This window comes from Vicugna pacos, chromosome 6 (assembly GCF_048564905.1).
Source record: "Vicugna pacos chromosome 6, VicPac4, whole genome shotgun sequence".
Taxonomy (NCBI): domain Eukaryota; kingdom Metazoa; phylum Chordata; class Mammalia; order Artiodactyla; family Camelidae; genus Vicugna; species Vicugna pacos.
Genome location: NC_132992.1, coordinates 20075652 through 20356730, shown reverse-complemented (window position 1 = coordinate 20356730; position 281079 = coordinate 20075652). Strand labels below are relative to the sequence as shown.

The window sequence follows — 281079 nt, the reverse complement described above, 5'->3', positions numbered from 1 at the left end:
TGAATTCTCTCAAGATACTTTTTAGTCCAGTAAATCTCTGACTCTTTCTCAGTCCCTTTTTCTTGCTTTACCTATCTATGGGGCACTTGCTTTTCTGTATTCAAATACATTTATGTATTTTATCCACTTTTGACTATGTCCTTTAAATCATTCCTGCCTGTAATTTAAATATCAGTATATTTCATCTTGTCCTCTCCAATATACTCATCCTCCAACTTGTTCCTTCTAAGTCTCAAGTTCTTAGGATTATTGATCTCAGCAGTACCCCTTGATAAACCATCCCTATTTCCTTTCCCTGGAAGTCCCATCTATCTGGGTTTTAGTCTCTCTATCTGACAGTTTTTTTGGGGGGAGGGGGTAGTATTTAGGACCTGCAGCATGGCCCTCTAAATTACAATTAGCACAGCACTTTTGGCAGGGTAAAAGCCCCCTATCCTATCTGTCATAATGAGAAGGAATGTACACACTACAGGTAATATTCATGTAGTGTTGGCATATATAATATACATACATTTATAGCTACTGATGGGTAAATAGTCACAATATGTTATGGCTACATTTAAGAAAATCCTTAAAAAAATTAATTCACTTCAAGCAGAGTGTAATGAGGACCTGTTTTGTGCCTGGAACCTTGTTAAATGATCTGAAGGATATAAAACAAGTATAAAAAGAAAAAATTGTTCCTCTCAAGAGGTTTAAAATAAATTCAAATCACCTAAAATCAATTAAATAAGAATTTCTAGCAAGTGGGGCCCAGGCATTTGCAGTTTCTAAAAACTCTCTAATGTGTGGCTAGGGCAGAGAACCACCGAACTAAAGGAGCATGATTTCTCTTTTTTTAATCTTAAAAAAATTAAACTTAGAGAAGAACTGCATATTTGTATGATAAACTCCCATATACTCTCTACCTAGATTACCAATTATTAAAATTTTGTCACATTTTCTTAGTCTCTCTCCCCACATCCACCCCATATGATTTTGTGTGTGTGTATAATTACTACTAATGTTATTTTTGCTGAACTGCTTGAGATTAAGTTGCAGGCATTATGATCCTTATTCCCAAATACATCAGCAAGCATCTTCTAAGAACCAAGGTATTCTTTTACATAATCACAGAACTAAATTATCAAATTCAGAATTTAACACCAACACAATAGTACTTACTAGCTAATAACATTTTATCTTGAATTATATATATAACTAGTTCATATTAAATAAGTAAATACTTGTAATGGTAGGGTTTTAGGCACTGTAGTACAGAATTTCAAGTAATATGATAAAGAGTTTGGGGGATAGAAGAAGAGGACCTAGTTAAGTCATACAGAATTCTAGATAAATGATATCTAAAGTCTGTCCTTGGGGACAGACAAGTGCTGTAGAGATCACAAAAAGAGGAGGTCAATCTTCACCAGAATAGGAAGAGAAAATTCTAAGGAAAAGATGTGATTAAGTTAGACGTAGTGAGAGATGAGTAGGAATGAATATAAATTTGGAAAATATACTTCTTAAAAATGATGTTTTGTGGTGATGGTTGCATAGCATATTAATATAATAGAAATGAGTGAACTCTAAACTTATAATGGGAAAATTTTATGAGATGTAAATTGTACCACAATAAAATTGTTTTTTAAAAAAGGAAAAGAAAAAAATGAATGTTTTATTCAGATCACCAGGGGAATTAGGACAGGCCACAAGTGTGTACATATTTTCCACTATCTGTAGGAGTCCACCTTAATACTTTCTCTGACATACTACCTCAGCTCTCCAGCATTTATTTTAACGTAGATGACACAAGTTTATTTCCTCACAGTTTTCCCAGATAATTGGTTATTCTATATCAAATGATTTGAACAATCTGTCTACTTAGAACTTAGATTATAATTAAAGGCAGGAATCCTTCTAATGAGTATGAATTATAAAACACCAGTATGGGACTTCCCTGCTAGAAATAGGCTCTGAATAGTATTCACTAAGAAGCGTGATCAGGGCTATCTTATATACTATTTTCTCTCAGACCACAGGAGATGAGGCAAATAGTGACAACAACAACAGAAATCCTTGTATGAAGTAGAGGATAAAGAGGCCCCAATTGTGTATTGGAATTCACTGAGGTGAGAACCTCAAAGGAGAAAGCCTTGTAAAACACATACAGAAGAGTGTATGTAATGCATATGTACGGTTTAGGCAATAACACACACAAAAATTCATTAATTGACTGTCTAGCTTTGGAAATAGAACAGAATCAATACACTTGAAGGCCTCCTACTACCTCTCTCAGCCCTGAGGTAATCACTCTTCTACATTTTGTATATTTGATTTTTTCCTTTTTGCAAATAATTCATGGATGTATCTTTCTAACAAATGTACTGTTCAGTTTTTTCCATTCTACATATATAAGTATTCCTGAAAAGTATGGCTTCATCATGACTATTCTTTGAACTTTAAATGAGTGGAATCATGTATGTCTTCCTTAGCTTTTTAAAAATTCAAACTTATGTTATATTCCAGTGTATGAAAATCCAATAATTTAAATATCCAAACTACTGTTAATAGGTAAGAAGTTGTTTCTAGTCACTATTTTTTTCAGTTGTTGCTGTTGCTGTTGCTATTAGCAACAGTGTTGTCATAAACATTATTGTACATGTGTACCTGTAAATGGGAGCAAGAGTTTCTCTAGGTTTATATCTAATAAGTGCTGGTTCATATGGTATGCACATCTTCGAGTAATGATGAATTGTTGATCAAAGCGATTGTGCCGATTTACACTGCCACCAGCAGTGGGAGTGCCAATTCAATCTTTATCAGTAAGGTGAGTGCATAATGGTATCTCTTAGTTTTAGTTTGCATTCCCCTAATTACCTCTGTGGTTGAGCATCTTTTTATAAGTATCTTGGCCATTTAAATTTCCTCTTCTGCAAAATGCCTATATAGGTGTTTGCCCATTTTGCGTCATATTGTGTCTCTTATTGATTCATAGGGTTATTTATATGTTCTAGATACCAATTCTTTGTTGGTTATTTGCACTGCAAAATATCTTCTCCTACTATTTCCAAAAAATCTTTCTCAGAGGCCAGAGATACTCTCCTGTGTTCTAGTCTATGTTTTAAAGTTTTGCCTTTCATATTCAAGCGCTTAATTGTTCAATCAACTAGAAAAACAAGTGTACATTTGCATGTACCTAACAACATAATTTCACTATACATAAATAAAAAATTAACAAGAAGGAATTGAAAAACCCACAAATAAAGTAGATTTTTACCATGCCTCTCTCAGTAATGGATAGAATAAGACAATATGATTAACAAACTTGACTCAATGAACATATGTAGAACAACGTACCCGACAAACAAGAATATCCAACAGCTGCAGGACATTCTTTACAAACACACATGGAACACTGATCACATACTTCAGTCAAAAAGAAAATTTCAACAAATTTTAAAGGATTATAATCACACAATCCATATTCTTTGATATTAATGCATTTAAACCAGAAACCAATAAAAACAAGACAACTAAATAATCACATGAATTTGGAAATTTAAAAAATATTTTAAATAATCCATAAATCAAGAAACTCAGTTGGAAATCTGAACATATTTTGAATTGAATGGTAACAGAAAAAGTGACATCTTTAACTGGCAAACAGTTTAAAGAAAATTTGCAGCCTTATATGCACATATTAGAAAAACAAAGGATGAAAATAAGCCATCTCTTTCAAGAAATGAAAAAAAGTACAGCAATTGAAAGCTAGAAAAGTAGGAAATTATAAGAGCAGAAATTAATGATATAGAAAAGAAATGTATGAGAGTATCAACAGTGTCAGAAGTGTCTGAAAGGCTAATAAAAATGACAAACCTTTGGTAAGACTAAGAAATAAGAAAGCACAAGTAATTAATGTCAGAAATGAAAAAGGAACCATTGCTACAGAACTACAAACATTCATAAATATTATAAAAGATTTTATGGTCAACTTTATATCAATATTTTTGAAATTTTAGATTAAATCGACTCAACACCAGAGAAATATAGCTTTTCTGTAAGGGGGTTTAGGGGTGAAACTGCAAAAAATATATATATATAATTTGACCACTGGTGATATATGACTATATTAAAGAATTACTATTTTTTAAGTGTGATAACGATGTTGTGTTATGTTTTTAAGAAGACTTCACCTTTTAGAGTCCAACTGACACATTTATAGATGAAATGATAAAACGGGTTTTGCTTCAAAATAATAACAAAGAACAATAACTTTAATACTCAGGGTTTAAAACTTACAAGCACAACAGACCTTCCTCCTCCGCCATAACAGGTAAATCTGAGAGGCTTCTCCACAATCCCAAGAGCCGCTCACCACAGACTAGTATCGACGGAACCTTCTTCCTTGTGCCTCAGGCTTTTCCCGCCCATTACTCTGAGAACCAATCATGGAGTGTGGCTTCGGACCTGGGGCCAATCAGCGATCTCGACTCTCGGCCCCCCTCCCCCACATCCTCCCTTGTGAGGCGGCGCCATGTTTCAAGGGCAGCGGGGTTGGTTCTGCCGCAGCGTCAGCCGCGACCTGAGGCAGTTCTGGGGTAGGAAGCTAAGTGGAAGGTGTGGGTGATGTGGTACACCTCCCACTGGTACCTTGGCTCCAGGGTACTTACTAGGCTCACTTTGTGCCTTTGCCTCCGCAGTGGCTGAAGGGGGGACGATCAGTGACCCGAGGGACGCCGACTTCTTGTTCAGCTGCGATGCGTCACACCCGGACACGCTGAGGTACCTGAAGCCCACCTGGCAGTGCCATTTGGGTCATGTTGAGCCAGGAGTTGAAGACAGAAGTTAAAATGCACCAATAAATACTAATAATAGGAAGAGACTGGAAACGCCACTTTTTCAGTCCTAGACGTGCTTGGGGCGGGATGGCGGCGGCGGCGGGGTTAGGGGGCGGATGTGGAATAGGTAACTTTTCTCTCTCCTTTCTGTCTCAGTGGCATGGTCTTCTACCTAGCCCTCGAGTCTCTTCCTGAGTTCCAGTTGTGTGTGTTTCCAACTGCCTCTCCCACATTCATGTGGCGCCTTGGAGGGCCCTCATATTCAATATGGTTAAATCAAATTTCCTGATTGCCCCTCATAAAACCTTGGTAGTTCCTTTTGAATAATAACTCCTACACCCATGAATCCATTAATTAATCCATGGCCAAACACCACGGATTGTACCCCTGTAAATGTTCTTTGTTCTTACTGCCACCACCTTAGTATACACTCTAAGTTACCTCATTTCCTATCACAGTAACTTTCTGAGAGGATGTTCTGCCTCCAGTCTACCTGTGATCCACCTTCGCATTGCTGTCCCATTGTGTTTACAAAACAGAAGTCTGATCACTTTCCTGGCTGCCCCTCCTCACTGCGCCAGTCTCCTGAATACCTACAGATAATTCTACCTGCTTCCACTCATTTATTTCTTTTGAAAGGTTGAATACATTCTTGTTCATTTCATAACCTAAAATATTTCCTTCCTTTCTCCTAGAATATATCAGAGTCTCGATTACATAGAAGATAATGCTACAGTTTTTCATGCCTACTATCTCTCTGCAGTAGCTAATGCTGAAATAAAAAACTCGGTGGCTTTAGGTCATTTCATTCTTCCTCCTGCATGCCTGCAAAAAGGTTAGTGAAGATCTTTCATCTAATCCCTAGATGGCCAAATTTAGCTGTATTACCCAACTTTACTGATCTTTGTTTTCAGTCAGAGATTTTTGTTTTGTATCAATTAATGTAAGTGGAAATGCATAGACTTCAGATCACATTTCCTTGGGTGTGTATACTAGCTTTGTTTATTGTTCATTCATGCATTCACGGAGCTGCTACTGTGTGCCATGTTTCAACCCAGGTACTAGAGATTAAGTGGTGAATAAGATAGACACAGATCTTGTCCTCACATTGTTCACCGTCCAACATTTACTAATTTTGTGACCTAGCAATTTCTCTCGAGTTCTTTTGAGGATAAAATGAGATAATATATTAAGTAGGCTGACCTGTGAGTATGCAATAAATGTGCTTTGCTAGTTTTGAATCTTATTATTTTTCTGGATTTTTTTCTGATATTTCAAGATTCAATGTGATAATAAACCCATGTGTTTATATTGTTCTTTATATTATTGAAAGCACTTTCATATTAATTATTTCAGCAACCTTGTGAAGTAAAGGGCAAGTAAATTGCTTCTGAGATTAGTTCTTTTAGTTTTCCCTTCTTGGAACACCCTTTCTTATCCTTTTCTGTCCAACTCCTGTCTTTTATGGGCTAACTTTAAATATTCCATTTTTGTAGGTCTTGCATTATTATCCAGTGTTTCTTTTTTTTTAAACATTTTTTATTGATTTATAATCATTTTACAATGTTGTGTCAAATTCCAGTGTAGAGCACAATTTTTCAGTTATACATGAACATATATATATTCATTGTCACATTTTTTTCTCTGTGAGCTACAATAAGATCTTGTATATATTTCCCTGTGCTATACAGTATAATCTTGTTTATCTATTCTACAATTTTGAAATCCCATCTATCCCTTCCCACCCTCCGCCCCCTTGGTAACCACAAGTTTGTATTCTATGTCTATGAGTCTGTTTCTGTTTTGTATTTATGCTTTGTTTGTTTGTTTAGATTCCACATATGAGCGATCTCATATGGTATTTTTCTTTCTCTTTCTGGCTTACTTCACTTAGAATGATATTCTCCAGGAGCATCCATGTTGCTGCAAATGGCATTATGTTGTCGGTTTTTATGGCTGAGTAGTATTTCATTGTATAAATATATCACATCTTCTTTATCCAGTCATATGTTGATGGACATTTAGGCTGTTTCCATGTCTTGGCTATTGTAAATAGTGCTGCTATGAACATTGGGGTGCAGGTGTCATCCTGAAGTAGGGTTCCTTCTGGATATAAGCCCAGGAGCGGGATTCCTGGGTCACATGGTAAGTCTATTCCTAGTCTTTTGAGGAATCTCCATACTGTTTCCCACAGTGGCTGCACCAAACTGCATTCCCACCAGCAGTGTAGGAGGGTTGCCTTTTCTCCACAGCCTCTCCAGCATTTGTCATTTTTGGACTTTTGAATGACGGCCATTCTGACTGGTGTGAGGTGATACCTCATTGTAGTTTTGATTTGCATTGTATAAATATACCACATCTTGTTTATCCAGTCATCCGTTGATGGTTTTTATGTGTTTCTTGGTGGGTATGTGTCCATCTCTAGTAAGACAGATTGAAGATAGTACAAATTCCCAGTGAGCAGAGTATTAAAAAAAAATTGGAAAATATTTCTATAGAAGAGCTTTAGAAACCCCAAAGATTGGGTTCCTTCCATAGTTGATGTCCTGCCGAGACCTAGTTATAACTTACAACAATAAATTGTTCTAAGTGATTATGCAAATAAATGACTGGATAGAATTGATTTACTCAAAAACTGAACTAATGAATACCCATCTTCAGGGAGCTTATATTGTGGAATGACTATCTGATCTGATTTTAAGTTATCACTTCTATTAACTCTTTGAGTTTAGCATCTTACATTAAAATGTATTTAAAATTTTAAATCTGTTTTAAATGAAAACATGCTCCTTTTAAAAAATAAAAGGTATAATTATCTATCTAGGCCAGAATTGTCTAGTAGAAGTGTGAGGGGCAACTGTAAGCCATATACTAATTTTAAATTTTCTAGTAGCTACATTAAAAATAATAAAAAGAAATAGATGAAAATAATTTTTAAAATATACTTTATTTAACCTGACATATATAAAATATTTTAATATAAAATCAGTATAAAAATTATTGAAATATTTTACATTCTCTTTTTGATACTAAATTTGAAATCTAGGGTTTATTTTAAACACAGCACATCTCAATTTGGCCCAGCCACATATTTCAGTATGGTACCCACATGTGCCTACTCTAGTGGGTACTGTATTGGACAGTTTAGGTCTAAAGGAATGTTGACTCTTTGTCCTTGAGTGGACTACTGTAAACTATTGAGATAATTGATTTAAGATGACCACATAGTCCTTTGTCATGCTGAGCATTGTAGAATTCCAGCACTACTATGCACACTAGACATGTTGGTCATCCAACCTTCTTTTAGCAAAGTAAGTTATTGAATTCTTAAGGATCTCTGCTCTACAAATTTGGGGATTTTATACCTTTCATTTTGACTGTAAAATTACCTTCTTTATTAATGCTGGGCCTAAAAACACTGACATCTGATGGAGATATATATATTATAGCAGAAAAAGTTTGCAACAATGGTTCTCATAATGCATTGGAATTATCTGGAGAGTTTGTTAGAAATGCAAGTTCCTGAGCTTCTCCTCAATGATCTAGTTCAGTAAGAATCTGCATTTTAAACAAGTATTTCAGGTAATTTTGATTCAAGTGAAATAATGCTGACCTAGAGATTTCAAGCCTCAAGCAATTAGAAAATTCTACAAAGTTACTTCAAAAAAATAGTACTGGATTTGTTTTTATTACAGAAATAAGAAGAAAAATTGGTAGTTTTATTTGGGAACAAGGCCAACATTTTCTGATGGAAAAGGTAAGTAAATTAAGGTACTCAATTAGAATCTACAGTTTTAAAAAATTTTGAAAGCAATGTAATCTTAAAAATGTGTACTTGTTACACGTTAGCACCAATGATTCAAAGGGATTTAAAGGACGTGCTTTTATTGAACATTATCTAGTTTGACCTTGTTTTTATCCTAGTACAAGTAAAATTGAGATATTTTTGAATAAGTACAATTATTCACATTAAAAATTTGAAAATTTCCTTCTCTCAGTAATATTAAGGGACTAATAGATACTCAGTATTTACTAGTTCTTTACTGCCAGTGTAGATTCTGATTAATTCCTGTGTTGTGCCATTTGTTAAACGTTATGAATAATACCCCTTAATAAATGTTTGCAATACTGAAAAATTTTTGGCTTTTGCCATCCTGCCTCAAATTTGCCTATTCTTTTGACTTACTTCAAAATCTTTATGCACAGCCAAAAGGGATAATTTTAGCATCAAAAAGAATGATGGCAATGAGATGAGAGTGTATGTACAGAACTTACTATAGATGGTTCACAATAAAAATAGCTTAAAAAACAAAAATCTATGTTTTTTTAAACCTAAACAAAAGGAATAAATTACTAGCTGTTGGGAAAAAAAGAATAATGCCAGTAATGGATTATAATACATTAAAATTTTGAAAGTCCTGATTCTGTAAGGGATATTCCAAAAGCATAAAGAAAGAAAAAAAGGAAGAACAGAGGAAGGAAGGGAGGAAGAAACATGGAAAAGAGAAAAGGATGGAGGGCAGGAAGGAAGATGTGATGGAAGGAGGAAAGGAAGGAAAGAAAAGATGGGATAAGGGAAAATTTCCTTTCAGAAGAAGAGCTAATAAATGTAGAAAAGATGAGATAAGGGAAAATTTCCTTTCAGAAGAAAAGCTAATAAATTTAGAAAGGATGATACAATAGAAAATTCTCATTTTGCCGCCCCCAATAAAATAATTGGTTTAGGCAAGGATCATTAATGGGGATGTTAAAACTATGATCTAAAACTATCACCCCACAGATTACTCATTAATTACAAAGGAGAGCAATATACCTTTACAATAAAACAATCTGGCAGACACTGTCTTAACTAACATCAAATTTGGCATCACCAATATTGGAATAACTTCTCATTATGTTCAGCTTGATGTGATATAATAAAAAGTACACAGTATTCTCTTATAGTGTTCTTGTTCAAAATGCTGAACTTAATTATGAGTAAATACTCAAACAATTCCAGATTATGGAACATGTCATGGAACAACTGTCTTAGACTCTTTAAAACAATGTCATAAAAAACTAAAAAAAGCAAGAAAACTATTCTAGATTGAGACATAACAACCAAATGTGATGTATGAACTTTGATTGGATGCTGGATTTTTTTAATTTAAAAGAATAAAAAAGAATTTTGAGAACAGTTGGAAAAATTCAAATATGAACTGTATATTAGGTGATATTGAATTAGTGTTAATTTTCTTAATTGTGATAGTGGTATTATAAACGTAAAAGAATGTTTTGGGGTTTTTTTTAGAAAATGCATGCTAAAGATTAAGGAGTGAAATGTCATTAATATCCACAGATATTTTCAAATGGTCTAACAAAAATAAAAAATGAGAGGCAGAGGGCATGAAGGGTGGCAAAAATGTTAACAACTTGTGAATCTAGGCAAAAGATACATAGTACTCATTGTATTATCCTTTAACTTTTTGATAAGCTTGAAATTTTTCAAAATAAAAAGTTAGAAAAATGTTTATAATATGTGTGAAGCCAAGCAATTAATTTATACATTTTATATTCCTTTAATTGTTTTTTTCTTCCTCAAGTGTCATCATCTGAAAATAATAGTTCTTTTAGTATCTTTTGCTATGTTGTATTAAGGATCAAATACCTAATCTTGACTTGTCACAGTGTTTCCAGGGACATGAGTGGTGATAGAATGGTTATTATTTGACAATAATTATTGAGTATACCAAAAGGCCCTTAAAGATAATTAATTTAATCATTCTATTTTAGAAATGAGAAAACTCAGGTAAGAAGGTAAAGATCTAACTTATTGCACACAGCCAGATATTAGCAAAATGGAACCAAATTTTCTCAGCTCCAACCCAATCCAATGTTTTTTCTACTAAAAAATTAGTAGAGCATACCTGTATTGACTATTAACTCTAGAAATTGTATGATTATATGATAAAGGATTTTGTTCTTTCAAATATTGATTGATATTGAATATTAATGAATTATAATAATGTAATCATAGAATATATGTATAGAAAGTACTTCATTCAATGACAATAATGTGTAAATCTGGAGAGTAGTTTGGGGAACATTATTATTATTTGGAATGACCTAAATTATTACGACCTAAACATAGAAATTTCCTAATGGCGTATTAAGTAAATATATTATGTGATAGGTACCAGTATCTGAGTCACTTTCACATAATCCTTTGGACAAGCTTAATATACACTTAGTTCTTTTGTAACTCCATAGCTAAATACTCCACTTTGATTTTGAAGAGGAAACATAATTTGTTCAGCTTTCTCCATATTTTTGATTTCTAACACGCAGGAAACCTAAGAATTTTCAAGTCAAGGATTTTAAGAAAGTTTAAATTAACACTATTTCGGGTTTCCTTATATTTTTTAAACTAAAAAGTAATATGACCACATTGGGCAAGTTTTCAAAAATTAAGAGAATACAATAAGGACCTACTATATGGCACAGGGAACTATATTTAGGATCTTATAGTCACCTATAATGGAAAAGAATATGAAAAATAATATATATATGTTTGTACATAACTGGATAACTTTGTTATACACTGACACTACTGCAACATTGTAAATCAACTGTAGTTCAATTAAGAAAAGAAAGAATAAAATCAGTCAATTTCACTATGTAATACAACCATAGCCGATATTTTTAAAATCCTGGTTTGTTTATTTATCTCTAAAATAGATAATATTTTTATTCTGTGTGTGTACAAAATTTTTAAGTTTTTCCCACCAAACTAAATGGAATGGACTTAAGTGTATAAATATTTTTGTGATTCTTGATGTATATTACCAATTAATTTTTTGCTTTTTCAAAACCAGCATTAATTGGATCATTGGTGTGCTTGTTTTTTAAAGTGTGATTTCTTTTTCTATCCACAGCATGATGGAGTAACACCAAATGAAATAAACGCCCTTAGGGAAAGCAGTGAACTAACAACAGATAACAAAAAAGAATTATCCAAAAGGTATTGAATTTATATACTTCATCAATATTCAATTCAGTATAGACATCTTTGAACACTGTGTGTTTATCTCATTTAATTTTCACAGTCATCTTGTGAGACTGATATCATTATCACCATTGCCATTTTACAGAAAAAGAGATCTAGGATTAGATAGATTAACTAATTTCCCCGAAGTCATACAAACTTAATAATTGAGTGGGGAAAAGCAGGATTTGAACTGAGTCAGTCTAATTCCATAGCCCATGCATTTAACTATTATGCTATGCTATCCTTGAAAAACTGAAACAAGAATTTTATGTATATTGTGATCACTGTTACATTATTTTTAGAATATGTATTTAATAATAAGGAAATAAACTAAATATTAGCAGTAATTTTATTAGGATTGGAAATTCTGGGTGATTTCCCCCTTTTCTTTCCCAGTTGTTTGTAATGTGGCTACTTTGGTTTAAGAAATTAAAATTAAATTTAAAAAAACAAACATGGACTTGGCATTATGTTAGAACCAATCTATAAGAGCTGCCTTTGTTGCAGGCTTATTCATTACCTGGTCCATTCCATATTTTCCAGTTCAGTGGTTTTCAAATGTTTATAGGGAACATTAGCTATTCGAAAGTCTGGTACTTAGCTGATGAAATAAAAATGATCTTTCTTCAATATAAAAATTAATGAGTTTAATTTATATAGTTTTTTCAATTTTAAGTTTTTCTCGCATAATTTTTTCTTACACACTTTGGTACATTCTGTCTGGTTTGTTATAATTTGATATAAGTTGTTATCTGATTTAACAAAGTTATATATTTAATTATTTTAAGTTTAGTAAACTATTGCTTCATGGTTCTGTGACTTGTAGATATTCTACCACCTAAGATTCAGTATCCATATTATAGGTCTTTGAGATTTCTATGTATAGCGCTCCTTTGAACTTATTATGCTTTTTGAGATAAGAAACTGATAAGGAAAGGAGGAAAAATGAAAATAGAAGAGGTGAGACCATGAAGATATTCTTAAGCAATTGGTAGAGGAGAGAATGGTTATCAAGTGACGGTATAACAAAAGAATGAAAAATAAAAATGAAAAAGTAACTCCCAGTGATTCACTTAACTAGGAAAGACATCAGATATATAAGTTTTTTTTTCAAGAAATGGTTGTCCTACAAAAAGCAGAAACCATAGGGGAAAGGTTGATAATATGACTACCAAAAATATTTTAAACTTGTACATGGCATTAAAAATACCATAAACAAAATCAAAAGAAAGTATATACTTGAAAAAGCATTTCAGATAGGCTAGTTTCCTTAATATACGAAGAGGGCTTACAACTCTAGGGAAAATATGCCCAATACTTTCCAATAACAACAAAATAGACAATAATAATAATAAAAATAGACAAAGGTAGGTGTCTACCTAGAGCCTTTTTCCTTACGGAACCACCAGAGGGTGCAGAGTGAACATAGATAAAATACACTTTGAACCTACTCATGAGGTTTATTTTGTTGGCATGCTACCTACCAGTGATATTGAGCACTAAGTGGTGAACTAGTTATTGAACACTTGCCAAATACAGGACACTTGTGAGCTAAGCAGTTCACAATATTTCATTTGATTCTCACAACCTTATAAGATAGGTAAATACTATTTGCCTTATTTTACAGTTGAGGAAATAGTTTTAGAGACCTAAATAATTCATCTAATATAAATAGTGAAGCTCATTTGAAACCAATTCTGGCTGATCTAGAGTCCAAACTTTTAATCAGTATGCCATTTACTTTCCCCATATGTTCCAAAATCTTCTGAAAATGGCATGAATCTTTGTTTATTTTTCTTGTTCTTAATTATTTTATCATAAGTATAATGCATGTAATTTGTCAAAACAGAAAATACAGAAAAGAATAAAGAAAATTTAAATTATAAGCAAACTCACCACTCAGAAATCCACCATCAACATTAATACATTTCTTGCTAGTATTATACAGATACACACATTAAGTAGAGTTGATTTTAGCATTGTACAGGTAGTTCTTTATTTTGAAAAACCTTATTTGATACTGTGATTCGTAATAGCTGTATATGATATTTCGTCTTATTGTCTGTTTAACCACCTTCCTTTAAAATTAAAAAAAATTATTTATAACTTGTTACTCTTGTGGCACCTTCATAAACATCTTTTTAAAAATAAATCTTTCTCTACTTTTTAGATAATTTTCTTAATGTAAATTCTCAGATATGGAATTTACAGTATTGAGATATGAATGTTTTTAAAGACCATGAGGCCTATTGTTAGTTGCTTCCCACAGAAGTACACAGTGTTGGTCTCACCACATCCTCATCAGTATATTGAGTATTAGTAAGAAGTCTTGTGCTAATTTAATAGATGAAAAATGGCATCTTGTTTTAATTTGCATTTTTCTTTGGTTAGTAATAGATTTGAATCTTTTTAACTTGTTTATTAGCATTTTACATTTCTTTTTCTGTGGTTTGTTTTTACCCTTTTTCCATTTTCTTTGGGGAGTCTTAACTGTTTTTCTTATCAACTTGTCTGATATCTTTATATAATAGCTATATTATCTTTTTTGTCACATTATATCCTCAGTTTGTTGTCTGGCTTATATTTCTTAGAGATATGTTTTAAATTTTTACATCGTTAATCACTTTTCCCTTATAATTTCTCCTATTGCTTTTATGTTCAGAAAATTCCTTTCCCGTTCAGAGATCAAATAGTTTTTTAATTCTGCAGATACTTATTTTGGTGTATAGTAATAGGTGAAGATTGAAATTTATTTTTGTCCTACAAATAGGAAATTTCCAGTGGCTTTTTAAAATAATAAATCTATCTACAACTGATGTGTAATTTCCCATTGTCATATGTTGTTTTTATGTGTCTGGAGATCTATTTTTAGACTATTTGTTTTATTCCCTTACTCTGTGGATCTATTTTTTTATCAGTACAATATTCTTTTAAGTTATATAATTTTATGTATTTTAATACCTGACAAGGCAAGTCCCAAACTAGTCATTTGCCTTTTAAAAATCTTTTCTTTACCACTTCATGCTTTTCACTTACTATTTTTTTATTTTCAAATTTTAATTATTTTTAATAGGTAATATATTCATATGATTTGAAATCCAAGATATACAAAAGGGGATACTATGAAATATATTGTCTCCTAGCTAGCCAGTTTCCCTCCCAGAGGCAACGAATATCATCAGTTTCCAGTATATGCATATACTAACAAATTCAAATAAATATTCTTTGATTTCTCCTTTTCTTCACAAATAGTAATATTCTATAAACATTGCTCAGCACCTTTCCTTTTTTCTCTTAAAATTTACCTTGGAGATCATTCCATATTAGTACTTAAACAGTTTTCACTTTTTTTGTATGGATTTACCATAATTTAACTATTTTACTGGACTTTTAGGTGATTTCTAATTGGATGTTAAAAACAGTGCTTCAGTGATTGATCATGTAATGTCATTTTGCATGTGTGTGAGTATCTGTAGGGTAACTCTGAGAAGGGGAATTGCTAGGTCAAAAGGTGTGTACATTTTATATCCTTGATAAGTCTGTTAAATTGCCCTCCATAGAGGTTAACCAATTTACAATTCTACTGGTTGTGTATGTAAGTGCCTTTTCTGGGCTAGGGTAACTAACCAACCATTGAGGTTTGCTTGGGTTTGTCCTGGTTTAAATGTTGAAAAGCCCCATGTCTTTGGAAACCCCTCAGTCTAGGGTAAATTGGGATGGTTAGTCACCCTTCTTTCTTCTATACTTTCTCCAACATAGTGTGTATCATATGTTTTGGTCTTCACTAATCTGATAGAAACAAATGTTATCTCACTCTAGTTTTCTGTCTGACTTTCTCTTATTATGAGTGAGGTTGAGTGTCTTTTCATGTTTAAGAACCACTTACATTTCCTCTTCTGAACTGTTTGTTCATATCCTTTGCATGTTTTTGTATTGACTGAGTTATTTTATTTGGCCGAGACCCCTTTGTTTTAGGAAAATAAATTCTTTGTGAAATAAATTACAATTCTTATCCTATTGGTTGTCTTTTGACTTTATAAATGTTAGGTTTTGTCATGCAGAAATTTTTTACTCTGTGTATTCATTCTTATTAATATTTTCTTTAATACCTTTTTGAGTTTTGTGTCATAATTAGGAAAATCTTCTCTAAGATTATTATTGTTATTTTGCTATTTTTCTTTTTGATGGTTTCTTCATATCATTTGTTAATAATGAAAATTGCTTCTTCCTTTTTGCTAGATAACTCTTCCATTTTACTAGATATCTTTTCCATTTCTTTCTTTCCCCTCCCCCATCTCTTTTTGCTTGGCCAGAAATTTGAGAGCCATGATAAATAATAATGATGATAATGGGTATCCTTGTTTAGTTCCTGACTTTTCTGGGAACACTGTTTTGCTTTATTTGTAGGATACCATCCTAATTAAGCCATAGTTTTAAAAGAGTTTTGATGAAATCTAACTAGTAAACTGAAAATAAAGCCTTTGTTATCACTGTATAACTTTAGGTTTTTTAGGAAAATAATGAATTTAAAGATGACCCCAGTTTCTTATTATTGAGGTTTTTATTTTCATGCAATTGTATTATCTATTGGCTATTTGTAGTCTAAATATAGTAAACATTGTTATTTGGCACAGTTAAAAGATAAGATATTTTAGTTGAAAACTGCTTAACTCTTTAAAAATTACAATATAATTAATTTTACTCTACAGTGATATTCAGAATAATTTAACTTTTTCTTTTAAACTCAGAAGTCACTTAGTGTACCTCATGATTTTTCCAGACACCATTTTTAATGTATTTTAAAGTATGTAAGTACTAGATAATAGCGTTTCAATTATTTGAACACTAAATAACAGTAAATTCTGTGATTATTTAAAATAGGGCCTTTTCTTTTTGCTTTTTTTAAGCATATTTAAGATTATATGTGTGTGTGTGTATGTGTATATATATATATATATATATGTATATATATATTTGATCTAATTATAAAGTGTTAGTAAATTACTATGCTTTCAAGAATATTTAGGGAAAAACCCAGGCCTCTGTTTACTCAGTAAATACTTGTTTATGATGCAGCCAAGAAAACCAAAAATATCTGTATGGGCCCTTATATTACTTAGAAGCACTAAAGAGGTTCATAGTTAACATTTCCACACAGTAAGACTGAAGTCTGATGAAAGAGCATTTAGATTACTGTGTATATTGTCTGGAATAATTTCTCATTTGTAAAACAAGTCCAAAAAAGCAAATATGAATATGACTTTCTATATGTTTTATTTTATAGGACAGAAAAGTGTTTTATACGGACTCCAGTTGCAGAAAAACAGATGTACTTCCCTCTTCAGAATTATCCAGTGAACAACATGGTAACAGGTACTTTAAAATAAAATTTAGAGTCAACCTAAGTAGGGAAGAAACAAGGGAATATTTTGTACAGTAAAGCTGTTGCACTAGCCTAGCAAGAAGAGCCCCCTTTTATTATACATGCCAATAGGAGACATCATTCGCACATTAAATAGATCAATCTGCAGATATGACCTGTATATGTATTTGGGTTTCCTAGTGCCCAAAGTAAAGAGAAGATAGCTAACTGAAGCTGACATTGCAAACAAGAGAACTAGCTGAAATGTGACCACATGGATTTGGATAGTGCTAAGTGAGATAAGGTGAGAAAGTTATATTTGGATAATTTGAGCTGGGTAGTATTCAGTAGGGTCATTATAACTTAAAAAATAGAGTTAAAAATTGTTTCTAAAACACTACAGTTTAAAAAGTATAGGTTTTTGACATTTTATTTAAAAAATCATTTGTATATTTATCATTTTCCTGTATTTAGCAGTGTCAAAACTATCTCTTGCAACTAGCCTACAAATTCCTAAATGTCTTCTCTCATGTTACTATTCTGTCTAATCAATTTGTCTAGCCATTTTTTTCTTCTAATCATTTGAGTAATATAAAATATGTGTTAGAAAAGCACTTTAAAAAGAACTTTTAATGTGTAGTTTTGGGCTGAGTCTTGGAGACATCAAAGAAAACTGCTACCTAACTACGATAGTAGAAAAGTCAGTTCTGGGATTCTTAGGAGCAATAGTGGACTGCAGAGGACAATGAACTAAGTAGTACAGTTGACCTTTGAACAACATGGGTTTGAACTGTGGGAGTCTGCTTACATGAGGATTTTTTTTTCAGTAATAAATACGATAGTGCTACATAATCTGTGGTTGGTTGAATTTGTGGATATAGAACCATAGGTAAGGAGAAACCTTGAATCCCCAGGACCAGCTATACATTATAAGCAGATTTTCAACTGTGGGGACAGTTGGCACTCTTAATCCCCACATTATTTGAGGATTATTAGTCAGAATCTTTAAAGTATAATTTTGACCTTTGGTAATCTGTTGTTGATTTTATTGATAGAACTAAAGTAAAATTTTCTGACGTTTTTATTTGCTCAGTTGAATAGTTATTTTCTTTCTTTATATTTGTACATTAAATTTTAAAATAGCGCTTTCTTGGAAGAAAGCTTTATTTTTTAAGACACAAGTCATTTGTCTTTAATCTTGATGTGACTTGACAGAACTTCTTTTTTTTCATGCTCAACTGCTTGTACAGGAAAAAAGAACTTGTTGGGAAAATCAACTTCTGTTAATTGAAAATGTAGAGAATGAGAGTTCTACATTTAGGCAATGGAATCAATTTTTGTGGCTATAACTTGGCTGTCTCTTCCTCAAATAGGTTAGGTTCAACTCAATGAATGTTAAATCTCTTAAAATAGAACTAATTAGACTTTAGAAAATACAAGTTGGAGCTATACCCTAGAACAGGGTTTCTCAGTCCTGGAACTATTGGCATTTTAGGCCAGATAATTTTTTGTTGGAGAGGGCAACCCTGACCAGTACCCACTAGATGCTAGTAGCATCCCTTCCAGAGCCTCTGCTTCCTCTTCCTCCCCATGACCCCCTAATTTGTGACAACCAAAAATATCTCCAGATATTGCCAATGTCCCATAAAATATCAAGAAATTTGTGTGTGTGGGTGTGGTTTTTGTTTGTTTATTTTTTGCTTTTGACTAGAATTAAATCCTCAGTCTGATAACAATGGTTATCGCCCATCTTAAGAAGTTGTGATTAACTGCTACATGTGTGGTTAATAAAAGGGGAAAAATTACTAGTAATTATAAATATCTTGCAGGCAAAAGTCTTCAAACCAAAAAGTTCTGATAATTTAAAGTTTGGAAAGTTGTAATAGATACTGTATTAATTATCTATTTCTGTGTAACAAATTACCCCAAAACTTAGGTTAAAACCATGAACACTTCTTATTTCATAGTTTCTGAGAGCCAGGAATCCAGGAGCATCTTAGTTGGATACTCCTGTCTCAAAATCTCTAATAAAGTTGCAGTAAAGTTGTCAGCCAGGCTGCAGTTATTTCAAGGGATAACTGGGACTGGAGAATGCATTTCAAAGCTCATGCATATGGTTGTTGACAGGCCTTGGGTTCTTGCTGGTTTTTGGCCAAAGACTTAGACTCCTCACCAAGTGGATTTCCCTGTAAGGGCTGTTCACAACATGGTGTTTGCTTTACTCAGAGTGAGTAATGCAAGTGGGAGAAAGAGTGTGCCCAAGACAGAAGCCACTGTCTTTTTTTATGTCCTATTCTCAGAAGTGACATACTATTACTTCTGTCAAGGGCTGTTGGTCATATAGACCAACCCAAGTACAAAGTGGGAGGAGACTGTACAAATTCATGAATACTAGCAGACAGGGATCATTCAGAGCCATCTGGAAGGCTGGCTACCACAGACTGGTATGGAGTTGTCCACCAAGAAGGCCTTTCCTAGGGATTCTCTTTTCTTTCTCCCAATTCATTTGGATTATATAGGAACAGTCATTTTCTAAAATATGAGCTAGCTCCTACCCCTAACAGTTGCTTTAGGAGTGAATACCTGATTTGAGCTGGCCAATCTCAGATCTTTCTCTGGATTTCTAGACATGGAATGCAGCAAGTCACGTCATTCTTATTCAAGTGATCATAGTTCTAAAATGTAAAACTTGAGAGCTATCAGCTGCCATGTTTTCTACCATGTAAGGAAAGCCAACTTGTCTCAAGAAAGGAATATAAAACTAACATGCAAAGAAAAAGCTGGAGACCAATGAGATGACCATGAGAGTTGGTTCTAGTTATTTCTGAGGTCCAGCAATATGTCTGCCTTTTTCACAGTTTGGTTGTGAGGTTGGTAGGGCAATGTCCTTCCAGTAAACTCCCCTTTTGTTTAAACTAGTTTAAATTGGGTGTCTGTCAACTTCAGCCTAAAGTCCTAAGTACTTCAAAACTGCTACAGTAATCCATTTCTGATACATAAATGTCCTTTTATAACTTACAGAAATATTTTTGTTAATATAGTACTTACTTAAAAATTTCTATCCTCACACGTATCTTTAGAAACTTTACACAGTGTTTGTGTGCAATTAATTAGACACTAATATTTTTATGCACTAGTTTATTTTATGCAGAAATCTAGCCATAGGCAAAGACCATGAACCATATGGGGTATAGTAATAGTGCTTTAAAAGATTTTCTGAAGTAAATGGCTATGATTAAAATATCTTTAAAGATACTGATCGATTTTATATGATTGGCTTCATTGTTAATTTGTTAATTGTGAATTTATTTCTGTTATTATAAATGATCAAACTATATGCATAGATATTCGTTGATGTTGGTGTTCTAAATTCAATCATCCTTGAGCTCTATCAGAATTTTTTCATATGATATTTACTTTTAAATTAGGTTTCAATTTTAGTATAAACCACAAGCACTTATATTACACTTAAAATATTATCACTCAGATAAGCAACAATAAGTTAGTGTTGCTTAAAGTCATTAAGTCCTTAAGCTCTCCCCATTCTAGGCTTTCTTTTTGACAGTCATATCTATTTCAGATTATTAATGATGTCAGAATTACATCATAATCTCTGTTGACTAGCAGTGACATGTATTTTCCCATTAATTTTTATATTAACAATATTGAACTTTACAAGCCATTAACATAGTATATCCCCCCTTTATTTCTTTTGTTTCTCATCTTAATATATTTTTATTGAAGTATGGTCAGTTTACAATGCTGTGTCAGTTTCTCATGTACAGTACAATGCTTCAGTCATATAGGAACATACATATATTCATTTTCATATTCTTTTTCACTGTAAGTTACTATGAGATATTGACTATAGTTCCCTTTGTTATACAATATAAACTTGTTCTTTATCTATTTTATACGTATTAGTTAGTATCTGCAAATACCGAACTCCCAATTTATCCCTCCCCCCCTCCACTGGTAGCCATAAGCTTATTTTTTATGTCTGTGAGTCTATTTCTGTTTTGTAAATAGATTTGTCTTTTTTTGGGGGGGGGGGTTCCATGTATAAGTGATATCATATGGTATTTTTCTTTTTCTGGCTTACTTCACTTGGAATCACATTCTCCATGGCCATCCATGTTGCTGCAAATGGCATTATTTTATTATTTAGTATTCCACTGCATAAATATACCACAACTTCTTTATTTAGTTATCTGTTGATGGACATTTAGGTTGTTTCCATGTCTTGGCTGTTGTAAATAGTGCTGCTATGAACATTGGGGTGCATGCATCTTTTTGAATTAAGGTTCCCTCTGGATATATGTCCAGGAGCGGGATTCCTGGGTCATATGGTAAGTCTATTTTAAGTCTTTTGAGGAATCTCCATACTGTTTTCCATAATGGCTGCACCAAACTATGTTCCCACCAACAGTGTAAGAGGGTTCCCTTTTCTCCACAGCCTCTCCAGCATTTACCATTTATGGACTTTTGAATGAGAGCCATTCTGACTGGTGTGAAGTGATACTCATTGTAGTTTTGATTTGCGCTTCTTTTATAATTAGCGACATTGAGCATTTTTTTCATGTGCCTATTGGCCAGTGGCCAGTTGTATGTCTTCACTGGAGAATTGCTTGTTTAGGTCCTCTGCCCATTTTTGGATTGGGTTGTTTGCTTTTTTCTTATAAAATTGTATGAGCTAATTTTTTATTAAAGACTTATCTCAGTGTTACAGCAGTGAAGGAAAGTGTTGCCTGCTCTACTAGTGAAGATGAAGAGGTTGTTTGTGAGGTTAGTAGCTAGTTGAATAGGTAGGTCTAAGTGATTACATTCTAAGCCAGATACACTTCCCAGTTATTTTGGTCCAGGTACTTTTATGTTCCATCTCCATCCTGTATATCACACTTTCTGTAGTCAAAGTGGCTAATCAAGTATCTGTGTTTTAAGAGGAGGTAGAAGGCTGGGGGAGTGGTGAAGCAGGGAGGAGGGTATTTCTGATAATTACCAAGTTTCATGGAGAATCTTCTCACTGGTATTTCTTCTTTACACTTCTTTTCTAAAAACATTCTTTAGAAATCTTAACTCTAATGCATCAAAGACACTGAGGGCAGATAATATGACAGAATTTCAAATATATATATTTTTTATTCTATAGGTTATATATCAATTGATGCCATGAAGAAATTTCTTGGGGAGCTACATGACTTCATTCCTGGAAGCTCAGGTTATTTAGCATACCATGTTCAAAATGAAATTAACATGTCTGCTATAAAAAACAAATTGAAGAGGAAATATTAAGTTAAATATTGTCCTTCTTTCTATCTAGGCATTTTTTTTTCTGTAAAATATTACAAAGATGTACATTGGGACAGGGGGATGAGAAAATGGGGAAGAATTCTTCTCTTTCTTCCTCAAAATGTATCTTTGGGAAATTCAAAATTATTTTGGCTCTGTATTTTGACAGGCTGGACTTTTCCCCAGCTTGTAATGTTATGTTCACAAATTCTGAGTGTACAGTTCTTATGGAGTAATTGTCATTGAAGCATACTTCATAAGAAGTTTCAGTCTCTTTCTCTCTTTGTCAGATGTTCTTTTGGCTTTAATATTCTATTAATTATATATATATATATTCCTAGGTTTAATGCTGTGAATGCTAAGTTTTATGATTCTGGTAATCATATTTTGATTAAAAAATTAGAATGTGATCATTGAGTTTTGAATTACTGTTTCTGACTTGAAAAATATGTAAGAAAGTAAAAGCAAAACATTTTAATAATTCAAATTTCTTATGTGGATAGTTTCTGATAATAAATGTATCAGAAGTGATTTAATGTGAACAAGTGTTATGTCATCTGAAATGAACCCACAAGGCGCCTTAGAATCAACAATGCTAGAAAGGATCTTAGGGAAGAGTGAGTCCAACCTGTTTGTTTTAAATGAGGAAATGAAGGCCTTGAGAACGTGTCTTGCCTACAGTGACTAATGAGGGGCTAGACCAGGACTGGAACACAACCCTCTTGATTATCCAGGTCAGTGCTTCCCTATTCTCCCGCATGGTATATGCTCTAGGTAACCTTTGTCAGATATAATAGCAGATCTACAAAGGGGGCCCAGGAACTTTGAAAATGAAAATGACTGGCTTTTTAAATAAGCTGAAATAGTACTGAGATTCAGTGATTTCAAGTAGGCAGCTTCTTATCTTTATTCATACAGTCATGCTGTATAGAATCTGGTGAGTTTGTTACATTTTTGAGGTTTATAAATGGCATATTATCTGTGACGCTATCATTTTGTTAAAACTGTACTTTCTCCTACGAAGTGCATACCAGTTGTAGAATTTTCTAAAGAAAATGTACCTTTTTTAGTGTTTGGATCATTTGGATGTATATGGGTCTTGGCCTTTCTCTTAGGACTCAAATTTCATAATACAAAAGTTTAACACTAATCTCAGCATTAGCTGAGAAAGTTCTGTTTTTCCCATATGGTAACTTTTGCTTATATAGCTTCATATTTGTGGTTAAACTCTTTTGAACTTGTAAATTTAAAAAAACACCTAAATATTAACTATCTTTTCCTGAAACATATTAAATATTATCTCTCCCGGATACTATTTCTTAGTCACATTCAGTTGATTATGTTTCTTAAATAAAAACCAAGCCTGTCTTTGTATCTTAAATTAATTATTAAAAGAATTAAGTAAATTTACACTAAGTTATGTATATTGGGATTTCTTGAAAGTGTTCAAGTATTTTTATAACATGTGTACTATGTATATATTAACATAGTAAATCAAAAACTACAACAAAAGTGATTCCCAAACAAAAGTGATTGTATAAAGGTCAGATGCAATATATTATCCTTGAAATAGAACCGGATGCAATAAAATCAGTAAATAATATAAGCCTTCCAGGAATGAGAAGCATCTGAACAGTTCAAATAAAATAGGCAAAGATGTTTTGTTAAGAATCTGTTGTCCTAATAGGAAGTGAAAAGCAGTATGATTTTTTTATTACACATTTAAAATGTTTCTTTTTATTTGCCTTTGTGTATCTGATAGATACAGCCTCTGGTTCCCATTTTATAAAAAATTATCCCCCACATTAAAACTTTCGGTTCTCTACTTTTTTGCAGATGTGTCTGCTCTGATGCTTTTCACTATTAGGCATAGTCATTCCTCATACTTTTTATTTATGTGTATTCTTAGTTCATCTTATTTATTTCATCCTTTGTGATCAGATTATTTTTCTTTCTAGCTTTTTGTAGGGTTTTATGTCATTAGATAAATTATGAGTTATTGACAGAGTCTGCTACTTATTTCTGAATGTCTATTTCCTTTTCTTCTATGATGACAGAACCTCTCATTTCTATCTGGGCATATACTACCTAGAATAAAGACTATATTCTCAGTCTCATTTGAAATTAAGTATAGCTATGTAACAATGTTTTGGTCAGTTGATACACAGTAGAAATGGCATCTGGGAACTTTTCTTAAAGACATCTGGCACATCCCCTTTGTTGCCCTTTCCTTCCACCTCCATTTTTTCTGCTTTTTTCATCCTGTTGCTTGGAACAGAGATGTGATGGCTACTGTTTGAACCATAAAAGTATACCCTATGATTGGCAAAGCAGTAAGCCTAAAAGGAGCCTGGGGTCCTGAGGACATTGTGGAGATCTGCCATTGCAGTCCTGATTTCCCTACCTCTAGACTTTTGTGTGACAGAGAAATACACTTCTTTGTGTAGGCACTGTATTTTTCTGTCTCTTACTGCCAAACTAACCATAAATGAGGCTTAAGGACAGACTACTGACCTTGTTTTATGGGAGAGAATCATGTCGGAGATAACTAGTTCTTTATATCTGTGAAGTGTTAATCTTGAAGTTATAAAGGTGACCTTAGTGACATCGTATGTCTATTTGATTTATAGCAGCTTTCGTAAAAATTAGTTCTTTCAAATGGAGTGTTTAGTTACTTTATTACTCAGCAGTGTGAAAATTGAAAATAACCTCAATGTTTAATAATAAATGAATAAAATGGCACCTTGAATCAAATGGCATCAATTTAATGGAATAGCCATTTTTTTCTTTTTAACAGCTTTATTAAGATATAATCACATACTATACAAGTCACACATTTTTTTGTTATTTTTTTTAAATTGAGTTATAGTCCATTTGCAATGTTGTGTCAATTTCCAGTTTAGAGCACAATTTTTCAGTCATACATGAACATACATATATTCAGTGTCGCATTCTTTTTCACTGTGAGCTGCCATAAGATCCTGTATATATTTCCCTGTGCTATACAGTATAATGTTGTTTATACAAGTCACACACTTAATGGGTACAATTTAATTGTTTTTAGCATAGTGACAGAGTTGTGCAACCATCACCACAATCTGACTTAGAATATTTTCATCATCTCAGAAAGAAACTCCTTACCCATTAGGAGTCAATGCCTATGCCCCTCTCCCACACCCATACCCCCAGCCATAGGCAACCACTAATCTACTTTATGTCTCTACAGATTTACCCATTCTGGACATTTTATATAAATGGAATCATAACACATGCTCTTTTGTGACAGGCTTCTTTCACTTAGCATAATGTAGAGTTCATCTGTATTATAACGTGTATCAGTACTTCATTCCTTTTTACTGCCAAGTAGTATTCTATTGTATGAACATACTATATTTTATTCATCTCTTCATCAATTGATGGACACTTGAGTTATTTCCATTTTGGGCTGTTAGGAATAATGCTGCTGTGAACATTTCATCTACAAGTTTTTGTGTGGATGTATGCTTTCATTTCTCTTGGGTATATATCTAAGAGTGGAATTGCTAGATCACATGGAAACTATGTTTAACATTTTGAGGAACTGCCAAACTGTTTTCCAAAGTAGCTGTATCGTTTTACATATCCATCAGCAATGTATGAAGGTTCCAGTTTCTCCACATCCTCACCAACACTTGTTATTATCTGTCTTTTTGAAAATAGTCATCCTTGTGGTTGTGAAGTGGTATCTCATGGTTTTGATTTACATTTCCCTTATGGCTAATGATGTTGAAAATTTTTTCACATGCTTGTTGGCGAGTTTTTAAGTATCTTCTTTGGAGAAATGTCTATTGTTGGGGGACATAGTTGGTCATTGTGAAGATGTGACCACCTGGTTGACCCATGAGTAGGCCCTGGGTAATCAGAGGCTTCTCACCCCATTCTCTATTTTTGGAATGTGCACTCTATCCACTGTTCCCACAGTGGGAACCATTTTCAGGGATGCAACCTTGAGAGAGTAATGTGTTGTTGAGTCTGTCTGGGCAGTATATGTGACTGAACTCAGTCAGATAAGGCCTCTTTATAAACTTGTAAGATTCCGGTGGGTAGGTGTGGAGATCTGCTCATGTTGTGGCCACCCAAGACAAGCCTCATATGTAAGTTCCTTTGCTTACTGAACCTGCCACCATCTAATCTGGAATGGTCTGCTTTTTCCTTTGGTCTCTCCTTACCTCCATGTACGGGGACCAGGTACAAATTTCACCCAGGAAGCTCCCAAGTTTGTGAACCAATAGCTATTCAAGTCCTTGGCCCATTTAAAATTTGGGTTGTCTTTTTATTATTGAGTTGTAAGAGATGTTTATATATTCTGGATGCAAATCCTTTATCATATATGCAGTGTATAATTATTTTCTTCCACTACATGGGGTTGTCTTTCACTTTGTTGATGGCAGTGTTTGCAGCCCAAAAGTTTTTAATTTTGGTGAAATTCAGTTTTTCTATTTTTATTTTGTTGGTTATACTTTTGGTTTTGTATCTAAGAAGTCTTTGCCTAAGCCAAGATCATGAAGATTTAGTCCTATATTTTCTTCTGAGACTTTTATAGTTCTAATTCTTACATTTAGATCTGTGATTCATTTCAAGTTAATTTTTTAATATGGTGTGAGGTAGGAGTACAAATTCATTCTTTTGCATGTGGATATTCAGTTGTTCTAGTACCGTGTTGAAAAGACTATTCTTTCTCCCATTTAATTGTCTTAGTAGGAATAACCATTTTATTTTTCTGATTATATGTGATGTGTTCTTATAAAAACTTAAATGGCATATTAATAAATAATATAAAAAGTAAAAGGCCCTTAGAATGCCACCTCCAAAGAGAATAACTGTTAGTACTATAAATGAGTGAAGTGAAGTAAGCCAGAAAGAGAAAGAAAAATACCATATGATATTACTCATGTGTGAAATCTTAAAAAAAAAAAAAGGAAAAGAAAGAAAGAAAGAAAAGAAAGAGAAAGAAAGAAAGGAAGAAGAGCGCACTAATGAACTCACTACAGAACAGAAACAAACTCTCAGACTTAGTAAACAATTTTATGGTAACCGGGGGAGAGGAAGTGCAAAGGGATATATTTGAGAGTTTGAGATTTGTAAAAGTTAACCACTATATATAAAAATAGATAAAAAATAAACTTCTTCTGTATAGCACATAGAAGCATACTCAATATCTTGTAATACCCTTTAATGAAAAAGAATATGAAAATGAATGTATGTATATATAAGCACAATGGACACATTATGCTGTACACCAGAAATTGACACATTGTAACTGACTAAACTTCAATTAAAAAAAAAAAAAGGAAAAAAAATACTCTAAATGACTGGCCTGGAATAGCTGATCTCTAAGGGACCTTCCAGAGCAATGAGTATATAAAATTTTACACAGTACAAATTATTCCCAGAAATACTATTTAGCATGAATGGTTCCCTGAAGTACTCAAATGAAAGGCCTGCTGGCCCAGTGGCATATCTGTCATCCTGTTACTACTGTATACCAGGAGAATCCACTTGAAACTATTAATACTTTTATTAAAATATGCAGATCTTTCCTGGAATACCTGTTTGTTTTCTATTTACTGTGCATTCTTCATTATGTCAAAGCTAACATGCTCAGAATGACACTTGCACTCACCCTCATCACTGGAGAGGACATCACATCTCAATAAAAAAGAGTGGCTAAGAGCACAGAGTAAGACTGTCTTGGTTTAAATTCCAGCTATGGCACGTATCTAGCGGTGTGATCTCGAACCAGTTACTTAACCTGTCTGTGGTAAATGGGAATCATAATGTCAAAATTATAGGGAAATTGTGAGGATTAAGGAGGTAATACATGTAAAGTGCTTAGGACAACACCTGGCATTTAGTAAGAACTCAGGTAAAGAGCTATATATAGTTTCATCACAGTTATTACTAGCATACTCTGGTTCCTGTTACAAAGTAGACGATGAATAATCATCAAATTAGTACTTTCTAAACTCAAATTAGGGTTACTGAGGAACCCTAATTAGGAATTACATAAATGTAGGCAGCTCTTTATTATCTCCTATAAGACACAAAGAGTTCAAGGCAGCTCCATTTTTTCCCCTCAAGGGTTGAAAGATATAAGAGTCCATGAATAACTGAAGGTTTAAAAAAAAATATCAAAGACAATTACATAGTTGAACAACAACTTTGAAAAAGCTTGATTGACAGAAACAGCATCAATGTAATACATCTCATTTTTTCCCTAGGGAAAAAATTTTCCCTTTTTAGGGGAAGATAGATGGTAGAAATGTTAATTATTTTACCCTAAATATATCAAAAATTACCTTTCAGGTAAATGGACTAATTACTTTGATTAAAAGATCAGTATTGGAAGTTTGGATTTTAAAAATAATTGTATGTTGTATGTGGGACCAGGGTTCAGTGTGGAGAGCCCTTTGTCCTGGGACGTGGGGCCAGCCAGAAAAGTGGCCACCTCTTTGCACATCATACAACTGCATGTTTGTGGGGAACCTGGTAGTAAACCATTCATAGACCTGCTTCTTGGTCAGGGTTTCCTACATAGCAAAGCAGCTCCCTCACTGCGATCTGTTGAAAGGCCAGCAGCCCTTGACACAAGGGTTTGTACATTAGATTTTAATTTTAAAAAGTTTAGATTTAATGGAGTTCAAATTTGAGTCCCAAATGGACTCAAAATGGACTCAAAAAGGACTCAAAATGGAGTCCTTTATAATAGTCCCATCTAAGCAGCCTTATTTTCTTTCTCGTCTTTGAACGGTTCCAAATTCCATTTTCTGCAACTGTCAACAAGTCTGTGCCTTTGAAATACTTTACATAGTAGCTAAACATTTATGGAATATATAAGTGACAAAATAAATTTTATTTGGGCCAAAAATATCCTTCTCTTTAATGAGAGAATAAAAAAATCAGGTTATATAAGCACATTTATAGAGCCCTTTGGGGATGGAACAGGGTACCTTCTTACCCCTACATTTTGATCAATGGCCTCATAAGAAATCTGGTGTACAGCCCAGAGTCAGATTACTGACCACACTTGTGAAGTCAGCCACAGAGTAGGTAGATAGGACAGCTCTCCAGAGTGGCTAAAAACTGGAGTCAGGTTTCCCAAATGTAAGTTCTGGTCAGTAATAAGTTCAGACCACTTATTACTTAATATTTGACAAGTTTTTTAACCTCTCTTTGCCTTTGCTTTATCTTTCATGAAATTAGGTGAGAATTGGATGAGTTTGTATATGTGCAGTATATATGCATATACTTGACACATAATATATGCTCAATAAATGTTATCCATTTTGTACACACTGGAAAAGTCTATGGATCCGGACTTAGATCACACATGTTACTTTGTAAATTCTTCCCTTCTTGTTTGTCATAAGGCAAGCCTAAAAAATTGAACTTAAATTAAGTGCCACTGTTTCTCCAATACAGAATTTATTCATTCATTCAAGAAATACTGAATGCATGCTGTATGTCATGCTTTGTGCTGAATGAAAAGCAGAAAAAAGAAAAAATAATTATATGCTATTTATAAAGACATTTAATATACAAAGATGTTGAAATGTTCAAAAATATATGTACTTTTATACACATATTATAGATATGTATATAAATATACAATATAAGAACCTTGAAATATTGAAAGTAAACAAGTAAAAAAATGATATACCATGAAAACACTAACCAAAAGGAAACTGGTGTAGCTTTATTAATATCAGACAAAGTAAACTTTAAGGCAAAACATTACTAGAAATAAGGAATACCTAGCTATGATAAAAGATTGTGTTCATCAGGGAGATATAAACTTTAAATTTGTTCTCACCTAACAACTTAGCCTCAAATAAAGCAAAAATTTACAAGAGAAATGAACAAATACAGGATCATATTGAGAAATTTTCAAAATACTTCTGTAAGTTATAGACAGCAAACCAAATTATTAAGAATATAGGTTTGAATATACAAACTAATGAACTTGGCTTAATTGACACATAAAACATTGCACCCTCAAGTTACAGTTGTTAATTCCTTTTAAATAGGCACGGGACATTTAAGCATATTGACCGTGTTCTCAATAACTATTGCTACATTACAAATTATCATTAAATATAGAGCTTAAAATAGCAATTTATCATTATCTTTTAAGGTTCTGTGAGTTGACTGGGCTCAGATAGGTGGTTTTCACGTGGGGTCTCCTATGTGACTGCAGTCAGTAACAGCTGGAACGAGTCATCGGAAGTCTTGACTAGATATCCAGGATGGCTCCTTTAGTCACATGTCTTGGCATTTTGGTGCTCCTTGGCCTCTCTTTCTCTTCTCAGTATATCTCATCCTCCAGAGTCTTTCCATATGACTTGAGTCTTTCACAGCATGATGGTCTCAGGATAGTGTGGTCTCACTCTTTACATGATGGCTATCTTCCAGGAAGTGGGAAGGCCAGCTGTTTTATCTTTGTTAGTTACAGGGCCTTCCTAGATGAAAGGGGATGAAAACATAGACTTACCACTTGATGGATCAGTGGCAAAGTCACATAGCAAAAGAATATATGGCATTGGGGTATTCTGTCCATCTTTGTTCTTTCTGCTACAGACCATATACTGGGTCATAAAGCAAGTCTCAACAAATTTCCAATAATAGAACTATTCAAAAGTAGGTCCTCTGATAGAAATTATTTCAAGCATCTCTTCCGACCACAGTGGTATGCAACTAGAAATCAACCACAGAAAGAGAAACAAGAAAAAAAGAGTGCACAGAGACTAAACAACAACTAAGAAACCAATGGGTCAATGATGAAATCAAAGAGGAAATTAAAAAATACCTTGAGACACAGTGGCCCTGCGGCAAGCACAAGCGCGTCCTCATTTTCGCGTCCTACATGACCATGGTGATAGAGTATGTGAAGCCCTCCGAACTTAAGAAGAACATGAACGAGACCTTCCAGGAGAAGTTCCCGCACATCAGGCTGACGCTGAGCAAAATCAGGAGTTTAAAACAAGAGGTGCGAAACCTGTTTGAGGAGTGCGGCCTGGAGCCCGTGATGGTGTCCATGGCCTACATGTACTGTGAGAAGCTGGTCGTACAGGGCAAGCTCAACAAGCAGACCCACAAGCTGTGTGCGGGCACCTGCATGCTGCTGGCCGCCAAGATCAGCAGTAACCTGTGCAGGAACGACGTGAAGCAGCTCATCAGCAAGTTAGAAGAGAGGTTTCAATTCAACAGACGGGACCTCATCGGGTTTGAGTTCACTGTGCTCGTGGCCTTGGAACTTGCTCTGTACCTTCCCAAGAGCCAGTGTTGCCTCATTACTGATGCCTCACGCAGCAGTTATAGCCTGGCCCACCTGCCCCTGCACCCTGGTGCCCCGGCACCCCGGCGCTGCGGCACGCATGTGGGCCCAGGGTGACTCCAGGCCCTGCGGTGAGGGTGCGCTGGCCTTCCTGGCTGGTGCTGCTCCTCCTTCCCACCCTTGCTTGCTAGGGGGATTCTGCTTTCATTCCAAAGCACACCACTCCACCACAGTATCTCTGAGAATCTTCCTGCATTCTCCCAGAACTAAATGTGGGGTATGTTACTGTTTCTTTTCTTCCTGTGCCTGAGACTGGTCTGGCACCAGGAATTTGATTTGCGATGCACGGTGGTGAATCCTGACTTTGAAGCATCTTTTTCCTTCTTGGCATCACCTGGCCTTCTGCAGACTGTTGTAGCCACTTCACTAGCATCTCAGTGGTGATCTGGGTGTCCAGATCTTCCTCAATACACTGAATTGCTGAGTTAACCTGTTGAAGCATCAATCTTGGCTAGTTCTGGTCGGTGTGGAAACTGCACTGTGGAACACACCCACCCCAGCCCTGCCCCATTAGCCTGACTACCTCCCAGCCCAGCCCCTGGGGCTTGTCCGCCCACCTCCCTGCATCCCACAGACAGAGCTCTGGCATCCACCTCGGCCAGCGAGAGCAGGCTGTGGTTTGTCTTGATCTCATCTTTTACTCTTGGACCTGTTCTTCTGAGGATTGTATCACTGTGAAATCCCAATGCCCCGAGAGTCACACCCCTCAACAACCTCGCCCACCCCGTGCAGGGGCCCACCCTTCATCTCTCAGCCGGAAAACCCCTCTTGCCTGTGACACTTTGGACCTTCAGGATGATGGGACTGCCAGCTCTTAATCTTCCTAAGTAATATTGTGGAGAAAACAGCTTATTTTTTGTCATTTAGGATGTAGTTCTGTGTTTTTTTTTTTTTAAGATAATAAAAACTGGTTAAATGAGGTCTGCTGAAGCTGTGACTTAAACCACACTTGACCCCTGAGCGGGGAGGAAACTGACCTCACAGCCCTGCCTCCCCAAAGGGCTGGTGCCTGTGCCTTCCCCCTGGGCAGGAAGGAGAAGCTCATTGGCCAGTGCAGCCTGCCCCAAGCAGACCCTGAGGGCAGGTCTGTGCCCACACGTCAGCTCCTCTGTACCATCTCCGCTCACAGCCCTGCCAGAAATACCGAAGACCAAGGACTGAAGTTTCTCCCTTCATGGGTCAGCTGCTCTAAGTAAGGACCATGTTGGCTGGGCCATTAATCTGCTTCCCCACTGCTGTCCTATCAACTTGTCACTGGAAGGGCCCCAGGTCAGCCTGCCCTACATGCCATATATGTGGACTGGTGCTTTTGCAGCAGGGAGATGCCAGCCCTCATCACTGCACTCAACCACCAGCAACTCGGCCTGGACCCCAGCAGAGGTGCAGGGGGCTGCCTGCAGACCTGCTCCCACCGTGTTGGCTGCTGCTCCTCCTTCCTCAGTCGCTCACTTCCCAGGGGACTGCAGGATGGAGCATGAAGCCCAAATCTGTATTCTACCCGTATTGAGGAGTGCCCCTTCCCTGCCTCCCCAATATGGCCCCCAAACCTCGATGTGCACCAAGGGGGGCTTGGAGGATGAGGCTGCTATGCCCCAGGCAACTATTCTGGAAAGTGACCTGTCCTGCCACCACAGCGTCTCAAGTCTTAGTGACACTCCTGTTACAAGCACTGCAAGGGACTGACTTCCAAAACTTATGTCCTGGTTTATACTTAACTTTGAGGGACACACTTTGGGAATTTCTATACAAATATTAGAATGGCTGATACAGTAATTTAAGTTTGAATATTTATGTAGTGAGATTTAGTCATTTACCAAACCCATCTGTAACCTTCCCTTTAGTGTGTCATTTTTAACAATGCAAGAGCTGCCACCATGTGGTATTCGAGCAAAGCCAATATTCAAGGCAAATTTCAGCCTAAACCGTCTCCCTCTAGAGCCAGCCCAGCTCTCCATGCATCCAAGGGCCTGGTGCCACCCCCTAAGCCCCCAGCAGGCACTGTGGATTTAAATGTTCTAAGCAGGCTATCAGATTCAATGTCAAGTTGTGTATCATGGATCTGTTTGCAAATAGTGATGCATTTGTCCTTTAAGTAAATTTGGTTTTTCAAAAAAAAAATCACCTTAAGACAAAGACAATGAAAACACAACCACACAAAATCTATGGGATGCATCAAAAATAGTCCTAAGAGAGAAGTTCATAGAAAACAAGAAAACAAGAAAAATCTCAAATAAACAACCTAAACCTACCAACTTAAAGAATTAGAAAAAGATAAACAAACAAGACCTAAAGTCAGCAGAAGGAAGGAAATAATAAAGATCAGAGAGGAAATAAATAAAATGGAGATTAAAAAATAGAAAAGAATCAATCAAGCCAACAGCTGGTTTTTTGAAAGAGAAAACAAAATTGATAAGCCTCTAGCCAGGCTCATCAAGAAGAAAAGAGAGAGGACCCAAATAAACTAAGAAATGAAAGAGGAGAAATAACAACCAATATCACAGATATACAAAAAACCCAGAAGAGAATACTGTGAACAATTATATGCCAACAAATTGGACAGCCTAGAAGAAATGGACAAATTTCTAGAAACATACAGTCCACGAAAACTGAGTCAAGAAGAAATAGATATACTAAAACTACTATATATAAGCAACAAGCTTCTGCATAGCACAGGGAACTATATTCAATATCTTATACTAACCTATAATGAAAAAGAATATGAAAATGAATATATGTATGTATATGTATGACTGAAACATTATGCTGTGCCCCAGAAATTGACACAATATTGTAAATTGACTGTACTACAATTAAAAAAAAAAGAAGAAATAGATAATTTGACCAGACCGATCACTAGAAGTGAAATAGAATCTGTAATTTAAGAAACTCAAACTGTAGTCCAGGATAGATGGTTTCTGCGGAATTCTACCAAACATACAAAGAAGAGCTTATACCAATCCTTCTCAAACTCTTCCAAAAGACTGAAGAGGAAGGAACACTCCCAAATTCATTCTATGAAGCCACCACCACCCTGATACCAAAATCAGACAAAGACACTACCAAAAAGGAAAATTATAGGCCAGTACCTTTGATGAATATACATGCAAAAACATTCAACAAAATATTAGCAAACTGAATCCAACAACACATAAAAAAGATTATACACCATGATCAAGTTAGATTCATCCCAGGGTCACAAGGATGATTCAACATACACAAATCAACCAATGTGATATACTACATCAACAAAAGAGAAGACAAAAATCACATGATCATCTCAATAGATGCAGAAAAAGCATTTGATAAAATTCAACATCCGTTCATGATAAAAACTTTTACCAAAGTGGGTATAGAAGGAATATAACTCAACATAATAAAAGCTATTTATAACAAATACACAGCCACTATAAGACTCAATGGTGAAAAGCTGAAAGCCTTCCTACTAAAATCTAGAACAACACAAAGCCACTCTCACCACTTCTGTTCAACATAGTGTTACAAGTCCTAACCACAGCGACAGACAAGAAAAAGAAATAAAACGGATCCAGATAGAAAGAGAAGAGGTAAAATTGTCACTATATGCAGATGACATGTTACTATATATACCCTAACAACTCCACACAAAAACTACTAGAACTGATAAATTAATTCAGCAAGGTAGAAGGATACAAGATTAACTGACAGAAATTTGTTGCATTTTTTCACGTGAACAATGAAATATCAGGAAAGTAAAAAAAAAAACTCTTAAAAATCACATCAAAAAAATACTTAGAAATAAACTTGACCAAGGAGGTGAAAGTCATACACTGAGAACTATAAAACATTGATAAAGGAAATTAAAGATGAGTTAAAGAAATGGAAAGATACCTCATGCTCTTGGATTGGAAGAATTAATTGTTAAAAATGGTCATACTACCCAAAGCAATCTACAAATTTAATGCAATCCCTACCAAATTACCCATGACATTTTTCACAGAACTAGAATAAGTAATCCTAAAATTTATATGGAATCACAGAAGACCCAGAATTGCCAAAGCAATACTGAGGGAAAAGAAAGCTGAAGGAGTAACCTCGCCATACTTCAGACAATACTACAAAGCTACAGTAGTTAAAGCAACATAGAATTGGCATAAAAACAGACATGGATTAATGAAACAGAATAGAGAGTCCAGAAATAAACTGACACATCTACAGTAAACTAATCTTCGACAAAGGAGACAAGGATATACAATGGAAAAAAGATAATCTCTTCAACAAATAATGTTGGGAAAGTTGAACAGCTGCATGTAAATCAATGAAGTTAAAACACTCCCTCACACTATACACAAAAATAAACTCAAAATGGCTTAAAGACTTAAACATAAGACAGGACACCATAAATCTCCTAGAAGAGAACATGGGCAAAACGTTCTCTGACATAACTCGTAGCAGCGTTTTCCCAGATCAGTCCCCAAAGGCAATAGAAATAAAAGCAAAAATAAACAAATGGGACCTAATTAAACTTATAAGCTTTTGCACAACAAAGAAAGCCATAAACAAAACGAAAGGACAACCTACAGAATGGGAGAAAATATTTGCAAATTATGTGACTGACAAGGGCTTAATTTCCAGAATATACAAACTGCTCATACAACTTGATAACAACAACAAAAACCCAGTCAAAAATGGGCAGAAGACCCAAACAGACATTTCTCCAAAGAAGACATACAGATGGCCAGTAGGCACGTGAAAGGATGCTCAATATGGCTAATTTTCGGAGAAATGCTGATCAAAACTACAATGAGCTATGTCCATCAACAAATGATTGAATAAAGAAGTTGTGGTGTGTATATATATGCAACAGAATGCTACTTAGCCATAAAAAAGAATGAAATAATGCCATTTGCAGCAACATGGATGGACCTAGAGAATATCATACTAAGTGAAGTCAGTCAGACAGAGAAAGACAAAAATATGGTATAACTTATATGTGGAATCTAAAAAATGAAACAAATGAACTTACAAAACAGAAAGTAATTCACAGACATAGAAAAAACTTGTGATTAAAAAAGGGGAAAAGGAGGGGATAAATTAGGAGTTTGAGATTAGATATAAATTACATATAAAATAGAGAAAAAACAAGGTTCTACTGTATAGCACAGGGGACTACATTGAATATCTTGTAGTAACCTATAATGAAAAGAATATATATATGTATAACTGAATCATTATGCTGTACACCAGAAACTAATACAACATTGTAAATCAACTGTACTTCAGTAGAACAACAACAACAACAAAAGAATATATCCTCTGACCACAGTTCAATTAAGCAAGAAAACACTAAGAAATAACTAGAAAACCTTCATATTTGAATTTTAAAAGATATACTTCTAAATAATCCATGCATCAAAAAATAAATCGCTGTGGAAATTACAAAATACTTTAAATGATAATAAAATATAAAAGTGGGATACAGCAAACAAACTGTGGGATGCATGCTTTGGGAAGTTGCATAGTCTTAAATACGTACTTTAGACAAAAACACAGACTAAAAATCAATGATCTAATAAGGATCCATCTCAAGAAACCAGAGGAAAAAATCACCAAAAAACTCCCAAGGAAAATAAAAGGGAGGAAATAATATAAGAGGAAATAACTTAAGAGGAGACATTAATAAAATAGGAAACAAACCTGTAATAGAAAGGAACAGCAAATCAAGAAAATGTTTCTTTGAAATGACTAATTAAATTGGTACAGTTCAGGCAAGACTGGTCAAGAAAAAGAGGAAGAAGTGTATATAACCGTTATCAGAAATAAAGAGGAATACATCTAAGGCCCTACAGACCTTAAAAAAATTATGAGAGAAATCTGACCAAATTTATGCCAATAAGTTAGAAGATTTAAATGAACTGTCTAAATTCCTAGGAAATATATTTTACTAAACCTGACACAAAAAAGAGAAAATTTGATTAGTCCTATAACTATAAAGTTTATAAGATAAAAAACTTCCTTACAACCCCATGAGTTACTAGTGTTGTGATCTTGGCAAGCTATGTACCTGTTCCCCCATCTGAGAAATGAATAATAATATAATGTCATAGGTAAAATACTGTGAGGATTAAATGAGATAATGCCTGTAAAAAGCACTTTGCACATTGGCCTAGTAGTTGCCACACGCTCAGTGTAGGCTAGCCATTTAGTCTCCTTTACAGCTCTGGATGTGTATAACTGAGTCCAAAAACGTGTTCTGTAGGCGCCCTGGTATGCATGTTCTGAAAGGTAAAAGGGCTTGGTCTCTCTTTTTCTGAAGTAAAAGTGCTCGGGGGCAATAGATGCCTCTGAAATTTTAAAACAAAATTGAAAACAAATCAGTCTTGTTCTTAAATCAGATTCTCTGGTTTCCTTCTGTACATCTGCCTCAATGCCAGTTTTGGAATTTTTCCTGCTGCTGTGGGTGCAACTTTTGTATGTATGCAAAACTGCCTACATACCTCCAGGCATGAATCCCAACTTTAGTGGCTTGGAAGAGACTATCACAACTTATAATTTACACTCCAACCCAGCCAATGGCTGTTTGCATCTTCTTTTGTGTCCCAGGTTGGTATCCTATTCCTGTTCTGACTTCTCCTGTGATCCCCTAGGCATGCAATACTTTCTAGCCAGAATATCGCCCGTGTCTTCTGTGTCACAGAAAGTTATTTTTGACTTATCTGATCTCTTCTCATACTTTGTCGTTCTGGGACTTTGCTCAAATCTGGTTGTGTAACATTCTTTAGGAGATTCCCCCTGCCTTGATCGGAGGGCTCTTCATTCCTCTAGTCCCTACCTCTGCTGCTATCAGTTTGTGACATAGACCTACCTCATCTCCTCCTGGAACTCCCAGCCTCGCTTCTGGGGAGCTCTTTGCAGCATTGCCCTCTTAAACAAGGGTGCCTGACAGCTGTGGAACCCTCACCCCTCTGATAGCATTTGTTTCTCTGTCACCCTGTTGTAATTTCTTCTATTCTGCTCTTTGGAGTCCATTTCATTTCCTTGTCCTAATTAGTTTCTTCAACACACCTCCTCTGTATTGTGTTTCTTTCTCATCTGTCCGGTTTTTTAAAGCTATTTCTTTCCCTCCCTCCATTGCAACTATTCAACTCCTGTCCTGCCTGCAAGCATCATCTCAAAGGATAAGTCTGAATGAAGCCTCTTTCACAGGTTCCTCTTTTTGCTTCTCTCTCCACAGGACTCTTAATCTACTTTATAGCATTTTGGGTACTCAACTTAAAATGATAATTATTTGTGTATAATTATTGTGTATAATCATTTGTGCCCTCTATTGGATACTTAAGGACTTGAGGGCAAGGATGTTTCTTACTCATCTTTGCAGCTCCCACAGCACTCAACGTGGTGCCTGGAACATGAGAGTTGTTCAGGAACTATTTGTTGAATTGTATTTATGAACATGAGACCCCAAAGGATAAAGGCAAGTGTTTTCCTCAGTTTCCAGGCTGAGACCAACAGTGCCCTGAGGGGCTTCCTTGTTTAATCAGGAATTGAGTTGTGTGAACCTGGAGGTGCCAGATGAAACAAAAGCTTCCTTAAAACATGTTCATCTGTCTCTTAAGAATTGTATCATTCATTTATTCAGCAAACATCTATTGATGACTAAGTGCTAAGCCTACTGTGAAGAGAGATGTCAGAGAGTAAGACAAATGCCATTAAAGTATTAGTAACCTAGTTTAGGAGTTTGAAACATAAACATCTGACTGTAAGGCAAAGTGAAATGCTATGATAAAGTATAGACCAAATTCTCTGAGAATACTAGTCCTTGATTTCAGGAGGGGAAAGAAGAGGGACACTGGGGTAGATGACAGTGGTTCAGAAGAAGAGAAACTTAGTTTTCCCAGTGGACTCCTATCATCAGCATGACAACAAGGCCCTTCAAATATTCCGGTGCACCCCTCAAATTCCTGCACCTGATGGGAGTGGGAGGTAAGGTGGAAAGGAGGAAGCTAGTCAGGTTACTGTAGGCCTGTGCTGTCTAGTACAGTAGCCATCAGCCAGATATAGCTATTATTGGGCACTTGGAATGGCTACTCTGAACTGAGATGTACATAAGTATAAAATAGGCACTGAATTGTTGAAAACTTAGTATAAAAATAATTTTATATTGACTACATGTTGAAAATAATATTTTGGATATGCTGGGTTAAATAAAATGTATTATAAAATTAATTTCATCTATTTTTACCTTTTTACTATGACTACTTGACAATTTAAAATAGACACAGAGTTAGCATTATACTTCTGTTGGACAGCAGTCTTTTTAAGTCTGTTCCCCAGGTTCAGGGAGCCTAGAAAATTTGGAAAACATTTGAAGGAAACAGATTTTGTTACTGAACCAGGACCCCAGCCCAGTGGTACTTACTAGTTCTGACCTGGATCTAACCCCTAGAGACTTCAGTCATCACTTGGGTCTGGGCTGGGGCAATGCCGTGTCAGAGATGGGAAACTTGGTTCTCTCCCTACAGCATTTTCCTGTGACCTTAGTCACAGGGACAAATGTGATAGGGAGTTTGTTTGTTTTCTGTGTTTCTTTCAAGCAGCTTCCTTGAAGCTTCTGAAAAACAAAGGGGGCTGGTCTGGTTGAGTCTTCCATAACAACTAGGCCTTTGATCATTAATCAGTTAGGTTAGTATACTGCTTGCCCAAGGTAAGGGCAGGGTTTGTATCAAATTGTGACTGATCTTTAAATATCTTTAAGACGATATGCATTACTAACAAAAACTCTGAGGTATGAGAATAACAAAGCCTTAGTGGAGGAGCTTCAGCTCCGTTAGCACAGTAAGCTGCCCATCACTGCCATCTAGATTCCCAACTACCCAACTGTACCCTACTGCATTTACCCTTTGGTTCTGACCAGTCACAACCCTCTGACTAATGCTCTCAGATTCTGCCCACCCACCAATAATACCCTTAATACTTTCTCACCTCCAAGCCTTGACTCCTGATATTCTCTTTGCCAGGAATATTCTCCTGTTTCCTTATGCATTACTGTTTCATGATCTGTTTTTTAAAATGAGATGAAACTACCACATGTACTCTTTTGTTTTAATCAAGCTCTTTTGCAAGAAATAAGGATTAATAGTACAGCTCAAGTAATGGGAATTTATTTTAAGATGACATATGACAATAAGGAAGATAGGCAACCATAAAAATGCGAGAACAGGAACTCTTCTGGATGCATGATGGCTCTAGGAATCTCGTTAACGGATCTTTACTGTACTGTTATGCCATTTATATGACTTAGTTACTAAAACTTTGCTTATTGGAGGAGTTCCCACTTCTCCTGACTTCCTCGGCATCCATTCTGTATCTCTTCTTGACCTCATTACTTTTGCATACTCAGAACATGTTTCCTCATAACTTAGTCCTACTCAAGAACTACAACTTGCTCCTGGCCCCACAACTTCCTCCCTCCTTACATCTTTTTAGCTTCAGTTTCTGCCCCTAATTGCCTGATTCTCTCCTTTATTTTCTATTTCAGATTCTCGAGATCAGCCTGTTGCTTTCTTACCTTTTAGGCAGAACTTTCTCCACTAAGCTGCATCGTTAGTATCTGATCAGCCTGTGGATCTGGCTGACTTTGGGGAATCGAGTGCCCACACATGGTCCAATCAACTGTGGACCAACATGGTGGCCCGAGTTCTCTCTCAGCTATGTCTATGAGCATGCCAGTCTCTATGATTGCTGTGTCCAGGACACTTTAACTCATATCATCTTATTTTAATCCTTGTAACAATCGTGACAATAGATATCATCCTATTTTCTATAGATGAAGAATGGAGGGAAAAGAGAGGTTACGCAAGGCAAAACCAGCATTCAATTCCAAATCTGCCCTCAGATATCACCATACAGAAGCCTCAATGAGGCATGTTAAGTGAATTCTATTGAAACAAAATTACAAGGCAGAGAGATGTCAAGGGTAGGACAGTGCTACTGCTGCCCTCTGTTCTTCCCACAACTGCATAAAGGACAGGTTTTTCTAGGAGAACTCACCCATAGTTGATGAATGTGTGTGTATGTGTGTGACTGTCCTGTGGGTTCAAACCAGGGATATTACTTAGAATAAAGCCTAGTGGATAAAGTCTAAAACAGATCCATCTCGTACCATAATCCACCTTAAGGTAAATGGTAAATACAGATATAGCATCTTAACCTAATATAAAAATCTAGATTTAGAAAACAAGTCAATGAAAATATAATTTTTTTTCCTGTTGAACCCTGGGTTATAGGATTGGTATGGGAATGGTTTGAGGAAAAGCCCTAGGCTTAAGTCTCTTCAGATTCCTCTCTATCCCAGAAAAAAGCAGTCAGGAAGATTCTGCACATGTGAGTACAGGGTATGTGTGGTGGGGCCAACTGAAGATGGTAAATTAGTTTCTAATTACTAACACACCTCTCCCTGATTAATGAGGAGATGGGAAAAGGTGAGAATTGGGTGAAATATTGAAAGGGAAGCTGTTAGAATAATGCCTGACTGTATTAGTTTACCATGGCTGCTCTAATAAATTACCGCAAACTTAGTAACTTAAAACAACACAAATTTGGGAGATGGCAGAGTAGGAGACTCCTGCCTCTATCCCTCTACAAAGATCAATAATTTGACAGCTGTGCAGGAATAAAAACAGCTGTGGAGTTCACTTAAGAAACTTCAGCAACACAGTTGAACAAAAAATTTGAAAATAACCACACAAAAAGGGAAGGAAGACATCTTCATTTGGCCTCCATCATCCTATCCCCCATGCTAGCATTGCTCAGCAGTAAGACAGAACTCCGCAGCTAGAGCTCACCAGGAAAAGAACAGGTTGAGCAACCAGCTTCCTCAGCCTCTGGGGGTACTACGTGAAGGACCTGCTTCAATTTCACCCCACTCAGACTGGCAAAGCTGAGATGTATAGAGATGGCTAGGGACAAGAAGGCAAAGCAGGGTCTACCAGTAGTTGTCAAGCAATTAGCACAACCACAGTTCCCAGTAGCCTGCTCTGCAGGTGACCCCAGCAGCTTTCAACACTGAAGGAACCCACAGCCTGCATAGCTGCTGTGGACCCTTAGCAGATTTCACTGGCTTTTTCCCACGGGTAGTTGCATTTGCTAATGCCAGCTGCCTGAGTCCTTTCCCTCGCTTACTGGAGCTCAGGAACCACACTGGCAGCCAGCCCAGGCCTCTGCAGCTGCGACAGTGCAAGATGCCAGACTCAACCTTTGTGGCTGAATCCCAGCACTGCGTGTGCTTGGGGACAGCCTCTCCAGCTATGTACTTGGTCGCCACTGGCCTGATGCCTGTCACCAGACTCCACTCCTATGTAAATGTCCATGGGGAGACAATGCAGCCAAGGGAGAACACACCAATGGCGTGGGCTCCTGCAGCTGCTTGCGGGCCTGGATCAGGCCCTGTCTTCTGCTGCTGGCCTGCACAACAACGCTCACCAGCAGTTAGCCCCTCCAGCTGTGTACCTGCCTGCCCTTTGCCCAGTTCCGGTCGGGCTCCATTGCCATGCACCCTTGGTGAGACCCAGCAGCCACGGTAGTACACATAGGTGCAGGTGCCAGTATGTACACAGTTGGCCTAGCCCTTGCTGCCTGTCCTGGTCCCCCCACTATGTGTTTGTAGCTATTCCCTGCCATTATAGGAACCAGCAGCTGGCCCCCACAGCTGGTGTGTGCACACCACCAGGCACCACTGCTGCTTACCTTGGTCCCTAGCTTCTGAATCTGGAGGCAGTGCTGAAGACCCCAACAGCCCTTGCAGTCTCTTCAGACTCCCAACAGCACTTGCCAAGGGCCATGCAGTTGTCGATGATGTGGACACCAACGGCCTGAGTCCGTAAGTCACAATGACCACCAGACCTGGTGCTACCAAAGAGAGTTTATCACCAGTAGACCTGTCTTATTAGTAGAAATGCTGAAAGGAGTTCTTCAAGCTGAGATAAAAGGATGCTATCTAGTAACAAGAAAACATATGAAAATAAACATCATACTGGTAAAGGCAGGCATATAGTTATATTCATAATACTCTAATACTGTAATATGGTGATGTATTTGACCACTTAATATAAAGATTGAAGGATGAAAGTATTAAAAATACCTGTGGGTACAATAGTTTGTTAATGGATACACAATATAAAAGATGTAAAGTGTGGCATTGAAAAACAAAACATAAAATGGGAATAAAAAGTTAGAGTTTTTGTATGTAATTGAAGTTAAGTTGTTATCAGCTTAAAATAGGCTGTAATAGCTATAAGATGTTTCAAGTAAGCCTCAGGGTAATGAAAAAACAAAAACCTTTAGAAGATACACACAAGATAAAGAGAAGGGAATCAAAGTATACCACTATGGAAAAACGTCAGTTCACAAAGGAAGATAGCAAGAAAGGAAGAAAGGAACTGCAAAACAGCCAGAAAACAATGAACAAGATGACAACCATAAGTCCTCTCTTATCAATAATTATTTTAAGTGAAAATGGGTTAAATACTACAATAAAAAGGCACAGAGTGGCTGAATGGATGAAAAAACAAGATCCACCTACATGTTGTCTATAAGAGACTCACATTAGCTTCAAGGACACACATAGGCTCAAAGTGAAGGGATGGAAAAAGATATTCCATGTAAGTGGAAATGAGGAGAGCAGGGGTAGCTATACTTTCATCAGAAGAAATAGAATTTGAACCAAAAACTATAATAAGTGGCAAAGAAGTCCAATATATAATGATAAAGAGGTCAGTTCATCAAGAGGATATAATTGCAAATATATACATGCCAATTATTAGAGCACCTGAATATATTAAGCAAATATGAACAGACCTGAAGGGAAGGATAGACAACAATACAATAATAGTAAAGGACTTCAGTACTGCATTTTCAACAAAGAATAGATTATCCAGACAGAAAATCAATAAGGAAACACTGAACTTGAGCCATATTTTAGACCAAGTGAACTTAACAGACATATATAGAACAATCCATCCAACAGCAACAGAATACACATTCATCTCCAGCACACACTGAACATTCTCCAGGACAGATCATATGTTAGGTCACAGAATGAGTCTCAGCAGATTAATAAAGACTGAAACTATACCAATTATCTTTTCCTACCACAGTGGTATGAAACTATAAATCAATAGCAAGAGTAAACTGAAAAATTCACAAATATGTGGAAATTAAATAACAGTCCTGAACAACCAATGGATCAAAGATTAAATCAAAAAGAAATGAAAAAATAAATGGAAACAAACAAAAATGGAAATACAACATGCCAAAACTTATGAGATGCATCAAAAGCAGTGCTAAGAGTAAAGTTTATAGCCATAAATGCCTACATTGAGAAAAAAGAAAGATCTCAAATAAACAATCTAACTTTATACCCCAAAGAACTAGAAAATGAAAAACAGACTAAGTCCAAAGTAAGCAAAAGGGAGGTGATAACAAAGATCAGAACAGAAATAAGTAACTAGAGAACAGAAAATCAATTTAAAAAATCAACAAAATGGAGGAGGATATAGATATAGCTCAGTGGTAGAGCACATGCTTCACATACACAAGGTCCTGGGTTTAATTCCCAGTACTGCCATTAAAATCAATCAATCAATCAACCAATTAATCTTAAAAAAAAAAGAAAAAATCAGCAAAAATAAGAGTTGTTTTTTCTAAAAGATAAACAAGACTGACAAAATTTTAGCTAGACTTGCCAAGAAAAAAGTGAGAGGACTCAAATAAATAAAATTATAAAAGAAAAATGAGACATTACCTTGTAAAGAGACATTACAACTGATATCACAGAAATACAAGGATCATGAGAATACTATGAATAGTTATACACCAAATTTTTAAAAAACATAAAAAAAGAAAAAAATTAAAACCCAATAAATTTGACAATGTAGAAGAAATGGATAAATTCCTAGAAACATACAGCCTAGTCTGAATCATGAAGACAGACAATCTGAACAAACCAATAATATGAGATTGAATCAGTAATCAAAAACCTTCCAACAAAGAAAAGCTTAGGACCAGATGGCTTCACAGGTCTGAATTCTTCCAGACATTTAATAAAGAATCAACACCATTTCTTCTTAAACTCTTCCAAAACCTTGAAGAAGAGGAAACACTCCCAAATTCATTTTATGAGGCCTACATTACCCTGATGCCCAAGCCAGATAAAGACATTACGGGATGTGAAAACTACAGACCAATACCCCTACAGACCAGATGAATATAGATGCACAAATTCTCAACAAAATACTAGCAAACCAAATTCAACAGCACATTAACAGGATCATTCACTGTAACCAACTGAGATTAATCCTTGGATGCAAGGATGGTTCAACATAATGCAAATCAAAATGAGTAAGTTTTGAGGGGCAGATCTGTTTCCTGGTGGCACGTGAGGCTCCAGGCCAAGAGCTTCCCCTGCTGCCACTGACATGGAGAGTGTGTACTCAGTCCTGTTCTTAGTGCTTGAATTCCCCAACTTGAAGCTGAAGAAGCTGCCCTGGGTGCACATGCCATCGGCCATGATGGTGTATGCTCTGATGGTGGCATCTTACTTCCTCATCTCTGGAAGAATATGATGTTATTGTCGAACCTCCAAGTGTTGGTTCTGTGACTGATGAACATGGACATCAGAGACCAGTAGCTTTCCTGGTCTTCAGAGTAAATGGACAATATACTATGGAAGGATACGCATCTAGCTTCCTGTTTACAATGGGAAGTTTAGGTTTCACAGTCCTGGACCTGTCCAGTGCACCAAACATTATAAAACTCAATAGATTTCTTCTTCTATTCATTAGATTCATCTGTGTCCTGCTGAGTTTTTTCATGGCTAGAGTACTCATGACAGTGAAACTCCTGGGCTATCTGATGGGTTAAAGTGCTTTTTGAAAAGAATTTGCTCCTGTTAATGAAGTTTTAAAGGCTGTACCAATCCTTTGATATGAAATATGGAAAAGGATGAAAAGTAGCAAAAAAGGAATATCTAATGAAAACATAGGAAGCATATTAAATCTTGGACTAGAATATCTCCTTGGTATCAAAGAGACAAGCTTATCAGTATTTCTTCCTGCTGGCTTATCCCGGTGTACCAATGATGTTAAGTGGCATTTTCTTCTTCTTCTTTTTTTTTTTTTTCATTTCCTAAAGAAAATGTACTTCATTTCTACAGCTACAATATTGAAAAAGTGATTATTTTTACAACCCCCTTTAAAAAAATGAGTACATTTTAGAGATTTTACTGTACAGCTTGGTGACTACATTTGTATACTTGGAAGTTGCTATGAGAGTAGAGTTCTGATATTCTCACCATAATAACAACACAATGGTAATTATATGAGCTAAAAGGTGTGTTAACAACCTTATTGTGTAAACATCTCACAATATATATATGTATCAAATCATCACATTGCACACCTTAAACTTATACAATGTTATATGTCAATTATATCTCAATAAAGCTGGGAAAACACCAGCACACATTTATTCTCTTAACTGTTATGAAGGACAGAAATCTGAAATCAGTTTCACTGGGCCAAAATCAAGATGTCCGTAATGCCATGCTCCCTCTCAAGGCTCGAGGGAAGAATCTATTTCCTCATCTTTTCCAGCATCTAGAGCTGCATCTTTGGTGGCACCTTCCTTCATCTTGAAAGCCAGGAGTGTAGCATCTTGCTTCAGTCCTCACGTTGATAGTAAAAGCTCCCTCTGCCACTCTCTTATAAGGATACCTGTAATTACATGTAAGATCCACCAAGTTAATCCAGGATAATTTCCCCATCTCAAGATCCTTAATTTAATTACACCTACAAAGTCCATTTGCCATGTAAAGTAACATTCACAGATTGCAAGAATTGCTACCTGGATATATTTGGGGCCAATATTCAGCCTGCCACATAAAGTAAATGCTTAAGAAACATTAGCTATTATTATCACTTTATATTTATTATTTCTTTTCATCTTCAGTACAGCCCTATGAGGTAGAGACTATGTTTATCCCTGTCTTACAGAGAAAAGATTTGAGAGTTTACGTAGTTACCCAAAATCAAATGGTAAGTGGAATTCCAATGCAAGAGACTAACTCCAGAGCCTCTAACTCTTGGCCTTTATCACAGGCTGGCTATGAGGAGCACATCTGTTACTCCTCTTGCAGTAACAGTGAAGCTCCATCCTACTTTTCTTTCTTTTTAAAAAAATTTATTTTATTTATTTTTAATTGGGTTATAGTCAGTTTACAATGTTCTGTCAATTTCTGGTGTACAGCACAATTTTTCAGTCATACATGAATATACATATATTCATTTTCATATTCTTTTTCACCATGAGCTACTATAAGATCTCATATATATTTCCCTGTGTTATACAGTATAACTTATTTATCTATTCTATATATACCTGTTATTTACAAATCTTGAACTCCCAATCTGTCCCTTCCCACCCCCCTCCCCCCTGGCAACCACAAGTTGTATTCTATGTCTGTGAGTCTGTTTCTGTTTTATATTTAAGTTCATTTGTCTTCTTCTTTTTCTTTTTCTTTTTTTTAGATTCCACATATGAGTGATGTCATATGGTATTTTTCTTTATCTTTCTGGCTTACTTCCCTTAGAATGACATTCTTCAGGGACATCCATGTTGCTGCAAAGGCATTATGTTTTCTTTTTTATGGCTGAGTAGTATCCCACTGTATAAATATACCATAACTTATTTATTCAGTCATCTGTCAATGGACATTTAGGTTATTTCCACGTCCATTCCTACTTTTCTATTTGAGTCATTTGAGTTGATGCATGTTTTCCTGGGGAAGGGAAGTCCTTCTCCATATATTAGCATCTTTTTCAAGACAGAGAGTCTGTCATGCACCTCCCCTTGTAGTTTAGTGCTATACTTGTACTGAAAACAAATCAATGTTGTTGATTTAACTGCTAAAGTTGGAGACCATAAAGATAATTAGTACCGCAAACAGTACTAATGAAACAGTACAAAATCTACATCCTTATTGTGCCAACCCTTAAAGGTTGACACAGTGAGAGGGATGAGTTGAAACTGAGTTTAGTTTCATTTTCTAAAATTCAGTTGGACTATTGATCTGGGACATGTAGTGATTAGAACAACTTTTCTTTAGGAAAACATCTTCTCATTTTGTTCCAGGAAGAATACATAGTGGTTTTTTTGTTTGTTCGTTTTTTGTCTTTAATTTTTGTTGACATATAGTTGATTTACAATGTTATGTTAATTTCAGGCATACAGCAAAGTGATTCAGTTATACATATACATATATATATATATATATATTCTTTTTCATATTCTTTTCCATTATAGGTTATTACAAGATATGGAACACAGTTCCCTGTGACATACAGTTGGTCCTTTTTGTGTATCTATTTTATATCTATTGTGTGATGTGTATATGTTAATCCCAAACTCCTAATTTATCCCTCCCCCAACCCCTTTCCCCTTTGGTATCCCTGGTTTGTTTTGTGTATCTGTGAATCTATTATTGGTTTGTAAATAAGTTCATTTGTATCTTTTTTTTTTAGATTCCACACATAAGTGATATCATATGATATTCGTTTTTCTCTGACTTGCTTCAGTTCATATGATAACCTCTAGGTTCATCCATGTTGCTGCAAATGGTATTATTTCATTATTTTTATGGGTGAGTAATTTTCCATTGTATGTATATATATATATATATATATATACCACATCTTCTTTATCTTTTCATCTGTTGATGAACATTTAGGTTGCTGCCATGTCTAGGCTATTGTAAATAGGGCTGCTATGGACATTCGGGTGCATGTATCTTTTCAAGTTAGAGCTTCCTCCAGATATATGCCCAGAGTGGGATTGTTGGATCATATGGTAATTATATTTTTAGTTTTTTAAGGAACCTCTGTACTGTTCTCCATGGTTCTCCATGCACCAATTTACATTCCCACCAACAGCGTAGGAGGGTTCCCTTTTCTCCACACCCTGTCCAGCATTTATCGTGGGTTTTTTAATGCTGGCCATTCTGACTGGTGTGAGGTGAAACCTCAATGAAGTTTTCATTTGCACTTCTCTAATAATTAGCAACGTTGAGCATCTTTTCATGTGCCTATTGGACATCTGTATGTTTTCTTTGGAGAAGTGTCTGTTTAGATCTTCTGCCCATTTTTTTGATTGAGTTGTTTGGGGTTTTTTGTATTAAGTGTATGAACTGTTTGCATATTTTGGAAATTAATCACTTATCTGTCTTTGTTTGTAAATACTTTCTTCCATTCCATAGGTTGTCTTTTCATTTTGTTTATGGTTTCCTTTGGTGTACAAAAGCTTTCAAGTTTGATTAGGTCCCATTTGCTTATTTTTGCTTTTATTTCCATTACTCTAGGAGATGGATCAAAAATAATATTGCTGCAATTCATGTCAAAGAGTGTTCTGCCTATGTTTTCCTCTAGGAATTTGATAGTATCCAGTCTTACATTTAGGTCTTTAATCCATTTTGAGTTAATTTTTGTATTTACTGTTGGAGAATGTTGTAATTTCATTCTTTTACATGTAGCTGTCCAGTTTTCTCTGCATCACTTAATGAAGAAACTGTGTTTTCTCCTCCTTTTTCCCTTTGTCATAGATTAATTGACCATAAGTGCATGGGTTTATTTCTGAGCTTTCTGCCCTGTTACATTGATCTATATGTCTGTTTTTGTGCTGGTACCATACTGTTTTGATTATTGTATTTTTGTAGAATAGTCTAACATAAAAAAGCATGATTCTTCCAGCCCCATTCTTTCCCAAGATTATCTCAGCTATTTGGGGTCTTTTGTGTTTCCATACAAAATTTAACATTTTTTGTTCCAGCTCTGTGAAAAATGCCACTGGTAGTTTGATAGGGATTGCATTGAATCTGTGTATTGCATTGAGTAGTATGGCCATTTTAACAATATTGAGTCTTCCAGTCCAAGAACACAGTATATCTTTCCATCTCTTTGTGTCGTCTTCAATTTCTTTCATGAGTGTCTTACAGTTTTTGGAGTACAGGCCTTTTTCCTCCTTAGGTAGATTTATTCTTAGGTATTTTATTCTTTTTGATGTGCTGGTAAATGAGATTGTTTCCTTAATTTCTTTTTCTGATATTTTATTATTGTTAGTGTATAGAAATGCAACAAATTTCTATATATTAATTTTGTATCCTGCCACTTTACTGAATTCATTGATGAGCTCCAGTAGTTTTCTGGCAACGACTTTAGAATTTCCTATATATGGTATCATGTCATCTGTAAACAGTGACAGTTTTACTTCTTCTCTTACAGTTTGGATCCCTTTTATTTCCTTTTCTTCTCTGATTGCTGTGGCTAGGACTTCCAAAACTATGTTGAATAAAAGTGCTAAGAGTGGGCATCCTTGTCTTGTTCCTAATCTTAGGGGAAATGCTTTCAGTTTTTCACCATTGAGTGTGATGTTAGCTGTGGATTTGTCGTATATGTCTTTTATTATGTTGAGTTATGTTACCTCTGTGCCCTTTTTCTGAAGGGTCTCTTTTTCATCATAAATTGATGTTGAATTTTATCAAAAGCTTTTACTGCATCTATTGAGATGATCATATGGTTTTTATTCTTCAATTTGTTAATGTGGTGTATCACCTTGATTGATTTGTGGATATTGAAAAATCCTTACACCCCTTGGTTAAATCCCACTTGATCATGGTGTATGATCCCTTTCATGTATTTTCAGATCCAGTTTACTAGTATTTTGTTGAGGATTTTCACAAGTATCTTCATAAGTGATATTGGCTTGTAATTTTCTTTTTTTGTGATATCTTTGTCTGTTTTGGTATCACAGTGATGGTGGCCTCATTGAATGAATTTGGAAGTCATCCTTCCTCTGCAGTTCTTGGAATAGATTCAGAAGGATAGGTGTTAACTCTACTCTAAATGTTTGGTAGAATTCACCTGTGAAGCCATCTGGTCCTGAACTTTTCTTTGTTGGGAGTTTTTAGAATTATTTATTCAAGTTCAGTAATGGTAACTCGTCTGTTCATATTTCTTTCTGGTTCTATTTCTTTCTGGTTCAGTCTTGGGGGATTACCTTTCTAAGAATTTGTCCATTTCTTCTAGGTGTCCATTTTATTTGTGTATAGTTGCTTGTAGTAGCTTCTTATGATCCTTTATAGTTCTGTGGTGTCGGTTATAACTTTGTTTTAATTTCTGATTTTATTGATTTGGGCCCTCTCCGTTTTTTTCTTGATGACTCTGGCTAAAGATCTATCTATTTTGTTTATCTTTTCAAAGAACCAACTTTTAGTTTCATTGATTTTTTTTTTAGTCTCTATTTCATTTATTTCTGCTCTGATCTTTATGATTTCTTTTTTCTGCTGAGTTTGAGTTTTGTTTATTCTTTTTTTTCTCTAGTTGCCGTAAGTGTAAGGTTAGGTTGTTTATTTGAGATTTTCTTGTTTTGTTCCTGAAGTAAGCTTGTATTGCTATAAACTTCCCTCTTAGAACTGATTTTGCTGTGTCCCATAGGTTTTGGATCATTGTGTTTTCATTCTGATTTGTCTCTAAGTATTTTTGATTTCTTCACTGATCCATTGGTTGTTTAGTAGCATCTTGTTTAGCCTCCATGTGTTTGTGTTTTTTTGCAATTTTTCTCTTGTAGTTGATTTCTAATCTTATAGTGTTGTGGTTGGAAAAGATGCTTGATGTGATTTCAGTTTTCTTAAATTTACCAAGGCTTGCTTTATGGCCCAGCATATGATCTATCCTGGAGAATGTTCCATGTGCGCTTAAAAAGAATGTATATTCTACTGCTTTTGGATGGAATGCTCTATAAATATCAATTAAGTCCAACAGATGTAATGCATCATTTAGGCCTGTGTTTCCTTATTGATTTTCTATCTGGATGATCTTTCTGTCCATTGATGTAAGTGGGGTGTTAAAGTCCCCCACTATTATTGTGTTACTGTCAGTTTCTCCCTTTATGTCTGTTAACAATTGCTATATATTGAGTTGCTCCTATGTTGGGCGCATATATACTTAGAATTATTGTATCTTCTTCCTGGATTGATCCTTTGATTATTACGTAGTGTCTTTCTTTGTCTCTTGTAACAGTCTCTATTTTTAAATCTATATTGTCTAATATACTTATTGCTACTTCAGCTTTCTTTTGATTTCCATTTGTGTGAAATAGTTTTTCCCATCCCTTCACTTTCAGTCTGTAGGTGTCTCTTGTAGGCAACAAATATATGGGTCTTCTATTTGTATCCATTCAGCCAGTCTGTATCTTTTGGTTGGAGCATTTACTCCATTTACATTTAAGGTAATTATTGATATGTATGTTCTTATTGCCATTTTGTTAATTGTCTTGGATTTGTTTTTTAGGGTTTTTTTTCCCTTTTCTTCTTTTGTTCTCTTCTCTCATGATTTGGTGACTATCTTTAGTGTTATGTTTGGATTCCTTTTTCCTTGTTGTATGTATAACTATTACAGAGTTTTTGGTTTGTGGTTACCATGAGGTTTTGGTATAGAAGTCTATATATGTACATACACACACACATACACACAAATAATGATTGCTTTAAGTTTCTGAGCTCTTAATTTCAAGTGCATTTTAAATACTGTGCATTTGTACTCTCCTCCCCTCATGATTACTGGTTTTGATATCATATCTTAGATTTGTTCTGTGTATCTCTTAACAGCTTATTGTGGATACAGATGATTTTACTGCTTTTGTCTTGTAACTGTCCTCCTAGTTTGTATGTGGATGTTTTCCTACTTTTACTGTATATTTGCCTTTATCAGTGAGCTTTTCCATTTCATAGTTTTCTTGTTTCTGGTTGTGGTCTTTTCTTTCCTGTCTTGAGAAGTTCATTTAGCATTTGCTGTAAAGCTGGTTTGGTGGTGCTGAATTCTTTTAGCTTTTGCTTGTCTGTAAAGCTTTTGATTTCTCCATCAAATTTGAATGAGAGCCTTGTGGTTAGAGTATTCTTGGTTATGGGTTTTTTTCCCTCTCATCACTTTAAATATATCATGCCATTTTCCCATAGTGTTTCGTTAATGCAGCATATTCTGATCTTTCTGGCATGATGGAACTGTGTTTAAACTCAATGTAGCATAGGGATGGGTAGGAGATGGACATCATTCAACATAAGGTCAAACCAGGAAATGAACTATGAAGAAAGAGGTATCCACAAGGTCAAAGTGATAAGTATTCTGAGTGATGATGGGGAAAAGCACTGTGTGAAGGAGAAGAAAAGTAGTGGCAGTATGTGATGTGGAAACTGAATTCCTGGGAGATAATGAAACATGATAAGAGAGAAAAAAAAGGTTTAGAGCTAGGCAAACAGAAGGAGAAAGAGTTTGATTAATACAAGATTTTGTCTAAAACATGAGAAAAAGAACCAGAAGTAGCCATATAAAAATTAATGGTCCTGTATTCCTTTAGAAGGAGTAAATGCTAGTAAGCCTGAAAAATTATAATCACAGCCTTGTCGTTGATGAATCATGTAGCAGCTACTCCAGAAACCTGAATCACCAAAGTCTCCTCTTCCCTTCTTATTGCCACATAACTTGACTAGATCGGGATAGGAGAAGAGCAAAAAAACTACAAATAGTAACCAAGTATTCTCACCAGTGGGGGTGGATATAGCTCAGGGGTGGGGTGTGTGCTTGGCATGCACAAGGTCCTGGGTTCAATCCCCAGTACCTTCACTGAAATAAATAAAATAAATAAACCTAATTACCACCCCCCCACCAAAAAAAAAAAGGGAAAAAAGTATTCTCACCAGCATTTCCAAGGCACTAGGAGAAGTGAGGTGGACAAAGTCCTGGTCTAGAGTTTAGAGTTCCACCCATATAGCCCTAAGGAGATTGATTGGCTCACCAGTGCCTCCCCTTTCTGTGGGCAAATCTGTGTGGAAGTCAAAATGTCATCAGAAAGTAGCCAGGGAGCATGAAACCAGGGAGTGGGGAAGGGGTGTCCTGGATGGTTCCAATGGCTGATGCCATCCTGCTTCATGGCCTGATGCCTGTATATCTGTCATCAGGATATCCCATCTGTAGGGACTGGCTCCTCATGCCCTCAAGTCAGGGAACTATCTCTCCAGGATGTTTTTGGAAACCAAGTACCCTTTCTGCCAGCACATTTTTCCCTTCCCACATTATTATGCAACTAGTGTAACCTAATCCAGTCCCATTTGGTTCATATTTTCCTGAGATGACAATATATCCATGCCAGTTTAATTTGACCAGAGTGTTTCTGAGACTCATCTACTACACATTCACAATAATCCCTTTGTGTCATTTCTACTGGTGTCTGATCTCATCCCTTTTATATAGGTCTTATTGATTTTATTTGAAGTTTGAGGATACTTTTGAGTGTCAACCCAATGTATTGCTCATATAAATACTGCTTTATTAAATCCACAAATGAACGTTATGGCATGGTATTATTCTCATTTTAAAGCTGAAAAAACTGACATTAAGACTTCTCCAAACTTCATTTTTCTCAGAACTAGAACAAATCATAATAAAATTTATATGGAACCACAAAAGACCTAGAATTGCCAAAGCATTACTGAAGAAAAAGAAAGAGGCTAGAGGAATAACTCTTCCAGACTTCAGACAATACTACAGAGCTACAATAATCAAGATAGCATGGTATTGGTACAAAAACAGACATATGGGCCAATGGAACAGAAAGAGAGCCCACAAATGAACCCACAAACTTTTGGTCAACTAATCTTTGACAAAGGAGGCAAGAATGTACAATGGAATAAAAATAGTCTCTTCAGCAAATGGTGTTGGGAAAACTGGACAGCAGCATGTAAATCAATGAAGCTAGAACACTCCCTTATACCATACACAAAAATAAACTCAAAATGGATCAAAGACTTAAACATAAGACAAGATACAATAAACCTCCTAGAAGAAAATATAGTCAAAACATTATTTGACATACATCTCAAAAATGCTCTCCTAGGGCAGTCTACCCAAGCAATAGAAATAAAAGCAAGAATAAACAAATGGGGCCTAATTAAACTTACAAGCTTCTGCACAGCAAAGGAAACCATAAGTAAAACAAAACAACAACCTATGAAATGGGAGAAAATTTTTGCAAATGATGAAACTGACAAAGGCTTGATCTCCAGAATATATAAGCAGCTCATATGATTTAATAAAAAAAAAACCCAGTCCAAAAATGGGCAGAAGACCTAAACAAGCAATTCTCCAAGGAAGAAATACAAATGATCAATAGGCGCGTGAAAAAATGCTCAATATCACTAATTATCAGAGAAATGCAAATCAAAACTACGATGAGGTATCACCTCACACCAGTCAGAATGGCCATCATTCAAAAGTCCACAAATGACAAATGCTGGAGAGGCTGTGGAGAAAAGGGAACCCTCCTACACTGCTGGTGGAAATGCAGTTTGGTGCAGCCACTGTGGAAAACAGTGTGGAGATTCCTCAAAAGACTAGGAATAGACTTATCATATGACCCAGTCATCCCACTCCTGGGCATATATCCAGAAGAAACCCTACTTCAAAAAGACACCTGCACTCCAATGTTCATAGCAGCACTATTTACAGTATCCAAGACATGGAAACAGCCTAAATGTCCATCAGCAGATGACTGGATAAAGATGTGATACGTTTATACAGTGGAATACTATTCAGCCATAAAAACTGACAACATAACGCCATTTCAGCAACATGGATGTTCCTGGAGAATGTCATTCTAAGTGAAGTAAGCCAGAAAGAGAAAGAAAAATACCATATGAGATCACTCATATGTGGAATCTAAAAAAACAAACAAACAAACAGAAAACATAGATACAAAACAGAAACAGACTCATAGACACAGAATACAAACTTGTGGTTGCCAAGGGGGCAGGGGGTGAGAAGGGACAGACTGAGATTTCAAAATGTAAAATAGATAAACAAGATTATACTGTATAGCACAGGGAATATATATAAGATCTTATGGTAGCTCACAGAGAAAAAAAATGTGACAATGAATATATATATGTTCATGTATAACTGAAAAATTGTGCTCTAAACTGGAATTTGACACAACATTGTAAAATGACTATAACTCAATAAAAAAATGTTAAAAAATAAATGATTATTATTTGTCACATTTAACACGTGTTTGTCCTAATCTTAACCTTTCCTGATATTAAAATTATCTCCTGGTATTAAAATAACTCTGATTTCTTCTTGTTTGCAATTGCAAATTATTTTGTTTTGGGTCTCTTGTTTATAGCATAGAATTGGATTTTGCCTTATGATTCAGTTCTTTTATTTTAATAAATTAGTTTGGTCCATTTATATTTATCAAATTGACATATATTTAGTCTTATTTCTGTCATTATTTGATATGATGCCTTCTATTCATAGATTCTTTTAAAACTTTTTGAAAATGTGGTATGTGTTTTTATTTTTTCTCAAAATTTGAGAGACTTATTTTTTTGTTTTGGTGGGTGTCTTTTTAACTTATACAACTAATATTCATTTCTTACTCATTATTTTATTAATTCTTTAATATGGACAAATAATGAAATTAGTATATTTTCTTTTCTTCTTCTGCCCTCCATAGTCCTCTTTTGTCATAGTTTTCTCATTTATCACTTGGTTGGCTTAAGTTCATCTTCTAGTAGTTACTTCAAGGAAGGCTCATGGAAACAATATTTCTTGAATTCTTCCATATGCAAAAATGTCTCACCGAGCTTTTTTATATGAACCACAGTTGGCTGGGTATAAAATGTGCAGGTGACACTTACTTTCCTTGACAGCTTCCTAGGCATTGCTCCTAGAAATGAATATTTCTATGAAAATGTCTAAGCTAAGCTTGAACTTTTCTCCCCTTAGAATTGACTTGATTATTTGCCTAGCTGCCAAAGTAATTCTTTATTTATCTTTGAAGTCAAGTAACTGCTTCTCGGTGTTGACCTTTTCATATTAACATTTCCTTGGCTATGGTGTGATCTCCATAGATTCAAATATTCTTTTATTTCTGGAAAATATTCTTGAATTATACATTGAAATTATTTTCTGTTCTATTATTTCAGTTTTCTTTATCAGGGAATCCATTATGCAACTATTGTTTCTCTTTTGCCTATTTTTCATTTCTATCATTTAATCTCTAATCCTTTTAAACTTCTCATTTCCATTTTATTTTGTTTACTTTCCTTAATCATGTCCTCTGTGTTCTTCACTGTGTTTTTGGCAGTGTCTTTACTCCTTTGTGATACTTCCAATTTTGCTTTCCTTTTTTTTTTTTTTTTATGATGGCCTCATTTTATTCCATTTTTCTTCCTGAGGTCTTCCAGCTCACATTTCATTTCTTTCTGATATTTCATGATTGCTACCTTGAGCTTTTTCATCTCTGCTTTATGCTATTTTCTTATAAAGGCAAGTGCATTATTGAATCTCCCTTTATATTTATCTTTAAAATTTTATTTCTAGAAAAATTGCAAGTGCAATACAAAGAACTTTATGTCCTAACCCATGGAGTATATATTGCCAGCATGATGTCCCATCAAAATCAGTATATTAACATTGATATATAGTATTACTATCAGCTAATCCTCAGACTCCATTCAGATTTTACCAATTGTCCCAATAATGTCCTTTATAGCAAAAGGATCCAATTGAGAATCATGTGTTGAATTTAAATATCTTTTTAGTTTTCCTCAGCCTGAAACATTTCCGCTGGCTTTCTTTGATCTCCATGACATTGACATGTTTAAAGATTACAGACCAGTTATTGTAAGATGTTGCTCGATTTGGACTTTTCTAATGCTTTCTCATTATTAGATTCAGTTTATGCATTTTGGGGCATAAATATCTCAGTAGTAATGCTGTTTTCTTCTCATTGCATCCTGTCAAGTGATACACAACTACAATTTGTCCCGTTGCTGATGATATTAACTTTGATTAAGGTGGTATATGCCAATCTTCTCCATTATAAATTTACTCTTTTCCCTGTATAATTAATAAATACTTTCTGGGGAAGTGCTTTGGGTTATGTAACTACTTATCTTTGTGAAACTTTCAAAGTGTTAGTCAATTTTTATCAGTATAGAGTTGTGGCTTCTTATTTTATTCAATGAGTAATGATCTGTTACTGTTATTATTTATTTTTATGCTCAATTTGTCTCTGATTTGGCCAGTAGAAATGTCTTCAAGCTGGCTTCTCTGACCTTTAATATACTCCATCATTCTTGGAATACTTCCTTACTTTCTGGCACAACAAGGTGTTACAGGTTCATCTTGTACTTTTTTTTTCTAGGTACTATATTAAGTCATTTCTAAGTAGTCCTAGTTCCTTTTAGTGGAGAATGGTATTTAGAAACCAAGATTTGGGTGTTAGATGTGCTTTTTGCTATTGGGTGTCACTGTTTCCAAGTTCTTTCAGTAGACAGAACTATGGAGTGTGTGTGTACACATACAGATATTTATATCTATATTTGTTTTTGTCTATCTATATTGAAAACCATGAGTTCACACTGATCTCTTCAGTTTTATCCAACACCACACAGAGTTCTGTTTTTCTCTCTTTCCATGTTTGTAAATTCCTTATCCAACAGTGAGAAAACCTCCCATAATCCTTGATATATTTACTTATTTTATCAATCACCCTATCTCCCAATCTCTTATCTCTGTGGCTTTCCCCTGACCTGAGCAAATGCTGTCCCCAGCTTACCCAGGCTCCCTTACCCGACACTGGCCCTGCCCCATGGCCATCCTCTTCATTATACTCAGTCTCCTTCATCTCACACTGAGCTGTGCTTCCCCTAGGTGGACTCCTCCTTACCTTTTGAGTGCTTTGACACTACATATTCCTACATTCCCCTGTGAGGATGCCCTTCTCATCCCACTTAGGATCCCACCCCCTCATTGACCCTCTCCACATTAGTGCCTTGAACATTAGATGTCCTCTTCAGTTTTATGACACATTCTTCTATCACAAGTTTCATTTACTCCTCAACAATATTTTTCTGGTAAATTTTCTTTGTCTGTATTTTTTCCCTTCTTCTTTCTTCCTGTATCATGTTTGTATAGTTCCTATTCTAATCCTTTATTGATAAATAACTTCTGAGTAAAGTAAACTAATCCTGACCAGCTATTTGTAGACATAACATGAAGAGGACAAGGCTGAATTCTAGGCTAACAGGAATTTCCCCTATAACCCAGATTGTCTGTAAGAACTCTTAGCTCCTATTTCTCCCAGCCACAAAGATAGGCAACTGTTGGGATGTTTATAACATGGCCTATCAGTTCTTCCCCACTGCCTCCTTGTCCACAGAATTCCTTATTCAACCCCATCTTGTCTAATTCTCAGAACCAAAATAGTTCTGGGAGTTTCTACCACCAAGATATGCTCCTTGTTCTTGCTACAAAATGGACTTTGTACCTCAGAGTGAACTCCTCACCTTGGAGAAGAGTGATATTCTAGCTTCGTCCCTAAGGTCTTCAGCCATAGGCATTCTCACCACATTTCTTCTCACACTTCTGCATTTCCAGCAATGTGAAACACCAGAAGACCTCTGGGTTGGATCCCCTTGTTCACTGTGGCCTTGCCCTACTGCTGACTTTTAATGACACTCTCTTCTCCATTAAGGACTCCATGTGTGTGGTTCCTTCAACCTGGAATACACACTCTCTCCTTAACCTCACTGATGTGACTATGCAAGTCTTTTAAGAACAGCTTATATATCACTTTCTTGAGGCAACCTTTCCTTGCTTTCAAGCTAGACTGAGTTCCCTTGATACATACTTTCATCGTATCCTTACCTTTTTCATCATAGCCTTTACCATTATTATGGATAAGTCATTACTTTTGTGATTATCTATTTAATGGCTTTGCCTCCCTGAAGTGGAGATTGTGTTTGTCTTGTTCATTGTCTCCCAAAAATCTTGTGCCTGGCATGTTGTAGATACTTATTAGATATTTGCTGAATGAATGGATGAATGATCTCAACCTAATATGGCTTCTACTCCCATCTTTGCATTAAACTTCTTTTCCATGATCACCAATGACTTCCTTGTTGCTAAATCCACAAGGTACTTTTTGGTTTCCACCTTGAGTTCTCATCAGTATTCAACAGTTGGCCACTTCCTTTTTAAGACATTGCCTTTTCCTATCATAGCTTCACTATTCTCAGTATCCTTTGATGACCCCTCTTTCTTTTCCTCGTCCCTCAATATTGGATGCTCAGAGCTTAGACCTGAGCTGTGTCTTTTTCATTCTATGCACTCCCCCTAGATTATCTTATTTTATCTGTTTGCTTTAAATACAGTCTACACACCAATGATTTCCAAATTAAGTGTAGACTTTTCAAGCTTAGACTCTCCCAAACCCTTATGTCAAATATGCCCTTATATCACTTGGTCATTTCACCTGTATTTCTCACAGGTGTCTCATACTTGGTCTATCCAAAATTATCTGCCTGATCTTTCACCTAAATCTGCTCCTCCTCCCTTAGCACTGCCCGTATCAGATAATATAATCTCATCCATCCATTAATCATGTCAGAAATCCGGAAGTCAGCCTTTCCAATAACTTCCCCTCAACTCCTATGAGCCAATCCCTTACTAAGTCCCATGGAACCTTCTTCAAAAGTAAATCTTGGTAGCACAGGGAAATATACACAAAATGTTATGATAAATCACAGAGAAAAAAATGTGACAATGAGTGGGTATATGTCCATGAATGACTGAAAAATTGTGCTGAACACTGGAATTTGACACAACACTGTAAAATGATTATGAATCAATAAAAAATGTAAAAAAAAAAAGTAAATCTTGGATCTATCCACTTCACTCTATCTCCACATTTACATAAGTCCAAGTTACCATTCTCAGCTGACATGTGCCAGTAACCTTTAACTGGTCCCCTTGCTTCTACTTTTCTGTGTCAGCAGCATTGCCACCACTGCCACCAAGCACCTGTCTCCCCTAGACAGTTCTAGACTAAAATTTCTACTTTCTTAGTTCCTTTTCCTAACCCTTCTTAATCCTTTCTTAAGATCTGCTAATGGCAGGTATATTACTAGTTCCTTAGGGAAGCTCATTAATCTCATCCATTGCATGTGGATTTTACCAGTTTAACTCATTGGTAACTTTTATTTCCAAGGTCTGCAGGAAGCCTCATGGTTTCTTTTTGTTTTTTGTTTGTTTGTTTTTGTTGTGTCTTTCTTTCTTTTGTTGTAAATAACCAAGTTTGAGTAATTGAATAGTTTTTTTTTGAGTAATTGAATAGTTGATGACCAAATGGAGAAATCTGAAAATCAGAATTTTATAACTGTTCTGACCTTTAGAACACTAAAGCCCTGCGGCATACTGATTTTTCTTGTTAGTACACTGTGTAAAATTCCAGACCTGAAGTAACCCAGTATCAGTGGTAGGATGTTCCCTGGGCTACAGTCTCCTTTTTTCTAGATGTAACTACAGAAGATACACATCTTGTGATTTAATTTTTCAATTCCAAACAAGTTTTCACAGCAGAATTTTATCGACAACTTGTTGAAGTTGTATTCAGTGGAGAGAGTGCCTAAAAGTGCTGTGCTGTTTGGGAAAGTTAGGCAGAGGCCCAGAGAAGCTGTGCTAAGCAGGTCATCAGCAAAGGCAAAGCCAGCATTTTATCCTTCATTCAGTAGAATGCCTAAAAAAGTTTGTTCCTCACCACTGTGGATGCTGGTCTCTGTGAGGAACTTATGTAGAAATGTCACAACAAGTTGTTTAAATACTGTAATGACAACTTGCTTTTTTATTTTTAAAATGTCACTTTCTTAAAATCGTCATCAACTCACCTTGTTAACTTTTCTATAAACAGCGCTAGTCTGGAATATACATATATATATATATATATATATATAAAATACCTTTTAAATGTGTCTCCTACCCTTTCAAATCTCTAGGCCTCCAGCCAACAACCTTCAAGACAGTTTCAAGTGCTATTGCTCAAGAGAAAATATATATACCACTCCAAGTGCAGCAATTGTGTCATCATTTTAGTGACTTTTGCTTTGGTTCTGGTGTTCTGTTTTCTAATTTAAAACTGAAGAAGTGTCTCCTTCAAGTAGTCCTCAGCTCTTAAGCCATTCCTGAGGCTTTCTCCATCTTCAGCTTTACTCATTGGAAAGACATGCTGAGAGACTGTGAGGAAACCCCACAAGGCAAGGAGGGGAAGCTGAGTTTTAAATTCTAGTCACCTCTCCGAGGCCTGCTCAGGAGCTGAGTGCAGGAACAGCCTGGGGCACCAGACAAGCAAGCCAAACCTTGTAGGAGGTGTCTTAAATCAAAGAACATGACAGACTCTGTAAGTCCCCTGCAAAATCCATCCCGTTGCCTCCCCTCTTCCCTTTTGGTCATTATTGGCATTCCAGAGTTTGACCCATGTTCATCATCAAAAAGTATTTTGGAGGCTCCTACACTGTACAAAACATTTTACCAGGTTCTGTTTAAGAAATGAGTCCTTGGCCTAAGTGGGCTTCCAGTGCATTTGGAGAAGGGATGGTTACTGGTGAAACTATATGTTGTGTCCCATGTGTGGAGCATGCAGAAAGTGCCACACTGAGATATCTTCAAGGGGTGGGGTGCTGGGGAAAGTCTCCTGGCGGATGTAAGAGGATCTGGTAGAGTGTCTGGGGAAGGAGGAGAGCTGTAGGGAATGAAATCCCTACACTGTCTTCAGAGACTTCAGAGGAGGAAGAGGCCTTTATAAATAGACTTTGGCCTTTCCAGAGGGCAGCTCTCTCCACTTAGAGTAAAACTTCACTGTTAGGTAAAGAGGCTTGAAGGAAGAATTTGGGCAGAAATCCTGCTCCTAATATAAGAAGCAGAGCTGGTTAAGAGAAAGAGTCTCACAGCTTCTTTACACTGATGCATCAGGTGCATGGGCTGATGCACCCATTCATTCATTCACTTCTGCTGGTACCAGGCATTTTGCTGGATTCTGGGGACAGAGGGCCAACATGGATGCTACATCAGTGTAGCACCTGTTCCCCATGTGTAGACTCTGCCCCACCTGCAGCCTCAACAATCCCAATGCTAATAGTACAGACTCTCAGACCTCAGCTCAGACTGGACTTAACTGTATCAAAATCTAGGGCTGGTCCTGAGAAAGTGCCCCACATTGCGCATTCCCATTCCTCTGCAGCTAAAGTTTGAGAACGCTGGCCTCAGGGCTATTGCCACTGCCTATTTTCAGAGCAGATATGTCTGCTTGGATGTGAGGCAGACTAAAACAGTGCCCTGCAGATGGACGCAGCAGCCTAACTTCGCCGCCCCTCCTTACCCTTCCTTACCCGCCTCCCCACCCCGTAGGCTTGCCCTAAGGAGAGAGGAGGGCGGCTCCGCCCCTCCACGGTAGCCCCGCCCCGGCTGTCAGGGACTAAGAAGTCCCGCCCCCGGCCGGCGCACGCTGCCTAGTCCAAGCCCGGCCTCCCGCCCCTCACCCCTAACCCTCCGTGGGGCCGCCAAGCAAACCACCTCGCGACCTGCGGACTGCAGCCTCCACCCGAGAGAGCGCGCGACATGGCGGCGGCCAAGGCCGAGAACCTCTCCGTGGTGGTGCACGGACCCGGAGACCTGCGCCTGGTAAAACTGGAATGGGAGTGGGAAGTCTAGCCCGATCCTGCCCTACTTACTTCCAAGCCCAGCAGCGGTCCCAAGCTCGCCAGTTCCAGCGTATTTTGGGCCCCACACTGTGCGCCCTGGCTGCCCAGATCCGAGCCGGTTACCATGTTGGGGGGAGGGGGGCCGGTTGATGGTTCGTGCTAAGATGCTAAGAGCAGAGTCCATGTCGCGTGCCTCCTGGAACCTAGCCCAGTGGCCGGCACGTGGCCAGAGCCCAGGGAGGCCGCAGAATGATTGAAGCCTTCTTTCTTTGCCAGCTGCAGATTCATAGTCCAGCGTCTTGTCATTGCACTTTGCAGAAGAGATACCGGGGAGACTCTCTGACTTAGGACATGCCTTGAACTTCTCTGGGCAGACATTGCAGGGCAGGAAGAGAGGTGAGGGGGTGATGGACAGAAGGACATTTAAAAGCTGTGGAACCCGTATTTAATCTCTCTTGCTTGGGGCTGATAAAACCTTCTTTGCAAGGTTATTATGGTTAGGAAAGTACCTGGTACTTACTAGGGACTCAGAAAATGCCAGTTCCTTCCTCCTTTCCTGTCAGCCCAGGCCTCCATCTCTAGGACTCTTGGTGTTCCCCATGCCTGTCTGTACCAGATATCTGGATCTTGATAGTGTCTATGTCTCTAAAGCTCTTTTCCTCCTTATCTCCCTTAGTCCATATCTGGTTCACTTTCTAGCCATTTTTCTTTCTGATCCTGCTTCCCTGTCCCTTTAAGAGCATTTTGTATGTGCCTCCTCCACCCCAGACCCTGCCTCTGCTCCCTGGCTCATGGGGCCAACATTCTGGGAGATGCAGAGTCAGCCCTGTGGTTGTGCCAGGGCTCCCTTGACAAAGTCTGTCTCAGATGGGCCTGGGCAGTGGGTATGTCAGATGAGTGCCAGCCATCTCTGCTCTTCTCTAACACTTCCTTCCCCCTCAGAGAGAACATGTACCAGGATCTAGATTGGAGAGATTCAGAAAATTATCCAGATTAGCAGTTTTTGACTATTTGAGAATCCGTGGTCTCTCTCCCCACAAAATGCAAACAGATTGAGTTTGGCAGCAATTTCAGAGAGTTTATGGACTTCCTTTCAGCCCCTTCATAGACCCTCTAGATGTGTGTGGACCCCAGACTAAGAACTCCTGCCTGGAGCCAACTCACCATTTCCTTAGCTGAGGAAAGTGCCATGTCCAAGGTGACAGGCTTCCTTAGTTAACAGCCCAGAAAAGAAGCCAGAGGTTTAGACTTCCATTCCAGTGCTTTCTGTTCCCCTTAGAGCCTCCACCCAAGGTCCTGAATTAAACTGACACTATTAATGTTTGTTGCCACAAAGACCAGATGGTATTATGAAGGAAAGGAAGTGGTACAGCTCTACACAACTTGCAGAGTGATTTCAAACTCACTCTTTCATTCCACAAAGATTTACTAGATGAAGGTGCCTGCCATGTGCCGAGCAGTGGGCTGGGGGCCCAGAGAGAAGGAGGACGCCCCCCCCCATCCCCAAGCTACTCTAGAGAGTCAGACAGATGAAGTAAACAATTAAGACTGTGAAGGCTTTGATAGAGGCCACAGAGAGTAAAGGCCTCACAGGGAGCCTTTGTCCAGGGAAGGGGCCCTAGAGGGGATGGATGCTACATGAGCTGGTTCTTGGAGGGTAACTAGGGATCATTCAGGCAAATGGAAGAGCAAGTGCAAAGATGAGTGAAGTACAAGATTGCAGGTCCTGTTTACTGGCTCTGTAAATAGTGTGATGTATTGAATGCACTGGTGGTAAAGCTGGAGAGGTGGACAGGGCCTGCCTCTCCATGTGTTCAGGGCCTTCCTTAAGGTCATGTACCTAATAATGACCAGAACTATAATTACAACCCTAGAATCTGTTTTGCCTTAATTCCTAAACTCATTACCCAAGGTAAATTCAGGAGGAACCCAGGTCTGTTTTAGAGTGGGAAATGGTGGAGTTCATTTACTAGACAAAGGAGAGTAGATCAAAATGATCAGGTTTGAATTTAAGATGTCTCTGGGACAGGACATTACAGTGTCTCTGAGAAATTACCTTGGTCTTAGGCATCTGGAGTGCGGGGATGCTGTCTGGGCTGGAGATGTAGATTCAGGAGCTATTTGCTGCTCTACTGAGCAGTACCACACCCCCTCCCCAGGGGGTATTTAGAAATGTATTTGGAGAGGGGGAGGTTAGTTGTCAAAATGACTGAGGGACAGACTACATTCAGTTTACGGCACCATCCTGCTCAATGGAGAATTGTCCTGCCCAGAGTAGTGCCCTAAGAGGAAATTGTGGATGGATAAGCTTGCGTTGCCTGAGTGGGACATGTGGAGTGAGAAGCAAAGAAGTGGAGGACATTATCCTAGAGAGAGCCCCAACACAGAAAGGGAAGGGGCAGAAAGCTGTCGGCCGAGGAGAGTGACCAGGAAAGCTGCTGCCTCAGAGACATCTGCAACCCAACGCAGACCCTCCTGGACCCTCGCCACTCCTTCCTGAGTGCTTTTGTCCCCCAGCACCTCCATAGGGAACCCCCTCAGTAAAGTATCTCTGCCCTTGCACCCCCTCCCTTAAAGCAAATAGGCAAAGTGGTTTGGGGTTGGGGTCAGTGGTGCCAGTAGTAAACCAGAGAGCAACAGGGAAGAACGGTCCTGGGGCAGCTTTGAAGAGGAGCAACCAGCTCTCCTCCCTTTGGGAGAACCAAAATAAAATCGATGTATCCTGGGTGCAGTAGGCTGTGGTCATTTGGGCCAACCAGAGACAGGATCCCCTGATAAAAATGGTTGGTGCCTCAGAAACTCACGTGAAAGGAGTTGTTTGGGAAAAGGGCCCATTTTTGAAATCTGAAGGGTTCTGAAACAGGAAGTGAGGGCTCAGCTCTTCCCAGTGTTGCTGTCCTGCTTCAGGTAAGGCCAGGGACTAGGCAGCATCCAGGGCAATGGTTCTGCGGGAAAATGTGACTTGGGCCACTTGAAACTTGCCCCCACTTTCCAGGAAGGAAACGTAACACCCAGCCTTCCTCCAGCCTACCTGTGTAAAGCCAGGATTCCCTTTTCTTTCTCTAAGCGGTGGCTATCAGGAAGGAAAAACGTTTTCCTCATCACAGCAACAGCAAGGGAGGAGCCTTAGCAGCTCCAGTGCTCTGGCCTGCACAGTGGTCTGGACTCTGGGACATTTATGCTGGGTGGTAAATCAGAGAGAGAGAGTGTATATACACATATACATACTGAGAACTGGTGGTTTCCTTGTAAGGAGAGAAAAAGAGGGAGAGACTTAAAGCTGTTCACTCCTATACCCTCCTACCCCCATTTTAAATAGATAACATGTGGACTTTAAAGGATCAAGGGGAAAGATGACCAAGCAAGAGACAAACAACTTATCAGCAAACAGTGTCAACTTGCTGAGGTCCTCTTCAAATGGAAACAGTAATGAGGTCACAAGCCAGGTTGGGGCCAGAGTGGGGTTTAGCCTCAGCTCTGCTGCTTCTGATTGTGTGACTTGCCAAATTACTTTCTGCTTCAATTTCCAGTCTGTATAATGGGGGTGGTAGTAGTACTCACCTCTGTGTTGTGTGAAGATTGGATCGTGTTGGGGAGGAAGAAATTTCCTCAATCCTTCTAGGTTCTTCTGGCTGGTCTAAGAATTAAATTAACATAAGACAGATTAACAGAACAAAATCAAACAAAATTTTAATAACATGTGTACATGGGAGACACCAGGAAAACTGAAAAACTTGCCAAAATGGCCAAAGGCCTCACCTTGAATGCCATCCTCAGCTAAAGAGAAAGAGGATTTTGAGGGTGGGGAATCAGCTATGGGAGGTTGCCAGATAAGCCACAGAAAAAAGGGTAGGTTGTTAAACAGATTTAAGTCCTTGCCTTCATGAATAAGTTTCTAGAGATTTGGTCATCCTCCTTTTCCTGGTACAGTGAGGGAGACACCCTTATAAATGGATTTCCCTTACAAGTGTAAGTGTTGCTTACAAAAAGGTTTTCAGAGATTTTCCCAAGTCTGCTATTTCTTTAAAAATAACCAGCTTAAAATAATTAATATGCCCTAGAGACATATCTTGGATCTGCTCCCCTACACCATTCTCTGAATTACTAGTTCATGGAGTTGGGATATAAAATTAGTTTTTCTCTGCAGAAGTTATTTGAGGGAATAGAGGTGAGGGTGGAAGGCTTTGGTCTTTTAATGCTCTAGGTTTCACTTGAATAGTAAGGGAAATGAAGGGAATGAACATGTTGAGTGCTTGCTACATTGCAGGCATATGCTGGGTGCTTTAATACTGTGCTTCACAAACTATCTGAGATTTTATTTTTATTCCCAATAAGGCATGGACCAAAATATTTGTATACTTCATTTGGACATTGCAGCAATGTCAAAATGCTGTAAACATTTCTAAATGCTTCGATCAATTTCTGTGCATATTGCATCACCGATCAGCAACAGTCCATTGACCATACTGAGAGCACGTTATCTCCCTTATTCCTGATAGCCAGCTCAACCAGATTTCAGGCGTTAAGTGTTGGACATGGAGAAGAACAGGCATAACACAGCCTCCACGTCCAGGAAGGTGGACACCACGGAGGGGATGTAGTCAGATTTTTGTTTTATGACTAGCTGTATGAGGAGAGAACATGTTAAAGGCAAAAATAACCACTTCAGAATGATGGGTTGATGTTGTTTAATTCTAAAAGGCAGAGAAAGCAGTGAGTCAGCATCGAGTTTAAACATTAATCAGAGTACTTTGAAGGTATTTCTTGAGTTTTTGCTCTGTGAGGAAATGTATTATACGTGATGTCAAAAGAATTGCTTTGAATCTGTAATAATATTTTAAAAGTAAGATAATTCTATATTTGTAATACAACACATTCAGAATGTCCCCTCCTTCCATATACACTTTACTGTGAAGATTTTTGGGTGAGGAGGAGGAAGGAATTGTAGAAAGAGGGGATGTGAACACACAGCAGCCTGAATGGTCCTGGGCGTCAGGTCCCTCTCCCTGGTTAGCTTTGCTACCAGCAGGCAGACCTATCTGCTTATAGGATTAAATTAAAAGATCCTGATAGGTTTTAAGGAGAAGATGGATTAAACCAGATTACTGTGAATGAGGAAATGCAGGCTACTTAACCCTTTAATACCTGAGTTAGACTTAGTAGAGGCAGCCAAGACTGAAAATAGAATCTAAAACTCCTTCCAAAAAAGGGAAAACCAAGTAGTAGTAAATAACCCAAAGAAATACTTCCTTTCTCTTTTATCTTAATTATGTTTCAACAATAAAACAGAACCCAAACCAGATAAACAATAGGAATTAAATCCAGCAAATACTGCCATCTCTGCCAACTGCCTTGGAAGGCCAGTGCCTTTGTCTACAAAAGGCCAAGAAGTACAAAGCTAACATTTTCCCCTAAAAGCAGGAGAAGCAGTAAACAATATCACAAATAGGCTTTTAACATTTTATGTACTAAGTCCTAGTACTATTAATAAACATGGTAAAAGTGACTTTGTTCTGGGGAAAAAACCTAGAATTACGGATGAGTGTAGGGGAAATTTCTTTTAAAAGTGCATGACAGAGAAATTAAGGAGGAGAAATACATACCCATATATACAGTATTGACGTCCACCTGATAAATCTTTTAGTGTGGCTGTTAAAGCTGGCAGTTTTCCCCAAACCACATTTACCCAAAGAATATTAATTACTGGGGAAAAATATGGTCAGGTTTTGTGAAGTGATATTCAGCTCAATATTTTTTTTTAAATGTTAATGTTCTGTTACATAGACCTGAACCCAGTGAGCACTTAATCAATCCAACCAAGCATCTAACCAAGCTCAGTTTCCATATTTTTGCTTAAAATAAAAAACCATCTAACAGGTTCATGTATAGTTATATTTATTAGTACACTCTGAATTAGGAAATTTTTTTAACTTTATTTATCACAGCTGAGAATTAAATAAGACTGTAACCATCCTATATGGATTCAATTCTAGGTGCTAGGGAAGCACAAAGGAGAGGAAGGTTGGTGAGGATAGGGAAGACTTTTGCTGGAGTTAACTGTTTCTCTCTATGTTCATGGTTCATGTTCATGAGTCTGTCCCTGACCCACATCTGAGCACCAGTCCCAGGAGTACTGCTGCCTATTTAACAGCCCCACCTGGATGCCGCAGATACTGCAGTCCCCACAGACCCAAACCTAAATCTCCTCAAATTCCCACAGGAATTAGGAAATCATTGCAGATGTCTCCCCCTAACTTCCCACCTCCTATGGATCTTGAAGAAAGAGAGGGATGGGCCAGTGGAGAAATGGCCCCAGGAGGTGAGCGAGTGAGTACAAGGTGGTTTGGGAATTGCAGGAAGCTTGCAGGGAGGCAGGCAGCCTGCAACATGAGGGGTTTAGGATTTTTTGCAGGGCCACTGGGCACTTTAAATGAGTTTGCATTTTAGAAGGGTTGTTATCAGCAGAAGGTGGCTGGTTGGAACCAGAGAGCCTGGGCTGGAGGCTGGAGACCAGCTCAGTGAACCTTGGGAGAGTGTCCAGTTCTTCTACTTTGACCCCAGTTTGCAGGACCAACGCAGCTAGAACAAAGTCTCTTAGTGAAATGGGAAACCTTTGGATTGTCCTCCCACCCTCAAAACACCCTTCAAGCCCTCACGGGATTGGGGAAAATTGAGGATGGAGGGAAGCAAAAGTAGGATTGCCTGCTCTGCTCTCCTTGAGGGTACAGGGCAGCCAGCCAGCAGGTTAACAGAAGACCTGGCAGGCAGAGCAGGTGGCAAAGGTGGGCTCCAAGGGCTTGGGAAAAGACTGGCCACTTTCTCCCAGCCCTGTCTGCTGTCCCTTACTCTAAGGCAGGTCGCACTGCTTTTACACCCTTTCCCTCAACTGACAGAATCAAGCCGAAAAACACTGCTGGAATCTTACTTCAGCTTTCTTCTAAATTCCAGTCTTTAAAGGAGCAGTTTTGTTCTCTTGATATTGACATGAAAACAAGGGAAATACAACTTCTCTCCCAAACAACTTTTTAAAACTTTATCCTTTTCAAAAGGAAAAGGACAAGATTGTCCTGAGCTGGTTCAACCATACTCTGAGCTAATTATACAGAAAGAACTTTGACTTTATTTATTTTGTAATGAGAGCTAACTTGTTTACTATGAGTCGGGCACTCTCTTTTATGATTATCTTCCTTACATAGAGGAGGAAATTGAAGGCACAAAGAGGTTATGTAACTGCCCTGAGGTCACACAGGTCCTGGCGAGGACCCTGGGTTTCAACACGGACAGGCGATTCCAAAGTCTGAGTTCTCCACCACTGCACCACTCAGATTGGCTGGAGGAGGGAAAGGCATCTTCTAATTTCTCTTCACGTTGAGTCCATTGGCTGTGATCCAGGCAAGACGTACTGAGGGTGTAAACTCAGATGTGCAGGTGGAGGTAGTGGAAAGGGGGGCAATAGAATATATTTAGGAAATATCTATTTAAACTAGTTTAAGAAAATATATTTAGGAAAAGTAAGATAACATTTTTAGAGGGAGGCACCTGAGATGATTCCATGTTCCCATGGAGAGGTCTTCCAAAGTATTACTGTGATTTATTTGGGGTGGTGGGGAGAAGACCTGAAGAAGACAGAAGGGAGACTGACTTGAAGTGAAAAATGCTGCAAAACTTACATAACTACAGTAAAGAACAATTACTCAACTTCTCTTTATCCCCTTATTACTATCACTCACAGAAAGATAAGAAATTCTGCACTGGAAACCTTGAATATGCCTGATTTCAAAACCTTTGAGAATGAAGAAAGGGGCCATGAGGATAAAAGCAAAAGATGGAGATCTCAGAGGACTAAGAAATTTTGATACATGAGAAATAGTATAAATGAAAGAATATGACTGCTGAAATCTGAGACAGAAAAGGAGATTAAGTAAACAGGATTGTAGCCAACATAATACCAAGGAGCCACAAATGAAAAGCAAAGGTTTTTTAAGTAACCATGCTGTAATCACTTTCTAAAACATTGTGAGCTCCTCAACCTGCGCTTAGAATAATATTTACTTAATATTTAAGGACTGATGTTAACATGGTCTTGTGCTTAGGTGGCATGTCTCCTGCAGAGAAGGGAGACAGGAGCCAAGCTGGGCTGTAAGGGTGATTAGAATCAGCAAGAAAGAGAATGGGAAAGGAAAGTTGGTTTTCAGGGAGCGTGGTATTTAAGTCCTTTGTGTGTTCTGATACAAAGGAAAAACCAGATTGTTGGCACAGCACCCCCTAGTGTCAAAGAGAGACACTGCGGCTTTGCCCAGGTGGTAAGGCCAAAGTTGATCAGCTCTGTTAAGACCAGTAAACATTTATAGTAGTAATGTCTAGTGACCCAGAGCCAACTTGTTGTCTCCAACTGTTGCTTTGAGTTTGAATCTTAACACCTTTCCACCCTAAATGGGCCGTTCAGACCTGGCCTGATTGGAGCCAAGGATATGAAAAGTATGCTGTGGAATTTTCTCTCAGTGCCTGGAAGTTGCCTACCAGTGCCTTTAGCAGGCAGGAGGTGGGGGAGAGTGCTGCTCCATGTTTGAAACAAAGGCCTTACTTAGTCTTTAGTTTCGATTTAACCTGCAATTTTAAATTCCACACAGTATAACAGAAACGAAACTTAACACAGTAGTCCTTGATATTGTGTAATGGCAGATGTGGGACCAGCAACTTTGAGAAGGGTTTTGGTGACAGCCAGCTATCCTGAGTTGCCCATTTCTAGATGGATTCGCTCCCTCCCTCCCTCCTTTCTTTCATTCCTCTCTTCCTCCCAAATGTAGCCAGTTTAAGTTATTAAGAGACAAAAAAGCTGCCCTGAGCCTCTTTTCTCCACATCATGCTGCTTTGGGTGCAGCTCCATCATTTATTACCTTAGTGTTACCATGGGCAGATTGCTAAATCTCCCCATTCCTGTCTCATCATGTGGAAAAATGGGATATTAGAAGGCACTACATAGGGTGACAATGAACCAAGTTTATGTAAGGACAGCATTTAGCACAGGACCTGACAAGAAGCTGATATTAGCTAATCGGCATTGCATTATCCCTTTGATCTTTGTTTCACTGAAGACAGGGAGTTCAAATTAGCCTTGAGCTGCTACACAGAAAGGGCTAGTAATCTCAGATGAGCGAGATGAGCAAGAGCCTCAGACTTTCTGTGGAAGTACAATTATGGGGAGTGGTTACTTAACAAGTACAAGCTCCTCAAGGCACTGTACCTTGGTGCCCAAGAGATTGAAGGCATGGTTTTTGCCATGGGGGTTCTTATCTTGTTAGCTAAATAATCCTAGTGGTGTTTATTGCTACCTGTACAAGCATCTAGGGGAAGCTTTCTGAGGAGGTTGCTTTGAGCAATGCTTCCTCCCATAGTACTCTGCGTGGGGCCCAGCTCCAACATTCTCGTAACCTGATTGCTCTGTACATCATCCCTGAAGGGAAAAAAGGCATTTCCACTTTAAGGTGCAGTGGGATTCAGCAAGGCAGGCTTGATTGTCAAGACACACCTGGGTTTAGCCCTTGTTTATCCAGTCTGTGGCCATATGACCTTGACCAAGTTATTTACCTTCCCAGCCTCAGGTTCTCACCTGCAAATGATGGGCCACGTGCCATGATGTGTGTAAATGTAAAGCCCCAGTAGACTGTCTGGCACACAGTAGGTGCAGTGAACACTTTATATACCTTCTCCCTCTTCTTGGCTGCCTTCACAGAATTAATAAAATGAACATTTGGATTTATCTGCTCTCTGTCCTTCCTCTTTGTCACCAGGAATTTCCTAGCCAGTTGGCATTGGGGAAAAAAACCCACCAATCATCATCATCATCATCATCATCATCATTGTCATTATAAATAGCTGTGAACACCAGATTGCTTTTTAACCCATGAGAGTGGCCAAAATGCAGGTCCTGTGTGCTCCCAAGGGACCTCTAAAGCTCCACATGGGAGGTTTTGGAAGACAGTACCAACTATTGGTCTGTGTGCAGATGTGAAAATGAAGCACGCACACTTTCTCCAACCTGTTTAGAGACGGAAAGTCTCATATGCAACTGCTAGAAACACTGTCATCGTTTCCTTGTACCAAACAAATCTGTTTCTAAGAATATGTTTTCCACATTCCATATCAGAGACCCTGAGAAATCCTTTCTGCCTGAGGGTGCATGTAGTATACTTTTTCTAGGTCCACAGTAAATTGCACTGGTGGGTGGGATGAGGTCTGTAGTTAGAGTCAGCAGTATTCATTGTAGCCCCTTGAGTCTCAGCCTGTGTTAATTCTAAGAAATATTTGAATGAAGCTTTAATTTAAAAAAAAATTCAGAATGTTGATAAGGTAAAGTTATTATGCATACTGAATAATTTTTCTATTTTGTTTCCTTTAGGAGAACTATCCTATCCCTGAACCAGGCCCAAATGGTAGGTACTTGGAACTTAGTATTTTATTGTACATTGCTCCCTTAGCCCTCTTTTCCTACTGTTTATTACTTTTACTTCCATTAAAAACTATGCTTTTGTTAGGTTTTTAACCTAGTCCATTGTCTACAGCATGACCAGATAGATCCAACCTGGCTGCTACATGAAATAAAAGAAACAGTGATGGAACCAGAGGAGTGATAATATCAGACTACTGACTTGTCCCAAAGAGTTTTTGACATAAAATGTCTTCAATTTATGGACCAAAAGCAGAATTGTTCCTCTTTTAACCTAATGGCTGGGTTAGGTTACTCTATCCTGTATAAGCTGCTATTTGGGTGGTTAAATCATGTCCTAACCCTAACTAACCTTTGAAAAGGAGTAAGTCTATAGATCTTAATCTTTTAGTTGCAAAGGGGGAACATCACTCCAGGATGACCAGACCTTCAATCTAGTAGGGGTGAGAGGGGCTGCATGGGGCCCTACCCTGCTGTCCTAATCAACCAGAAGCAGAGAGTGGGTGAGCACACAGGGGCGGGGTTCCTGCCACCTTTGTTCCACCCCTTATGGCCGAGTTGAACTGACATGCATGTTTCCTGGGGTGGTGTCTGTATCTGGGGAGGTCATGCTACCCTGTTCGCTGTGTCAGATCCCAGCTGACACTGTTCCAATCCTTCCATCTCTGGAATCCCACAGCAGGACCCTGAAGTGAGACTAGGGCAAGGGGCAGAGTGTCAATAGGTAATTTATCCACACCCAGCTTTCTGTCCTTGATGAGTTGGATGTATGCTTCCCCACCTTGCCCCACCTAACCGCAGAACTGTAGATTCTGTGTGAACATCAGGTTGAAAGTAGCTTTCCTGGAACCTCAAGAGCTTTGCTACTCAAAGGTCAGTTGGGTTACTAATTTATGGTGATAAGAATATAGACAATAGCTGTTTCTATCAGTGTTTAGCAAGTAATATATATTTAAGGATTAAGTGTTTTTACCAAGATATGTTCAGAGAAGTAAAAGAGGCACCTCACTATGTTCTGAAAACTTGGTATGGATTCCAGAGGTGGAAAAAACGTGAGGGGGTGCTGTTTTGGACCCAGAGGATCCTGTACTATTTCTTTCTCTGAAGCAGCATTCTGTTCTCACTTTCTTGTCTCTTGCTGCCGGTGAATTGGAAGGGGAAACGATGGTAAATTTCAACTAGAGTTCTAGCAAGTCAAATATAATCTCTTATTATAAATTGGTAACTTTGAGAGAGGAAACTCTGAGATAATTTTCCTAACTCAAATGACTTTGATTTCAAAATTCACCCTGCCATTTCTTACTCTGTTCACCAAAACAAAGGAAGTTCTACAGAGCCACTCCTGGTGGGTCACCCATGGTTTGTGGCAAGGGCAGAGTATGTAAGACAGCTGAGTACAGAGCAGAGCTTTGGGTCTCTTTGTCTTTCTAAGGTAGAGTTTTTTTCTCAGCAAGATATTGGTAACATGGTGAACTCAGTCAGACTAGACTAGTAATCCTTTAAGACTTATTTCAGCAAAGGGGCTCAGTAGCATCATTATTTTGAACTTGGAAAACTGACAACAACAATACCACCAAATCTCTCTATATTCAAACCTGTGAAGGAGAAATGCCGGTTAAAATCTTTTGATGGTTTAAATTAAATCTGTGCTTTTGAACAAAACAATGGGCATGAAGAACTCAGCCTGACAGCACACAAAGTATTGCCAGTCCCAGATTGTGCCAGCCTCTCTAATGAATAGATAAGAATCAGGCATAGCATGTTGTCTGGAAATAGTTATCTCCTAGAAGAGTTTTTTTCTTTTAGGTGGTTGATGCACTTCTTCCTACTAATAATGTCTTACTTATGCGTTATGTTAGTCAGATTTCTCCAGAGAAACAGAACTGAGAGAGAGGTTTATTATTTATGTTTAATTATATGTAAATTTATTATATATGTATATAGAGAGAAGGTGAGGTTATTTTAGGGAATTGATTCATGTGATTGTGGGTGCTGGTTAGTCTGAAATTTGTAGGGCTAACCAGCAGGCTGAAAATTCATGTAAGTCAGTCTTGAAGACAATTCCCTCTCCTTCAGGAAACCTAAGACTTCTCTTTTAAGGCCTTCAACTGACTGGATGAGGCTTATCCACTTGTGGAGAGGGTAATCTGCTTTACTCATTCTACTAGTTTAAATGTTTGTTTTATTGAGGTACAGTTGACATATGACACTGTATTAGCTTTAGGTTTACAACATAATGCTTTGACATTTGTATATATTGTGAGGTGATCACCACAATAAGTCTAGTTGTAAGGTGTATTTTCTTGTGATGAGAACTTTTAAGATCTATTCTCTTCACAGCTTTCAAATATACAACACAGTATTATTAACTATAGTCACCATGCTGTACATTCCGTCCCCAAGACTTATTTTATAACTGGAAGTTTGTACCCTTTAACCCCCTTCACCCATTATACTCCACTCACTCTCTACTCCCTGCCTCTGACAACCACCAATCCATTCTCTGTATCTATGAGCTTGCTAGGGTTTTGTTTTGTGTTTTGGTTTTAGATTACACATACAAGTGAGATCATATGGTATTTGTCTTTCTCTGTCTGACTTATTTCACTTAGCATAATGCCCTCAAGGTCCATCCATGTTGTTGCAAATGGCAGGATTTCCTTTTTACAGCTGAGTAATATTCTATGGCATGTATATGTGTGTGCGTGTGTGTGTGTATAATCACATTTCCTTTGTCCATTTATCCATCAATGGATTGTTAGATTGTTTCCATATCTTGACTACCGTAAATAATGCTGTAGTGAACATGGAGGTGCTTAAATGTTAATCACATTTAAAAAATACCTTCACAGCAACATTGTAGTATTTGACAAATCAACTGAGCACCATAGCCAAACCTAACCCTCATATGCAGTTATTTTTCCCTGTAGAAGTTTTCTTGCCTTGCAAGACTTAATCATGGTTACTGTTTAGCTTGTTTTCCTCTGTGATCTAAATTTTGTACTTGGTCTTTGAAACCAAGCCCTCTCCTTTACCCAGAAGAAAAATGCCAGGGTGTCTCAGAGGGTAGAGGGGTTGTTCCTTCCCTCACTTTTTTTCTTTTCCCTTTTTCTTTTATCAGAGGTGCTGCTGAAGATGCATTCTGTTGGAATCTGTGGCTCAGATGTCCACTACTGGCAGCATGGTCGAATTGGACATTTTGTTGTGAAAAAGCCAATGGTGCTGGGACATGAAGCTTCAGGAACAGTCGTAAAAGTGGGATCATTGGTCAAGCACCTACAACCAGGTCAGCAAAGCCCTTCAGCTAATAGATTTGTTTATCCATTCAACACACAGTAGTGTTTTATTCCTTTTGATTCAATGCTAAATGAGATTATCTTCTTAATCTCTTTCTGACAGTTCATTGTTAGTGTATAGAAATGTAGCTGATTTCTGTATATTAGTTTTGAATCCTGCAATTTTACAAAATTCATTGAGTTCTAGTAGTTTTTTGGTGGCTTCTTTAGAATTTTCTTTGTATCATGTCATTTGCAAACAGTAATAATTTTACTACTTCTTTCCAACTTGGGTTCCTTTTCTTTTTCTTGTTTAGTTGTGTGGCTAGGACTTCCAATACTATGTTGAATAAAAATGGCAAGAGTAGGCATTCTTATCGATCCCTGATTTAACAGGAAAAACTTTTAGTTTTTCACAGTTGAGTAATAAGATGTTAGCTGTGGGCTTGTCATATATGGCCTTTATAATGTTGAGCTATGTTCCATCTACACCCACTTTTTTCAGAGTTTTTATCAAATGGATGTTGAATTTTTTGAAAAGCCTTTTATGCTTCTTGAGATAATTATTTTTTCTTTAATTTGTTAATGTAGTGTATTACATTTTTTTCTGATATCCAACCATCCTTACAACCTTGGAATAAATCCCACTTGATCATTGTGTATGATCTTTTATTATTGAATTTGGTTTGCTGATATTTTGTTGAGGATTTTTGCATCTATGTTTGTTCGTTAGTAATATTAACCTGTAATTTTCTCTCTCTCTCTCTCTCTCTCTCTCTCTCTCGTGTGTGTGTGTGTGTGTGTGTGTGTGTGTGTGTGTGTGTGTGGTGTATTTGTCTGGTTTTGGTATCAGGGTGATGGTGGCCTTGTAGAATATGTTTGGAAGTATTCCTTAACCTGCAGTTTTTTAGAATAGTTTGAGGACAGGTGTTAACTCTTCCTTAAATGTTTGGTAAAATTAACCAGTGACACTGTTTCATTCTGGACTTTTGTTTGTTGTGAGTTTTTATTACAGATTTCCTTACCGGTCTGTTCATATTTTCTATTTCTTCCTGATTCAGTCTTGAGAGACTGTACTTTGCTAGGAACATATTTATTTATTCCAAGCTGTCCATTTTATTAGCATATAATTGTTTGTAGTAATGTCTTATGATCCTTTGTATTCCTGTAGTGTTGGTTGTAACTTCCCCTCTTTCATTTCTGATTTTATTTGGGTCCTCTCTGTTTTTTCTTGATGAGTCTGCTTAGAAGTTTATTAATTTGGTTACATTTTAAAAGAACCATTTCTTAGATTCATTGATCTTTTTTATTGTTTTTATAGTTTCTATTTCTTTTATGTTTTCTCTGATTTTTATTATTTCTTTCCTTCTAACTTTGAGTATTATTTGTTCTTTTTCTAGTTCCTTTAAGTGTAAGGTTAGGGTGTTTGAGATTTTCTTGTTTCCTGAGGGAGGCTTCTATTGCTATAACCTTTTCTTTTAAAACTACTTTTGCTGTGTCTCCTAGGTCTTGGTTTGTTGTGTTTTCATTTTCGTTTGTCTCGGATATTTTTTGATTTCCTGTTTGATTTCTTCAGTGACCTATTTGCTGTTTAGTAGCATACTATTAAGCCTCCATGTATTTGTTTTTGTAGTTTTTGTTTTTTCTTAGTTGATTTTTAATCTCATACCACATAGTCAAGAAAGATTTCAATCTTAAATTTATTGAGACTTGTTTTGTGGCCTAGTATGTGAGCTATCCAGGAAAATGTTCTGTATGCAGTTGAAAAGAATGTGTATTGTGGTACTTTTGGTTGGACTGATCTGTGTGTCTATTAAGTCCATTTGGTCTAATGTGTCTTTTAAGGCCAGGGTTTCCTTATTGATTTTCTGTCTGGATGATCTGTCCATTGATGTAAGTAGGGTGTTAGAGCCCCCTACTATGATTGTGTTATTGTCAATTTCTCTCATTATGTTTGTTAATATTTGCTTTGTATATTTAGGTGCTCCTCTGTTGGGTACATGTGTATGTGCACACATGCAAAAAAAACACAACCATAATTGTTATATCTTTTTGGATTGATACCTAATAATTATGTAATGTCCTTCTTTGTCTCCTATTATGGTCTTTGTTTTAAAGTCTATTTTTTGTGATATATGTATTGCTACTCCAGCTTTCTTTTTATTTCCATCTTTATGGAATACCTTTTTTCATTTACTTTCAGTCTGTGTGTATCCTTACCTTATATCTGAAGTGATTCACTTGTAGGTAGCATATATATGGGTCTTATTTATTTTTAATCCATTCAACCAAATTGTTTTTTGATTGGAACATTTAGTCCAATATCCAATAATTACTTTAATCACAATTAATTATTGATAGGTGTGTGTTTATTGCCATTCTGTTCATTGTTTTTTTGTTGTTGGTTCTTTTTTGTTGTTGTTCTTTTTTTTCCTCTCTTTTATGATTTGATGACTATCTTTAGTATTATGTTTAGATTCTCTTCTTTGTGTGTTTATCTGTTATAGATTTTTAGTTTGCAGTTACCATGAGGGGTGTGTGTGTGTTTGCATATAAAATCATTTTTTGTCACTGATCTCTTAAGTTTGAATGCATTTTAACAATCCTACATTTTTATTCCCCCAGCCCAATGCTTAATGTTTTTGACATCATATTTTACATATTTTTATGTAACCCTCAACTTCTCATTATGGATATAGATGATTTTACTACTTTCATATTTTAACTTATAAGTGATTGATCTACTATTTTTGCTGTGTATTTGCCTTTACCAATGAGATTTTTCCTTTCATAATTTTCATATTCCTAGTTGTGGTTGTTTTCCACTTACAGAAGTCCCTTTAACATTTCTTATAAAGCCAGTTTACTAGTGCTGAACTCTTTTTGCTTTTGCTTGTTTGCAAAAGTCTTGATCTCTTCTTCAAATCTAAATGATAGTCTTGCCAGATAGAGTATTCTTTTTTCTCGGTTGTAGGTTTTTTTCCTTTTATCACGTTGAATATATCATGCCACTCCCTTCTAGCCTGCAAAGTTTTTGCTGAAAACTCAGCTGACAGTCTTATGGGAGCTCCCTTGCATATCACTAGTTGCTTTTCCCTTCTGCTTTTTTTATGATTCTCTCTTTATCTTTAATTTTTGCTAACGTGTCTTGATGTGTATCTCTTTGGGTTGATCTTGTTTATGACTCCATGCTTTTTGTACCTATATGTCTGTTTCCTATGCCAGGTTAGGGAAGTTTTCAGCTATCATTTGTTCAAATAAGTTATCTGCCCCTTTCTCTCCCATGTCTCCTTCTGGGACATTTATAATGTGAATGCTAGTATACTTGATGTTGTCCCAGAGATCTCTTAAACTATCGTCATTTTAAAAAATTCTTTTTCTTCCACTTCTGGCTTCCAATTTACTGATCGGTTCCTCTGTATCATCTAAACTGTTGATTCCTTCTAGTGTATTTTTTATTTTAGTTATTGTATTCCAGCTCTATTTGGTAGTTCAGTTTCATTTCCCAATCTTGGAGAAATGGTCTTATGTAGGAGACTTCCTATGGGACCAGCAGCATACTCCCTCTGGTCACCAGAGCTATATGCTCCAGGGGTGCCACCTATATGGGCTGCATGGGGACTTCTGTTATGATGGGCTACTGTGACTTGGTCTCGTCCATGATCTAGTTGGCAGCCATGCCCTACTTTGTGCTGAGGCTGCCAGCCACTGGTGGATGAGGCTGAGTCCTGGCACAGCTGGCTGTGCAGCCCATGGGGTCCCAGGACTGGTTCTGTGATTGGTGGGCACGCTAGTCCCTTGCACTAATAGGCTAGAGGGACAACTGTAAAATGGCACTTGCTAGCACCAGTGTTCTCAAGGCAGAAGCTCCCCAGAAATGGCTACCACCGGTGTCTGTGTTCCCAGGAGTCCCTGTTACCTTTTGCCTCTCAGGGAGGCTGTCCAAAATTAGCAAGTGATTCTGACCCAGCCTCCTTTGAAATTACTGCCTCTGTGCTGTGTCTCTACCCCTTTAAGAGTGGACTCTGTTTGCAATAGCCCTCTGGCTCTCCTGTACACAAGTCCCATTGGCCTTCAAAGCCAGATGTTCTGTCGGGATTTGTCTTCCCAGCATAGGGAGCCCAATGTGGGCTTAGACCTTGCTCTGTGGGGAGAACTCTGCATTTGTGATTATCCTCCTGTTTGTGGGTCACCTACTCAGAGGTATGGGTCTCGACTATACTGTCTCTGCCCCTTCTATCTGTCTCTTTGTGATTTCTTCTTTAATCTTTGTGGAAAATCTTTCCTGCTAGTCTTCAGGTCATTCTCATTGATAACTGCTCTGTAAATAGTTGTAATTTTTGTGTGCCTGTGGGAGGAGATGAGCTCAGGGTTTCTACTCAACCATCTTGGCCACACCCTCCTACCTGTTTATCTTATTGTCTGAATTTCCTTTGCAAGGATACCAGCTCAGTTAATTATAATAATGATAAATAAATAAAAATAGTTATTAATACCGCTATATATTACTACTACTACAATCACCGTCACTACCAGTGCTTTTAATGTGCACTGACTACATCCCAGGACTCTACACTATCCTGTGGGTACTTTTAACACAAAAGACTTACGAAAATAGCTTAACTTGTCTCTGCTTGGTAAAGGTCAGACCTCTCACAGATTCTTGTCAGGCTCCTAACACACTCATCAGGCACAAGTGGGCCCAAACTCTGCTAGTACACCCTCTGGGACGGGGGGGAAGGGGGATTGACTGGAAGGGACATGAAGGAATGAAGTTTCTGAGGTAGTGTTAATATTCTGTGTCTTAATTCACCTGATTTTACATAGGTGAATGCCTTTATCAAAATTCATCTAATGGTCCAACTACCTTAAAAAGGAACCATGAACAAGTATTGAACTCTAGTTAGTGATAGGCAGGCTGGAGTATTTAAGACTGACATGTACCTCTGTCTGCAACCTACTTTAAAATGCACTAGAAGAGAAGATGGATTGATGAATGGAAGAGAGAAGGATAGATAGGATGGATGAATACGTGATAAAGTGAATGTAGCTAAATGTTAATTGAAGGAACTAGGTAGAGGAGGATATCTGGGTGTTCACTGTACAGCTCTTTCAGTTTTGCTGTATGTTTGAAATTTTTCATGCTAAGAAGATAGAAGAACCATTCTAAGCCTGGGTTTCCAAGGGGGCATAGTGAGACATAGAGTAGTAATATGATAGAGCTGGCTATTCACAAGCCTGAGTGTTACTCTTCCCTGTACCAGAGTCTAAGACCTCTGTGAGTCATTAGCCTTAGTGGTTCTGCTAACCAGGAATCACTCGATGCTTAGTTATTGTCTAAGCAGACTGATCATAAGACATGCCATCATTATGGCTGTTGTGTTTATAAAGGCCTTTCTCCATATTATCAAAACAAGTGAAGAAAAAGAGTCTGCAAACTCCACACACTAGCTACTTCTTTTGCTGCAGTTTGAGATGGGAACTAAACCTGGCTTGTCTAACAGATGAGACTGGTTCTGTTCCCAAGCTGGGAGGTAGCTGTGGAGCTAGAAGGGCAGGTTGGCTTGTTCTATCAGACTATGAAAGGGGGCAGGCAGGCCAAACCAGTTTGTGAAGTGGGCTGGTCATTTTCTTCCAGAATTTAAGCACGCGCTGCTTCCCATCTTTTCTTCTGGAAGCACTAATGGTCTGGGCTTGCCTGGGGCTCTCTGGGTCCCTGAGGGTAGGGTGACTCATTCTGCCAGATGCAGATGCAGGCATCTGCCCATGAGCATGCATCCCTTCACAGCATCTCTGCCCCTGCCCGTGTTTTTCTCTACAGGTGACCGTGTTGCCATTGAGCCTGGTGCTCCTCGAGAACCTGATGAATTCTGCAAGATTGGCCGATACAATCTGTCGCCAACCATCTTCTTCTGTGCCACGCCCCCTGATGACGGGAACCTCTGTCGGTTCTACAAGCACAATGCCAACTTTTGCTACAAGTTAGTGCCCATGGCCCGGCTGTGCCACCTTCCCCAGTGTTTGTTTGGTGTTCTTTCTTCTTGTTTCCTATGGTGGTTTCTTTATTCTTTTCAGCTCGTTATTCCAGACATGAGGCATCTCCTTGGCAAGCCTGTCTTTCTTGGAGGCATTGAGAGAGGGTAGCCGGACTAGGGCTAAGATTGACTTCCAGTGCTTGGTTTTAGTCTTTCAGACTAACTTTCCCTCACCTAGAGCAATAATAGAAAATTGTTGCTGAACTCTCTCACCCTTCTGTAGCCATCCTGGAGATAATTTATTGTGGTTGTCCTCCATTATTGTTTTCCACTGAAGCCACAGGAAGGAGAACTTGTAACAGTAAAAACCTTGACGACAACAACAAACAGTGACAGCAAAAACTGGGGTTTCCTGAGGCAGTATGGCGTGGAGCCAGGGCATGAGCTCTGGGGCCCTGGATCCACTCTCTCCTAGTGAATGACTCTGAGAAAATGACTTAACCTTCCTCTGCTTCAGTCTCTTTTAATCACCTGGAGATTAAATAAGGCAATACATGCAAAGTCACAATTATTCTTATGTGCCTAGTCTTGTGCTAATAAGTGCTTTGCATGCCTTATCTTATTTAACCTTTATAAGAATAATGGTGGGGTGGGCACCATTATTGCAGTTTTGTGCAAGAGTTAACAGAGGCAGGAGGAGGCTAATTGACTTGGACACAGAACAGAGCAAGGAGTTAAGCTGGGGTGGCTGTGATTCTCAAGCTCCTGCCCTGTGTTCACTACCCTACTCCAGCTCTCAAAGTGGTTTTAGGAAGTTGTGTCTGGCAGAAGCAGCATGCTATACCTTCTGCATGGGCCCTGGCCCATGGACCTCTGGGATACTGGTATGCCGCTTTCCTTCTGACATGACCAGGTGTGTTTTCCTCCCACCCTAGCCTGGCCCCAGCAGTGGCTCTTTTGGCCAGGATGAGGCTTGTCTGATGGAGGCCAGGTCCCAGGTACAAGGGCAGTCTGACAGATCTGAGTTTTCTAGTACCTACTGGAAGCTTTGAGAGGAGTCACAAGCCAGAGACTTCATGATGAATTTAAGTCAACATCTGAACCTGCTCTCAGAGAAAGCATGTTCCATGGATAGAGTCCACCTTTGAGCAAGCGGTTCCTGAACGAGCCCACCTTTTCTGGGCCTTTTCCAAGTCAAGATGTCAAACAAGTTTTTCACGGAAGGCAGAAGAGCATAGTGGTAAAGTTCGAGACTAACCACTGGCCTCTGCTATTTATCAACAATGTGACCTTGAGAAAATTACTTAAACTTTGTAACCTGTCTCCTGGCCTGTAAAATGGAGATGGTAATAGCATTGAGACGATGAAATACATAGAATTATTGACAGGATTCATTAGGAAGAGCATATCAAGTGCTCAGCAAGAGGCCTGGCACATAGTAGGAGCTCAGTAAACAGTGCCATGATATATCATAGCTGTGACCTTATGTCTGGGGGATGGTACAAGGTTAGGTCTGAAAGGGAGCTTTGCACTGAGGAGTAGAGGGTAGGGTGGTTTATAGATGGTGGAGGAGGGGTGTTCTCTTTGGCAATGGCAAACAGAGGGCTGTGGGGGGCCTCTAGGGGACATTCAATCTCCACCTCTCCTCTCCTCCCACAGTAATTTATGCCTGTGTCCCCAGCCCAGCCTGGGATCCATGCCCTTCTCTCTTGTTTCTCTTTGTGAGGATTTCTACACTACCACAGCCTCTTTATTTTCCTTCCCACCTATTTTCTTTCTATCTTCCTGCTTCCCCCTTGGCTTCTTGATCACCCTTTAACCCTTTTGCCTATTCCCTGACTCCCATTGTGAAAACCACCAAGTTGCTTTGTCATTTTCTGGTGTTTATGAAATCAGGAATGAATAGGGCCGGGAGGAAACTTAGAGTCCTCTCATCTCCTTTCACTCAACCCCCACTGAGCAAGGTTGAAGAAGGAGGACCCAGTAGCTCTCCCCAGGAAAGTGGCAAAAGGACTGGGCCCCAGGACTCTGCCCGGTGTGTCTGCCTCCATGCCAGGCTGCCCTCCCATGCGGCTGGCTATGGCTGCATGTATAATAAGGCAGCATCTGCCTCATCAGTGAAATAATCTCCCATGTAACAATCCTCTCTCATCACCATCCCCAATTCCATTTCTTCTTGGTGTTTTGGTTCCAAAGGGAAGTGAGAGTGAAGATGAGAGGAGCCACAGGCCACCCTCAGTTTAGTGCCAATACAAGCTTTGGGGGAGGCCCAAAAGTGAGGAGGCAGGAGTGTCAGAGTGTAGTTGGGGATCCTTGAGAGAGTTTGAGAGTCTTTATACCATTTCACTTTAAACTTTCTTCCCTTATACAGAATTGATGGGGTAGATTGTGTGGGTAGAAGGGGTGATGACAGCAGTCATGGCAGGAGAGCGGATTGGGGTGGGGGAAATGATGTGAGAGAAGAAAGAAGGGGTGGTGGGTAGCAGCCAGGCCATCTGCGGGCCTTGTTTATTCTGTGGGAGCTCATGAACAGAAGGACCAGGGGCATGAGCATGTGGTTTGGCTGCCACTTTATTTCTTCTTGGAACTTGAGGATTTTCATGTTCTTGTATGTGGAGGTTTTGGGGACACTGAATAAATACTGAACAGTGAGGAACTAGCAGGAATTAGACATTAACTACAGAACTGCTTGTACCAAGAGGCAGCTGATATGGGACAGGCAGAGGGTGTGGAATCAGGAGCTCTGGGTTCAAATTTTCTTTTCCCCTTGTAAGCCTTATAACCTTGGGCAAGTCTCTTAATGTCATCCTGCTTCAGTTTTGCTTCTGTGTAATAAAGGTTAAAAATAAAGCCTGCCTTTCCTGCCTAACAAGGTCATGGTAAGGATTAAATGAGATAATGGAGAAGAAAGCTGTCTAATCTGTAAAGCCTTGTGCAAATGTTTACTGTCATCATCAGTGGGATCGTTAAGAGGGTCAAGATGCCAGTGGACAGGGAAGTGAAAACCAAGAACCCAGTGGTGAAGGTGACACAGCATTTAATCTGCTGTGTGGAAGACAAGCCCTTTCCCCATCTTAACCAGTCCAGTGACAGCCAGGCAGCTGCTGCCATCAGATGTGGTTCTTCTGGGGTGTGTAATATGAGGGACAATGCACAGAGTGATGTCAGCTTCTAAATCACTGTTTTGCAAAGCTTCTAATAGTCAAGATTGTTTGCTAAAATGAAACCAGAAAGGCACTGAATTTAAGAAGCAGATGAGATACTGGAATATGGTTAAGTTGACCCCTTATGAAATGAATTTTTCACTTAACTAATGACAGCCATGCCATACCTTACCTTGGATAGCATATTAAAGAATATATAATGTATTCACTGAAGTGATTTCACTAAAGGAAACTATTTTCAGAGGTGGGCAGTGTGATATGGAATCAGATATATCTGGCTTCTAATTCAAAACCTTTGAGCCTCTCACTACTCACTGGTTTTCAACCTTTGGAGCAAGTCGTTTAATCCTCCAAGGCTTGGTTTCCTCATCTGTAAAGTGGGAATGATAGCATCTACCACAGAACTATTGTGAGGATTTACACATTTGAATATATGTAAATTGCTTAGCACATTGCCCAGCACATAAATAGCTATCATTATTGTTAACCCAGGGGGACTAATTGTGTGTTGAATGACTCCTCAGGCTTCCTGAAAATGTCACCTTTGAGGAAGGGGCCCTGATTGAGCCACTGTCTGTGGGCATCCATGCCTGCCGGCGAGCTGGAGTCAGCCTGGGGAACAGGATCTTTGTGTGTGGAGCTGGTAAGAGACAGATGACACTCCTGTTATATGAGTTCATTAAAGGGTAATGTGGGGACCCCTCTGCGCATCTCATTTCCCTCCTCCAAAGGCTGAAATTGGTCCTAGAATCTTTCTGGGTTGGGGAGGCTTACAGTGTCCCAGTCCCTCAGTACTTTGCTAAATAAGTATCTGCAGACATGATACATCCTAGGCAACATGACTCCTTTGTTCATTTAAAGAATGCAATTTGATACTGTTTTTCAACACCTGATAGGAAACTAAGGAAATACTTTTGGTAATAAAGGGAGGGGCAACTTTTGGAACTTTCAAGTCATCCTAGAGAAGTGGTCTCCTGGTCCTTTAGGAATGAGCTGTGCCCTGATCAGGGCCAGTGGAAGGAGTGGAGTCCAGCCCACTGTGAGCCAGCACTCAACCCACATTGGGGTTGCAACTAGCTGTTTTCTTCCTCCCTTGCTTCGAGTCGCCCGAACAAGTGTAACAACCTCAGACTGAATCATTCCAGACCTATAACTACTGGTGACCCAGTCAGCGTACTCCACGCCCTATGGGTGTGATCTGGTGTTACTCATACACTTTTTTATATGAGGTATAATTGGCATATAACATTATATAGTTTCAGTTATACAACATAATGATTTGATATTTGTATATATTGAAATCGTATATAATGATTACCACAGTTGAGTCTAATTAATATCTGTCACAACACATAGTTATAAATTTTTTTCCATATGGTGAGAACTTTTGAGGTCTGTTCTCTTGGCAGCTTTCAAATATACAATACAGTATTATTCACTAAGTCACCATGCTGTACATTAGATCCCCAGGACTGTTTCACTGGAAGTTTGAACCTTTTGATCCCCTTCATCCATTTCATCCACCCCCAGGCCTCACCTCTGGTAATCAGTCTGTTCTCTGTACCTATGAGCCCGGGGTTTTTGTAGCTGAATAATATGGCATTGTATTTTCTTTGTCTCTTCACCCATTGGTGAACACTTAGGTTGTTTCCATGTGTTGGCTTTTATACATAATGCTACAATGAAAGTGAGGGTGTATATATTGTTTTGAGTTAGTGTTTTTATTTTATTTACACAGAAATGGAATTGCTGGACTGCATGGTAGTTGTGTTTGTAATAGAGGAATCTCCATAGTGTTTTCCATAGTGGCTGCACCAGTTTACATTCCTACCAACGGTGCCCCAGGGCCCCCTTTTCTCCATGTTTCTCACCAACATTTGTTATTTGTTGTCTTTTTGATGATAGTCATTCTGACAAGTGTGAGCTGATGTCCCATTGTGGTTTTTGATTTGTATTTCCCTGAAAATTAGTGATATTGAGCATCTTTTCATGTTTGTGTTGGCCATGTATGTCTTCTTTGGAAAAATGTCTGTTTAGAATCTCTGCCCATTTTTCAGTTGGATTGTCTTTTTGCTATTGAGTTCTGTGAGTTCTTTATATATATTAATCTCATGTGAAATATATGATTTACAATATTACCTCCCATTCAGCAGGTTGCCTGTATCATTTTGTTGATGATTTCTTTTGCTATGCAGGCTATGCAGAAGCTTTTTAGTTTGGTGTAGTCCTACTTTTTCATTGCCTTTGCTTTTAGTGACAAATCCAAAAAATCATTGTCAAGACTGATGTCAGGGATCTTACTGCCTGTGTTTTCTTCTAGGAGTTTCATTGTTTCAGGTCTTATGTTCAAGTCTTTAATCCATTTTGAGTTAATCCTCATATACTTTGTGACTGATTTTCTTTGGCAGGGCCAAATAAATGACCACAGGGCTTCCTAAAAGGGGTGATGGGTGTAGACAGACTTGCCTCAGTGAGCCAGCAGACTGTAGGATTCAGGTGACGGATTTTTTTTTAATCTGCATAACTAATACATTTTTACTGTGGAGAAAGTGGTTATATGTACAACATGTGGGCACATGCACACACATGTACACACACACACAAATTCACCAATAGCCCCATCACCCATCAGCCTGAGAGAACTACTGTTAACGTTTTGGTGTAGAATCTTTCAATTTTATTTTTGTTTTATTCATGAGATCATGCTGAATATGTTTCATTTTACTTTTTTTTTTAAAAATTAATATGTTGTGGACATTTTTCCATGTCAATAGATAAGCATTCTGACATAATTTTTAATAACTGTGTAGTATCCCACCATAGTTTTATCTAACTAATCACCCCATTGTTGTTCACTTCAGGTATTTCCCAGTGTTTTGCTTTCTGGGTGACTCACTAAATTATTTTCACAGGGAGTGTCCAAAAAGCAAATCTTCAAAGATATTCTACATAGCCTCATTCGTGGTCTGGTTTTTGTGTTAAAACCATTGTGTCATCTAGCATGCTGATGCTGTCAGGAAGCAGGTGGTCTTTGGGCTGATTCTTAGACACATGAACATGAACATCCTGGGGCTGCCTGAACAGCTGGGTCAACCTAGGACACCCTCCACGGTGGTCCTCAAAAGGGCACCTTAAAGGATATGGCTCTCCTTTGGGAGGTATGACGGGTGCTAAGAAGGTATAGAGGTCAAAGACAGAATAGGAAAAATGTATCCAGACCTTTTGGGACTTCTTATCCTCTGAGCAAAAGTGTATTCTTGAGCCCTCTCTGGTTCTTTGACATTATCTCCAAGCAGCACCCAAGAATAAGTGGAAATTTTCTAGCTCTGAAGTATGAGAGAATCAAACAGAACATAGCACTAGGAGCAGATTCCACATAGAGGACAATTCCTCATGCATTCATTTGCTCATGCATTCAACTAACAGTTGTTAAAGTCTCACTATGTGTCAGGCATTGGGATAGATGCTAGAGGTACACAAAAGGTAAGGTTTCTGTCTGTGTCCTAGACAAGGGGGAGAGCTGGTGTTTAATATTTCACAGATGTCTCCCATTTTCTGGTTTATTTAGGGCCAATAGGATTGGTCAGTTTGCTCGTGGCCAAAGCAATGGGTGCAGCTCAAGTCGTGGTGACTGGTAAGTTTTTTTCTTTTCATATCTCCTTGAAGGGGAAGCAGCTGAGCCTACAGTTTGGGACAAGGACAGGCCTATTCCTTTCCTACTGGGTTTCTTCTAAAGATGCTCCTGTTCTTTTCTCCTGGGTTCCAGGATTGAAAAGCCCACGCAGGGGATGCCCAAGTCAGGATTCAGGAGGAGACCCTTTTTTGAAGCTGCTGGGAGAGGGTGGCTGCTGTGAAGAGGACTTGGCTCTTTAGTGTGGACCTCAGATGCCCAAACTACCCACCTGGTCCTAAGAGGAGGCTGAGAGTGATTGTGAGGTGTGTGGTGTGGGTGAGAGATATGAATGTGCATGTGTGAGGAGAGGTTACCTGTGACACGTGTGGGTATGTGTGTGAAGTGGTATAGTATGTATAGAAGGGTATGTGTGTATGAGGAGGGGGCATCTGTGAGATAATGTGTGTGTGTGCATGTAAGGTATTTGTGAAAGTGTGCGTGTGTGTGAGAAGAGGTTATCTGTGTGTGGGTGAGCACGTAGGGTTGTGTGGTGTGCAGGGTGTTGTGGATATATGAGGGGAGTGGGGATGTATCAGTGTGTGTCTTGTATGAGGAAAAGATATAAGAAAGAGAGTGTGTATGTGTGTAGCTGTGTAGAGCTGTGTGGTGTGTGGGGATGTAGGAGGGCATGGATGTGTGGGAGTATGTGAAGGTGCAGTGTGTGTGTGTTGGGCTCAGTGACACCACCACTACACCAGAGCTTCATTGCCATCAGAACCTGTGCCTCCATTTTTTTCTCCCTAATCCACCATCCAGTTTCTCAGTTTGAAAGAAACTTTTGTTTTAACTTTAGATCTGTCAGAGTCTCGGTTGTTGAAAGCCAAGGAAGTTGGGGCTGATTTCGTCCTCCAGATCTCCAAGGAGAGCCCTCAGGAAATTGCCAGTAAAGTGGAAGGCCTACTGGGGTGCAAGCCAGATGCCACCATCGAGTGCACAGGGGTGGAGGCCTCCATCCAGGCTGGCATCTATGTGAGTGGGATGACGGTAGCAGAAGCTGAGGGGCAGCTTCGGGGAATCAGCACAGGGCAGTGAGCCAAACAGAAGTAAGGAGTACTAGGTTTAAGCTTCTCCACTGATTTGCTTTGCTCTGTGTCCTCCCCCACCCCCAAGCAAAAGTAGAGAATCCCTTGATATCTCTGTTTCCTTACCTGTCTTGTGGAGATAAGTGACACTTGTGAGACATCCTCATTGGGGCCTTCTGAGGTTCAAAGTAGGTAACAGATACACATGGACCTTGAAAAGTGTTAAGTGACCCACACCTTTAGGTTGGGGTTGCTGTCATTATTGCATCTGTGATCATAGAACTAGTGCTTTTGGTAAAAATTGTCAACAGGAGAAACAGGGAACATGCCTTAGCTGACTGTGGGAAATCCCCACCTTGTTTTATGGAGGAAAACTGAAGTCTTTGAGTCATTGATACAAAGTGACAGCCATTAATTCAGTTAGTCACAAAGGTGAGGTGGAGGGGGTCACAGTTGATTCCTACTGCCCTTTCCCAGAACTAGCAGCAGATGAGCTGCCAATATCTGATCTTCCCGTCAGCAACCTGCCAGTAATTTATGGGATGTTGGAGGGGAGTGGCAGGGAGGAATAGCATTGACAAAGTATAAGGAAAAGAAGGAAAAAAGAATAACTTCTAGGTTCCAAGCTCTACCATGGGCCCAGTCCTCTGCTGGGTGCTTCATAAACATGATACCTAATCTGCATAATAGCCCCTAAAACGAGTTCTTACTTTCCACATTTTATGATGAGAGAGGCCCAGTGACTTGCCTTAAGCACACTGCTCCACTCCTGGGCTCTCCCTCCTCCATCCAGCTACCCAGAGAGGAAAGGATAGAGGGGATAAGGAGCCAGTGCTAGGGTGGGAAGGGCTGGGCTAGGGAGAGCCTTAGCAGCTGCCATCGCTGGGCACTCCTGCCCTGTCTCCCGCACAGCTTTCCCACAGAAGCATGTGCTTCTTCCTTCCTTCTGAGTCACACTGAGTCATGCACAAGAGCGCTTTCCACTCTGCAAGATATTCTGGGAAAAGCTGAGCTGTGTGGCACGGCCCTCAGGCCTGGCTCTGGCAGACCTACCTTGCCCTCCTCCTACCAAGATGCTTGTGGCACCAGGCGCCAAGGAAGTGGCAGGAGGAGGAGGGTGGAGCAGGTGCCACCCTTGCCCCATCTAGTTCCAGCTAGAGGCAGCCAGCTCTGTGCTCCACTGTCAGAGGCAGTTGTCACCCATGTGGGAAGGGGCAAAGAGAAACCAAAACCCACAGGCGATGGGTCTGTGTGTGATCTGTCGACCCACGTCAACCCATGGCAGGTCTTGGGTTCCTGCTGTGTGCCTGGCTTTGTGCCGGACACCTTGAAGGCTTAACCAGTAAAATGTGTCTGCTGTCTTCAAGTTGTTGGCAAATCAGTGACCCCCGCTCAATAGAAAGGCAGTAAGGCTTCACAATGCGAGGCCTTTCTTCCTCTTGTGCCCTATTCAGAGGGCATCTGAGAAGAGTTGATATTTCTACCTGTTGATGGCGGGGGCCCAGTTGCCAGGCTACCTGAGGTGGGTGTGGAGGTAAATGTGACTCAGGGCCTCACCAGGCCTGAAGCCAGTGCTTGTCCTGAATGGGGAGTGGAGCAGTCATACATGACAGGTGCTGTAGAATGCTACCGGTCACTCTGCCAATGGGCAGGTTAGGCCGAAGCACCTTTGAACATACCTCAGAGTCACTTTTTTGCCATGTCGTGTCTAGATAATGTTCATGAGGAGACGCAGCAAATGGTTAAGGTAGAACTGATGTCATCTCCTTGATGTGGAAGTCACACCCACAAAACAATGGTCCGAGCATTCCTTTGCCTGTGGTCAGTAAGCTACTGGCCTCTTGGCAGCTTAGGATAGCCAGTTTGGTGGTGTTCCTCTTCCTCCGTACCAAGTGGAGAGGAAATGCTGAGTGGGCAGCAGTTTTCCTGGAAAATTTCAGTGGATTCTGTGGCTCACTCACAATTCTAACTCCTCCTCCCACTTTTCCAGTGGAGACAGCAACATTTTTCAGTTGTGAGATACCCTCCCCCTTACTGACAATGTTGTATGTCACAGGTGGTTTGCACGTGATTGCGCTTCAATAAAAACAGAAAACATGCCACGTTGAGCCCAACCACTATGTTACTCCCAACAGCCCTGCTGGAGGGGCACCATTCGTTCTCATACACGAGGAATGTGGCTGAGAGAGCACCATCTGGAGTCCCATAACTCAAAAGTGTAAATGCTGAGTCACCCCTATGCTGCAGGCCTCTCTCCAAGGGTGTATTCTTCCCCTTGGAGACAGAGGCTATGATGTGCGCTATGTTAAGCTCCATTGTTTAGCCCAGTGGTCCCAATAAGTGCTTGCTGCTGTTGACTATAGTGAAAACTCAGTGTGAGTGAATTGTCAATTTTTCTCACAACATCGAGCACAGTGATCCCCCAAACTCTCTGGAGCGAGCCTAGTACTCATGTAGAGTTATGTGGAGATTGTCAGGAGAAATTTTGCTCTCTGGCCCATTCCAAGGAGGAAACTGATAAATCCATTATGACTTACACCATTAGGATGAATGTCTCTGGAGCAAAAATACCTTTTAATACTAGCCAGCATGTGTAAGACAGTTTTGAAACCACAGAATTCCAGTAGCTCTCCCCATTGGTGTAGTGCTTGATAGTTTTCTCACCAAGAGGGTGCTTCCTTAGAGGTTTGAGAAAACTCCTGTCTTGTGGGGTGGGAACTCTGGAGGAGGAACATGTGCTGAGATGAAGTGGTAGCATGTGGTACTGAATTAGTAAAGCTTTAAAGGATGTTCAGAGGCTGCTGAGGGGTCAGCACTGATTGTAGGGGAGAATCTTACTGCTGTCTGGAGAACCTTGGCTGTTTCCTGGGATGTTGCGGACAGCAGAAGATGCTCCCATTGTGCCTCCTTTGGCAGAGTGTATTATTTCAAGATCTTGAAAGAAGATGGTATTTGTTCTGCTGCTCTGTTGACTTTGGTTGACATGTTGAAGAGTTTAGCAATATAGAAAGAATCATATTCTCTCAAATTTTTGGATACTTACCTGATGCAATCAGAAGATGTTTGTATGGTGATAGTGTTCTGTAAGTGGGGACTGCGTTTTCTCATCTTCTGGGTTTTCTTATTCTTACCTCTTCTTCAGTCCACTCGTTCTGGAGGGACCCTGGTGCTTGTGGGTCTGGGCTCTGAGATGACCAGTGTGCCCCTAGTGCACGCAGCCACCAGAGAGGTGGATATCAAGGGCGTGTTTCGATACTGCAACACGTAAGTATGTTGTGGGTGAGCCAGGGTGGCGAGCAGGCCCCGCTTGGCCTCTGGGACCAAGAGTCTCTGCCTATTTATTCATGAGGGGCACTCCCTGACCACACTGACAGCCATACAATATGATAAGGGTCCAAAGAGAGAGCACTCTATCCTGGTTAAAGAAGTGGTGTGGGGGCAGAGCTGGCAGGAGGCAGGGCGGAGAGAAGGAGTGAGGGGGATTTTTGAAGCATGCTCTTCTTGGGTGTCTGCCATTCATCACCCAGGCCCTCTCTTTTCCATTTCCTTAAGTGGCCAGATCTCCATTTTCCCTCTTTAAAGGGAAGGAGAGAAATGAGGACAGCCATAAGAACTCAAGTCCTTTGGTTCCCACTCCAGACAGAGCCCCACCTGGGAAATGAGAAGGCCTCAATAACCCCCACCATGTGTTCTGTGGCTCCATCCTCTCCCTTGCTGGGGAACTCTGTCCAAGACTACTTTCCCCACCATTAGCCCTTGTGCCCATCTTTAGAGTCGGTAACCATTCCTTCAGCAGAGTGCTGGTTTTCCAATAAATTCTGCTAAGCCGAGCTGCTTAAGGGAGTGTTTGGATCATCCTGGGATGCCTCCCTGAGCCTTAACTGCCTTTTCACAGTGGCCATCATACACTTATACCTTCATGCCAAAGGAATTCTAGGCTTCATGGCAGACATTGCAGAGAAGGGTGGGGATGGGCCTTTGGGAACAGGCTCTGTTCTCCTGAATAATAAGTCATAATCATAAGATCATTTGTACCATTGTTGGCCTGTAGAATTGAACTTGGGGAACCACACAGCTACAAATAAATGAAGCCAAGCTGATCTTGTACTGGGTAGTTTTGGGGCCCTGACTCTTTCCTCCTGAAGGTTGAATGTAATACTTGTGATCTTTTCCAGGTGGCCAATAGCAATTTCAATGCTTGCATCCAAGTCGGTGAATGTAAAGCCCTTGGTCACCCATCGATTTCCTCTGGAGAAAGCTTTGGAGGCTTTCGAAACATCCAAAAAGGGATTGGGGTTGAAAGTCATGCTCAAGTGTGACCCCAACGACCAGAATCCATGATGTGAATTGGGCTCTGCCCTTGTCCCCACTCTCAGCGTCTTGGGGCTGAATGGTTGGCTGGGCAGTCATGGGTTTTGACGCAGAAGTTTCTTTTGAGTAGTAAGAATAATTAAAATAATTCATTATAAACAGAGAGCCTTACACAGAGGAGTTGGTGTGCCTTAAAAATACAAGTAGGGAGAGTTTGGGGGAACATGTAGCCAGAATGACCTGTTCCTGCTGATCAAAGTTCAACGAGTAGAGCAGAGCTTGGCAGGCAGGTGCCAGGAACTTCTTCTTCCTGGAGTACCTGAGTTGAATAAGGAAAGAAACTTGCCCACTGGGTTCCTGGTTCCACTGTGACTGTGGCCAGGTGGGGGATGAGGGCTGAGTTATGAAGAGACGACTTAAAACTTTATCAAGATTTAACTGACCTAGAAGCTGATTTTCACAAAAGTCTGCAGGTCAGTGTCAGTGATGAGGGGTTGTCAGTAGTTTGACTTTAAAGCACGGTGTTTCTAGACATAAGTGCTCTTTGGTTTGATGATTAAAGGGACTCACCTTCCTAAGTCTAGGATGATTTTAAAACCAATCAAACAAATAAAACCAATATCTCATATGAGGTCAAACCCACTTGCATTCCTCAAGTGTGTAAATAGTCAAGGATCTTCTCAGCACTGCTTGAAGAATTGTCTCTTCTTCAACTTTTGAGAATTCTGTGTAACTTACCTCACAAGGTAAAAAAATCACCTTCTCATCACTCCTCCAACCCTTCTGCTCATTCAGAGGTAGCCAGTGCAGGCTTCTTTGCCACTAGGTAACCAGGAAGCACCTACCTAAGGACAGCCACAGGGGTCCTCATGGGAGACCTTAAATTGCACCTCTGACTAGCGTAGGAGGGTTTGGTCAGTGCACCTGTCTTTCTCTCCCCACAGGATCAGCATCTCTTTCCAGGCTCAAGCTGACTGATGATTACTAGACAATTCATTTAATTCTGGCCATTATAAAGAGAAAACCTTTCCCCTTCTCAGAGCCACTTAAGGTTCTCTGTACTTTTTGTCTGTTTGAATGATAGCTCCAACCTTGTCTATTTTAATCATGGTGTTTTCCTGGGTAAAATTTGGATCCAAATCACATCATGCCATTTATGACTTTGAGATTGAGTCAAGAATGAGGATATGGTAGCTGTGACATAATTTGGGCTGCAGCCTTTAATCCCTCACTTCAGCTGAGGGTAGAGGGTGAGTTTGAATAGGTTCTGATTTTCGTGTGACTAGGGAATGTCATGACCAGTGCCTGGGATTCCTCAAATTGGTTTGGGTAATAAATTCGGCTTATATTTCTTGACTGCTGCCACCATTTGTGGCTCTATTTAGGGAGGAATCAACTTAGATTACCCATTTCACAAAGGGAAGTATCTGAGATTTTTGAGAGTAATGCATTTTCTGCATCAAATACAATTTCCATTGACTGGAAATTTTACATTAATGATCTCTAGTTCTCACAGCAAGCCAAGTACATGATTATTTTACAACTAAGGAAGTAGAGAAATCAACTAATTTCCTCAAGATCAAACATTGCTTTCCTTTTTTCATGTTGTCTCTGGAAGAGGGTGGGATCTTGAGATTTCTGTCTATGCACAACATATGCACACACTCAGGAGCCTCACTGCCCACTGTGCTTCCTTCTTTGAGTCCTGTTTAGCTAGGGCCAGACTTGCCAGCTGCCTTCTCTTGAAGCTCTCTCTTTCCAGCTCAGTGATGCCCGAAGTTCCTTGAGTGTAGAATGAGAAAGCCTTCTTCTCTTTCCAGATGGAAGTCTTCCAATAGAAATGCCCCTAAAAGAGGTGGGCCTCACTGTTAAATCCACAAGTAGTAGCTCTTCCTCTAGTTGTGGTTTGGTGGCAAGAAGAAGCCACTGAAACTGAAAAGGAATTAGGAGCTGCAGTGGGAATTCCTGGAAAAGTAGGACTACCAAGGACAAAGACATGAGTCACTTATTTTATAGTAGTGATTGGACTGGATCTTGGCACTTCCATTTCCTGGTCTATTAAATGGGCTTCACGATGTCTCTATGGGGGCAAATACCAAGAGTGAAACAGGCTGATTGAAAACAGTAGTTCAGGGAACACTTTCCATTTCCAAATCCCCCCAGAGCTCTCAACCTACTGTGACATTTCACAGCTTCCTAAGCAGGGAAAGAGAGAGTGTTTGGTGGGAGAGGAAACGGCGTGGGTGAGCTGCTGGTGAGTCCTACAGGTGATAGGAGGGCCTGAATCAGTTTTACTGAGCTGGAGCCTGAACTCCCTCGCCTCTGCATCCTTATTGAAATGTTCTCTTCACTGTTTGGAAGGGACTGCACGTAGCCCAGGAATTAAGTTCTCCTGCCACCTCCACTAAGTGTTCAATAAATATTGATTCAGTGAATCAGTCCTGGAACAAAGAATATGAATTCTCCGCAAGCTCCCCAAACTCAGGTAACCCTACTGGCCTCTGTGTGCTCTGTCCCTCGTGTATGGCACCAGTCAACACTGAGGACCTCACCCAGCTGGCGCTCCTAGCATGAGTGGAGGACTGGGAAGAAGTACCCTGGTAGGTGGAATGGAGAGGCTGCCCCATGGGCCCCAAAGGAGGAAGGGGACACAGATCCAGCAACTCCCTCTTGCCCTCCACATTTGGCTACAGTAGATGCTGACGTGAAGTCATTTCTGGATTCCCAATCCCTGGTTCTTAGACCATCCTAGTCTTTGTAGCACAGTCCTGCCTCTTCCTTCCTGGTTCTCTGGTGGGTGTAACACTGGGTCCTAGTGTTAATAAGCCTGGGGGGAGGATTCCGAAATAGTGCTTGCCAGCACTGGTGTCTTTATGGTAGAACAAGCTCCCCCAAATGGCTGCCACCAGCATCTCTGTTCCTAGGAGCCTTCTGCCTCTCTGGGAGACTCTCCAAGATTAGCAGATGGGTCTGACCCAGGCTTCTTTCAAATTACTGCTTTTGCGCTGGGTCTTGGAGTGTGTGAGATTTTGTGTGTGCCCTTGAGAGTGTAGTCTCTATTTCCTACAGTCCTCTGGCTTTCCTAAAAGTAAACCCCACTTGCCTTCAAAGTCAAGTGTTCTGAGGCTTGTCTTCTCCATGCAGCACCCCTAGGCTGGGGAGTCTAATGTGGGGCTCAGACTCCTTGATCCTTGAGGAAAGTATCTGCAATTGTAATGATCCTCCCATTTGTGGGTCACCCATTGTGGGGTATGAGATTTGACTGTACCGCATCTCTACCCCTCCTACCTGTCTTGGTATGGTTCCTTCTCTATATCTTTCGTTATGGAGGATGTTTTCTGCTAATCTTCAGGTCTTTCTCAGTAGTGGTTGCTCTGTAATAGTTGTAATTTTGGTGTTCCTGTGGGAGGTGAACTCAGGGTCTTCCTGCTCTACCACCTTGGCCTCTCTTACCACTATGTCACACATCATCATTTTAAATCACCATATCCCATTGTATGAATGTACTACTATTTATAGAGAAAATCACAGTAGTTTGGGTATTTGGGTAGTCCATAGGGTTGGGGGCTTACAATAAAGTTGCAATGACTGTCCTCGTGCATACATGTTTGTACTTCTGACTTACCATTTCCTGATGTTATGTTTTAGACTGACAGGGTTAAAGAGTGTACACATTTTAAAAGCGACCTGGTTAGACAAAAAACCAAAATATTGATATTTATACTCTCTAAGAAAATCTGAGATTAGTTTTGCACCCATCTATGTGCCATGTGGGAGGACACTGGGGAATGGGAGTGCTTTCAGAGGCTGCTGAGAACGGAGCCATGAAGCCACTGGGAAACTGGAAGCCTGGGCCTCACCTTCTTTAAATTTGAACAGGTCACAACTTCTTCAGGCCTCAGTCTTTTTATTAGTAAACTCTTTAGTTCCTCTCAAATCCGGGCCTACTGCCAGGACACGACCACAAACAGCCCCTGTAAAGGGCTGGCATAGGCTGGCATTGCTTTCACGGAGAACTGTGACTGGATTCTATTGAGCAGCAGACCCCATCAATGAATTTGTACTGAAGGACTCACCACTCTGTCAAACCTCAATGTCAGGGTGCTCTGAGAACCATTCACTTTAATAGGTCACTAGGAGGAAGTGAAGTTGATGTGTGTAGAATGTTCTGTTTTGGCTCTAACCTCTCTTAAGTATGCAGATCACTGTAGCATAGATTGAATTGAGGTAGTTATTAAGATGCAAATCTTAGATTCTCAGACCACAAGAGATTGACACTTTGTGGGACTCAAGGAACTTTGTCTTCTGAGCGAGTGATTCAAATGCAATTGTCACATTGCTGTTTTAATGTCTTGTCACATATATATAGATTTAATGCTGTCCTTATATAGCTTAACAGTATAGATTTTCAAGTGCACTTGCATATTTGTGCTGTGTGCTTTCAAAAACCCTGAAGTGGATCATCTCCGTTGTCACCATTATGCGGGATGAGGTGGGACCACCAGCATTGACAGTCTGAGATTGATGATTCCAAGGAACTTCTGGAAAAACTGTTATCAGTAAGCAGAATGAGGAAAACATATGACCTTAGAGAGAATGAATGAGGAAAAAGTTCAGAGGCAAAGGAACTAGTAATCCAGGGCAGGGTAAAGAAAGTGACTCAGCTGTGGCCTTTGGAAACTGGGGCTGCTAGTTCTGCAGAATAACATCTGGGCTTTCAGCACAGCACAGGAGCAAACAGGCTCTAGCCAGAGCTCTCCTGGGCACTCCAGAGTTGGCTTCCCCTGTTACCACATAAAAAATTCCTGCATCTTGCTGGACACCAATGGAACACCATTGCTCTGTTCACTAGTCCCCTGAAGCCATACTGCCTTCTCCCAGAATAGGGTTGCAGAAGGAGTGACACTTCCAGGGGGAAGATAGATATTGCTGAGGTGGTTGGCTGAGGAAGAGTTCCTATCATCCTATATGTGCCTTATCATTAGCCTGACTAGAGGAAAAGCTCTCCTGCATTTGGAATAGGTGGTAAAGGAAGAGGCCAATGTGGTGTTTGGATGTATTGGGCTCCCTATACTAAGATGTAGGTACGTGTTAGGCTACTCCATTCCTTATGACCTTGAGCAACTCACTTCAATTCCTCAAGTCTCAGGTTCCTCATTCTTTAAGTGGGAAAGATAATACCTACCTCAGGGTTGTCATAGGGGCAGAATAAATAGATTTTGTAGTCCTTAGCGTGGTGAATGGCACCACAATTGTGCCTAGTAAGTGCTTGTGCCCCTGCCCCTCCTTCCCCAAAACTTATTTCTTCATTTGGTAAATGAGCACGGTGGATGATCCCCAAAACTTTTCCAGCTCTGAGACTGGAGTCTGCAAAGGTGCTTCAAGGTATGTGAAAAGTTCCCAGGGTGACAGAAAAGGCCTCAGCCTGGCCATGACCCGGCATCCCCCTCTCTTCTATATGAGTATCAGGGCAAGGGAGATGGTGCTAGAAGTAGACATGAGGGCCAGGCAGGGAGGAGAAACAGGAACCAGGTAACTGCGCTCAGGAGCTGCCTGCCTGCCTGCCCTGCTCTGCCCCTGTGACCACCCAGAGGAGCCCCTGCACCCATGTTGCTGAAATATCGGCCCCTGTCCCTGACGAACCAAACTGAAACTCAGAGACAGGGTCTTGGAGCTTAGAAGAAAAGAGACAGCTTTATTACTTTGCCGGGTAGAGGGGACTTACAGCAGGCTAGTGCCTTCAAAACTGTGAACCCACCTCGGGGACGTGGTAGGGTGATTATATAGCCATAGCTCAAACAATAAACAATCAAAAGAATCAGTTTCTAAGTCATAAGACTTAGAGTGGCATCATGATGCTTCCAGGCGACCAATTCTATAGAGGCACTTTTTCTATCTCTGTCTCACCTCTTAAGCACCCAAGGCATAGTCTTGGCATTTAGACTACTTTCTAAGATTATAGTTCTGTGACCTTCTCCCAGGAGAACAACTCAGAAACCAAGTATGATTATTGCTTTCAATTACTGGAATAAAGCAGAAACAGTAAAATAGCTTTAGTTTTAACAATGGGCCTGGAACTGTGAGTAGCAACTGGTCAATCAGATTAGTTGACTGTTTTTTAAGGGGAAGCATTCAAGTGAGCAATCTGTTAGCCTAAGTGCGGCCATTTTATTAATTCTCCTTCACGCAGGAGCCCTGAGTGTCCCTGTCGGACAGGGCCTCCCAGAGGCCATGGCTATGTCTCACACTTATGTTATGGAGGTACCCCTCACTGGCTGGTGCAGTGCCTGGAACGCATAGAGGGAGCTCTGGAAATGTGTGTAGCCTGATAAGCAGCCAGATCGCAGCCAGATCTCACCTTCAGCTCTGAACCATTGCCTTTCTGCCAATCAGCCTGAGCTAACTCCAGAGCAGCTGGGAGTCCTCAGCATGATTTACTGTGTAGAACGGAAAGCCAGGCCTCAAAAGGAGGGGCATGTCTGGACACCACCACAAGAGGAAGGCTCACCCTCCCCCAGAGACCCATCCTGGAATCCAAAAAAATGGGGCAGCTGAGCTGGATCTCACTGAGGGGCAAGAAGTGGGACCAGCTGCCCTCTCCAGACCTCTGGTTTTAAGGGGACTTGTGGAGGACTCTGTGGTATGGTGAGAACAACTCTGGACCAGAGGCAGAATCCTGGGCTCTGAGCCCAGCCTCACTAATTTTAGATGAGCCATTTAATTTACATGTGCCCTTGGGCATCTGTGAGAGGGTCAATAAAAACCTCTCTGACTATCGTTCTGTATACTGAGCTGCTGTGAAAAAGAATGCAGGAACAACAACAACCGCTAACCCCTGAGTGCTTATGATGGGCCAGACACTATTCTGAGAATGCTAGATATTTTAACTCATTTCGCCTTCACAATATAATCCTATGGGATTAGTATAGTATTCCCCCATTATAAAGCTGAGAAAATTTAGGTGCAGATATTAAATAATTTGCCCTTCCCGCCTCCCTCACATACATACATATGTTTGCATATGTGTGGGGGACAATGTCTAGAAGGATAGACACCACTGTTAACAGTAGTTAACTCTGGAAGAGAGGATTTGTGGGTTTTGCGCTGTTTGAGGAGAGGGGAATAGCAGGAATTCAGTTTTTTACTGTATAAATTCCTCTATTGATTGAAAAGAAAAATTTTACCATGATCATATATGACTTGTGTAATTTAAGAAAATGAATAAGGATATCATAGCTCACTGTAGCTCTCAGACTCCTGTTCAGAGGGGCAGAAGTGGTGGGACGGGCTCCAAGGCAGAGGACAGGCTCTATTCCCAGAAATTCCTCCTCTGTAGCCAGTTCCTAGGAGTCACCCACTCTCAATTACACCCTATCTCCAACCCCTGGCAGACCCCAGGGCAGCCTGGGCAGGGTGACCTGTTACCCCATGGGCCCACGGGTCCCTTGTGAGGACTCAGGACTATGGGGAGGAACCACTGGTTCTGGAAAGGGAGCTGTTTGCCTGCTTTAGCCCTGGGGCTGCAGCCTTGCACTATCTCTTGGTCTTTTAAAGTAATTGTCTTTATCTGATGACCAGCAGAGCAACCCCCCACGCTGGGCAGTCTTTGGCAGGCCTCCCTTTGCTTCCTGCATGCCTGCATCTTTTGGTCTTAGCCGTGTTTTGTGGACTCCATGACACTGAGCTCTGTTTTTGAATCAAGTCAAGGGCCTTTCTGTTTTCAGAAGAATTCAGCTAGTACTCATTCATGCCTCTGATTATGGTGTCTGTGCTTTCATCATCCCTTGGACGTGCCTGGTTACTTACTTCTTTTGCTTCTTTTCCCATGTGGGTTCTGTACCACACTTTGTGTTTCCTGGGTCCTCTTAAATTAGGTCAAAGAGAACATTACCTGATCTTTCGAATTTTTAAAACTGGTTTTTACCTTAAAAAGCTTTAATGGAATATTATTTTTCCTACTATTAATTTCTATGAAACAAGTTGTATTTTAATCTTGCTTTAGAGAAATGTGGATTTAGGTGTTTCCTCCTCAGCCTTACTCAGCCTTTGGTATTATACAGCTGCCTAAAAACCCCTGTCAAACCTTCCTATTTACTCCCCTAGTAGTTCTTACAATATTGTATCTAACATACCATTTAATTAGACCTCATGCTGTTAGACATGACCTCAGTTAATCTTTCAGGTCATATTCCATTTGGTTGTGTAGTTTACTGAATTATTCTCTTCCTGTTGAACACCCAGATGATGATGGCTACCTCAAAGGGTTGCTAAGAGAATTAAATGAGAGCGTATTAGGGAAATCCTGGGCCTGATTCAGGAGGGAATCCCATTAGTTTGCCAACCCCCTTCTTCAGCCACTGCAGATAATGGCTTTCCAGTCTCCAGAAAACCCAGCTCTAACTGCCTCCCCTCCCCATCTAGGGGCCACTGCAGCCCATCCCCCAAAGCCAGTGCCTTCCAAAGGTGTCAACCTCTCCTGAACCCAGACCAGGTGAGACTCTTGTCTCCCATAAAATGATGTGCTAAAGTGATAATCCTTCACAACCCTTCACTGACACTGAGAAGGTAGCCATATCAGACAAGAGGCACCAGGGTGGAAAGAGAAGAGATTCTGAGATTTCGTGGGACCTGGATTTAAATCCTGATTTTGCCTGTTACTTCCTGGATATTTGTGGGCAATTTGTTCATTGAGCCTCAGGTGTCTTCTCTGTAAAATGAAAGCAGCACTACCTTCTCCAAAGAGTTATTCCGAAGATTAAAGGGGGTAATTTATGTAAATATGTTATAGGATCTAAAACATGTACAAACCTTTAAAAGTTAGTTTCCTTCCCCTAGCCAACTGAACCTTAGATGGGAGGCCAACGAAGCTATTTTCCTAATATAAGGCTTCCATTCATTTGGGAAGAAGAATACAGAGTGAAATTTTAGGTCTGGAAGGGGTCTTAGCCTAATCCTTTTATTTTCTTGGTGAGGAAATTGAGGCCCAGAGAACCCAGGTGATTTCCCTGAGGCCACGCAGTGATTTTAGTAGTAGGGCTAGAAAAAAACCCAGGTCCTGATCCAGCATCCAGTGCATTTCAGGCAGAAGCTCCTACAATTTTATTGCCAGCCTCTCCTCTCAGAAAAGGGAGCCTTCATGTTACAGTTTATCTGAGGTCTTCCCCCGGGGAGGAAAATTATTCCTGTGAAGTCAGCTGGAGCGATTCCTGAGCCCTTTACAACTTCCTGGAGACTGGGAGGGGTGATGGTCAGCTCTCCTTGCACATTCCAGGCAAGGTCAGGATGGAGTGACTTCCAGCTGATCTGGGGGCCTGGTGTTCCTAGAGAGCAGGGCAGGCCTCCACCTGCCCCTTTCTGGAGAGATAAGGGAATGAAGCGGTCAGTACAGGATCTGGAACAGAACAAGTCACTTAGTGTCACTCAAGCCCCAAACACTCCAGACTCCTCAGAATATGGAGCTTTGCCTTCTGGAGCCTCAACTTCTCTTCATAACAATAATCACAATGACGGCAGCAACAATAATATGACCAAGTGCCAGGCACAAATTCTCTCTATACACTATCTTCGCCTGACCACTTGCAGCCTGCTTTTGAGAGGCAAGATAAAGTGGTAGTTAAGGGCATGGTCTCTGGTTAAAACCTGGGCTCAAACCTAAACCCTTCACCATCTGGGCAATATCGGGCAAGTTTTTCTTCTTTGTACTTCAGCTTCCTTATCACTAAAATGGGAGAATGGTAGCATCTACCTCATAGGTTGTTCTAAAGACTATGTGAGTTAATCCATCTAAAGCACTCACAATAGCACTGGGCACACAGCAAGCTCTGCGTGCATCAGTTGTTAAAATCTTACAGTCACCTTCTCAGGGCCTTCCCTTGATCATCTTACCAAAAGTGTCCCCTTTAGTGACTCACTGTCAGATTCTTGTTTTATTATTTTCAGAGCTCTTTATCATGATCTGGAATTGTATCTTCCTATTCTTTTTTCACTTGTTTCTTATCTGTTCGCTCCCACTAACATCTAAGTTCCATGGGAGCTGGGCCTGGGCCTTGGACCTAATAGACACTTAGTACATATTTGTTGAATTGAATTGAATTTTATCCTTGGATCTTCCCAAACTTTATGAAGCAGATACTCACATTAACCCCCTTTTATGAAGGGGAAAAATGAGGCACCGAGAGTTTCTTTTGTTTGCTCAGTGTTATCCAGCTGGTGACCAAATTGACTCAAGTGAAACCCAATTTAACTCAAGAGCCCTCACTCTTTTTTTTTTCTTAATGGATATACTGGGGATTGAACCAGGATCTCATTCACGCTAAACACACAGTCTGCCCCTGAGTTATACCCCTTCTCAAGAGCCCTCACTCTTAACTACTATGCTGAATTGGCTCCTCTTACTTAAAAGTTCTTGGCACGTATTGTCAACTTTTCCCCTCTCAATTGGTGCACACGCTGGGTCTGGAAAGTTAGAAAAAAAGGCAAAGAGCTAGACTTCATTTCTTTCCTACAGAGCTCAGCCTCAGTACCTCTGCATCTTCGTCCACTCCCTTCCCACTGACTCTGAAGCCCTTCCATCCAATGTCATCTTCATCTTCTCCATCTCCATCGAATCCCTGGTTCCTTCTCCATCACTGCTCCATCCTCATCCCCTTTGCTATGCCTGTGAGGCAAGGCTTGGGTTGGCTTTGTCCTGGAGCCTGAGACCTATATCTGTGCCCTGAGGTAGAGAAGTTTTTCTTTCTTTTACACTATCAATATAAAAGTTTCTGTGAGTTTTGTCTGAGTCATCCTTCCTTAGTCCTCTTTCTCTGAGACATTTTCGTGGCCTCCCTTGTTTACATGTTTTTGAGATTCTGACCTTCCCCTACACCAAATCGTGCAGTTCGTGACCTCATTTTCTCAATACTGAGGCATATCACTTGCCAGCTGCCTGATCCTGCCTCTCAGTTCACTTCCCAAGAAAACTTGGTCTCAAAGTCCAAGGAAGGTTGGAGCCTGTTAAGGTTCTGATGAAGGGTCTGGCTGAAGAAACATTTATCTTCCCTGTAAGTCCTGGACTTTTTCCCTAGCAACGGTTGCTTTCTGGAATCTGGGCCAGGTTAGACAGCAGCTGGGTCATATGCATACATGCCTAGGGCTATCATCTAGAAGCTGGCTGAGGTGTGGAGTCTGGACTGCAGCCAGGCAGGCTGAGTGCCACCTGAGGCTACTGAAGATCATGATGGCACATCTCTCTGTCCCACTGGACATGCACTTGGCATTGTCTAGGATCTGGACAAGAGTGATCATGGAGTCTTCAGGAAACCCATACTCAGGCCCAACCATGGTGAATGGATAAGTTTGAGTAGAGAATATTATGGGCGACAATGACAGCCATGTTAACAGCATTCTTTAGTCCAGCAAGTATAGGTGACTTAGGATGACACAGGTAAACAGTCTGAGTGGTCTTTAGAAAGGAATGAGGAAGGCATTGATAGGCCAAATTTGGGCTAAATCTGAGCTAAGGCTGAGACTTAAGGGAACAGAGTTTGGGATTAATGGCTGGTTATATACCCAGTGAGGGGCAGGAGGGCTGGAGGCCCATAACTATGTAGATTAGTAATTATCACACATTGCAATTGTATAATATATTCTCATACATTTTCCTATGTGTATTTTTCTGGGCCAGTATCACTATCTTCCTAATATCTGCATAGACATTTTAATACATGAGGAAACAGGGTCAGAGAAGTGAAGGGATTTTCTTCTGTAGCCACTTATAGGTAAAGTTGGCACTAGGATCCAGTTCTCTTGGCTCCTCATCTGGTGTCCTTCCAGTTCTGTCAGAGAGAATCCTTCAATACGGAGGGTTGGAAGCTATAGGCAGAAGAGGTAGGCTAAGACCAACAAAGAGAGGAGCCTGGGGCAGGAATGCGGAGCTGGCCTGAAACTCTCCCTGCCACAGGTCCTGTTGGCCAGAGGACTGTACGACCCAGCAATTTCACTCCTAGATACATAACAAGGAGGAATGAGTGCATTATGTTCACCAAAAGATAACTCCAAGAATGTTCATAGCAGCTTTATTCATAATTATCAAAAACTAGAAACAATCTCAATGTCTAGCAGCAGGATAACTGATAAACAAACTGTGGTCTATCTCTACAGAATATGACTCAGTAATAAAAAAGGAACAAACTACTGATACACACAACAGCAGGGATGAATCACAGAGACACTGTGCTGAGTGAAAGAAGCCAGTTTCAAAGGAGTACATTCAGTAGGACCAGATGAATCCAGAGTGATAGAAATCACATCAGTGGTTGCTTCTAAGAGCTGGGGGAGGTTGACTGGAAGGGAAGTTTCTGGAGTGATGGAAATGTTCTCTATCTTCACTTGGGCAGTAGTAACACATGTGGTATATGGTAACTTTAAGATTTGTATGTTTTATTGTATACAAACTATACCCAAATTTTTTTTTAAAGCCCAGCTTTTGAGGAAAGAACCAGTTGAAGAAGGAAAAGGAAGGGTCTTAAAGAGTATGGAGGTGATATCTCAGGTTGGCTCCTGTGGAAGGTGACCAGGAGTCCTGATTTGCTGGGGACTGGGGGTTTCCTAGGATGAGACTTTCAATGCTAAGACTGGGAAAGTCTTGGGCCAACTGGGACAGCTGGTCATCCAACTCCTGTGGAGGTGGGGAACTGAGGGGGGAATCTGGATGACTGGCAAAGTGGCTGGTTCCAGAGCTGAGCAGCTGCTCTGGCAGGCTCAGAGAGGGGCCAAGAGGTCAGGATGATGTTGCTGGCCCACACCAGGAACATCAGGACATCCTGGTTTCTCCTCAGGGTTCCTGATGCTCTAAGAGCAGGAAGGGGCTGGGGGTAGGGCTGGAGGAACGTTCTCAGAGACTAAGTAGAGGTAGTGAAATTATCCAAGTTCTAAGCATCAGGGCTTTTAAGCTGGGCTCTGAGGAACTTCTCACTCTGAGCCCTCTGTTCACATCAGGTGTCCCCATCCCATCCTCCCTCAAATGCCTAGCAAGAAAATACCAAAGCAGTACATTAATTTGTGGAAGGAAAATAGACATGGGGACCTATTGGAGGCAAATGCTGTTGTATCTCTTCACCTCCACAGTTGTCACAGGCAGGGACTTTCCCCTCCCCACTTTATCTGCCACAGCCCACTGTGGCTTGAGCTAGAAGGATCTTCTCTACCTTCTCAGAGCGTGGGACAGATGGGGCAATAAGGGAGAGGCCTTTCTAGCTCTCCAGCTGAGGCCTGAGATGAATTCTGACAGAAACTGCTGGTAGGGGTAGTCGAGGAAGAGATCAGGAACCAGGAAGGGTGGGCTCAGAAGTTCTCGTAGTGGTGCACGAAGTGGGCCTGATCCCGCCTGTTGATGAGTTGACAAGCCTTCTCCACATTCTTGGTCATCCCTGGAGGGCCACAGCTGAACACTCCAATCTTCCGCACCTGCCAAGGGTTGAGGGGTGGGTAGTGGTTGCAGAGGAGAGGCCTACGGGCTTGAGACGCTCACTCCATGGGAGGAAGCTGCTTCTCAAGCCTGACTGGAATGACTAGGGCATCGACCCCAGACCCTCAGGGGGAGGCTTGAGTTGGGGAGGTAGGGGGCAGGGTTTGAAGCTGTCCTCCAGCGTTTAACCCCATCCTGGTGTCCTCTGCTCAGGACACAGCTGCAGGCTTCTTTAGGGCAGGATGTCCTGGCAGGGGAAGGATGGGTTGGGGTGGGACTGACCTGTGGGTGGACCTCCTGCAGGGAGTTGAAGAAGGGCTCAAAGGGGGGGCGGCCAAAGTGGGTGACGGAGTGCAGGCCCGTGAACAGACTCCGGTTCAGCACCTTCTGGAAGTGCCGCTCACAGATGTACTAGAGGAAGAAGTAGAGGAGGAAACTCACAGACAGGCAGAGCCAGAGTCAGCTCCTAGTCCAGGTGGTGGTCCACCCCCCTAGCCTGGCCATCCTGCCTTTCCCTGCCAACCCACATACCCACTGAGCTGCCCGGCCTGGCCAGCCCTGACGTACCAGCATGGTGGTCCTGAGGTCGAACTTCTCAGCCAGCTGGGTGATGTAGATGTGCACGGACACCAGGTCCTGGTGGTCATTCTCCTCCACCTCCCGGATGATGTCAGCCAGCCACTCAAACTGCCGCTGGGTCCGGGTCACCCAGATGAAGTAGATCTGGGGACACACGGCTGGAGCTTGGACTTAGCTCTTCTCAAGGTTCCTCCACCCCAGATGCCTTCACTTGAGAGGCTGGGAAGCCCTAGACCATCCAAACCTCTGGCAGGACCCACCAGCTTGAGCCAAGGCTTCTAGCCAACAGATCCCAGCAGAGGCCCTTCTGGCTACACCTCCTACCCTCCCTCAAATGTTTAGCATCTGAACAACTGGATATGAATTGTCCCAGAAGACCCAGTGTCCAGGGGCCAGGAGCTTTTTCTCATGCTAGTCTGCTGTGATGTGGGAACACAACTGGGCCATCTGTACCCATTCCTCTAAAGAATGAAAGAGAGACACTCACCTTTTTACAGAGCATTTGGCTGCCCAAGGATGACTTGAAGACCAAGTCCTTGAGGATGGAGGCAAAGGGGGTGACCCCAATGCCCCCTCCCACTAGCACTGACACCTCAAACTTGTGCCACTCTTGGTGGCCCTCTCCAAATGGTCCATCAAGGTACAGCTGTAGGGAGGGAAGTGGGTTTGAGTTCAGTTCAGCTACCACCACAGTTCTGAAGCCAGAAATGGGAGGCAGGGAAATGCAGGTGGGTTTATGGAGTGATGGAGAAGGGGGCTTACAGCATCACCTGGAACAATCCCTCTCTGGATAGAGGGAAGAAAGGAACACAGTGGGGAGTCTGTGCTGCAGGACCAAGGCCTGCTAAGGGGATGTGGGAGCATGTGGCACATCTGGCCTGGGTCTCAGCACCTTTGGATATTTGGCACAGCTGTCACCCGTCTGGGGCGAGTAGATCTCCCTGAGGCGAGTGGTCCAGGGCCCTGCTGCCCGGATGTGCAGGCTGAGCGTGTCCTCGTGGGGCGCAGAAGTCAGTGTGAAAGGGTGGTACTCGTTGGTCCCCAAAGCCAGGCAGGCGATCCGCACCCACTGTCCTGACTTGTACTCGAAGCCTTGGGGCCGCTGGAACTGCAGGTGTGTCACTCCTGAGGGTCATGGGCAGAGAGAGGCAGGGATCAGAGGGCTTGTTCCTGGTAGGTACCCTGTCCTCTCCTCCTCCCTGAGGCACAGGGAGTAGTCACATGATCTGAATGAGCAGGGCTTTTGAAACTGAGAGTTGGAGGATCCCCTTTCTCCTTGCTGGGTAACTCAAGAGTTGGGCTTCTCTGCTCCCCTGTTCCAGCCTTCGCGGGAAGTCCCAGGCCTGCCACCACTGTCCTGGGTAGCAGCCTACTGGGACACGGAACCTTGGGCTCTCCAGGTACCACACCTTCACCATTTGAGGGTTACCTTTGTGATAGGCCATATCTGTACACCTCCTGCACTGTCACTTATCTAATGTTTTTCTTTAAATTGACTTACTTTTTCAATTCAGTTTACCTTGACAAGAAACTTTAGATCACTAAGGTGGGTGGAAAACCAGTATCATGTGCTCTAAATTAAAGGCATCACATTTTATCAAATTTTAGCTGAAAACTCTTTGTTGCTTGACCACGACTGAGTCTCAGGTCTGTTTGTGTGGAAAAAGGAGATTTGCAAGTGCTGGAGGGTGCAAAAGGCTGCTAACACCATGCTGAGACTTTGCTTCTTAAGTAATTCTCACTGAAGTAAAGTTGAAGTGAGGGTAATTTTCTTACTATGTGAGTCCTAAAGGTTAGATGGCCCCATGACAGCTAAATCATCTTCTGCCAACCTCAGTAGTGATGCAAATCCCTACTCTGGCCAGCACTGACTCTCAACAACAGACTCTTGCAGCCTAGGCCATTTGTCTGTCTCTGAATGGGGTTATTCTGAGTGAAAGAATGGAAGACGGATGTATGGTTCCCAGCCCTACACCCAGGCCACACACGTGGGGGTCTTTTTTGTCCCTAAACTTTCAGCCGCCTCTTCTCATGGTTACTTCTTACTGTCTGCAAGTCCTCCTGTCCTGTCCTCCTGGGGGGAAAGTACAGCCCCTTTGGGGATGGCAGTTCCATCAGGAAAGTTGCAGGGGTCTGAGAGAAGCTACTAGAAGCAGCAATGGTGGTAAAAGACCTAGGGAGCTATCTCCCCACCTCCCATGAGTTGACCTCCAGGGCTCCCCACCCAAGGTCAGGCTGAGCCTCATACCTGAAGGCAGCAGCTCCGCCTTCATCACGCTGATCTCCACCTTCTTCCGGCTCAGGCTCACCAACTTGTCTCCCGCATAGATTAGTGCTGGGACCAAAAAGTAGATGTGGAAACGGGGCAGCTGGATCAGAGCGAAGCTGCCGTGGATGATGAGCTGGAAACATGGCCAGTTAGTGTAGTTCAGGCCCAGCCAAACCCCCTTCCTGGGCTCTGGGCCTGGACTGGGTAGCTGGGGCTGCCGTAGCCTCCATACACTCTGGTCTCAGTCTGAGATCTTGGGTCCAATTCAGCCTGATCCCTGCCCCCATCATGAGTGCTCATCTCTGCCCCATGGTCTGGCCCTGCCCAGAGAAGTCCTCACCAGCACGTAGAGCAGGATGTAGAGGTGGTGGGTCAACCAGAAGCCTCGGAAACTGCGGCGCCGGAAGTTGTGGGAGGCGAAGACATACATGATGGCCAGGACCAATAGCAGAAGCACTCCTGTCATACCTGGGTGCATCAGGGACAAGGTCAGAGAGTAGTCTCAGGACCTCAACCTGGGCTGAGAATACAACAGAGCATTTCCCTCATTCTGCCCTCCTTCCCTGACCTCCCTCATTCCTCCCAGGCTCCCAGAACAGCTTGCCCAAAGAAGCTGGAGCTGGGCCTTGCTCTGGAGGCTGGGGAGGGAATCTGTGACCACTACAGACAAGTGTGCAGTCATGGGAAGATGAGGACAAAAGCAGAAGTCCTCAGACAGAACCCTCAGACTCCACATACAGCCCACTCCCTACCTGGGACTGTCTGGAAGAACCACCAGGAGAACTTCTGGGGAAGCTTGGACCTGTGGGGTGAAAGCACACAGAGCCTCAGGCTGGGGCAGGAGGGGCTTCACTACTGTCACAATGTGACTCTGTTCCTGCTGGCCCTGAGTGCAGAAGTTGCTGGGTTTCTACTCAGATGGCCAGGGAACCTTCCAAAGAACATGGCACCCACCCTCCTGCAGTTCCACCCTCTGATCTCTCAACAATTATTCCTCCTGTGTTATCCAGAACTCTCCTACTGTGGCTGACCTTTGCTTCCTTGAGTGCTTGGTTCATATGCTGTAAGCTCCATGAGGACAGGAAGCTTGTCCCATGCTCTATACCATGTTCAAACAATGCCAGGCATAGAATAAATTCTCAATAAATATTTGTTGAATGACTGCACATATCTTGGCATCCCTACTGTCTGGCTCCTGGATGGGCACATAAGACGTGCTTCATGAATGTTTGCCCAGTGAGTGGATGATAGGCAAGCTGCATGTCAGGTACACATGGGAAAGAGTCTCCAACTTCACCTCCAAACTCCTTCCCTGGCCAATCACCTCTAACTTCCTTTCTGAGGGGAGAGAATTCACCTCTCAGCTTCCCCAAGGCACTGGCTTCTCACCCTCACTCAGTGAGAGAGTGGAGGGTCTAGGGCCATCTACCTCTTTTCTATTGTACCCTTAGGCCTCCTGCCCCAGTGTTCCAAGGGGAACCCTCCCCAGAACTGACCCATCATTCACGAAGACACTGGGGAAGATGCAGGCCAGCAGGCTGAGGGGGCTGACAGAGAAGATGTAGACATTCACCACGTGGCCAGCACTGTGCAAAACTAAATGGGACAGACCCTATTAGAGATGCCTCCCAGGGCTGACTCTATCTCCGGCTCCAGTCTCCCCACTGCCTCCCCCACAGCTAGACCCAGGGGGGAGGACAGCAGTGGTGGGCCTGCCCAGGAGCCACGCACTGGCCAGGACAACGGCAGCCATGGCAATCCAGCGATGGAAGTCCACGGCCGCGTCGAAGGGCACGTAGCGGTTGAGGAAGGTCTCTCGCAGGAAAGTGATGAGGTTGCGGCACATGGTGAGCAGGATGTAGGAGAACATGAAGGAGACACTGGCTGCCGTGCCCCGCGACAGTATGATGCCCACAAAGGTGGTCTCTGCGATGCCCGAGGGTGGCGAGACAAAGGCGTAGTCTGTGGGGAGAGGAGGTAGATCAGCACGGCCCAGAAGCCTGGGCCTGAGTCAGAGCGCCTGGGCTCCCCCATCCAGACGCGGAGGTGTGGGAAGAGCAACCGGAAGGCTCTCACATCGCCCTTCCCACTGCCCTCAACCTGGAACTCACAGTAAGCACGCTCTGCAAACAGTCCGGCACAGATGGCTGAGAAGACTGCGATGCACACTATGTGTCGCCGGTAGTTCTCCACGAAGCGCTTGTACTGCTGCAGCTTCTGGGCCACGAAGCCCCGCTGCGTCTTCTCCTGCAGCGCCTCTGTGTACAGCCGGGGAACGGACACCACTGCCCTGCAGCAAAGGAACGCAGTCGGCCTGAGGTCGGGGTGCCCCGGCCCCTCTTAAATGCCACCCTGTGAAGGAGACCTGGTGAGCTGGCAGAGGTCAGGATGGGCCACAACAGGTGAAAGAAAAAGCGTTTTGAGGGTTGACTCTCACTTTGCTAAACCTTTACCTCTCATCTTTATTTGCCCTATCCACTCACACTTCTGTCTCCCCACTACTTCACCTCCTCTCCCTCCTGTCTGTTCTGTCCTTCCCTCTTCTTCCCTGCACAGGTCTCACTGCTCTGCCCTAAGCAGGCAGGAGCCAGGAGACCCCTCATTGCCATCATGGTGTTGTATCTGGGTGCTAGGTGCCTTGCCTGAAGATTAGGGTGCAGAGTTTGGAAGAGGTTTAAGAGTCATTCAGCTCTATAGTCTGCCACTCAGGTCAGGGGCACATGGAATGAGACTCAGGACGGTCCCTTGTGTGCGGAGGTGTGGGCAGGCCAGAGACCCTGAGACTTCTCCCCATGTCTCCTTGGGCCAGAGGTCAGAGAAACACTTACTTTTTGCCAAATCTCTTCTTCAGCCCAGGGCCTCCCAGCTCTGGAGCTTCTGAGGCAGGGAGCTGTACTCCCTGGGGGCAGGAGCTGAGGAAAGGAAAATGGGGCTCTTTCTCCTCCTGTCTTTGCAGCCAGGTGAATTGCCAGGTCAGAGCTTGGGTGGGGGGTGGGTGGGGGGAGATCCTGGGACCCATTTCTGCCCTCAGAACTGGCCCATAAAAAAACTGGTCAAAGAGAAGCCAGATGGGAGGCAAGGCAGAAGGAATGAATATGATCTGGTCATCTGTTCTGTAGAACGATTCTGTCCTGGAGGAGCAGGGAGAGAGCCAGGCTGCTGAGTAGCAAGGGGTATGTGTGTGAGGCAGCTGGAATTCAGGCTGGGAACGACCATGTGCCAAGAGTTGCTTTCAGAAGGCAAATGTCTGGCTCAGGGGCTGATTCTGACAGCCCGACTTCCTTCATTTCTCTGCAGGGGACTCAGCCAAGGCGCCTCCTAGTGCCCGATTCCTGCTCACCGTTCCCCGGGAGTCCGAGTGATGAATGAGACTCGACAGCTGATGTTTGGTTTAAAGATGTCTCCAACACCTGGGGAGACGAACAGGAAGCTGAACAGGCGTCCCCGGGAGCGCGGTGAGGGGAGGAGACCGTCCCTGGAGGCTGCCACAGCACTTGCCAGGGACTTGGTCATGTCCTCATCTCCTCCTGCAGCCTTCCTGCCCTCACTGCCCCTACCAAGCACCCACTGTACACAGGACAGCCACTGCTAGACGACGTGGTGACTTTATGCAATTAGAAAAGGGGACGCCCTCCAGCCAGATGCAACTCTGCAGATCCTCTGTGTAAAGAAAATAGAGCCTCTTCCTCTGGCCAGACACACCCCAAACCAATGCGCATCGCTGATGGGCAGCATATAGGCTGGATTCAGCCTACCCTTGACCCCTCAGGGGCATCTTTGTGCATAGACTGTGCAACTGTCTGTGACGCTCTTGATTACACATGCCTGACTCTGTACTGGGCACCAAAAACTAAGAGAGAAATAAGACCTGGGTGCTATGCACCAGGAACTCTCATTTTGAAGGCACGCCTTTCCCTGACTCCTTCCAAACACACACACCTCCACCTCCGCCTTTGACACAGAGCTGTGTGCGGCGGAGCTCGCTGTCATGGTCCCGCAGCATGAAGTGGAAGTCCTCCCACGTCAGCTCCTGCTTGTCCTGGAAGCCCGACTCCCGGAACATGGACTCCACCACCTCGGCCAGCTGGGCCTTGGACAGGCAGTTGTTGGAGATCTCGATGAAGGACCTGGGGGAGGACCAGAGAGAAGGCAGCCTGTCACCCAGCCAGGTCAGGTTCAGGCAGGTGTAGGGTGGGGCAGACCCCAGATTATCTAATGTGCTTACCAGTGCCCTGGGAAATGGTACTGAGAAGGTGTTCATTCAGCCTGCAGCTGACACTAAGCTGGGTGGGGTGACCACGGCTCAAAAGGCAGAACAAAATTGAAAGTGATTTTGCCCAATTAAAGAAAGCAGCCCTCAAAGAGAGGGCATCTACAACTGGGATGAATGTCCACTTAGTGCAGGGACGTGTCCGGGTGTGCCACGGCCCTCTAGCGAGGCAGGCTGTCTGCCCACTCTCTTGTGGTGATATCTCCCACACCAGCTCTGGGTTCCCCTTTCACAGTCCGGTGGGGGCACAGACAGCTGAGGGTGAGGGGAGGAGATGTAGCTGCAAGGGTTACTGTTTCCTTGTGCCAACACCCCAGGGCACAGGCAGGAGTGCCTCCACACCCAATGTTGACAGCACCCATGGTGGCAGTTACAGTGGCCACACTCTTAGACTGTGCTTTAGGACAAAAGCAAACAAATGTGCAACTTCGTGTGAGGCCAGCAGGAAAAGACCTTTGCACGCATGGCGCAGCAAGCACTGCCGTCACATTAAAAAAAAAACACATCATCCCACTTGCTCAGGATGAGACTGAGCAACAGCCTCACTGAGTACAGGACAAGGAGATGGGAGCTCAGCCCCTGGGGGCAGGGACCCTCTCCTAGATTCCCTACAGACCCGCCTGCAGCAGCACACCCAGCAAGGGTCGACTGCAATCCGCTTCACCCTTGCCCTTTTAGAATCTCACTTCCGGTTGTGGTATCTGGACTGTAAAAGGATGTGGCAGTTAAGGGGAATCCTGAAAGCAATGAGAAGACTTAAGGAGGTAGAAAAGTTCAAAGGATCTGGGCTGTCTTATGCATTTTATTTATTCGTTTGCTCATTTGTTTCATCTGATCCTGTTAACTATGTCTTGAATGCCTGCTATGTGATAATCACAGTGTGGATTCAGTAGGGAACAAAGAGAGATTGGAACCCTGTCTTTACAGAGCTGCAGGCCTCTGTGTTACTGGGGCACTGGCTTCAGGAATAAGAAGTCTATGAGCTCAAAACTGGTCTTTATCAGCACACCACAACCAGAAATGGCTTAAGAAGCAGGAAGAGAGAAGGGTTGAAATACAGAAGAACTTTCATGTTTCTCCTCCTGCCTGTCATGGTGATTAATGTTGGCAGAGTGACCAAAGGCATCCATCCTCCAGGCATCACTCGTCTCACTGTGTAAAGCACAGCATTAGGTGTGCTGTAGAAGAAGAGTTAGCAAAGGCATCCCAAAGCGGTTAGTGGGCTTTGTTATTGGTCATCACCAAGTTAGCTGTTTTTTGTAACTAGGGAGAAGCTTCTGGCTGGTGTTGACAGTGCAGACATAGACCCTCCTGGAGGCAGGCACCTGGCCAGATAAACTTTCTTTTTTTTTTTTTTGTGGCCAGATAAACTTTTGAAGCTAGATGCTCTGCGTGCCTAGGATGCAATATCTAAGCCAGCTCTCAGTGCAGATGGCCACATAACCTCTTCACCTCCCCTCCTCTGACCTGACCTGTTTTCCTATTTAAAGTATCACGAAGTCTTAGGGAGGGGCCCATGCCATACCACACCCCACATCGCACTCCATACCGCATCATGGTGAAGAACTCATCCTTGGAAAGGAAGCCATTCCCATCAAGGTCGTACATGGTGAACATCAGGTGGGACTTGTCCTCTGGGGAGCCTGGGAAGAGAGAGGAGGATGCTGGTCACTCCTCTGCTGAAAGATGCCTGGCTCCTGGGATGGTCCGCCACCCCCTACCTTTCATGAAGACCACCAGGACATCCAGGAACTCCCGGAAGGACAGGTAGCCATTGCCATCCTTGTCGGCCAGAGAGAACATGGACTCCACAAACATGTCCTGGGGCTTGAGGCCCAGGGACTCGGCAAACTCGGCCCGGCTCAGCTCACAAGTCAGGGCCTCCCACACCTTCTGCGATGAGTCCAGGGGCAGGGCCCCTGCGTCTGCCTGGTCAATGTCCAGCACCTGCACTCAGGCAGCAGCAAAGAGAGGGAGAGAAGGAAGTGAGGCCTGGGTTGGAAGAAGTTCAGTGACCCCTCACATCTCCCCAAAGTCCAAATCAGAAAGAATGAGGCCTGGCAGCTGCTCCTGATCCTTCTGACTTGGGTCTCTGCTCTCCTGCAGAGGGGGTGACTCAAATCTATAGCAGCTGGCCCATTTTCTCCCTGGACCCAAGAACCAGGAGCTTTATACAACAGGAATGGTGCCCCGTCTGTTGCAGGGGATGGGGTAGGAGTGGAGAGGGGCATAGTTCGGGAATGCAAAATGAGAAAGCCTATACTGGGGACAGAAGATGCAGTAGACACAAGTGGACAGGCAGGAAGGGGCTACAGATGCATTGTCTTATCAATTCAGACAGGGCTGCCATGGGCCTGATTTTAAAAGTCATACACATATAACTACCATTTGTTAAATGCCTACAATGTACCAAGCACTTGGGCCAAACACTATACATAGAACAGTGTTTTTCAAACTTCAGAGTGAATCAGAATCCCCTGGGTTGGGGGGCTTGTGGGCCCCAACCCCAGAGTTCCTGATTTACTAGGTCTGGAGGAAGAGCCTGAGGACTTGAATTTCTAACAAACTCCCAGGTGAGGCTGCTGCTGCTGGTCCAGGGGCCACACTTTGAGGACCACTGATGTAGACTCTCTCTGCATCCTCACAACCCAAGGGATGGATACTACTTTAGTCACTGTTTTATACATGAGGAAACTGAAATACAGAGGAGAGATGATGTGATCTGTAAGGTGATGCACTAGGAAGTGGCAAAGCCTGGATTCAACCAGGGCTGTCTGTCTCCAGCCCACAGAGCAGAATTTAATTCACCCCACTCGGAGGGTCCTGTCCAGCCCAGGTTCCCTCCAACCCCTGAGCTGGGTCACATCTCCAAAGGGCACAGTCATGGCACCTGGGCAAATAGGTGTCTGAAGAAGACCTCCAAGATGCAGGCCCGCTGCTGCTTGGTCACGGCCTTTTTGAACAGCTCATTCTCACCCATCTCAGCCACGTTGAGGCCCAAAGTCCAGTTCACACAGAAGTCCTGCAGATGCTGCACGAAGGTGCCTCGCTCCTCCTCCGAGTTAAAAAGCAGCACCTGGAGGGAGGAAGGCCACGCCAAGGCTTGAGCTTCTAGTTCAGCCTCCCCTCAAAGGGCCTTGCGTTGGGGGAAGGAGAGGAAAGCCGCCCCCCAATCCAACCACACTCCGGCCAGGTGAGTGTCCTGAGGGGTCAGAGGGAGAGTTGCCTGGGGTCTGGGGACCTCTGAGAGAAATGCCTCTCCTTAGGTGAGCTCTGTTGTTGAGGAGGGGGTGACCTGAGAGGACTCGTGGTGAGAGGGGAGGTGTGTGAGGGCAGCCCAGGTCTGGGAGGCCGTCTGGGCCGTACCAGGTCATACTCCTTCGGGATCTTGAGCAGCAGGGTGCGGCTTCCATGGTTGCTGGACAGGATGAGGTTGACCTGCTGTAGGGGCTGCAGCTGGATGGTGCGGAGCACAGAGAGACGCCTGTCCAGGACCTGCAGGCACCTGTCTGGGAGGAGCTGGATGGTGATGGGATAGCTCCTCTCCCTGGGGCCCGGCCACTCCATTGCTGGGGAAGGGACAATGGAACAGAGTGGTTCAGCAGAGGTCCCCAGGCTCCTGCCCTCAGGCAAGTTCCACTCTACAGGTCTGAGCAGGTACCCCAACGCCTGGCTTTCCCCCCACATCTGTAACCTGGTTCTTTCTCCCAGCGCCACCCCCCACCAATCTGTCCCCTTCCACCTTCCCTCCCTGCCCACTTCTCAGCCCCATCTCACCTGACAATCCATCTTTGGCTGCTTCTTTCTTCACACTCTCTTTGCCTTTCCTTTGTAGCTTCTTGCGCTCTTGGCCCCGGAAATAGGCCACCACCCCAGAGATAAGCAGGCTCACTGAAGGGGTGAGAAGCAGCCAGTGGGGAGGGGAGCCTCTCACCTACAGCTTCACTGAGGCTTTGGCTGCTGCTTCTCCCTTCCCAGGGCCCTCTGAGCCTGGCTTCAAATGGACAGGGGAGCTAATTCTACGGACTAGCAGATAATGAGGGACAGGGACAGTCTGTGGTCAGGAGGGGAGCCAGGAGAAGAGAGATGGGCAAGGCTGTGAAGAGCTTACCTAGCGGAAGACAGCAGAGAGCCACGATGGTGATGCCAAAACCAGGACCACTGCCCTCGAAGTAATGGATCATGGTCAGGGGCATACAGGAGGGCAAGTCTGTGGTTGTGAGCTGCTGGGGCTGAGGGCAGGGTGCGCCTATGGGAGAGGCACAGAAGACCTCAAAGCCTGAGAATCCCACTCCCTGGCCAGGCATCCCCCCCGCCGCTCCGTCCTGTAGAGGACCAGGCACCCCTCTCCTTCCCCGGCCCACCTCCCTGGAACTTGTTCCCTTCAAAAAGTCCTCTTCCACATTCCATCTCTCAACACCCACCCCAGCTTGATCATAAGTGCAGCCTGCAAACCAGTCCAGCCTCTTTTGGGGGAGGTGACCTAATGCAGGCCTCCTTGCCCAACACAGAAGTGCTTGGCTCCCTGCACAGCACCAAATGATCCCCCATCCAACCTCTGTCCCTTCTGTGGCTGCCACTGCTTGTATTCCCCCCAAATCACCCACCTTCATGCCAGATAAAGACATTGGGCTGCAGGACACTGGAGCTCACATTGGTGACAGCCACCAGCACGTCCCGAAGAGTGGTGTTTCTGATTTTTCCAATTTCATCCATGGAGAAAAGCCTAAGTTGGAGAAAGCCAGGAACTGTTGGGATGGGAAGGGGATACAGGTCTCCAGCAACTTCAGGCCAGAGACCCAGATGAGAAAAGACACCCAGAGAGTGGGGGAGGGGTGGTGGGCCAGCTGGGAATCAAGGGCCCCTGGGGGCTGTTTACAGGCAGAGATTCTGGGGCCCAGGCCAAGGGAGAGTCTGAGGTCAGAACCCAGGCAGGCCTCACCCATTTCTGGTGTTCTCAAACCAGTAGCGGTCGCCATCCCGCAGTCGCACAAACTGATCAAGGACGATGGCCTTGAAGAGAGGTCCAGGGTCCCCATGGCTCTCCAGGAGCCCCCCAGGGAGTAGCTCCAGCCGGGACAGGTCCTGGTTGTACAGGGCAGCTGTGGCCTTCAGCACCTGGGGCACCACAGGAGGTGAAGAGTGTGTAAGTATGTGTGTGTTTGTGCTGGGAAGGCAGCCACTGCTGCCCCGTCCCTCAAACATAGGATCCCATCAGCTGCCTGGCTTGCTGATCAGGTCTGAGGGAGTCTCCTCTTCCTAGGCAGCCCCCCTCAGGTGGTGACAAATCTGGTGGCAGGACCATAACCTGTGACCATCACTACCCACATTGCCTGTCCCCAGTGATTAACAGCTTCAGGGGCACCCAGCTTGTGGAGAGAGATCCTGAAGAAACAGGACAGTGGCACCCAACCCAGGGGCCACTCTGCAGGAATGGTACAATGTAGCACTGAGGATACTGTGGAATCTGATGGCTGAATTTAAATCCTGCCTTCAAGACTGACTTACCAGCTACATCATTGCTGAAATGGAGATAATGACACCCTATAATACTCTTGACGTAGATTAAATGAGTTACATATGTAAAGGACTTGGGAAGTATCACCACAAGAAAGCTTTAGCTTTTATAATCATCATCACTATTCCTGACCTGAGGGTCCACATTGGAGTTGAGGTCACTCCAATTCTGTGGCGTCTTCAACCCCAAGGCTTCTAGGGCTTGGGTATAGCTGGGAAGCCCCATATCTCGGCCACGTTGGATGCTGCTGGCCACGTAGTCAGTGCGGGAGAACTTGCCAGGGCCAGGCCAGTAATCTAAGGAGAGAGGACAAGGCTACAGGCTCAGTCACCCTAACCCTTCTTTGCCCAGCAGCCTTGAATTGGGCTGTTGGCTCTGCCCATACCGAGTACTCCTCAGCATGTGACCTGCCTTGGGATGGGGTCAGTGTCACCATGTGTGACCGGCGGCAGTTTTTCTGGAAAGACTCTTCCCCTAAGACTCAGGACTGTTCTGGTCACCAAGCAGTAAATTCCTTGTCTCACCTCCTCAAGAAGGGGCTGGGTAAAAGAGACCTAAGCACCAGAGAATTGTGGTGCCACCCCTCCCCCAACATACTTAGACATGGGTAATTTAGAATAAAGCTTGTTTTCTTCTAATGGCTGTTTGCTGTGTGTTAGTATCTGTGTTCCTGCATTGTAGGTACTCTACATCTGCCTGTTGATTAACCCAGAATGGTCCCCGGGCTCCTGGACCTCTGAGCCCTTATTCCCTCTGCCTCCAGAGCTCACCCCTCAGATCTTCAACCACTATATGGTCCTCCAGCTCCGAAATCTGGGAGGCCATTCCCAGCAGCAGCTGAGTCACTGCCTGGGCATCGTTCAGATTGGGGTTCTGGAAATAAGCAACATATTCAAGGTAGGTTCTCAGGCCCCTCCCCCAAATCCAATGCCTCTCACCCAGGACCACTGTAGTACCTCAGGACAAAGGGCCCCTGGCCAGTCCTAGACTCTCCTGAGTTTTTGTCCCCAGATAATTTTCTGATCACTCTACCCTTCATCTCCCACCACCTGGAGCAGCAACAATCCAAAACTGGAATTGTTGCTTTTCCTACCCTGTGTGACAAGACTGAATTTGACCACCTTCCCTGCCCCTGAGCCCAGGCTGACCTCTCGAATCCAGTAGCTATTGCAGACTCTGAGAGCTTGGGAGCTGCCAAAACCCTTGTTCTGGACCATCTGGAAATGACAGCTGGCGTTTCTGAAGAGGGGAATCAAGGATGCAGTAAGAGAATTCAAGGAAGAAGCTGAGATGCGATTGAGTTGAGTGAGGGACTTAGAGATTTGGCCAGTACAGAGGAGTGGCCCCTGAATGTCCCTGAACATGGCAGGGATTTGCCAATGTGTGAGGACTGAAGGTAGAGGTTGCTCTTTGTCCACACAGGGGAGGAAGGAGAGGAGGGAGGAGAGTGACCCAGCTGCTGGACAAATCCTGCTGTAATCAACTGAAGTTCAGACATTAAGAGGAACTGGAGGGATTTCCCTGTTAAGACCGAACCTCCTACCCCAGGGTTCTGTTTCAGGGCACCAAATTCTGCTTCTCTCCCCCCATGAAACTGTGGGAGTGTATAAAAGCCCCCAGGCTCCCAAGGCTGCTGATTCTTCACCTCTGCCTGTGCGCTGCAGCCAGACCCTCCCTCACCTCATGTAGACACCAGGGGGCACCATGGTGGAAAAGAACTGCTCAGAGGCTGCCAGGAACTCCGGGGAGATGCTGGGGTCCAGGAAAGGGCGGTATCCTGGGAGGAGAGGAGAAGACAGGATTACTAAAATTTAGCGCTTAAGCCCGGCCCCCACAACACCTCCAGAAAAGCTCCTGCAAGCTCTCCATTCTCCCTCCCCATCCCCTCACCTGTGTATGCTGGGGGTGTTTGCTGCAGGAAGCTGGGCAGCCACTCATACATGGCGATGTTCTGAAAGTCAAGACAGGGGAAAGGGGAGGCCAGCGCTGGAGCTGCTGGCCTGGAGGGACCTGAGCCCAAGAAAGGCTTAGGTGGGAGATGAGGACCAGGCAGGAGCAGACCTGGGAGAGGCAACTCAAACAGGAGCGGTGCGGAGGTTCCTGTTCCCAACAAGGAACCAGGGGATGGAGAGAGCAGGCAGCTAAATAATAATCACTAGAAAAATCTCTCGCACAAGTAGCGCTTTTCCTCCTCCTCATTTTCAGGGGCTTTCTTAGACGGTAGCTGCCTGGGGAGGGCTCTTTCTGAGTGGGGGTTGTCCAGGGATGGAGGGCTCTGCCGAGGGAGCGGAGTCTGTCGGGGACAGGGACGTGGTGGTGGGGTGCGGGTGGGGGAGGGCCGAGCAACTGACCTGGTAGGTGGCGATGACCCTCTTGCGCGCGTGCTGGAACAGCTCCTCGTCCCCCCACAGCGGGTGCTGGCGGGCCAGCTCCTGCGCCCACAGGTTGTGGTAGCGGAACCAGAGCAGGCCCAGCGCCTGCAGGAAGGGCTCGCGGTTCCCTCGCTCCGCCCCGAAGGCTGCACGCGCCGCGGGGACGCAGAGGAGGAGAGGAGCGCACGTGTGACCCAGGGGCGCGCAACCTCGCCCATCCCCGGCCCGCGGCCCCCCACCCCCGGCCCCCGGGGCCTCACCGTACAGCCCCCGGGGCCCGCGCTGTCCCGTGGCGGGGTCGGGCGGCGTCCACATGAGCAGCGGGTCCTGCGCGTCCCGGGGGAAGGCGGGGTCGGGCCCCGACGCCAGCCGCCCCCCGGAGAAGCTCCGCAGCTCGTCGCTCCAGGAGTGCGAGGAGCCATAGATGGCGCTGCCGTCCAGCCAGCCCGTCACCTCGTTGGTCTGCGGGGACAGCGGGAGGCCGAGCCGGGGGTCGGGACGCCGAGGCGGCTCAGGGAGGGCGAGGGCCGGCCGGGTGTCCGCGGGCGGGGACGGGGGTGGGAGCCTCTCCCCAGCTGCCTCGGGCCCAGCCCCCCCGCCCCGCTCACCAGGTCCCGGGGGTTGCTGGGGCTCTGTCCGGTCTCGGGGTCCCAGCGGCTCCTCTGGAAGGGCAGCACGACGTCCCCGCGCTGGTCTGGGTCGAACACGGGGTCTCCGGGCGGGATGTGGATGTTGAGGAACTCGGCTGGGCAGCCAGGCTTTTCCACGCTCACCAGGTCCGAGAGCACGTGGTAGCCTGCGGGCGTGGGGTGCAAACTGGTGAGAATCGCTACACCCCACGGCAGGGGCTGACGCCAATTCCTTAAGAGCCTAAAGGCAGATATTCCAGTGCAAGCTCCGCCACCAGCTCTAAAGCTCTTTCTTAACCTGCAAGGCGGTGTTATAATACCCTCCTTACCTACCTCATAACGTCGTTGGGAGGATCAGAATTATGCAATTAATGTAAAGGCTCCCCCAATTCAGTCCCCATCTCCTAACAGATCCTGCCTCTCCCTTCCTCTTCGCGAAGAGGTTATAATCATATCTGGAGGAAAGCAGTGACTGGGGACTCAGGCCCCTCAGAGCTATAATGGGAGTTTGTGGGACTCCTGGGTTTGGAGTAAAGGGTAGGAGAAAGATTAGGAGAGCAAATATCCCTGAATCAACGCCCTCAAATTCCTCCAAGATGAAGAAAGGCTTGAAGTGCTGCTTGGTGGAGGCAGGAATTGGCTTGGAGTCTTGGATCGGTCTCATGTGGTCTTGCAGAGAGACCTCAGGGGCCCCCTCTCTCCAGGCGCTGAGCTAAACGCCAGGTCAGCACCAGTGTTCTCCCACTTTGCCCTCACCAAAGAAGACCCCCAGCACTGTGCGATTGCGGCGGGATGGCTGCCCGGCTGTGCCTCGCATGGCGGCGTCGCTGAGTCGGCGCGGGTTGGGCAGCAGCGGCTCCCCCAGAGCCTGATACACGCCGTCTGCGTAATTGGCTGGTACAAGGCGCTGCAGTCGGGAGCCTGCGCGAAGTAGGGAGCCACGCTCTGTTAGAGTCCGCCGTCTCCTCAGCAAGCCCACAAACCTCGCCCTTCAAACTCCCCACTCCCACTGACGAGACTCCTCCCCAGGTTCTCCTGGCCCCAGGAGTGCATAGAAGTTCGCTGCGCAGGCTGGTGGCGCGCTCTCCCGGCTTATTCCTGGTCTCCCGCGCCCCTGCCCTCCACTAGCCATGCCCTACCCCGGCCCGCGCACCCCAGACCACAGGACGCACCGGCAGCGCCACGCTCGTGGTGCCTCAGGTTGTTGAACCAGCCGTCATAGCGCTGAACTTCCCAGGTCAGTGAGAGTGCGTCCTGGCCGCCTGTGGGTCAGAGTGGTCCCCTCAACGCAAGTCTACCTGCGACCAGTCGGGGACCCGAGGGCTTCGGCCCGTGCTTGTCCAGCCCGCTGAGCGTCCCCAGCCCTATCCAAAGTAGCGATACCCGCGCGGCATCTAGGCTTCCCTGGGAAGTTTCCCATCTGGCTGAGCCGCGCAGCAATCCGACTGGATCTTCCAAGCTCAGGGAGCCGCTTGCCTGCACCTCTCCCTTCCCCAACTCCCAGGGGGAGCTGGGTGACATCCCGAAGCAAGGGGAGCCCGGGACTTACCCGCTGGATCCAGGAGTGCAGTCAGCAGAGCTCCCAGAAGCACCGGTGCCTCTGGCCTTGAGCGGAGCATGATGACCCTGGGGCGGTGGGGGGGGGATTAGAGGTGGTAGGTGAGGGACAGGGAGTTGGCGTCCCCCCATGCCTACAGTTGGCACTTCTGGAGCTTTTAGAAGCATCACCAAGTCCACTCTTTAGGGCACTTAGCAGCCCTGCAGGCACTAACGCTGGTCGTCACTCTCCACCCCTGCGAAGAACTAAACCCCGACCACACACAGGAACCCAGGAAGCAAAAGTCCTCTGGGACTTGTCAGTCCCGGTCAGGACTTTAACATCCCAGATCCTGCACAAAGCCTCGAACCCCAACCCTTCAGAAACTGCTTCTCCTAGAGGAGACAGGAAAAGGAAAGTAGCTAGTGAGCTGGGAGCCCAGGACCTGCAGTCCCTCATACCCTACAGTGAATGCCTGTGCATGAATACCGGGGATGAGAAGATCAGACCCCAAGCTCCAGTCCAATCTCTGGTTTAGTGCCCCATCGGGGTCAGAAGTATTTCCTCTTGGGACCTTTGCTTCTCTGCTCTGCTCCCTGCCTCTCCTTTAGCTCGGCAGGTTCTCAGCCTCCCCAGCTGCACTCTTACCCTTTTCTCTGGCTCCTCTGAGTCCAGCTGTGCAGATGTCCACTCAGGCCAAGCCAAAGCTGGTTGTGAGCATCTGGACCTGGCCTCACCTCTTGCTGTGAAGGCGGGGCTCCTCTTATTTACATAGAGGCCTCTGCCCCTCATTTGCATGATCCTTCCTGCTCCAACCGGGCTGCCAAACCCCTACATCCGCTCCCCAGGCTGCCCACGTTGCTATAAAAGGGGGCCAGGTCCCTTGCGACTTCCAAACGCAGAGGGATCTGCAGAGCTGCGAAAGTAACTGGCCACAGCTGGCGAGAAATAATTTCACCTTCCCACCCACCCGACTCCATCCCAGCCAACTCAGAGCGCCTGAGGGCTGCCAGTGGCTGTGCTGCCTGAGGGGCAGGCTAAGGGGCTCAGACTTGACTTGCTCATTAAGTCCAGTCCTTGCACTCAGAGGACGGGGTAAAGAGAAGTGGGGTCCTAGCTCGGAAGCCAGGGACGCACTCTCCCCGCTGGAGCAGACCCACCCAGCACATCCGGGTTGCAGCATGACTCTGTGGAACGGTGTGCTGCCTTTCTACCCTCAGCCCCGGCATGCTGCTGGCTTCAACGTCCCGCTACTCATCGTCATTCTGGTGTTCTTGGCCTTGGCTGTCAGCTTCCTACTCATCTTGCCTGGGATTCGTGGCCACTCGGTAAGGGGTGCTAGAAGTTCGGGTCTGGGGTTGAGGGCGTCATGGGCAGCTTGTCTCTGGAGGACCCAGGACATATAAGACTGTAGCGTGATCCTTTATGAATAGTCAAACGAAGCTCTGAACCAGAGGAGCATAGGTGGAGCACATCCAGAAGTCTGGTCCAGTAAGCACCCCCTTCCCAAGGATAGAGAGAGATCCTGTACAAGACATCCTAGGTACTGACCCCAGCTAGATCATTCAGGAGGCTGCTGCAGAGAGTGGGTGTCCAGTCCAGTAATCCTGGGGCCAATTCTAGTCTTCACATGCTTCAGGGGTCTCCTGCCTCTCCTCAGAGTGCACCCCCACTCCATCCCAACTTCCCGATGATGACCTTGGGGCCAAGAGGACAGAAACCAGCAACTAACTCTGCTGCGTTTCACCCGTGTGCTAGGTTAAGCTATATGTGTATGGGTGCCCCCATCCCAAGATCTCAGAGATTTCTGCACAGGATTCAAAGTTGTAGCAAACAGGGTACTTTTCACTAGACTTCCCCTCTCCTAGAACCTAAGTTGTTGGTTTTTCAAGCCTAAGAGGAACTAACCTTGCCAAGTCTTGTGTTGTTTTTCTGGGAAATTGGCACACCTAGGAATATCTGAGAGGCTGTGTTCCCACCTTCTCGACTTGGTGACCAAACCCTGAGGACCTCTCTCCTGGGGGAGGTGACCCCTGCCTGCCTAGCACTTCTGGACTCACTGAGCCTCACCATAGTAGTGACCTGAACAAGAGGCAGGACCAGGACTAGGAGCCAGAGAGTTGGTGTGGGGAGGAGGTGTCGGTGGTGAGAGAACACTAGGCAGAGACAGCACAGTGGCAGGATGGACTGGGAAATGAGGCTGGGGAGGCAGAAGTACAAGAATCAGAAATGCCAGTGTCTCAGAGACTTGCATGACTTGCCTTCAGCCTTTAAAGGTCAGGAAAGTAACTGGGAAAAGGGAGTGGGGGCAAGAGGGGGAAGTTGCTGGGGCACTAAAGGTCCTGGTAGTGTGGGGGCGAGGGAAGTCTTGGGGACTCTGGTTGGGCGATACCCAGGCCTGACCTGGTGCCTGTTCTTGCAGCGCTGGTTCTGGTTGGTGAGAGTGCTTCTCAGCCTGTTCATAGGTGCAGAAATTGTGGGTGAGTACGTGATGCAGCAGATGGGAAAAGGACCTGGCATGAGGAAGGAGGTGGCTAGAGGACACCTGGGAAAGTGGAGAACTGGGGCTGGGTTCCTGCTCCCTCTTCCCATTCTCCTTCCAGTGGGCTCTTTCTAGTGTCCACTCTTCCACCCTTACCATGTATACCACATTGGACTCCCAGACTGCCCCTCCACCTCTCTGCACAGTGTTCCACCTTCCATCACCACTCTCCCAGTTCCGTCTCTCCAATCTTCTTCCTAATCCTTCCCCTCCCCCTCTGTGTGCCTCTCTCCACAGCCGTGCACTTCAGCGCAGAATGGTCAGTGGGCAGAGTTAGCACCAATACATCCTACAAAGCCTTCAGTGTGGCACGCGTCCGAGCCCACGTCGGTCTGCACGTGGGCCTAGAGGGTATTAATATTACACTCACAGGTGAGGGGGCTCCGGCGAAGTGAACTTCTGGGGTTGGCAGACACCACAGTTGAGGGGAGTGTGGCAGGGGCAGCTGGTGGACCTCCCAGATCCCACAAGTTCAAACAGCTTTTGGTCCTCGTAGATTTGTGTTTTTCCCAACCGCTGCCAAACCCATTTCTCTCAGATCCTCACTTTTCCATTCTAATCCTGTCAGTTGCCCGTCCCGGCTGTGCGCAGCCCGGTGACTCCGCCACCCTCCGCAGGAAACCCAGTGCAGCAGCTGAACGAGACCATCGACTACAACGAGCAGTTCATCTGGCGTGTGGGCGAAAATTATGCTGAGGCGTACGCGGAGGCCCTGGAGAAGGGGCTGCCCGATCCCGTCCTCTACTTGGCGGAGAAGTTCACCCCGAGCAGCCCCTGCGGGGTTTACCGCCAGTACCGTCTCGCGGGACACTACGCCTCGGCGACGCTGTGGTGAGCGCAGAGAGAAGGCACTTCGCGTGCGTGCGTGTGCGTGTGTGCGTGCGTGTGCGACGGGGGTGGGGGCGCGAGAACCGGAGCTTGTGAGCTGCAGTTACAACCGGATGCGTTTGAGGTGAGAATAACCGCCTCGCGGGGAGATGGTCGCGAGGTCCGCACGGACGGCGGTCATCCGGAGAGACCCAGCAAGCGCTGGGAGCCGGCTGCTCCCCTCGGGGGTTCCCTGCGCCTCCGCCTTCCCAGCCCCGGGCTTTCGTTCTGGGGTAGGGACGTAGAGGAAGCGAGGCTGTGGGAACCGGGGCGGGCTGGGAGAATCCGGCTCAGCGCCGCTGGCCCCCTCCCCGCAGGGTGGCGTTCTGCTTCTGGCTCCTTTCCAACGCGCTGCTCTCCATGCCGGTCCCACTCTACGGAGGTCTGGCTCTCCTGACCACCGGCGCCTTCGCGCTCTTCTCCGTCTTCTCCTTCGCCTCCATCTCCAGCGTGCCGCTCTGCCAGCTCCGCCTCGGCTCCTCCGAGCTCACCACTCACTACGGTGCCGCCTTTTGGATCACGCTGGCGACCGGTGAGGACCAAGGGGACGGGACCCGGGTGGCTAGGGATGGGGACGGGATTTATACTGGTGTGCGCTTTCCAGGTTACGTAATAAATTCACGTATATTATCTAATTTGCCCTTCTCGATAGTTCTTAGAGGTAGGCACTGTTTGCCCGTTTTACAGATGAGGGGAAGAGTTTTCAGAAAGTTTCGGTATCTTGACCCAGTGAGCAGGCGAACCCGTATACCATGTATTCCGTATTAGAGGTCTTTCTGTGGTGTGTGTGCTGGGGAGGACATACAAACGCCTCCAATAGATGGGGATGGGGAGGCCGGGGTCTGGGGCCCTGACCGCCCCTCTTTACCCCTGACCGCGCCACCGCAGGCATCCTGTGCCTCCTCCTCGGAGTGGCGGTGGTGAGTCTCCAGTACGCTCGGCCCAGCGCTCTTCGCATCTTCTTGGATGGAAGCGTCAAGGACTGCGATAGTCAGGCGAAAAGAAGCTCGCCTCTCGTCCTCAACAACCCACTGCATAAGCAGTTCGGGGCCTTGGACTTAACCATGAGTACTAACCTGTGAAAGGGACTCAATGTCGGATTCCTACTCTGCCTCCATCCCCTGTCCCCTGCAGGCCGGGCAGCAGTGCGCGCCAGGCCTGGGCCCGGAAAGCTCCGGGAGGAGCACTGCACTAGGGGCGCGGAGCGAGAGGCCAGTGGCCTCAGATGTGTCGCTTGCACCCGGGAAAGAGTCTCCCAGGGTGAGCTGTAAATAAATTCTTACGCCTTTTGTTTTTTGAAAACTTTCCCCCATTATTGTCCATAGCTTTTCAAGGCTGTTGGGGGATAGGCACTTTGGAGAGACCTCCCTGGGCTGGAGACAGCCTAGTACACTTTTTCTATGTTTTGTCATGGACACCGGTTTCTCCTTTTCTAAGGAGTCCAGAGTAACCCGCCAAGGGCTCTGGGAGAGGGTGCCCTCTAGTGAGCCCAGAGAGGAATCAATCTTTCTGAGCTGCCCCAGGTAGATGGTAGGTAGGGGACACCCACTCCCTATGGCCCAGTGGGATCCCCTCTGCTGGCTCAGCTGAGTGGGCTAGGAAGAAATGGAGTTTTGGAGCTTATTCACTAACTTCAGTTTATTCACTAAAGGGGTGGTGTCTGATGACTAAGGTCGATGTCAGCAAGGCATAAAAATGTAAATCCTCGGATTTTTTTTCAGGTCGTTGGCAAGTCCTACAATCTTATTTGGCAAATTTGAGAACTGTAGCTCCAAGAGGATGTGGCACAGTCAGTTAATATTAGACCTGGGACAAGAAGTTTGGTTTCTTCTCCCTTGCAGTGCTTTCAATGTACTGAGAGATCACGCAAGCTGGGGAAGTAAAGGAAGAACAAAAGGGACCCAGGAAAAAGGAGCACAAGAGATGTAGGGGGATGAGAGGGACCGTAGGAGCATCACATTGTAACCCCCCACACACATATGTCATTATGTGGGCAAAGCTGGGTTTCAGTAAATGGCACCTCAAAGAGGCAAAGCATCAAAGGAGGGCAGGGTTGCTGTGCAGAAACAGGGGCAGCCTCTGCTGTGTCTTATCATGGCAAGAGGGCTTATGGGCAGCTCCAATGTCTGTTCAACACCTTAGGGATTTTTGTTATGTTTTGTTTTTGACATTAATAGGTAGAGCCTCTTTTTCTATTCTACCCACAGATTGGGCTGGGAGCCTGATACAGCCCATCCTGCCGGCAGTTCTAGTGGATTGGGGTGGGGGCGCTTCAGTGAAGTCTGGAGCCAGATGAAGTCCAAGTGGCCACCAGGGAGAAGAACCTTATAGGGCACAGTTGGGCTCTCTGGGGTGCTCCTCACATTGTGCCTTGGAGGAAGCCTCTGACAGAGGAATGTTCTGGGGCTCTGGACTCTCAGCTGTGGACCGATAGCGAGGGCTCAGGAATCCCCCTTCCTCAGGATTCCCCTCCGGTACAGCATGCTCTCCGACACTCTGGCTGAATAAAACCTTCAGCCTGTGGGGCTGCATTCTGTGGGCCACCACCATGGCCAGGCCCAGCAGCACACAAAGCAGTCCTGGAAATGAGGCAACAAGCATCCTGCGTTAGTGATAGTAACACCCTCCCAAGTACATCTTCTCCTGAGAGCTTCAGAGCAACTCTAAGGGAGGCCTGGTGTCCCTCCTTCAGGGCACCTTGCGCTCAGAGAAGTGACTGACTTAGGGTCATGTGGTTGATGTGGCTCTGTTCTGAGTTTTTGGACTCTAAATCCAGTGTTCTTTCAGTTACATCACAGGAGAGAGAGAGGGAGAGAGAGAACTCTGAAAACAGAGAAACCTTGGGGGAAGGGCAGGACACCAAGGAAGAGGCCTAAGAAAGGGCATGAAGGGACAGACACAGTGGGACAGGAGAGGAGCATAAAAATGCAGGGCAATTTAAGGCTAGATGAGGCAGGTGAGAAGAATTCTAGGAATAGGGGACACAGAGGAGTGTTTGAGGGAAGAGGAAGGGGACATGAGATGGAGGATCTGGGAAAGAGCTGGGTGGAGAGAGAGGAGATAAGGGATATGACTCAGGGGAGTAGGCCTATATGAGGAGGGAGGGGCTGTGGGACGGAGGAGGGGAAACCCAGAGATAAGGGATATAAGAGGGAGGGGGCTTTAAAGCAGGGAAAGGTATCCTGGCCCCCAGAGGCAGACCCTCAACCCCATCCACATGATGGGCCCTGGCCCTGACCCTGACCCTCCGATACCTGTCTTCAGGGCTGGGCCTCACCTGTGGTCAGTGTGATCCAGAAGGCAGGCCCACGGTGAGTGTGCAGCATAGCGGAGCCCAGGCGCAGGGGACAGGGTTGGGTGAGTGACGTGGCCATGGAGAAGAAGAACAGTCCCAACAGCTGGAAGATGCCTGTGGCCAGCAGCATGTGGCTGCCATAGACCAGCACGGGCATGGACAGCATCACGTTGGCCAGCAGCCAGCAGAGGAATGCCACCCTGCCACCAGAGGAAGAGCCAGGACCTGGTAAAGGCTATCACAGGCACCTCTACCTTGTTTGGGGTGAACCTTTACTTGAGGGGCCCAGGTGGAGGATCAGGGACCCAAGGACACCCCAAAGAGGTGAGGTAGGGATTCCTGCCTGTGGGCTCCCCAACCACCATGGTGACTGGTGCCAGACTATTACACCAGGGATTTCCATTTGAGAGGAGGAGGGATGGCTAGAAACCCCATTCCTTGGTCTAGGCCAGCAGAGCCTCTGTCCCACCCTCACCACAGTGTGGCCGAGGTGTAGTGTCCTGCCAGGCGGTACTGGCCATGCAGGCCACATGGGCTGTTTGGACTGAACTTCTCAGCCAGGTAGAGCACGGGGTCTGGCAGCCCCTTCTCCAGTGCCTCTGCATACTCCTCAGCGTAGTTCTCCCCCAGGTGCCAGGTGAACTCCTCATTGTAATTGATGGTCTCGTTCAGCTGCTGCACTGGGGTCCCTGGGGAATGGGGCAGCTGTGCTCAGCAGGGACCCAAGGGCCAGGGTGGATATCTGCCTGAGTAGAGGCTTACCGTGCTGGGAAGAGGTACAGGTGCTGGTCTCAAAGAGACTTCCCCTTCCTACCATCACCCCATCCTGTAACTCTTTAGACCGCACCAAACGTAGATCCCAAAGACACAGAGCAGAGCTTCTTCTCCCTCACATTGAGCTTCCCCTCACCTGTGAGCGTGATGTTGATTCCTCCCAGCCCAATCTGCAGCCCCACATCAGCGCTGATCCATTCCGAACTGAAGGCCTTGTATGACATGTTGGTGCTGACCTGGCCCACAGACCACTCAGAACTGAAATTCGCAGCTAGGGTTGGGGAATTGAACATACAGGAACTTAGGGAGGTCTGGGCTTGGCTGGGTTAGAGTCAGAGCTACAAGCGGACTATGTCTGTTTTGCTTATAATCGTACATCCATTAACTAGCCCACGGCCTGGCTCATAGCCAGTTTACCAGCAATATAGATGGGATGGATAAATAAATAAATGGGTCAGAATCCAAGATTTTTCCTGGTCATACTCCTCTTACCCCTTCCCTCCCTTCCTCCCCCCATTTAGGGATAGGTACTCAAGCAGCTGGGGGGAGAAAGCATTAGCATAATAAACCATGCTGGGCAAGCACAGATAGCTCCAACACAGGGACTTTCTCTTTCTCCTATTGCCTAATCCCCACAGCAAAACAAGCAGCCCTCCACCATTCTCTCCCTCTAGCCTCCAGAGATCCTTTCCCCCTACACATTCATTTTTGATCTGCTTTCCTCTGAATAAAAGTGTTAGGAAGGTTCGAGAGATGCATCCAGCATGGTTTTCTGGGTCTGCACCTCCCAGGGCAAAGGTATCAGTGAGGGAATAAGGCCTCGATGAGGGAGGTGTATGCGTAGGGTCTGGACGCCCACCCTGAGGCAGCAGCTGCCACGGGGAAATGAGAGAGGAGAGATCAGCTGCTGGGGGAAGCAAACTGGATGGAGGCAGCTGCAACTCACACTCACCAAGGATCACAGTTCCGATGAATAAGCTGGTCACCACCCGCAGCATCCAGAACAGCCTCTGCGTCACAGGGTGGGTGGGTTTAGGATTGGGCTTCCAAGTCTACCCTTTCTCTTTCCAGACTCAGGGAGAGTACCCTGAAACTGAGGTCTCTAAAACTGAGATCAAAGTGCCTGGCCCATAGGAGATATGCAATAATTATCTGCTGAATCCATGAGTGGGGAGCTCTCTGCTGAGGCTGGAGGAGGGGATCAGGGCATGGGTGACACTTTCTCAGGACTAGAATCTCTTAACTGAGTCTGATCAGAATCAGAAGGTCTGGCCCCCTCACATAGATCCTAAGGTCTCTCTGGGGCTGGGGACTCCAGGGCTGGGGTCTCTAGGGCTGGTTCTGTTTCTCACCATCTTTCCCCGAATGCCTGGCAGGATGATGATGAAGATGATTAGTGAAGTCAGAAAGATGGCGATGATTACAGCCAAGGTGGTGTCCATTGGGAAGGTCGGCTTGGGGCCAGCATAGAAGGGGAATGTGTGTCCAAAAGCGGCCATTTTGATGGGGTTGTGGAGAGGAGGCGGATGCTGTATAACCGTAGGTGTTTATCGACTGCCCTCGTGTGTCAGGCACTGTCCTTGGTGCTGGAGATATAGCAGACAATAAACCAGACCCCTCTTCTCTGGAGCTCTCCAGACTCCACTGTTACGACCATTCCACTGCCCCTCAGCCAACCATCTCCCCATGTTTTAGCTATGAGAGACTGAGGGTCTTGGCAATCAGTCTCTGTCACCCCATGCTCCCTTCCTAGCCCTCAGTTCCCCTAAATCAGTGCCATCATTACCCTCGAGGCTTCTTGACTTCCTTTGGGACTGTCTTAAGAAATATAACTCTCTTTTATCTCCTCAGGCCTCTGGCACAATCAGACAGATCACAGAACATAAAAAGAGCTATATTTACTATCAAGGGAAGGCCTAAGGGTGAAAGATGGCACAGATTACAAAAAGATTGGCTTTTCTCCTTAGTCCCTAAAGGAACAAAGGCCATACAGCTCTGCTAAGTACGTCAGCATCTGGCTGATTCCCAGGCCTAGCATTGCCCACACTGGTCAGACCAGCTTTCTCGAGCCCCCTGGCTCCTGCTCTTGCAAATCCAGAGCAATCAAGCTGAACTGAGCTCACTTCAATAAGCACTGAAGGAGCCCCTGCCCTCCACCAGGCACTGTGCCGGAGCCAGATGTCCTTCTACCCATACATCATCAACAGCGGCCTGCCTCCTTCTTTTAAGTTCCTAGGCCTCATTTCAGCTCAAACCCTGCCTTAGCTCTTTTCTGTCTATCCCCCGATCTCAGAGCTAGTTTGGCTCCAGTTTGTCCCTTTGCAGACAGGATGTTGGGAAAAATGGCACCTGAATTTATTGTGTTTTATTAAATCCAGACAGAATGGATTGGAAAACATGCTATTATTTTATGTACTACAAAGAAAGAAAGAAAAAAACCCACCGCCAATTAAACCACAACAGCCATTGCTGGTAAGACACATCTCAATTTCATAGATATCAAAATGTGAAAAAAAATGCACCTTATAATCAATGAACTCAGCTCTTCATTTTCCTGTGTATGATCTGTACTGGGGCCTTGGTACCCAAGAGGCTCCATAATCTAGTCTGACCAGGTAGTGTCTCATTAAGTGATACAGTGAAAAAATAAGCTTGGGAGTTAAGCAGCTCTGGATTTGAATTCTGCCTTTGCCTCTGCCTCTTGCAAGTTACAAGATCTCAGTAGAGACTTAGTTTAACTTTAAAAATAGGGATGATGATAACGTCTACCTATGTCATAGGGTCATTGTGAGTATGAAGTGAGATTGTGCCTGTAAAGTGTTAAGAATACCTGAAACACAGTGATGTTAATAAATGGAAGCTACCAGATTGGGAAGGAGGGGGCATTTCATTACTCCATTTATCTCTTTTGCCAATCCTTCTTGGAGGGAACCCCAGGTTGGAATAAGTTCTGGGTCTAGTTCCAGTTCTTCACTGATTGTATAACTGGACAGGCAAATGACAACCTCCCTGTTTCCTGGCTTCCTTCTCTGCAGTTGAGTATGATGATCTCCAGGTCCCATTCCAGTTCTACATTCTGTGAATATGGTTGCTACACGGGAGCTCCCAGGCTCCCCCTCTCCTCCTAGGCTGGCCACCTCCTGGTGCTATTTTTGGGGATAGCATGGTATCAGGCTGAGGCAAAGGGACAGACAGTTTAAACTTTCAGTTCTGTCTTTTGGGTAAGTCAGATAATATCTGAGTCTCATTTTTAACATGAAGTTTTGCTTTTTTCTTTACTTTTCAACTCTCCCATCCTAGAGAAATGGGTTATCTCTTTTCCTCTTGGGCTCTGACCTCACTCCTGACTTCACCATCACCTTTCTCATCAGTTATCCCCCTTTCTTTTGGTGACTTTCCAGCTTCTCTTTCTCTGCTGACTCCTTCTCTCAAGGCTGTGCTTAGATTTCTCCTGTCTTAAGAACACACACCAAAAAGGGACTCTTACCCTTGACCTTTTGGGTCCCCTACAGCTACTACCTTATCCCACTCTAACCCTTTCACAGCCAGGCTGTTTGGAAGAATAGTCTACGTATTTCCACTGCCTTATCTCCTCAACCGAATGAATCTGGCTCCTCCTCATCCTCAACTTCTCCATTAGGTTACCAAGTGCTAAATCTGAAGGGAAACTTTTGCTTTTCATCATTCTTGATCTCTCTGTGGTATTTCCTCTTTCTTTAGACTTCCTCCCTGGACTTCCACGACATCATGTTTTCCTGGGCCTCCTGCCTTTGGCCATCCCTTCTATGGGCCCTTGGCTAGTTCTTCCACCCCTCTTAAATGTATATGCTCCCCTGGATTCTGTCTTGGTTCTCTTTTTCTAGCACTCTTTGTGATTCCCTATGCAGGCTCATCCATTCCCATGGCCGATGCTTAAATCTATGTCTCCACACAGACCTACCTGGGCTCCAAACACAAAAGGGCCAGTTATTCTGTGACATTTTCACTTGGCTGTTCCCGGATGCCTCAAATTAGACACGTCGCAAACTGAATTCACTGTCTCCACTCTGCTTTTTATTCTGCTTTCTTTGTCTCTTCGATGGCATCACCACCAATTCAATCAAACAACCCAGAGACCTGGACCATCTAACCTCCTAAATATTTCTCGAAACCATCCATGCATTTCCTTCCTTACCTCACCCTATCTTGCTTGGTGCCAGAACAATTTTTTTAACAAGCAAATATAATCATTTCACTTCCTTGCTCTGGGTTAAATCTGATCTTCTCACTATCACACGCAAAGTCCTTTGTGATCTAGTCTCACCTACACTTCCATCTCCATCTTTTGCCCAGTCTAATCTCTAGCGCTACTTAACTACTGGCCTCTCCCAGAATCTGACATGCCCTTTCAAGCCTTCATGCCTTTGTATATGCTATTTCCTCTGCCTGGAATGGTCTTACTCCCTTGGCAAAATCCTCTTTACCCTTCAAGTCTCAGCTCGTGTTTCCTCCTCTGATGTCACTGCGCCAGTATGGATGTTTCTACCTCTAATGTTCTGATTGCATTTTGAACATACCTCCATAATCACAGTAGTCACAGTAGTGTACTCTAATTGTTGGAACATTGAGAACCCATTAGCTCTAACTTCCTTAAGGGTGAGAGCTTTGTCTTCCCATCTTTGTATCCCCTACATGCAGCATATACTTACTAATCAGTCTGTGGATGAAATAGATGAATATATGAGTAAGTCCCTCTCCCTGCAGGTGGCATCTACTGTTTTGCACACAAGAGGGAGCTATGTTCCCTCATTGCCCTATACGATGCTTATTCAATGTTAACTGAGTATCACCAACAAAGGGCTAAGGACTGGGCAGGAAGGGATTTTTAGTGTTGTCAATTTTTAGTGCTTTCACAGAATTTTCAGAAAGCCTCTTCCAATAGTTGGAGACTCCAAAACATGAATGGTCATGTTTAATTGAATCTGAAACATACATTTCAACTCTAGCTGAAAATGAGTTAGAATTTGTGGATTAAATTATTTTGTAAAATATGTGATAGTGATGCTTATTTTAAAGCAGATGTTTATTGGTCTAAGAATTTTCTTTATTTGTGACACCTAGACTGAAGCTATTATAATGTTGATGGAAAGCTATGTTTTAAGGAAAGGCTATAAAATGTAGAATATCTTGGTTATTAAAATAGGAAGATAAAGCAAGTTTGAATACATAGTATTCAAGTAAGAGTACATGTTATATGCTGGAATCTCAAAAACAAATAAAAATAAAAGCAAATAATAATGGTGTAATGTATTTTGGTCAGAGTCATATATTAGCATTATTCCTGCATTTATTTGAAAGGAAGGTTATAAAACATTTTATAAGAATGGCTCATCCCTATTAACATGGTACTTCAAAGAAACACTAACAAAAGGCTTTCTGTACCATAGGTCCAGAAGAACACTGTTAACTTATTCCCAGTTCTCCAAAATATTTATTAAAGATGACTAAAGCAAAGACACTTGGTGAATAAAATTTGCCTTGTTTAATTCCTTCTTGTTCAATTTAACGAATTAGGTCTTCTGTAATATACATTGCCCAATTTATTTTTTATGACCCTGATCCTAATTTGGTTTTAATTATTAAGCTAACAGGCCTCCTGCATGAAGAGGTAGGACTGAAATGAAAAGTCCCCACACCTAGCAATCTTGCTTTTCCTATAACGTTTGTGATTTCCCTTGGGAACACCCCTCCCTGGCTTGCCAAGGAAGGTTTGACAGTAAAATTCTTTCTAATGTGAGAGAAATCTCCTGTTAATCTTCCCTAGCTGATAACCATGATTGTTATGTGTACACAATGTACATTGATATAAATAAGCACAAGATACAGTCAGACATACACCTATGGGTTCATAGAAATACAGACACAAGAAGGAAGGAGTTCCCAGTAACACAGACATCTAGACAAAAAGGCCCTCCATCAGAGGCCCCTGTGAGAAAATTGAGGCACTTTCTCACTGAGTGGGCCAAATCCCCACACTTTGGGGTCCTCCTTTCTTACTTGACCTGCAGAGACCTTTCTTACCTTCTCTTTCTGAACTCCCTTAAAATTGTAAAGCATTTCTCTTGATCAGTTGTTTCAGACACAGTAACCCATTCCTTACCTACCACAGGATGAAGTGAGGTTTCCCTGTGTGTGTGTATATGAGGGATGAGCAAGAAATAAAGTTACAGTCTTTAAGGAAATATAGCCTAGTATAAGCTCCAGACTTGCACATTCATAGTTCTTATGTGCTTTCTTAATGCTCCATTGCCTCTCTGGCAGCGTCACAAGAATTTCTTCTTGAAGTCTTCCCCTGACTGCCTCCCTCTTCTGGAATCCATAAAGACTACTAACTCTTTACAAAGGGGGAGTGGGTGACTTGCCTGGAGTTGCCAAAGCTCTGATTGGTGATTCACAGGTACTAGAATGTGATGGTTTACTTCTCTGGTTGGGGTGGACCCCATTCAGTTTATATGGTTCTGGATGGCTGAGGGGACCCTGTCCATTCTCTTTTCTTCAAGAAGGTATGTGGGCATGTGTACATGTGTCTTTGCATTAAAGAAGGAGTTAAGTGGAGAAACAGAACAAGATCTGAAAAGTGGGTCGGCACAGGAATACCTAGTAAGGGCTGAGGTGGGTAGGGAGCCCAGGGGTGTCAAATCATGCCAGCCAAACTATCTAGGTTTCAGTTAAGCCGAGATAAGGATTCGATGTCTGTAAATCTTGAGGCCTTATTAAGTTGTGATTTTGTCTGTTTGTTGTTGCCTCTTCTTAGTTTCTCACCAGACTTTCTCTTTGAACTCCCACTTGATCTGAATTTGGTGTGGGTGGACGTAGGAAGTGCGCCCCTAAGGGCAGGGGCTGGGGCGGCACTTCAAGGACCACTCCAAAACCCCTGGACCACACCTACCCCAGCAACCGCATCCCTGCCCCTCAAACCCAGATCACTGTTTCCTACCTTCGCCTCTTCTATCAAATGTGTGCCTGGCATTCCACGCCAGTCGCTTCTCCTGGTGGAACCTCACACGCAACACTCCCAGGGGTAGGATAGAGAAGGAACCAGATCTGGACTTTCAGTAGTCAAAAGCGCACGCCCTTTCTCATGGCGGGGCTCCCTTCCAACCCCCACTCTTCTAGGCTATGACCGGACAAACCGGGTCCTGGATGCTTTCCCGCCCCCCCCACTCCCAAGTCGCTCTCAACCTTCCCAGACCGCACCCGAGGCTCTGTGGCGCTGCGCCTGCCCCCAGCTCCCCTCCCCTAGCCTGGGACAGAGAAGGGACGGGTACAAGAGAACTGGCCCCTCCGCAGCCATCCCTCTGACCCCTCCTTCTCCTTGCCCAGAACCCCAGGCAGTTTCAGCACAAACCTAGCGATGCAGTCAATCCGGGGTCCGGCGGGGCGCGGGCGGGTCTCGAAGGCGTTAAGACCCCCGAGATCTCACGAGGAACTCAGAGCAGGGGTTACCACAGACTCTTACGGGTCTTAGGACGCATGCCTTGCTCCGACGCTTGGCCTGGTCTGCGGGCGTTGACCATCCTCTTGGTCTTAGAGCCCAGTTCCGCCCGCGTGGAGGGGATGTGGGGAGAGCCTCCCCCGCCCCCTCGCCCCGTCTCCCCCGCTTCCGCCCTCTCCCCAGTCCCAGCCGACCTGTAGAAGCAGACTTGCCCTTTTCGCTGTCCACGCGGCCTCATTAGTCGAGCCTCGCCACCGACGGCACATCTACCCCACCTGCGCCCTGGGAGCCCGTGCCGTCTCACCTTGCGCGCCCGGGTCCCCTCGGAGCACCTCAGCGGTTCCCCGGCGCGCGGGCTCCTATCCCGCCCCACCCCGCCTCGCCCCGCCTTACAGCTGGGGCGCGCCGTCCCCTCTTCACCCCCCAGCCCCGCCCGCCCCGGCGCAGAGCCTGAGAGGGACCCGGACCCGAGCGGGCGTCGCGGGCCCAGCGGAGAGCCAGGCGGGAGCCAATCGCAGTCGGCGCTGGAGGGACGCCGCGGCCTCAGGTCAGACCCAGGAGGGCTCTTCTGCCGGCGGGCCCGGCGCGCTCCGGGGGAGGTGACGGCGGTGGCGTGTGGCCCAGCTCCGCCACGTTTTTGAGGGAAGGGGAATTCTAGCTCTGGCCCCCCTGCGCCTCCGTTCGTAGCCCGAGGCTAAAATGAGCTGTGTAAGGGCCTATCCTCCACCCCGCCAAGGTTTTGGAAGACTGGATTCTTCGGGAGCTGGGAATGTTGGGTGACCTACTTTGCTTGGGCCTAGGGGCTCTCTCTGGAGCTCCTCCTGCCGCATCATGCCAGGGAGAGAACTTCAGGACTTTACAGTCCAGGCTTTCCCCTTCAGCCCTCCCTTGGGACCACCCTAGGACTTTAAGCTGGAAAAGCAGCCCTGTGGGGCAAGAACCAGGCAGCCTGTGTTCTCTACCTGGTCCTACCGCTACCTAGGGTTTCAATGTCCTGTCATGAGGTTGTGCTTTCTTTCAAGGTTTTGGGGAAGTTCCCAACCAGTGTTGCTGTGTAAACGGTTGTCGTTACCTACCCAAAAGGAGTGGCTGTTAAGCATGTCCACATTCCCCTTTCGGTTGTCCCCACAGCCTGGCCTGAAAGCTCACCACATGCTTTTATTAGTTTCGTGGTACTGGGACTGGGGCCAAGAATCCTGAAGACACGGTGGTAGGGGAGAAAGGGCAAGACATCCTAGACCAGGGAAGGACCACTATGGCCACTTCAGCATGTCCAGCCTTAGGGCTTCAACCATCCAAAGCCCTGCACTTCACACACTATCAAAAGCTTGCCTCTGGACAGTCTCTGAGGTGGAGTGGCTGGAATGCTGAGCTTTTGAATTGTGACTGGGCCTAGGTTTTATTCATTTGTTTAATGGGAGATGGCAAGTGGGAAGGAGATCATCCTCTGGGTTTCCTCTCTGTGACAACAACCTGTCCAGGAGCCCTGAGGGTTTGGCTAGAGATGAGGCTTTCCCTGAGCTCCCACCTTCCTCTACCAGATAGTTCCCAGCTCCGCCCACCTTCAATCTCCACATTGCCTTTAGGAGGTCTTGGCTGGCCATAGGCATTCCTTGTGCCACTCAGGAGTCCCAGTCTGATTCCCCTGCTGCCTCTGTTTCCCTCTGTGAGGTGATTTGTTGGGCTGGGAGAGAGAGCAGGAAGCCAACACCAAGCACATGAACATCTGGGGCTGCATCCCTTCTGAGTCTGCTCAGGGGAGCCAAGCTTCAGACCACCCTCTCTGTATCACATTTACATAACACCTGTCAATTTTCTTGCTTTGAATTCAACCTCATTCTCACATTTGATTCTGGCAACTAGGCTAGGAGGTAGACAGGCAAGTTCACTCCCATAGTTCAGGCAGATTTACTCCCATAGCTGGAAGAGGAACCCAAGGTCCAGTCCAGATAAATGACCTGCCTAAGATCATACTAGTGGGCTGGCAGCAGTGCATCATCCTGGCCTTAGAACCCAGTGTTCTAGCCCCCAAGCAAGGCTCTGTCCAAGGAACACACACTTCAGGAAACTGGGCCAAAGCAAGGTTTTCAGTTAATCTTAGACGTAAAGTCCAGGAAGGCAGGGATTTCTGCCTGCTTTGTTTATCAATGCCCAGTATGTAGTGGGTGCTTATCAACTGTTTGTTAAATGAATAAAAGATTCTTGAGAGAGATTAAGTCTCCTGCTATTTGCTACACACTGAGGCCTGGGCCTAGCCACGTGTCTTGATTCATAGGGGCCTCCAGAGGCCCTGGCCTGATTCTCCCGAACTGCTGGAGCTCATTCTCTCTGTCCTTTGTCTTTTTCTAGGGTCTTCATTTTAGAGTGTTCTAACACCTGAGCCCTATTAACATTTTCATCATGGGCTTCTGCTTGGCTCTGGCATGGACACTCCTGGTTGGGCCATGGATTCCCCTGGGTGAGTATAGATTGGAGGAGAAGCATGGCTGGGAGCAGAGGAGCCCAGCATCCTCTGGGGTCCCCCCGGACAGAAGCTGTGTCATATTCACCTCTGCCTCCCTGGTCCCTAGCTGACACAGCACCCTGCACATGGTACGTGCTCATTTCAAGCATGTTGACTAGATGATTGGATAATGGAATGAAAAATTTCCCCAAATACACAGGATTAGGCGGCCTCCAAGTGCTGGGTCAGCTCTTCCTGTTTTATTCCTTATGGTCTGGGGCCCTTTCTCTCTTCTCTCTCTTCTCTTTCTTCATAAAGTAAGGACCCCTGACCCTGTAGAGAAAAAGACTGTTTAGACACACAAGACAATAGAGGATCTTGGGATCAGACTGGACCCAAAGCTGAAGGGAAGTCACCAATGTTTTAAAACGATTTGGTAAAAGCAAAAACCAATAAGATACACAGGAGTTTCATCTTGTTACTTCAGCTTTGGATGGTCTCTTACTAGAATCTGAGGCCATTCTCTGTACTCTAGGTCTCTGAGTAGGAAAAGTGGGCTTACAGTACCACAGATTAGGTTAAAAAGAACCAGGCCCTGATTCATCAAGTGGGGGATGCAAGAGGAGGAAGCAGAGAAAATCTGCGAAATGATCAGTCCCAGCTGGAGGTGACAGGATGGCTGGACGGCCCCTGCAGCTTCTCCCTTGCCAAAGCTGCTCACATTCCCATTCCTCCCAGCCCTCTCCTTGACTTGGCCTTGGATTTTTTTTTTCTCCCCAGCTCCTGCCTCTTATTCCCAAGAGGTATTCTCCCCCATACCCTCCCCAAGAGGTGGCCTCCCTGTTCTGCCAGCAGTTCATCTTATCCTAGAGATCACTTGGATATGGCTCCCTAGTTCCTGCCCCAAGTCCTGGGTCCTTAGTTGAGTACTTTGCTGAAACATCAGGGCCTGAGTTGTTTTCTCTCTCAGACCCCCTAGTGAGTATGTGTGCGCTCATGTGCATGCTCCGCGGGTGTGGGAGCTATGGGGCAGGAAGGTAGCTCTGAGATCCTGTCCTCTGTCTGAACGGAGAAACAGTCAAGGAATGGGTCTCTGGCTGATGAGAGTCTTTTTATTTTTGCTCTGTTCTCTGGGGTGAGCAGAGATGGAGCCTTCACTCTGTAGCCTCCTATTTTGGGGAAAGGAATCTGGCTGGTCACCTTCTCCACTGACCAGAAAGAAGCCTGTGCCATCTCTGATTCTGGACCCTTCCTTCTGTCCCCACTGCCTGGGTTCTTCCCTCAACAGCTAAGTGCTTCCTCCCAGACCTAGTTTTTGGCAAGTATAACAGGGTTGAGAAGAGGAATTACATGGGAAAGATGTCACCTCAGAAGATGAGGGGGCAAGGTGATCCACATGACCAGTCAGTCCCTGAGCCCACCCAAAAAACTGGGAAAAAACCAGAATAGCAACAAGCCCAAAGCCACAGCCCCATGGCCCACACCCTTGCTCTGGATTCTGCTCAATGGGACAGGGCCAAGCCCTTCTTCATACTGCCGCTGCCCAGGGATGAGTCACAGAATGACATGTCCTTCCCTGGGTGGAAGAATGACAAGCCCTTTCACTGTATGATGTTTTACGGCTGGGAATAGTTTTGGTCCTGCTGTGTCCCCCAGGGAGCTAAGGTGTGAGGACAGCAGAAGGCTTATGCACCCCTTTCCCCATCACCAGTGTTCTCCTCCAGGCTCCTTTTCCTCTCTGAGGCCACTTATCAGCACACCCTGTACCTGACCACACTACTTCAGTCCTCCCCACCAAATTTTCCCCACTAAACAGCTTAAAGATTGGGCTTGACTTTGAACATCACTTTGCCCTTGGGGATCTCCCTCTGCACGCTACCTCCCACACTGTGCTGGATGTCCACTTCCTGCTGCTCCAAGTGTCAGGCCCACAGGACCCATATTCTGGAAGCCTGCCTGTCCTGCCATGCACTGACTTGCTCAGCTGCCCCTTCCCTCTGTTCTCACACAGGAGCTCAGAACCCCATTTCATGGGAGGTGCAGCGGTTTGATGGATGGTACAACAACCTCATGGAGCACAGATGGGGCAGCAAAGGTAGGTGAGAGCCAAGTAGAGACAGAGCCTCAGGGTCAGGGTGGTACCCACCACTAAGAGGCAAGGTCTGGCATGTACCAGCAAAGGCCCATCCATTCCTAAGGTTTTAGGATCTGTGGTATGGAAGGGAGCCTGGGAGAGAGGCCCAGGAGCCCTCCTGAGGATTCATCCTTGTCCCCACCCCTCCTACCCTAGGCTCTCGGCTGCAGCGCCTGGTCCCAGCCAGCTATGCAGATGGTGTGTACCAGCCCTTGGGAGAGCCCCACCTGCCCAACCCACGAGACCTTAGCAACACGGCCATGAGGGGCCCTGCAGGACGGGCCTCCCTGAGAAACCGCACAGTGCTGGGGGTTTTCTTTGGTGAGGGCCTCAACCCCTGGGAAAGGGATGCCAGTGGGGTCATCTGGACACTTCTATGTCTGAGGGAAGTGTCAGGGAATGAGAGAGATAAGTGATGGAGGGTCTGAGACAGGAGGGTGAGAGATGGAAGGCAGTGGGGTGGGAGCAGGGGAAAAAGACGTCTGGTTGGGAGAGGCATAAATCTGTCCCATGTTGAGCTGATGATGAGAGTGGGGACAGAGGCAGGAACATGGAAATAATCTGGTAGGGACTCTTGGTTGGACCCTGTTCTCACCCTGCCCCTGTGGCTCCTATGACAGGTTCAGGGCAGGGTTCTGATTTTGGCAAGAGTATTGAGGGTGGGTGGGCAAAATGGGGGTGTATGTCAGCCCAACCCCAGTGACTGTAGGTGTTTGGCTCCCAGCAGAAATGCCTGGTTTCTGCAGGCCATCCACCTTGCCCACACCTGCTTCCCAGTGTCTAAAGTCCCACTGAGGCTGGCAGGCCCATGCTCCCAGCAGCATGTTGGAGCCAGTGCTGCCAGCCCTATGGCCTAGGCACACTCACTGGGCACCTCCCAGTTACCAAGGAGAAGGCCAGACTGACAATGAAAACAGTTTGTACCAAGGATTGGAAAGGGGTGGGGAGGTCAAGGCTTAGACTTGCCCATAATGGCAGTTGAGTCTTCTGCAGCTTTAACGGAGCCGGTGTGGGAAGCGCTAAATACCTGGCTCATGGCCCTCAGCTGGCCCTACCATGCCCTGCCCCTCGTGAGCAGGCTACCACGTGCTCTCGGACCTGGTGAGCGTGGAAAAGCCTGGCTGCCCAGCCGAGTTCCTCAACATCCACATCCCGCCCGGAGACCCCGTGTTCGACCCAGACCAGCGCGGGGACGTCGTGCTGCCCTTCCAGAGGAGCCGCTGGGACCCCGAGACCGGACAGAGCCCCAGCAACCCCCGGGACCTGGTGAGCGGGGCGGGGGGGCTGGGCCCGAGGCAGCTGGGGAGAGGCTCCCACCCCCGTCCCCGCCCGCGGACACCCGGCCGGCCCTCGCCCTCCCTGAGCCGCCTCGGCGTCCCGACCCCCGGCTCGGCCTCCCGCTGTCCCCGCAGACCAACGAGGTGACGGGCTGGCTGGACGGCAGCGCCATCTATGGCTCCTCGCACTCCTGGAGCGACGAGCTGCGGAGCTTCTCCGGGGGGCGGCTGGCGTCGGGGCCCGACCCCGCCTTCCCCCGGGACGCGCAGGACCCGCTGCTCATGTGGACGCCGCCCGACCCCGCCACGGGACAGCGCGGGCCCCGGGGGCTGTACGGTGAGGCCCCGGGGGCCGGGGGTGGGGGGCCGCGGGCCGGGGATGGGCGAGGTTGCGCGCCCCTGGGTCACACGTGCGCTCCTCTCCTCCTCTGCGTCCCCGCGGCGCGTGCAGCCTTCGGGGCGGAGCGAGGGAACCGCGAGCCCTTCCTGCAGGCGCTGGGCCTGCTCTGGTTCCGCTACCACAACCTGTGGGCGCAGGAGCTGGCCCGCCAGCACCCGCTGTGGGGGGACGAGGAGCTGTTCCAGCACGCGCGCAAGAGGGTCATCGCCACCTACCAGGTCAGTTGCTCGGCCCTCCCCCACCCCACCACCACGTCCCTGTCCCCGACAGACTCCGCTCCCTCGGCAGAGCCCTCCATCCCTGGACAACCCCCACTCAGAAAGAGCCCTCCCCAGGCAGCTACCGTCTAAGAAAGCCCCTGAAAATGAGGAGGAGGAAAAGCGCTACTTGTGCGAGAGATTTTTCTAGTGATTATTATTTAGCTGCCTGCTCTCTCCATCCCCTGGTTCCTTGTTGGGAACAGGAACCTCCGCACCGCTCCTGTTTGAGTTGCCTCTCCCAGGTCTGCTCCTGCCTGGTCCTCATCTCCCACCTAAGCCTTTCTTGGGCTCAGGTCCCTCCAGGCCAGCAGCTCCAGCGCTGGCCTCCCCTTTCCCCTGTCTTGACTTTCAGAACATCGCCATGTATGAGTGGCTGCCCAGCTTCCTGCAGCAAACACCCCCAGCATACACAGGTGAGGGGATGGGGAGGGAGAATGGAGAGCTTGCAGGAGCTTTTCTGGAGGTGTTGTGGGGGCCGGGCTTAAGCGCTAAATTTTAGTAATCCTGTCTTCTCCTCTCCTCCCAGGATACCGCCCTTTCCTGGACCCCAGCATCTCCCCGGAGTTCCTGGCAGCCTCTGAGCAGTTCTTTTCCACCATGGTGCCCCCTGGTGTCTACATGAGGTGAGGGAGGGGGCTCAGATTTTGTGTGTTTGGAGGGGTGGAGGTGTGAATTGAGAAAAATCTGCCCTCAGGGAGCCCTCAAATCAGGCTCTTCAGTTTCCCCCAGAAAACAGTGAATATGGAGGAGAAGGACAACAATTGTTTAAAAAGATGCATCATTGTTGGTTTTAAGCCCTTTTATGTCTGTTTCCCTGCAGCTAGTGTAAATATTAATCCCCCAATTAAAGACAAGCTAATTGAGGCTCAGAGGGTGAGTCACAGAGCCCACAGGTCTAAACCTCAGGTGTTGACGCTACACTGGGGGCTTTATATCTATAAGCACAGGACATGGGGCTTCTAAGTCTTTGGAGAGAATTACGATAAAAATGTGTGAGAGTTGAAAAATATTGGCTCCAAAATAGTGAAAAAGAGACTTTTAAAATATATATATTAAATTGAAAGTATATAAAACAAAGCATATCAGCCTTTTTTTTCAATTACATTATAATTTAAAACAATTCATAGGTTAGATTTTTTTGTTCTGCAACAATTTCTGGACATGGCTGATGAGGGCCAAGAAATCATAGTAATTGAGTTATTCATAGACAACTTTAAAAGAACAATGAATAATTCTTTATATACATACATATATGGAGAGAGAGTGAGAGAGGGAGGATGAACTGTTGCAAAATATGGGATACATTTTTAGATGTCTGGTCTGATGTGGGGAGAGGGACCTTCCAAAAATGAGATTGTTTAAGACCTACCCCGATCACACACCACCTCAAGGAAGCAGTAGCCTGGGCGCTTGGCTATAGCCTCGGAGACCAGATTTGATGCCTGCCTTTAGGACTTCATAGCTTCAGTCACCAACCCCCTGCTCCTTGCATTTCAGAAATGCCAGCTGCCACTTCCAGGGGGTCATCAATAGGAACTCAAGTGTCTCCAGAGCTCTCCGGGTCTGCAACAGCTACTGGAGCCGAGAGGTCAGGGCTTGGGGCGCATATGTGAAGAGGGGTGTGGGTGGGTATGTGCGTCTGAAGCTGTGTGGTGAAGGTGGGCAGTAGGGCTGAGGCAGCCAGCTGGGATGGGCTAGGGTGGAGGAGGCAGCCTGGGGCACCCCAGCCGGCTCCCCTACCAACGTTTGGGATGACCAGGTAGTCCTCCACCCCCACCTCAGGGCTGTGTGAAGCACAGTGGGGCCTGTGCAGGTGTGGCTCTACATCCATCACTTCCTCCTAGGTTCTTCTTCTCCCTTGACAACTCTTGGTCCCCTGTAGGCATCAGAGAACCCCAGCCATCCCAACCCTCAAGGAAACTTCCCAGTTAGACATAGCCAGGGCAGCATGTGGATGTGTGCAGGGGGCGAGAGGAGGGAGGATTTCTGAGAGATTACTTGGGATAATCTGTCCATCCAAACTAGGACAGTGTGCGTGAAGAACATTAACTACTAATTTAAAACTAAATTAGATTCTTTGTGTAGAGTGTTCGTAAGAGGGGAAGGCAGGTGGGAGGAAAAGAGAAAAGGGGAACGCATAAAATCTGTCATGGAGCTGAGCTGAAAGAAACTTCAGTGTCCTGCTAATCTCTTTTTATTATTTTATTTATTTTATTTTATTAGTCCTTAATGTCCTTTTTATTAAGGGCAGGACACTGAGTTCAGAGCCATCCTGTGACTTGTGCATGGTCACAAGTCACAACTGGTTACTAACAGAGCAAGAACCAAGATCTAGATCTAGTGCCTTTGTCAACCACACCCTCAAGTTTCCTGACATAGAAGAGATAAAGTTTTAGGTGCCCTGTGCATGTGGAGACCTGTCTCCTAGCAGTATGGGCTTTGGATGGGGACATAACTTCCCCAATGTGGGGAATCAACCTCTGGAGGAGGAATGCACCCCCTCCAAGTTTGGGAGCAAACAGCAGGACTGGGTGGGCCAGGACACAGACTGTGGGCCTCATTAGCCATGTCTCTGTCTTCTTCCCACCCCTCAAAGCACCCAAACCTACGAAGAGCTGAAGATGTGGATGCTCTGCTGCTGGGCATGGCCTCCCAGATCGCTGAGCAAGAGGACCATGTGGTGGTTGAGGATGTGCGAGGTGAGGCTGAGGCTGAACCTGCAGACTGTGCACCCCGGCCCCCGGGAGGAGGTTCAGCTGAAGCTCCAGAGCCAGGCAGGGACAGATGCCCAGGGCTGAGAGCCTGCACTCTCACTGCTGAGAGAGCTTCTGACTTGCTGACTATAGCTCCCTCTGTATGGCTCAGGTCCCCCTGGGGCTGGGTGGAGTCTGGGGCATGGGCTAGAGGAACCACTCACAGACTCTTCAGTATCTCATCCCCAGATTTCTGGCCTGGGCCACTGAAGTTTTCCCGCACAGACCACCTGGCCAGTTGCCTGCAACGGGGCCGGGATCTGGGCCTGCCGTCTTACACACAGGCCAGGGCAGCACTGGGCCTGGCTCCAGTTACCAGATGGCAGGATGTCAACCCTGCACTCTCCCGGAGTGACAGCACTGTAAGGAGGGTTCGGGACCCAGGGAGCAGGATGGGAGGGCCCAGGATGGGTCAAGACACAGAAGATGGGTAGCAAGACACAGACACCAGAGACAAGCACCTAGTGAGGGGGCAAGGCTCACCGAGGTTGCTTCTCCCAGTATCACACACCAGGATGGAGGTTACTAGACCAGCAGGATTCAGCTTTAGACGCTGTGACTGTGCAGATGCAGCAGAATGTTTATTGAGCATCTCTTGCATGCCAGGTACTTAATAGGGTTCATCTCATTTGCTCTTCCCAACAACTCCTTGAATGGGTACAGAAGATCCTTGACTCAGGAACAAATCACTGTGCTCTCATGTACTGATACTCAAGCTGCTTTTGGGGAGTCAGCTGTCATACCCTGAGGTTTTACACCCTGAGCTATCACCTGGGCAAGTGGCATCGCCTGCCAGTCCACAGACCAGTTTTGGCTGCCTTGCCATCTCGGCACAGCAGTGTTTCTTTCTACAATTGGCTGCCTGTTTTATTGCTTTTGCCCTTACTGTTTATAAAATTGTTGGAAAGTGGAGAATTGAAGGACCAATAAAGAAGTGATATGCACATGGGGATTTTAACCTTTATAAAATCAATAGGTAGCTAGCACCAGCAGCTGCAAACCTTTAACTTCAGCTGGGCCTCACTAGGATCAAGCTGGCCATGAGCTTTTTATTTACACTGTGGAGAAAACCAAAGATCAAGTAGAAAATACTGCTCGTATATTATTGAACACTGTCTCTAAAAGGCAATGTATATCCAGGGATTTGATATTTTAAAACTTTTTTTATCTCTAAAGAATAGAAACCTTTTATAACGCATCATTCTACCATTTAACTTTTGTGCTGATTTTGGCACTTCAACTTTTATACCTTTTCAAGAGCAAGTAACAGGGGACTGACTTTATAAGATAGGCGGCTGAATCTGTGAGAGGCTTCTCATAAATGAGTTAACTTATATAAAGCAGTCAAAGCAGTACCCAGGGCACAGTAAGTGAGTTATTGTCACTGTCGCTTATTATGACTATCTCTGGGGCTGATCCCTGGAAGCTACCTCCAGGTCTTTCACTTACTTCTGTCCCTTCTTGGCCCCAGGTGCTGGAGGCCACAGCTGCCCTGTACAGCCAGGACCTGTCCCGGCTGGAGCTACTCCCTGGGGGGCTCCTGGAGAGCCATGGGGACCCTGGACCTCTCTTCAAGGCCATCGTCCTTGATCAGTTTGTGCGACTGCGGGATGGCGACCGCTACTGGTTTGAGAACACCAGAAATGGGTGAGGCCTGCCTGGGTTCTGACCTCAGACTCTCCCTTGGCCTGGGCCCCAGAATCTCTGCCTGTAAACAGCCCCCAGGGGCCCTTGATTCCCAGCTGGCCCACCACCCCTCCCCAACCCCTCTGGGTCTTTTTCCTCATCTGGGTTCCTGGCTGCACCTCTCTCCCACCTCAACAGCTCCCCACCTCTCCCACCCCCAGGCTGTTCTCTGAAAAAGAGATTGCAGAGATTAGGAACACTTCCCTACGGGATGTTCTCGTGGCTGTCACCAATGTGAACCATGGTGCCCTGCAGCCCAGCGTCTTTTTCTGGCATGCCGGTGAGTGGCCAGGGGACACTTGGTGGGGCTTGGGGTTGGGTGCCTCATCTCTCCTCAGCTGTGGGCTTGGTTCAGTGTGGCTGAATAGTAGAGTCTAAGGAGGTAGTGAGCTATAGTTCTGCCTTTGGGAACTTTGATTCTGGGCACCGGGGTGACCAAATACAGCTGTGTAGGTTCCCTTCTACACAACTCTAGTGTGCCCAAGTGAGGGAAGGACTGAGATGCAGAGAGACCTGGTGAGGAGGCTAACTTTTGGCCCGGATGGTTGTAACATTAGGAGGGCCAAGTATAGTGATAATATCTAAGAATATCCTAATCGCACAGCAGTGATAGGGAAAGGGCTGTGTGTGTGTGTGTGTGTACACATGTGTATATGTGACAGAGAGACAGGATGACTTTCATTTTTCACCCTACTTGTTGCCCAAGAAGGCAAATGCCACATTCTTGGTACAATGGCAGGGCTAATCAGCCCTCTCCCCTCTCCCTTTCTGCCACCCTCACCTCCTTGGTGATCCTGTATGAGAGCTTGTGGTCCCGCATCCTTCCAGGGCTGTAGCTTCTCTCTCCACAGGAGACCCCTGCCCGCAGCCAAGACAGCTCAGCACTGAGGGCCTGCCAGCCTGTGCTCCCCCCGTCATGCGGGACTATTTTGAAGGCAGTGGATTTGGCTTTGGGATCACCATCGCGACTCTTTGCTGCTTCCCCCTGGGTAAAAGTGATGGGCAGGGCGGGGCTGGGTGAGCGGGATAAGCCTGGGGGTGGGATTGGAGTGTTTTCATCTAGGGTGGTCAGACAACTGTGCAGAGTACTGTTCCCCTGGGCAGATGAAGAAACATCGGTGCAGGAGGGAAATGAGAAGTGTCCGACCTGCAGATGAGTTAGCTCCGGGGAGAGTTGCCTCCTTTTTCTTCTGGGGTCCACCCCCAACCCAGGGTCCAGATAGGTGAGGAGCCATGGGCGGTCCACAATTCACAGCAATCTGTGGGAGCCTGGGCAACTCTCAGAGGCAAATCCCTGCTTGAGACCAGGGCTGGAATGTAGTTGCTTGGGACCTAGCCTTTGGTGTGGCTGTGTGTGGGCTGACCAGCAGCCTCGTGGAGTGGGTCCAGTCTCTGGCTGGGAAGGGACCTAAGTGGTGGAAGCAGGCTTTTTAGATGCCACTCAGAGCTCCCCCTGAGATGCAAACAGCTCCCCTTGGGGAGCTTCATAGTTTGATACAATTGAATGGGTAACCTAGGAGGTGGGGAAAGCAGATAGTCTTGCCAAGGAAAGGAGCCTGGGAAAGAAGCCACTGATCTCCCCAGACACCCGCTTCCTCTGAGCATCCTTCTGCCTCTGCCCTCTCAGTGAGCCTGCTCAGTGCCTGGATTGTTGCCCAGCTTAGGAGGAGAAATTTCAAGAGGCTCCAGGGCCGGAACCGCCAGAGCGTCATGTCTCAGAAGCTCATGGGGGGCATGAAAGGTAGGCCTGGGGCTGGCCAGGGTAGAGGTGGGAGGATATGACTCTGGGCTACAGCCCCCACCTCCCTTAGCAGCCTAAGGAAAAGGCCTCCCTTTTCTGGGCCTCCAGGCAGGCCAGGGCTGACAGGAAGAACCACAGGGGCATGAAGTAGAAGCTGGACCTGGAGTCCTCCATCTGCCTTAGCTCCTCCCAAATAAAGGAAATGTGATAGACTGGTGGGGAGGAGTCACAAGACCCTGCCTACGTGTCACAGGGTTACTGTGATGCACAAATTCCTGAGAATTGCTGCTTTGTGGCGTCTCACACTAGAATCTCAGGCAACAGAGAAGTAATTAACGAAGGTCTAGAGTCACAGTCACTGAGGATTGGAATCTTGGTTCTACCACCATGGGCTATTGGACCTTCAGCCAGTTTCTTAATCTCTCTAAATCTATTTTTTTTCTTCTCTGTAAAATGGTAATAATAATAGCACTTACTTCACAGATTTATGAAGATGAAATAAAGTAGCTCATGCAAAGCACTTGGTACCATGTTGGGAACATAGTAAACATGTAGGAAATGGTAGTTGATATGCTTATCATGGGCTAGAGGCACAGCAGGACTGTCAGGGAGGGGATGACCCTCAGGACCGAAGAAGGGGCAAGGAGCTTGGAGGCCTTGCTCTAACTGCAGCCCTGAGCTGGCCCTCCTCCTCCCCATGGGCCCTAGCTGACCCAGCCCCATCTCTCTCCAGCGTTGGAATGGCAGGGCCACAAAGAGCCCTGCCGGCCTGTGCTGGTGCACCTGCAGCCTGGTCAGATCCACGTGATGGATGGCAGGCTCTCTGTGCTCCGCACCGTCCAGCTGCATCCCCCGCAGCAGGTCAGCCTCATCCTGTCCAGCAACCGCAGACGCCGTGCCCTGCTGCTCAAGATCCCAAAGGAATATGACCTGGTACAGCCCAGCTGGCCCCTGGCTCCTTGTCCACAGCCACAGCCAGGGAGGCGGCCAGGCAGGGTTCCTGGCCTCTAGTCCCTGGCTGCAGTACCTGATAGATAAACTGGGAGATGTTTGTCCTGCTCTGAGCCTGCTGGATGCCATGATCCCCACAGCCCCTTCTTACTCTTGGGGACACAGTCCACCCCTCCCTTTGTAAGGATGCCCTGGCAGGTCCCAGCTGGGAGTCCTTGGAAGAAACTGGCCCCTCTTTCCTGTTCCCTGATTGCAGGATCTTGTGAACCATTAGGGACTTTGGAGGGGGGCTCAGCAGGAGGCTGATCTTCAACTCTGACTCTAGCTCACGGTCCCCTCCATCCTCTGCCCTTCCTGCCTTCCCACCCTTCTCTAGTATGGAACAGAGAGGGAAGAATGGCTTCATACATGTGCCTTTGAATGCCACTTCTGTACCTATAAGCAAGGCCCTTAACCCCACTGAGCCCAGGAAATAACAGTATCCCTTTTACATGGGTACTCTTTCCAGTCCCCCCTTTCCCAAAACAAAATTCATGGAAAGCTCTTGGCCTTCAGAGGCCTTGAAGCGTGGTTGCTCTCCCTCGTGCTCCCTCCGTAGGTGCTGCTATTTAACCTGGAGGAAGAGCGGCAGGTGATGGTGGAAAACCTCCAGGGAGCTCTGAAGGAGAGTGGGCTGAGCTTCCAGGAGTGGGAGCTGCGGGAGCAGGAGCTGATGAGGGCAGCTGTGACACGGGAACAGCGGAGCCACCTCCTGGAGACCTTTTTCAGGCACCTTTTCTCCCAGGTGTGTTTGTGGGATCAGATCAGTCCTTGCATGTCTGCCTGTGGTGGTGCCCTTACCTACGTGAGGCCGTGGGGTGACTCAGGGAAAGGTAGAAGCCCTGAGTTCTCAGCTGATAACCAACTCTACTGTGATTTTGGCTAAGTAACCTGACCTTTCTGTAAGGAAATGCTCCTGCCCCCTTCCCAAGCCTACTCTCATCTGTGAGACTTCCTCCAAGGAGGCAATGCTGGGAAGGGGTTTATCTACATGGGTCATTTATTTCTCTCCTCGGGGCTGCCCAGCCTTTCTGCCCTCACTCAGCTCATCCTGCCCAAATGGCTGCAGAAACCTAGGGTGAGACGGGCAGCCAGGGGGCAGTAAGAGCACTCAGTCAGCCGCCCCCTGGTGGGGTGTGCAGCTGCTGGAGGGCTCCGTGTGGCATTAATGCCCACCTTTCAGACTTCTGAGACTATTGGCAGAATGTGGGGGAACAAGGTAGGAAGAGAAATGTAAGGACATGAGTCCTTATCTGGCACGAAAATGAAGGCAGCCTGGGAGCAGAACAGTGGAAAGGAGAAGCTTGGGAGATGTAAGATAAATATGGCGTGGCCCCACCGAAGGAGTTTATTAGCCCACTGGGAAGACAGGACAAGCACTGAAAGGAAGATAACTGGAGAAGAATGTCAGCCACAAAAGAGATCCAGGATACGAGTGGTCTAGGAGTCCAGAAAAGGTAGCGAGGCTTCAGGCTGGTGTAAGGTCATGGTGGAGGTGAGATTTGGCAAGTGCTCAGAAAAAGTTGGAAAAATTTGGGCTCAGAAAAAAAGCAGAAAGGACTGAACAGAGGTGCCCAGTATTGAAGGGAAAAAAGTTAATGTTTGAGCAAGAGCAGGGTTGGCTGACTGGGGAGAGAATTTATGAGGGACACCACCATTTAATGGTCATTCATCACGTGCAGGCACGTGGCTCACTCCTCCAACAACCTAAGTATGCACTAGAACCGAGGGACCCCCAGCCAGGGTGACTCATTGCCAGGGCCCGGGCAGGAGCCAGGCACCTCCTCTCAGTTCAGGATCCACCAGGGCTCTGGAAACTCCCTGTGCTGGGAGCTAAGGGCATGTTACTGTGTCCTGAGGGGAGCTGCCAACACTTTCTATCTGCACAGTGCTTTTAGCTTTCAAAACATTTCCCATACAACCTCTGGTAGAGTCTCACAATAACCCTGTGAGATAAATAGGGCAGGTGAGGAACTGAATATCAGACAACTGAAGAGACCCACCTGAGGTCATGCAGCAAGCTGGTGGCAAAGCTGGGACATAAACCTGGGTGTCTCTTGCCCCCAGCCCCAGACCCTTTCCACTAAAGCACCTTGTTTGAAGCAACATGCTTTATCTCATGAAGCCACAGCCAGGCTTGGACTAAGGGCCCCCAGCTGACAGGCAGGAAAGACGGGTGCAGGGGCCTGGGGCTTGCTTACTTCCCGCACCATCTGTTCTGCTGCTGGGGCAGCTCCTGGGCAGGCTGGAGCTGGTCTGTGATGAGAATCTCCCTTTCCCAAGCCCAGCTTTTTCTAAACCCAGCTGAGGCTTTTTCTTAGTTAAAACTCCTTTGGAGGTCAGAGAAGCCTGCTCAAGCTAGCATTGAGAAAGTGTCAACTGACTCTGAGGATATAGTGGTGTCTCAGGAAGTCCAAAAGGAGGACACTGACCTGGCCTGGAAGGGACAGGAAAGGGAAAGCTGTCAGCAAACTAGGCCACTCCGGTCTCAGGCTGCCTGCGTGTTGTCTGTGTCCCCGCTTCCCTCCATCTCTGTGTCCCTGAGCACTTGGAGGAACAGGGTGCTTCACAACTTCTGTTTTCTTGTGCTCAGGTCACAGTAGTCCTGGGATTTCTCAGTCCCAATTCCAGATCTTCTGCTTGGGTCAAATGTACATCCCTGGTTCAGTCAGCTAATATAGAGGCCCAGGGCTCTGTAGAACAAATTGCCCAAGGACCACCCACAGGGCTGATGGGGCAGTGCTTAGGGGAGTGGGTGCTGGGCAGACACCTTAAAAGATAGCGCCTACAAGCCTCTACCGGCCTTCAAGTCAAAGAAGCCTTGTCTGTTTTACTCCCTCCCTCTCCTGCTGCCCGAGTGCAGGTGCTGGACATTGACCAGGCGGACGCAGGGGCCCTGCCCCTGGACTCATCGCAGAAGGTGCGGGAGGCCCTGACTTGTGAGCTGAGCCGGGCCGAGTTTGCCGAGTCCCTGGGCCTCAAGCCCCAGGACATGTTTGTGGAGTCCATGTTCTCTCTGGCCGACAAGGATGGTAATGGCTACCTGTCCTTCCGGGAGTTCCTGGACATCTTGGTAGTCTTCATGAAAGGTAGGGAAGGAGAAAGTGTCCAAATAGGAAAAGATGGAAGGGGCTGGAGACTGAGGCTGGAGTGTAGCTTACCTGTTGGAGATGGGGAAGCACTGAGGGCAGGTCTCAGTCATAGCAGACATTAGGTAGTGGTCAGGAAGCAGAGAGACCCTTTGCTGTGTCCAGAAGTGAGTCACACTAGTGTGAGGCCCCTTCCGGCCAGCTTGAGGTTTAGGCAGGTGGGCTGGTGCTCTCACAGGGCCCTCCTTCTCCCAGGCTCTCCCGAGGAGAAGTCTCGCCTTATGTTCCGCATGTATGACTTTGATGGGAACGGTCTCATTTCCAAGGATGAGTTCATCAGGATGCTGAGGTTGGTCATATGGGACAGCCAAGAGAGTGGGCTGGAGCAGGGACTGCCAGGAAGAGAGGTGGGATAGGAAGGGGGGAGCAGGAGGGTAAGAGAGCAGGGGCCTCCTCCTCTCACCCACGTAGCCAGAGACTGCTGTAACTAGGAGGGGGTGGGACATGACCCGTGAGGGGGGCCTTCCCTGTGGGCTCTGAGGACCTGATGGGATGGCCATGGGCCCTGGCGTGTTGGCCCCAGGGCCCTTGTCAGGGCCTGATGGCTCCCCTCCCACTGGCCCCAGGTCCTTCATCGAGATCTCCAACAACTGCCTGTCCAAGGCCCAGCTGGCCGAGGTGGTGGAGTCCATGTTCCGGGAATCGGGCTTCCAGGACAAGCAGGAGCTGACGTGGGAGGACTTCCACTTCATGCTGCGGGACCACGACAGCGAGCTCCGCTTCACCCAGCTCTGCGTTAAAGGTGGGGTGGCCTGCTGGGCAGGGCTGACTTACCCTTGAGGCCCAGTAGGCACATGCCTGGGGCCCACAAACTTTGAGGAGCCCACGGAAATGTTTAAATTTCTTTTAAAGTCAGAAGAAAAGAAGGAATGTAATAATAATATGTAATTTTTATTATAGGATTATAGTCTTTTTTATACCAACATAATTGTAAAATATATATATATATATATTTTTTTTTTTAATGCAGGAAGGCAATAGTGCCTACAGCCCAGAAAAGTCATACAGCAGCCCTGCTTAGTGGTGTGGGCGGAGTCAAGATGGGGTTGGGGGTGGCGGCTAGAATTCTGCTTTCCTGTCGAAGGCCCCTGTGCCCGGTGCCCAGGTCAGGGGGAAGAGTGTCTTCTCATTACAGCCCTACCTGGGCCATACACACCTCAACCAGGGTGTCTAGTGTTGGTGGGGTGCTCTGGTTTTGTTTGCCGCTTTACCCCTCAAAGGAGTGCTCATTAAAGGTTTGCTGAGTGTATGGAGACCCACTTCTGTTGTTCCTGCCCCACCTGTGTCTGACTCAGATGGGTCGGGGCTAGAGTCAAGGTGAGGAGGGGGCAGGTGGCAGGCAGAGGGACTGCCTGTGGCTTTCCCTGGGCTGATACGATGTCTTCACACCCTGGGATTCTCACTGGGGCATGCTGAGACCAAACTCAGTCCCTCCCAGGATCATGAGAATTGGGGGTACTGAGCAACCCAGATGGGGGTGAGGGGCAAGTTGTACAAGACACAGCCAGGCCTCTGGTCAGGGCTTCCCCTGCCCAGGGTGGGAAGAGAGGTGGTAGAGCACAGACCCCGCACTCCTGATTCTGCAGTTTTCACCTTTCGCTGGCAGCCAGAGCAGCAGGCACCCAGGCCTGAGGGCAGAGCATTTGACAGGTGCCTGGAAGTGAGCCCAACCAGAGTCCTGGGGACATCCAGCCCCTGGAGTGGAGGGGAGGACCAGGCCTGGGGGTTAGCGATTCAGTAGAAGGTTAGCATTGAGTAGTTTTATTTTGCTTTTAATTCTTGTTATGTTTTGTTGTTTCCTCCTTATTTCACTTTGAAACATTTTGAACCTGCAGAAAAGGTGCAAGAACAGTACAAGGAGCTTCCCTTTACCCTTCACCTAGATTTGCCATACCATTTTGCCACATTTGCTGTTTGCTGAACCATTTGAGAGGAGAATCATCTATACTTTGTTTTAAACACTCTGATTTCATTAAATTCAGCTTAATCATTTTTGGCCTCTGGGCTATAGACCAGGGTAATCTTCCGGACTGGTTTAGCATTTAGAAGTGACCTGAAGATTCCCAGGCCTCCTGTGAGAACCTGGATTTACAGCTCAGTCCTGCCCTGCCCCTTGGCGCTGGGGCAGCTCCCGGGAGGGTTCCTCCCACCCCTGACATTTTATTAGGAGCATTTTCAAACACAGGAAAGTGGGAAGAATTTTACAGTGATCTCTCATATATGTACTACCTAGATTATACATTTAACTCCTAGGAGGCTTTAAGCTGGAGGGTATTTAGCAGGGTTCTGTGGTTGAGTGGTTTTAGCAGGCAGGTTGCATATGGTTCCTGAACCCTACCCCAGAAGCCTGATACCAGTCCCAGGAGTGCAGCTGAAGGTGGACACACATTCAGAGGAGCCTGCCTGGCCAACTTTGTTTCAGGCATTCTCTCTGCCTACCCATGGTTGGATCTAGCTCCCACTGAGGGCACTGGCTAAGGCTGGCACCCAGAGGCAGGGTACTGGCCAAGGACCCTCTACAGTGTCTGGACATGGGCTGGGTGCTGTGCATTTGAGCCATCCTCCCAGGCTCTGGGCCCTGAGCTGCTCCCTAGTCCAACTCTATGTTGCAGGGGTGGAGGTGCCTGAAGTCATCAAAGACCTCTGCCGGCGAGCCTCCTACATCAGCCAGGAGAAGATCTGGTGAGCTCTTATCTGGAAATATTGGGAGGAGGACTGAGGTCATGGAGGTGCCTTTCTTCTCCCCAGAATGACTAGAATCAGGGTTGTCACCAGCCCAAGTACTGCCTCCGTGTAAATTAGAAAAAAGCATTCCTTACTCTGGGCAGACAGAGCCCTGCAGGATGGAGAACAGAGAGCCTGCTGGATTTCTGCACTCACCTGCGGCCTGGATCATGTGCCCTTTTGAACGGCAGAACTGTATTGACATCTTGGCCAGGACCCCCAGGACCTGACACATTCTCTTGCTAAGTCTCTGTGGGAATCTTGTTGTTCTCTGGCTGAGAGCTCTGACCTTTCCTCACCAGAGAGGCTCTGGCAGACCAGGGGCAGCAGCCAGGACCAAGTGGCTCAGGTGCCCAAGGTCCTATCCTAACTCCTACATGCCTGTCCTAGCCCCTCTCCCAGGATGAGAGCTCGCTGTCCCCCCAGCAACGTCGATGTGGAGGTAGAGCTGACACCATGGAGACTGCAGTGCCCCACAGACACAGACCCTCCCCAGGAGATTCGACGGAGGTTTGGCAAGAAGTACGCCTACTCCTCCCCTCAAGTCCAGGCAGTTCATCCATCCCTTCAGCACGCATACATTGATTGCTTGGTGCCAAGCACTGTGTTGGTACTGGGGGTGCAGGCAGGATGAATAGTCCCTGCTCAAGAACATCACAGTCTGATGAGCTAATCTGGTATGGTAAGAGTTACAGTGTCCCACTGATGAATATTACAGTGGTAAGAGCAAGGAGCTTCAGAGCTCAAAGAAATGCTCACCTCTGCCTGGGAGGTCAGGGAGGGCTTCCTGGGGAGGTGTCCTTTGAGCTCCAGTAAAGGGTGAGAATGGAGCTGGTGGAAGGTGAGAGCTACAGATTGGCAAGGGAGAGGTCTGTCTGAGTGAGATTGGGAACTGAGATGGATGGCGTGCATCCACTGGAATGAACTGACCAACTGACCACTTGCCAGGCCGTTCCCGCGCTGACAGCTGGCTTGAGGAGTGTGGTTTTGACGAGCCTTTGCGGTCTGCTACCCTCCTTGGCTTGAGTAGCTCAATGCTCCTTGCTCCCCTTGGACGAGCAGGCCCGCATTAGCATTTGGTCCTTAGCCAAAACTTCCTGTCTCCCAGGGTGACATCGTTCCAGCCCCTGCTGTTCACTGAGGCTCACCGAGAGAAGTTTCAGCGCAGCCGTCGCCACCAGACAGTGCAGCAGTTCAAGCGCTTCGTGGAGAACTACCGGCGCCATATAGGCTGCCTGGCGGTGTTCTACACCATTGCGGGGGGCCTCTTCCTGGAGAGGGCCTACTGTGAGCGCCGGACAGCCCAGGGGCGGGGCTGCAGTGACTGACAGCCTGGGGGAGGGGCCTCCTGGGGACCCGGGGAGGGCGGGGCGGGGCCCGCTTGAGTGGAGACTGGAAGGCTTGTTGTGGTCCGTGGCGGCCCAGGGCCGGCGTGGACCTCACCCGCCTGGTCCCTCCGTAGACTACGCCTTTGCGGCTCACCACACGGGCATCACGGACACCACCCGCGTGGGCATCATACTGTCGCGGGGCACGGCGGCCAGCATCTCCTTCATGTTCTCCTACATCCTGCTCACCATGTGCCGCAATCTCATCACCTTTCTGCGAGAGACCTTCCTCAACCGCTACGTGCCCTTTGACGCAGCCGTGGACTTCCATCGCCTCATTGCCTCCACTGCCATCGTCCTCACAGGCAGGGCCTGGCCTTCCCTGGGATTATCTCCACATCCTCCCACTCCCTGCTGGCTTCCCCTCCCCTGAGAGCCCGCTCCCCTACTTGCACCTGTCTTGAGTGTGAGTCTTAGATGCGATGTGAAGTAAGCCCAGGAGCCCCTTACTGCCCCACCAGTGCCTCTTCCCACGCTTTCAAGATCACCTCACCAGCCTCCTGCTGACAATTACTAACACCCCAGAATGAGTGCACACAATGTGTGAGCTCTCCAAGTTTTTATGTTTTAAAACATAATTCTGTGAGAGAAACCAAAGGAATGAACTTACATAGGTCTGATATAATTTCAGACCCATGTGGCTGTTTTCATGGATGGTGTCTGTATGGGGTGGGGGGGGGCAGGAGATTGATTAGAGAGCAGAATCTCTAGGGTCCCTAGCGTCCTGCTTCAGGCCCCCAACTCTGGCTGGCTGGAGTCCTCCAGCTTGTGCTGAATGGGTTGAGCCCCCACAGCGGGCTGGCCCCAGGCTCACCTCAACCCTATCTGGTCTTCCTTAGTCTTACACAGTGCAGGCCATGTGGTGAATGTGTACCTCTTCTCCATCAGCCCGCTCAGCGTCCTCTCCTGCCTCTTCCCCGGCCTCTTCCATGACAACGGGTGAGTGTGTGTGTGTGGTAGAACTGAGGGTGGGAGGGTGGGAGGGGCGGGAATTCTTTGCAGATGGAAAGAAGCAAATTCTCTTGGCTCAGAGGAGTGTGTCTGTCACCTTGAAGACAATAACTAACCCAAGCCCCCAATCCGAAGTCTCCAGAAAGGAAAACTGGTGTCTGGGTTGGGGTGCCTCCTGTGGAAGGTCCTTTCTGGAAGTCCCAGCCATAATCCTCACAGGATCTGTCCTTGCTTTCCCTTTCCCGCAGGTCCGAGTTCCCCCAGAAGTATTACTGGTGGTTCTTCCAGACCGTGCCAGGTGAGAGCCCTCTCTGCTCTGTGAATTTCCGGGCCTGGCTCTGAGTTCCAGGCTCTGGGTTCTGTCTGCCACGAGCAGCCCAGTTGCACTCAGTCTTCACAGTGAGGCAGGTTCTGCCCTCGCCTGAGTGCTCTTCTAGGCAGTAGGAGACTGCATTCCAGGCCTTCTCAGGGCTTAGCTGGGTTCCTGCCCCATTTCTGAACTAGTTCCTTCCTCTGAGGAATGAGAGTGTACTCCTCCCCTCCAACACACACCTACCATGACAGTGACTTTGAGGAATGCTGTGCCCTAGCTGCATGGGGGAGGGACCAGGCTCTTTGTGAAGCTTCACAGGCACCCTCTTCTCCCTCCCCCTCTATCTCGTAGTCTGTCTTGACAAGAGCTGTTTAGGGGCATATTCCTAACTCCCCATAATCACTCATTTTAGAGCTATTAGCTGTAAATCTATTCAAATGCTTCTTGAAGCTATTTATATTTTCAGTCTGTTCCCTCCTTGGGGTAACACATTTTCTACATTCACTCCTTTCTGTGAACACAGCATTTTTTTTTAAATCCTAAAACGATCTGCTTTGAACTTTAGAGAGTGCTTGCTAATTCCTGCACACTGGGGTTTAGTGGATCAGCCTGTGTTTATGTCTTCCTCTCTTTTCAAGGACTTTATAGGCTTTGGCTAGATCCCTTGCTACCTGCTACTTTTCTGTGCGCAGCCCTCTAATCTTCCTCACTGCTGCCTCTCCCCTCCTTGATCACTTGAGGGGCCGTTCTCTGGAATGTCTCCCAGTATTGCCCTCCTGTGCACGCCGAGCCTGGGATGCCCTGTGAGAGGAAGGGCCTCCCACCAGCTCTGGGCTGGACCTAGGGGGGCTCTGGTGATGAGTGGGGACAGCGTGGCCCCACTCACTCACACACTCACTGATGGTGCCAGTACTTATGCTATGTGCTGTGGCTGCAGGGTGGAGTGCTGCTGGGACACTGACCAAGCCTTGGCTCCCTAAGGGCAGGACCTGCGGGGTCCAGAGTTCCTCCCAGAGGGCACCGAGTGGCTGCCCCATGCATTCATTCATACAGCACACACTTCCACACTTCCATGAGGCCCATGGTGTGCTAGACCCTGCACTAGGCACTAGGATGCAATGGTGAACCAGCCTAGCCAGGTCCCTGTTCTTGTGGACCTGAGATTGGAGAAAGTGACAGACAAAACAATTAATGACACAGGTGCTTGAAAAATAAGTCATGACAGGTCTATGAAAGACAAGTAGGGTCTGTTGAAATGAGAGGTACCTATGATCGGCGGTGTCGGGAAGCGGACAAGGGAAGAATGCCAGGCTTTCCCCACCCCCTGCCTAGAGCTGCAGAGTGGAGAGGGGACCCTAGCACCTCAGAACAGCCCCCTCTGTGAGGGCCTGCTCCTCAGCCCTTTATCCCACGTTCATTTTGCAGGTCTCACGGGGGTCATGCTGCTCCTAGTTCTTGCCATCATGTACATCTTTGCCTCCCACCACTTCCGCCGTTGCAGTTTCCGGGGCTTCTGGCTGACCCACCACCTCTACATCCTGCTCTACGTGCTGGTGAGGCCTTTGGCTGGGAACCAGGCCAGCGGAGTCTGGGCAGATGTTCCCAGGGAGGCAGTGATGGCTGAGACATCAGGTTGCCCTCTCATGAGTTATTTCAAGTATCCTCTTCACTTCTCCATCTCTCTCTTAAAAAATGGCGTTGTGGGGCTCCTCAGTAGACTCCCCCAATATGCAGCACTTGGAAGACTGACTCCCTGGCGTGAGCTTGCAGTAGCAGCCTTACCAGGCTGATCTACATTCTTTGCAGTCACCCCCACATTACTTCTGCCCAGCCAGTCTTTCCCCACTTTGGGTGGCTGGTTTGGGCTCTTGGGTGAACAGTCTACACTGATGGGAGCATCAACTTTTTTAAGAGAAACTTATCTTATGTGGGTTCTGCTACTTTTGTTCTAATCCTGTTTTCTGGGGTATTAGTACCCTACCCAGCTAGCGAAGTGCCACTTGTAAAGTTAATGAACTTGCTCAAAATGTCTTCACTTGGACTGTTGATAAAATGGATTTTTGAGATTCCACCTTTCCCTTTTCCATCTCCTTAATCTGGGCTCCTGCCTCCCTTCCTTCAGATTCTTTCCCTTCTTGTCTCCTTTTCCCCTCACCTTCCCCTGGATTTGTCATCAGCTGCTTCAGCAGGCTAGTTCCAGAGATGACTCTGATCTCTGCCCCTGTGTTGTGGCTCTGCTTGGGCCTACCTCTCTCACAGACACAGGCATTGCTGCAAAGGGCACCCTGAGGGCCTTGCTGAGAAGTTAAACCAAGTCCGAAAGCTCTGACATCCCCACTGATAACAGTCTGGCTGCCAGCATTCAAGAAGTGCAGAGCCCAGATGGCTGCCCTCTCTGTCACCTGGCTCCAGGCAGAACTGCACACAGGGGTCTCCTTCATCCTGAGACAAAGGGAGAGAGGTCATCATTGTCTGGCTCAGCCTGGTACCATTGTTGGCCCTGCCTCCTCCCAGGTCTGTCTTCACTGGTAGGTAGGAGGGTGTGTTTCCATCTTGCCTGAGGCTCAGCACGTCATGGTCCTGAAGATGACTACCCAGCCTAGGCTTAGGATGTTTCCTAGAGCTGATGATGTTGGTTTCCAAAGAAGTCTCTCTCTTCTTTGAAAGCTGTGACTAATTTCTCCCTCCCTCCCTACCTTCCTGATAATGGGTAGAGCCCTAGCATCTAGGTTACTGTTTTTGTCAGGGGTGGAGATGATGGTCTTGTTCCTGGTGATAAGGCAGCTTTTTGGAACTAGACAGGAGACCCAGAAGAGTGGCCAGCCTGGTTCCCTGAGACCCCTTTCTGATTTATTCCTGGGGTTCTGGGGATCACCTGGGGATTCACCAGGAAACTTAGTAGCTGTGAAAGATGCAGGCCCCTCTGAGGGGCAGTCCTAGCTCTGGCAACTTGGGAACATCTCACCTAGGGGGAGATCCGAGTCAAAGCACCCGCCGCCTTTCCACTTATCCCAGATGTGGCCACTTGACCTCAGGCAGAAAGAGAAGTTACAAATAAAGGACCCCAGTGGGGAGTAGCCTCTGGGGAAGGATGTCCAGGCTCCTGATCCAGGCTGCAGAGGATGGGGCTAGCACAGCAGGAGCTGAGCTGGCAGGCTGTTCCCCAGGCTCCTTGGTCAACCGTGAGTCTGCAGCAGCTTTGTGGTGTGAAGGCAGAGCCAACACCAAACGGGGTGTATAAACAGGAGTATGATGTCATCCTGACATTGTTCTCAGCCTGGCTGGATGCACAGAAAGCCTTGGTGGTGGGTGTGGGCTCCCTAATGAAAGAGGAACTTGGGAAAAAACCGAGCCAATTCAGGAAAGAGCCTAAAGAGGTTTGAGTTAGCTGTGTGGGGAAAGGCTCAAGAATTGGGGAACACTCAGCGGGGGTACAGGGGAGCTGAGTGAGAAACTGGAGTTCAGTTTAACAGCTGTCTATGGAGGGTCTGATACATACTTGCTCTGTGCTAGGCCCAGCAGAGGAAGGGGAGGCTCTAAGCTCTGCCCTCAGGGGCTGAGGATTTGCTGCAGAGATAAGTGCCCTGCACGTGAAATGATCAAAATGAACAGATAATAATACAGGATTAATTGCTGAGCTGAGTGTTCCAGTCAGTTACAAGAGCTCATTGAAGGGAGTTTCATTCGGGCCAAACTGGTTAGGGAAGACTTTGGGCAGAAGATAGGACTTGGGCCAGGCCTTAAGGAGAGATAAGCTGAGGTTTGACAGGGCAGAGTGGAAACTGAAGGGCATTCCAGGTGGAAGGAAGGGCATGAGCACTGGTGCAGAGGCGGGAATGATGATAGACTATTCAGGCACGGAGGAGACAGGCCTGGCTGTGGGTGGCCAAAAGGGCATTAGGCGGTGGCAGGACGTGGCAGATCTGTGAGGGCTGTCGCTGAAGCTGAGGGGCTGTGGCTCAGCTAAGAGGCCACGCGACGTGGGAGAGCATAGACAGAGAAGAGCAGAAGGTGAGGAAAGCAGGCTTGGGCAACACACAGGATCAGGGGTGGGAGAAGGAACAGAGCCAGTGCCGCAGATAGAAAGTGAACAGCCTGAGACGGGGAGGGAGAACCGGTAAACATTGTTGCACAAGTGACAAGGAGGGGTGGTCATTAGAGCCACAGGCTGCCAAGGGTGGGACTGGATGTGGTCTGAAGGAGACCTCGGGGTTGGGCCACTCGCTCGTGAGCCCTCCGTGGGCAGGTCCTGAGAAGAGGTGGAGGCGGGAGCCATACTGACCAGACGCAGGAGCAAGCAAGCCGAAGAATGAGGGCAAGCAGTGTCTGACCACGTTAGCCAGCTTGTTGGGGAAGGGACCAGAGCTGGGCGATACCTGTCAGTTGTCATGGAAAAGGAGGACTGGTTAAGTGTCCTTTATCTCCAAAGGGAGAGGAGAAATTGGGGAAGCTCCTTCCATTGACTCAGTAGTTACTGAGTGCCTACCATGTGCCAGGCAGAAACTGCTCAGAGCTGAGAGTATCATGGCAAACCAAATGGACGCAGTCCCTACTCCTGCAGTCCGGTGGGGAGAACGACAGGAAACATGTCCACCAATGAAGCAGCACAGTTACCATGGATGACGACAGTGCTCTGAAGGGACTGAGGAGGTAGCATTTCTGCTGAGGCCTGAAAAATGAAATGGGCGTAACCATGGGAAGAACCAGGGGAAAGGCATTCCCAGCAGAGGCAGCAGCAGCTGCCAAATCTTGAAGCAGAAAGGACTTGCTGTGTTTGAAGAACAGAGAGGGGGAAATGCTGGCAGGTGGAGGCCAGAGCAGCATGAGGCCTCGTGGCCTAACAGAAAGTCCTCTAAGGTTTTTTGAACTGTGGATGACATGATAAAACGATCTTTTAAAACTCACTGGCTGTCTTGAAGAGAATGGATCAGTCACGCAACCCAGTGAAAGACCCATCAGGAGGCTACTGAATGAGTGCAGGTGGCTTGGTCTAGGATGGTGACAGGAAGATGCAGATAGTCTTCCTAACATGGATGCTTTGGGGGATGGGTTGGGACCAGTTAAATTTTGGAACCTGGAAGGAGCATGGCACCTGCTGAGGTGGGGATTGGTTGGGCCAACTTGGGAAGAATGCAGGGGTCTAAGGCCTAGGCTGGCCTCGGACCCTGCTGTGGGTGTGGCTTGGGTCTCAGCTGTACTCTTTGCTGTTTCCAGCTCATCATGCATGGCAGCTTCGCACTGATCCAGCTGCCCCGTTTCCACATCTTCTTCCTGGTCCCAGCACTAATCTATGCGGGAGACAAGCTGGTGAGCCTGAGCCGGAAGAAGGTGGAGATCAGCGTGGTGAAGGCAGAGCTGCTGCCTTCAGGTACCAGGCCTCGAGGCTGTCAGGGGGGCAGAGTGCTGGTACTGAGGAAGCTGACAGGGCAGGGGCAGAGCCTTGCCATCTCCTGGCCTGGCCCAGCAGAGGTGGCTGGGGCCTTGAGGTGTCAGGGACGTGGGAGCTGGTTAAAAATAGCTTTTGGCCAGGCGACAAGGGCATCTCTCACAACAGGAGAGGGTGGGAGCCCAGGCAGGACTGCCCTTCGCCTCCTGACCACCAGCCCTGGTGCTGCCCAGCCCCTCCTCAGGGTAGACAAGGCCTCAGAGGAGTAATGACTTCTGATGGGGGGAGGCCTCCCCTGTCATACTTCAAAAGCAGAGCTAAGGTTGCAGGTGGGGGAACTCTCTAGAGGCCACATTGTTGCTGGGTTCAGGATAGCAGCCTCCCGCCCACCTGCCCTCGTCAGGAGTCACCCACCTGCAGTTCCAGCGGCCCCAAGGCTTCGAGTACAAATCAGGACAGTGGGTGCGGATCGCCTGCCTGGCTCTGGGAACCACAGAGTACCACCCCTTCACACTGACTTCTGCGCCCCACGAGGACACGCTCAGCCTGCACATCCGGGCAGCAGGGCCCTGGACCACCCACCTCAGGGAGATCTACTCGCCCCAGACGGGTGACAGCTGTGCCAAATATCCAAAGGTGCTGAGACCCAGGCCAGATGTGCCACATGCTCCCACATCCCCTTAGCAGGCCTTGGTCCTGCAGCACCAGACTCCCCACTGTGTTCCTTTCTTCCCTCTATCCAGAGAGGGATTGTTCCAGGTGATGCTGTAAGCCCCCTTCTCCATCACTCCATAAACCCACCTGCATTTCCCTGCCTCCCATTTCTGGCTTCAGAACTGTGGTGGTAGCTGAACTGAACTCAAACCCACTTCCCTCCCTACAGCTGTACCTTGATGGACCATTTGGAGAGGGCCACCAAGAGTGGCACAAGTTTGAGGTGTCAGTGCTAGTGGGAGGGGGCATTGGGGTCACCCCCTTTGCCTCCATCCTCAAGGACCTGGTCTTCAAGTCATCAGTCAGCTGCCAAGTGTTCTGTAAGAAGGTGAGTGCCCTCCTCCCACCAGCCCACAGCTCCCTGCTCCCTGCTCCCTATCACTGTATCCGTCTGTGCCTGTCTCCTGCCTCTGTTCTAGGTCTCCCTGAACTGGGCAAGGCCAAGTTGGCCTGATACCCAAAGGAGTCAGGCTATTCCTGGACCCTAAAGGACAGAGTTGGTTCGCTGAGGCCTCCAGGCTCCTTCACTCAGTTATGGGGTGCCCCACGTAGGATCTGCTTCTGAGAGTCCCTCCAGGCAGGGTTGGAGAGGGGTGAAGAAACCTATTTTCTCTTGCAGAGGAAGCCAGCGCTTGAAGTATTGTCGGGCTGGGAGAGGGAAGGGCATGCTTGGGGTGGGGCACAGGTGAAACTGGCTCTGCTCTCAGGAGGAAGAGGAGGAGAGGTGGCGAGGTAGGGATGGTGGGCTGGGTTGGCTCCCAGGAACTCAGCCCAGGCCCTTAGGCCCCTCCACACCAGGCCCCTTCACCTCAGCCTGGCCGTGGTGGCAGGCCCCTGCTTGTCTTTCTGGGCCTGGCAGGTGAGTCAGGGGCACTGGAATGCAGCGGGCAGAAGCCCAGCCCGTATGCTGTCAGCATTCAGAGGGTGACAGACAGCTCCCCTTCTCCGTCCGAGCTGGCTCTGCTTCTTAACCCACACAGCCCCATTTCACCCCCTCAGAAGCTGGCAGTGAGTCATCCAGGGCAGCTTTCATTCCCCTGGTCTCTCATTGAGCCCATGCCCACCCATTCCAGGCAGCCAGCTGCATCTTCTCCAGTCTTCGCTGGAGACTGTTCTGTGACCCATCCTTAGAGGGACCCTCTCCCTCTGGGAAGCCCATAGGTTGGGAGCCTAGCAGCCTGAGCAGGGCCCATTGGAGGGAGTGGCAGGTCAGGCTCAGCAAGAGGAAGCTGCTTCCCTCCCCACGAGAAGTTCAGCTCACTTGACAACAGTCCTTTCTCACTGCCTGATGCTACTGCTCACTTCTACCTCTCCATGCCCTGGGGCAACTCCATCTCCTGCCTCACTCAGAGCGTGGCCCTGCCGACTCCATACAGTCCACCTCCCCAGGCCCTCTAGGGAGAGGCACCAGCTGTTGGAGAACAGAAGAATTCTATTGATATGGTGATTCCTGGGATGTAGGGAGCTTGAGATGAGCTGGGTTCTAAGCTCCAGCCTCTGTGTCCCCAGGTCTACTTCATCTGGGTGACCCGGACCCAGCGGCAGTTTGAGTGGGTAGCTGACATCATCCGGGAGGTGGAGGAGAATGACCACCAGGACCTGGTGTCTGTGCACATCTACATCACCCAGCTGGCTGAGAAGTTCGACCTCAGGACCACCATGCTGGTACGTCAGGGCTGGCCAGGCCGGGCAGCTCAGTGGGTATGTGGGTTGGCAGGGTAGATGGCCAGGGCAGGTGGATGGATAGCCAGGCCCAGTTGCCATCCTCAGCCTCCAGCTCCCTTCCCACACCAGTCTCTGTCTCCTGGGCTGTAGGCTAGCTTGAGCTAGGCACTGACCGTGATTGTCCTTGGCTTGACCTGCCCCTGTGTCCCCAGTACATCTGTGAGCGGCACTTCCAGAAGGTGCTGAACCGGAGTCTGTTCACGGGCCTGCGCTCCATCACCCACTTTGGCCGCCCCCCCTTCGAGCCTTTCTTCAACTCCCTGCAGAAGGTCCACCCACAGGTCAGTCTCCACCCCACGTTCACGTTCTCTTCACCTTTATCATCTGAGGTCTGAGCAAAGTTCCCAAACCTGCTCCATCAGGGAAGGAGAACCCATTGCCTGGGAGACTGGTGGGGTAAAGGGATGGAAAAGGAGAGGTGGGGGTCACCCTGAGGGGCTAAGGGAGGCAGCAGGCAACAGGGACTTGCCACCTCTGAAGCCATGCTGTCTTGTCCAGAAGGAAGGGCTCAGTGACTAAGCTAGTCCTCACCAAAAATTCAGAGCTACCCTCACCTTTAATACTGAGCCAGCCCTCAACCTGGACGCCGAGCTACATCTTCACCGCAAATATGGGGCTGGCCACACTCTCATCAAAACTGGGTTGCCCTCAGTGAGACACTAAGCTGTCCCTCAAGTTGAACATTGATTAGACTGTCCCCTATTAGAAACACTGATCTTGTACTTGAAGCTGGCAAATGCCTTGGAGAGGGGAGAGGCTGGACCCACAGAGAGCAAGTCTACCAAAACTGAGCTAGATTTTTAAACACTGAGCCAGCCCTCAGTATACATGGTATGAAGCAAACCTTCATCAGGAACATGGCATGAGTCCTCACCAAGGACTCTCGCTGGTCTTTATATGATCATGGAGCTAGCCCTCCCTTTGAACACCGAGTTATCCATACCTCTGAACACTGAGCCAGCCTTTACCTCTTCCTCCTTCAACAGGTCCGGAAGATTGGGGTGTTTAGCTGCGGCCCCCCTGGCATGACCAAGAATGTGGAAAAGGCCTGTCAGCTCATCAACAGGCAGGATGGAACTCATTTCTCCCATCATTACGAGAACTTCTAGGCCTCCTGCCCAGGGGCTCCGCCCACCACCCAGCTGAGAGGTTTGGGCCCACACTTCACCTCTGTACTTCCTGTTTCTGGCTCCTTCAACCATCTTCCCATTCCCACCTCCCAACTTAGGTTCAGGTGACCATGGACAGTAACTCCATGTGGGTTCAGGGGCTCCCAGGCCCAGAATGTCTTAGTCTGGAGAAATGGGAGGGGGCTAGAGGTTGGGAGGCAGGAGAGCTATTATTGCTTTGGGGCAGAGTGACACCTCTTTTTCCAAAATAGGAAAAAAACTCAAAAGGCTGGAGCTGACAAATTTGTGTGTGTGTGTGTGTGTGTGTGTGTGTAGGGGACTGAGCCTGAGAATGAAGAGAGGGCACAGAAGCTGGCATCTTAAAACCCCTTCTCCCAAATCTCCCCCTCCTCTGGGCTCCCCATGTCAAAAAGGTTGTCAAATGCCTTAGAAGGGGTAGGGGGCTGTACCTACAGAGATCAATTTGTAGGAACCCCCTCAGCACCCCATTCTAACAGCACAAATGATCTTTTCTCCCAACTTTTTAAACATGTACTATAGTCATAACGTGGCCCAACCTGTCTCAGTTCTCAGTTCTTCTCTCCTCTTCCTGCTCTGTCTCTTTACAGATAAACTACTTTTCTGCCCTTAGAGTTTATTTTGCTCCAGGATAGAGTAGGTACTGGCAGAGGAAGCCACTCATGCAGCCAGCTCACTAAAACTGGTCCAGACAGTCTCTCTGAGCTTGCCAGTATCCACTGAATAAAGGAACCATCGCCCCACCCCAAGCCAAATACTCCAGCTAGAGAGCCCTTTCCCTGATCAGGGGCACCTTTCCTAACAGAGAGGCTCTCAGGGCAGCAAGTGTGCAGCTTCTGAGGCCTGATCAGGAGGGGCAGAGAGGTGTGGGGGATTCTGGAGAAGGTCGGCTGAGCACAAAGTGGGGGAATAGTGGGACATAGCAGGAGCCTACAGGGAGCCTGAGTACACCTGGCCTGCTCCAAGACCTCAGTTACTCCCCTGCTCTGAGCAGTGGGAGGGTTGAGTACCTGTGCCTACATGAATCTTCCAGGTAGCGATATGACAGTGAAGAGACAGTTGAGCGCATCAGTTAGCTTCTTTGGACCTCTGTTTTCTCATCTGCAAAATAACTGAATGCCCTCCATGTCTACTTAGATAGGGCAACCTCTGTGAAGGAATTTCTGAAGCAGGACCTAATTTCAAGTGATCCTTTCCATTGTCCTTAGAGAATTCTTACATTTGTCAGATTACATATCATCGATTTCGATAAACCAGCCACTAGATTAGGAAATCAAAAATCCCCTGCTTCACACCACACTGAGGGGTACAAGTTCAGGTTCTGGAGGGGGCTCTGAGACTAGCCTCCCAGGGCAGCCGTTTCCCGCAGGTGTTAGTTCTGCCAGGTCGTCGGCGGGAGTTTCTGTTTAGCTTGCCCGTCGGAGCAGGAGGACGGGCCTGAGGTGGTTTGACAGCAGCTCTGCCTGGCGGCCCAGTGTTATTTCCAGGGACTGGGCCCCAGGCCTTCCCGGGTTCCAGCAGTGGGCGCGGGCCGGGGCGATCCGGTGGTGTGGCCTTGAGGCTAGAGGCACGGCCAGCGGGGGGCGCGCGCGGACAACCCTGCCAGGCTCAGCCAAGGACCCGGCGCCACAGCTGCCAGGGAGATTCGGGTTGACCAGTTGGCCGCAGGCGTCGGGGGCCGTACCCATCCTTCCGAGGAAGTGCGTCCAAGGGCATGAGGCCGGTCTCTGCTTCCTCTGGAAAGGGAACACAGTCGGTCGCGCCAGCTTTCCCGCCTCCGCCGGCGCACGGCTTCCGCGTGGCAGTGCCTCCCCGCTCCCTCCCGTCTGGCGCGCTGCCCCTTTGTCTCTCCGCGGCTCCCCTCCTCCCAGACAAATGGCTGTTGGCAGGAAACTGGACGCGCTCTCAGGGAGTTGGCGCTCGTCGGGGCGGCGGGGAGAGGGCGTCGCGCGGCCGGCCGGCTCTGGGTGCCCCCAGCCGGGGTGGGAGCGGCGGCGGCGGCGGAGGGGGATGTTTTGACATCTCGTCAAAGGAAGGAACTTGATGCTTCGAAAGTGCTTTTCACAGCCGGCCTGTGTCTGCTCCAGAACTGATTTATAAATACAATCAGTGCTCGCTCTGCTGTTTCCCTCCCCCGTCGGCCCGGGGGGCGGCGCTGGAGGCACGGACGCGGCTGTGCCTGGCAGGAATGGGTTTATTTATTGCCTCTGGCCCGTAGCCGGGGCGGCGCGGGGCCTGCACAAGTTCCCTCCGGCCCTTCCCATCCTTCCCCGCCCCCATGCCATCTCCTTCCCAGGGGTCTGCTTTCCCGAAGCCCCGCACCAGACTCTGGAAGGAGCCCACCGGGGTTTGGGGTGGGGGCGGGCGGAGGTGGTCGGGCGACCCCGCCGGCCGCGTACAGCTCCACCCCGCATCCACCTCTCCACACCACGGGGAAGAAGGTGGTGGAGTAGGGGGTCGCCACCTCTGCCCTAGGGGCGGAAAGGGGCTGGAACTATCGATCTTAAACTCCTCAGGACATCATTCTGAAGCCCCCTTCCTCCAGGAGCTATCCTTTCTTCCCAAGGATCCCTCTATCCTCAGCTCCAGACTGCCTCTCTTACTCCGAGGCCCCAGTGGACCTTCCCCTTTAGAATAAATTAAGGAATCTCCAGCTTCCATCCCAGGGAGAAGGGAAGAAACGCTCGAGAGATCCTGCGGACCCGGGAAGGGCCACAGCCCTCAGCCAGGGGACGGGCACAGGGCTGGATCCAGATCTGTCACAGTGCCTGGGCCTCACATCTACAGAGTCCGGATGGCCACGGGGTAGAGCAGAGACATGTGCTCGGCCCCCTTAATGGGCAGCTTGCGGCTGGCGTAGTGGTGCACGATTTCAGGGACGCTGCTGAAGGGTGGGCTGTTCTGGCCCAGCACGTACTTGTGTTCCTTGGTCCGGGACAGCTTCATATGCATGAAGCCCTGACTGCTCCTGGGAAGAGGAGGGGAGACCTGGTGAGTGGGGCCCTCTCCAGTACCCCCTCTTCCCTCCCCTCCCCTGGCAGCAAACATGGTTGTTCCAAGCCAGCTGAGGGCGGGAGGTGACTAGGGAAGGTTGAGGTCAGTCCAGAATGCAGGGAGGGGATGGAGAGGATTTGGGGAGTAGGCAGCAGCAGGCATTGGCTTTGTGGTGAGGGCACTGGGTGTGCCGAGAATGTGTGTGTAGTGAGTGTACCGGGTGTGTGCAGGTGGAAACGAGCGATCAGCACCACCCCCCACCCAGTCACCCCTGCCCCCCAGCCTATGTGGCCAGAGCCAGTTTAGCCTCCCCCTCCTTGAGCTGTGCGGAAGGACATCTGTGGTGGTGGTGCTCCTAGTGACTCACAGACACCCCTGGCAGAACAGTGGGTGCAAAGATGTAACAATCAAGGGAATCTTGGTTGAGGTTCTTTCTTGCAAAGACTAGACGAGGAGGGTGAGCTGCTCTGGGCATTCCCCTCAAGTCTGAGAATACTCAGCTTCCTTATCCTGGGGACATCCCTTCACCCTCTTGCTAACTGGGCCTTGGGCCATTCCCCCAGCTCATCTGTCCAGCTCTGCTGCCTGGGATGACATCATCGGTGAGGCTGCAGCTCCATTCCCTTCCTCAGAGAGGACTCGCTCCACTGCCTCTCCCATCTCCCCACCACAATCCAGGAAATCAGCATTACTGCCTAGCCCACAAGACAAGGACCCTGCTGCTCAGAGCTCTGGCCAGGTCCCAGCAAGAACGTCTGTCCAAACTACCACAGGCCTGGTTGGAAACAGGCAAGGGGGAAATAAGGCTTGGAGGAGCCCTGAAGCCTGAGTGTTTCTGCTGGTCAGAGCTGATGTGGGGACCAGGGCAGGCTCAGAAGCTGGTGTAGGAGGTGGGACTGGTGAGGGGGCTGCCTCATCGTGTGGCCCCCACCCTTGAGAGGTGAGGCTGGCAAACCTTCTCCCTTGCTTCCCCTGTCTGGGTACAAAGAGGGCTCTGACTGGACCCATTTCCCTAGGCCCAAAGATGAGAAAGCAGGGAGAGTGGGGAGACTAAAGAGGAAAGGGAAGGGAAGGAAAAAAGGGCCCTTAATCCCATTCTTCCCTCCCCCCTCAAATACAGATGCAAGCAGGCCAGAGGCCCCAGGGCTGGGTGTGTGTGTCAGGGTGTGGGGGTATCCTTCATCTGCAGGTCTGAGATAATGGCTGAAGCTACAGAGACCAAGCAGGCCTTGGGGAAAAGAGCAAAAGGCCTGAGGAGAATGTACAGCCCCTGGGGCAGTGGAGAGGGGAGGCAGTGAGTGGTCACTCCCCCCCAACCCCGCCCTATGCCAAAACCCAGGCTGGAGGCTACAGGCAACAGCATGGGCCCTGCGCTCTTAGTTTGGGGACAGTCCCCTCTCCATGGTCTACTTGGGGGAATTATCTCTCCTGAAAACTGTAATTTTATCTTCTCCCTGAGGGACAGACCTGGTCAAGAAGGGCAACAAGTGGCCAGAAAACTGAGTTGGAAGCTGAGAGTTCAGCCTCCATCTGGATGACTGACCTCCTGGGACAAAGTCCCAACGGTCTGTTAGGACACAGCAGAACCTTTGCCTGACGCTCAGGGAGCCAGGGTGGGACTAGCTGAGCCGCAGGGCCAGGGCTGGCATGGCTTTTGGAAGAAGCTGTTTAATTACCAGTGAAAGCCCTTCCATTACGGAGAGAAGAGAAACCATAATTGTATTTCAGAGAAGCCATTTATATGCAAATGTGGCTCTGGCAGACATATGCTGGCAGAGCCAGGTCTAACCCGGCTGGAGTGGCGTCCAAGCCTGTCTCCCCCTTTCACTCCCCAGCCTAAGGCAAAGCACAGGCTCTCCTCTGCTCTGCTCTGCTCTGCTCTGCTCAGGGCGCCAGACCCCTAATGTCTCCCCTGGCTTTGGACCATTCCAGACTTAATAAGGGGTGGAACTGTGCAATGGAATGGTGTGGTTCTGGGAGTCAGACTGAACTAGGTTCAGATCCTGCTTTGGGCACTTTATTAGCTGGTGGCTTTGAGCAAGTCACATACCTCTTTGAATCTATTTGCCTTCTATAAAAAAGAGATCAATTTTGTAGGGCAGTAGTTGACTTGAAGATGGTGCTGCTTGGCACATAGTAGATACTCTCTGAATCTTAACTATAATTTTTAAAGCAATATACGTTCCTGAAGTTATGTAAATCAAATTTTTGATAAATGATTTTTCCCTAAATGCTCCTTTGACTGTAGAATTAGCAGACTCCCTGAGCATAAGAGCTGGAAGAAACCTAAGAGGTGTATTCATTGACATATTTTGCAAAGGGAGAAACTGAGGCCCAGAGAGGTTAAGTGATTTGCCCAGGGTCACGTAACTAGTCTTATTAAACTCAAGAATGAAATGCAGGTTATCTGACTATAGTCTGGTGTTTTTCCACTGTCTTTTAGGGGAGTTAAATAACTATCCTCAAATGTATCTGTGTAATACTCCCTAGTTCCCATATATTGGGTATGTTTGAAGTGGGGTTATACCTGTACTCTTGACGCCCCCTAGGAAACGTGGTAGGAAGTGGTACAGATGCCCCAGTAGCGGTGGGGGATGTGAATGGACACAGCACTCTGACAAGCTGCCACGTGGGGTGCAGGTTCTACCAGACAGAACTCCTGGGTGCCAAGGAGAGGACTGGCCATCCTGACAGGAGACCCTGGGAGGCTGATGCTAGTCTGTATATCTATGCCCAGAGTGGAAGGCTGAGGAGGAGGACCTGCCTCTTCCAGGACCCTTTAAAGCTCAGTTGTCCGCCACTAGCACCCAGATCTCCTGCCCACTTCTTCAGTGAACAAGAACAGCTCTTTGTCCACTGCTCCAACCCCCTCCCAGGACCCAGCCTCCATCTTACCCTGTTAAGCCCCACACGCAAAGTTCTATCTCCTTGTCTGTGCTTCTAGAACATCTTGGATTTCTATTAATAATGATAGTGATAATTTATTAAGCACTTAGCACCAGGCTAAGTGCTTATTTCATTTAACCTCCCCCTATAAAGCAGACATTATTATTCCTCCATTTTATAAGAAAGGAAACCGAGGCCCAGAGAGGTTAAGGGGGCCCCAGGCCACAAAGCTAGAAAGTGACCGAACCCTTCTGGGCTGGACTCTACAGCTCGACTGTTTCCCTCAATGGACTCCGAGCTCCTTGGGAGCAGAGGCTGAGCCTCAGCCCTCTCCAGATGCCCAGGGCCTGGCCCAGAGTCAGCATACATTCACAGGGGATGAGTTCTCCCCAGCTTGGCTGGAAATGGAGATACTGGAGCCTCCTCCTGTCCTGCCGGTTGTCCTCCCACCGATTCCCCTCGGCAACACCTTGAAGGCTCATCCTGCCTGGAGCCACCAGCGGGCTGGCCCACTCACTTGAGGGACAGGGAGAAGTCGTTCTTGCTGGTCTCACTATTGCGCACCAGGTAGCTGGCCTCCTTGCACAGCCGGAGCAGGTTCTCGGCATCTGTTCGACTGATGGCCCCGTGGTACCAGCTGAGGACAAGAGAGAGGAAGAGGACATCTCTGCCTGGTCCCTCACTGTCCAGCCCACCCATTCTGGGTGTCCCCTGCAGACAAGCCAGTGTCAGGGGGTGGGGGGACGGGAGGGGAGAGGCCCCAGCTGGACACAGACACTCACACCTGGTTTTCCAAAGGCAGTGCTGGGTCTGTCCACTCCCCCAGGGGACTGCTGGGCTCCACGCTTAGGGGCTTGACTGACTTAGGGTTCCCTGCAGAGAGTCGGGGAGGGAGCCGCCCCTTCTCCTCCCGGCCAGGTGACAGGCAGCTCTTCTCAGATCCTTCAAACTGGGCTGTGGGGAACATATCAGTCACAGGCTCTGAGGACCCTAGAGGTAGAGCCCTATAGAATAGCCAGTGCCCCAACCCCATTTCCCAAAAGGGGGCAAAGGAATGTTCTGGAAGGGTGGAGCATGCTCCTGGGCCTGACCAGCTCTAGGAACAGTATCTTGGGTCCATCTCCTGGTGGGGGAGGTGTGGGGCAGGGCTTATCCCTCCTGTGCCACACAGGGCCTCCCAGTCCCCACACTGTGGCAGGGGAGGGGAGAGAAGCAACACAAGAAACCACTTAAGCTTCTCTCCCTCTGGAGCAGCTGACTGCCTTCCCTTATTCCGTCCCCTTCAGGGTGGCTTCAGCGCTGATAATATTGTTTCTTTCTCCTCCTCAGAGTTCATTACCGTTCTCCAAATCACCCTGCCAAGCCATTCTGTAGAAATGACTTATCGATCTGAGAACAATTATCCGATTCCCCTTGGTGCCATCCTGACAGGCTAATCCTGCCCAAAGCCGCCAGCCAGCCCACCCCTCCCCCGCCCCCAAGGTCGCTGCCACAGGCTCCCCTCCTCAAGCCACAGAAGCCCAGCGGAGGCAGCTCTGCCCTCCCAGACAGGGTAGGCCTGACCGCTGAGTCCACCCAGGGAGGGCTGAAGCCAGTGGGCCACACGGGCACCAGCACACATGCACAGGTGACAGAGACTCTCCTTCATCCTGTATTTACAAGATACCCACTCACACTCAGGCACAAATGTACAAACAGGTGCTCACCCCTGTTTGCACAGATGCAATGCACACCCTTGGCTGCCCATTCTGGGTAAAACTGAATGTAGATGAAGTGTTCAGTGCCTTTTTTCTCCCCACTTAGCCCTTTTCTCTCCCTGTAGCACTTTCAAGCCTTCACTGTCTTTCAATCACCAGATGCAAAGATCAGATCTTTCCTTTACTCTAAGGAATGAGACACTTCCTTTGCTGGCATCACCCCCGCCTCAGGAGTTATAGGCATTGCTGAAGGATCTGGTCAGGCAAAGCTCTGCCCAAAGAAGTGAATTTAAAATAGTAGATTTTTATGGTATGGTGGGAAAGATATTTGGAAGGGGCTTCCCTTTGAAGATACCTTCCCCACACCTTTAGAGGAGGGAGGAATGTGTACCTTGCCCCTTCCATCTTCTTCCAGTATGAGAGGGATTCCTCCTGGGTTCTCTGAACTCTGCCCCACTTCTCAACTCCTCCAACCCAATCCCACAAGGCCTGAGGGGTGAGAGGACATGTCACCCTGGCCAGAAGCACCCACAGGACCCACCGCTGCTGTCCTCCAGGCTGGGCTCAGGGAGGGGTGAGGCTGGACCGGAGATGTCCCTGTCCCCGTCAGGCAGGGAGGGGCTGCTGTCCAGCTGTCCCACCGGTGGAGGCCAAGGTAAGTCTTTGATGACCTTAATGTCAACTGGAGCCAGTAGCAGCAGGGAGAAGAGAGACAGACAGGGACAGAGACAGAGAGGCAGAGGTTGAGATGCCAAAACCCAGAGCCAGGACACAGGACAGCCTAGAAAGTAAGAGGGTCAGAGCAGAGGCAGGAGGTGCTTCTGAGGAAGAACAGGACTTTCAGACGGCTGGGTGGAGCCACATTGACCACATCAGGGTGGGAGGCTCAGGGTGGCAAACAGCAGGACCAGAGTCTTGCTCTGCCAGCCCTACCGGTACCCTTTGTTTGAACTCACACAAGCCTCCAGTATCCAAAGGGACCAGGCAGGGAGGAAAAGTGGGACAAGGAGCTGCCCACATCTCCCAGCACCACATCCAGGCACCCCTACAGTCTCCTGGCACCTCCCACCTTGCCCCCCTTCTCCCTTTCCGCCTGCAGCATGGGAACTCACAGGCAGCGAGACTGAGATAACCTGTCAGGAAAATTCAGACACTGGGGCAGATGTTTTATTGAAATTTACCCCTCACACCCTCAATCCTAAGCCTTGACAATTAGAAGAGTGATGCCACTGGCGACTGCAGGACTGCTAACGAGGTTTCCTAATGACGAGCATAGATTTTCCCATTAAGCAATCCAAACAGTATTGATTCTCCAAGGAGACTTCTGGAGATAAATGACCCATCCTCAGTGGTGTATGCTTTACAGGAAACAAATTAGAAACCTGTGGTTTCCCAGTCTGACTGCCCGGGTGGGGAAGACAGAGGAGGACATGGGAGTGGAATGAGGTCTAATGGAATTTAGGGTCTTTCATGGTCTCACGGAATCAAGGATTCAGGCTCTTGTCCTATCCACTGAGACCCTCTCCATGTTGGACTCCGGGCCTGGGATGAACGCAGGAGTGCTTGGTACAAGAGAAACCTGACCATTCAGCAAAGGGGATTTCTCAGAAATTCCCCCTTCCCACTGGGTCCTGCTCCTGAGAAATCCCCTTGGGGCTAGTCACCCCTGGTCTGGCACAGCGACCACTGGGAGACAGCCTTCTAATTCAGGGCTAGTCTCTCTAAAGATTATACATACAGCTTTTTTCATTGTATGGAGTGTTAAACGCCTTCTTCTGTTAAGTGTAAGTTTTTAATATATGCCATATGTTTTATCATTTTGTTTGGAATTTCTTTATTTTTAAATATACACCACCTCCCGAAAGATGGTAGTGGCCCAAGTCTCTTGGCTTCTGAGAGGTAGTGATGCAGTGAGTCATTCCCTGACCCTGCACACAGCGCTGTGTCCACACTACCCAACTTGCTGCTCTCCGTGGTGCAGACTCAACTGCACTTCCCTTAAGCCCAGCTCCTGGGCCTCCCCTGGCCCCTGTGGTCCACTCCTCCCATTCCCCTGAGTCTAGAAAGCTGCTCAGAGGCCCCAGCAGACCTGCCCTCTCCACCAAGGACTCACCTGCAAAGGCTTTGGAAATCCGCTCCTTCTTCCACTCCCAGGGCTGGTCATACTCCTCAGGGGGCCTCTCGTCATCCTCGGGCAGGCGGGACTCTCGGGGCCAGGAGGCCCCCTCACCCTCCGGGCTGGCCCCATCCTCCTCTGGCTCATAGGGCGTGTCATACAAAGGCAACGGCTGAGCTGTCGTCTCCTTGGAGCCCCGGATCTCTGCCAGGGCAAGGCAGTGGGGAAGGGTGAGCAGTTCCAGCCGCCTGGCTCAGCTCCCCAGCAGTGCTCCCCAGCCATAAGCCTTCAGAGAAGATGCTCTGGCTCTGTGGGGAGCCCACAGACGTGAGGGACACATCCAGGGTCCCTTGCCCTCAAAACACCTTTAGAGTTCCAAAAGCATGGCACCCAGCAGAGGCAGGGGCAGAGAGGCACCAGAGTGAAAGAAGATAAAAGATCCTGCAATGGCCAGCAGGGGCTGGGGTGCTGAGGCTTACACATTTAGGAAACTGAGGCAGGGTCCATCTCCTCCTTGTTGCCCAGATCCATTTATTTCCTTGTATCCCAAGTTATGTCATTTCACAATCAGGAAATCCTTTGTTGCTCAGATACTGCTGACCACCCCCTCCTTGAAACTCTCCCCTTTGACAAGTTGTTATCACGGACTGTCCTCCTCTGATCACCCCCAGTTTCTTTCCCTGGATCTCCTCTCTCTCGGTCTCTGTTCCCCAGGGCCACGTCTTATTCATTTCTCCCTGCCCTCACTCCCCAGTCTCACGGCACCCTCTGCATCTATACATTTCCAACTGCCATAAAGATATTTCACTTCGATGTTTCAAACTCACCACTTTCCTGCAAAATTCTTCTAGTCTGTTCTGTGATCCTTTTTTGGGGGTCACTGACCCCAGTGAAAATTTGGTAAAAGCTATGGTGCTACTCTCCAGAAAAATGTGCAGATTTTCACATAAAATTCCAGGGCACTCAGGGACCTCCTAGGGGTCCATACCCCTGTGATCTAAATGTGGTAGCCACCCTCTCACTTCCTCCATTTCTGTCTACTACACTGCTCTCCCTGGTCCTGGCCCTCCTTCATTCTCTGAATCCCATGTGTTCATCACCAATATCTAGGGACATTCACCCTCATCTCTCCATGTCTGGATTACTGCTAGGGTGACCCTCCATTCTACAGACTCACGTTTCTTGGGTTCCAAGGAATAACACTCCCTGCTGCTCTCTGCCCTCTCCCCCACCTCTCCCAGGGAGGGAGAGCAGCTTATCTGACCGGCCAGTTCCTTCCTGTATCTGCCTACTTGCAGAGAGAACATTCTGGTTCTTCTCCTGCCCCTGTGCAGGGGCCTAGAGCTGTCCTGCATTGCCCAAGCCTGAGTGGGCAAGTTTAATTCTATGGAGAAGTTTTAAGAGGTCCATTGTGGTCTCATAGCTAAGTAATGTTCTCCAATCAACTTTATCAGTAATAAAGCTGACATTACTATCTCCATCTGTCTGTTTCCTTACTCCTATTTCTCTATTACTTCCAAGCCCAGAGGGGAAGAAAGGGGTGTTAATTATTGGTCCCTTAAAGCCTCAACAATTTCCACAATAGTCTACTAACTCATCTTTCTGATGCCCAGTTCTTCTAGTCTGTTCTGTACACCAAAGCCTCAGTAATCCTCTTAAAATGCTATATTCATCCTGTTCCTTTCTTGTTCAAGGATCCATAATGGCTTCCTTCCCCCTTTTGGAGCAAGTCCAAATGCCTCATTCCAGCCTTCGAGGCCCTTCACTGCCCCTCTTGGCCTCTCTCATCTTAGCTCTCCTGTATGCCCAGCACTATGACTATCTGCCCCTGAACAAACCTCCTTTCATCCTGCCTTGGGGCCTTGGCTTAGACTGACTCACCCCTGCCTCCTCTCTGGTCACCCTCTTTTGGTCCCTTTCTCTGGATCCTTCTTGACCTCTGTTCCCCAGGGCCAGGTCTCATTCATTTCTCCCTGTCCTCACTTCTTGAACTACTTGCCCAATATCATGTACACTGCATCTGCGTTTCTAGTCACGTGTTTCCAGTTGCCATAAAGATGTTTCACTTTGATATCCCATCATTTCAAACCCATCATCTTCCCTAAAGCTAGTGATTCTTTTCTTGGGATCACTGACCCCCAGCCCACACCACAGCTTGCCCTGCCTGACTATCCCCAGTGCTTCTATTGTCTGACTTTTCATTGTATGACCTTCTCTACCATCTCAGGTCTCAGGCACTGCAAATCCCAGCTCCTTCTCCAAAATGACTGTCTTGAAGGCAATGGCCCCCCTCCCTAGGGATCCAGCAAAGGCTTTCTCCATATTTTCTAGGGACCAAGGAATCAGTCCTTAGACCTGTGTGACCTTGAGCCTGATCTGCAGATACTCAGGCCTCAGGAAGCAATGCCCCTACCACGACTCCATCACTTACCAGCCATCATCTTTTGGGCCTCATAGGGCTCCATGTAGCCATCATTTTCGGGGACCTTCTCTGGGGCTCCTGAAGCTCCTGTTGGGCCTTCACCAGTTTCCTGAACATCAAATGGATCCGCATAGTCTTCTAGGATTGCCAGCTGCGGGAAGAGAGTGAGATAAGCAGGCTTCAGACATCTGAGAGACATCTCCACTCCTCTCCAAATGCTCTGTTCATGGCGGCAAGAATCCTGGGCATGCTGCCCAGGAGCATGGATGGGCACAAGCTCTGGCTCTTCCTTTGCAAGGGTCCCCCACTAGGCTGCCAATGGAATAGTACATCTTTCTTTTTTGTTAATTTCTGTTACTTTTGTGCCTCTGAACCATCCTCTAGGCTAAATGGACAGGATGAGGCTCTGGGCCTTAAGGCCTGCCTCAGTAAGGGTCTAGGCAGGACCAGAGCCTACACCAGGTGACTTAACAGGGAATTAATTCAGAGTACTGGTTATAAAGGTGTTGGAACAGTTCAGAGAGCAAGCAGGAACAGCAAGTAACTGGGGGATTAGCTTGGTCCATGCCTACCATTGTGTTCCCAGATGCTGAACAAATATTTGCCGACCATCAAGGAAGGAAAGACTGAGTACTGACTTGATACTACAGTTCGCTGGTTTATCCTCAAAACATCCATCACAATGCCATGTGGGTATTATTACCCCTGTTTTAAGGAAATGGAGGCTCAGGGCAGGTAGAGAACAACATGCCCAAGTCTGCTCCACATAAGTGGAGGAACCAGGATGGGACCTGTGCCCTTTGTGCAAAATCGTGCTGCTAACTTGTCACTATTGGGCATCTTGGCTGTCCTGGGAGAGAGACAACCTTAGGACAGCCCTGAGAAAGCTAGGGTTTGGGCTCTGTGGGCTGAAATCCCCTGGGCTCTCAGAGGACAGGAACAGGAAGGGCCTGGCCTTGGCCCTCCCCATCCCACACCACCTCTTTCTCCCACGCAAGTGGCTCATGGCCACCCTTCCGTCTCCCCACTCCCAGCCAAGGCAGTGTGAACCGCAAGCTGCACACCCTGCAGAGGAGTGCAAGGTACTCAGGGTGGGGTGCAGCTGAGGACAATAGAGTCTTTTTGGAAGCTGGGCACTGGTTTGGGGGGGACCTGCGGAGGCAGAGATGGAGCCCAGCCTGCCCAACGCTGCCAGCACCTTGGGCTGGGGGGAGACTGCACACCGGTTGCCAGGCGTTGACAAGAGGTAGCTCTGGGGCCTGTAGCGTGGGGGAGGGGCTGCTCCCGCCTCTCCCCTATCCCTGTCTAGGCTTTGGTTCTGGGCCAGATCAGAGCCAGCTGGGCAGGGAGGCTGTGGAGGTAAACGCCCTGCCCTGGGTTACAGGACCTGGGACCTCTAGCAAGGTGGAAATGGAGAAAGAAAACCTCCTACCTCAGGGACCCCTTCTGCACCCCCATAGGTCCCTCTAGGAGTCTCTGAAGCATGTCCCAACAGCTCCTACCATCTCATCCTTCAGTTCTTCAGTTCCCACTTGTTTCACCTTGTTCCATGCAAGACCCTCAGCTCCTTTACCTCCCTCGAATCTCTGCCTGCTTCTGAGAAGACCACACCTCAGATCATCCCATCACCACTACCAGCTCACCCACTAGCCTGGGGCTCTTCGTCATTTTTGTCTCCATCTCCAATAAGCACCTGGTTTACAAAAGGCACTAGAAAATGTTTCTACTGGATCACTGCCTAGCTCCCCCAGAGCCCTCCACTCCTAGACCTCCTTCCTCCAGAAAGTAGAGAAAAGAAATCCACTCCCCACCACTTGCCGAGCTGCTTCATTCCAGAACAGTGGGCACCCACAATTCCACTCACCTGACCAAGGGGCACTGGAGCCAGCTCACTGGGTACCCATCCCAGCTGACAGCCAGCCTCACACTCACAGTGGCAGCTACTCAACAATAACTGAATCACCAAACCTGCTGGCCTAAACTTCACAATGGCTCTCCACGGCCCACAGAAAAAGTCAAAGTCAAAGGGATTTAAACATTCCAATTTCCTCCTTGGTCTCTCGCTACCCACCCTGGGTCACTTTGTTACCTGAAAGCTCTATAATCACTTTCTTACCTCAAAGGCTTTCCCTCTGCCTGGATCAGACTATTTTTCTTCAAAAAGCCTTTTATTCTATCCCCCAGGCCTGGTTAGGGCTTTTGTACTGGGCTATCATCACAATGTGTAGTGACCACTTGTTCTATTATCTGTCTTCCTGCAGACTGTGAACTTCCTGAGGGCAAGAACCATCTTTACTGCTAAATTCCCAATGCCTAAAAGTGCCCAGTAAATATTTATTAACTCAGTTCACATGAAACAGGAAGGAAGAATGGACAAAGGAAACACTTTTCCTTATTCATTCAGAAGGAGGAAGCATGAATCTGGGTGGGGTGGGTGGACACATAAGGGATTTGAGTCCCCGGAAGCTGCTTAGTGAGCAGCAGCACCTGGCCCAAATCTCTCCCCAGCCAGCTCCACAGAGGCCCCAGCTCCTTCCCTTACCAAGCCCGGTCAGAGCTGCAGGCAGCACCTTTCCCACTGGAGTCCTGGGCCAGTGCCAGGAGCTGCGACCCCTCCCAGGCCAGCGTGGGCATCTCAGCGCCAGCCCACAGGGCCCGTGGGCACCCAGGTGGCAGCTCTGTGGGCAGCTCAATGGTTCCTCTGTTCCATTCCTGGCTCCACACCCTGCTCCAGGAAGCCCTGGCCCCCGCCCTGGGCTGGGGCGCTCAGAGGAGCCACCCACTGGGCCAGATCAGGAGCAGCAGCAGACGCCTGCTGGGAAGGCTGGCAGGATAGACACCTGCCTTGGACATAGAGGACCCTGTCAAGAGACCAGGCCTGCTGTCCCAGTGACTTCTAGGTCACAAGAGGTGGCAAAACTGTTCAGTGCAGGGAAGCTGTCCCTGTAGGCTTCTGACACCTTCACTCCACCATGATTTACTTGGTTTAGGGGCCCTCTACCCAGCTCTGATGTGCTCACTGCCGTAAACTGCATCCATCACAGGGCCTGGCACACAGTAGGTGCTCAATGCACATTTACCGGCTGCTCGAAAAGCCTCCTTCTCCCCAGACTCCATCTTCTGAAGTGACACAGACTCTCAGATCCCCATTCATCCTAACTCTAAATGACCAGTAGGGGCTGTAGGAGCAGCCTGTCAGGAGAATTGACATTTGATGGGGATCAAAGCCTCTGGCTCAAGGGCAGAAGAAAGGAACAGGCAGGGAAGGCACCTAAAGCCAGGGCTGATATTTAAGCAAACCCTCTGGTACTCAGAACGCTGGTGGAACACTGAAATATTTCCAAACTAGCAGGTGGGTAGCTGCTGCCTAGAGAGCCCCCCTGGCTCCCACACCTCCTGCCAACCAGATCTTCTCCCCTCCTGCCACCCAGCAGAGTGCCTCCAGGACCCTGCTCCTGTGCCAGTTCAATTGGGCAGTGCCCCTCCCAAAGCAGCTGTCATGCTTTGACTTTCTTTCCTGCACAAGCCTCTCCTGAGGTAGCCGGCAGGCCTACCATCTGGTTGGACCTTCCACTCTGCAGCTGGGCCCTGAGTTCCTGACCCCACCCAAGGGGTTTTCAAGGCCAGGGGAGCAAGGGGGACACATGTCACAGGATTTTGGCTCTGCAAGGTCCCCAGAGTCTACTACTGCCCCTTTTCTCCATTTCTTTAGTTTACATTTGACGTCTGGAAGCCTCTGGTTTTTTAATCTGTAGAATGGGGATGGCATTGGTATCCACCTCCCAGGATTGGGAAGAGGACAATAAATGTAAAAAGTCCTTGGCCCAGAGGCTGGCATGGAGTCAGTGCTCGATAAACGTTCACCTTAGTGATAATCTCTTCTACTCGGGCATTAAACTCCAGAGTTTAGGTGCTGGTCCAGGGTGCACAGCTTGCAGCAGCAGAGACAATAAAGACAGGGACTCAGGTCTCCTGACAGTGCCTTGCCACAGATTTTCCAGAAAAACTGGGAAATGTAATACCTTCTCTCCTCTACTTGTAGATTTAAAACATACTTTAGCATGTTAAGGCTCTGAGAAATCCTGCAGCCAAAAGAATACATCTAATTTTGTTTAATTTAGCATTTCTTCAAAGTATTTAACCACAAAATCCCTCTTCCTTGGATAGTCTGCTAGTTTGGGAGATGGTGTATTATTTACCTTCCCCAAGAATGAACTTTTTGCATCTCCTGTTCCCACTTATTGGAATGCCTTTCCCAATTTTATCTGCCAGGGAAACTGCTTCACATGAAACAAATTTGTTATTATTATCCTTTTCTAATTATAAAGCAATGCTATGCTTGTAAAACATTCAAACATCACAGATATGCAATTGATGCTGCCAACCCTTTTAAGACCCTTATAAGGTACATTCGTGGCCACTTTGTGATTGGGAGGCAAGTGCTGGTCTTCAGCATTCAGGAAATGGTGAGCTCAGCACAGAATGCTCGCCTCATTCCTTCTTTAAGAGTCTCCTTCCCCTTGTTCATTAGCAAGTGCTCAGTGGACACTTCCTCTCCGTGGGATTCCTCTTAGCAGGTGCAAAGGTCCTATGCACGATGCTGGCAGCTAGTCTGGAGCCAGGCTGCCCAGCTGGGAACCTCAGTCCTCCTACTTACTAGCTGTGAAACCATGCAAGCGTGACTCAACATTCCTGTGCTTCAGTGTCCGTATATGTAATGCTGGAATAATAAGACTTTTCCTCATAGGGTTGTTGTAAGAATCAACTGGTCTAACACATATGAGCTGCTTCAAATGGTACTAGACACAAGGTAGAGGCTGAGTAAATGTCCACGATTATATTATTAAATACAAAAAGAACAAATTCTTGAATCTTTCAGGAGCTCACAGTGACAGACACAAAGCTCCAAAAGAGTGAAACACCTTAAGGCGCTGAGAAGCCGCGTGGCTAGACCCTTAGACCCACTGCAGGCAGGATGTGGGCCCCGCCTCTGCTCTCACATAGTATCACGTGCGTTCTGTGGGGAGGGCAACTGGAGGAGGCTGCAGGTACCCCGCCAAGCCCTGGGCCCCAGCCAGCTGCTCCCATCCACAGTCACAGGGTCCCAGCTGTTCCTGGCTCCAAACGGATGGAGCACCAGGGCTGTGGTGTCACTGAGTCACTGGCCAAGCCAACAAGCCACAGATGTCTTCCAGAGGGAGCAAGTGCCGCGGTGTGAGGAAGCGGCAGGGGACAGGCCTGCCTCGCTCCTCCCCAGTAGCCGCAGACCTCGGCCCTCCTCGAAGGACCAACGGCGGCGGCATAAACAGCAGCACAGACAGCCAGCCCGGGCCACAAAGGGTTCAGAGGTCTAACAAGTCCACAGAGGTCCCTTGACCTGGATCCCCCTCTTTTCCTCCATCTCCATCAGAGGACATGAAGACATGTGTGAGATAAACAGATCAGACCTCCAGACTCTGTGGAAGCCTTAACAAACAAAATTAAAGCAAATAAGCAAACAACTCACAAAAGGCAAGAACCAGGTCTCTAGGTGGTGAGTCCCTTTCACTTAATGTGTCACTTAATGGTGCACAAACACTCAATGAACACTGGCTAAGGGAGGCCCCCCATCTGCCCGCCTAACCTCAAGGCAGACATGTCTGGTTCAACTTTGGATGCCCTGAATGTATCCTTTACTTTCCTCTTCCTACCTGTCTGCTCACTTGTTTCCAAATTTGGGCCTGAAGGATCTAAGTCTGTATGAATACCATCTATGAGATACAGAATCTATTCTTTAAAGTTCTTAATATTTTGGGCCCTATGAACACCAATGAGAATCTGAGAGCTGTGAGCCTTTTCCCAGAAAAATACTCAGGCACCCAAATATCTGCACACAATTTCTGGAAGTTCATGAACCCCAGAAGCCCCTCCATGAGCTAAGAACAAGAGCTCTACTTTCAATTCATACAAGGCGCCTGACTGTCTTATTGTTCACGGCACTTCTCTCTGTCTCTGTCTCTGTCTCTCTCTCTCTCACACACACACACACACCCGTATCTTGGCATGATGGAGGCAAAGGACACACTGCAGATGGTCACAGGCAGCTCAGAGCTTCATCTAATCAGGGCCCCTTTCCCATCCCATCCCCCTTTTCTAATTAGACCAGGTTTTCCCTGTTGAAGGTCTGAGAAAAGGGAGTGAAGCAAGGGAAGGCGCAGCAATCCAGCCCCTCTGCCAGAGCATGGCCTGGTGGCCGGACAGGGTCCAGCACCACGAAGGAGTCTTCCTGAGGCCAGATGGTGAGGCTCTGCCTGCCCCGTGCCGGGCATGGCTCCTACTGCTCCCACACCTGCCCTGCCAGGCCTGCCCAGATGGCCACCCTGGTACCCCTGCCAACTGCATCCATGGGTCTTGCTGTGGATAGGGAGAAGGCTAATGGCCCTGAGCCCCCTGCCTGGGCCCCTCAGGGTCCTGTCTGAAGGCCTATTTCTCCTGCCCCTACATTCACTGGGCTCATGTCCCCTCAATTGCCCTGGCTCGTCACAGATGCATTTCTACCCATTTCATCTAACCTCACAATCCAACCCCTCTCAGAGAGTTCTGACCCACCCAGCAAGAGCCACTTGGCTGCAGGAAGAGAACTGGGCCAGCTCAAGGCACACCCTGATCCCTAGCCTCATCTTGCTTTAGGAAGTGACCCAAAAGCAGCAAGCCAAGAGGATCTCCAGGGCTAAGAGAGAGGGAACCTAGACTAGGGAAACAGCAACCACACAGAAGGACAACTCTATAAGCTCTGCAGGTATGTGCCAACACTTGGATTTAGGGTAAGGGGCTCAGGCATCTAGTCAGGGCTCTTCCTCAGAAGATTTCCCCAAACTCTGCTCCTGAGGAGGTGGAGCTCCTCTCTCTGAATGGTGCGAGGCCCCAGGTCAGCATTCCTAATTCTGGGGCCAGCTCAGATGGCATCCTGGGTCCTTCTCACACACCCACTAAACCACAGATCGTGTGGCTCCTAGGAAGTCCTGCTGGATTTCATTCCTGTCCTTGCAGCTGACAAAGGAGTCAGATACCTCTTAGCCTCCAAGGTCTGAGCAGCCCACAGATCACAGAGCTGATCCAGGGTGAGGCACGGATGCCCTCGGTAAGAAGAGGCTGTCAGTTTCCACATGGTTGTGTGGGCACAGCCCCTTCCTTGGGGGTCTCTGTGGGGAAATGTACAAGGGGAACTGTAATTGGAAGAGTCCCTGACACTCAGGTCATCTTGGCGATGGATGTTCACCATTCAGGACATATTTATGCACCACCCCTCTTTACAAGTGTCAGGCACTTAAGAGACATGACATGAGGAGGACACAGTCCCTGTCCTGGAGGAGCCCATGGCTTGGTGGGCAGCCAGTTATGCCATTCCAAAACAATGCAGAGAGGAAAAAAGCCAGGGACAGCTCAGGCCCACATACCAACAGGCAGTGGTCAGGGAGGAGGAGACTAACGGGTTAATAGTAAGAACAAGGCCTAATGCTCCCTCTGCCTCACTACCAACCCCACCATCATATCACCCAACAGCAGGGAACAATTAGAAAGGAGAGGAACCTAAGGACAAGTGAAGAAAGCACAGCCTCCTTCCGCAGGCTAAGGATCCTGGCCCAGGATGGGCAGCCATGCCCCACGGCAGGAACTAGAGGGAAAATAATTCACATTCCTGAGGCTTCTGCTCTGACCCTGATGCATCTCTCTTACCCAGGAAATCGGGTAGAACAGCAGCGCTCTCTGGGCTGAAAGCCTCAACCCTGGAGCCAATGGACTCAGATAACAACTTTGCTCTCCAATCAAATACAACTGTGTTCTCTGCTGAGGAGAGGGGAGTAACCCCCAGAGCCGAGCTCCCAGGGGTAAGTTAACAGCCAGGGCAGCCCACAAAGTTATCATCTTAGAATTTAGGGCTAGAAGGACCTGGGGATGGCCTTTAGCTGTCAGGGAGGAATAAGGCCACATTGGGGTTGGATAAGGAGTGGCTTCTCTATCACGGGCCTGTGAGACACAGTGAACGTTCTCGGAAACAGTGAACGCCCAGCCCTCTTCTCTACCCCAAGCCTGAAGATCCACAAAAAGCTCTAGCAACCCTCAGAATGGACCTGGGGAGGAAGAGGCCAAAAGGAGAGGAGAGGTGGGCTCAGCTGCTTAGCCCCTTCTGGGCAACAGGTTCTGAGCACTGACTGTCCTCATATCTGGGGGAACAAGGGAAGGAATGCAGGAGTGGGCCTGCCTGGACCTAAGTGGTCAGCATCCTTGGTGAAGAGCTGCATACTGCCTGTTCCTGCCTCCTGAGAACAACAGTCCACCCGGCTCAAGTCCCACGGGGTAAGGCAAAGGCCAGCTCTTGTTGTGTCCATAGGATGAAACCCAGCCTTACCTCCTTCCTGGGACTTCAGCACCAGCAAGGATGCTTGGGCTCTCTTAACTGGAGGAATGGAGCTTTGTGCTGGTTCTGTCCCGGTGGGGAGGGGGTCAGAGATCAAAGGGCAGTGAGCTTCTGCTTCCAGAGGGCAGAAAGGCCATAAAATGGGGAGAAGTGGGGTTCAAATCCCGTTAGAAAAAGGCTCCTTAATTAGGGCTCCAGGAGCTGCTATGAGAGGAGAGCCTGGGATGGGGAGGGTCACTAGTACTGGGGCGGTAACAGGGGATAGAGGCAGAGTTTGGGGCACATGTCTCAGATTAGAAGGTCGAGAATCGGAACAAAGGTGGAAGAAGGCTCTGAGCCCAGAGGTCAGGGACTAAGATCGTGTCCGCCAGGAACCGTGACACCGAGGGGCCCGGCCAGGGCCAGGCCACCTTTGTCCCTCTTCTTGAAAGCCCCAGACCGCCGACCACCTCTCCTAGCCACCCCCGCCCGGCGTGGCACTCACCCTGTCGCTGCTAGCGGGGGCTCCAGATATCCGCTCCTCCGCAGGGGGCGCTGGGGGACCAGGGGTCTCGACCCGAATAAGGCGGTGGGGAGGCGAGCCATGGCGCGGGGGCGGCGTGGGGCCGGGGACAGCTGGGGTGGCTAGTGCAGCGGAACCGGACGGCCCTCCGGAGTAGGGGTCTTCGAAGTCGCGCTCCCTCTGCAGTCGGTAGGCGGCCACGATGTCCGGGGGGGGCGCGGGGGGCGCGGCCGGAGAGGGTGCGGGGGCGCGGTAGTCCGGCTCCGGGGGCGCCGGCTTGCCCCCCCCTCCGCCGCCGCCCCCCCCGCGGAAGCCCAGGTGCTCCCGGAGCCACCTGGCCACTCCGCCGCTGCCGCCCCCTCCTGGGCCGGCTCCTGCTCCCCCAGCACCCCTGCGCGATCCCCCCGGGCCGCCTCCAGCGCTCCCCTGCGCCCTCGGCCCCGGGCCGGAGCCGGCCGGAGGAGCTCCGCTCAGTAACATGGGGCCAACCAGACTGAGCTAGGGGAGCGCTGTGGCCGGGCGGGGGGCGGGGAGGGGGCGGAGCTCCGCCGGGCGGCGGGAGAGGGCGGGGCTCGTCAGTAACAAGGGAGGGGCGGGGTTCCGCTACCTAACGGGGTCGACCTCCCCCGGCCCCACCGAGAAGACGGGGCGCAGGCTTCCAGCCAGTATGGACAGACAAAAAGTGAAGTGGCGACACCAGGGCAGGGTATGCAATTCCCGGACTGAGGATGAATGCTCCACGTGTCGCCACGCGTGCCTCTGTGGGGGCGCACCTGTCCACGTTTGTTCCCCCTCCCGGGCTCCGACCTCGCGCGCGACGCCGAGAGAGGAGCCCTTAGGCTCCTGGGTTCCTGGTCCTTTGAAGCCCTCCACTCCTCCTTTTCCCTCCCCTAAGGCCTCCCACCTGGGAAATTATATCCTAAAAGGAAAAATTGGGATGGGGGCGCGGGAGGGGCTGTTCTGTAAGATGTTTCTGTAAATACCCCCTCCCGCGTGCTACAGTGGGAGCCCCACCTACCTGCTCCCATCCAACTGCTCTCATCGCATATACTCGATCCCACCACAGGCAGACACATCTCACATCACAATCAGCTCCCTAGAGGCACCCACTTCTCCCGTGTGGTTTCCACACACGCCCTCCTCACATACAAACAGCCCTTACACAAACGCCTCCCACCCACGGGCGTACCCGCTCCAAGCAGGTCCACCTGGCCCTTGATAGCAGAGCACACACACAGAGAAATCCCTTCAAGTCATTTCCTTGGTTTCATTGTCAATCAGATTAGTGACAAAATAGAAACAGACAAGTCAATAAATCAAGTCTAGAAACAGTTCCAGCGTTGTCTATCACAAACCCCTTATCCTCTAGAGGCTCAGATGCTCAAGCAATAGCTATTTTTGTCTTAGAAATAAAGCCAATATCTCCTTAGAAATGTTGTAGCCCTGAAGCTGACACCAACATTTGCTTTTGACTCTGGTAGAAAAGTAGTGGCTTCAAGCTCAGCAACATCCCCCCTGGGCACTGCCTCAGTGTCTCCCTCACTCTTAGGCTCAAATCTGCCTTGTGAGGTAGCAAAGAGCCATGAGAGGCCCCGAAGGGAAGGGGGCTCACAGCTGGAGTACAGTAGGATGTGATGGCAAAACAGAGAATCCCTTAGGATTCCCAGGGCCTCAGGTCTCAAAATATTTGTGGTTTCTGGTTTGTGTATATTCTAGTTGGTGTTACAGGACAGTGCTTTCCACACTTTAATGTGAACACGAATCTCTGGAACTTGTAAAACTGCAGTTTCTGTTTCTGTAGCTCTAGCTGGGATAGAGTCCCAAACTGTAGTTGGAACAGGCTCCCAGATGATACAGATGCAGCTGGTTCCCCCCACCACACTTTGAGTAGCAAGACTGTAGGAGATACTGAAATATCTGATATTGTGCCTGGCTTCATGAAGTCTAATAGAGAAAATAACATGTGTATATTGTAAAAACATGCAGTCTTAAGCATTGACTAACAAAGCAAAGCTGGACATGGAGATAAGAAATACTAGGAGAGTGGTCCAGTTCATCCATATTGGAGGGTCTACTCAATCACCAGATGACTGACTCAGGAGTCTAACAGTTGTGTGCCCTAGCCAAATCTCTGTGGATCAGTGGTGAGGGACTCGATGCCACTGATCCTCACTTGTCTTGTATCTGCAAAGGGCATGATGATTGTCCTGTGAGGATTAAGGGAAATGATGGATATGAACAGTATTTGAAAACTGTGAAATGCTTACAATGGTAGATGTCAAAGGAAGCCACAGATGTTTAGGAAATACAGAGTTAAGCTGACAGCTTAGAGGAATGGAATCAATCAAGTCTGCACAGAAAACGACAGGTTTCATGGAGGGGGTAGACCTGAGCTGGGTAGGATTTGGACAGATGACGCAAAGGAGTGAAAGGTTATTCCTTGCCCAGAGATCAGCATGGGTTGAGTGAAGGCATTGAAGTGGGAACTAGCATACCATGAAAAAGGAGCAGATTCATAGTGAGGAAGAATAGGAAAATAAAGTCAGATGAGGAGGAGGGAGGATATTATAAGGGTGGAGTTTAAATGATAATTAAAAAGCTGTAATACCATGTATGCACCATGAACTTACTCGCTTTAAACTTTCTGTTAATGCACTTTCCTCCCCTACCAGAGTGTGGGCTCCTGGAAATTGGCATTATTGAGGCACCTCATGGTGCCAGGAAACTTGCTAGAAACCAAGGGTACCAAAGTGTGGCCATCACAGCAAGGCTCCTCTGAGACTTGGGTGGAGTTTGCCAGATCCAAGGTCTTGCAGTTAAGCATGTTAAACATTGCAGCATAGACAGAATTCTGAAGGGGAACCAGGTGTTCCCATCAGTTAGTGTAGAGTCTGTCATGTGGTGGGAACTGAATAAATGTTGAAATGAATAAAGATCTTTTCTCTTGTTCTTATTTTTATATAGCTATAATTGTGATATATATAATTTTATGCCCTTAGTTTTTCCACTTAACATTACATAATTTCACTATTTTTATTATGTAAGCTTTATTTTCTTCCAACTATTTTTTTTTCAGAAAATTTCAAACCTATGAAAAAAATCAAAGTACAGTGGAAATCTGTATATCCTTCACCTGGATTCACTACTTTTTAACATTTTACCACATTTGCTCTATTCCAACTCCCAGTCTTTTTTTTTTTTTAACCATTTGATGCAAGTTACAGATATCATGACACTTCAGCTCTACTTCAGCAGCCATTTCCTAAAAATAGGGAATTCTTCTGTAGGGCCATAAGACCATTAGCATAATAGTTTTGTCTATGATCCAGTCCATATTAAGTCTCCCCACAAAGTCATATGTGTGTATGTGTATGTATGTATATATACATGTACATATATATATATATATATATATTTTTTTTTATCCTGGTTCAGGATTTATCAAGTTTCCCCCATTGCATTTTTAGGTTTCTTTAATATCTTTAAATCTCAAATAGTTCCACGTTTTTTTCTTGCTGGTTTGTTTTTCATGACATTGAAATCAGTCATTTCTTCAAGGGAACCTTATCCCTTTTAGTTGGAAATAGTATTTAAAAATTGACTTTATACTTTATAAATGGTTATTTACTATATCATCAAGTGAGCATACCTTAGTTTAGTTCAACATTTTATTTGTTGAGCTTTTAGGCTATTTCCATTCTCCTCCCTTGTAAACAACTCTGTAACAAACATCTTGATGAGGTTAGCTTTTCTAAGTTTAGGATTAATTTCCTTTGGCAAGATTCCCAAAAGTGAAGTTATCGGGAGAAGGAGTGTACTTTTTTTTCTGATTCTGGATACCCATTGTCTGGTTGTGCTCATGGAAGGTTTTAAAAGTCAACAATGACTTCCAAGTGTTAAGCCCAGTGATTTTGTCTCATTCCTTTTTATCTTTTGCAACACCTAAGTCTGCTGATTTCCTCTGTGCTTGAGAACTTCTTCTCCCAAACTTTCCTTAAAATGACAATATTCTCTTTTCTCTCAAGCCACATCCTTCTCTCCCTCCCTTAACCTTCTAAATTTGTGCACGTCCCAACACCTAGTCCTCAGAGCTCACTTTTCTTACTGGGTACTGAGTAGGGTGTCCTCACTTCTGTTTGCTTGCCTTTGATTGCCCAGTCCTGTGCTAGCTCTCATCTCTTCTGGTTTTGTCTTCTTCTAAGTCTAGTCCTTGCCTTTTGTCTCCAGCCTTGTCTTGGTCCATCTTTGTCCACAACCTTGAGGGGACAAATATATCCCAGTACACTCACATATGCACTCTGTTCTTTGAGATTCTACATGTAGATGGAGCTTCATTTGGACCAAGTTTTCTATTTATCTGATATGAAAGTAGCATGGTTCTGTGTTGCAAGAATAAAACCTAAGATGTAACCATAAAGCAAACTGGGCCACGTCACTCACTTATGGACTCTGTAAGAAACCTCTGTTCGAAAATTTATGGAAAGGTTATATGCATGCAAACATAGTATGATTCAATTCTACATTCAATGAACTTGAATTTTCTACCTCTAGTGGTTTGTGATTTATGTTGGATCCTGACAATAAAATAAGAAAGAGATGGAAGTGGAGGGTCTCCAAATGGACTATCAAGTCTAGTCCCAACTCCAAAATTAGGATGCTTCCCTGCCCTTCCAACATGAAATCAAAATAAGGCTGATTCCTAACAAAGCTCAGACTCCCATCTAAAAGTTTTTTTCTTGGCCCAGTAAGGAATTCCTTTCCCTTATCAATCCAAACAGTGCCCCACCCTTCCCAGCCTGGAGCCAGGACCAGGGGAGAAAAAGGAGAGGCTCAGGCAGGTGGAGATTCCTTCAGGGTATGTGTACTCTTCCCTGTAAAGCGAGATTGCCTATCAATGCAAATCTAACACTTCAAGTTCAGTCTGACTTCTCGGGGAGAGCAGGAAGGGAAGAGGACATCTGTATTACACAAGAAGCAAGGAGGAGTATGTTTGTATACATATATACACATTTGTTGATACAAGGACTGTCACAGAAAGATATATTGGAAACAGGCAATAATTGGTAGATAGGGTGAAGAATGAGAGGGAGACTTTTCACTGGATTTTTGCATGTATATTCTCTATTTTAAAATGAACAAAGCCATTTTTTTCTGACAATATATGAAAAGGGAAAAAATCACAAGGTCACAGGGGCGCTATTTTGCTGGCGTAGGAGAATGATTTAGACACTGATTTTCGGTTTATTTCAGAAGGAAAGGGGTTACAACTGTTTGATCTGGAGTCGTATTGTGGGATTTAAATGAAAATCACTGAACGTGGCGATAGTAGGGGTGGCTCAGTTTTCAAAGCTGAAAGATGTGGCAGTTCATTCCAAGAAGATGAATTACAATTTATACAAAATGTTATGGGCTGGGAAAAAAGAAACTTGAAAAGACATGCCCCTTGCCGTGCCATTGTTCCCACAATGCCGTGACTCGGATTCGAACCGAGGTTGCTGCGGCCACAACGCAGAGTACTAACCACTATACGATCACGGCGAGCTACCGGGGACCCGTAGGGATGGCCTTCTGATTGTCTTCTTCAACAGTTATAGGCCTCCCCATTCTGCACGTCACCAAAAGGTCCACCTATGGGGCGGGGTTCCCGCCTAAGGCCGAGTCTGAGAACGCGCAGGCGCATTGCTTTCCTGCCAATTGCTATGATTCTCCAATTTTGGCCCATGAGCCGCGGGAGGTGATGATGCAGTGGGAAAGGGTGGGTACCATGGTGAGGTGGGAGTTTAGGGAGGACCCCTTGGGCATCCAGGGACGGGAATGGCCGGAGATCAGAGTGTTCACAAGATATGTAACTCTCATACTTTGGAGGACGCCCATCTCTCCTGCGCCGGAGAGACCCTTCCAGCGACCCCAGACCTGCAGGGGGCGCTCCTCAAGGCTTTGCCTCCGGGCTGATTTCCCCAGGAGTGACCCAGTGCCGCCTCTGCGGAGAGTGTGGATGCCTCCAGAACTGGACTCAATGAACATATCTATCTTACCCTGCCGTTCCCCTACCCTCCAACACCAACTTCCTTCCTCTTACTCTCCCAAGGACCCTGACTCCTTCCTCTGCAATGCTCCCGCCAGACCCGGTGCCCACCTCCGTTGTGCCCCTGGGCGCAGCTGGGACAAGGTCCGGTTTTTCTTCTTGTCCACACGTGCCCCCGTACCCAGGGCACCTAGAACCAGGCTGAGTTCACAGTAGGCAGTGGCTTTTTGCTAGACTTGAGAACGTGCCACTCGTTCTAACAAGTATCCAGAGAGACCACCCGTCTCTCCAGTGTCTTCTGTTCTAATTACTCGCCCCACTCCACCTACCCACTTGCAGAGCCGCCAGAGGGATCTTGGTAAACACGAACAGAATCCTCTCACTCCTCCACCTCTCACTCCTCCACCTCTCACTGCCACCCCCTAGGCTGTAGAAAATTTGTCTACCTTTTCCAGATCATCTTGTGGCCCTTCCTCAGTGTCGTTTCCCCTTCCCAAATTACTTGTTTTCATTCATTCAACAGGTCCCTAAGAAGCGCCTACTGTCAGGTCCCGGCCTTTGGGCGTCATGGGGATGGGGAAGAGAGAAGACTTACAAAGAGGAATGATGCCAGTTTCTTTTCGAGACCTCCTTTAACCTTAGCACACGAGATTATCCCGGCTGCTTGACAAATTCCCTTTCTGCTTTTAAGGAGTGCTTCAAAGGTCGCCTCCTATGCGAAGACTTCGCCTCCTTTTATTGGGAGTCGGTTTCCAGTGCTGCCATAGAAATTTGTACGTATGTCAGTTGCAACACTTAGCCCTCTGAGTGTTCTGTGCTTTGTCCCCAAGAATGGTAATGCGCGTAGCCCAGTGTAACCGAAAGTCTATTTTTCCGAAGTCCAATTTAGTCAGAACTGGCGTAAACATAGTTTTCAACTGTTGTAAGAGAATTGAGATCCTTTTTAAGAATGTTATTACAATCTGATACGGTAAAAAAAAAAATGGAGGAGAGCGATAAAAGCTTAGATCCCATGCCGTGTCATTGTTCCCACAATGCCGTGACTCGGATTCGAACCGAGGTTGCTGCGGCCACAACGCAGAGTACTAACCACTATACGATCACGGCGAGCTACTGTGGACCTATGCCTCTCTCTCCTTGTCTGAACTCTTCTCTGTTTAAGGGCACGCCCCCTTGCCATGTCATTGCTCATTCCCGCCCATCTCTAACATCACAGGTCCCTGAGTGTACGCAAGCGCAGTTTGTCTTTGCTGCTTCGGTATCAGTCCGCAGTCTCCCGCGGGCCGGATCCCATCGCCTCACTACCGCGGGCCAGGCTATGTTCCAGATTCCCCTAACCCTGCGTCTCAAAGGAAGTTGTGCGAGTGGGTCCGAACTCATTTTCCTTGTTGTAGGACTTAAGAGACAGCCCCATCCCCAGCCAGAGCCCCTTTAGATTGTGTGGGCGGCAGGGCGCTGTGGGTGTGAGGGGGTCCCAGCGCCGCCATTCGGAGGACCTCGGGGCCTCGCGGCCGCACAGGCTGCGTAAGAATCCCAGACCAAGGCCGGGCCTCCCAGGAGCCCTTTAGTTTGCAGAGCACTTTCGTGTCCTCTCTTTTACGGTCCGTGCGGAAGATCAGCGAGACTTTGGCCGGGAGTCCAGAGCGCCCCTCGTCTGCTTTGGTCTCGGCGCGAGGGCCCGAGGGGATTGGTCGACCATGAGCAGCTTCGGAAGGCTAGAGCACCGGCCATCCAGACGAGGAGGACACTCGGTGACGCGCTCCTCGTGGCGCTCCAGTAGCTCGCCGTGATCGTATAGTGGTTAGTACTCTGCGTTGTGGCCGCAGCAACCTCGGTTCGAATCCGAGTCACGGCATTGTGGGAACAATGGCACGGCAGGGGCGCCTTTTTAGATCTGGGAGGCCGAGTTCCTCTCTGGTTGTGCCCCATCTTGTAGTTTGAAGTTAGGTCAGGGCCGAAATTATAACGCAGCCAAAAGTGAACTCCGCGACTAAGCTTTCCATTTCTAATTATTCATCGGCCAGTGAATTCAGTCAACCATCATCTTCCTTGCAATATAATCTTTTGGGGGCGGGGGGTTATTCCGTGTGGTACTCTCTCTTTTCTCATTTGGCTCCTGTTAGTAGTGAAACCATACATTGGGTTCTCTAAAAAAAGTCTCATATCGGCTGCAACTTCAATACTTTGGAATGCAGGGATTGTAGGAACACTGTGCAAACATGTATTAAGGCTTAGAAGAATGCAGTGCGGACAATACACTGAGACAAGAAAAATCTGGCGGCTCTGGAGGCGCTGGTTCTCGTAGCCACTGTGAGGGTGCTGAAAAGGAGTTTGTGGCCTCCATCTCCATAGCCTCTTAGTGAGAGCTTTCTCCTTGAGGATTTTTTCCCCTAATCGACTTAAGGTTTAAAGCAAATTTTATTTGTTATTTTGTTTTATGAACACTTAAAAAACCCAAACTCGACAAACCTAGGTCTGTCATTTGGCATTAGGCAAAATGGAAGTAAGTTTTGGATTTGGCTCCTGGGTGGCTGGCAGTGGCTATATCACTGTCAAGGAGGGAATGAGATGAGACTAAGTGACCATTGAGCCTCTGGAGCTTCTCCCAGGGGGCCTGGGGAGGGCAAAGGAAGTCAGGAAGCATTTCTGGAGAGATGGACGTCGCAGTGGGGTTGTGGCCCTTTTACTGACAATCTATCAACAGAGACTTACAGAACAGCTTGTAAAAGCAGGACACTGTGGAGAGCGGCAATTTTCCAGGATCTCCCCACTCCCAGCTCCCTAAACTTGCCGAGTTTATAGCCACACAACAGGACAGCTCAGACCAGCAGAGAGTATAATGAGGGAAGGTGAATCTCAGAACTTGCCCGATTTTGGTTAACTGTTTTAAGTGTTACATATATAGAAAATCAACATCACCAGCAAAAAAAGAACCAGCCCCCCCCCAATATGACAACTTCTGTTCCTCTGACCACTTACCAAATGACCACACTGAAGATTTTTAAATCTGCAGGATGGAGTAAAGTATTGGGGTGGGAAGCAAGAAAAGGCTCCGACTTTTTCCCTGATGGCCTTGCCCACACCCCCATACTCCTCTCCTACAGGTGCGTAAGTGGACAATGAGCTGCTCCCAGAATCTGGAGAGAAATTCTGAGATAGTCACTTTCTAAGAGTATTATGAGTCAAAACACTCAATCAAGAAAACAACAACCATAAACGGGCACCATTGGAGATAACTCACTCTAGCCATTCACATCCATCCAAGGTAACTGAAGTGTACTCTGAGGGTAGGAATGTGCTAAAGAAGCCGAACAGAAGTTCCCAGTTGCAGGAAGAGTCAGAGAAAAGGAAGGTACTCCTAACTTCTGGCTGCTGACTTTCTTGGCAGATATACAATTACCCTGCAAAGGAAAGTTTACTGTATTCAGAAGCCTGGTAACCTTGGGAGAAGGTAGTCTTGTGTCCCAGAACCAACTCTGAAAATTCTCGTACTAGGCCATGAAAGACTTTAAAGGGAGAAAGGGTAAGTTAATGGCAGTTAATCATTTGGGGAGAGGATCAGAGGCTTTGTTATCTTATACAATGTGCAGACTTTCTTCTGATTGGTTGTTGGTGAGGTAACAGGGCGGTGTTCCAGGAATCTTGTGCTCTGCCTGAAGTTACCATCCTCCACCTGAATGGGAGCCTTAGTTCCTGGGGAAGAATTCAAAGATACAATTTATGTATAGTCCTTGAGGAGAAGCCAGGACCTTGCTTTTTGTACTTGCCTTTTTTTTTTTTTAATTGCTTCTTGACTGTTCCTTGTTTTGCATTCCCTCCCTTTCCGGATTTACAACTGTTTTGAATTTGCCCTTTGGTACTCAGGGAAGGTCTTGAAGGCTGAATGAAGACTAGTTCCTACAGACGAGAAGTGGGTCATTGAAAGGATTTAAACCCAGGAGGGCCCCACAAGGTCCTGCTCAGTTTCGAGAGCATTGCTCTGTTGACTAAAATAAATGTGCAGCCTAAAAGTTAAGAGTTAGGTTTTATTTGGCGGGAGGACTCAAGCCGGGATGACAGCCTCTCAGATCACTCTGAGGGACTGCTCCGAAGAGGTAGGGAAGGAGCTAGACTATACAGGAGCTTTACAACAAAGACCAGGTAGTTGGAACATTAAAAGATTACTTATTATCTAAAGAAAAGCAGGCAACTCAAGTTAAAGAATTTAGTGCTTTTCTATGTATGGGAGGAAGCAAACATTTGGGCTGATTGAATTCATTCCTTTGACAAGCATCTAACTATCTAGGGCCAGTATCTTGTCCTTTATTATTCTGAGTCCCCTCAGAGTGCACCATTGTGAGTGGCTGCAGAGGCTGGGCTGCAGGCTTGTCTTCACTGTGGGGGGTGGCGGCAGCAGTGGCTGATGACTTGATGGTTTCAGCATTCTTTGTTTATTGATATGGTTTGCAGTATTTTTCGTTCACACTCTCAAGTTTCTGATTAGTTGGCGTTTGTTCTTGTTACTGTTGGCATTTTGATTAGACTCTTAAGAGTCTGGTTGGTGTGATTCATTTCTCTTGAGTCTCCTTATCTCTGGTTACACTGACAAAATGGGGTTTCTGGACTGGCAAAGCTGAGAGCTAAAGACCCTTGCCTAGGATGACCTCACCAAGACAGCTGCTCCGGGACACCCTCCCTGAGCTGTCGGGCAGCACCCTCCTCGCCTTGACTTCTTGCTTTAAACCACATTTTGTGGTTTCTGATTCTGGGAATGTGGTCCTTTCTCCCACCCCTTTCCAGCTGGAGGTCAGAGCTCTTCTCTAGGTCTCAGCACCAGGAAGGAGGCAGGCAAACCTTGAAGGGGACAAATGCAATTTATGTTTCAGAGTATTTGCTTAAACAATCAACCCCATGGTTTCCTGGTCATACTTGCTGCATCTGGGAGCTGCTACTGCTGCAGCTGCAGGTCACCACAGGGGTGCAGTACAGACTGGACCAGCATTCTTTGGTATCACCTGGAAGCTAGTTTATTTTTGTTTTGTTTTGTATTTATTTTATTTTATCATTGTTACCTGGAAGCTAATTTAAATTCAGAGTCTTGGTCCCAGAACTACTGTATCAGAATCTTCATTTTAACAAAGTCCTCTTCAGATTATTCATCTACACCTTGAAGTTTGAGAAGTGCTGCTCTGATCTGGAGAACTACCTGGCTCTAATGGGGCCTTCATTGTTTTCCCTGTGAGTACTTCAGCTCATTAGAAGGGACCTTTTTGAGTCTACCGGGCCTCATCCATGGGGGTGACATTGAGATTTTAAGGATGAGAAGATGGAGTTTGTTGAGGCAGTAACCGAGGGCCCATGTTGGGGACCATCTAGGGAGGAGGCAGCAGCCCTAGACTTCCACTAGGAGGCACTGTACCCCAGGAAGTGGATGTGGAATGCTGAGGCTGGGTAAGACTTAGTCTAGAAGAAGACACCACTTTGGATGTAACACTGAGTCCATTCCTCACGAATTCTCTGGATGTGCAGGACCCAAGTTCCAGTTGTTCATGTATTCAGTAAACTGGCATCTCTCTGCTCTTAAAGTGCTATACATGAAGGGGAGCTGCAAAGCTATATCTGATACTTCTACCCAAAGTAGTTTATTTTCCAGCTGGAAAGAAATGCTAGCCCACAGGCAACAGTCAAAAAACAACACAAGAAAGGCTGTGGAAGAAAAAGTCATTTCTTGGTACAGTAGAAGGAAACTCTCCAAGCAAGAGCTGACATAAACTTCCAGAATTGTAAAATAATTGAAGTTTATTTTCAGCACTTCCAGCACCCTCATTCTGACCCCGTTCCACTTCTTTGTGTTGTCCTTATCTCATTCATTCTCATTCATTTGATCAACAATATTTATTGACTGGCCAACTATATGCCAGGCACTGTTCCAGGTTCTGGAGTTATAGTAATGAGAAAGACAGATGTGTTGTTCTCATAGACCTATATTCTAGTGTAAGAATCAGAAAGGAAATTGAGACAAAAAATATATAAGAGAATTTGAGCCAATGGAAAATAATGTGGTATAGTGTCCTCCTGTTTCCTGCCTAGTACCCACTCTTGTACCCCCTCAGCTTCTTTTTCTGTAAAAGGATAATGACTGGTAATAGTAAGTGTTGCCTTTTAACAGGGATCTAAGTTTTACACGAAGAAGATAAACTCTAACCCAGAGTGGCCCACATGTGGCATAAAGAGCCTTCAGATCTGAGGCAGTCTTGTCTAGGCAGAGCAAGGAGGACTCCGTGGTGGCCTGCATGGGCCTGCAGTATAATCCAGTATAACCTAGTGGATTCTGAGGACCAATGAGTAGGACCAGATGACCCCACAGGTGGGTCAAGATCTTGCCAAAGACACAAGGAAAATAAAGCATCCACCCCAAGAAATGAGAAAATTTTTCGAAAGAATTAAAAGCACTTCAAGTGATACATTTTAGGAGAAAAAAAAAAAAAACCCTAGGACTCTGTTGGGAAATAATAAACTACGAAATAAGTATTTTAAAATGTTTTCAATTACACCATAATCTTTTCAGTGCTTAAGACCTTGGGAGGTTTAAATCATCCCTGTTGATGTCCTAAATCAGTCCCCTGGATCAGAGATGCAACTCTTAAGGAGAGAAAGGGGGAGAGACTCTGAATTAAGATTATATTTCTGTCACTAGGTCAAACTTATTTAGATAGAAAGTAAATCCAGTAAGAGGAGAAATACACTTACATTTTTTGCATTCTTGAGTTTGCCAACTGCAAAGTGCACCTGATACACATGCCAAGCAGCTAGCACAGAGGTGCTCAATATACATTAGTTGTTCTCTTGTTTCAGGTACTTCTCTCCACACCCAAGTAAAGAAACCGTGGGGAGAGCCTGCAGGACTATTCTGTCATGGGGCCTAGAACTCATTCCTGAGTCAAGAAGATTGCAGGAGCCACCATCAGAAGCAAAGGTCTAAATCAGTTGTTTCCAAACATTATTCTAGAACTGGTAAGCAGGAATGAACCTTTCATCATGGCGTGAAAGAAAATAAGGTTGATGTGGTAAATTTTCCAAAAGGCTAACTGTATTTAATTCAAAGAACTACCCTCCGGGCTAAGGTTGTGCCCTTCCTACTTTTGAGGTGTTAAAGTGACTTTTCTTTTATGAAAGTAGGTGATAATTTTTTTAAATGCCTTTACTTGGAAAAATTAAAAATTGGCAATCCAATTTTGACCTCCAAATTTATTTTTGAAGTTTTACTGATCAGTGAAATCTAAAAGTACAGTGCTCACCAGACAGCTGGGCGAGCAAAATACCAGGCTGAGAAGAAATGGTCCTCGGTTTGTAGGGGGTCTGCAGAGGAATGCTCAGAGGAATGACAGGGCAGAGAGGGATCCCTGTTCTGTCAGGCGGTGGTCCAGGCCAACACCCATCCACCCACCCAACAAAGAGTAGTCCCTAGTATGATCTGTGCTAGGCCTTAAGGATACAAATTCAAGTAAGACATCCTTACTCTGAGGTCATGTCAGTGCAGGGTTAATCAGATGAGTGAAGAAATAATTACAACAACTATCCTAGGAATACATACACAGTGTATTTCAGCTTAAATCATTGATTCCTGCAGGATATGACATTTGAGCTGGGTTCTTAAGACATGCCTAGTAGTTTCCCTGGGAGAGAAGAGGAAAGGTATTCTAGGCAGAGAGAAAGGCAGAAACAAGGCAAGGAAGCATAAGCATTCAGATGGTCACTTAGCCCTGCCTCTCTGAGACCCTGTTATTCCCACTAAGATCAGGGAGCCTGGAAAAATGTCTGGCATATAGTGTGTGCTCAGTAAGTACTTGGTGACAGCACAGAGACCTTATGGATTAGCTGCTGTTATCACTATCTGTTCTCTGTGTATCTTGTTGGCGTTAACTGGCCTAACTTTTTGGCTATATTTTGTCAGCTTTTTTTTCCAGATCTTACAATGATTCCCTGTGCTTAATACTGCAGTCAGATATATTACTTTCAAGCCCAGAAAGCTTAGTTGTCGGAGGGACTAAGCATCAACTCATGGGCACAGCAGAGTCTACAATATTCTTCATTGCCTCCATCTTAGAAGTTATATTTTCAGCAGTGAAGAGTGAATTTTTTCATGTCTCTGACAAGATCAGAACTCAGAGGATGTGAAACAATGGCAGGGAAACATACACAAGACTGAGGGAGTCCAGAGACTTGGGTTCTACTCCAGTTCTATCATTTTGGCACTGTATTAATTTCATAAGGTTGGTGTAACAAATTACTGTAAGTGGGTGGCTTAAAACAACAGAATTTTGTTGAAATGATATATGTACCCCTGAGTTCATCATAATATTATTTACAATAGCCAAGATACGGAAACAACTAAGTGCCCATTAACAGATGAATGGATAAAGAAGATATGATGTGTGTCTATGTGTATGTGTATGTCTGTGTCTGTGTCTATGTATGTATGTATGTGTATGTGTGTATGTGTGTGTGTGTATATATATATATGTGTGTGTGTGTGTGTGTGTGTGTGTGTGTGTGTGTGTGTAATGGAATATTACACAGCCATAAAAAGGTGAACTCTTACATTTGCAGCAACATGGATGGACCTTGAGGTGCTAAGTGAAATAAGTCAGATAGTGAAGGACAGATACTGTATGATTTCACTCATATGTGGAATATAAAAAACAAACGAAGACAAAATAAATGAACAAAACAAACAAAAACAAACAGATACAGAGAACAGAGTAGTGTTTACCAGAGGGAAGGGTGAAATGGGTAAGAAGGATCAACTGTATGGCGATAGATGGAAACTAAATTCTTGGTGGTGGGCGTGCTGTAGGGTATACAGAAGTAAAAATATAATACTGTTCACATGAAACATATAGTGTTATAAACCTCAATTAAAAACAAAACAAAACCACAGAATTTTGTTCTCTTCATAGTTCTAGAGGCTAGAAGTCTGAAATCAAGGTGTTAGCAGAATTACTCTCCCTCCAAAGGCTCTAGGGGAGAATCCTTCCTTGTTTCTTTCAGCTTCTCATGACTCCAGGCTTTCCTTGGTCTATGGCTTGCCTGATTCCATCTCTGCTTCTGTCTCACATTCCTCTGTCCCTTCTGTGTCTCAAATCTCCTTCCACCTTTCTCTTAGAGGGAAATCTGTCATTGGAGATAGAGCCCAACCTAAATCCAGGATGACCTCATATGGAGATCCCTAGCTTAATTACATCTGCAAATACACTTTTTCCAAGTAAGATCATGTTCAAGTTTCCAGATGTTAGTGTTAGGACTTGGATGTATCTTTTTAAAAAATTTCTATTTTTTATTGAAGTATAGTTGATTTATGATGTTGTGTTAGTGTCCAGTGTTCAGCAAAGTGATTCAAAATTCTTTTTCAGATTCTTTTCCATTATAGGTTATTACAAGATACTGAATATAGTTTTATGTACTATACAGTAAATCCTTGTTGTTTATTTTATTTATAGTGGTGTGTATCTGTTAATCCCAAACTCCTAATTTATCCCTCCTCTCACCACTTTCCCCTTTGGTTACCGTAAGTTTGTTTTCTATGTCTGTGAGTCTATTTCTGTTTTGTAAATAAGTTAATTTGCATCATTCTTTTAGATTCCACATGTAAGTGATATCCTATGATATTTGTCTTGGATGTATCTTCTTGGAGGCCACTATTCAACCCACTGTAATCACATCAATTTCCCCATCTGTAAAATGAAGGAGTTGAACTGGATGAATCACTACATATTTTATAATTCTCTTAATCTTTACTTCATCTAATCAAAGCTCTATAAACAATATCACCCTAAACAAAGTAGTTATAGGAAATAGCTAATAACTGACCACTACATAATTCCCCAGGGCATGGCTCCACAGCACAGACAAAAGGTGCTGCAACTGACTTTTGTGCTATGTCTGTAAACCTAGTTTTACTCTGGTTTAGTCTCAGGAAACTGAAGCTGGTTCTAAGTTTAACAAGTTGCTTCAACAGCTCAGAACCAAATGCCCAAAAAGAAGTAGGGATTTCTGATTCTTAAAGAAAGGCTAGTCCAGAGAAGAAGGTCATCTATATTTATTCTTCACCTCAATAATTTAACTAAAAGGTTGTCCAGAATAAAATTACTTTTTTCTCACCTCTGAGTTTTGCAAATCTCTGTCGTTTTATGTATGGCTAGTGTCATCATACTATCTTTAACTCACTTGGGTCTCAGAAGGCCACAGTACAAATTTCATGACTCTTAAAAAGGAAGTTGTTGGAATGCTTTATTAATATATAAACCATATTTGTAAGTTATTTAGATATATATGAATGACTGCTTTGGCAGGGGAACCTCAAGTTTTTAATGGGATCTATTAAAAATTTTTTTAATTTAAATTTTAATTTTTTTAATTGAAGTGTAGTCAGTTTACAGTGTTACATTAATTTCTAGTGTACAGCATAATGTTTCAGTTATACATATACATACATATATTCATGTTCATATTCTTTTTCATTATAGGGTACTACAAGATATTGAATATAGTTCCTTGTGCTATACAGAAGAAATTTGTTGTATATTAATGGGATCTAAAGGCAAAGTTTTTGATTCTGTGCTGAGTGATTTAGGGGCCTGCTTTTCCGGATGCCAGCAAGGCAATGATGGCCCAGCCACTAGACAACAGAGCATCTTAAAACAGAACAGAACAACTGGTGACCCACCCTAAAACATTTCCAAGGTGATTTTAATTTAATTTTAATTTAATTCACGAGCATTTTAGTGTGGTGAAAAGTTGAGATTGGACTTAAGTCTGATAACACTTCGTAACAGTTTTATAGAAAACTCTTTTGTTTCCAATAGTTTCTCTAGCCCCTCCCTGCTCCCAAGCTATTGGTTGTGTATCAGTTTGGAAAGGGCAATAGTCTTTGTGATTAATGTGCAGCCTCATTGCCACGGCAGTGATAACAGGTACAGTTGTCAGCCAACAGCATTCTCCTACCTCCTGTTTCTGGCCACTAACTTCCCTACTCCTCCCCATTCCCCTCAGCCTATTCTAACAGAGAGCCCTCCTGCTACCCTCTCCCTACCCTGGCCTCACTTCGTGTGTGTGTGTGTGTGTGTGTGTGTGTGTGTGTGTGTGTGTGTGTGTGTGTGTATTATATATGTATAACTTTAATCATGTCCCATACCCTGGAGCCCTGCTCTTTAATTTCCAAGCTAATCAGTTAATCATTTAAAGTTTTATCTTAAATGCTTCATACTTGTTTATTAACGTTGCTAAGGTATATGCTGTGCCAGCATCAAGTGCTTTACTGTAGTTTTCGATCTGGGAGATAAGGGAAAAACTATCAAGTCAACAAACCTGGTTTGCTGAGTTTAGCTTCACATTCTTATAGACGCCAACTCTGGTTCCTAGGCTTTCTCACCCAGGGTTCTTGAACCTTCTTTCCTCCAATTAAATATATCTCTTTATCCAATTCCCTTCAGAGATAGCCAGCTGACCTGCTAAATTGTAAAAGGGTGTTAAAATGTTGTCCTCCTACCCCAAAGTAACATGATCATTTTAATGGAGACATCTTAAGTTCACCTCGTTGATGCTGAGACCCTGAGAACCAAGACAGACTAAGAAGATTCTCAATACCACCAGGGCATCATGGCATACTCAGATCTTCAAAGCATTCTTGTCCCACAGAGTCTGCCTTATTTGTGATTTAATATCTGAGACGTGGCAAAAGAGAAAAGGAGTGTGAGAAAAAGCAGTGTTGTGTCCATTTGTGTGGAATAAGAGATACATAACAAGAAGAAATTTGGCTTGGGTAAGAGTGGGCCTAGAAGGTACGTCTGCTCATTTGAACCTCTGACCATAAATCTTTGAAGCCTTATAGAAGAAGCAGATGTCTTGTTCTGCTCAGGTTGTCATAACAAAATACCATGGACCAGTTGGCTTAAACAACGGAAATTTATTTCTGCTGGCCAGTTTGTTTTCTGGTGAGGATCCTCTCCTGACTTGCAGATGGCCACCTTCTTGTTTTGCCACATGGTGGGGAGAGAAAGTCAGCATCTTGGGGTCTCTTCTTGTAAGGACACTAATCCTATTGGATTAGGGCTCTGCCTTTATGCCCTCATTAGGCATTAATTACTTCCTTACTATACTTACTATTAATTACTTCCTTACTATAAATATAGTCACATTAAGGATTAGGGGTTCAACATATGCATTTGGGGGAAAGGGACATAATTTGGCCTATTAGCAGAAGGGAAGGCTTAATCCAGACCCCTTGCTCCTTGCCCAGGAAAGTTGTCCTCCAATCATAAAGCCAACCTACTGTTCTGGAAGTGGGGGCTGGAGGCTGGGATGAGACGTATAAATCTCTACTAAGAGCTGAAGGGCGCCCTGGGTACATGTAATGATACATTATTTGTGTTGGTTTCACACATTCTGCTGCCTGGGGCCCACACAGTACTGGATCTCTCAGCACATGAAGTCCCTTTGCTCAGAAACTAATACCTGTGGCCCACAGGTCCACAGCCCAGGGCCAACAGGTGTTCAGTTTTAGAGTCCTAAGGACTCCCTGGCCTCCAAAATTCATTTAGTCAACAGATTTTAAGGAGCCAGGCACTGATCTAGGTACTGGGGAAATAATCCTGAACAAGACAAAGCCTGCCTCCCTCATTTGCTCACCAATTCTTCAAAGCCCTTCAGGGGCACAGAAGCTACATGTGCTTCCTGACTTTGGTTTCCAGGGAAGCAGCTGACCCCAGATCTTTTCCTGAGGACTGATTTTAATCAGGCCAGAGAAAGGAAGACAGAGGACGGAGAAAAGGGAAGCAGAGAGGCAGGGCTTTAGCTCCAAAGACTCTCTTTGCTGGCTTCCCATTTATCTGTGCTGTCCTTTCGTGGCCCCGGCTCTCTATGCCCCCATCTGATTCAGGTTGAATTCCATTTCCTTCTCCTACTCTCAGGTGATATGGATAGTGATTTTGTGGAAAGGCTTGACCTATGGACTGAATCACAGGTGGAGTTTGCAGACTTCAAAGCTGGAGCAGCCGGGCTGCCCTTCCCTACTGTGAGAGTTATCTTAATTCATTTCAGGGAAATGCCTACTTATCTTCATTGCAACACTGCTGGCTTTATCAGGAACTGGAGCAGATTCCTGGGAATACGTGAACTGAGGGGCTGAATCAGTGCTCCAACTGCAACACCCTAATCAGCACTGTCTAGGGCATTAGGGGAGTCAGGGGTCGATTTTGGAACCTACCGATTGGGAATTTGTGATTCTACTTGAGAAAATACCCAGCTGTCTGGATTCTTAACTAAGATTTCCCCTTAACAGCAGTTGGGCAAGTTGCTTAACCTCTCTGAGCCTCTATAAGGTTTTTATGAAACAGGGATTTGAAGAAGCAGTAACTAGCTCATAGGGGATTCAGTGAGACAATGCATGAAAGGACCTTGGCTCAGAGTTTGGCACCAAGTAAGCTCTCCATAAAGGTTAACTGTTGTTATTAATAATAATTGAGTTTTTTGGTGATCGTGTTAAGACGTGGTTTCTGTGAGCCTTTTTTCAGCACTCCACCCCCCATAGGCCTCTGTCAAGTTCCACTGAGTCCCTTCAGTGCTCTGACGTGGAGCTTGACAAAACCTCAGGAATGTCTGGGCTGGGCCCCTGGGCACCAAGCTCAAGTGGTCTCCCAGGCAGGCAGCATTCACTGCGGTGGCACGAGGTGTTTTTCCTTTATGAAAGTATAGCTCCTCAAGGTGCTGTTCTTTGTCTAGCATTTCTTTCTGATATCCTGCAGTGTTCCTAAAATATGTTAATATCCACATCTAATGCTTGTTAAGGGCTGCTATGTCCTGCAACACTTTTTTAAGGTAAGGGATATTTGGAAGATTAATTTTTTAAAAAAATCGCAGTTACCTTAAATGAGAAAATGTAGCATTGAATTTGGATATATAATTATTTAAAAATAATTGATATATTTTTGGTCTGAATATTTCAGTCATGTGACAAAAGGATTATTTGCTTATTTACGGTCAACAAATTTGCCTCTAATCTAATAATCTATTATGTAATAAATAACTTATTGTCTGCAACATATATAATTCATTATAAGCAATAGATCTGAACAGCTGTTTTCCTTAGGAGATGTACCTTATCACTCCATGCATTTTGTTAAATAAACATAAAGAGATATTCTTTTAACAAAGAATTCAAACTTGAGACTTGTAACATGGGAAAAGGAGCTCCCTCTAATTTCTCTTTATAAGACAGTCAGAGTTGCAGACATAATAATGTTCACTTCCCTTAAGGGAACAGTGGCTCTTGACAAGAAGAAATACGGTTTCAGCAAAGAACTTGTTGCTCCAAATTTATTTTTCTTTTTAAAAAGCTTAGCATTCTGTTTCAATTCCTACATCAAATATATGGGAGGATATTTATAGTCGTGAGAAATCTGTGATGAGTGAGGTATCTTTGAGTCTTGTATCAGTGAAAAAATGAACTTTGTAATTTCAAAAGTACATTTTTCACTTGTTTAGAAACAAAGTCCAGTTTCTGAAGGATCTCTTTTTAATGGTCAGAATTGCACAGACTAAAGTAAAATAAGAGCTGCACTGTAGTAGTTGCCGTGCCAGTTGTTAAGGACTGCATGTTTATGTGTCCCCACCTCCACACGTGGAAGCCCTAACCCCCAATGTGATGGTATTGGAAATGAAGCCTTTGAGAGGTAGTTAGGTTAGATGAGATCAAGAGAGTGGGGCCCTCATGGTGGGATTAATGTCTTTTTAACAAGAGAAACTAGAGCCCTCACTTGCTGTTGCTTCCATCTGAGGACACAGCAAGAAGACAGCTGTCTGCAAGCCAGGAAGAGAGCTCTTAGCAGAACCCAGCCATGCTGCACCCTGTCCTTAGACTTGCAGCTACCAGACCTGTGAGAAATAAATTTCATTGTTTAAGCTACTCAGGCTATGGTATTTTTTGTGGCAGCCCAAGTAGGCTAATATACCAATAAACTTTGCAGATCGTGTTTCTCTTTTATGGACAGATATTTTCATGTGGACAACTATTTGACAACCTGGGTGCCCCTTATTCCTGGCTCTGAGGTCATCTCTTGGACCTGAGAACAGATTTGGTACACCACTCTGGATCTCTGTTCTCACAGCTTAATGATGATTTAGGGCTTTCTGTCTGGCTTTTAGCCAAATCCAAGCTCAGCCCAGCCCTGGTCCCACCCTGCTGGATTACCCCCAGGCGAAGAGTCAGATGATTAGTCATGCTTCAGGAGCTGCTGAAAGTACAATGAAACAAAAGGAACATGGCATGGTAGAATGAGCATTGAACCTAAACTTACGGGTAAAGACAGAAAGGAGAGCCATAGAAGGGAAAAGCAAAAAGACAGAGCATTTATTAATCATCCCTTTGTGCCAGGCAACATGTCAAAGACTTTCATTTAATTATTTCACTTCATTAAATGAATTGTTTATTTCATTTAATTCCACAGCTCTATGAAGATGCCATTGTCATCACCCTTTTAAATATTAAGTAGCTTATCTAAAGGTTTTGCCCTAGGTGATAAATGTGAGATTTGGGAGGACAGACAAATATCTCTGTGGGGCTAGAGAGGAAACTGTTGTGTGAGTGTGTCTCTAGAGGATAAGAGAGGGGATAGGGAATGAAAAGTTATATTTCACCCTGACTTCCAGGTTCTTCCCATGCATTCAGACCTTTTCCACTGCTGCAGGCCAGCTTGGCTCATTGTTGGCTCTGTAACCCAAGGATCAGAAATCACCACTCAAACTGCACTTTCTTATTTTGAAAGAGGGGAAATACACTGACATTTGCCATACAATTTCAGAGGGTTATTGCCAGGATCTAGTGTGTCAATATACAGGAGTGAAATTCACACTGGGATAAAAAGCCGTACTGATTCAACACCTTGTCATAGTTCTTATCCCAGGGAGACTACACTGCAGCTAAGGGGACAGGACATAAGCCAAGTGTGCATTATACAGATGACCAAAGTGTTAGCCACTTGGATGTCCCAGAGCGCTCTGGACTACTGGCAATCCCCATCCTCAAATTGTCTTGAACCCCAATCTCCTGTAGAATGAGAATAATCACCATCATTCCCAATATTTCTGAGGATTCTTGAAGCCTCTCTCCTTGCGTCTCTGACTCTATTTGCACACTTCTACTGAATTCTCTAACTTTGTTGGGTGGGCTGCCTTTTTTTCCCTCTTCAATATCACCTCCCTCAGCCCCCCCACCCTCCCGCACCTGGGGCAGCCTTGAACACCACCTGGCATGGTGAATTCTCCACGTATCACTGACATTAAGCTGTATGTGTAGCTGATTTTACTGAAGACTTGAGGGAAGGAGAGTGAAGTTGTAGCTCAGCAAAGCAAACGTTAAATGCCCCCCTCCTTAATTGATTCTTAGCCATTGGCACCTCTGAAATGACCCACTGGCCTGCTGTTTACATAGAGCCCCGGCAACCACCATATTGCTCCGTGTCTTTCTCTCTTCTCCTGCCCTCTTCTACCTGTTCCTCCTCCTAAGATGCTCCAGTAATCCCTGCTGTATTACTTATGTAGCACAAAATAGCCATCACCTATTGAATGCTTACTTTGTCCCAGGTACTATGCTGAGTGCTTTACATTTCCTCAAATAACATGCATTCTCACTTTCCATTGCTCCAGACAATCTGGGCACATATCCTAGGAGATTCTATTTTTTTCAACAAATAATTTTTACACAAATTTTATGTGCTGGGTGCTAAGATCTCTGCTCTACTGGAGCTTCATAGCCAAAGAGCCAATCAAGATAATTTGTTTTTAAAAAAGCCCCACAATTTTCAATGAGGAATTCTACTGCTGCTTTTATACACACTTTCCCCCCCTCTAGGCTACAATACAAAACAACACTGTGACAAATAGCAGTATTAGAGGAAAATACAAATGGTGCCACATGACTGACACATGAGTAGCTCAGGCAATAAAAGAAGACAGTGAGTTCGCTGGGGCCTGAAATGAGTCCAAAGGCTTTCAGAACAAGGAACACTCATCTATGTTGGATCTTAAAGATGGGTAGTATGAAAACAAGAGAGGTGGAAGGCATGGGAGGCTGGGGCAGGATGAGCAGTAGAGAGCCATGGTTAAGAGCAAGGACTCTGGACTCAAACTCAGCTCTGTCATTTGTTTACTGTGGGACTTTGGCGAGTTTTTTCATCTCTCTAAGCCTGAGTTTCCGCATCTGGAAAACTGGGATAGCAATAGTGAGTTCCTCAAAGGTGTGTGGTCAGGATTAAATGAGAAAATTACTGAAATGTCTTTCAGGTGTGGAATAGTGCCTGAGATATGATAAGTGAACAATACCGCTTTAAAAAGGCAAGCCGAAGGATCTGTGTTAGGATCTTTATACTTTAGCTATTAAAATTTTGGGAACATGTTACCCTTCATACAAATTTTTTTTTCTTTTACTTTTGTTCTCATTTAGTAGGCAGATTCCCAGTCTTTTGGGCAGATATGTTTATCATCACTTCCATTTTGCAGACGTGGATCTCAAGGTTCAAGGAAGTTAAATACTTTGCCCAAATTCATGAGGTCACTTTGCTCATGGAGCCTCTGACTCCAAATCTTTCCAATCCTGCCTAAGAGTAAAAAATCCCCCAAAAAGACCAACTCTGAAATGCTTAACAACAAATAGTTTGGCCAAGTTACTTCCTTTTAACTTGTTTCCCAAACAAGGACAGACTTTCACCAACGGGATATAGTTAGAGTATCTAAGGGGAGGGTCGGGTGTGAGAGACTAGCACCAACTTTCCTAGACTTTGTCCACCTCACAATTTAGCCATGGAAAATAATTAGCCAACTATAAATCAATAGGAAATACTAGAGATCAGGCTTTTCTAATCAGAATGCAAGCCAAAAGTCTCTCAAGAAGTTCAGGAAATAGAGAATAAAGATTCTGATCACAGTCTTGTAAGACTAATTGTGAGAGGTGGTTGTTGATGCTGACTGTCCAGACCCATGAGCATGCTCCCAGGGCTTCTCTGGGTTCTCTCCAAGCCTCGTCCATTTCCATTGCAAGGCCTAGACTGCTCACCCACCTGATCCTGACACACACTCACTTTCTGCCTCAGTTACCAGCTCTGCTCTGCAAGGACTGAGGTGGCTCCCACAAGGCCGGATGGAGTTGAGCAAAGGAGGAATGAGAGGGCCTCCAAGTATTCCTCCTTGGTATTTTGAGTTCTTCAATCATCCTCTTGGAAGCAGGATAATTTCCAAATCTTTTCTTTAGCTGACACAAGATAACATAATGCTATAGCCACATTAGCTCATCCAATGATTAGAAAGTTGTAATTTTCAGTTTGTTAGTTCTCTGCTTTTCCTCTAAATATAATTCCTTCATTTGAAACAAATTTTCTGCATTTTCTTCAAAGATTACTAAATGATATTAGCACTGCATTAACACTGGCAGAACCATCCTTAGAGCTCAAGAAGGGTCACCCAATGTGGGAATATTTCATGGGTGCCAGAAAGGTCCTGATGATTAAAGCTAGTCTAGCTCCTTGCTTAGTATATGATTTCTTATTTTCTTTATTATTCACTGTCCAACAAAGGTTTATTAAGTGCCTGTTGTGTAACACTGGAGAAGCACTGTGCATGTGAACTTTGAGTGATGAGTGTTTTAATTGGCTTGTTTGGTATTTGTGTTAACTGTGTTACTGGGCTGCTGGAAAGATTTCTGTCTGTCTAACAGATAGCTGAGGGCATCACAGAGGATACTGGAATTTGTCTGCAGGTGATGCAGGAGCAGGAATGGCTTCATGGGTGTGTGACCTTGCAGTCACATTAGGCCCACTCGCAGGAGGGCCCTGTGCTTGGTTTAATTCTCTCCTGTCAACATCTTGAAATTCTTAATATTTTTTGAATGAGGAAGGCCACATTTTCATTTCACACTGGGTTCCACAAATTATGTAGCTAGTCTTGGATGGGAGAGATTCTTCTAGAGAGAATTCTGCATCTGGGAGTAGAAGTCTATAGGAATAATATGTAAGTTGCACAAGAGTGGGCGGAAAACCTCCAGACACTACTGTGAACTGTAAATTTGAGTCCATAAGTATTTGTTGAATTGAATTGAAGTGAAGTGAGGTGAAAAGCAGTCCACATTGAGCTTTGAGCTAAGTATTTCACGTGAGTTAACTTGATTTAGAATTCTATTGAATGAGCACTATCATTACCCATGTTAGTTCTTAATGCGCTTTTGTTATGACCAACCAATATTCTATTTACAAGATGATAGGCAATATTTTTTATATAAGTGTCTGTTCTACCTCCACCCCTACCCTCAGCCCTCCAGTGTAATCTGCTATTGTTGAAGCTGTAACTTTGGGTCTAGAAGTCCTGAAAGTGAAGATTTTTTAATTGTGTCCATTCCCATTATAGAACGGAATTCTTGTCTTCACAGGCCTTTATTAAAATGCATCTCCCTGGAGGTCAGGACCCTTGTCTGTGTGGGTCAGTACCGTATCCTCAACATCTAAGGCTGCATCTGGCACAATTGTAGGCACTCAGTAATTACTTATAGAGTTCCACTTCTGGACAAGATAGAGTAGCAAGGACCAGATTTACTCTCTTTCCTTAAACAACTAAAAAATCCCAATCAAATATATGGAACAATGACTTTCAGATACTGGACAACAAGCAGAGCTTGATGGTAATCCAGCGCTTTCAAGATGATCCTCAAAAGAAGGGAAATAAGATGTGCCCTATGATTGTCTCAGCTTACTGCCTGGAGTGTTTCCAGGCCATAGCTGGAGGAAGTAGGAAAGAGCCTAGTGGTCTCATGGAGTTCAGAGTTTAGGGAGGTCAAGGTGGATAGAGTTCACAGGGCAGAGTACTGCGGAGGAGAGAGTAACAGAGAAAAATCTGATAAAGATGTGCATGTGAGGAAACCACTGAGGCCTGAGAAAGAAGAACTATAAAAAAGCAGACAGAAAAATCCTCAGAGCTCACACAAAACTGGGAAACTACTAACCCAAGTGGAAAGACCTCTTAATTCTTGGGCCGTTAAGTAAAGTTCTCAGAATAGGATTGCCTAACAGTAGTGCCAAATTAGCCCTAGTTTAAAGGCTGTTTTGGACCTGTGTAACAAAGCAGAAAAGCAAAGTTTACTAGATTTAAACTGTTTCCAAGAAATAACTTAGCTACATCTCAGAATGAAGTCCAAAAATATTTAAAGGAATACAGAAAATACAGCACTCAACTACATAAAACTCATATTAACTGTCATCTGACTTAATATTCCCACCTTACTTTAAATAAATTTAAATTTACTTTATGTAATAAAGCATAAAAATAGGGCTTATAGCAAGGGGAAAATCAATAAAAAAAAACAGAAATGACACACGGCAGAGTTAGAGGACAAAATAATTAAAACAGGAATTTAATACATTGCATGTGTATTAAAATATGTTCAAGAAGGTAGAAGAGGTAATGAGCTTAATGAGGAGAGAAATAGAAGATATAAAAAATAGACGATACTAAAAAAATAAGTTTGAAATTAAACTTCAAGAGATGAAAAGTACATTTGAAATGAAAATTACACTGGATGGGATTAATAGCACATTGCAGATGAAAAGATTAGTGAACCTGAAGACATAGCAGTAGAAACTATCCAAAATGAAACACAGAGGAAAGAGAGAGAGAACATTGTAATACTGTACTAGAGATCTGTGGAGGGCCTAATAGAACATTTGATTGGATCCTAATATGGAGTCCCAGAAAAAAGAGAATGATAGGGGAGACAGAAAAATGTTTGAAGATACACTATTTAAAAAGTGTATTGTAAAGTATCTTTCATTAAATTCATTTTTTTTAAAGTTCTTTTTTGTCACATAGAAATATAGTTTATTTTTGCATTTTGTTTTTGTGTACTCCTGTAGAGATCATTCCCACCAGCAGTGTATGAGAATTCCAGTTGCATCAGTACTTGATACTGTCTTTTTTTTTTCTTTTCTTTCTTTGTTTACTTTTCTCTCTCTTCTTCTCCTTCTCCTCCTTCTTCTCCTTCTTCTCCTTCTTCTCTTCCTTCAAATTTTAGCCATTCTAATGGATGTATGGTGGTATCTCATTCCACATGCTTTTTTGCTATCTGATGTTTTCTTAGGTGAAGAGTCTCTAAGTCTTTTGTCCATTTATCAAGTTGTTTGGTTGTTTTTTTTCTTAATATTTAGTTTTGAGAGTTTTAAATATATTCTGGATACAAGTCCATTATCAGATATGTTATTTTTAAGTATTTTCTACCTATTTGTGGTATCTTTTCATTCTCTTTATGGTGCTCTCTTTTGAAGAGGAAAGTTCTTGATTTTGATGAAATCCAATTTATTAATTTTCTTTATGGATTGTGCTTTTGGCATTATATCTAACACATCTTTGCCTAATCCAAGTTCATAAGGATTTTCTCCTATTTTTTTTTTCCTTAGAGGCTTTATAGTTTCCAATTTTGGATTTAGGTCTTTGATCCTTTTTTTTTAGATCTGTGATCCATTTTGACTTGCTTTGAGAATAGGGCACAAGTTATGAATTGAGATTAATTTTTCTTTTTTGCATAGGGATATCCAGTTGTTCCAGTGCCATTTGTTGAAAACTTTATCCTTTCTATGTTGAGTTGCCTTTGCAACACTGTGGAAAATCAATTGACCATATATTTGTGGGTCTGTTTCAGATTCTTTATTTCATTGAACTACGTGTCAGTCCTTCCTCTGCTACACACTGTCTTAATTACTATCTCTTTATAATAAATCTTTGTCTTTATCTGCCTAAGTTGCCATAACAAAAAGCCATAGACTGGGTGACTTAAACAAGAAATTTATTTTCTTACAGTTCTGGTGGTTGGAAGTCTGAGATCAGGGTGCTATCATGACCGGGTTCTGGTGAGAGCTTTCTTCCTGGCTTGCAATGAGCCGTGTTCCTACTGCATCCTTACATGGCCTTTACTCTGTGCTCATGCAGAAAAAGATATTTCTCTCTTCTCTTTTTATAAGCCACTAGTGCCATCATGAAGGCAACACTCTCATGACCTAATCTAACCCAAACTACTTCCCCAAGGCCTCATTTCCAACCATCACAATGGGAGTTATGGTTTCAACATACGAATTTTACAGGAACACAAACATTCAATCCATAAAAATGTTGGAATCAGGTACTATGAATCTTCCCATCTTGTTCTTCTTTTTCAAAATTGTGTTAACTATGCTAGTTCCTTTGGTTTTCCATATAACTTTTCAAAACAGCTTGTCATTTTTGATTAAAAATCTTGTTTGGATTTTGATTGGGATTGATTTGAGTTTATAGGAAATTTGGAAAAAATTGACATTTCAACAATATTGAGTCTTCTAATTCATAGGCATGGTATGTGTCTCATTTCTTTGTTTTCTTTGATTTCTTTCACCTGTGTTTTATAATTTTCAGCATGCAGATTCTACATATGTTTTGTTACATTTAAAACTAAGTATTTCATTGGTTCTTTTTGTGTGTGCTCTTTTAAATGGTACTATTTTTAAAATTGAAATTGTTCACTGATGGAATGTAGAAATACAGTGAAATTTTGTTTATCAGTCTTGTATCCTATAGCCCCAATAAAGTTACTTATATGTTCTGGTTGTTTTCGTTTTGTTTTGTTTATAGATATTCTGAGATCGTCTACGTAGAAAAACATACTGCTGTGTATGGAGATGATTTTTTTTTTCTTCTTTCCATTCTGTGTATGTTTTTGGTCTTTTCTTGCCTTATTGCACTCTGTAGAACCTCCACTATGATGTTGAATGGGAGTGGTGAGACCATTCTTGTTCCTGATCTTAGAGAGGAAATATTTAGTTTTTCATGATTGAAAATGATGTTAGTTGTAGATATTTTAACGTCCTTTATCAAGTTGAAAGAGTTGCCTTCTATCCCTGGTTTGCTAAAAGTTTTTATCATAAACAAATGCAGAACTTTGTTAAATACTTTTTATGCATCTATGGAGAGAATAATATGGCTCTTCTTTTTTAGTCTACTGATGTGGTAAATTGGACTGATTTTCAAATGTTGAATAGTCTTTCATTTCTGTGATAAATTCCACTTGATTATTATATATTGATTATTATTATTCTATTATCCTTTTCATGTATTGCTGGATTTGATTTGCTAGTATTTTGTTGAGGATCTTTTTCATGTAGTTCATGTGGACTGTTGGTCTGTAATTTTCTTTTCTTGTATGTTACTATCTGGTTTTTGTGTTAGAGCATTGCTGGCCTCCTAAATGAGTCATCAGTGTTCCCTTCTTTTTTACATTCTGGAAGAGTTAATGAAAACTGGTATTATTTCTTCCTCAAATATTTGGTAGCATTTGAATATTTGAAGATATCTGGACCTGGAGTTTTCTTTGTTGGAAGGTTTTAAAGTGTACATTCTTTAATAAATATGGGACTATGCTGGTTATCTATATTCTCTGAAGTGAGCTTTGGCATTTTTTTTTTGTCTCATGGAATTTGTTTTAGTACATTGTTGAATTTATGAGCATAGAGTTGTTTTTATTATTCCCTTATTATCTTTTTAATGTAGTAGGAACTATAGTGAGTTCTTCTCTTATTTCTGATATTTGTAATTTGTATCTTTTTTTTTCTTCACCATTCTAGCTAGATGCTTATCTATTTAATTGATCTTTTCAAAGAATCAAGCTTTTCATTTCATTGATCTTCTTTGTTGTTTTCCCTGTTCTCACTTTCCTTGATTTCTGCTCTAAATTATTTCCTTCAACCTATGTTGGGTTTAATTTACTCTTCAGTTTCCAGTTTCTTAAGGCAAAGCCTTAGATAATTGATTTTAGATTTTTTTCCCCTAATATAAGTACTGCTTTAGTTGCATCTCAGAGAGTTTGTTATTTTTTCATTTCCATTCAATGAAAGTGTTTTCTAATTTCCCTTGTGACTTCTTTAACTCATGAGTTAATTACCACTATCTTGTCTAATTTTCAAATATTTGGGGAATTTCAAAGTATCTTTTTGTTAGAGATTCCTAGTTTAATTCCTTTATTGTTTCAGAACATATTTTGTATGACTTCAGTTATTTTAAATATTCCAAGGGTTTTTCCCCCCAAAATGTGGTCTACCTTTGAGAATATTCTGTATACTCCTCAAGTCAATGTATATTCTGCTCTTGTTGGGTGAAATGTTTCAAAAATGTCAGTTGAGTCAAGTAAATTAATGATATTGTTTAGGTCTTCTATTTCCTCATATATTTTTTCTACTTATGCTATCAATTATTGAGAGAAGAGTATAAAACTCTCCAATCATAATTGTGTACTTGTCTATTTCTCCTTTCAGTTTTATCCATTTTTGCCTTGTATCCTTTGAAGTTACATTGTCTAGTCCATATACATTTAGGGTTGTTATACAATGTTCCTCTTTATCTCTGGCAATATTCTTTGTTCTGAAGTCTACTATTTCTGATGTTACTATAGACACTCCAGCCCTCCCCTACCCACTTTCTTTGGTATTACCATGATATGTCTTTTCCCATCCTTTTATTTTCAGTCTATATTTTTATATTTAAAATGAGTTCCTTATAGACAGCTTATAGTTGGGTCTTACTTTTTTGTTTGTTTGTTTTAAATCCAATCTGGCAATCTCTATTTTTTGGTGTATTTAAGCTATTTATATTTAATGTAATTATTGACATGTATTGATTGAAAAAAATGCACAACCTACAAGTCGAAAATTATGTTTCATTCAGTGGATTTACTGAGGACTTAGCCTGGGATACAGCCTCTCAGATATCTCTGAGGGACTGGTCTGAAGAGGTAAGGAAGGAGCCAATATACAATAGGAGTATTTGCACACACATACAAAAAAGTAAACAAAAAACAGATAGAACATCAAAAGATTACTGCTATTTAAAGAAAGCCAGACATCTCAAGTTAATGACTTTAGCACTTTTCTATGGATGGGAAGATGCAAGAGTCTGAGCTTATTGAAATTATTCATTTGATGTGCATCTTAACTATCTATGGCCAATATCCCATTTTTCTCCATTCTGAATCCCCTCAGGGCACACTGTTGGGGGCAACTGCAGTGTCTGATGGCATGATGGCCTCAAGATCTTTTGTTTGCCAAAATGGCAGGTGGAAACAACTGAAGGGTGAAACACCTGGCTCACAAACAGCACATTAGCCCACCACGTGACATCACTAGCAATTTTTATTTCAACAAACCAACCATGGAATGGGGAAATGAACCCTTCAAAACAAATTTAAAAAAGGAATGACAGACCACCAGCCTCCAACTAACACCCCAAGCCAGGTGTATGTATGTACAGAACTTATACTTACAAGTACTTATTAATTGGGAATTAAAGGAAATCTCTCTCTGAAAATGACTAAGAGGGGGTTCTTTACTGTGTACACAGTTAAGTTAGAGAGAGCTGGCTTGATTAAACATCTTTTCAGAATTCTGACCTTAAAGAAACATTTGGCAGCCAATTGAATAGACTGGGACTCTAAGCAATCTTTGGCTGACTGTGTCAACTCTCAAGGGCTTTTGTCATCTTAACCTTCATTGTATAAGCCTGGTATTAAAGCTAGCTTAAGCTTGTTGGTTTAATCAATACAGACATGTCTTACTTTTATTGTACCTAGGTTTACTGAGGGTCAGTAAGTTCATGTTATTTCTATTGCAGAGCTTATCAGCAGTAAAAAAAAAAAAACTTAGTATGATGTTTTCATAAGTTATAAAATAAAGGTAAATTAGATAAGAGTTTTCATGTGAACTCTTTAAGAATAATTATGTTTTGGGTCTATCTAAAATAGTTCCTCCAGATTTTTGCTAACTTGAGTTTTGCTATGTTAAATGATGGAAATTCATTGAATATCCAGGTCATTTCAAATAAGATAAAATACTGGAACATTAATTGCTAAACAGGTCTAAATTTACCTACCTTTGTCTCCTTATAAGAGGGAAACTAAAGATGTTCGAATTTATTAGACACAAGTCTTCCATGTTAAGGAAAGAAATTATACTATGACTTTATGTCCCTAGAGGTTATGGAAGATTCCAATCAGGAAATGCTGATATGAAAAACAGTTCACAATTACTTGCTGCTTGTCAGTTTTTGCTAGAGATTAAGGTTTTATGGGCTAAAAATTATAATATGTAATTAAAGCTACTAAAAATAACAAGGGAAACATTTTAGTATGCAAGGAAAGTAGTATGTGTGTTTCCAACGAAACATGAGGAATGGAAATACATTTTGTTAAGGGGGAAAAGAGTGATTATGTCCTAGAACTGGTTGTTTCTGGATGTAAAATAAGGGACAAACTAATAAGGATACAGAAAGTTGTGGAAGATTTGTAAAAATGGAGCCCTGAAAAAGTTTTGTGCATGATCAGGCTGGGATTAGATGAAATTTAATTAGGTAAGTGGATTTTGTTATTAAAAGTAGGCTGGTGCAGGACTGGATTCTGGTTTCTCTCTGTTAAGAGAACAAAGTTTTCTTGGAATACTGCTTTTGATAGCAGGTTGTGTGAATTTTTTTATCTTTGAGTAATCTGTATTTGTTTTTGAAATCTTTTGTCACATTGGTTAGGTTGAATAAGTATTGTTTCACAGTGACCAGTGATCCTAACTGACCAACTTTTTGGTATTTTTGACAAACTCCCCAAATATTAAATTCTAACTGAAGTTTTTTGACCTCTAGCTAACTCTGGGATGTTTCAAAGAAATCTTGAGGCATCTCTGAAAGTAATGTTTAACTAATTACTTGAGAAGCATTGTCCAGTGATTGGAGATAAACTTTAGATTGTGTAGTATAGGTAAATGTCATTAATATAGATATCCCAAAATTTATATGGAATTCCTAAAAATCTGATGTGTCGTGGTATAATGTTATCAGTCATAATTCTAGTTATTATTTTAAATATTGTATGTCACAGAAATACCCAAGTGTCTTGTTGTGAACAAAAAATACTGTAAACTGTATCAGTAAACAAAGAATGCTGAAGCCATCAAGTCATCAGCCGCTGCCGCCACCCCCCAGTGAAGACAAGCCTGCAGCCCAGCCTCTGCAGCCACTCACAATGGTGCTCTCTGAGGGGACTCAGAATAATAAAGGACAAGATACTGGCCCTAGTTAGCTAGGTGCTTGTCAAAGGAATGAATTCAGTGAGCTGAAATGTTTGCTTCCTCCCATACATAGAAAAGCACTAAATTCTTTAACTTGAGATGCCTGCTTTTCTTTGGATAAGCACTTAATCTTTCATTGTTCCAATTACCTGGTCTTTGTTGTAAAGCTCCTATATAGTCTAACTCTTCCCCTACCTCTTCGGAGCAGTCCCTCAGAGCGATCTGAGAGGCCCAAGTCCTCCCGCCAAATAAAACCTAACTCTCAAATTTTTAGGCTGCGCGTTTATTTTAGTCGACATTGTCAATTATATTCTAATCAGATCTTTAACATGCCATTTTAAGCCTTTTGTCATTTATAAACAGTCATTGTTTTACTCTGGATGCTTTTATAAAATGAAGATCTTCAAGAAGATTCATAAAAAGGGCTTTTTGACAAATTAAGTTTCTGATAATTTTTAGATCATAATGTTACCCAAAAAACTGAGTTCACCTCTTGGCTGCAGGTGTTGAAGCAAAAAATACAACCAAGCCAAAGATCAGGAGAAGGAAAGATTTATTCCTTGCAGCAAGTAAGGAGAACACTGGGGATCTGTCCCAAAGCAGTGCCTCCCCAGTAGCAAAACTGGGGAAGATATAAGCTAAGGGTACATGTATATTCAAGAGGGGGCTTGAGCAGAGGAGAATTCAGCATAGAATTGGGGCAAAGGTTAACAGAGTTCAAGCTGTAGTTGACTAAAGTCAGATAAGATCAACATCACTGTTCCATCCTCCACCTGGATGGGAGCCTTAGTTCTTGCAAAACTCAAAGATGTGTATCAGATTGTTATGTACATTCCCTCAGGACGAACTAGGACTATGTTTTATCCCTGAATTATAGTTTCTTGGCTGCTTTTCCTTTGTTCCTGTATATTCCCTCACTTCCCTTAAAGTCATTTATTGCTGAGAACTGTTCAAGGGCAAGCATTGTCGCCAGCCTTAGATCACAAAATGGCTTCTCTTATATCAAGAAAGCCATACCTGATACTCTTTGTCTGGGGACCCCTTACCCTATCTGCTTACAGTATCACTAAACTGGGTAAGAAATTACAAAACCCTAATGAAAAACCTGATGACTTCATCTAGATCAATAATAGTTAATTACATGGGACTGAATGAACTGATAAAGATGATGTACAATGTTATGACTTTTTTTCTGAAATATACTGACTTTTTATCTTTGCTTTCCAAGAAAAACATTTTCTCTTACAGTAGCTATGACCTACAACAGGTTGTAAACAAAGATGAAACATTTATCTTTTTCTCTCTATACTATCCCTCCAGAATTTGGTTTCTCCTGTGGACTTGATGGTTTATTGTGACCAGATTACAACCAGTTACATTAATCATTGTTTTAATTTATTCTCTTTGTTTTCAAATTGCTTATGCTTTGTGCCTCTCTCTGCTGTACTGTGACCTTATTAGTGTTACTAGCTATATTACTTATATCTTGTCTATTTTATAATATTATTTATTGTCTCTCACATTACCCAATGTGTAACCAAGCCTCCGACAAAATTAATGATGGCTAAACATCTTGAAACAGTTGATCATATACATAACTGTACATAGAATAATTGTAATAGTGCAACTCTATATATGGGAAGAAGCAACAAGGGGAAACGCTTCCTGGATCATAGTAGACTAGTAAGAGAGGAGATCCAGATAATTTTATATTATCAACAGGGCCTAATAAAAAAAGAACATTGCACATTGAGTGGCTTATCGACAGAATCTTCTCCTCATATAGAAATGAGCTTTATCAGCATGGTGGGACAAAATTGGTCATGAAATGCCTCCCAAATGTTGGTTGAATTTATGACCAAGAGGAGGTGCTGTTTACAAGGCATGTCACCAGCCACTTTAGTAAACAAAGGATGTTGAGGCCATCAAGCCATCACCCACTGCAGTTTCTTATTACTAGGCTATGGTCCTTTTGGGGTCTCAGTAGAATGTCTGATGTGTTTGTCATCTTCACTGGAGCTTGAAACTAATGTTTGTCTCTCCAGCATTGCACACAGTTGCTGAAATCTCTGCTCAGGTCTTTAAGCACTTGAGCTACTGTTTTTCACTGAGCATCTTGGTGTATTATTATTTTGAATATGTAAAACTTCTGAGTTTGCCAGTGACTTGGAAATTTGGCTGCAGGTTTTTAGGCTCCTTCATGGTTCTCTTCTTTTTATGATTTTTTTTTTTTTTGCCTTCAAAAGGACTACTTGAATATTATTTCTCTGCATTGTGGTTTGAAAAATAAAATGTCCTCAGAAAAAAAGCTAGGATGAATGTGGAACTCAACTCTTGTGCTTCTCTTTTTTGAAGGATCATAGACGTTCAAGTCCTGCCTCCATTGGTTGCTCTGCAGTGCTTTCAAAATGTTGATTTATATATTTCTCTATTTAGCCTTTTTAGTTGTTTTTAGCAGGAGGGTTAGTTAAATGCAAGCTACATTATTAAGACCACAATTGGAAGTTTTGGTATTCTGTCTTGTTCTGCTTGCTTCCACTAGTAATCAAAGGAGAGGTAAAAGCAGAAAGAATGAAATCATATCTTATTTATACCCTGCTTATTTCCCAGAGGGGTTTGTGGCAGGCTGCCTGGTTTTCTGGGAGTAACCCCCAGACTGCAGGAGAGCTATAAGACCAAGCTTCCATGGCAATGACCAGAGCTAGCCTCTAATCCTGGCTCTCCCCTAACCAGCTGTATGACTTTAGACAAACTGCCCGTCTTTTTTGAATCTAATTTTCTTTGCACCTAAAATAGCATGAGTAGTTCACTTGCTTACAGAAATGTTATGAAGATGAGCAGTGAAAGTATAGGAGAATCTTCTGAAAAACTGTAAAAGGCTGCAGAAACAGAAGCATCTCTTCCTTTTTATCCCACAGCCCAGAAATAGCACAGAGCCTGGAGTGAGGATCCCAGGATATGGGTTTGGCTTAGCTACTAACTAGCTGTTGACTCTGGGTAAATCATTTCATTCTTCCTGATCTGTACTTTGAGAGAGTTTAACTATAAGTGATAATACAAAAAGGAAACATTTAGACAATGAAGCCCAAGCCTGTGAGCCAGCAGTTAATTGATGGGAGTTACCAGCCTGATTAATTATCTTCCTCTTGGCAGTTGGGTGTTTTCCATAGTACCTGCATTGAAAGGAAACTTGGATCCCCTAGAAATATGAGACGAGTGCTGTACCCAGCATTTAGAAGATGAACATGTATTTTTACACCTTCTACACAAAAAAAGAAAGAGAGAAGAGAGAGGACAAGAGAAGAGAGATGTGATGACTGGCATCGTTTCACCTGGACTGAACACCAAGCTCTGCACCTATAACTATGCCTGGCTCCAGAACTGGCAGTTATCTAAGGTAAAAATGAAACTCAGAGATAAAGTGTGAGCCATGATGAGTAAGAGAGACTTCATAGTCACGTTGAGATTGTAGTCATATGTCACCTTGAAAATATCTTTTTCCTGAGTTACTATAAGAACTTGACAATAGTAGTTTATAACTGTAAGTTCATCTACTGTTTTCCAGATTCCTCTTCTATATTAAATTACTTAATTTTCAGAATAATCTTGTGAGATAGCATTAGGCAATTAGGCAGGGCAGGAATAATAGAAGGGGCCCAGGGAGGCAAATGCGTTGCTCTAGGTTGCAGAATATAACACACATTTACTTTGCTAGGGATTTGGTGGTGTGTGTGTGTGCGCGCGTGTGCGCACTTGCATGCATGAAACTAGGACAATAGAGATACGTTTTCCTATTCTGGTGATTGCTGTCATCATCTACATAGCCAGTAATCTAAGCCAGAATTCTGTGTGTGTTGTCTGTTTTTGTTTTTTCCACTTATTTTACAAATATTTATTGATTGCCTAGTATTGTGGCAGGCATTGAGTCAGGGGATACAGCGATGAACATGACAGAGAGCCCGGGCTTGAGGCAGTCAGGGTGTAGTGGGAGACAAGTCAACGTTTAGAATACTGTGTGTTCTGTAGACGTCTGCAAGAGCGTGTTGCAGTAGAAGTGTGGAGGAAGAGTCTTAAGTCTCGTCTGGAGGGGGTCCTAGAAAGCTTCATGGAAGAGGGTGGCTTTGCAACAGAGACTTGAAGGCGGTGTAGGGATTTGCTCGGTAAATAGGGGCAGGGTGTTAGAGACAGGAGGAGGAGCAGATACAAGCATAGTCACACAGGCACAAGGGAACATCGGGTGTTTAGGGAACATGCAGCTCAGTATTACTGGCAGGTAAGAGAAGGCAGAAACTAGACCATTTTGGACAATTTTGAAGAATTAACTTCCCCCTTTCATTTATTCTCTCATGCCTAATCAATCACCACCTCCTGTAGATTTGTTTCCTTTTCTCCATCTGCTGCTTTGTTAGAGCCTCACCATGTCTGACCTGGACCACTGCTTTTGTCTCCTGACTGGTCTCCCTGTTCCCAGTGTGCATCCTCCCACTCCATCCTCATCCTGTCTCCCCATGTGGTTCTGAAAAAACCCCAAATGTTTAGCCTGGCTTACAGAGCCCACCACCATCTGGTACTTGATTGCATCTCTAGACTTGTTTCTTGATAAACCACCCCCATCCCATTCACATTTCCCCCCTCCATTCCTTAACTAATTTCTTACTTTATTTTGTCCCTCCTTCATTAGTTTCTCAAAATTTCCCTCTATTCATTAGCTAAGTTTTACAACCTCCTTAGCACATCAGGGAAGGCTTCACCTCTGTACCTTTGTTTGAGTTTCTCCCTCTGGTAGTATATCTTTCTCCTTCCCCATCAGTGATCCTCTACTTATCTTTCAAGACTTTCCACACTCAGGGCCAACATTACCAGTTTTGTGAAGTCTTTTGGACACATCTGTCTTTCCTCACTGATTTTTAAGTTCCATCATGGCAGGGACAATATCCCATTCATCTTGATGTCCTCAGCACCCAAATCAGTGCCTGGGTGATCGTGAATACTTAATAAATATTTGTTAAGTGGATTAATAAAGACTTTCTAGCAGTCGTTTAGAATTGAATCACGTACAGTCCTGCATTCTGTTGTTTTCTAGGAACTATCTTTCCAGTACAAAGTGAGGGTAAGTTTTCTGAGTGCAGAGACTTTTCTCTTATTTTTCTTTTACATACTCCCCCCATGCCTAGTTCAGTGCTGAGCAGTGCTTCTGCTGATGAGCCTGTGAGGAATCCCTGCAGAATTCTTCAACCTGACCTTGCAAAATAGTCTTTAAAACATATAAATATTTAACTTGAGAGCTGCACTCCTCCTCTACAGGGAAGGGCAGGCACAGCAAAGGAGGGCCCAAGGCAAAATGAGCCAATCAGGACACCCCTGTCCCTCATTCCCAGCCCCTCCCTTCAGATTCATGGTCTCTTGGAGCTAAGTTTTTCTTTTTGTCTTTCACTGAGGCACCGGAAGGAATCCTACAAACTGGAGTAAGTAAGGGTGTTGAGGGAGGGCAGGAACCTGATTTGTTAAGTATCTTAACTGATCATATTTAGACCAAATTCAAGTAGTTGTGTGCCTGTATAGGAAGGCCCCAATTCATGTAACAAAAGTTGTCTGTTTATGTGTGTTTAATCAAAGTATAATTTAAATGGTTGAAGAGATCACAGCTAAACAAAAAACCCCCCACTATTCCATAGGCAAGAAAAATTTCTGCAAAGTAACGAAATGTCTAAGATGAAACTAAATTATAAATTTGAATGTTTGTCTACTAGGGTTGCTTATAGTCAGGGTCAAGTGTTGGCATATTTTCTTGATTCTATCATTTGGTGCTAAAACTTCTTTTATATGTGATAATTAACATTCATACCGATTACTCTAAATGAAGGCTTCTTTTATTTATCTAATAAGGAGCTCTCTTAGATGCTCCAAAAGCATTTTCTGTACTACATTAAGGTCAGGAGGAAACTGAAAGGCTGTTAATCTTTGTTTTCTCAGCAATGTGTTGGGGTCTGTGGTCTTCCCAGCCCTCTTCTTCCCTTTCTGTTTTCTTCTTACTTAACACAGCTCAGTGGGGCCTCCTGGTGTCTAAAAGGAGTAGTTGGCCTCTGATCCTTCCTTTAGGGGCCCGAGAAATGTCCTTTTTAGTCCAGGACCTGGGGCCCCAGTGATGCATTTCAATTTCCCTCCCTTCATTTCTCTTCTATCTTACTTCCCCTTCCTTAGCTATTCACAATAGGAAGTAGAAGTCTGTATTCTTTGTTGATTATTTTAGAATTTTGTTTCCAATTGTCTCAACTCTCAGTTTGTGAAGAAATCAATTAAATCTCTAAATATTTTTAGTTTTGGTTTTCCTCTGGGTAACTGGCCCTAAAAATTCTCCCCAGCCCCACATTATAGAACAACTGATCTTTCAGCCTTGGCCCTGAATTTGTTTTTTCAGTTGAGGAGAACAGGTGATGGAGAAAACAAATGGAAGAGAAGCCATTGCTGTGTCCACAGTGGAGACTGGCATAGAGAATCCAGGGCTGGAGCTCACGGTAACTCACCAGTTTAGTTTCTGCACAGCTTTGTGGGCTACTCAATGGCCTCATGTAGGATCTTTGGCTGCTCACAATACCCATCACCCCCGGCAGGGCCTTCTGACTGACTTCAGCTCTACCTGTGCTTACAGGAAGAAGGAGTAAGTTCTGAGGGAACCAGGAGGACCGAAGAGCAAGGACACAGCCTTGGGGATGGTTTGGAGTCTTCCACTCAAAAGAGGTATGGGTGTTCCAGAATTCGTTCAGTTAGGAAGGGCCTAGGTAGGCTAGTGTGGTCAGTGGACTCAGAAGAGTTCAAAGTTGCCCTGTTCTCAGGAGCTTGTGATCTTATTGTGGAGATAAGACTCACAGCCACCTGGTATTACCATATGTATGTATCTATTTTTATGTAATTAATTGTTATATGAACCTGTGCCATAAGTAATGAGTTCAGTGATATCAGCGTTGGTTGGACTGACAACAAAAATAACAATGGGGATAACAATGGCTAACATTTATTGAGTACTTACTATTGTGCAGCATTCTTTATGTAATTAACTCATTTAACTTTCACAACAACAGGTTAGGTACTAATTTTAGACCTTTTCAATTAGAAAATCAAGGCTTGGAAATTAGCCTACCCATAGCATTTTTTTAAAAAAAAGCTCTTCTGGAATACTCAGATTTGGGGATTAAGAGAAAGAGAAATCAGAACTAAAAAAGACGTAGAGAAAGACCCACCATGAGAGATGATAGAGACAATTAAAAAGTAAAATCTTAGAAGTTAAAAGAGAAGAAAGTGTCAGGAATGAAGTTGCAATCAACCCACAATGTTCTGGGTAACAGGAATCAAGGGAGGAGTGAGGAAAATCTTTGATTTTGGTCATGGATATAGTCCCAGAATTAATGTCTATAGAAGCTGTTTGGGTAAAAGAGATTAAATGGAAGCCGTGCTCCGTGGTGTGGAAAAGGGTATGGGGATTTATTTTAAAAGTGCAGAAGTCATACACTGAGAGGCTTAGAAGAGGATATTGAATGGTTTCTAAAGGGAATATGTGGATATATGTTTTCTTCTGTTTATTTTTAAGAATTAACTCAGTAACTTCATAGCAAAAAAAGCTTAAATATTTAAATTCTGTTATCTTTTCCAGAACTTCACTTCTATATACAAATTGATATATATATCAGTTTGTCTGTATGAATATGGACATTATTATTTTGTATTTTTGTTTTTCCACTTATTTTATATATCACATTTCTATGAATTGACAGTAAGCTTTCTGTAAATGTTTCATGCTTTCATAGTATTTCATACCTTGGTTAGCAGTAGAGTAGGTGATGTGAATTCTAGAGTCAGACTTCTTAGGTCTATATCTGAACTCTGCCCAGTGGTGTGCTGGTAAATGTTTAGGAGTTGACTTTCCAAGAGTAGCTTTGTCATGAATATTGGTTCATATTTTTGCTCACCTGAGTAAGACCCTGGGTTGGCAGACTTTTTTGTAAAGGACTTGATAGTAAATATTTCAGGTTTTATGGGCTATAGGGTCTCTGCCGCAACTGCTCAACTCTACTGTTTGAGTGAGAAAGCAGCTACAGATGATACTACACAAATGGGCGTGGCTGTGTTCTAATAAAACTTTATAAAAACAAAGTGGGATGGACTGGCTCATAGGCCATAGTTTGCCGATTCTTCATCTAGACAAAATAATAAATCAACCTTTGATTTGTATCGCTTGCCTGTAGTATAAATACTCTCATTATGGCTGATTTCAAGCTACTGATGGTATGTCACTGAATGAGGAGTTGGGGAGAGTTGTGCAGTGGCACATTATATAAGATTTTTCACCATACACACCCAAGAGAGAACTTCAGAAGCTTAGATAACAGTAAAATGTAGCAAAATAATTAGGAAGTGATGAGTTTTGAGTATTTATTATCCTTGATTCTAATGTAATTTATTTAATTTTATTTAATGAAATTTTCCGTAATGGTTTGCACAATTCCTGATGATGTAGCAATCAGCTCTCCCCAGTTGATATAAGCCGGCTTCCTTGCACTGCTGACTCTGTCACTTACCAGATATTAGGCAAGTTACTTATCCTCTCTGAGCCTCAGTTTTTATCCTGTAAAGCAAGAATAATGTTAGTACTTAGCTGAAAGGACCTTGATATATTTTGTCAGATTGTTGTTGGCACCTTAAACTGTGTAACTCTGATGTATAACTGTGTCCAGTTCCCTCATATCTCACTAACTTTATATTTTCTCACATGAAAAATTGTTACATAGATATAAAATCATGCTTTAAAGTTATAATTTGCATTTCTTTAAATCCTAGTAAAACTACACATTTTCCCCATTTGATTTACCTTATGTATTTCTGTGTGTGATTTTCTTTCCTTCTTTCATCAACTACAGTAGAATCTGAATTTTGAAACTCATTTTATTTCTGCTGAGCTATTCAAATAGCAGCCATATAGATTTCTTGTTTCCAGTGTTCCCCACATGCTGCCAACCTATCTTATGTAGATTCTACTAGAACTACCTAAAGCATGACTCTGAACTCCCTTGTTGAGAAACCTCTATCATTCCCCACTGGCTCCTGAACAGAATCCAGCTCCACAGCCTGCCATTCAAGTCTTTCCCACTCCTCCTGCCCCACAACCATGATTTGTACTTAACTTGATTTTCCAACATTAACTCTTAAAATTTCCTTTCCAATGCTCCCCTATGCTCTATTTACAGTCAATCATCAATTGCCCCTTTCATTTCCTGCCTCTGTGTCACGCTTTCCATCAATCCTGAGTGAAATGTCTTTTCATGTTAGGTCTTTCTGCCCGCATGCAACATATCTTTTAAGGCCCAACTCAAGAGCATGTTCATGATATCATCATGAATGGTGGTCCTCCTCAGCCTTGCTGGCCCCATTCCAAAGAGGCCCCTTCTCCCTCAAAACTTCCATAACATTCTATTTGATCCTCTCTCATAGCACTTAAAGCTTTTGACACTGTGTTACAGGCTTATACGTACATTGCAGGATTCCTGTCTATTCCATCCTTTTATCTCCTACAGCACCTGATAGAATGCTCTACCCATAGTATACATGCAAGAATTCCATAATATGCAGAATTCAGTAGATATACTTTTGGAGTAGAATCAACATGATTTGGTGATTAAGGCCAGCCATTCTCAGGAAACACACTCAGACCCCTGTCTTTATCTTATCTTCTCTTCTCTTACTTCTGATCTTCTGTTCCTTGGGATATCCTTAATCTGATCTTCAGTGCAAATTGATTTTAGCTTCTCTTTCTTTTCATTACTTTCTGAACTTAGCCATTTCTATAGAGCAATTCAGCAAAACACAAACATTTTAGTGAGGATTCTTTCTGTTGTTAGAATTTTAAAAGTTTGGTAGTGGTGAGGGGTGTTTGTTATTAAGAAGTAGTGAACTTGAGCACATTTGATGGTTGAAAGAAGGAGCCAGGAGAGTCAGAGAAAGAGAAGGAATGGATGATGGAAGGGGATAGAGATAGTGAGATAAATAATTGTCAGATAAGGCCTTAGGAGTTGTCAGGAAGTGGAATTGAGATCAAGAGTTGGAGGATTTGCCTTGGTAGTGGGAAGGCCAGTTTTTCCTAAAATGTTAGGAAGGAGGCAGGAAAGCTGTTGGATCAGAGGCATGCTAAAAGGTCTAGGGCCAGAGAGGTTGAATTTCTATAAAATAGAGAATATACTTGCTGAAAGGAAACTAGGCTTCTTGAGAGCATATCTCTTCCCCTCATCCCCACAGACCTTCAGCTCTATGTCCCCCACCCTTAGTGGTAGAGGTGAGTGATGCTAGGGTCCTGGGGCTGGCTTAGCAGGGAAGCATCTTGTCCTAAGTTCAAGTCTGGCTGGGGAAGGGGCAGCAGACCTGAGAAGGGGCTCTTCTGCCCCGGAGGAGAAGAGTCGTGCACTTTTTCCCAGTTTGTCTTCTAAATACGATTTCTTCTGGTTCTTGACTCCAGAAATGAAGAGTTGGGTCATATTGAAATTTACATTTACATGAATGGTTTTTTTATTCAAGCTAATTACTGAGAAAAAGGATAACGATCATGTACAAGATCAATGTTGCCTTAAACCTTGCTGAATTTCAGCGATACTTTCTGTTCAGATAGGCCTAGACTTCTTGTAGAGCCCAGTTAAGTCATCATAACTTATAACAATTAAGTGGAACTTTGGCCCCAAACTGGACTGCCTGAACCTTCTTCAGTGGTTGACACTTCACCTCATTATTGGTGGACTCACCAGTGTATTTCCCTTTAGTAGTTGCTTTAAGAAAAATTTCTTTTCTCAAATTCTCAATCCCACTTTTTCTACCCATTCCAATTTCCACTGATAATTGGTATATAGTCCAATATTGTTCCTTTCTAAGAAGGGTAAGTATTTTGTGACTAACACCCTCATTCATCATGGCAAAATCACTTATAATATTATCTTAGAATTTGCTTTGTCTTTGTCCTCTTTTTTTCTCCCTTTCTCTCAGAAAAATAACAGTCTTCCTCATGCTTTTTTAAGCCAGTCTGCCAGTCTCTGCTTTTTAATTGAGGTATTTAGGCCATTTGCATTTAGTGATTTAAATCTACCATCTTGCTATTTATTTGTTTCTATTTGTCTCCACTGTCCTTTTTTTCTCCAACATATCAAATTTATTTCTCCCACTGTTAATTAATTTTCCTAGTCATCCATTAAGAATAGGTTGTCTTTTCAGTGGTTACTAAATATTACATTTCTCTCATCAATTATAGTTACCCCATGCTTCTAATTTTATGAAAATTTTCTTAACAATATAATTAGGATTTGGGACACATTTATTATTTCATTTGTCACTCTTGGTTCCACAAAGCAAAACCAGAGAAAATAAAATGTGAAGGCCCAATTTACAATCAGTAAGAATTTAGCTCAACTGTTTACCCAGATTCTTCCTCTAATCTCTGGATTGCAAGTAAACATAATTTTAAAATTTGAAATATATTTAACATATAACATTGTGCAAGTTTAAGATGTACACATGGCAGTATAGCTTGAAATCAGGAAGTGTGATACCTCCAGCTTTGTTCTTTTTCTTCAGGATTTCTTCGGCTATTTACAGTCTTTCGTGGTTTCATATAAATTTTAGGATTGTTTTTACTATTTCCGTGGAGAATGCCATTGGTATTTTGATGGGGATTGCATTGAATCTTAGATGGCTTTGGGTTGTATGGACATGATAACAATATTAATTCTTCTGATCCGTAAAAACAAGATGTCTTCCCATTGTTCCGTTTTTTTAAATGCCTTTTCTCTTTGATGTCCTTTCCTCTTTTTATGCCTTCTTTCAGATAAATTGAATATTTTTAAATGATTCCATTTTGTCTCCTTTGTTGGCTTATTAGCCATCACTCTTTGTTTTACTATATTCGTGGTTACTTTAGAGTTTGTAATATATGTATCAACTTATCAAGTCTGCTTTCAAGTGGTATTATACCCCTTCACATATAGTATAAGAACCTTGTAATAGTGTACTTCTGTATGTCCCCTTCCAGCCTTTATATTACTGCTATTTATGTTTATACATTTTACTTCTACTTATGTTACAAACACCATACTACAATGTTATTATTTTTAAACATTAAACAAAAATAACATTGTTCCAACTCAATGTATCTTCCGATATGCTCCAACTTACATGTACCTGCACCTGCATGAATCCTTCTTTCCCTCTCCTTTATCAGAAGGCCTACTCTCCCTGAGTCTGAAGCTAACCTCTTTTCGTATTTTTTTTTGTCATATATAGCTTTTATTATGTTGAGATATGTTCCCTCTATACCCACTTTGGCGAGAGTTTTTATCATACATGGGTGTTGAATTTTATCAAATGCTTTTTCTGCATCGATTGAGATGATCATGTGGTTTTTGTCCTTTCTCTTGTTGATGTCGTATTTTTTTAATGCTATCCTTATCCACCCCCTTGTACAGGGCCTTTTTTCCCTAACCTCTTCAATTACTCCTTGTCCATTAGACCCTCCCCCAGTCATAAGTGTACTTAAGTTCCTTTTTTGTTGTTGTTGTTTTTAATGGAGGTACTGGGAATTGAACCCAGGACCATGTGCATGCTAAGCATGCATTCTACCACTGGGCTATACCCTCCCTCTTCTTTCTTCTTATAATAAACAAATACAGAAATCAACTTTACCTCACACTTGTGCTGTCTTTTTCCTTCATGGCCAAGTTTCTTGGAAACATGGGATTTAGTTGCTGTTTATGTTTTCTAACCTCCCCATTCACTTCTCAGCCCAGATCAATCTTCTTTTCACCATCACTGCTCAGCTGAAATTCTTTTACTCAGTTGAGCAATGAAAACCTACTTACCAAGTCCCATGTACACACACTTTCATTGGACATCTCTGCCCAAGATGACTCTTCTGGCCCTTTCTTTCTGGAAACTCTTTTATTAATTTTAATGAGACTACACTCTCCTCATTCTCCTACCTTTCTGGATGTTCTTTCTTGTCTTGTTTTCTGCAGTCTATCATTTGTCTTCTCTTCTCACTCTTACACTTAATGTCTTGATGCATAAAGCCACGTCTGAAGCCTGCACCTCTGTTCTAAGCTTCTGACCTCTATAGCTAACCACTGAGCAAACATCGCCACCTATATGTCACATACCTACTTCAAATAAAACATTAAAACCAAACTCCTGACAGCCTAGATTTGATGCTTTCCTAGTAAGTCAGGCCCTAGGCTGGGCTCTAGGCACACAAAGATAAATAAACTCACATTTCCTCCTCAGATCTGTTCTTCCTCCTGTATCTCTATTTTGGTGAATGTTATCACCCTGACTGAGGCACTCATGGCAGGAGCCTCATTGTGCAACATCGCTTGATGTTGATCTCCTCTCTCAAACATCTATGCCATTCACCCTCATTTCAGTCCTCTCCTGTACCCTCAGGTGCTCCCTCACTGGCTCCCAGCCCATCACCCACCCCATGGCCTCTAGAGTAATCTTTCTAAAATACATATCTGCTCATGTAATTGCCTTGCTTAAATTCTTCAATGGCTCTCTGCTTCCTACAAGATAAAACTGAAATTCATTAGCATGATAAACAATCTAAATGACCTGGCTTCTGTTTTCTTTACAATCTTTCCACCCTCTGTCCACATGCTCCCCACTTCTCAGGGACAGTAAATCATACTGTTCTTTCAAAATGCTAGGCTCACTCAAGTGTGCTTTTCCTCTTCTAGAGATGTCTCAGCCCTTTGTTCCAACTCCCTGCAACTTATCCCCTTGGCAAATGCCTTCCCCTTTACCTTTCAGATCAGTTCATCTGTCCTTTTCTTTGTGAGAGCTTCTTGGACATTCACAGACATAGGTGACCTGCTCCTTCTCTACTCTCTTAGCAATCATTACTTTGGAATTCTGGAATTGTCCCTCTGGAATTCTAGTCTTAATCTCTAATTAGAAGCCACATGGAGTAATGGAGAGATCTGGGTTTTAAATCCTAATTCTGCCACCTGTAGGCAGGCTCAGTTTCCTTGCTTATAAATACTAACCTTGTGGTTTTAGGGGAGGATGATTGATGAGTTCTCTCAGTACCTGGTTAAAAAAAAAGTGCTTAATAAATAGTATCTGGGCTCTCTTTTCTTCAGAGGCAAACTTTTTGAAAAAGTTGTCCACATATGCTCACACTCACTCAATTGCCTGCAGTTCCATTTTCACCCAGCCACTCCCGTGTAAACAGCTCTTTTGAAGAGAACCAGTCACCTCTTCACTGCCATCTTCTCATTTGCCATGCTACCTGATGTTACACAGCATTGAATGTCATTGACCTCTCCTCCTTTTTTTAAAAACATTTTTTATTGAGTTATAGTCAGTTTACAATGTTGTGTCAAATTCCAGTGTAGAGCACAATTTTTCAGTTACACTGAACATACATATATTCATTGTCACGTATTTTTTCACTGTGAGCTTCCACAAGAGCTTGTATATATTTCCCTGTGCTATACCATATAATCTTGTTTATCTATTCTACATATGCCTGTCTGTATCTACAAATTTTGAAATCCCAGTCTGTCCCCTCCTGCCCCTCCCGACCTCTCCTCCTTCTTAAAGGTCATTTCTCTTTTTCACTTTTCCTCTTTGCTCTCCAACTGCCCCTACTAAGTCTGCTGTTTATTCTTGCTGCCCTGTCAGAGCGACTGTTCTGACTTCCTGGGAGGATGGTGGTGAGCCTGGCAGGGACTGGTGGGGATGGAAAGATAGGTTGGTGGATGTAAACTGCACAAGTTACGGGGAGGGAGGCCTGGAAGGGCATCTTGGGCCTAAGTTGCATGTCAGTGCAAGTCCTGAGTGAAGAATTTTAGGCAGCCTATTCTTGCTGGGCACTCCTGTTCCCACCTGCTCCATTTCTTTTTCTCATTAGGGTCTGAGCCTGCAATCAACAGCTGAGTGAGCCAGAGTTCCTTTGTCCTCAAATTCCTATTGAAATCATTAAAAGAAGGTGTAAATAGAGACAAATCATACCAGCATAGGAATTCCACGATGGGCATTAATCATGTACTAGAAACCTGGAGAAAGTTTTGCTAACAATGAAACTAAAGTGCTGGCCCAAAAAGGCCATTGCTGGAAGAGTCATGACTCTCTCTAATGAGAGAGAGCCTTGCCTGGGAAGACTCTACTGCTTTTCAGAACCCCTGCTGAACTTGGAGGGATAAGAGTTCTGGAAGGAAGAAGTTGAGGCTGGGCAGAAGGGCCAGGTGGAAATCCCATCACCTAGGTCCCTCTTGTTTTTGTGGACCTTAGGAGTTGAGTCTCTACTTTTAGTGTGAGTAAGACACTGACATTTTTTTATTGCACAGCAAGCAGAGATTTGAGTACTGTGTGGAGGGAGAGTTCTTTTCCAAGGCAACACATCCATCACAACTCAGCAGTTAAACACCTGGCTGTCTTCTGGTTTAGGTTCCTTTTGCACTCTACCTGGGCTGGTAGCTCTCAGAACCAGTCATCCCCAGGTGCACAGAGCCTCTGCCTCCAGTATAGGTTTGCTGGCCTCCATCTGAGAGACCTTCCTCTTGCCTTCCCCGGTTTTCCAACTCTTATTTGGCTTTCCACTTTGGTTTATTAATAACCTTTTTGCTTCTCAGTCACCATTCTCCCTTGGATACTCTTGGTAACTGCTCTTGAGTCCCTATACAACACTACCCAGAAACCCTTGCCCATCCAGTTTTAAGCCAGTTGTAAACACAACTTTGAATCTGGCAAAGTGGTACCCGGTACAGTACCCACTGACCAGTTCTTTTTATGCTATCATCAAACTTTATCATATAAACTAAACTTTTGGACTCCTTGAAAAAATTCTGGTCACTTCTATTTTGAGGCCCTTGCCCTTTACTCAGACCATCATTTGGTACTGAGTTGACCCATTTCCTTTGCTCTAGTTCTGACTTCAAGCTAGAGCAAGCAAAGATTCACTCAGAGCCCCACTGTCAACCATCACTGGAGATGGAATTTTTTGCAAGCTGTCCTAAGCCTTCCACTCTGACTGCTAAGGGATAGTACCCTAGACCCTGGGGATTCCCATATCTCTGTCTCCCTTAGTTAGGGGAGTTTCTACATCTTGTGGAAAGGGTCACTGCGAAAATGCACAAATACCCTTGCTGCTAGGCCTGACCTACTGTGCCCTCTAATGCTATGTTCAGCTAGTCCCACCCACCATCCTTACCCTGTCACTTGAGGCTGAGGCAGGAAGCATGTAAGTGAGAGGGTTATTATTAGCCTCTGGAAAGCCTCCCATACACATACCTGGAGAATTTATTAGTGAGTACAGACATCACAGCAAGTTATGGGCAAGATATCAAGTGTCACCATCTACCAGGGAGATATTTTTCACAATTCAGCTCTTGGATATAACACAGTTACTAACCCTCAAATTGAACTATTATGTAAAGTAATGAGTTTAGTTGTGTTAGCAATATCCTGGGCCAAGCACGACACCAGGATCATAAACACTTACGCACACACGTCTGTGCACTGCTTCTCAGTTGGTTTAAGAGGGTCTGAGAACTTGCTTTCTCTTTTCCTCTGGAATGTTCCTTCTGGCTTTAAAAATTTTTTTTGAAACAGAGGTCCAGTTCTAAATTGATATTCTTGGATCAGGTTGTTAATGGGTTTTGCAGAAATGAGTGTTCTTCACTGACTCCTGGTAGTACCCACAGAACTTTACTTCCTAGGAAATGGTCCAATGTGGTCATGAGGTGATGGCAGAAACCTTTTCTAAGTATGTGGTTTACATTTATTCTTAGACTAGTGCATGCCCTCTCCATTTTGCAATGGCCTTGCTGAACTGGTATTTGACTGGGTATAATTTTAAATCAGCTTCACCTAGTGTATCAGTTTGGGTTCTAACAGGAAACAGATGGCATACTTAAGTTAGGACAATTAAAGGAGGGTTTATTTACAGATAGACCATGACAAAGATGTGTGCAAGATATAGTGGAATCACAAGAAATGATAATGCAAGGAACTGAGGCTAGAAGCAGTGAACAGTTGCTATTCTTGGGCCCAAAGGGGCAAGATATAAGAGAACCCAGAAGGAGAGTCAGATAAGGAAGACCTCCTCAGTATGCTAACCTCAGTCTTTTCATGCACTCTGATCTCCTTCTGGGTCCCCCTGGTAGAACCCAACTAGGTAATCCAGAGGGTCATGGAAGCCCATTAATGTGGTCCACATGGAATAGACTCCCAGGGCACAAAGCAAGGTGGAGAGTGGATCTGGGGGAGAAAACCAGAGATATCTGGCACACATGGGAATTCTAGGATTGGAATTAAATTAAATCCAGGATGATATTCCAAAGATATTGACATCTGTCAGGCACACTGACACCTCTGAGCAATCCTTTTTACTCACTACTTTCTCTGTTAAGTGTGGAAATGTAGCAGAGTTCCTGAGGTTCTAAGGCATCCTCTTGAATTGATACCATCAGGTGGTGATAAAGATTGTTTTCCCCCAGATCACCTATATCTGATTATACGTACTCTACTCAGCTAACACAGGGTTGGGCTCCCTGAAGAAAGAATGAGAAGAAGGAGAAAGGAGTGAAAAGGAAAGCTGTGTATAAAGGAGAGGGAGTCTGTTAGATGGGGGAGATGGCAATGGAGAAAGAGCCATGGAAAGCTGCGAACCAAGTCCGCAGGGCGTTTGGAGCTGGTGGCTGGTCCCAGCCCTGGCTAAGCTGCCGTGCCTCAGCGTGATGGCCAACTGGGGCCTTCTTACGGGCTTATCTTCTTTGGAGCTTCTAAGAGTTTGGGAATTAGAGCTTTTTGCTCATGTGACTGCGGTGTGCTGAGGGTATTTAGGAATGGCAGAGACAGGTGAGCCTGGGGTCTAGGTAAGAAGCAGCATAGGACGATGGTTAAGAGCTCAGATTCTGAAGCCAGGCTGCCCGAGTTTACATTCTGTCTATGCTCCTTACAACTTCCACTACCTTGGGAAAGGTACTTAGCTTCTCTGTTTTCCAGTTTCCACATCTGTAGCATGGGAATGATAATAGTAAACACCTCAAGAGTTTTTTGGGCGTTTTTTAGTTTTTTGTTTTTAGTTTTTTGTTTTTTTGATGTGAGGAGCGGTAATTGGGTTTCTTTCTTTCTTTTTTAATGGAAGTACTGGGGATGCTAAGCACACACTCCACCCCTGAGCTATACCCTCTCCAACAAGAGTTCTTTTAAGGAGTCAATGAGTTACTATTTGTAAACTTCTTAGAAAGAGCCCAGCACATAGAAGGCACTATATGAATGTTTGTTAAATTAAACTGGAATAATTCTACTTGCTGGGCATCTTCTCTTAGGCCCTCCCACCAGGGGATTCTTGAAGGTGGTAGTGTTTGCCTTCTGGTCTGTCAGTGCACATCTCATTGACTGTTCAGGGTTATGGGTTTGTGTAGTTTCTAGGGAGGAATGGGCAAAGTTGTTCTCAGAAGAGTAGGTGTTTTCTGAATCTGGAAGCTGAGCAATCCTTTGTCTTGGAACAAGGAAGGAGGAGGTCCCAGGAGATTCTCCCCGAGGCAGCCAGTGTTCACTTCTGTGATAGGAGATTACTGAGGATATGGCTAGTCCAGGTTGGGTAGGAGTGTTCTGACCTACTGCGCATTGGCAAGGTTGACCTGGCCTTTTTGGCATTGCTGGAATACTACCTAACTTCTCTTGGATGAATAGTTTTCCTCAGTAAGAGAAAATTCCTCCTCAGGCCAGGCAATCTCAGTTCTGGGAATCGGTACAAATGGGATGGAGTGATTTTTGTATGTTAACTTCTGGATTCTCATCAGGAAGAGCCTACGACATTTCATGAGGGCAAGAAGTTTCTGCAGAGCACATGCTGGCTTGTTCAAGAAGATCCTGCTGAGCCTGTTGTGTCTGGGTAAGGTATTGAGAATGAATTCATGGAAGTGAGAGACAGTCGCTTTAGAAGTGTGGCCTTGTGTCAAGACCATTACTAGATGGAAAGCAACTTTACTCACAAATGGATCTGAAGGGCTAGTTGATGTATAGATCTTAATTACTTGTAGGTGAAATATAATTTATAGAGTTGCACTTCTAGAAATAAGTAAAATCTGAGAATAAGCTGTTTTTCAAAATGTACTATTTGATAGACTTAAATATTTCAGAGAATCTGGGCTAATCTCTTTTTTTAGTGTCTTGTATTAGAGGTGGGGCATGGTTCTTGTAGTCTTTATGAAAGAAGCCTGTAGTAAATGTTACTTATTTTCTGGTTTACTAGTAAGATCAGTGATGTAAAATATTTTTAAAAGATGGCAAACCTCTATTTAAAATACACTGCCAGTGATGTATGAGACTTTGATGTCAATATTAGAGGCAGCTGGGTTGGTGAGAATAAAAATTATCTTTGGGGTAAGTCAAGGAGCCATGGAATGAGGACTGTATGGCTGTGTTACCAACTAGGGTTCTTGGCCTCCTTAATCAATAGAAATTGGTAAAAGGCCAGACAAGAAATTCAGGCAAGGCTTTATTGGGACTCATGCTGCAGCACGAGGGACTGAAATAAGTAACAGGCTCCTTTGCTCGCTCCCTGAGCCGGGGCAAGCTGGTCCCTTAAATGGGGTGAGGGTGGGGACAGACCTGAGAGTTGAGCTGGAGGGGTGGCTTAGGTGGTCTGCCCACCCTCTTGGTGGTGCTGTGTGCAGGGATCATGCGCAGTACCCTGCTTCTGCTCCCGACACTTCACACAGTTATTTTCAGTCCTTTATAGTTTCTCTGTATTCTGTTGCTGGGTTCCGGTGCAAGCATCGTAGCCCACGGTCCCGGGTCTAAGCCCGTCTCAGCTGTACTTCCTAGTGGTAGCCTTGTTTACATGCCTTTCCTCAAGAGGAAAGATTAAAATGACTGGGGTTATACAGTTTTGAGAAAGATGACTTTTTAATAGTATAATAGTATATGCTGGTCAAATCCACTCCAAGGGATAGAAAGAGGATATCAGATCAAATAGAAGGGAATGAGATTTCATCAAGGACAAGTGATAGTACACAGTATTCAGACCAAGTTGGTCTCTCTGTGGGATCCCTCAAGAAAGGACTTAGCGATCTGTCCTGGCCTTGAGAACTGCAGCTCAGTCCGACAACTCGGGCTGGGTGACAAGCTCTCTGGAGGGTTTTTCTTGCCTTAAGTCCCAGACATTCATGACTAGACCCTCATTTGTTCCTTAGGGCTCTGCCTTGCTGATCCTCACTCTGTACTTCCTCTTTTTAGCTTATGCTGCCTACTTCCTGGCAGCTTGCATCTTAAATTTCCAGAGGGCACTGGCCTTGTTCGTCCTCACCTGTTTGGTGCTCTTGGTCCTGGTTCACCGCTTTCTGAAAAAGATCTTTGGTGAAAAATTAACAAGATGTCTGAAGCCCCTTAAAAACTCCCGCCTGAAGCTTTGGATGAAATGGTAAGTAAGATAAGAATTGCTGTATCCCTGGTCCCACAGCTTGTCCCAAGCCCCAACTCACTTCTCTTTTCCTCCTTTGACGGTTCCTGAGCTCTCTCTCAGACCCTCGCCTCTCCTTCATAAAACGAAGTCTCAGAGAGCAAATAGCAACAAGCCACTGAGCATTGAACTTCAGTCCAGTTTCTTGAAGCCACGTGTCTCAACATTGCTAGGGGGCGGGAGGGGTTAAGTTTCAGAGAAGAGTTTCGGTCTGTGTATTGTCAGGGCTGATGTCAGAAATGAGAACTGTGCTGCTCTTCAATGAAGTAGTCAAGACAAAGAGGCTCACAGCTGCATTAAACTGTCAAATTGATTTGGTGGCCATGTGTTTCTCCCTTAGTTTCCCAGGCAGGCTTTTTTCCCTCTAATCCTCCAGGCTTCCTACACCCACTGAGTCGTATAATTCTCTAGAGTTTGAGGAGCAAATTTACTGTTCAGTGCTGGAGGCTACAGGAGCCATGGCCTGTCTAACTGTAGCACGTGCGTGTCCTACAATTACAGGCCTGGGGTGAGAGAATAATGTTCAGACTCTCTATATGTTCCTCTTTTCTGCCTAGTCTCCAGTGGATGCACAGAAAATAACTGCTAAGAATGTTTGCAACAGCAGTCATTTGGAAAAACAGCCCAGATTGCAGCCTGAATTTTGGATCGTTGATTTATTTGACACTGGAGCGAGAGAGCTTAAGGACTTTATTCATTAGCAGGATGGGTTCTGGAAGCCACATTTAGTTCACTTTAGGTGAGATGAGTTCACAGAGAGCACAGCTCCAAAATTCAGCCTTGACATGTAACCCATTTGGTGGTGGTTGTTCCTCAGGTATCTCAATGGACAACGTGCTCTTTTTGTTTTGTTTCTAATCTGTGATTTTTCCTTCTAATTCTTTTCCATTGACCTGAAGTGACTCCAACACTCAGACATGAGGAGACCAGCCTGCGTACTGATCAAGCACGTTTGGTACATCAAGGGGCCACAAGGCATAAGTCGCTGATTTGTGGCTTAGCCTTTACTCTCACCCTTGGAGTGGTTGGAAATTGGGTAGAGATCCGTGGGGAACTTTTTCCTCCTTTTTAAAAAAGTATTTTGGTTATGCATTAGAACAATCTTAAAGAATAAGTCTTTATATCACATCTTACCGATATGAGAACTTGAGGAAAAAGAAGTCATGTGACTTGTGTCCTCAGATTAGACTCTTTCAGCTTCATTCTGTGAGCAAAAGATTTTGGGGAAAGGTGGTAGCTACGAAACCACCAGATGAATGATTCTCAAGATATGTCTCTGTGTCTAATCTATTGAGTTGTTTCATTTATCCTTGCAGTGAATTTCTCTTTTTTAGAGGTAAAGTTAATTACTTGTTATTCAGTCACTGAGTTGATGACGTGGTCTTGAAATTCCCTCTCCAGGGTGTTCGCAGGAGTCGCCTTGATTGGCCTTATCCTGTGGCTGGCTCTAGACACAGCCCAAAGGCCGGAGCAGCTGATCTCCTTCGCAGGAATCTGCATGTTCGTCCTCATCCTCTTTGCCTGCTCCAAACACCACAGTGCAGTGAGTTTTGAGTATGCGGGGTAACATAGTAATACATAGCCAAGGACCATGTGTTACTAATTACAAAGTGCATGTGGCCAGTATTGATTACAAAGTCATAGGATTAAGTTCTTAACAAACTTTGGGATTTGCCCCTTTGACAGTTTTACTCCTAAATGAAGAAGGTTAAGGTTCTAAGAGGTACTAGACCACTTATTTTCAAACTGTAGGTTGTGATCCATTAATGAGACTTGGTATCAATTCTGTGGATCTAGGCCTGTGTTAAAGGAAAAACAAACATACAAAATAAAAGGGGAAAGAAAGGAAAAGAAGGAAAGAAAGAAAATAGAATATAATAGAGAATCAACTTGCATTGCATATAGTAATATTAAAGTATTGGTTTATGATGCTTTTATATGCATGTGTGTGTGTGTCTGTGTGTGAGATCTAACCTGTAGACATAGTTTTAAAAACGCTATGGACACATGTGGCTCTTTGTGTATTACTGCTGTATTTTCCCCATTCCCTACTTCATCTTACCCCGGATTTACTGTTAACATCCTAGGTTGGTTCCAGAGTACATGTATCCATGTTTAAAACTCCAGCCAGGTAATGAGCAAGTTGAGTTCAGAACTCACACTGGAATAACATTCTTCTTGGTCCCAGGTGTCCTGGAGGGCAGTGCTTTGGGGCCTGGGTCTTCAGTTTGTCTTTGGGATCTTGGTCATCAGAACTGATCCTGGATTTATTGCATTTCAATGGCTGGGAGATCAGATTCAGGTATGAGAAATTGAATGTGAGGGCTCTGCTCTTTTGAAACCCTAGAAAAAGGAGGTTGGGTGAAAGAATGGGAAGATCAGGCTGTGTCTTGTTTATGACAGTGGTGGGAGATCTGGTGGGAGAGGAGAGAATATACTGGGGTACAATGAAGCAGACGAATAAAGAGAACTGAACTGCTGAGTCCTCTGTCATTCAGTGAGTAGCTCACAGGGACATAGCCTGCCCCCATGCTGTCAAAGGGAGGCCAACCCTAGTATCAGCAATAGGTCCTAATCGTACATGAGGCTGATCCCATCTTCCCTGTGTCTTTCCTGGCTTTACTCTTGTTCTCTATTTTTTTTCTTTCAGATTTTCCTCAACTATACTGTGGCTGGCTCCAGTTTTGTCTTTGGGGATATGCTGATCAAGGATGTCTTTGCTTTTCAGGTCAGGTGGGCAGGAATGAGGGTCGGTGTTGGGGGGGGAAGAAGATGACGAAATTGTGTTTCCAAGAGATCAGCCAGTGTATATGCGAATTTAACCCTAAGAAGATTTGATCCCATCAGTAGAGGAAACAGCATTACTCTCTTGCCCTTTGATCATTATCATACTGAAACTGGAATGAAATAGGGTGGGAGAGGAAGGCTCAGAAAACATCTCCTTGTGACTTAGTACCCATGGCATAATAGATTTGCAATACATTTAAAATTTATTCCTTAACTATTAGCTTATGTTTAAGTGTCCACTGAGTGTCTACACTGAATCAGCTGCACTTAGGGTGCTGAGAACTTAACTTGGAGTCCTAAAGTACTGTCTGCTCATGGACACAAGCACATTCAGGGTACTATCTCACCGGTTGCCCTGTCATTCTCTTATAGTCCTTACCGATCATCCTTTTCTTTGGATGTGTGATGTCCATTCTCTACTACCTGGGCCTTATGCAGTGGATAGTTCAGAAGGTGAGTCATTCCTCTACACAGTCAGGAGGTGGGAGTTGATCACGGGATCTGTCAGGAGGTGCGAAGATGACATTTATTTTGGAAAAACGCTCATAGGTAGGATGTAGAGCATTAGAACTAATGTGAAAAGACAAACTCTATCAGTATGCCTGATATCAGATGGTCAGGACCAGGCCCCAGGCAGGCTGACGGGCAGAGCAAAGAGAGAAAATGGGCTGGACTACCGTTTCATATTGAGTTTTAATCTACTTTTTCTGGAAGCCAAGAGTCCTGAGTTCTGGTCCAGGCACTGTTTGTAACTTGCTCTGGGGCCTCGGGCTTGTCACTCTACTTCTCTAGGCCTTAGTTTCCAACCAGTAAAATGGAGGGGCTTTGCTGGATACTCTCCAAGATTCCTGCTAATGTTATTGGTTTGGGTCTTTGTATCCCTTTAGATTGCCTGGTTTTTGCAAATCACCATGGGCACCACCGCCACAGAGACCCTGGCTGTGACAGGAAACATCTTTGTGGGTATGGTAAGCACATGAAGCCTTCTGATCTTCTTTTCTCTGTGGAACACAATGTGGCAGAAAACAGGTTGAGAAACGTAGGCTTTCTTTCTGAAAAGTCAAATAAATGAAGACTGTATAGGCAGCCAATTACTCTGCTGAAAGAAAACTCAGAAGCCCAAAAGGAACTCAGTTCATTGCTTTCACCCTTCATACCTAATACTACTTACCTGGGTGTATATAATGGGTACATCCTTAACCACAGATCCAAAGTCTTATATGGGAATTTAAGGAAATGTCCTGGTCCAAATCTTATCCCCCTTCAGGGGCTTTGAAAGATGTTTCTTCTATATTCTGGTTTCTCTCTGTGACCTTAGTTTTCTAGGGTCTCAAAGGAGACAATAGCTTGCTTTGCTCAGGGCTAACACCAAATACTTGTTTGATACATTTGAGTGTATGAAGTAGGTGCTCAGTATATGCTACTGGCTGATCAGCTCAATGTTAGGGACAATGGTTTGTCAAACTGACAAAGAATTAGTATTGAGGTCTTTCTTTCCTAAGGCTCTAGGCTGATTAACTATATTTGAAAAGTTCATAGAGTACTTGTGTATACTTCTACCATAGCATGCTACATTTTGCTTAAATTCTCCATAATCAGCTTAGTTTCCTCTATTAGAATATAAAATCCTAAGAGTAGGAACTCTGCCTTATTTATAGCAGTGTCCCCAGCATCTCGTATAGACCTGTTCATACGTCTGTGGAGCAGCCCTCCATCTCCCAACTGTGTAGTACTCTTAGGTAGACGGTTATGAGATTACCGTTTGCCCTGAGACTTGTTGGACGGAACCACCCTTCTGCAGTCCTGCCTGCCCAGGACCACAGGGCAGTGCACTGGGCCCTCCGAGGCCCTGGCGTGTCCAATAAAGTTCTCAGATGTGAAAAAAACTAAATAAACTGGTGTTACATAGTCAGGCCTTCATAATTTCATACCATTTTCACAAATACTATTTCTTTTGATTCTTTCATCAACATTGGACTTCAATCATCTATTTGCAATTCATTTAATGAGTACTTTTTAAGCAGTTAATATGTACTCAGTAAGTACACTGTACTCCCTAAAGTCATTCATTAAATATGTAGTTTTAGCCATTGAGAACATAGGAAAGAAACATCATCTCTCTTCTATGGCATTCCAAATTTTAAATAGATGAGACAAACACGTAGGAAAACACATGAGAACACTGCAAGCCAGGATACGATTAGGTGCCAGAGTGACAGCCAGATGCTGGGAGGGCCTAGGAGCAGAGGTCAGTGTTGGAAGGGCACTCACACTGGAGGGGTGTGACCCAGGGCCGGGGGTGGGCACTCTGCCGTGAAGTTGCTGCACACTCTTGAATCTGACCCTCTTCTCCTTATCTGCAGACAGAGGCACCTCTGCTCATCCGTCCGTACCTTGCAGACATGACGCTCTCTGAAATCCACGCAGTGATGACTGGAGGGTTTGCTACCATCTCAGGCACTGTGTTGGGAGCCTTCATATCCTTCGGGGTAGGCATAGACTATTTGATCACTCCTGGTTGAGCCCACGTCTGGGATCTGTAGACGCTTATTCCTAAGTCTGGCCTTACAGATTGACACGTCATCCTTGATTTCTGCCTCTGTGATGGCTGCCCCTTCTGCTCTTGCTTTGTCAAAGCTGGTATATCCGGAAGTGGAGGAGTCCAAGTTCAAGAATAAGGAGGGGGTGAAATTGCCCCGTGGGTGAGTCCAATGAGGCATATGATTTGGGAGATAGTGAGGTCAGATGCAGAGTCAAGAGCAGTGCTCTGGTTCCTGGGTTCAATCCCCAGTACCTCCATTCAAAAATAAATGAATAAGCCTAATTACCTCCCCCTCCCCCAAAAAACAAAAAGCAAAGAGTGGTGCTCTGGTGGCAGAGGCTTCAAGTCTGGAAAAGGATTAATATGATTCCATATCCCCTCTTGTCTACCTCTGCCTCTAGCTAATCATGTTGATTTTTAAAATTTTGTTTAACCCTCCCACCTGCCTCTAGCTTCGGCATGCCCTTATCCTCTGTCCTTGGTGTCAGTGCAATTTCGTGATGATTAAATCTGATACTGCTTCAGTGTAATCTTCACCAAAAAGGTCACCAGGAATCCTCATCACCTCCCTCAAGCTGGTCTTGCACTCTCCTCTCGCACTCCTGCACTACTGGGGCAGTAGGACAGCTCTTCTCTGAGGGGCTGAGATTACTCTGCCTTTATGCTCAATAAACACAGGAAGGAGAGGAATGTCTTAGAAGCTGCCAGCAATGGAGCCGCAGATGCCGTAGGCCTTGCTGCAAATGTAGCAGCCAATCTGATTGCCTTTTTGGCTGTGTTGGCATTCATCAATGCTGCCCTCTCCTGGCTTGGGGAACTGGTAGACATACATGGCCTCACTTTTCAGGTAAAGAATTGCATTTGTTGGGCCGTCCCTCTAGGTTGTGTTTAAATAGTCTTTGAAATGTGCATGTTTTCCTGACTCACAGTGAGCTAGGAGAGCATGGGGAGGAGAAGGGGGAGGAGGTGAGTCAAGGCTTCAGAGAAAGGCCTTGACTCCTGACCTGTGTTATTTGTTCTTCCGTTTCCTGAGATGTCTCTTTCTCTCACCCAGGTCATCTGCTCCTATATCCTAAGGCCCATGGTTTTCATGATGGGTGTAGACTGGGCAGACTGTCCAATGGTGGCTGAGTTGGTGGGGATCAAGTTCTTCACCAATGAGTTTGTGGCCTATCAGCAACTGTCTCAATATAAGAATAAACGTCTTTCTGGAGTGGAAGAGTGGATTGGAGGCAAGAAGCAGTGGATTTCTGTAAGTGACAGTCTAGAAAAGCATAAACGGGGTGTGGGCAGACAAAAAATGTTACACAAGAGTTTGTCTCACACCTACAGATCCCTTTCCAGGGTCCCAGGCTGAACCACGGAGCAAGAGTAACAGTATGCTTCGTTGGTGCCCAAGCTGCCCTGAGGTCTGTGTGCTAGTCCTCCCCTACATCTGACCTACCTTCTCTCTAGAATGTGATTATTCGGTCTTTACAGTTGGGGCAGTCCAAGGAGGATACTAGTTTTGATGGTCTAAGCTCCCCTTCTTCATTCATAAGTTTAAATTGCTATGTATTGAGCTCCTTCGTCCTCTTCCTCTGTCTCTTCCTGCACAATCATTCTCATTCCTAGGCCTTCTTCTGCTTCATAGGCTTCAGCAAGAGGAGCATTGGGTAAAGAGGCCATAGTGGTTTCCACATCATTATCCCTTAGTAACTCCGGGAAAGATTTTAAGAGCATCCTTTCCACGCATTCCTAAGAGTAGTGTGGACAAGATTGGGGGTTCTGAGTCCTCTGGAGCGTCTATCATGATTATATGACTGCACGCACGGCACTGAGTTTATTTACTTACTTATTTTTGTTTTCCCTAGGTGAGAGCTGAAATCATCACAACATTTTCGCTCTGTGGATTTGCCAATCTTAGTTCCATAGGAATCACACTGGGAGGCTTGAGTGAGTTAATTCATTTTCCCAGCTACCCAATATGCCAGCCAGGTCCCAGCAGCCCAGCATCTATAGTGGGCAGTCCTGGTGCCTCAGTACAAGTTGAGACCAGTCAGAGAAGCTGATGTGAAATGGGCCCTGTCAGGTGGCAGGTAATTTGGAGGTAAGGCAGCCATGCTACGTGGCTCTGTATGGAACCCGGGCTGAGTTTACAATCTAAATTTCCGTTTGTTTGTTTCTTTTTTTTCCTTTCAACTGGCGGTCCAAAAGACCAATTTTATTTTTATTTTCCCTGTGAAGATGATTATAATGACATTATTTTTAGTTTGCCATTAATTGGACATAGTGCATATATAAATAAAGTAATTTTTTTATTCAGTAGTGAAGGTACTTTCTGAAATTATGCTGCTCACCAGTTGATTTCACAGAAGTAGGCATTGCACAAGGAATCAAAAGACAAATAAAAGCAGCAGACACATGAGGCAGATAGATAGAGCGAGTGATGTGAGTGTTGGATTAAAAGCTACAAGTCGCCAGGAGGAGTGAGTATTTGAAGTATGCACAGATACATTTAGACTGCTGAAGATATTGCTAAATGGTGATGGCTGAAGGAAATAATATGAGGAAAATGTAATTGTCTTTGAAGGCAGGGGCAGGGAAAATTACTACCAGATTCCAAGAGTTTGGAAGTTCCACGTTAGAAATAAAGTATAAGAAGAAATATAGCTCAATGTGTCCATTTTCTATGGCACTCATATTCTGGGGTAGAATCATTAGGTTAATGTATTTGGTAGCTGATTGAATAATTTAAAGATGAAACAATTTCCTTTCAGTTTCTCTTTTTCCCTTCTGTTAAACCCTTGTCCGTGCTCTAATTCTGGTGTCTGATTACCATCTGATTGTGAGATTGCCGTCTACTAGTGGGATATACATCATGAGGCTAAGGTTTTGGAGAATGTTGCCCTTCTTATCTCTTTGGCTCAAAATAGTCCGTCTAACTCTGGTCCCAGCTTAAGAGTGCAGATTTTAACTAGTGAACACCTGGGCATTTGCACCTGTCAGGAGCAACCTGGCTTGATTCAGATACATCTTGGGAATGTTCACAGAACCACTGAAGTTAGGGTCAGACACCCAGTCTTTGACCTGGGGTATGTCTGAGTTAGTGACCTCTCAGGGTTAATGTATATAAATACTTCTTAGGGTACCCCTGGCTAGCCTCTGGTGGTTGGTGGTAAGAATGTTACTCATCTGCTGTTTTTTGATCCTCGGCATTCTTCTAAATGGGGGCTCATAGGACATACCCTATTGCCTGGTGGGAAAGAGACTGAGTTATTTTGTTCTGTTGTCTGCAGCATCAATGGTACCCCACCGGAAGAGTGAATTGTCCAAGGTTGTGATCAGTGCTCTCTTCACAGGGGCCTGTGTATCCCTTATCAGTGCCTGTGTGGCAGGTAAGTGCTTCAGCTTAGTCTTAGAATATTAATGTAAACATCCATCTCACAGATGCATAGAAAAGGCACCAAATCTATAGTGTTCTCAGTTTTACCCAAAGAATTACGAGCTTTCAGGAACATGTGAAAAATCTTCCTCTTAGCATCTCTGTCTCCTTCATCCAGGAATCCTCTATGTCCCGAGGGGAGCTGAAACTGACTGTGTCTCCTTCCTAAACACCAGTTTCACCAATAGAACCTATGAGACCTACGTGTGCTGCAGAGAGCTCTTTCAGAGGTGAGTGAGCACCAGGATCCCCGCTCCCTCCTCTTACACGCTATCCTTCACTCAGGAGTCTTCTGGGAGTGGGAAGAAATATGGTCTTGAGGGTAATCACGTGGATGCTTAATGGAGCATAAAAGAAGGGGGATGGGTATTTGTGCTGGTGTAGATCTGTGTTCTTTTGTTAGATGCTATTAGTTCTAGCATGGACAAGTGACAGAGTTTACTTGTATTGATGGGGTCCTGAGAAGTGGAGGGGGTGGGGAAGAAGTAAGGGAGGCTGGTCTCACTGATCAGAAATTACAGATTGATTAGGCTTGGAATATAGATAGGTGGTAGATGAAGACTTGGCAATGGTCCCAAGTGGGTAAAAAATTACAGGCTTCTTTAGACAGGAGTGAAGACCAAGAGGATAAAGTTGAATTGATAAAATCATGATGCATTCAGATAATGTAAAAATGAACTTGTTTACCACTTTCTGGGATATTTTTATAGTAGTTGTCTGGTTTCGCTTGTAAGGAGTTTAGAAATCACCATGCTATTCTAACAATAAGTGAAAAACTGAACAGTGTGAAAAATCAATAACTCTTCTTGGATCTGTAAAAGAGGTGCGGACACAGGGCATGCTGCTGACCTCAAGATTAGAGAGACAGATCGGTAAATACAGGGAGTCATGGCTCACTAGAGCAGAGACTCATGAGCAGAAACTGCCACAAAAACCTGTGCTGGGGCAGGAAAACCTGAAATTCTAATTGCTGGAGCCTCACTGAACTTCACTAAAAAAATTTAATAGTATACTCTTTCCTGCTCATTTATGCCTTCAAAACTGCAACCGGCATTTTGCCTTAAGTCACTTACTGATCATCATTAGTATCTAGAATCTGAAAGAGGTAATGTTGTTGTCCAATTCATACTAAATACATTCGGAATGACTCCAAACCAAGCTGATGACAAAGGAATCTTGAATTTCCTTCTTCCTAAGGATGCACCAAATGCACAGCTATATATAGAGTAATTCCCTCTAAGAAAATTCCAGAAACTAGCTGAGTGACTCCTACAACTGAGAAAATAACTACAATGAATTGGGTCGGAAAGGCTGAGACACAGTCTCATCGTAAACCCCACCTCTGGCCCAGCACCATATAATGGAAGGGAACTCCCAACTCCCAGTTTCTCCTTAAGCAGCGAAGGGTTTGGACTGCACATCTAGTGCCCCAACTTGTAAGGCTCCACCTGAGAGATGGCCTTCCAGAACACCCAGCTCTGAAAGTCTGCAGGGCTTGGGTTTCTGAGTCCCACAGAACTATAGTAAACAAGGAAGAGTTCTTAACAGTCATGTGAGCACTCGCTGGCTACCTTCCCTGCCCCCGGCCCTCCAGCCAGACTCAGTGCAGAGGAAGCAGGCAAAAATGTCCATCTCCCACTTTTTCCCTGTTCTCTAAATGTTGTTAGGCCCAACTGGTCTAATATGCAGTTTAAGTCCAATGTTTCCTTGGTGATTTTCTGTCTGGATGATCTGTCCATTGTTGAAAGTGGAGTGTTGAAGTCCTCAGTTATTTTTGTATTGCTATCTCTTTCCCTCTACAGATCTGTTCATATTTGTATATGCGGAATCAAAAAAAACCAACTCATAGAATGGAGGTTGCCTGGGGCTGGGGTGGGGAAATAGGGAGAGGCTGGTATAATAGTACAAACTTTCAGATATGAGATGAATAAGGTCTGAGGACCTAATGTAGAACGTGATGACTATAGTTGATAGTACTATATTATGTAATAGAAATTTGCTAAGAGAGTAGAGCTTAAGTGTCCTCACCAAAAAAATAAACAAATAAAAAGGTAAATATGTGAGATGGTGGATGTTAACTCAGTTAACTCAGTGTTGGGAATCCATTAACAATGCATGCATACATCAAATCATCATTTGTATACTCTCTATATATTACAATTTTATTTGTCAATCATACCTCAGTAAAGCTGCAACATACATACACACATACATCTGGAAGCCTGAGCTATTTTCCTTTCCAAAGAGGAAAGTGGCTTTGAAATACTATCTCACTTTTTAAAATAAATTCAATTTTAAATCACATTACAAGGCATAAATTTTGCTTCAGTGATGTTTAGAAAGGAAATTCCCAAAAGGACTGTGGTTAGGAATTGGGCACAGAAGCAGACACATTGCGTAGGGTTTCTTGCCAGTACTATCTTGGGCATGAATCGGAAAATACACTTAATTCTCTCCTATTTATTTGGTTGTGGTCATTGGGTTCATTAATAGGTTTTTGTTTTTTTCACCCACTTGGTAGAAATTATTGATGAGTCTTGTTGTATTGTTTTTATCTGACCCACTATGCACCTCTCTGGCTTTTCATTTCAGTACTTCTCTGAATGGCACCAACCGTCCTTCTTTTTCTGGTCCCTGGGAAGATAAAGAGTTCAGTGCCGTAGCCCTTGTTAACTGCTGTGAACTCTACACCAGTGCTGTCTGTGCTTAAGGCTGGTCTGTTTCCATGACAGTCCCGATCTTGATGGCTTTTTAATGGCAAACGTGTTTACTTAGAATTCCCGTTCTACACTAACTCACTTTGATCCTTAACAGGAAATGTAGAATTTTCATTTTGGTTCACTGTATGTCAGTAATGAAAATTAGCACCTTTTTGGCTGAACCAAATAAGAAGTTTCCTATGGGCTCTGTCTGAGCTTAGATTTAAAATAATAAATATGGCCATATCAAAAAATATCTTGCCAACCTTGCTTCTAGTTGCCATCTTAAAAATTATGGGATGTGGTGTGATTTGGTGTGTAATATGTAATGAGGTTGAAAAGCTTTATTTCTTGGAGTTCTGTGGATGTTTATGGTACTAAAGGTACGCATGAAAGTTACATGAATATTTCACGGTAAGCTTTTTTTCTGGTTGTCACACATTTGTAAACCTGCAAATTCCTTAACATTACACGGTAAACAAAAAGTATTTCCTATATGCAAATTTGTAAGGAAAATAGTTTCTTAGAGGCCCTTACTTTGTTTTAGTATTCTGCTTTAGTGCCATATTTGCTTCACATTTATAGTGAATCTTTTAAAACAGTGGTTTTCAAGGGTGGGGGAGGCAGTTTTGCCTCCCAGAGGATACTTGACAATGTCTTGAAACATAATTTGTTGTCACAACTGGGGAGATGCTACTGACATCTTCTACTGGGTAGAGGCCAGAAATGCTGCTAAACATTTTATAATGCACAGGTCAGCCTCCACAACAAAGAGTTCTCTAGCCCCAGATACCAACAGTGCTAAGGTTGAGACACTCTGATTTAAAATATTTAACATATTTCTCATATCTAATATTATTTATAATATTAATAATACTATAGCCTTAAGGAAGGGTTTCAAAAGGATGTAGGGGTTCCTCAAAAAGTTAAACGTAAGATTACTACATGGCCCCACAATTCTGCCTATTCCTCGGTATACCCCAAAGAACTAAAAACAGATATTCAAACAAGTACATGCATGTCCACAGCAGCACTGTTCACAATAGTCAAAAAGTGGAAACAGTCCAAATGTCCATCAATAGCTGATTGGATAAACAAATTATGTTATGTATATACAATGGAATTTTACTCATCCATAAAAATCATGAAGTACTGATATATGCTACATAGAGAAACCTACAAGAAAACATTGTGCTAAGTCAAGGAAGCCAGACACAAAGGCTTATTATTGTATGATTCTATTTTGTATGATTCCATTTATATGAAATATTCCACATAGATAAATCTGTAGAGACAGAATACAGATTAGTGGTTACCATGAGTTGGGGAAGCCGGTATAGAGAGTGACTGCTAAACACGAGTATGCATTTTACTGTGGGATGATAGAAATGTTTTGGAACTAGGTAGAGGTGGTGGTTACACAACATTGTGAATGTACTAAATGTCACTGATTTGTTCACTTTAAAATGGTTGATTTTATGTTATGTAAATGTCACCTCAATAAATTATATATATATTTTAAAACATGGATGTAGGTTCTTGTATGTTTCCTTAGGTAATCTACCTTCTTCCACTTCACAATTATCTGAGCTCAGAACATCTTGGTCTTATTTCCAGACTCCATTCCTATCTTCTCTCCCTTATTTTCCAAGCTTGACATAAAAGAAAACGAATCCTCAATAAACTGCTTCTTGACCTGCACACTGATTTTTATCCTAGCCTGGTTTCTTTCTGAAAGGCAGCAGTGTGCAGTGGTTGGTGGTACTGGATATCAGGACAGATTACTTGGGTTCTAATCTGGGTTCTGCCACTCATCCCAGGGAGGTCTTGGGCAAGTTCCTTAACTTCTGTGCCTCCACATCCTCATCTGTAAAATGGGGATAATGGGCCTACCTTACATTTAAAGGTTGAGAAGTTGTAAAAGAATCAGAACAGTGACTGCTCACTGTAAGCCCAATGTAAGAGTTAGCTACAATTACTACTATTTAAGGAGCTGAGTTCACAACCATCGATTTATTGAATTACGTGCGACATTTGGTTCACACAAGTAAGAGTATGAGAGGGAGGGATCGCCTTATCTCCTTACAAGGCTAAGGGCCGCTTTCTTATTCTCAGTTTCCTATTTAAAATAAATGTGGTATAAACTCTCGCGCTAAGAGGGCAGCGCTGCAACAGCAGGAAGCATGACAACACCATCATCAGCAGAACAATCTTACAAACCATTGGAGCGAACAGGAAAAGCCAGGAAGGACCGTGACCTCCGCAAAAGCCTCCTGCTTGGGCCTAAAGCCGCTCGCAGGCGCACGCACAAGTGACCAGGACGGAAGTGGGCCGGGCGGGCGGGGTTAGGTTCGAAGTGCCAGTCAACCCCGAGGCTCACGAAGGGGGCCAATCGCCCTCGGGCTCCGTCCTGGGGGCGGGGCAAACGTGTCGACTCCGCGTTGGGAGGGTGTCGCCACGGCGCATGCGCTTGACTTCCACGACCAACTCGAGCTCTCCATCCCTGGTAGAGGAGTCCCAGCCGGAGAGGAGAGGAAGCTGAGGAAGAGCGAGTAGGAGAAACGGCCGGGAGGACCAGGAGAAATGGAGGTTGTGGAAGGGGGCTGTGCTGGGATGTGGGAGCAGTAGTGAGGAAAAGAGAGTGGCAGACTGGGTCACTAAATGGATGGAGTCTTTTCTCTGAGACACTACACTGTAAAGCCTCTTGTGTATATTGTTACACGGCTGCCATTTTTGCTTGCATGTGTGGACGTCGTTCAAGACTAGTGCATATAGATCTACCTCATTCATTTTATTGGCTACACGGTATTCCGTGTAAGGAGGTACCCTAAGTTATCTATCCGTTTCCCTATTAATGGACATTTAGATTGACTTTTATTTGGCCAGTTATTTCTAAAGGCCTGAGGTAGACAGTTTGTGTTTGACTTCCACTTCTGACTCTACTTTAGATGCCTGACCTACTCTTGATGAAAGGTATTTTATTTTCTTTTTTTAAAAGGTTTTTGAGGGGGTTAGGTAATTAGGCTTATTTATTTTTTTAATGGCAGTACCTGGGATTGAACCCAGGACTAACTGCATGCAAAGCAGAGGCTCTACCACTAAGCTATGCTCTCCCCACCCAGTCCCTTTTAAGCCCCGTGAAAGTTACCTTGGAAGCACAGTTTCCACTTCTGCATAATGAAGGTGATGATAATCACATCTACCTTGCAAGTTGCTGCAAAATTTGAATTAATAAAATATATGAAAAAACTAAATTGCTTAAATGGCAAGGTGAGCACTGAAGATACTCTTTTTACAAGTAGTTCAAGTGTAAGGACCTTAAATAGAGAACATTTACTCCTTTATACATGCGCATTTGCTTGGCACTTACCAAGCTCCTGCCATTGCTTAATGAGATTTACAGGTTTCTCCTGCTCAACCCCATCCCACCCCCACTTAATCCTTACAACAATCCTTTAGGAAAGGTACTGTCATTATTCTAGTTTTCCAAAGGAGGAAAGTTAGGCTTAGGGAGATTAATTCGCTCCCTAGAGTCACACAGAAAGTGACAGAACTGGGATTTGAGTCCAGGTTCTGCCCACCTCCAAAGACCTTTAACCACCCTTCTCAAGTCATCCCAGCCCTCCCTGCCTTCCTTCCTTCTCTAATCCAGTGCCTCAGGGCCCACCAGTGTAACCAAGTAACCAAGTGAACTCATCAGCTTCTAAAGTACTTGTTATTTTTGAACTCTTTGTGTGCCAATCATCTCCTGCTCTGTGACATCTTTTGTATTTTTGTCTTATTTTGCTGTTTGTCTTAGTGTTGTCTTCTCTTGCAGCAAGTAGAGACATGATTGTTATAAAAGCTGAAAATAACCTCAAAGAAAGAATTGTCTTTATTTAACCAGTTACTTTTATCAGCTCTTTGAATAAGGAACTCCATGAGGGCAGAGACCAAGTCTGTTTGATTTGTTACCGAAGCCGTAGAAGCTAGCACTGTGCCTAGCAAAACAAAACCAAAAAATATGTTTAATATTTGTCAAGGAACGAAAAAGACGAGGCTCCAAGGGTCTGGGCCTGGACACCTGGGGGCAAAAAATGGGAGAGAAAATGTCCACTAAATGAGAGAACATACATTAAGCACTTATACTGCCTGCTACAAAGTAAGCTAGTCAGTGTTAGTTATTTTTGCTACATAAGTAGTTTAGGTTTGGGCAGCAGGTAGAAAAAGGGAAGGGAAAAGAAAGAAGAAATGGAGCGAAATGCTGGGCTTGTCTGTGAGGCGATGGCCAGTGAAGACTTCTCAGGTAGAGATGGGCAAAGGGCGTTTAGGAGCAGGAATACTTAATATTTAACCCCACCAACTTTGCTCTCAAATCTTTAGTAAGTCTGCTCTACATATGATCTGGTGCCAGTGGTATTTTGACGAATTCAAGAATCCAGGTGGTCGCCAGTGCAGGTGTTGCGGCAGACGCACTCCAGTCAGCAGAGAGAGCAGTCAGCAGGAGAAAAGGGCCATAGCTTATAAGGAGAGAGGGGAGGTGTCCAAGAAACCTCAGAAACATAGGGAACAATGCTGGCGTTTCTCATTTTATATAGGATGTTGGTTCAAGACCATTCCTATTAAATTTTAAAGGATGGGGGATTCTCCAGTAGTCCAGAGGACTTTTAGGATATCAAGACATCTAAACTTTGAGTTACACTGCTGTGGTTATTCTCTGTATGTTGTGTTTATGTCATGTCTTCCCAGCTGGATTGTAAAATTTTGCAACTGGAAACGAAGAGAAATGAGTTGAGTTTGTATGGCATTTTTCTATGTATGAATTTCTTTTCTTTACATGAGCTCATTGGAACCAGCAAAACCTTTTGTGGTATGTATGACGGCATCACTTTTCTCCCCTCCATTTTAAAGATGAGGAAATTCAGGCCGAGAGAGGTTAAGTACACTTGCCGTTGGTTCCAGAGCTAATGAGGTCCTAAGCCTTCCTAGTACAGTGAAAACGACATGATTGTATAAGGCTTTTCACTATTTGTGTGAAATCTAGCTTGCTAATCTTTCTTCCCCACCTCTTCTTTTAATTAAGATGTGGTTGGTTTACAATGTTATATTAGCTTTAGGTGTATAAAATAGTGATTCAAAATTTGCATAGATAATACTCCATTTATAGCTAATATAAAATATTGGCTGTATCCCCTGTGCTGTATGATATATCCTTGTATCTTATTAACTTTATACATGGTAGTGGGTACCTCTTAATCCCCTACCCCTATCTGGTCCCGTCCCTCTTTCCTCTCCCCTCTGTAACCACTAGTTTATTCTCTGTATCTGAGTCTGTTTCTTTTTTTGTTGTTGTTATATTCACTAATTTGTTATATTTTTTAGATTCTACATATAAGTAATAACGTAGTATTTGTCTTTCTCTGCTGACTTATTTCACTAAGCATGATACCCTCCAGGTGTGTCCATGTTGTTGCAAATGACAAAATTTTAATTCTTTTTTATGATTGAGTAGTATTCCATCCAACCTCTTACCGCTGTCTCAAGCCACCCATCCATGTACACAATCACCACGGAGATCCACTGACTTCCCCTAAGGAGTCTATACCTAAGTGACTTTGAAAAATGTACCTAACCTCTCAGAGCCTCTGTTCTCATCACTATACCAATGAAGATAATAATGCCTTCATTAAAGAGGTGTTGTTGTAGGTTAAGTTTCTTAACTTTAAAGCACTTAGAACTTCAAGATGCTTAAGGAATGTTCTGTCCTTGGTTCACTGGATTTCTCTTTCGTATGTCCCAACTTAAAGTTCAATACTTTCTGCATAACTCTACCAAGTATTTCCTATATTTCTCTGCAACTTCAGTGGCACTTGGCTTCATGTCCTGGGCCTGTCCAACTCCTCTTCTGGGGCCAAAGGTAGTCTCAGGGTGGGGCAAAGGGCTGGGTTAGTTCTGGCTGGTGGTTGCCGAGGGCAGCCTAAGGCCCCCCAACAGAAGCCCCATGCCACAATTAAGGTACAACGCCAAAGGTCAGAACTGATGGAGCCAAGTCTGTTCCTAGATAATGGAGGTGATGTAGATCTGGGAACGGGGGCAACTCGGTCATCAAATGGTTTCAAACGAATACCAGTGATAAACACTTATCATTAACAAGAAAAGCACAATTTAGGAAATTTATTAAAAACCACCCATGTTACAGCTTACATTTTTCATTAGACAATAACTTCTATCAGTTTTTAATTTTTAAAAACTCAACTCTGGCATCCAGAAAAGCAAAGGCATATTATTTGAAAGCCTCAAATTTACTGTTTCAAGGCACATGTCTATCACATTCATCACATAGATTTACCTTGACTATAAAAATCCTTTTCCTATATTTTAAGCAAGAATCAAAACAGAATATTGAAGCCATTTTTAACACAAAAGCCAGCAGTTCTTTTGCTGAAATCATATTTCCACTGTCAAGAGCTGTTGTTCCCTCAAGGGAAGTAAACATTATGTCTGTGGCACTGAGTGTCTCATAAAGAAAAATTGGAGGAGAGAGCCCTCTTTTCCATGGTGACGAGCCTAAGATTTGAATTATTCATTAAGTGAAGGATGTTTATTTATGATTAGCCAAACTCAGAGGCTGATGTAACGAAGTTCCCAAAGAAAATATTATCCTTCAGATATTTGACGTTTGAGGGTTCTTGTATGTGTGGTTTCAGAAGCAAATCTATGACTCTGAATGGACAAATTATCTTTCAGCTACATGGCTGTATTTTATAGAATGAAAACCAGTACCAATTTATTTCCTCAGTGGATTTCGGAGACAAATGTTTGAAAGTTTTTTTAAGGCGGCTAAACAATGAAAGACATTATCACGAGTCATTTTTATAAAGGCAAGATACTCAGCTCCATTACATAGCTGTATGCTGCCTGGCTAGTGGCCACCGCTCCTGTGAATTTGTTGCAGATCCATCTGGCTGCTTGGCTGTCCCGCGCTGCTGCGGGCCACTGCCCGTGGCATTGTTGAGCCACTCAGATGTGTCTGGCTCCGTGTCAGAGTGCAGATTGAGTTCAGTGGTGCTTAACAAAGGCTTGGGGGAGGGGAAGGATGCTCATAACTGTCATGTCACATAACAATCACACACAAAAGTTTCATTTAATTACTGTTAATAATAATAGCTAGCATTTGCTGAGTGCTTACTGAATGCCAGGCATGGGGTATTACTTGAGTCCTCAAAAAAATGCTGTGAGGTATCCTGCAGTCAAAAGGCCACAGCCCCTGCTGCCATCTGGCCCCCACAAACTGAGGGGCCCCCATAGGTAGTACTGACTCAGAAGAACTGAAGCACCTGAAAATTGGCCAGAATGGGCTTTCTGGCCTCCCAAAAAGCTACCTGGGGGGCTGGGTAATACAATCAAGAAGTGTAAGAGAGTTTCTTTGTCGGGGGGTGGAGTAAAACTGGACCCAGGAGATACAGAAGCCAGAAGCCAGCATTGCCCACTCTTTCTCCTGTGCGATGGGCGGTGCTGAGAATTAATAGCTTCATAAATACTCCCTGGAGATGCCCTGGGTGATCAAGCAGCCAGCTTTGTTTGCCATGAAGCTGTGGCCATCCTGGTAACACATCCCTTATATTTGTTTTCACTTTTTCCCTGCTTCACTTCCTTTCCTCACACCCTCTTCCCTGGAATTTCACCCATCCATAAAGCATTAGTACATGATCTTCTGCTTTAAGCTTTGTTTTCTTAGGCACCCTCCCACCCCCGACTTTTTTTTTTTAAAGGCACCAGGAGTAGTCTTTAAGAGCAGACCCTCAAAATGGGATTTTGGAGTTGACTAGCCCACCTATTTGAAGGCAAATAGGAATGATTTTCCTGATAGTGGGATAATCCTGCTGTGCAGTAGTGAGCATCGCAGCTACTAAAGCTTTCACTTGTAGTTAAATGGGATGAGGTGGAGGTGGTATCCACTGGGTACCAAATGATTGGAATGCGAAAAATGATAATGAGAAGGATTGGGGAAGAGACTGGCTGCTTTTAACAGCATTGGAAGCCTTGCAAAAAGAAAAAAAAAATAGTTCGAAGCAGCTAATTGCCAAGGTAGGAACACTATGAAAGCCAGAGGACTTCTCTGGCAGCCATAAAGGAGACTCTGATCTCGCTGAGTGAGGCACTTTTGAAAATTAGGTTCAGGATCCAGAGTGGCAGAGCTGCAAAAGAGATCGAATGCATAGCTTCAACAGGAATCCCATGTCAAAGATTTTTCCTGGAAGCAAAAATGTGAGACCTTAAGATCTGGGCAAGAAATAGTTGGGTGGATAAACCTCGGAATCTTGAGCTCCCAATTATCCCTAAATTTTCTTCGCTAGAAAAGCAGTCCATTTCCTTTTGACTGAGGAGAACAGCCTCCCCTTGCCTGGAGATTCTATATGAACTCACCTGAAATAGATTCATTGCACGAGGACTGTTGTTTTCTTCCGTTGCCCCTTTTTTTAAACCTCCAGTCTGATACCCAGTGTCAGAGCTCTGCACAGCCTGAGCAAGGAAGTACAGGTCCTGCTCCAGAAGGAGTTCACCTACATTCTAAAAAGAATTGTAGGACTTGAGAATATGTGAGAATCAGAATAATACAGGAAGATACTTGACAAAAGTCAGAGTCAAGTTTGAAGAGACTTTAGTTTTAGCTACAATAAAAGACTGAGATAATCTCTGATGTCATTTTCTCTTGGATAATGTAGGTTGTAGGAAAATAATCCACGAGTGAATCCCCACCTAAACTGTGTTTAAACCTGTAACATTTCATGAATTCATTCATTCTATAGAAGGATGTCTTAACTGACCTCCGAATGTATTCAGAAATTGGCAGTTTAGAGAACCAGTGGGGACAGACCGCTTTGGTAAGCCATATTCAGGAAGTGATATGCACGAGGACTTTCACTGTTTTGTTAGGACTTCGGGGCAGGTGTGCCAGGGATGAAGAGTAAGAGGAAAATGAGATACCAACAATAAAGGAATAGAATGGGGCTTATCCATCAGCTAGAGCCAGTGATCTAGTTTTGAGCTTCTTTAGAAAGAAGGTTTAGTTTTAGAGAGGAGAAACTTCTGTATTCATGAAAAACTTTAAGAGACTCTGGGATTGTTCATTGCATTCCAAAACTCAGGGGGAAATAGAGCTGGAGAACAGGTCACTTTTTCTCTTCTTTTCCCCTCTGCCTCTGTGTAGCCTTGAGACCCTAAAGTCTCCAGAAGAGCACCATCATAAGGCTGCGTGAAATCACCAGTGACTGCTGCATCTAGGGGAGTGACATTCTCACAGAGGGCACTGGCAGTACAAGGGAGCCAAGCCTCTAAACAAGGTAGATGGAGCAAGAGAACTCAGGACACTTGGATGTCAGGACTCAGCATCCACCAAAAAGTGGACGAGCTTTTGGTATTAGAAGCTGAGGTCCCAAGTTGTGATAAACCGAATACTGTGCTCCAAAGATGTCTAAATTCTAATCCCTGAGATCTGTGATGGCACAAAGGACTTTGCAGATACGATTAAAGTTAAGTACTTTGGTGTGAGGAGATTATTCTGGATTATCCCAGTGGGCCCAGTGTAATCCTTAAAAACGGACCTTTCTCAGCTATAGTCAGAAACAGAGATGTAACAACAGAAGCAGGGTCAAAGAGAGTCTGCGTTGCTGGTTTTGAAGATGGAGGAAGAGGGCACGAACCAGGGCATTTGGGTGGCCTGTAGAAGCTGGAAAAGGAAAGGGATTCTCTCCTACAGCCACCAGAAAGGAACGTAGCCCTGCAGACACCTTGATTTTAGTCCAGTGCGACTTACAGAATTGTAAGGTAATCAGTGTGTTATTTTAAGCCACCAACTTTGTGGTAACATTATGGCAGCAATGGAAAACTACTAAGACAATTCATGTAGTGGATAAGGGGTCTCATGATTTGAGGTTTATGTCAGTGTGACAAAAGGCACAACTCCTTAGGTTCTGAGCAGGATAACTCAAAATCAATGTATAGCTAGAGACAACTGTAGTAAAACTTGAGATCTCTAAGTATGAAGAACAGATTTTCAGTGGAAGGGAAAAAAGACAGGTTAACTACAAAGATACAACAATTAGACTGACAATAAACTTCTCATCAGCAGAATTAGAGACCAAAATATAATGGAATACATTCCTCAAAGTACTGAGGGAAATAATGGTCAATCTAGAATTCTATCCCTAGCTAAGCTGAAGGAGAACGAAAAATATACCCCATTCATGTCTCCCTGAAAGAGCTAACAAAGGGTGATATTCAGCGTTACCTAGTAATGCTCTTTAGTGATTGGAGTTTCACTTGGGAGAGCTCAAAAGGCTGAGGGATCAGCTGACGTATTGTTTCTAAGCATAAAGAAAGAGGCATTCAGTTTTATGGAAAGTGATTGATTTTTTGTTTGTTTTTTGCTGACTTCCTCTCCATTTTATTTTACTTTTCATTTTCAAAATGATTTAAAAAAATTTAAATACACAAAAGAGACTCCCTCTTCTGCCCAGGTGGTATTAACTGATATGAGAAATGTCCTTCTACAGTACACAATTAGAAAACTGAACAAAATATATGAAATGACTATTTTCAGACTTTAGACAATAGTCACCAAAGGACTGCGACCCCTGAGAGAATGGAAGCAAGCAAGGTGGACCCTTAATCAATCCTGCCTTAATGTCGTGCTACCCGGGAAAGATCCATTTCCTGTGTGGCTGAACTTCTTGCAGAAGGTGGGTTCACTTGCTCTTTCTACTTCTTCATCTTAGTCAAGTGCAATTAATTGTCATCACAAGTATTTTATGAAATGCTCTCACTAAAGCAATCAATGAAAACCTAATTTTTAGATCTGATGTACACAGATTCTTTAGACACCCTCTTCCTTATTAAAAAAATCATCTTAACTTTTTAAAGTGTACAGTACAATAGTGTTAACTACATGCAAATTGTTTAAAAGTTCTGTAGAACCTTCTCATGTTTGAAAACTGAAACTCTATACCCATTGCGTTTCCTCTTTCCCCTCACCTCCCAGCCCCTGGCAACCATCATTCTTTCTGTTTCTATGAGTCTGACTATTTTAGATACCTCATGTAAGTAGGATAATATATTTGTCCCTCAGTTCACTTCACTTTGCATAATGTCCTCAGGGTTCATCCATATTGTAGCATATAATAGGATTTAGTTCTGTTTTAAGGTTGAATAATACTCCATTGTATATATGTATCACATTTTCTTAATCCATTCATCCATCCGTGGACCTTTAGGTTGTTTCCGCCTCTTGGCTATTGTAAGTAATACTGCAATGAACACAGGTGTGCAAACCCATTCCTTCTTGAAATTCATCTCTTTGTTTCCATCACCCCAAACTTTCTTGTACGCCTGCCTCTCTGGCTGCCTGTTCTTTGCTTGCTTTATTAGCTTTTCTTTCCCCACTTGCTCTTTATATGCTATGTATTTTCAAGGATTTCATGTGGGAACTTTTCTCACTCTCCTCCTTATGTCCTGATTAACAAAACTAATTCACAGGCTTGCATTGTTCTTCTAAGCTCCTAGACCTGTATTTCTAACAATTTGCCAAACATCTCTACCTGCATGTTCCAGTGATATCTCAAACTGAATATGTCCCAAATCAAACACAAATCAACATGCATTTAGTCCTTGTCTACTCCGTCAGCTCCAAGTCATGTTGTAGGAATACAAAGGTGAATAACTTCACACTTCCTTCCCAGGTAGGCTCCTTCTCCTGCATTCTCCGTATTTTGTAAATATCATCGCTATTCCCAGTCATCCTGGGAAAGTCCTCTTTGTCACCTCGCATCTCTTTTCTCTCCACATCCTATTGATTCTCTCAAACATCTATTGCCTCTGCCTCCTCTTCTCATCCTTTTTCCCCTGGATCATCACAGCTGCTTCCTAATTGGCCTTCAGTCCATCTCTCCCACCACTGCCATCAGCATGACCCTTCTAAGACACAAAACTGGCTATGCTGATGCCTTGCTTAAGACTCTCAGTGACTCTCCACTGCCTATAGGCTAGTTCTCATCTCCTGGGCATGGTGTATAAGGCTCTCAATGCCAGTGGCTCTATGTATTTCCAATATTTCCTTTCACCATCTTCATACTTTCCCTGTTTTCTAGAAACAGCACATTATGCTGTTGTTGTCAAAATGCTAGGCTCACTCAAGTTTCCCAGCCATTTCCCACGCTGTTTTCTCTGCCAGCGATGCTCCAACCTCGATCTCCAATCCTCCTCCTATGTGTGCTCTTAGCAGACTCTTCCTCCTTTTCAGCTCCTTCTTTTCAACTCTCAGCAGTCACAGCTTCAGCCATAACTACTCTGGGGTTCTCTTTCTATTTCCCTAATCCGAGGTAATCAGGGTGGAGTAGTGGAAATCAGCCCAGATTTATGTCCCAGGTGGCCTGGACTTTAAATCCTAACTCTGCCACCTACTGGTGGCATCTATTTTGTCCACTGGAAAATTGCGGTAATAACCTCTGTGGCACTGTGGCTGTGGATACAGGAGTAACAGCCTATCTCTGCAGCACCTGGGAGAAGGTGCTGAAGAAGAGGTAAATTTTATTTTCCTGGTTTTAAAAAATTATTTTCCTATTTTAAAATTCACTTAGATATACAAAAGCATCATCTCAAAGTCAATTTTTGTTTCTTTCCAAAGCAGTTCCTCCTCCAGACCCATCTCTTTCCATCAGTAGCTCTGTCATTCTTTCAGCCATCCAGGCTGAAAATCTGTCACATTGGATTTCTCCTTGTTCTTCATCTGCCCACATGTAACCAGCTACTAGATCCTGTCCTTTTTCATTCCTTCTTCCAACATCCTCGTCTTATATTTCAGAACTTCATACCTGGACAATTGCCATTGTCTTCTGGCTGGTCTCAGACACCACCTTACCAATGTCACTCCCCCAAATCCTCACTGGATCCTTATCAGCTATGGAATAAAGTCTAAACTCCTTAGTGTATACTAAAACCTTCCACAACCTGACCATATGGTTGCCAGATTTAGCAAATCGAAATACAGGGTGCCCAGTTAATTTTGAGTTTTAGATAAACAACCAATTTTGGGGGTAAAGGTATGTCACATGCAACATGGAGGATGTATTTATACTAATATATTTTTATTTTTGCTGTTTATTTGAAATTCAAATTTAACTGGGCATCGTGTATTTTATCTGGCATGCCCACCTGGCCCTAAGTTCTGTTCACAATGAGTAGTAATCACGTCACTGATGAATATTATGCCAAAATGAACAAAACACAAGAGTGTTTCTTACTGGCTTCTTTCAGAGTCAGAATTAACTGTTTGCTAAAGCTCCATTATGAAGCCCATTAACATCCAGAGTCTGAAGGAAGGACAGTTTTTACCCAGTCAGTTAATACTAGACATTAAGCCTGAATTTTCTATCCTCTCTCCCTCAAACGTAAGGAGCCCTGAGGATACCTACCTCAACTTTTAGGATGGAGGGCCACCAAAGAAATTACTTGGTAAAACATGAATTAAATTGCAACAGAGCTTGAGGAGTGAATTTCCCAACAGAGGCAGATTTAAGTATGAAGCATGGGAGCAGAAAGGAGGGAATTAGTTCTCCTAACACATCTTTTTTTTTTTTAAGTAATGCAATGGCTCATGTTCATATTTTATTTCAAATTGGTTTGCTTATCACCCATATTAAACCATTAATAGTGAAATGTTACTTAAGGCTATTAAAATTATCTATTTGCACTATTAACAATAAGCGATTCCAACAAATTAATAAGAATTAAGTTCCTTACTGGCATAATCTGAGGTATGAAAGGGAAAATACATTTTTTATTCAGCTAGTCGTTGTTGAAGGCTTCACCTCCAGCTACTAAGTATAACATGCTGATACTGTCTTACTGATCTTTATCGATCTGAACCAGTTTGTATTCCTTTGCCTTTTCATTTCAGCACTTCTCTAAAGGGACCATCATTTTCCAGTCCCTAAGTGGAAAAATGATCAAGGTTTAAGTAGGCCACTGTGAGAATTGTTCGTTTCCTTACCATTCCTTATTCAAACTACCTTTTTTGTTTTTGTTTTTGTTTTTGACAAAGCTAGTTCAGTTCCTGCTCTACAATCAACTCACCAAGATCTCTAATAGACAATGCTAAATTTAGTCTTGTTCACAGTATCCTAATAATGAAAAGGTACTGAACAATATTAGAAATTGATCATGGACCTAAACTGAACTTAGATTTGAAATAATCAATATTACCATATCAAATAAATTCTTAACATTTTTGTTTCTGGTAGTCACTCTATGAATTATGTGATGTAATGTGGTATACATGTGCTATGGTGAGTAATGGTACTTGTGGAGGAAAGTTCTACTAAAAGAAATTTTGAGGGTGATCTGAGATTTATGTGACTACTCAGTCATTTAAAAGGTGCATATAAACTTAGTGAGTTTTTTTCCCTTCCCACGCACATTCACATAGCTGCTACACATCTCTTTAAATATTAATACAGAACCAAAAGCTTTCTACTTAACAAACTCCTAAGGGATATCCTGCTCCTTAAAGGTCTTTACTATGTTTTAGTAATTAAGACCCGTTTTCCCCATTTTAATAAGAGATCAATTCGTTTTTTTTCCCTTAATATTCTATAAGTTAGCTTCAGAGGGTGATTTCAAAAGGATACCCAGATACTGTATTTACACTTAATGAACCCACCTTATCCTCACCCACCAAGCTCAGAAAACACATTGCCAAAGTAAAGAAGCTCTTGGTCTCCAAAGAAGACACACAGATGGCCAACAGACACATGAAAAGATGTTCAACATTGCTGATTATCAAATCAAAACCACAGTGATGTTATCACCTCACACCGATCAGAAGGGCCATCATCAAAATGAGCACAGATAACAAATGTTGGCAAGGATGTGGCGAAAAGGGAACACTTGTACACTGTTGGTGGAAGTGTAAATTGGTGCAGCCACTATTGAAATGAGAAGGAGGTTTCTGGAAAAAAAACCTAAAAATAGAACTACCATATGACCCAGCAATCCCACTCCTGGTTATACATCTGAAGAAAACAAAAACAGTAATTCAAAAAAATATATGTACCCCAATGTACACAGCAGCATTATTTACAATAACTAAGATATGGAAGCACCCCAAGTGTCCATCAACAGATGAATGGGTAAAGAAGATGTGATATAGATATAAATACATATACAATCACATAATATCTATAAAGAAGATGAAATTTTGCTATTTGCAACAACATGGGTGAACCTGGAGGGTATTATTCTAAATGAAATAAGTTAGACAGAGAAGGACAAATACTGTATAATTATCACTTATATGTAGAATCTAAAAAATAAAGCAAATGAATATAACAACAGATGCAGACTCAGATATACAGAGAACAAACTAGTAGTTACCAATAGGGAGAGGGAAGAGGGGAGGGGCAAGACAGGGGTAGAGGATTAAGAGATACAAAATACTATATATGAAATAAATAAGCGACAAGGATACATTGTACAGCACAGGGAATATAGCCAATATGTTGTAATAACTTTAAACAGAGTATAATCTATAAAAAAATCACTATTTTTGTACACCTGAAGCTAATATAAGATTGTAAATCAACTATAACTCAATAAAAAAGAATCTCTTGGTCTGCTCCATCCTCACTCTTCCTCTTCTATGTCGTATAAACCTGACTCATAGGAAGAGGGGAAGCCTCAGTAATCTGCTTCTTGAATTGCAGCCAGACTTAGCCTAGGCTCCCAGAGGCAGTGGTGATAGTGGGTTTGGAGTTTGGCTCAGTGGAATCCGACTACCTGGGTCCTATCACTTAACTAGCTGATCATGAGCAAGATACTTAACCCCTGTATAACTTAGTTTCCTCTCTGTAAAGGGAGATAATAAATATCTACCTTAGAGAAAAATAAGCTAATTCTTACAAAGCGTCTGTTAATAGAGGCTGTGGCACAGTAAGTTTGGAGTGTTAGCTACTATTATCATGGAGCTCAGTTCTAGGCTACAAATCAGATTGTTGGACTTCTTTAAAAGTTGGGGCAACATACACGAACAAGGAGAAAATTGGGAGAGGAAGGGGGGGCTTTCTAATTTTGACTCAATCTCCTATTTAAAACAAATCTGGGCTCAGCTCTCTTCTCAAGGAAACGGGGAGACTTTAAAACCACCGCCTGCAGAACACTGAAAGGTTGGAAGAGGCACAGAGAGCGCGTCCGGAGCTTGGGAAGCACTAGACCAGAGAAGAACTGGGCACGTCCCGGTTGGGTGGAAGAGCTGCCAGTCCTGGTAGGCGCACCGTGGGGACCAATCGCCTTCGGGCTCCGCCTTCAGGGGGCGGGAGAATCGGGACGTCCACGCGCCTTAGGCGGGGCCTCTGCACCGCTAGCTTCTCCGCCTTCAGTCCTGAGTGGGTCGGCGAGCCACAGTTGGCCAGATCCAGGTGAGCGAGGGAAAGCACCGTGCACGGGGTGGGAAAGGAAAGGGGAGACATGGCAGTCGGCAATGAGAAATAAGAAACAATGGGGAAGAAAATTAGGTAGGGTGGGAGCATGGGAGGGTCTGGAGAAATGGAGAGTGAGAGGGAGAGAGGGATGTGGAGGCGTGGCATGGTGAGACCAACTGGACCAGGAAGGGAGCGTGCTCGTGGGGAATTGAATGGGTAAGAGGAAAAGTAGGATAACCCACCAGAGTACGGGATGCTGTAGGAGTTTATCCCGAGTAGGTTAGTAAAGCAAAGCCTGGGAGACTCTTGTGAAGAGTCAGCAGTCATGTTGGCCCGCCTTATTACCAACCTAGTCACAGTTTCTGCAGCAGTAGGCATGCATATTAACCTGGTGAGTACTGAGGTGCTCTCTGGCCCTTTAAGATGAGACTGATAACCGGAGTTTTCCTGGATTCCTTGAGTGGGACTGCCCGTTCTACTCAAAGACTGGACCTTGACAGCCAGATCAACAGATTCGACCTCTGAGTACTGCAAGATCACCCACCCACCCTCCAGTTTTGAGAAAGGAGCATCTCTTCTTACCTCTTCCTTTACAGGATGCTTGACGCTTTGTTTGACTCCTCGGACACATTCTCTGACAAAACTCCCTGAGCACAGTGTCTACTGATTTATCTGCCTCCTTTCTTTTTTTTTTTTTTTTACATTTTTATTGATTCATAATCTTTTACAGTGTTGTGTCAAATTCCAGTGTTCAGTACAATTTTTCAGTCATACATGGACATATACACACTCATTGTCACATTTTTTTCTCTGTGATTTATCATAACATTTTGTGTATATTTCCCTGTGCTATACAGTGTAATCTTGTTTATCTGTTCTACAATTTTGAAATCCCAGTCTATCCCTTCCCACCCTCTACCCCGCCCCCCCCCCCGTATCTGCCTCCTTTCTGATGAACTTTCTTTCACTGACTTTCAGGTTAGACTATTTTCTGTACATCCTCCCACCCCAACCTCCGCCTAAGAAACCCATCCTTCATCATGTAGACTTAGAGACTGGTAAACCAGGAATGGGACTTTGGGGATAATCTAGGGGGGAACCCCTCATTTTTAGGTTAAAAAAAAAAAACCCAGACTCGGAAAGGTGATGGGACATGTATTGTGACTTCAGTAAGGGCCAGATGCTGTGCATGTCTTAAATGAATTCTTCAGAAACCTAGGCTGTAGGTACTATTGTCCCCTTTTTAAAAATGAGGAAAGAGGCTGAGTGATTAACTTGCTAACATGTAGTATAGCCGGAATTTGATCCCAGAAGATCTGACTTTAAAACCTGCCTGCCTAACTGAGTAAGTAAAAAGAATTACTCATTAGTGGTAGGGCCGTGATTCCAATTCCGGTCAAACTCCTTTTTTAAAACCACAGCAAAGTTTCCATTTCTTAAGTCTAAGATTCTTTATATTTTTAACAAGTTCAGTTATCTATACTGTATATGAATGGCACATACATCTACTTCATTACCTCAAGTTCATCTCAGTTTGGTCATAAAACACTTTAGTTTCAAGAAAATTTTGTATTTTGGGCTTCCCTGCTACATTTGAAGTTAGGGAATGCTGACTTTACAGTTGTGACTGTAGTGGTAGATTTTGCTGTGGCTGCTGTGGAATAGGTAATTAGGCAGGGGTGGAAATTGAGAAATAAAGCTGGAAATTGTTGGAATGACAATTGCTGGCACTTCAGTGTGTAATCTGTTAGATTCATTTCTACTCAAGTTCCCCGTTTTAGGAGTGGCTTTAAATCTCTAAGTATCACCTTATACTGTAGCTACTAACTTCTGTTTAAATTGAATTTGACACTGGAGTTGTCCATCTTCGGATCGAACCCATGGTCATGCATACTAAGTATGTGCTCTACCACTGAACTATACCCTCCCCCCCCCCTTTTTTTTTTTGGTTTGGAGAGGTAATTAGGTTTACCTGTTTATTATTAGAGGCAATACTGGGGATTGAACCCAGGACCTCATGCATGCTAAGCATGCACTCAACCACTTGAGCTGTACCCTCCCTCCACACACAGCTTTTTAAAAACATAAATGAGACACTGTATCCAGCTAGGGTCTCAGTCAGGAGACAGGAACCACACATTAAATAGGAAAAATTTAATATAAAGAATTATTAACTAGTAATAGGGGATTAAGTATTAAGGGGTAAAGAGAACTCTAAAAGAATACAGTAGCAGATATAGGGAACAAACACTACCTGGGTTGAAGCAGATCGTTCAAGGTAGGAAAGAATTTGGAAGAGGCCCCCTTTCCCTCCAAGACTGATAATTGGACTTTATGGGAGAGTATATGACGGTTTATGTCGCTGGATGATGAAGTTTGCAGAGTCCTGTCCACTGAAGGACTGGCATGCCGGAAACCAGACGTGCTGGAATGCGGAGTTGGAGGGCTGATGAAACTCGCTAGGAAGCCACCGAGATTCTGGGCAGCTGCTCACAGGGATGCTGCCGGAACTGAATGGGAAGACACCCACAGGGGTGCTGTTGAAACTTGAAGGTAGACAAGCACTCAGGAACCAGGAAGCCCACCCCTTCCTCATCAGTGTTCCACCGGCGCCCTCTACTGGTAGAGCTTAAAGTCATATCAGCTGGAAAAGGAAAAATGTATGCAATACTCAGTATCATAAAACAAGGCAAAGAAGGGTAAACCTGGAACTGAGGAGCGATAAACCAACTGGCACAGACTCACAACTTAGCACCTTAGAGAATTGTCCATTTGATGCATACAGTTCTAGCTCATTCGTTTTAATGATTACCTAATATTCCATGTACCTTAATTTCATTTCTTGGCTGACATTTGGGTTATTTTCAGTTTTTCACTGCTATGGTGAAAAAGCATCACTTTATGTATGTGGCAACTATATCTTCAGGACTGATTTCTGGAAGTGGAATTGCTGGATCAGAGCATATACATGTTTTAAACCTTTATAAATATAATACAAATTGATTTTTTTCCACCAGTTTTGTACGATAATGCTGCTTTAGTCAAACTTTCACCAGACTTGATAAAAATTTTTTTTTGCCAGTCTGATGGGCTAAACGGTATTGTGATTTTTACTTTATATTTTCTTGATTCTTATTGAGATTAAGCATCTTTTCATCTGTTGTTGACCATTTGTTTTTCTCAAACATAGGCTATTTTAATTACAGAAGTAGTTTATGTAATAATTCAGTGTCAAAGTATATAAAGTGAAAATGATAGTTGTTAACATGTAATGGGTATTAGCTATGTGCCAGGCACTATTCTAAGCTTTCCACATTTTAACTTAAGTGCAGTCTGTCAACCATTACTACCTGAGGTAGCTGCTATTAACAGTTGGGTGTGTGGTCTTCTAGACTTTTTTCTAGGCTAACACAGACATGAACATTTATAGAATTTTGTTCCTTGGGACTTTTTGTTTGGTTTTACGAAAATGGAAACTCTTCTTCATTGTTCTACATTATGCTTTTTTCCCACTTAGTTATGTTTTGGACCTCTTTCTAAGCTAATATGTGATAATCTACCCCACCCTTTTAAATGTCTTCATAATGTCTCATTGTATGGAGATACCATACATTATTCATTTCTCTTCTGGTAAATAGTCACTTTGATGTAATTTTTTTCTTTTGCTAAGAGAATCGGTACTGCAATGGACCTTTGTATGCACACCTTTATACACGCATTAGGTTGACCTTTGAACGCTGTTCTCTGAGAATTAAAATTTTAGGTTACTGCTTCGTGAATTCTCGCATTTTCTTATCTGTCCACTGTATTTCAACTCATAGAGCTTGAATGCACATGTATATGTATGTAATATGTGTTATATATGACACATATGTGTGTGTATGTATATATATATATATACTGTACAGTAGATACATGATGTGTAGTTGTAATACAAGTCAGGTCTCCTCGAAAATTACTTAGGTGGATGTAGGCTTTAAAGCATGAGTAGTCTGTGTTAGGTATTCAGTGTCTTCCTGTCTTTTATTATAATGTCCTGTCTGTAGGTCCTGATCCTTAGGGTGATAGTTTCCCTTTTCTAGTCTTCCCTCTATCCACTTTCAAACCATTCCAAGCTAGCTCTGTCAGACTGCCCAGGTTCTCAGAAAAGCAGAGTTCTTCCTTGCCTCTGTTCCCTGTTCCCTCTGGGTTTCTTGCCCTTCAGTATCTTACTGAATCTGATGATAATCACTTTCTCACCTATTCTGCCAGCATTCCCAGAACTCTACCAGTTAGAAAATTCTTGCATTTGCTTTTTTTCATGATTATGTACATTCTGTTTCCCTTTTTTGGGGAGCAAGAATATTCACATCCATCCTTGTTTCCAGGGTGAAATTCTCAGTTTTATAATTCCTTGTTTTGCTTTTGCTCTGTGTTTCACTGTGCTTTTTATGTATCTTTCCTCCTAAGGCTTTTTGGTGGCTCCTTCAGCATCTCCATTTTTTTTTTTGAGGTAAATTCACATAATAAAATTAAGCAGTTGAAAGTACACAAATGAGTAACATTTAGAACATTCTCAGTATCATTCAATCACTACTGCTATCAAGTTCCAGAGCATTTTCAGTCCCCACCCCCAAAATAAAGCCCTGTACCCGCTAAGCAGTCATTCGTCTCTCTCTCCTCCCCCAAGTCCCTGACAACTCCAAACTGCTTTCTGTCTCTATGGATTTACATATTCTGGGTATTTCACATAAGTGAAATCATATAATCTGAGACCATTTGTGTCTGACTTCTTAAGCTCGCATAGTATTTTCGAGGTTCCTCCATGCTGTAGCACGTGTCGGTGCTTCATTTCTTTCTATGGTTGAATACAGTTCCTTTGTACGTATGTATGAACCACAACTTGTTTACCCATTCATCCGTTGATGGACATCTGGACTGTTTCCACCGTACAGCTGTTGTGATTGGCGCCTCTGTGGACATTCATGTACATGTACTTGTTTGAGTCCCTCTTTTCAATTCCTCTGGGCAAACAGTATACATAGGGGTAGAATTGCTGGGTCACATGGTAATTCTATATTTAACCTTCTGAGGAACCACCAAACTGTTTTTCACAGCAGCTGCACCATTTTACATTCCACCAGCAGTGTATAAGGGTTCCAGTTTCTCCAGATCCTCACCAACACTTACTTTCCACTTTTTAAAAGTAGCCATTCTAGTGGACATAAGGTGATGTCTCATTGTGGTTTTGATTTGCATTTCCTTAATGATTAATGATATTGAACATCTTTTCATGTGCTTGCTGGCTATTGGTATAATTTCTTTGAAGAAATGTCTATTCAAGTTCTTTGCCCATTTTTACTTTGGGTTGGTTATTTCTGTAGAGTAGTAAGAGTTCTTTATATAGTCTGAA

The 281079-nt window shown here is 44.2% G+C and overlaps 8 protein-coding genes, 3 non-coding genes and 2 pseudogenes across 25 annotated transcripts; 8 read left to right on the top strand and 5 right to left on the bottom strand.

Annotated features, from left to right (window-relative positions):
• Positions 1-4508: 4508 nt before the first annotated feature.
• Positions 4509-22908, top strand: TERB2 (telomere repeat binding bouquet formation protein 2). The gene is made up of 7 exons (XM_006201734.3): positions 4509-4580; positions 4683-4764; positions 5516-5655; positions 8516-8577; positions 11735-11820; positions 17132-17220; positions 22359-22908. The coding sequence occupies exons 1-7, from the start codon at positions 4517-4519 to the stop codon at positions 22499-22501; spliced, it is 666 nt and encodes a 221-aa protein (XP_006201796.1). The 5' UTR covers positions 4509-4516; the 3' UTR covers positions 22502-22908.
• SORD (sorbitol dehydrogenase) lies at positions 22357-96983 on the top strand. Of its 2 annotated transcripts, none has more exons than XM_072962534.1 (9): positions 22357-22427; positions 74888-74921; positions 78057-78221; positions 84032-84191; positions 87874-87992; positions 90918-90983; positions 91816-91991; positions 95187-95308; positions 96220-96983. In XM_072962534.1, the coding sequence occupies exons 1-9, from the start codon at positions 22404-22406 to the stop codon at positions 96383-96385; spliced, it is 1032 nt and encodes a 343-aa protein (XP_072818635.1). In that variant the 5' UTR covers positions 22357-22403; the 3' UTR covers positions 96386-96983. The 2 variants fall into 2 exon arrangements, with proteins under 2 accessions (XP_072818635.1, XP_006201797.1); XM_006201735.4 differs by lacking the exon at positions 22357-22427 and adding an exon at positions 64250-64468.
• Positions 31359-31855, top strand: LOC140696724 (CDK5 and ABL1 enzyme substrate 2-like; annotated as a pseudogene).
• LOC102542528 (oligosaccharyltransferase complex subunit OSTC pseudogene) lies at positions 46274-46766 on the top strand (annotated as a pseudogene).
• A 12570-nt stretch (positions 96984-109553) lies between the features above and the next one.
• DUOX2 (dual oxidase 2) lies at positions 109554-130313 on the bottom strand. 2 transcript variants are annotated; one of them, XM_072962512.1, is made up of 35 exons: positions 129889-130313; positions 128528-128674; positions 126989-127065; positions 126612-126701; positions 126196-126360; positions 125419-125606; positions 125071-125272; positions 124790-124956; positions 124329-124389; positions 124119-124215; positions 123587-123677; positions 123209-123311; positions 122571-122734; positions 121863-122038; positions 121528-121646; positions 121032-121169; positions 120698-120811; positions 120287-120489; positions 119811-119996; positions 118642-118867; positions 118470-118563; positions 116590-116777; positions 115991-116060; positions 115479-115562; positions 114762-114940; positions 114382-114612; positions 114147-114246; positions 113403-113452; positions 112991-113118; positions 112630-112783; positions 111274-111506; positions 110869-111027; positions 110370-110525; positions 110085-110213; positions 109554-109801 (listed from the first exon to the last, which is right to left on the bottom strand). In XM_072962512.1, exons 3-35 carry the CDS (start codon positions 127056-127058, stop codon positions 109679-109681), a joined length of 4638 nt encoding a protein of 1545 aa, XP_072818613.1. In that variant the 5' UTR covers positions 127059-127065; positions 128528-128674; positions 129889-130313; the 3' UTR covers positions 109554-109678. The 2 variants fall into 2 exon arrangements, with proteins under 2 accessions (XP_072818613.1, XP_072818614.1); XM_072962513.1 differs by lacking the exons at positions 109554-109801; positions 110085-110213; positions 110370-110525; positions 110869-111027; positions 111274-111506 and having other exon boundaries at positions 112648-112716.
• DUOXA2 (dual oxidase maturation factor 2) lies at positions 128158-131687 on the top strand. Its single transcript, XM_006201738.3, has 6 exons — positions 128158-128304; positions 129399-129456; positions 129756-129890; positions 130136-130349; positions 130703-130917; positions 131274-131687. Exons 1-6 carry the CDS (start codon positions 128158-128160, stop codon positions 131465-131467), a joined length of 963 nt encoding a protein of 320 aa, XP_006201800.2. The 3' UTR covers positions 131468-131687.
• Positions 131688-132004: 317 nt separating this feature from the next.
• On the bottom strand, positions 132005-142270 carry DUOXA1 (dual oxidase maturation factor 1). Of its 7 annotated transcripts, none has more exons than XM_072962518.1 (9): positions 142123-142268; positions 141842-141993; positions 141431-141542; positions 135807-136040; positions 135407-135464; positions 134591-134725; positions 134156-134369; positions 133663-133880; positions 132005-132964 (listed from the first exon to the last, which is right to left on the bottom strand). In XM_072962518.1, exons 4-9 carry the CDS (start codon positions 135951-135953, stop codon positions 132711-132713), a joined length of 1026 nt encoding a protein of 341 aa, XP_072818619.1. In that variant the 5' UTR covers positions 135954-136040; positions 141431-141542; positions 141842-141993; positions 142123-142268; the 3' UTR covers positions 132005-132710. The 7 variants fall into 7 exon arrangements, with proteins under 7 accessions (XP_072818619.1, XP_015092706.2, XP_072818621.1 ...); XM_015237220.3 differs by having other exon boundaries at positions 141431-141505; XM_072962520.1 differs by having other exon boundaries at positions 142141-142266.
• Positions 142271-142354: 84 nt separating this feature from the next.
• On the top strand, positions 142355-178505 carry DUOX1 (dual oxidase 1). 2 transcript variants are annotated; one of them, XM_072962511.1, is made up of 35 exons: positions 142355-142475; positions 144278-144386; positions 146383-146466; positions 146662-146826; positions 147584-147771; positions 147918-148119; positions 148234-148400; positions 148795-148855; positions 148969-149065; positions 149940-150030; positions 151039-151141; positions 151385-151557; positions 152667-152842; positions 153043-153161; positions 153733-153870; positions 154509-154622; positions 155356-155555; positions 156172-156357; positions 158476-158701; positions 158957-159050; positions 159328-159503; positions 161374-161443; positions 161876-162007; positions 162594-162772; positions 162948-163178; positions 163713-163812; positions 164073-164122; positions 165563-165690; positions 169352-169505; positions 169927-170159; positions 170407-170565; positions 171747-171902; positions 172115-172243; positions 172949-173111; positions 176668-178505. In XM_072962511.1, exons 2-34 carry the CDS (start codon positions 144329-144331, stop codon positions 173069-173071), a joined length of 4662 nt encoding a protein of 1553 aa, XP_072818612.1. In that variant the 5' UTR covers positions 142355-142475; positions 144278-144328; the 3' UTR covers positions 173072-173111; positions 176668-178505. The 2 variants fall into 2 exon arrangements, with proteins under 2 accessions (XP_072818612.1, XP_072818611.1); XM_072962510.1 differs by lacking the exon at positions 176668-178505 and having other exon boundaries at positions 172949-173643.
• SHF (Src homology 2 domain containing F) lies at positions 174183-194623 on the bottom strand. Of its 4 annotated transcripts, XM_015237224.3 has the most exons (7): positions 194108-194623; positions 185235-185376; positions 182801-183007; positions 181229-181369; positions 179773-179944; positions 179508-179627; positions 174183-176078 (listed from the first exon to the last, which is right to left on the bottom strand). In XM_015237224.3, exons 1-7 carry the CDS (start codon positions 194603-194605, stop codon positions 175892-175894), a joined length of 1467 nt encoding a protein of 488 aa, XP_015092710.2. In that variant the 5' UTR covers positions 194606-194623; the 3' UTR covers positions 174183-175891. The 4 variants fall into 4 exon arrangements, with proteins under 4 accessions (XP_015092710.2, XP_072818616.1, XP_072818617.1 ...); XM_072962515.1 differs by lacking the exon at positions 181229-181369; XM_072962516.1 differs by lacking the exons at positions 179773-179944; positions 181229-181369 and having other exon boundaries at positions 175917-176078.
• A 4968-nt stretch (positions 194624-199591) lies between these two features.
• Positions 199592-199663, bottom strand: TRNAH-GUG (transfer RNA histidin (anticodon GUG)). Its single transcript has one exon. It is a non-coding gene; the product is annotated as a tRNA-His (tRNA).
• Positions 199664-201185: 1522 nt separating this feature from the next.
• Positions 201186-201257, bottom strand: TRNAH-GUG (transfer RNA histidin (anticodon GUG)). The gene has a single exon. It is a non-coding gene; the product is annotated as a tRNA-His (tRNA).
• Positions 201258-201431: 174 nt separating this feature from the next.
• SLC28A2 (solute carrier family 28 member 2) lies at positions 201432-260726 on the top strand. Of its 3 annotated transcripts, XM_072962509.1 has the most exons (19): positions 201432-201950; positions 230444-230687; positions 233709-233805; positions 233940-234028; positions 246124-246215; positions 247562-247745; positions 249186-249327; positions 249973-250086; positions 250435-250512; positions 250944-251024; positions 251459-251539; positions 252935-253060; positions 253143-253273; positions 253792-253960; positions 254168-254365; positions 254967-255048; positions 256392-256490; positions 256656-256767; positions 259130-260726. In XM_072962509.1, exons 3-19 carry the CDS (start codon positions 233725-233727, stop codon positions 259245-259247), a joined length of 1977 nt encoding a protein of 658 aa, XP_072818610.1. In that variant the 5' UTR covers positions 201432-201950; positions 230444-230687; positions 233709-233724; the 3' UTR covers positions 259248-260726. The 3 variants fall into 3 exon arrangements, 2 of the variants coding, with proteins under 2 accessions (XP_072818610.1, XP_072818609.1); XM_072962508.1 differs by lacking the exon at positions 233709-233805; XR_012073338.1 differs by lacking the exons at positions 233709-233805; positions 259130-260726 and having other exon boundaries at positions 254967-255202; positions 256656-256677.
• On the top strand, positions 201934-202005 carry TRNAH-GUG (transfer RNA histidin (anticodon GUG)). Its single transcript has one exon. It is a non-coding gene; the product is annotated as a tRNA-His (tRNA).
• Positions 260727-281079: the final 20353 nt, after the last annotated feature.

Excerpts from the sequence above, each read along its gene's own strand:
- SLC28A2 (XM_072962508.1), top strand. The coding sequence starts at position 230,604 with ATGACTGGCATCGTTTCACCTGGACTGAACACCAAGCTCTGCACCTAT. Across the intron at positions 249,328-249,972 it reads GCTCCAAACACCACAGTGCA|GTGTCCTGGAGGGCAGTGCT; the intron begins GTGAGTTTTGAG and ends TCTTGGTCCCAG. Across the intron at positions 256,491-256,655 it reads TATCAGTGCCTGTGTGGCAG|GAATCCTCTATGTCCCGAGG; the intron begins GTAAGTGCTTCA and ends TCCTTCATCCAG.
- DUOX2 (XM_072962512.1), bottom strand. The coding sequence starts at position 127,058 with ATGCTCCGCTCAAGGCCAGAGGCACCGGTGCTTCTGGGAGCTCTGCTG. Across the intron at positions 121,170-121,527 it reads TGTCTTTATCTGGCATGAAG|GCGCACCCTGCCCTCAGCCC; the intron begins GTGGGTGATTTG and ends CCTCTCCCATAG. Across the intron at positions 116,061-116,589 it reads TGTCAAAGGCGGAGGTGGAG|GTGTTGGAGACATCTTTAAA; the intron begins GTGTGTGTGTTT and ends TCGTCTCCCCAG.
- DUOXA2 (XM_006201738.3), top strand. The coding sequence starts at position 128,158 with ATGACTCTGTGGAACGGTGTGCTGCCTTTCTACCCTCAGCCCCGGCAT. Across the intron at positions 130,350-130,702 it reads TACGCCTCGGCGACGCTGTG|GGTGGCGTTCTGCTTCTGGC; the intron begins GTGAGCGCAGAG and ends CCCTCCCCGCAG. Across the intron at positions 130,918-131,273 it reads TTGGATCACGCTGGCGACCG|GCATCCTGTGCCTCCTCCTC; the intron begins GTGAGGACCAAG and ends GCGCCACCGCAG.
- SHF (XM_015237224.3), bottom strand. The coding sequence starts at position 194,605 with ATGTTACTGAGCGGAGCTCCTCCGGCCGGCTCCGGCCCGGGGCCGAGG. Across the intron at positions 185,377-194,107 it reads CCCCCGCTAGCAGCGACAGG|CTGGCAATCCTAGAAGACTA; the intron begins GTGAGTGCCACG and ends CTCTTCCCGCAG. Across the intron at positions 176,079-179,507 it reads GACTTCTCCCTGTCCCTCAA|GAGCAGTCAGGGCTTCATGC; the intron begins GTGAGTGGGCCA and ends TCCTCTTCCCAG.
- DUOXA1 (XM_031672834.2), bottom strand. The coding sequence starts at position 135,953 with ATGGCCGCTTTTGGACACACATTCCCCTTCTATGCTGGCCCCAAGCCG. Across the intron at positions 133,881-134,155 it reads TACACCTCGGCCACACTGTG|GGTGGCATTCCTCTGCTGGC; the intron begins GTGAGGGTGGGA and ends CTCTGGTGGCAG. Across the intron at positions 132,965-133,662 it reads CTGGATCACACTGACCACAG|GACTGCTTTGTGTGCTGCTG; the intron begins GTGAGGCCCAGC and ends CCTCATTTCCAG.
- TERB2 (XM_006201734.3), top strand. The coding sequence starts at position 4,517 with ATGTTTCAAGGGCAGCGGGGTTGGTTCTGCCGCAGCGTCAGCCGCGAC. Across the intron at positions 8,578-11,734 it reads AACATTTTCTGATGGAAAAG|CATGATGGAGTAACACCAAA; the intron begins GTAAGTAAATTA and ends TTCTATCCACAG. Across the intron at positions 11,821-17,131 it reads AAAAAAGAATTATCCAAAAG|GACAGAAAAGTGTTTTATAC; the intron begins GTATTGAATTTA and ends TTTATTTTATAG.
- SORD (XM_006201735.4), top strand. The coding sequence starts at position 64,406 with ATGGCGGCGGCCAAGGCCGAGAACCTCTCCGTGGTGGTGCACGGACCC. Across the intron at positions 90,984-91,815 it reads AGCTCAAGTCGTGGTGACTG|ATCTGTCAGAGTCTCGGTTG; the intron begins GTAAGTTTTTTT and ends TTTTAACTTTAG. Across the intron at positions 91,992-95,186 it reads CCATCCAGGCTGGCATCTAT|TCCACTCGTTCTGGAGGGAC; the intron begins GTGAGTGGGATG and ends CCTCTTCTTCAG.
- DUOX1 (XM_072962511.1), top strand. The coding sequence starts at position 144,329 with ATGGGCTTCTGCTTGGCTCTGGCATGGACACTCCTGGTTGGGCCATGG. Across the intron at positions 162,008-162,593 it reads CGACGGAGGTTTGGCAAGAA|GGTGACATCGTTCCAGCCCC; the intron begins GTACGCCTACTC and ends CCTGTCTCCCAG. Across the intron at positions 163,813-164,072 it reads GGCCTCTTCCATGACAACGG|GTCCGAGTTCCCCCAGAAGT; the intron begins GTGAGTGTGTGT and ends CCTTTCCCGCAG.